Source organism: Struthio camelus, chromosome 18, assembly GCF_040807025.1.
Source record: "Struthio camelus isolate bStrCam1 chromosome 18, bStrCam1.hap1, whole genome shotgun sequence".
Lineage (NCBI taxonomy): Eukaryota > Metazoa > Chordata > Aves > Struthioniformes > Struthionidae > Struthio > Struthio camelus.
The window spans coordinates 18,815,949-19,085,286 of record NC_090959.1 but is presented as its reverse complement, the minus strand read 5'-3'; the positions used below and the strand labels follow the sequence as shown (position 1 = coordinate 19,085,286).

The 269,338-nt window shown below is 53.1% G+C and overlaps 14 protein-coding genes across 41 annotated transcripts; 4 read left to right on the top strand and 10 right to left on the bottom strand.

The window, feature by feature from the left end:
• Positions 1 to 7,614: 7,614 nt before the first annotated feature.
• Positions 7,615 to 22,735, bottom strand: TGM2 (transglutaminase 2). The gene is made up of 13 exons (XM_068913038.1): positions 22,428 to 22,735; positions 20,118 to 20,297; positions 18,265 to 18,507; positions 16,700 to 16,818; positions 15,684 to 15,812; positions 15,164 to 15,344; positions 14,266 to 14,401; positions 14,078 to 14,181; positions 13,676 to 13,915; positions 13,183 to 13,455; positions 8,796 to 8,956; positions 8,531 to 8,667; positions 7,615 to 8,428 (listed from the first exon to the last, which is right to left on the bottom strand). The coding sequence occupies exons 1-13, from the start codon at positions 22,435 to 22,437 to the stop codon at positions 8,272 to 8,274; spliced, it is 2,070 nt and encodes a 689-aa protein (XP_068769139.1). The 5' UTR covers positions 22,438 to 22,735; the 3' UTR covers positions 7,615 to 8,271.
• Positions 22,736 to 28,619: 5,884 nt separating this feature from the next.
• Positions 28,620 to 46,944, bottom strand: KIAA1755 (KIAA1755 ortholog). 2 transcript variants are annotated; one of them, XM_068913037.1, is made up of 14 exons: positions 46,849 to 46,944; positions 41,758 to 41,955; positions 39,845 to 41,156; positions 39,543 to 39,713; positions 38,699 to 38,822; positions 36,069 to 36,162; positions 35,330 to 35,416; positions 34,825 to 34,941; positions 34,584 to 34,682; positions 34,085 to 34,233; positions 33,039 to 33,177; positions 32,600 to 32,722; positions 31,651 to 31,842; positions 28,620 to 31,568 (listed from the first exon to the last, which is right to left on the bottom strand). In XM_068913037.1, exons 1-14 carry the CDS (start codon positions 46,849 to 46,851, stop codon positions 30,561 to 30,563), a joined length of 3,816 nt encoding a protein of 1,271 aa, XP_068769138.1. In that variant the 5' UTR covers positions 46,852 to 46,944; the 3' UTR covers positions 28,620 to 30,560. The 2 variants fall into 2 exon arrangements, with proteins under 2 accessions (XP_068769138.1, XP_068769137.1); XM_068913036.1 differs by lacking the exon at positions 46,849 to 46,944 and having other exon boundaries at positions 41,758 to 42,102.
• Positions 46,945 to 53,213: 6,269 nt separating this feature from the next.
• On the top strand, positions 53,214 to 63,048 carry LOC104140745 (bactericidal permeability-increasing protein). The gene is made up of 15 exons (XM_068913039.1): positions 53,214 to 53,423; positions 54,147 to 54,261; positions 54,758 to 54,886; positions 55,142 to 55,297; positions 55,782 to 55,845; positions 58,133 to 58,196; positions 58,710 to 58,801; positions 58,979 to 59,155; positions 59,486 to 59,545; positions 59,739 to 59,906; positions 60,321 to 60,388; positions 60,645 to 60,687; positions 61,298 to 61,361; positions 61,850 to 61,926; positions 62,548 to 63,048. The coding sequence occupies exons 1-15, from the start codon at positions 53,309 to 53,311 to the stop codon at positions 62,593 to 62,595; spliced, it is 1,440 nt and encodes a 479-aa protein (XP_068769140.1). The 5' UTR covers positions 53,214 to 53,308; the 3' UTR covers positions 62,596 to 63,048.
• Positions 63,049 to 63,564: 516 nt separating this feature from the next.
• On the top strand, positions 63,565 to 73,436 carry CDK5RAP1 (CDK5 regulatory subunit associated protein 1). The gene is made up of 13 exons (XM_068912978.1): positions 63,565 to 63,820; positions 64,121 to 64,224; positions 64,715 to 64,749; positions 65,492 to 65,592; positions 65,782 to 65,992; positions 66,835 to 66,955; positions 67,245 to 67,475; positions 67,720 to 67,817; positions 67,938 to 67,993; positions 68,104 to 68,234; positions 69,232 to 69,381; positions 70,049 to 70,189; positions 70,337 to 73,436. The coding sequence occupies exons 1-13, from the start codon at positions 63,565 to 63,567 to the stop codon at positions 70,415 to 70,417; spliced, it is 1,716 nt and encodes a 571-aa protein (XP_068769079.1). The 3' UTR covers positions 70,418 to 73,436.
• An 11,517-nt stretch (positions 73,437 to 84,953) lies between these two features.
• On the bottom strand, positions 84,954 to 97,231 carry LOC104140735 (BPI fold-containing family B member 4-like). 5 transcript variants are annotated; one of them, XM_068912827.1, is made up of 12 exons: positions 96,935 to 97,231; positions 95,195 to 95,321; positions 93,756 to 93,962; positions 93,407 to 93,677; positions 92,546 to 92,650; positions 91,471 to 91,617; positions 90,621 to 90,684; positions 89,990 to 90,050; positions 89,272 to 89,363; positions 87,100 to 87,142; positions 86,240 to 86,306; positions 84,954 to 85,792 (listed from the first exon to the last, which is right to left on the bottom strand). In XM_068912827.1, the coding sequence occupies exons 2-11, from the start codon at positions 95,301 to 95,303 to the stop codon at positions 86,272 to 86,274; spliced, it is 1,134 nt and encodes a 377-aa protein (XP_068768928.1). In that variant the 5' UTR covers positions 95,304 to 95,321; positions 96,935 to 97,231; the 3' UTR covers positions 84,954 to 85,792; positions 86,240 to 86,271. The 5 variants fall into 5 exon arrangements, with proteins under 5 accessions (XP_068768928.1, XP_068768930.1, XP_068768931.1 ...); XM_068912829.1 differs by having other exon boundaries at positions 84,954 to 85,562; XM_068912830.1 differs by having other exon boundaries at positions 93,407 to 93,662.
• Positions 97,232 to 99,961: 2,730 nt separating this feature from the next.
• Positions 99,962 to 108,910, bottom strand: BPIFB4 (BPI fold containing family B member 4). 2 transcript variants are annotated; one of them, XM_068912287.1, is made up of 16 exons: positions 108,822 to 108,910; positions 108,000 to 108,116; positions 106,782 to 107,334; positions 106,134 to 106,238; positions 105,677 to 105,820; positions 105,061 to 105,121; positions 104,823 to 104,883; positions 104,174 to 104,265; positions 103,578 to 103,790; positions 103,245 to 103,298; positions 102,522 to 102,692; positions 102,252 to 102,319; positions 102,011 to 102,053; positions 100,881 to 100,944; positions 100,367 to 100,443; positions 99,962 to 100,256 (listed from the first exon to the last, which is right to left on the bottom strand). In XM_068912287.1, the coding sequence occupies exons 2-16, from the start codon at positions 108,106 to 108,108 to the stop codon at positions 100,233 to 100,235; spliced, it is 1,839 nt and encodes a 612-aa protein (XP_068768388.1). In that variant the 5' UTR covers positions 108,109 to 108,116; positions 108,822 to 108,910; the 3' UTR covers positions 99,962 to 100,232. The 2 variants fall into 2 exon arrangements, with proteins under 2 accessions (XP_068768388.1, XP_068768389.1); XM_068912288.1 differs by having other exon boundaries at positions 100,149 to 100,256; positions 108,000 to 108,119; positions 108,822 to 108,908.
• A 2,260-nt stretch (positions 108,911 to 111,170) lies between these two features.
• BPIFB3 (BPI fold containing family B member 3) lies at positions 111,171 to 124,483 on the bottom strand. 3 transcript variants are annotated; one of them, XM_068912276.1, is made up of 17 exons: positions 118,986 to 123,005; positions 118,728 to 118,812; positions 117,755 to 117,880; positions 117,187 to 117,442; positions 116,597 to 116,701; positions 116,036 to 116,176; positions 115,597 to 115,660; positions 114,936 to 114,996; positions 114,453 to 114,544; positions 114,002 to 114,184; positions 113,802 to 113,855; positions 113,530 to 113,700; positions 112,965 to 113,032; positions 112,547 to 112,589; positions 112,010 to 112,073; positions 111,805 to 111,881; positions 111,171 to 111,548 (listed from the first exon to the last, which is right to left on the bottom strand). In XM_068912276.1, the coding sequence occupies exons 3-17, from the start codon at positions 117,864 to 117,866 to the stop codon at positions 111,510 to 111,512; spliced, it is 1,530 nt and encodes a 509-aa protein (XP_068768377.1). In that variant the 5' UTR covers positions 117,867 to 117,880; positions 118,728 to 118,812; positions 118,986 to 123,005; the 3' UTR covers positions 111,171 to 111,509. The 3 variants fall into 3 exon arrangements, with proteins under 3 accessions (XP_068768377.1, XP_068768375.1, XP_068768378.1); XM_068912274.1 differs by lacking the exons at positions 118,728 to 118,812; positions 118,986 to 123,005 and adding an exon at positions 124,378 to 124,483; XM_068912277.1 differs by lacking the exon at positions 118,728 to 118,812.
• BPIFB6 (BPI fold containing family B member 6) lies at positions 124,350 to 146,490 on the bottom strand. Of its 2 annotated transcripts, XM_068912278.1 has the most exons (19): positions 139,038 to 139,169; positions 138,300 to 138,394; positions 136,397 to 136,527; positions 133,701 to 133,804; positions 132,912 to 133,080; positions 131,802 to 131,901; positions 131,052 to 131,156; positions 130,385 to 130,531; positions 129,779 to 129,842; positions 129,162 to 129,222; positions 128,968 to 129,059; positions 128,365 to 128,541; positions 127,776 to 127,829; positions 126,966 to 127,136; positions 126,608 to 126,675; positions 126,402 to 126,447; positions 125,456 to 125,519; positions 124,625 to 124,701; positions 124,350 to 124,483 (listed from the first exon to the last, which is right to left on the bottom strand). In XM_068912278.1, the coding sequence occupies exons 5-19, from the start codon at positions 133,036 to 133,038 to the stop codon at positions 124,445 to 124,447; spliced, it is 1,392 nt and encodes a 463-aa protein (XP_068768379.1). In that variant the 5' UTR covers positions 133,039 to 133,080; positions 133,701 to 133,804; positions 136,397 to 136,527; positions 138,300 to 138,394; positions 139,038 to 139,169; the 3' UTR covers positions 124,350 to 124,444. The 2 variants fall into 2 exon arrangements, with proteins under 2 accessions (XP_068768379.1, XP_068768380.1); XM_068912279.1 differs by lacking the exons at positions 136,397 to 136,527; positions 138,300 to 138,394; positions 139,038 to 139,169 and adding an exon at positions 146,366 to 146,490.
• On the top strand, positions 136,862 to 144,192 carry LOC104140710 (protein TENP). Its single transcript, XM_068912286.1, has 15 exons — positions 136,862 to 136,883; positions 137,587 to 137,703; positions 138,006 to 138,105; positions 138,874 to 138,978; positions 139,230 to 139,367; positions 139,856 to 139,901; positions 140,286 to 140,346; positions 140,873 to 140,964; positions 141,328 to 141,504; positions 141,908 to 141,949; positions 142,102 to 142,266; positions 142,573 to 142,640; positions 143,466 to 143,511; positions 143,702 to 143,765; positions 143,916 to 144,192. Exons 1-15 carry the CDS (start codon positions 136,862 to 136,864, stop codon positions 144,041 to 144,043), a joined length of 1,371 nt encoding a protein of 456 aa, XP_068768387.1. The 3' UTR covers positions 144,044 to 144,192.
• A 1,608-nt stretch (positions 146,491 to 148,098) lies between the features above and the next one.
• On the bottom strand, positions 148,099 to 168,912 carry LOC104140617 (BPI fold-containing family B member 4). 7 transcript variants are annotated; one of them, XM_009669481.2, is made up of 18 exons: positions 168,779 to 168,912; positions 164,006 to 165,699; positions 163,079 to 163,169; positions 162,379 to 162,509; positions 161,472 to 161,586; positions 160,820 to 160,924; positions 160,403 to 160,558; positions 158,857 to 158,920; positions 158,371 to 158,434; positions 157,411 to 157,502; positions 156,166 to 156,339; positions 155,320 to 155,373; positions 154,261 to 154,428; positions 154,082 to 154,149; positions 152,552 to 152,594; positions 151,966 to 152,029; positions 151,474 to 151,550; positions 148,099 to 150,856 (listed from the first exon to the last, which is right to left on the bottom strand). In XM_009669481.2, exons 4-18 carry the CDS (start codon positions 162,488 to 162,490, stop codon positions 150,833 to 150,835), a joined length of 1,380 nt encoding a protein of 459 aa, XP_009667776.2. In that variant the 5' UTR covers positions 162,491 to 162,509; positions 163,079 to 163,169; positions 164,006 to 165,699; positions 168,779 to 168,912; the 3' UTR covers positions 148,099 to 150,832. The 7 variants fall into 7 exon arrangements, 5 of the variants coding, with proteins under 5 accessions (XP_009667776.2, XP_068768381.1, XP_068768382.1 ...); XM_068912280.1 differs by having other exon boundaries at positions 162,379 to 162,506; XM_068912281.1 differs by lacking the exon at positions 151,474 to 151,550.
• On the bottom strand, positions 164,045 to 207,934 carry LOC104140623 (BPI fold-containing family B member 3-like). 5 transcript variants are annotated; one of them, XM_068912285.1, is made up of 17 exons: positions 207,851 to 207,934; positions 199,237 to 199,367; positions 184,745 to 184,860; positions 184,109 to 184,199; positions 183,419 to 183,523; positions 182,866 to 183,021; positions 181,931 to 181,994; positions 181,377 to 181,440; positions 180,459 to 180,544; positions 180,001 to 180,177; positions 179,283 to 179,336; positions 178,602 to 178,772; positions 178,238 to 178,305; positions 178,074 to 178,116; positions 177,494 to 177,557; positions 176,846 to 176,925; positions 175,456 to 175,949 (listed from the first exon to the last, which is right to left on the bottom strand). In XM_068912285.1, the coding sequence occupies exons 3-17, from the start codon at positions 184,842 to 184,844 to the stop codon at positions 175,905 to 175,907; spliced, it is 1,368 nt and encodes a 455-aa protein (XP_068768386.1). In that variant the 5' UTR covers positions 184,845 to 184,860; positions 199,237 to 199,367; positions 207,851 to 207,934; the 3' UTR covers positions 175,456 to 175,904. The 5 variants fall into 5 exon arrangements, 1 of the variants encoding a protein (XP_068768386.1); XR_011135276.1 differs by lacking the exons at positions 175,456 to 175,949; positions 178,074 to 178,116 and adding an exon at positions 164,045 to 164,103; XR_011135274.1 differs by lacking the exons at positions 175,456 to 175,949; positions 178,074 to 178,116 and adding an exon at positions 168,922 to 168,981.
• A 3,318-nt stretch (positions 207,935 to 211,252) lies between these two features.
• MAPRE1 (microtubule associated protein RP/EB family member 1) lies at positions 211,253 to 219,841 on the bottom strand. Of its 3 annotated transcripts, none has more exons than XM_068912804.1 (7): positions 219,689 to 219,841; positions 218,808 to 218,931; positions 216,095 to 216,240; positions 214,700 to 214,904; positions 214,209 to 214,318; positions 213,382 to 213,534; positions 211,253 to 212,944 (listed from the first exon to the last, which is right to left on the bottom strand). In XM_068912804.1, the coding sequence occupies exons 2-7, from the start codon at positions 218,926 to 218,928 to the stop codon at positions 212,888 to 212,890; spliced, it is 792 nt and encodes a 263-aa protein (XP_068768905.1). In that variant the 5' UTR covers positions 218,929 to 218,931; positions 219,689 to 219,841; the 3' UTR covers positions 211,253 to 212,887. The 3 variants fall into 3 exon arrangements, with proteins under 3 accessions (XP_068768905.1, XP_068768906.1, XP_068768907.1); XM_068912805.1 differs by having other exon boundaries at positions 219,693 to 219,783; XM_068912806.1 differs by lacking the exon at positions 219,689 to 219,841 and adding an exon at positions 219,248 to 219,424.
• Positions 219,842 to 220,252: 411 nt separating this feature from the next.
• DNMT3B (DNA methyltransferase 3 beta) lies at positions 220,253 to 248,513 on the bottom strand. Of its 7 annotated transcripts, none has more exons than XM_068912497.1 (20): positions 248,461 to 248,513; positions 247,475 to 247,584; positions 241,675 to 241,819; positions 240,318 to 240,427; positions 238,968 to 239,120; positions 238,287 to 238,493; positions 236,524 to 236,682; positions 235,393 to 235,500; positions 234,064 to 234,205; positions 233,294 to 233,422; positions 232,530 to 232,574; positions 232,054 to 232,133; positions 231,442 to 231,554; positions 230,831 to 231,014; positions 230,464 to 230,548; positions 229,750 to 229,895; positions 229,487 to 229,577; positions 228,922 to 229,070; positions 228,031 to 228,116; positions 220,253 to 223,555 (listed from the first exon to the last, which is right to left on the bottom strand). In XM_068912497.1, exons 3-20 carry the CDS (start codon positions 241,811 to 241,813, stop codon positions 223,414 to 223,416), a joined length of 2,268 nt encoding a protein of 755 aa, XP_068768598.1. In that variant the 5' UTR covers positions 241,814 to 241,819; positions 247,475 to 247,584; positions 248,461 to 248,513; the 3' UTR covers positions 220,253 to 223,413. The 7 variants fall into 7 exon arrangements, with proteins under 7 accessions (XP_068768598.1, XP_068768594.1, XP_068768593.1 ...); XM_068912493.1 differs by lacking the exon at positions 248,461 to 248,513 and adding an exon at positions 246,632 to 246,959 and having other exon boundaries at positions 247,475 to 247,802; XM_068912492.1 differs by lacking the exon at positions 248,461 to 248,513 and adding an exon at positions 246,632 to 246,980 and having other exon boundaries at positions 247,475 to 247,777.
• Positions 248,514 to 256,951: 8,438 nt separating this feature from the next.
• Positions 256,952 to 264,720, top strand: COMMD7 (COMM domain containing 7). The gene is made up of 9 exons (XM_068911927.1): positions 256,952 to 257,133; positions 260,320 to 260,373; positions 260,472 to 260,574; positions 262,225 to 262,281; positions 262,359 to 262,396; positions 263,007 to 263,097; positions 263,244 to 263,293; positions 263,766 to 263,814; positions 264,336 to 264,720. Exons 1-9 carry the CDS (start codon positions 256,993 to 256,995, stop codon positions 264,410 to 264,412), a joined length of 660 nt encoding a protein of 219 aa, XP_068768028.1. The 5' UTR covers positions 256,952 to 256,992; the 3' UTR covers positions 264,413 to 264,720.
• Positions 264,721 to 269,338: the final 4,618 nt, after the last annotated feature.

Here is a 269,338-nt window from a genome sequence, read left to right as displayed (position 1 = left end):
GGAGGTACCTCCCCAGGGTGGCATAAAGAGACGTAAGATCGCTGTGGGCTTATTTCAGTTATTTGCTTGGGCTGGGCGTTGAAGGATATGTTTGTTCCCTGGTCAGTTATGAGCTTCGTGTGTGCTTATCTTTAAGATCAGATAGAAAAAGTATACAATTCACCTCACGTCATCTGAAAATAAATGACCTTGTAAAACATTTTAATGAAGCGCTGGCATCATTGCTATGACAGTCTATTAATAGTGGGAAGAAATTGAAACAGGCGTTTGCCAGTAACTTCACTTATTTTTAGGGTAGCGCCACAGTCATCAACTGCCGTTTTCGTATTTGAAATTTGCTATGGTTTGCGAGTTTAGGGTCCACCAAATTTCCTAACATAAATCTGGAGTGGCTAGTCATATTTTGGAGAAGTTGGATAAACAAGCAATGAAAAAGATTTATATTCTTAAAGATTTATATTCTGTTTATATTCTTTATATATCTTTGTATATATCACTATAATACAAAGATAAAGGAATTTGCAGTAGCACAGCAATTATTATTTTTGTACCATCTTAGGAAAGAAATTCTTGTCTGAATAGCCAAGTAAAACGGAAGTGGAGTTTGGATCAACTGTTTACAGGGGAGAAGGAACAGAATGTTCTTGTTAAACTATGGCAAGTAAAGGAGAGTCTCAGATTCGAAGCTTTATGATCCTGGAAATATCAGAGGTGGTTTTACAGTGCAGAAGGTGGTTAGCCTGAAGGATGATGGGGATGTGGAGGAGGCTGGTTCTCTCGAGTGGCATCTGATTGTGAAAGGACGAATCACAAAAGAGTTGGAGGTTCTGCATATCTGCAGACTTGAATTTTGTGGTTTTGTGTGCGCCGCTAATGGAGCGTATGCAAGACGTGCAGGGGAGGGCCTCCATGCCAGTCAGTGAGCCAAGTCAATAGGAAATCTTGGTGAGGTGTCCAGCTCAGAGCTTCTCTAGAAAGTCCAGGAAGCAAATAAGCTTCTTTCAGGGATTATTTTGTGATAAGCAAGGTCTTGTGGGAAGAGGATTGAAAGGAAGAAGGTGCAAATAACAATGCAAAATGCTTTCCTATCTTCTAGAGAGCTGCTGCATTCTTTGCCTTCTCCTTTCTTTTTTCACTTGCAGGGATCATGTCAAACATGCCTCCTGGAAGGCAACTGTAGGCAGAAAATTGTCTCTTTATCTGTCTTTTCAGCAGGGACTTCACACAACGGCATTTAAAACCAATTTTAAACGGGCTAATACCGTACCAAGCCTCTTCTCAGCATATGCTGGAACAGATGAAACTGCAGTTGTGCCAGTACAAAATACAGGATGCTTTTCATGTGAGAGTCTCTGGGGTTTTATGAAGGGGATCTGTGCTCCTGGCTGTAAAATGCCCTGCAGCGCGGTACTGTGACGGACGCAGAGGTGGGGCGCAGAGGCTGAGTTCACCCAGGAAGCAACGGCGGCACTGGGAAAATGACCTAAATCTCATGATTGGCATTCCCTTTTTCTTGTCACTAAACTGCACAGCTTCTGTCATATGACTCAGTGAAGCAGTTGTTCCAGTGAGATGATGGGACATCTGCCACTATAATTGTCACAGCAGATGACAATTATCTAGTCTACTACAGTAATCAAATATGGTTTTTGAGGTATTTTGTTTGCTATCCAGGGAATTAGGGGTAAAGTGTGTATCGATATGGGACACCCGGTTGCATTCCCCTTGCCATCTGCCTTGGGTGTTCTTTCACACGGAGTTAACTATAAAATGTTTCCTTCACTGTTTTCCTTCACCTAATACTGTTTAAGTACCATTTCCCAGTTTCTCTAATGATCTGGGCTAGGGGATCTGAGTATTTGTCTTGGGTGATTGAATAGCTTCAGATAGGTCTCCCGTTTCCTTTTGATTAGCCGTATTAATAGCAGCAGCCGTGGGGAAAAATAAAATCTGTGCTTGACTTCCACTTGTTTGTGTTGTTCTGGGCTTTATGGAGGAACCTGGCAATAAAGAATTACAAATAACCGTGGCCAAGCATGGCACCTGCAGTGGCAAGCAGTTAAGGCTATTTCTCATCTCTGAGCAGCCAGCCAGGGGAAAAACAGCAGGGAAGCTTTGTGAGATTAGAGAGAAAACAAGTTCCAGTGATACAGTTGTTTGTCTTATGTGGTTATCTGATTTCTGGCAGGAGCTTTGGCCCCTGCAGACCGCACAGTTTGGAGGCCGGACCGCAGTTGAGCGGAAGGAGAGCTTTCTGGATGCGTTGGCTGTGGCTGGCGGACACCGGCAGGTATTCCTGGGGCATCCCCAGCCCACCTCTGCGGGCTCAGATCAGCTGCGCTACCTCTGCACAGCTGCGCTGTGCTGGACAGACCTGCTCCAGGGCTTCCTCTTATTTTTCTAGCATCCTTCACCAGTTGGTTGAGGAAAGCAGGATGCAGGAATTGGCAGGGATGTGGAGGAAGTGGCAGGTTCTTCTGTCCGCCTTTTTGGAAAGTGCAGTGATCATGCTGTGCTTTTACTGTTTCAGCCCAGCTGATCTCCAAAAGCATCGATTACAGGAACATCTACACTGAATTCCCAGTAAGTTTGTAGGGGCTAGTTGCTAGCTGCAGAGGCTGTTCCTAGCACCGCTTTCTTCCTCCCAGTCTTTCTTCCTCCCTCTGTCTAGTCCCTGGTTTGCCTTGGAGGAGTGGAGCTGCACGGTTTTAGGAGATGGCAGCAGCTGGTGTTTTCCAACGTGCTACTGAGGATGGGCAAGTGGCGGGAGGACAGGAGCATGAAGAGACTGGGCAAGAGAGTCCGCCCGGAACGGCCGCAGAAGCGCTCGCCTGCGTTCGGTGGAGCTGCTGCCTCCGGCGCTCCTGCAAGTCCTTCCGAGTACTCGCCCAGCTCCCCCGGCCATGCGTCCGAGGCTGCCGCTCCTGGGGCAGGCGTGCGTCGGCCGCTCGGCTGGCCAGCGAGCGTTGCGCTGACGCCTTCCTCCGTCCCTACCCCGAGGCGGTGCGCCAAAGCGAAGCCACCTCGGGAGACGGCCAGGGTCCCCCACCGCGGCCCCGCGGCCGGCGGCGCGCTACCCCGGGGCCCTCCTCTCCGGCCGGGTCCCTCCTGTTGCGGAGCTGCCCGGAGACGACAGCTCTGTTCTGCAGCAACCTCTCGGGTGTCCGACTGTGTGTGGGTGTTCGTTTGGCTGTGCGCTGGGCTGACCCCAAAACCTCACGACAGGTTTCACGAGAAGCGTCCTGCGCGTAGGCACAGCTCGTCTGACGCTACCCGGCGACGGAGGGCGCTGGGCCAGGTCTGTGCTCTCGGGTCCCCCGGGTTGAGCGTGGTTTTTCGTGTCCCAGAAAAGCCAGCGCTAGGCCTGTCAGCAGACACTGTTCTCGTGCCTGCCTCCGGGGTTGTGGGCTGTTGGCCGTGCAGGAACGTATGCTGCGGTTGAGGGAGGTGTTTGCTCCGTGGGTGCCTGGTGCACGTGGATACCGGCTGAACGTACGGCCGCCCGACAGGCAGGCGCTGGGCAGTCGCATCTGGAGCCCGAACCTTTGAAAACGGCTGAAAAGACCTGTCTCTTTCTCAGCGTTTTCCTGCACCGTGGATTTAATGTGGCATTACAGCCTGGTCAACTCGTTATATTCGAGCTTAGTGCTGCTGGTGAAATGAATCAGTGTGGGAATTAATAACAAATTGTGAGCAGATTTAGGGGCCTGTGTCTCCTGTCGTGGAACAGAGAAGTGACCGAAGGCAAACACGCGTGCTGTAAAAGCCCGAGTGGCTTTCGGAGAATCTCCTTACTGGTTTCCCTGCGTAAATCCAGCCGCGGCAGGAGGGGCGCTGGGCGCGGGGTGGTGCGTGGGTCGCCTGCCCTGCCCGGCACGGGCAAAGCCGGGCCCAAAGCCGCGGGGCTGGCTTCGCTGGCTCTCCCCTTCCCAGGGGGCTGGGTATCGGCTTCGCTTTAGTTAGGCGCAGAGACCCCGCTGCAGTCGTCACCTCCTTGAGCGGCCGCGCCGAAGGAAGCGCTGGGCCGTGACGTTTGCAGCAGCTCCCGCGTTCGCGGGGACGTTTCCTGTGGGAGGGCGGCTGCAGCTCTGCGGTCTCTTCCGCGTTCTGGTTTGTCCCTGGCTACTTGCCTGTGCCTCAGGTATCCATCCGGCTCGCTGGGCGAGCGTGAAATACTTTCCATGCTTGATGAGAAGGAGGGAACGCTTCTGAAAGGTGCTGAGATTTGCAAGTCCTACAGAAACGTTCATGCACGCTCTCTATTTTTGGGTAATCTTTTTCTAGTCTCAGTCCATCAATGAAGGTAAATTAAAAGTCCTCAAGGCAAGTCGGCAAGTCGACATCTCCAGCGAGCCGAGATACATTAATAATCTCTCCTCTGTGTGTGAATAGTCTTGTGTTGCTTTGGCACTTGGGCGAATGCTGAATTATTAGAAATTCTTTGCAATGGCAGCTGTAAATATTTAACTTATAACGGGTTGCTCGCGTGACGAGTGTGCCGAGGAGTCTCGGGGGTGCAGCAGTCCACCGTTGGGTGAGCTAGAGACTCGCGCAGCCCGCCGGGCGCGCTCTGCCCGGCCGGAGGCACCGCGCGGCCTCCCGCCGCGCTCGAGGGGCTGCGGAGGCCTGGGCGGCGGCCAACGTCCGGCGGCGGCCGAGGAAGCTCGGGTCGTTTCTCAGGCCCGGCACACGCTGTGGAACGGGGATGGTGGTTGTTGAGGATGTCGTGGGAGAAAGCAGTCCTAAAGAGAGCCGAACACCAGCGCCAAACCTCGTAAATTCAGCAGCCGGCGCCTCTCGTACGAGCTTCGTTTCTCGTCGAAGCAGCCTTGCTTTGCGCCGCTTCAGATGGATGCGAGTGACCTTCAGAAATAGCTGTGCTAATGTTTATTTTATCGGGGCCCAGCTTCGAACCAGAGGAGCTGCCAGTTATTTTTAAACCAGGCATTGAGCAGCTTGAAGCCTGGCTCAGCAGAGCTGTGTGTAACAAATGCCCCGAAAAGCGAGGCCGTGCATCATCTCCCGCGCTGAGGAAGGCTCCTCCGACGGAGAGCCGCGCCGGCCGCGCGTTAACTCCTTCCTGGCTCCGTGGCTCCCTTGTCGCGGTCGCCGGGGCTCGATGCCGCCCGTCCGGGACAGAGCTCGCCGCTGCCGCTCGCTCCCCTGGCTGCCGAAGGAGGGGAGGAGTCCCCGTCCCCGTCCCCCCGAGCGGCGGGGTGGCCCTGCTCGGCCTTGTCCCCCTCGAGCCGCTCGGGCAGCTCTTCCGCCCCGGGCGGCCGAGGAGCCGTCCCCCGCGCTGCCGGCGGGCGCCCAGCACCCTCCTCCAGGCGTGTTTGGCAAAAGCAGGAGGGAGGGATGTGGTGGTTGAACCTTGCAAGGTGAGGGGAGAAGGGAGGGCAGGAGGATCGCGTGGCCCGTCCCCAGGGGTCTCCTGAACAACCCTCGCCTGCCTTAGCAGCGCGGGAACCTGCTGCCACGGAAGGAAACGGAGCTGCACGATGCCTGCACGGCCCTTGGCCGCTGTCCGCCCTGCAGCGGGGCCGGCACGGCGCTGGGCTGCCGGCGCTCGGCCGCGGGGATGGAGGTGCGGAGGGGCCCGGCCAGCCGAGAGCGCGGAAACGCCCCCGCGGCCGTACAAACCGCCGGCGCCCGAGCTCCTCCGCGTCGAGCCGCCGCCAAAACAAACGGCGCGGGACGCCCGGGCCCGGCCGGGCTCGGCGGCCGAGGCTGAGCTCGTCGTTGGGTGGTTGCCCTGAGCCCGACCAGACCGCGCTCGCGCAGCGACGCGTCTCGCGCTGGGGCCGGGCGGGCCGAGCCGGGCTGTTGGCGGCCGCGTCCGGTGAGCTGCTCGCGGGGAGGCCGTCTGCTCCCGAAGGTAGATAGCGAGGGAAGGAGGGAGGTGAGGAACGTGCCCCTTCCAGCGCCGGGCCGGGCTCGAGGGCTGCCCGGGCGCGGGAGGGAGGGAGCGCCGCGCTGCCGAGCCCGGGCTGGCCGGTGACCGATTCCCACGCCGTTCTCACCGGCCGGGTGGCAGCGCCCCGCGCTCGGGCCGAGCCGGCAGCCGGGCCCCGCTCTCCCCTGCCTCCAGCTGCGGCCAACGTGGGAAAACTTGTCCTCAGCAGCAGACCGGTTTTGCAATACGCGTGTTTTTTTTGGTGTGCGTTCAACATCAGCAGGGCGGCTCGCAACGTGTTTGTGGGGAGAAAGCAGGACGGTTTGTTTTTCGGTGCGGGAAGCTCTTATCTTCAGCCCTATCTGGAGCCTCGTTCCAGGCTTGGGACAAAACCCAGCCGGCCTTCAGCGCCGCTTCTGGCACGCTGGGACGTTGGGTGTTTTTGCCTCTCGCTCTTCCTTCGGCTGCGCTTCCTCCTGCCGCCGCCGGCACCCGCCAAGGGCCTCCGCCGCGGCCGAGCCGCAAGGGCTGCCGGCGCGCCGCTGCGGCACGAGCGCGACGGGTTGCCGACACGCCGCGGTTAATCCGGTGCCCGCGGTGATGGTTGCAAAGCCTCCTGCGAGGGGTTTGCAGGAAGGCGGCAGCGGGGGCTGGTCCAGGCGGCCTCCCTCCTCCTTTGCTCCCTTTGCAGGTTTAAGTCTGCACCTTGTTCCTCCTTTGGTCCCTCTCTGCATTCGTTTTGCTGAGATTTTCCTTGGATCAGAATAAAAGGCCAGCGCTCTATGTGAAATGCTAATCTGAAAATAGTGCTTTGCATTTATATTTACTTTCTAGGCTTAGTGCACTTATCGCTGGGCCAGCTCTTCCCGTGCATAATCCTCTGCTTTTACACGCAGCTTTTCATCCCGAGATCTCCAAGCGCTTTGCTGGCAGCCGCTGACGTTCGCTGCTCCCAAGCCGCTGCCCCTCGCCGCACGGGTTGCGGCCGAAACCTCGCTGGTTTTGGCCAGCGCGAAGCGCCGCGGTGCCCTCGCCGCCTGACGGGCGGCTGGAGCGGCGGCCGCCCCGTCGCGCGATGCAGCGGGCCGCGGCCGCGTCGGGGGCTCCGCGCTGGCCGGGTCCCGGCGGAGCCCTCGGTCCCTGGGAGCCGAGGCCGCGGTAGTGCCCACGGGCCTCGCGCCGGCGCCCGCCGCCTGCCCTGCGCTTCCCGCGGAGCGCTCGTCCCCGGCCGGCGGGCAAGCGCTGGGGGCCCCGCGTGGTGCTGCGAGACCCCAAAGCTCCCCAGCCCTCGGCTGCAGCCCTGGGCCCAGCCGGCACCAGGACCCCCCGCCGGCTCGGAGGGGCTGCGTTCATCCAGGAAACCCGAATCCTTCGGCCGCTGGGAGGCTCCCGGCGAGGCCGCGGCCCCTCTTTCCGCCAGCCCCCAGGGCAAAGGCCCTTTGGGAGCAAACGCCCCGCCAGCGGGCTGCGGTGCCCAAGCCCCGAGCCCGCCCCGGGCCCCTGCGAGGCCCGTCCGAGCAAACCTTCCTCTTCACTGACTCGTGGAATTTGCCAGCCGTCTTTCACAGAAAAGTGAGAAATCCCACGGCTCCCGCGTCTCCCTGGGCGCCCCGACTGCGCGGGGGCCGCGGCTGCGACGGAGCATCCTCACCCCGCCGGCCGCCCGCCCGCGGCCGGGGCCTCCTTGTGCCAAAGGGGGCTCAGAAAGCATTGTGTCCGGCTTTAAAAGTGAAAAATAGAGTTTTTATTCAGTGCTTGCACAGTTAGTTCATGTCAACGTAACGTCCCGTTCTTCGCAGCACGATATTCGCAATGGCGAGAACAGTTAGAAAAGCGAATGCTCAGCTTTACCTCTGCAGTAGGGGTTACATGCAGCATGTATTTGTATAGCTATAAATAGTTATGCTATGTAGGTATATAGCACATAAGCAGCTTTGTGCTCACGGTACATGCTCTTCTCGCTACCGCGTTGCCTTCAGAGAATTTTAACTGGCACAAACGGCCGCCGCTGCCGGGCGAGTGGGGCCGGAGCAGAGCATCTTCCTACTGTTTGGTTTGCAAAACCTGCCCCGCTTCCCGGGGCTGTTTAGAGCCACGGGGAAGGGGAGGGGGGTTTGCTGGAGGAGGGGGCTCCGGGGGCAGCCCGCGGGCACGCGAGGGGCCGTGGCCATCCGGTGCTCTCCAGGGGCTTTTTCATTGACTGGGGGTGGCTGCGGGGGGGCCGGGGGCCCCGCTGGCCTCCCGGCTGCACGGCCGGGCTGTGCGTCCCCGGGGGGGGGGGGAGGAAGAGGAGGAGGGGGAGGAAGGCTGCCCGCGGGGAGCCGCCGGGGCCCCTCGCTGCCCGCGCTGGGGCTCGAGCGAGGGGCGGCCGGCGGCGGTCACTTGGGCAGGGGGGCGACGATGACGTTGCGATAGCCCTTCACCCCCATCAGCTTGTCGCTCTCGAAATCCACCACGAGCTTGCGCAGGCCGGGCTGGTGCGGCACGAAATCCAGCCGGAGCTTGGCCTCGGCGCCGGGCTCGACGGGCTCCTCGCTGCGGGGAGGACGGGGTCAGCGGGACGGGGACGGCTGCCGCTCGGCTCGGCCGGGCTCTGCCCCGTCCCCGCGGCGGGGGAAAGGGAGGAAAGGCTCTTACAGCTCCTTGACCTGCTGCCCCTCGGTGAGGCCGGCGCCCTCCACCACGAAGACGCAGTTGTTCAGCGGGGCGGCTAGGGGGTTCGTCAGGGTGATTTCTGCCACCAGCTTCCGCCCTTCCATCGGCTCCCCTAAAACCTGCGAGCAAGCGGGGTTGGACCTCGAGCCCCCCAAGCCGCCCGCCCCGCCGCGGCGCTCCCTTTCCCGGGGGCCGAGGGGGGTCCCGGAGGGCGCCCGGGGTCCGTGGCGCCCGGCCGAGCCCTCACCCGGATCTTGATCTCCGGGTTCTGCACGCAGATGTCCCTGATGGCCAGGACCACCTCTCCGCTCTGCTGGTCGGTCAGGAGCGCCACCACCTTGACGAGGTTGTCGGCGGTGAGGCTGGCGCCGTACTGCTCGTAGAGCACCCGCAGGGGCACGCGCCGCTCTGCAACAACGCAGCGTCAGGGCACCGCGCGCTGCAGCCCGGCTGGCCGGCCGCCCCCTCCGGCCACCCTGTCCAACCACCCCGTCCAGCCGCCCCGTCCAGCCACCCCGTCCAGCCACCCCGTCCAGCCACCCCGTCCAGCCACCCTGTCCAGCCACCCCGTCCAGCTGCCCCATCCAACCATCCCGTCCAACCGCCCCATCCAGCCACCCCGTCTAGCTGCCCCGTCCAACCACCCCGTCCGGCTGCCCCGCCAGCTTTTCCCACCCCTCTGAGCATGGGGAGGTGGTGGGGGCACCCGGTGTGGTCTGACCGCCATGGGGCGTGCGGGAGCCCCAGTGGAGGCAAATCCTGCCAGTCCCGGGCTGGGGCACCAGCCGCGGGGAAGGGAGCTGCGGGGGCTCCAGCAAGGGGGCCCAGGCCCTGCGTGGGGTCGGCTTCCTGCCTCCTTCCCCACGGAGCCTGCAAAGCTTCCCCGAGACAACAGTGGTTATATTTAGCACCTGTTAACCTCAAGATTGCGGGCAGTTTCCGGAGGAGCTGGAGGCACATCCGCGGCTTCTGCCGCCCACGTGCAGCTGGGGACACCGTCCCCATCCCCGCGCCCCTTGGCGGCCCTGGGAGCGCCAAGCTCCCGCGCCGCAGCGGGGACACCGTCCCCGTCCCTGTCCCCGCGCCCATTGGCATCCCTGGGAGCGCCGAGCTCCCGCGCCGCAGCAGGGACACCGTCCCCGTCCCCGTCCCCGCACCCCTCGGCGGCCCTGGGAGCACCGAGCTCCCGCGCCGCAGCAGGGACACTGTCCCCGTCCCCGCGCCCCTCGGCGGCCCTGGGAGCGCCGAGCTCCCGCGCCGCAGCAGGGACACCGTCCCCGTCCCCGCGCCCCTCGGCGGCCCTGGGAGCGCCGAGCTCCCGCGCCGCAGCGGGGACACCGTCCCCGTCCCCGCGCCCCTCGGCGGCCCTGGGAGCGCCGAGCTCCCGCGCCGCAGCAGGGACACTGTCCCCGTCCCCGCGCCCCTCGGCGGCCCTGGGAGCGCCGAGCTCCCGCGCCGCAGCGGGGACACCGTCCCCGTCCCCGCGCCCATCGGCATCCCTGGGAGCGCCGAGCTCCCGCGCCGCAGCAGGGACACCGTCCCCGTCCCCGTCCCCGCGCCCCTCGGCGGCCCTGGGAGCGCCGAGCTCCCACCCCGCACCGCAGCGGGGCCGCTGGTGGGTGCAGTGAGCGCCGCGCGCTCTCCTTCGGGACACGGGGCGGCGGGGAGCCTCCCTTGCTCGCGGCCGCCGCCGGGTCTCCCGAGGCTGCCGGGCCCTCCCTGCCAGGAGGAGCCGCGGGTGCGGGAAGGCGGGTGCAGGCGGCAGCTGCCGAGCCCGCGCGTGCGGAGGGCGCAGGGTGGCCGTGCGGAGCCCGGCTGTCGCCGGCAAACCGCGCGGCAGGAGCAGCAGGCGCCCGCAGCGGCTCCCGCTGGCCCGCGGCCAGGGACGGCTCCCTCCGCTCCGACGCAAAGCGCAAGAGGGTCTGCAAGGACTGCAGCGTGCCGAGGCCTTGGGTTTACATCTTGGCACTTTTTTTTCCTTTTTTCTTTTCTCCAAATTTCACTTAGCAGCAAAGGCTTTTAGATTAGTCCGGCTTAATGCAGTGAGGTTAGGATAAGGTTATTCTTTTAAAAGGTTCCTCCAATATCTAACATGCTGGGGTGACAAAGCTCAGAAAAGGTGAGGACAGAGTGTACCAAAGTGGAACCGGATTTTTTTTCTCAGCCGGAGAATAGTTTCTCGCTTCGGGGTGGGCAGAAGCCGAGCGCGCAGGGCAAAGGCAGGGAGGGAGCTTGATGCTCCTGCATCCATCTGCTTCAAACAGGCGCTTTGCTATTCGAGAATACATCCAGGGTTTATGCTCTAAGGGCTTGACAAAACGGCTGTGCCAGAGTTGAAGAAGGGCCGGGGCTGTGCTGAATGCGCCGAGGAGGGCCCGTCCCCCACGGGAAAACGGGAAGGCGCCGTCAGGAAAGACCCGGCCATGAAAATTAGATGTGCAAGTCGCCGAGGTGTCGCCTGCCCCGAGCAGGCAGCCATGCGAGGCAGGAAGCACGGAGATGCTGCGCCGGTTCCTAACTAAAGCATCGGAGAGGGGGATGTCGGGCTGCCTCGCAGACAGGAATTTTAAAGACCACAATCTCCCGTGCAGCTCCTTCGGCAGCCTGGCCGTTCACGGCGACCTCCAGCCGACACAGCCGGCTCAAGGGCAGCTTTTTAGGCGCTGGTGGAGCTCAGCGCTGACACCAGTCAGAGGGTTTGCAAGCGTGGGGCTGCCTGCGAGTCAGAGGCTGCATCCCACGGCCTCCCCGCGGTGGTAAGAGCAGGCGAATTCGCTATTTTCTTATTGCATCTGAACAAATAGCACACGGCTGAATATTGCATTTGTTACAGGCCCCTTTTGGAGAGCAGATCTCGGCTTAGATTAAAAATTAGTCTGTTCCGGTACATCAGATATATTAGTTTTCTAAGCCCTGAAGGGTCTGTAGAGAAATGGCGTAAATCAAAACTCGGTTTAATTACCGAGCAGGAATGCTAATTTGTAAGAAAAGCCAACCAAGGCTGCCTGGTGTGGCGGCCCGCTGCAGGACAGCTCCGTGGCAAAAATTGCCAGAGGATGGGAAAAGTCATGCCCTTCCAAGGGGCGCCGCTGCTGGAAGCAACGGCGGCGGTCTGCGTTGCCGGCAGCCCGCGGGCTGCGGCGGCGGCGCGAGCCCTGGGTCACCTCCCGGATTCCCTGCCCGCGGGAAAACCCCGCCGGCCTTCAGGAGCCCCTCGCTCGCCGGGGCGGCCGGGCGGCGAGGGGCTGCCGGAAGCCGTGTTCCTCCCGCCAGGCGACGGATGCGCGTTTGCGCCCTGCCGCGGGCCGGGTGCCTCGCTCGGCTTTTCCTGCAAGAAAAGCCAGGAGAGCCTTGCGCGCCTGCCGCCTTGCGCCCGTGCCGCTGCTTCTGCGGTCAGGAACCGAAGGAGGCCGTTGCCGGAGGGCGCGCGCGGCCCGCAGCCCAGCCGAGGGGGGCGGCAGGCGGCTGGGCCGGGGCCACCGGCCGGCCCGGCTCCGCGGCCGAAGCAAAGGCGCGCTGAGGGGCTCGCGAGGGGCCTGAGGAGCGGCCGGGCGCCCGGCGCGGGGCGCTCAGCTTCCTTCCTCCGCACCCGCGATGCACGAGCAGCTGCTCGTGTCCCGCTCGGACGGCACGTCCAGCCCCCTGCCCGACTAACGGCCTTCACCCCTTCGCCCGAGACCGAGGGTCCGCAGCAGTAAATAAGCAGGAGAAAAGCCCTGGAGGCGGCGCTGAGCAGCCCCCCCGGGCTGGCCCCCGGCTGCTGTTATTCCGCGGGATGAAGCAGAAACGTGGCGTTTCTGCGCTGCGCCACCCCAGAGCGCATTTGACCCCCCCCAGGCCGTGGCGTAGCTAAGCCGAATGCGATAACATCCGCAGTGCCGAGCAGCCCTCCCCCCCCGAGCTGGCAAAGCAAGGACCCTGAAAGCCCAAAGCGCAGCGCTGTCCTTGGCCGGCACCTTGTCTGGGGGGGGCAGCGCTGGCGCGCACCCTCGGAGGCGTTTGCAGAGGGGGCTGTTGTGCCAGCCTGGCGTCCCGCGGAGCCCCGGACCGCAGCCACGAGCTGGATGTGCGCAGGCCTGTGCGACGCTCGAAGCGTTGCACGCGACGGGCGCGCTGGCCGCTGAGACGGCGTTTCGGGCAGAAACCCGTCGGCGCTGAGCCCGGGCGCCCCAGAGAGGCGCCGTGGAGCGGGCGGCCGGCACGGCCCCGCTCCGCCGCGGCTGCCGAGCCCGCAGCTGGACGCGGGAGACGGCCCGGCCGGCCAGCAGCGCTAACCAACGGAGAGTCCCTTCTGCGCGGGGCGGAGGGCACTAGGGCTTGAGACACAGCCTTGCACTTATTTTTCAGGAGAGAGGAGCTTGTAAAGGTGCTTATACCGCGCTTGGGGAGCAGCGGAGCTGCTGGGCAGAGGAGCACGGTGCTACGGGCTGGGCTGCAGAGCCGGGACTCTCCGCAGTTCCCGACGGGACGTTGCTGCCTCTGCAGCGTTCCCCCTTGGCCTCAGGCGCAGCTGTAGGAGTTTGCACCTCTGGCCAGCTGCCCCTTGCCTTGCAACCGGCGGCATGGACGGGAAGGGCCAGGCTAGCTCTGCCGCCGGAGGGGCCCCCCCGCGCGCGGCCAGCGTCGGCTCCTACCTGCGCGGGGCGCGAGCGCCACGTTCAGCAGGTCCTTCATGCCGCACTGGGGCCCCACGGTGCCGTTGTAGCTGGCGGTTCGCGCGCAGATCATGAGCCTGCAAACGCGCTCCGTATCCGTGTTGTTGTTGATGACCGCAAAGACGTCAAAGTCGCAGCCGTTGTTGGCGCCCTCCGACAGCTTAATCTTGAGGTGCAATCCCTCGTCCTCTTCGGAGAGATAGCTCTTCTCGTGCTCTGCTTTTGCAAACACCTCCCTTTCTTTTTCGGACCCTGCAGCGCACGAGAAGAATATCGTCACCTGCGAGGTATCGGGCGAGCCAGGCCGCGGTCCGAGCTGCTTCTGCCCTTATCTCTAGAGCTGCCGTGGTGCCATCGCCCTGTTAATTAAATCATTCCCCCGCTCAGTTTTCTGGCAGTTGATCCCTCCCTCCCCGCCTGGCCGCTCCACGGGCTCCTCCACGCCTCCTGCGGCCCGGCGGCCCCGACGTACCCTCCGGGTACTTGTAGTTGTGGGTTATGTCCTCCCTGCTGTCCCGGCCCACGCCCTTGGTGCTGATGTTCTTGCCCACGATGGAGGAGTGCGTGGTCTTCTTCTGAGACCCGTCTCGGGTTGTTATCCAGTACACCACGTCGGCGTTGACCTCGGCGAAGATGAAGGGGATGTCGTACTTCATCGTCAGGTCTCCTTCCTTGATGGCTTTGACGGGAGCAGGCCCGCAGCAGTAAACCCCTGGAGGAGAGGACTCGGCGTCACGGCCGGCGCCGGCAGCCGGCCGCCGCCGCGGGGGGGCCCTGGCGGACCGCGCCGAGGGCGCGGGGTGGACGCCGTCCGCGGGATCGCTCGGCGAAAGGAGGAGCGGAGCACCCGGGGCGGCAGCGCTGCCCACTGCACCTTCGCTCTTCTCCTGGGGGGTCGGGTCCAGCGCCTGCCATCCGTCGTAGCCGGGCGCCAGGTCCGGGCGGCTCATCCACGACTCCACCCAGCAGTGGAAGTTCCTGCAAGGCAGCGAGGGCTGATCCCCCCGCACTGCTCGCCGGCGGCAGCCCGCCGCGGGAAGGGGCCGGGGGGCTGCCGCTCACCAGATCATGTCCTTGGAGCGCCTCTCGTCCTCGCCCGTCTCGCTGAGGTAGCGGTCGATGACCAGGTTGCCGTTGGTGTCGTGGGCAGAGTTGTAGTTGGTGACCACCCGGCTGGGGACGCCCAGGCACCGCAGCACTGCGGGGCGGCGGGGCGCCGTGAGGCCGGGCGCGCTCGGCGCACCCGCCGCCCGCTGCGCCCGGGGCGGCACGCGACACCCGCCGGCCGCGGGCTCGGAGGCTGCAGGCCGGAAAGGGCCCCAAGGGGCTGGAAGGGCTTTTCAGGCGGCGCGCAGCCAGGCGGAGCGCAGCAACCGCTTTCTTCAGCTCGGGGCCGCTGCTCGCCGCGGGCCCAGGGGTGCTCAGCGCTTCGGAGGAAGGCTATGCACTTCTGGGCTTCCCGGAAAATCCACTTTAGTTTTCTGCTACTTCTGTCCTCTAAAACAACTGTCACCTACATAACTCACAAACACCCAGGCGCAGCCCAGCAAGCAAGGCCTGTGGGGGCCTGTGCGGCCCCTAGGAACAACATTTTACGGCTTGCTTCTGTTCTCATCTGCCCCAAACCGGCCGCCTCGGTGCCAGTGGAAACATCTGGAGCTCAGAGGATTCATTACGTTATTGCAAACTGGACCTTAAGCCGCTTTCCCCCCCTTGTGCGGGGAATTCAGCCCCTCCGTCGCAGGCCCTCTCCTTGGCACGGGCGGCCGGGCGGCAGAGCTGCCTGAGAAGCCAGAGCGCTTTCCTTCGTTTCTTCCCTCCCTGCTCCCTGACAAACGAGACTAGCAAAGAGCTTAATTGCTCTGCCATCGCTGCGGCAGGGTTTGATCCGGCACCGGCGGCTGCCTCGGCGGGTGCCGTCCCCGTCCCCGTCCCCGTCGCCGGCGGCGCCGCTTCTCACCCGTGCAGGCCACGGCTGCAAAGACCCAGCACTGGCCGTACTTGACCGGCTGACAGCCAAACTTCTTCCACCTCCTGAGGATGTCCACGCTCCCGATCCAGGCCATGGGGCTCGTCCCGTCCTCATACCTGTTGTCCCACCGCCCCGCCAGCACGCCACGGTCCTCGTCGTTGCAGTTCACCTGCGGGCGTGAGAGACGGCCGCGGCTGCCGGGGAGGAACCGCCGCGACGCAGCCCGCGGGGACGAAGCCGGCGGCCCCCCCCGCCCCGCAGCGCCCTCCGGAGCGGCCCGGCAGGGATTCGCAGGCTCTTCCCGCTGCCCGGGAATTTGCTGGTGATTCCTGCCCGCGGCAGCTGGGGCCGAGCAAGGGGCCGGGGCTGCTGGGGGGGCGACGCGCGCCCCGGCCCTCCCGCGACGCCCCGGGCACAGACGGCTCTAGGCGGGGGGAACGGCAAACGCCGCCTCGCTGCTGCAGCTGGGTAGAGAGGCTGGGGCAGGGGCGCGGGAGCGGGCTCTCACCATGGCGCTCACCACCCTGCCGATGTACACTGGGTCGTTGCGGCGGGAGCAGTCCCGGTCCTGGTCCCGCAGGAACTTGGGGTTTGTGTCCAGCAGCTTGAGGCAGATGGACAAGACGTCGTCCTCGAACTGGGGCAGAAAACAGCGGCGTGAGAGCCGGCCGGAGCGCGCTGCCTCCCTCCCCGAGCCGGGCCGGGGAGGCCCCCCGGCACGCTGCCGCCCTCCGGCTTGGGCCTCGGTCCCCGACGCCCTGCCGTAGGGAGCGATGCTGGCGTTTGCAGCGCTCCGGTAAGGAGCCGGTGCCTGCAAAGGGAAGAGCTGCGAGCAAAGCCCCCGCTTGGCCCCGGGCACATCCTGGCGCCCGCAGCGGCTCTGCTGCACGGGGGCAGTGCGGGCGCGGGAGGGAAAAGCCTCCCCCAGCAGGGCTGGAAAACCCGATTTCCCCGTCACTGGCTGAGGCACAGGACTTCCCTGAACTGAGACACAGCTCCTCCGAGGGCCAGGGGCACCCACGTTCGCCTCTGGGCACCCGCACCCTGGGGGCACCCCCATCCCATGGGGCACCCGCACCCCGGTAGGTACCTGCACCCCAGGGGGCACCCACATCCCGGGGGGGGCACCTGCACCCCAGGGGGCACCCCCATGCCATGGGGCTGCCGCACCCCGGGGGACACCGGCTGCAGCCCTGGCGGTGCTCGGCTGCGGCGGCGGCAGTGCGTTATCGCAGCCGGGCCGCCCCGCGCTGTGTTTCTGCCAAGATTAGGGATGTGCAGGCCCAACAATTCTTGTACAAACATTGCCTGTGTTCTCCCCCAGTTTGCAGGCAGCCTTCCCCGTCTTGGGGCTGCAGCATCCTCCGCCACCAGCAGTGGACGTGCTGCCCCCCACCCCGGTGCCGATTTGGGGACGGGCAGGATGGCACAGCGTTGGCATGGCCCCGGGTGCTGGGGCTGCGGAGGGGCCCCAGCGCCCTGGCGGGCAGGGGGACAGCGGGGGCAGCAGCAGCCGCGCGTCACCTGGCCGAAGTTCCAGGGGGCCGGGGTGATGTAGTCCCGAGTGCCCTGGTAGATGAGCCCCTGCTGCGACAGCACGTACTCGCAGCGCTCGTCCTCGTCGCGGAGGAAGACCACGTCCTCTGCGGGGAGAGCGAGAGCTAGCGGGGACGGGACAGGCTGGGGCAGGACGGGGATGGGATGGGGATGGGGATGAAGATGGGATAGGGACAGGGACAGGACAGGGACACAGTTGGGACAGGACGGAGATGGGATGGGGACAGGAGGCAGCCGGGATCAGGACAGGATGGGGATGGGGAAGGGGATGGGAACCAGCGGGCAGCTCTGCCCCTGCCGCCCTCCCCGGGTGCCGCGTCCCCGGCGGCGCAGCCCCTGCTCCGGAGCTCGTCACCCGCGCCAGCTCCCCAGGGCCTGGGGACGGGCCAGGCCACCGCAGCAATGCGCTGTGAAAAAATCTGGTGGGAAATGAAGTAAGAGGAGCAGAGGGCAGGATTGCTCCCATATGAAAAAAAAACGATGAAGAATTTCAATGCAGTTGGATTTGAACCGATGTGAATGTTTTGGGGGGGTGGTTTTTCTTTTTTATTCTTTACTTGTGGCTCTCTTCCTTCCCTTTTGTTTTACGGTGCCTGGGTTTTTCCCTGGGAGTGGAAACGTCCCAGGTCTGAGAAAGGAACGCCGAGGACCAGGAGTGCTGGCCTGGAAGGCTATTAAAGCCCTGGGGCTCAAGCAGGGGTTACTGCTAGAAAAACTGCCATTTACTGGAATCATTTTGGCAAAAAAAGCATGTGTGTGTATATACATGTCTTTTTTTTTTCTCTCCCCAGCACCAGGGCTCAGCACAGCCCTGGCTGAGCGATGCTTCCTACAACCCTTATCTCTGTAGAGTCAGCACAAAGCATTTGGGATTCAGGAAATTACTCGCTTGAGCAAACACGTCCCGCTCGGACGGGGCCGAGCCCGCGAGGACGGGCTGCACTGCGCCGCGGGCTCCTGGCACGGCGGGAGAGCGAGGAAGCCAGCGGAAACCGTGCCAAGGTCCTGCGTGCTGTTTGCCCAAATACAAACTGCGCAACGCGATTGCTGCCTCCTGCGCCCTGTGCCCTGCTATCCCAATGTCACCAGGGAAATACAGACCCTGCCAGCACCCAGGCTCGCTCCCAGGGGCTGCAGCCAGCCAGCTGCAGGGCATTGGGAAGCTCCCTCCCAGCTCCCAGCTGCACCAGGGCTGCCGGGGGCTTTATGGGTGCTGGAGCAGGTGTTTCCCCTTCGCTGTAGGGGATTGCCCAGCCCCAGGGATGGGGAGCAGCTTGGCTGGGAGCCCTGGGTGTTTCCAGCCTCGGCGATGGGGTAAGAAGGGCCACGTGGCCCTGGGGAAGGGGATTGCGGTGGTGGCCACTGTGGGGGTCCCGGGATGGTGCTGGGGGGGGAAGCGGAGATTTCTGCTTCAAGCCACGTTCAACCTGCGCTGGCCGCCCTGCGAGTTTGGGGAAGTGGCTTGTTTTTGCCTCATCTTGAAAACCTCCGTTTTCAAGATGTGTGCGTAGCCGGGGAGGTGAAAGTCTCACCTGGATGCCAAGGGTTAAAGAGCAACACGAAGTCTCCGATGCTGAAGCTGGTGCCCTGGTAGCCGGTGGAGGCCTCCAGCGTGAGGCTGTAGCGGCCGATGCGGGCGCTGGGCGGCGAGCAGAGGGACAGGGACAGCGAGGCGCCGTCCTGCTCCTGCACCACCGCGCTCCAGCCCGACTCGTCCGGGAAGTCGGTCACGGGGAAGTGCGACTTGGTCCCCGACGTCTCGATGGGGCAGGGCCCTGCCGAGCCAGGGCTGCGTTAGCACCCGCCGTGCTCCCGGCCGCCGCGTGCACGGAGCCGGCTATCCCACGCCAGCCGGCCCCGTGCCCCCCGGCCGCCCCGTCCAGGGGGGGCTCGGCGGCCGGCGCTGCTCGGGGGCTCTCCCCCTGGGCCCGGCGGGGCCGCACCAGTGGGCAAACCCAGCTGCCAGTGCCCCGGTCCCGCCGCGGCCCCGGCTGCGAACACGACGGCCCTGAGCAGCGGGACGTTTTGGGGAAGAGCCCTGCGAGGGGTTCGCAGCCTCGGGCGCTGCTGCAAACTGGCCGCGTTTAGCGACCGCGTGTGGGTGCGCAGCGCGGGGCTGGGTGCAGGGGAAGCGCCCCGGCCCCCCGGCCACGGCCCCCCGGCAAGGGGCTGAGGCGCTGTGCTGCCCGGGCCCCGGCCAGCCCTCGCCCCGCCGCGTGGGCGGACGCCAGGCGAGTCACCGAAAATACCGATGAACTCATGGGAGTGACACAGTTCCCCCCCTGCCCTTTCGGGGGGGGGGGGGCCGCGCTCGCCGTGCCTGTCGGGGGCAGCCGGTGCCAGGGCAGCTCCTGGCAAAACGCGCATCCCTGGGCATCTCCCCGCCGGGGACACCGGGCGCCTGAGCAGGGCTCTTCGGATGCCTCGGCGCAAAAAACACGAGCACTATTTTTGCAGTGAGCCGTTGCCCCCCTTCCGGTGGGAGGGGGCGCGTCTGCCTGGGGCGGCCCCCCTGCCGACCGCCCTGGCCGGATCCTCCGGGCTGAGCAGCACCGCTCCCAGCACGGGGACGGACCGGCATCGTGTCGTGCCGCACCGTCCCCGGCTCCCCTCCCGCTGGAGATGCTCCCACCCGCTTTTTGCAAGAGCTGCAGCTGCCGGCGGGGGCCCTCCGGCCGCGGCGGGGGCCTTTCGCTGCCCCGAAACTGCCCGGCAGCGCCGCAGGGGACGCCAGCCCGCGGGCGAGCTCCGCTGCCGGCGCGCTGCGGGCCCCCGGGGCGGGGGTGCCCGTGCCTGGGCTGGAGACGGGGCGAGTCTGGGTTTACGAGCATCAGCTCTCCTAAGGCAGGATCTGAGCTTTTGCGGGGGAAAGAAAAGGGAAGTTTTAAATTGCAAGGACTGCGGGGGCAGGCCCCTCCCGGGAGGAGAGCTTCCCAGGGCAGGGCTTACCCAGGCCGTGCCGGCCCGGCCGCGGCCCCCGGTGCCCCGCGGCGGCCCCCGGCGCCTCCCCTGCACGCTCGGGCCTGTTTGACTCAGCAGGATGCTGGATCCCCAAATAGCCCTCGCCCAAGGCAGGGCTTCCCCTGGCTTTGTTGTCAGCCGGCTACGGGGCCAAGGGCAGCGGGGGAAGCGGAGGCGAGCCCTGCGGCCAGCCCGGGGCCAGCGCGCAGCCCGGCGCCCACCTCCGCTGCGCGGACGCCTTCGGGAGGAGGCTTTGCCGCTCCTCGCTGGCACGAGCAGTAGGAGCATGTTCTTCCCATTGCGATACCCAGAGCCCGGGGCCGGGAGGGTGGCGGAGCGCGGGTGGCACCCGAGCACAGGCGGGACGGGAGCAGCATCCGCGAGCACCGTCCGCTGCCGGGCGCCGACGCGAGGCCGCGCTCACCTGTCTCGACGTTGAAGGCCAGCTTGTCCAGCCCCTCCTCGTAGCCGCGGCCGGCGAAGCGCAGGGTGAGGGCGAAGGGCTGCCCGCGCCGCACCACCAGCTGCCGGCAGCCCAGGGCGGCCGTGCGGTGCGCCCGGCCGTTGCTCTCGCACTGCAGGTCGCACGTCTCCAGCAGCAGCTCTGCGGAGGAGGCAGGGCGGCGTGAGGCCGGCCGCCCGCGGCGGGGGCAGCGCTCCAGCCTGGGGCTGCTGCCCGCCGCGCTCGCGAGCCTCCCCAGCCCCGGCTCGGGCGCCTGGGAGCAGCAGCCGGCAGCCTGCACCGTCCCGGGCTCCACGGGAGGCGCTGGCACCGCTCGTCCCGAGCCGCCCACGGGCCGCGGGGCTGGCAGCAAACCGCTGGTCTCCTGCCCGAGCGCGGCGCGATGCTTCCGGCGTTGGGGGGCTGCAGCCCGCAACGCCCCGGCGGGCGACGGATGCCGCGTGCTGCTGGAGCCGCGGCCCCGCTCGCAGCCTCCGCCGGGCTTGGCTCCGCTTTCGGGAGGCTCCGGGCCCGTGTGCCGGGTTTGCGGTGCGTGGGTCCCCCCCGCCCCTCCCCGAGCAGCGTTTCCAAGCTTGGAGCCGGCCGGGGGGGTTTCTGTGCCTCGGTCAGGCTGAGCAGGAGTTTGCGAAGCAGCTTTGCTGCTCGGCAGCTGTGACCGATGGGAGAGGCCAGCAATGGGGGGCGCATCCCCGGCCTGGGGCGCCCGCTCTGCCTGCTGCGCCCCCGGGTGCGAGCAGAGCCGTGCGCCCGCCGCGGGGGGCCGCGCCGCCCCGGCACCGCGCGGGAGCCACACAATGCACCGTGGTGCCGTCCCTCATCGTCCCAGGCCGCTGACCCGCGAACGCGCTGCAGTCAGACGGGTTATTTGCCAGTGTAAGCAAAAGCGTTTGATGCAGGCGAGCAGAGGGAGCCCAGCGCCCGAGCGAGGCTGCAGGGCCCGATCCGCTGCTGCTGGGTGGAAACGGCAGGTCCTGGGCTTGCCGTCCCCAGGGCTAAGAGGAAAACCCACTTCCTGGTTTTCCCGGAAGGAAAACTCGATCTCACCCGTCCCTGCCGCGCGGGGGGAGCTGCCGGAGGGAGCCGGGACTGCTCGGAAATAAGGGCAAGGCTGGTCTGGCTGGGCACGGGGCCCCGGCGTGGGCAGAGCGCGGCCGCGGAGAGGTCCTTGCCCTTGACACCTCCCCTCCCCGGAGCAGCAGCATCGCTCTGCGCCGTGCCGGGGCGAGCTCGAACCTCGCTGACGCCGAGCCAGAGCACAGGTCGCGTTTGGGAGGCTGCAGAGGGACACATTGGCGCGGGCGCAGGGGCTGCCCTCGCCCCGACCTCCCGGGGTTATCGTCCTCGGTGCCTCTGGCAGAAAGCACCGAGCTCCGCACAGCGCGAGCGTCTCTTCCGGGGCTGATGGGCGGCAGGAGGCCGGCAGCGAGAGGGCTGCGACGCGGCTGCGGCCCGCGGAGGCTCCGGCGGCTCTGGGAGCGGCGCTGGGCGCGACGGCCGCAAGGACCGGTGCCGCGGGCTGGGCTCTGCGCAGGGGGCCCGGGCTCGGCGGCAGCATCGCCCCGCGCGGTGGTCCCGGCTGGCACCATCTCGCCCGGCCCTGCCACGCCGCGCGGCGAGGAATGCCTGCCGATCGCTGTCCTCCACCGACATCCCGTTTCTTGGGGCATTTCAGACCGTTGGGCGGGGGGGGGGGGGTCTCTTCTCACCATCACACAAGCTCCAAAAAGCTGCCCATGCGGAGGGATTGCTAAAGGCCTGGGAGCGTGGTTTCTGATTGAGTTTCCAGAAAACCTCCTTAAAATCAGGGTGAGGCCCTAAGGACATGTTCTTAGCTCAGCTGTCAGCACCATCGTCTAGGGGAACAGTGAGAGCAGCGAGAGCTTTAAATAGTACAAAACTTCATTCTGCAAACATTGGTGCTGCTCCAGCACACAGAGCGCTGCTGCTCCGGAGGAAGAAACGGGAACGGAGCCTGCCGCTAAGAAACACGCTTTTTCCCCATTGCAACCCTATACTTCCACATCCCATATTTTGTATGGCGCCTTGCTGGAGTTGCCAGTCCACCGACCCAGCTCTTGCGCCAGTCTCCGGCCGCGCCGGCGAGAGCGGTTCGGTGCCGGCGGAAGGTGCTGGCAAGCGCCGGGCGGCGCGCGGGCAGGTGCCGAGGCAGTGGCGCACGGGCAGGGCCGTGGCGGGTGAGCGCGGGAGCGTTGGCGGCCGCGCTGCAGGCTCGGGAACCGGCCGAGCACGGGCGGCGCGGCGCGGCCTTACCTTCAGCCATGGTGTGGGGAGCGGGACGCGTGGTGCGGGATGCGGCCGGGTCTGCGCTCGGGGCCGTGCCGGGGCTGCTGCCCGTCTCCCGGCCGCGCTGCTCTGCTGCTTTTATAGCAGGAGCGCCGTCCCCCCCCGGCCGGGGGACGGCGCAGGGGAGAAAGGCAAGACAGAGTTTCCAGGAAACAGTGGTTTAGGTCCCACCTAGTTAAAACAACAACCAAAAAAGCTGCACGGGGCTGAGCAGCGAGCAGCCCGCTGGCCGGCGGTGCGGTCCTGCTGCCGGGGCGCCCGGCCCTGTTAAAAATAACGTGGGAGGAGGAGAGGGGGCTGAGCTGCCGGCACGGAGGTGCCAGAGACACGAGGAATGTTTTCTCCATATAAAGTTTTCTTCCCCTTATCTCGATGCCCAGGCGCTCCCGGCACGGGCTGCGGCTGCCTGGGCTCGCGGCAGCCAGCTGCCTCCCCGCAGGGCGGGCGAAGGGGCCCTGGGGCCGCCGGGCCAGGCGGAGAGGCCCCGCGGGCTGGGATGCGGGGACGGCAGCAGGGGTCTCCGAGACGTTTCCCCTCCGACACGGTGCGGGTTTTTCATGGGATTGGAGCCGACCCGCTCCAGGAAGGAGCCTCGCAGGGACCCGGCGGCGGGCTGGCGCAGGGGCCGCGGTGGCGTGGCTGGTCGCCCGGAGCCGGGCGGCTCGGCTGCAGCTGGGGGCTGGTGTGGTTCTCCGCTGAGCAAGCCGCCTGCGTGTGTTGTGGCCTCGGAGCTGCAGTCAGCGGGCTCCGGGCTCCAGCCCCCGCCGTCAGCGGGACGCCCCGACCTCGACAGCATGACGACGAGAAACCAGGGAAAAGAGAGCGGAAGGGCAGCCCGTTTGGGGCACGAGCGGTCGCTATACTGTGCAGCCACGACTGAACTGGGGAGCTCTGCTATGTACAGGTATTTTCAGCTCTGTTACACTTCCAGCTCTGCCATGCTTCGAGCTTAGTTATAACTTCTTATCTCTAATAAATTCTCACACTGGACAAAGGATGCTCTCGAGTTCAGTGCGACTCGCCCCGGGATGCGCGGGAACCCCGGACGCCGCTCTCGTGGCGCGGGAAGCCCTGCGTCGGGGCAGCAGCCGGGCTCGCCCTGGCAGCCGGACGGGCCCCGGGCGAAGCAGGATGCTGCCCGCTCAGGTGTGACAAAGTGCCCCGCGCCGGGAGCGTTTCCAGCCCGCGGTGCCACCTCTTCCAGTGGCACCTGCTCCTTCAGCAGGAGGCTTTTTGGCAAGAGCCGGTTGTGCCGGGTCGGTCTGTGCACGCCAGGAGCAGACTCCTGGGACAAACCTTCGGGCGGGAGGGACGCCAGGTGTGCTCCGGCCCTCGCCCCGGGCAAAAGCAGCCCCTCTCCAGTGGCCCCGGCCGCTTTAGCAGCTTGCAGGGCAGAGGGCAGCTGGGGAGCGCCGGCACCCGAGGGAGCCCTGCAAAGGAGCTGCAGGAAAAGAGCAGGCGAAGGCAGCGGCTGCCGCGGCCGGGGGGGGGGGCCTGTCCTTCGTAGCTGCCCGTGGGAGGGGAAGGGAAGGGGGTTAAACTGCGGGCAGCAAACTTCTGCTTAGGCAAAGCTCAGGGACGGATGTTTCTAGTGAAATCCCTCCGTGCGCTGCTTTGTCATGCCCGTGCCCGCGCTGGTGAGATGGTGGCGGTGGCACCCTGCGGCTGCCGGGTCTGCTCCCATCACCTGCTAGCGCTCGCCCGGGGGTGTCCAGGACGCGGATGGTGCTCCCCGGCGCATCCCTGCCGTCGCCGCCGCGGCTCCCCTGCCCTGGGCTGGGAGCTCCTGCGGGCGGCGGGCAGAAAGGCAGCGCTGGCGGTGGGAGCCTTGTCTGGCAGCATCAGGCGAAGCCCACGCGCAGCCAAAGCCCTTGACGGGCCTTCAGCACCTCTGCTGCGGGAGGGGAGCGGGGGCCGGAGGGTCCCGGTTTGGTCCCAGCTCCTCAGCAAGAGGAAACTTCCCTCATTTCGGGGCACGTGGCCGTTCGGTTCAGCACCGCACGCAGCAGAGGCGTCCGCCCGTCCGCTGGAAAATGCCACGCGTGGGAAGGCAGCCACAGCGGGCACGTTATTTTTACCCTCCTCAGCGAGACAAGGTTGCATTAAGAGGCGGTTGGCACGCCGGATGCCCGGAATAACTCGGCAGTTATTTGCTCCAGGTGCTCGGGAGAGCAGGGCGGCGCCCCCCGCCCCTGGCGCTGCTTCAAAGCCGGCTGTTTGCTCCGCTGGGTGGGGGCGCTCGGAACAGGCTGCGGCAGCCTGGCAGCATCTTCGCGCCGGCAGCGCCTGACTCAGGCTCTTGTGCCGGCGGCTAAACAAGCCCGTGAAAAGGCGCAGTGTCTTCCCCTGGGTCGCGCTGCCAAGTAGCCGAGGGCCCTGGGCCGGCCCTGCCGCCGGCGTGGATGGCCCCTGCCCCGAGGGGGAGGGCAGGGGGGCGCCGCCCCCAGCCGGCGGGATGCCGCCTCCCCCGGTGGGGGCGGCCCGGGGACCCCCGCGCGGCGCCGTCCGCTCGGCGCTTCCCCCAGGCCGGGGCCGGCGGCGCCGGGGAGTGCGGCTCGTCGCACGCCGCGGCTCCCAACCCGCCCCGGCGCCGCCGGGCAACCGGGGCTGCGGCCGAGCAGAAGCGCCCTAAAGGCGGGGAGCCGCGTCCCGGCGGCAGCCGCGGTCCAGGAGGGCAGCGCCGCCGGGGGGGGGGTGACCCACCGCCCCTCGGACCCGGGCTCGGGCACCGGCCTCCCGCTCCCCCGGCGCGAGCGAAGCGGTTCCTGGGCAGCGCGGAGGGCAGAGCCGCCTCGGGACGTGACCAAGCAGAGGACTGACGGCCGACTTCCCTGGAAAACCCCGGGGCAAAGCGCTCCGAAGCTTTTTTTTTTTTTTTAAAGAGATTTGAAGAGGAATTCATTGTATCACTATCTTTGCCCTCAGGCCGAGTCTGTGTTTTGTTATTTAAAAACAGGAGAAACCCCAATCTTTCGAATTTCCCTTGATTTATTCATGGTTCCCAAATTCTTTTGGGGATGGCAGCAGGAAGGGGGCGGGTTCCCAGGGCACTGGGGGCTCTGGACCTGCGCACGGGGCTGGAGCTGGGGCCAGGCCTGGGGCATCCAGCAGCGTTGCACCCTGGGCTGGGACGCCCTGGGCTGGCGGGGGTCCGGCAGTGCTGCGCCCCGGGCCGGGACGCTCCCCGCTGGCGGCGGTGCCCCCAGGCTGGTGGGGGTCAAGAGCTGGCGCGCAGCCCCGGCCCAGGGGCACTTTCAAAACTGGAATGCGTCAACCTGACGGGAGCTGAATTCCAGCGTCCGAGTGTCATTTCCCAGCAGTTCACTGGAAAAAGAAAAAAATCTTCCTTTTCTCCCCAAGGTGTTTCTTTGTGTTTTTGAGTTTGCTTTTCTTGGAGCAATTTTAGACCTTTGTGCTTTTCCAGGTACCACATTGGGCAAGCCGCTGCTTGTGACCCTGTGCTGTTGTTCTCTCTCTTTTTGCATCTGAAATTTATTAGCTTTTTCCCTCTGAAAAAATGAGTATTTTCTCAGGGCCTTCAGGGAATGGAAATCTTCTCGGCCACGGCGTCCTCACTTGGGCAGCGCTGGAAGCTGCCGCCGGGCTGGCCGCCGTGGGGACCTGCTCCGGGAGCCCTTGACAAATGTTTTTGCCATTTCAGGGATGGGAAGGAGACATTGATTAACTCCTGCACTTGCCTTTCTGGAAAGGTTATAGCTTAATTGGTCAGACTGAGAGTCATAAATCAGGTGCTGAAGGATCAGGGTAGATAAGAAAATTTTTACAGAATGCTGCAAAATCGCTTTTTGATGGGATCCCTCTGCTGCGCCCACGCGATTTTGGGGAGCCGAGGGCGAGCGGGACAGTGAGCGCTCAGACACCCTCCGGAAGAAACATCTCATGCCTCCCCAAGGAGCAGGAAATTCGCCATTCTGGTGTCAGTTAATCTCAGGATTTTCAAAATATTTCTGTTCTTTTGGAAAATGGAAAACAACAGGAAACCCATTGTTTATTTTATTCAATAGAAAAGATTTCAGCTACATTTTGGAATATTATTTATGCTGTTTCTCCATAGGAAGTGCTGCTCCCCCTTCACATAAAAACAAAACTTAAAAAAAAAAAAAGATAAAACCTTTCTCATAGCAGAAGGAGGGAGAAAAAGCCTCCCATCAGGGCCGAGCACGGCTTGTAGTCCTGGGGTGAAGGGTCTCCTGCTCCCCCTTGGGGTAGGCGGTGGGCGGGCGAAGGCGAAACCTGCCACTCCCCCGAAAGCCTTTTACCCGGCGTTGCTCTTCCGAGGGCAGCGGTGCCCGCCAAGGCATCAGGCCGCCGAGCAGCTGGGCACACCAGCACCCGAGGCGCCCCGCAGCCCTCCAGGGCCTGAGGGTGCTGACGAGCCCCACCTGGGACCCCCCCGCCCCCAGAGCCCATTTGGGCTCAGCCCCGCGGCTGCTCCCAGCCCTGCTGCCCTGCACCGGGCCCCATCCTGCGGCGCTGCCGGTACGGGCACAGGGAGCGGGGGAAAGGGGGCCGGTGCCGGGGAGGAGCCTGCGGGAAGGAGGGGTCCTTGGGCAGCGGGGGGTGCACACGGGATGCGCCGGGCTTGGAGCTGGCCGGCGAGGGATGCCCCCGGCTCTAGGGACAAAGCGCTGGGAGCCAGGAGAGAACGGAGCTGCAGGCGGGAGGCGATCGGTGCTCGTGGCAATGGTTATTTCTTCCCTAATTCTCCCCGGCTGCTTATTGAGGAATTGGGGTGGGAAGAGGGGGGCGCTGCTGGCGGCCCTGCCGGGGGACACCTCCCCCTGCTGCTGCACCCAACGGGAAAGCCACCCCGCGCGCTGGGTGTCCCTGAGCCCCGGCTGCATCGGCCGCATCGGCCAGGGCGGTCGCCGGCGGAGGACAGCGCCCTTCCCGGAGGGGGCCCGGGGACGCGAGACCCCGAATTGCCCTGCAGCAGCCGCGTGCCGGGCCGGCCCCGGCGCCTCCGCCCGGCGAGGGCGAGCGCTGCCCGGCCCCGGTGGGGGTCCCCGGCCGTCTGTTGGCCCCCCGAGCGCAGCCAAAGGCCGTCGGCGCTGCCTGGGCGGCCGCCCGCCCACAGCGTTTGCACCTCTCGGTCTCTGTCTCGGCTCTTCTCTTTCCGTCCTCGTCATCGATCGCCGCCTTCAGCTGTGTGCACTGCCCGCGCCTGTCTTCTAAATCTCACATCCAGGTTTTCCCAGATTTACTGCTGGTTTCTCTCACAGCCTCTTTCAGGCCGGCCGCCCTGCTCCCGCCCTTTCCCGGCGGCTCCTTGCGAGGATGGGACGGGGCTGCGCCGCTAGGAGCCGGCTCTGAGCGACTCGGCGGCTGTGCGGACGCGGCATGGAGCACGTTCTGGCTGCAAAATTCAGGTCCAGATGCCAAAATCTCTCTAGGCAAGGTTAAAGGATGCTGAGCGGTAGAAACTGGCTGTGATCCATGTGTGATGATAATAAAGAACAACAGAATAGATTTTAGTGCTTTTTCAAAGGTCTCCCAGGAAATTGTCTATTTAAACACAAGTAAAATAAATGAAAAATGGTGTATGCCTTTTTCATTTCCATGTAGAAGCTAAAATAGATGTTGGGTGCCACAGTTAAGTAAAGAGGCAACCTTCCAAAATTGGGCCATAAAACCCAAGGCTCTCCCTCCCCACTTCTCCCCCGTTGTGTATCTAGGTCATCTCGGCTCTCTGATCTCGTATAACCACTGGAAACAGCATAAGAAAATAGCGAAGCATAAAATATCTTCTGCAGCACTGGAGGTGTTATTCTTATAAACAAGTAAAGTACTTGGGAATCAATAAGAACTTTTACTCATAGCCGCTAGAGAGAATTCATTTCTTGAATTATGTGATGGGATAAACGAGATCCCAATCTGGCTGCCACCTTGCGTATCAGCAGCTATCTGTTCCCAAGCGGGCTGAAAATCTCATGGAATTAATTACAATAATCAATCCTAGAAATGACAAAAGTATTGATTAGTATTTTTGTCTCTCTGCAGTCTGGCAGCGCTGTGACTCTGGGAGTATTACAAAAGTGATAAAGAGCAGCTCCAGCTATGGCTGGAAGATGTTTATCCAGTGATGCTGCGCGACAGAGCAACGTCGAGGGGTTTTATATGCAAAGATGACATCACCCAAACGCTTTTGTATTTTATTACTTTCAATAATAATAATCTCATTCCTCTTTCTAGCTCTTGTTTATTTTACATGCCAGTTCATTTTTAATACCTGTTTACTTATTCATTTCCTGGAAATAATAGGAAAGCGAGCGCGTGCTGGTCTGTGCACGTGTTAGACCCGTCGGTTCGGGCGCGGGGGACCGGCCGCTTCCCGGCAGTACCCCGCGGCGCTGGCGCTCGGCCCTCCCGCTCCGGGCGACGAGCGACGCGGACGGCGTGCCCGGCGCGTCGGGGACCCGGCGCGAGCCCCGCGGCGGCCGGGGCGGGACGGACGCGCTGTGCTCGCTGCGGGAGGGTGAGCTCAGCTGCAGCCGCGATGGGGACGCACACCGATAACGATTTCTGAAGCTAAGGTTTTCTCTGAAAGTTGGAGCAGTTGACAGGAAATAATTGGTATCCGATGAGAAATTTGGATCGGGTACTCTAGCACGTTACAGAGGAGCGTGTATAACTGGAGGATAATGCACCAAATCATCCCTCGGCAAAGGAGAACATAGAGCAAGGGAGCTGCCAGGCCCAGCTTCAAACATGTGGAGGTAGATGAGGTTTCTGTCTTTCAAGGTTAGCTGAGCCCCGTGCCCGCGGGCGTTGCACTCCGCCGCCATGCTGAGCCGGCTCGAGAGGCGGCGCGCTTGGCCGGCCCGAGCTCGCCCCGGCCGCAGCAGCGCCCGCGGGAGCCGGCCGGATGCGTCCCGCGGGGAAGCGGAGCAGGGAACAGCGCGACCGCCGGCTTAGCGGCAGGGCTGCTCCTCGGCGCCCGCCTGCCCAGCGGGTGCCGGCGCGGAGGATGTTCTGCCCCGGGCGCCGGCAGAGCCTCGCGGCTCCGCGGGAAACGCGCCCGGGACGGCGGCGCTTGCTGCGGGCGGCGAAGGCGGCGGCGGGGACGGGGCAACCAGCAGGGAGGCTTCACCTTCCAGGCGGCTGCGACGCTCGAAGCGCTCTCGCCGAGAGCCGACGCTCTCCGCCGGCAGGATTTTGCATGGCACCAACTATGGAGCAAGGGCACTTCTGCAGCCCTTTACGCTCAGTGCAGGACCCAGCGTTTGGGCAGTGGCAAATACCATAACATAAAGAAGGAGAAAAAGTGCTCTGGCTGGTGTGACCTCAGCAACACTCAGGACATGAGGGAAGTGGAAAATGGAGCAAAGCGGTCTGGGTTTGCCAAAGACGGATCATACAAACCCAAGCTGATATCGCTCTATGATAATTAATTTTAAGCCAAAAGGAATGTGATAGATCTCGGCTATCTGGATTTCAGTAAAGCACTGATAAAGGTGCTACTGAGGAAATTAGTATTGGAGCTGGAGAAGATGGAGTTTAAAATAACTGTGAGTAGAAGTAGAGAGCGGTAAACGAGCAGGGCTGAGCGGGGAGGCGACAGGCTGGAGTGACGGGGCAGCTCCTCGGCGGCTGTCTCAGCCCCGTCCCCGTTAACGTCGCCGGTACCGACCTCGGGGCCAGCTGCAGCAGGGCCGCTTCCCGTTTCGCTGGGCGAGGACGGCTCCCAGCGCGTCCCCTCTCGGTTATTAGCTCGAGTCAGGTTAGTCCCACGTTAACAAAGGCAGGCGCAGGAAGGGCCGGCGGGCGCCGCTTGGGCAGGGCCGCGGCAAGGGGCCGGGAGAGACGGCGCGGGAGCGGGGCGGCCGGGAGGGGGACACGACGCCTCCCAGGCGCCTGCCGCCCCGCGGGGCCGCGAGGCAAACTTGGCGCTCGCCCGGCCAAAGGCACGTTGCGCGACGGTTGCAGCCCGCTGAGCGGGTTGCCAATTCGCTCGGCCTCGCGAGGGCTGCCAAATCGGGTGGCTGCCGCCTCGCAGCCGGGCGGACGTCGAACACGGAGCGACGCCCCAGGGCCGCGCGTTAGGCGACGGGCCGCAGCAGCCCCAGCGGAGCGGCGGCCTTACTGGGCGCTCGCTCTGGCGGGGCTGGCGGCAAGGTGGTTCTCCAGGTACACGATGCGCGGGGACTTCTCGGAGGGGCAGGGCGGCCGGCCGCTCGGCGGGTCCCGGGGCGCCGGGCGGCCGGCGGCCGGCGGCTCTGCGGCGCTGTCCTGCGCGCCCACGTCTTCCACCGCCAGGCTGCTCCGGCTGGAAACCTGGAAGTACTGGGTGGCTTCTGCCGGCGTGCCGGCGGCTGAGAGCGCCCCGCGGGCCGCGGGCTCGCTGGGGGCGGCGGGACACGGCCGGTCAGGACCCGCACAGCCTGCCCGGGGAGGAAGAGCGAGGGGATGTCCCTGAACGGGCTGGCCGAGGTCCCCGAGGAGGCTTTCTCCTGTTCTTGGACAGGCTCCGCTGTCGGGTTTTCGGAGAGAGCTGCCGGCCGGCACGCGACCGCGACGAGCGGGTTCGCCTTCCCGCGCCGCCCCGCGGCTGGGCCGGGGCGATCCCCGTGCAGAGCAGGTGGCGGCGGCGCTCGGCCCGGCGCCCGCGGCGGGCTCGGACGCGCTGCTGCCCGGAGGCTGTGCTGCGCGCCCGGCTCCCCGCTGCCGTGCTTCCTCTTGCCGCCGGCTCCCCGACAGCCCTTGCGCGGGGCCGCAAACCGCCTTGCAGGCTGGCGCTGCCTTGCCCGGGGCTGCAGGGCCCGCGTTGGAGGAGTCGAAGGCGTCTCCCTTCCCGTGGCCGTCGGCGCCCGCTGCCCAGGCCTGCTGCAGCTCTGCCAGCATCTCCTCGAGGACCTGCCTGGCCTCCTGGTACCTCTGCCACGCCGCGGTCCATGCTCCCAGCCCGCTGCTGCTCCGCATCGCGTGCACGTGGGCCTCCATCTCCTGCAGCTTCTTCAGGGAGAAGTCCACCGACAGCTTCTGGAAGGAGCTCTCGAGGCACTGCAGCACCTCCAGGTTCCCCGTCTGACTCTCCCCGCGCTTCACGCAGGCCGAGCAGCGTTTGCAGTCCAAGTTGAGCCACGTGATCTGGAAAACAAGGCGAGAGCTGTTGGTTTGGTTTTTCTTGCTGCTCAGCCCGTGCCTGGTCCAGGAGCGGCCGCGCACCCACCTTGCTGGAGAAGCGGCAGAGCTCCTCCAGCATTTCCAGCTCAGCCCGCCGTCGCTCCACGGCCGCGTGGAAGCTCATCAGCTTGGTCCGAAAAAGGGCTGCAGCTACCTGGAAGGAGTCTGCCTCGGGGAAAGCCGAGTCTTGGACCTCAGCTGCTTCCTGACACAGAGCCAGCCCGTGGTTGTACCGAGCCTACAGGCACAGCAGGAAGGAAATAAAAGCTGCGTATGTGAAAAGGCTCTGACCTGCTTCCTTGTGGACTTATTTGTTACGGGTCAGGCTCTCTGCAGGGCTCAGTATTCACCATCAACATCAAAGCTACGTTCTCGGTTTGGACAGCAAAACATCTCTAGGCATGTGAGAAGCAGCAAAGAGAATGGGGCTTCTCGATCTCTGCTCCTTGCACAAAACAGGTTATTCTGTCCTGAAAGGATTCACCTCATTTCTTCCTCAGTGCAGCGCATGTAATGATATGACTTTCGTATTTAGGGGTATGTGAAGAAAAAAAATCTTTGCCATCACGTTATTGTCTGATGGACTCCCAGGCCCTGCAGGAGCAGGGAGCTGGGGCTTGCGAAGGCTGGAGCTCAGGAGCGGTGGGGAACGGCAACCTCAGCCCAAACCGCATCAGTGAACAGCGAAACTGTCTCCCCCCCGCAGGAACGAGGCTGCCCAAAACCTGGTAAACCCCTTGGAAAATCGGCCATGAAAACTGAAGTTTGACACAGCCAGCCTGGAGGAAACCCAGTTTCATGCAGGAGTCTTGTTCCAAACCAAATCTGGGGAACTTGGGCTGACTGTATCGGCCTGTAATGACATTGGAACACTTCTAATTTTGCATTTTTAGCTTTCTGCTGAGTGCCTGGCAGAGAGCCTGAGCCGTGTAACAGCTCTAGTGGTAGCGATACCCTATGGATAAATATTACAGAAAAGCCTCCTCCAAACATACTGTTGCCTGAGTGAGGAATTCCTTAAACTGCTCGCAGGGTTTCTCGCAGCCGTCGGGGCTCCACTCCTGGGCACCCATTTCCTCCAGCCGAGCCGCTGCCTCGCCGTCCAGCCAGCGCCCGAGCTGCGGCAGAAATGGGAGCAAGAGGGTTCACACCAGAGCCGCTATTTACAGCCGCGGCTTCCTCGGGAACTCCCCTTCCTTCCCTTCGATTATCTTCATCTCAGACTTGATTGCGCACAGTAGCCCCATAATTAAAACCAAAGCTCCAGGCAATCCTGTCATTCTCTGCATTTCCTTTATCATCAACAATCTAGGAAACGGGCAGATTTCTTTTGCTGTGTTCCCAAGGCTGGATAACCTCAATTTGCTGCATACAGAAAGGGGGCTGGACCTGGCCCGTGACGCCCGCGGTCGCTCTTGGGACACCCCAGCTCACCTCGCCGAACTCGGCCTCGAGCTCCCTGGTCTTCCGGAGGAACTCCAGGCGCTCCAGGCAGCTGTTGGATTTGGACACCAGGTCGTGGACTTCCTCCTCCAGCTGGCTGTAGAGCCCCTCGGCCGCCTCGAGGCTGCTCCTGGCAGGAGACGCAGTCACTGACCCCGGAGGAAGGCGGGCTGCCCGGCTCGGCGCGGGGAGGACGCCGCGGCCGATGCCCGTCGCGGCGGCTGCGTCGAGCAGGAGCCTCTGGACGGGAGCGACGGAGCCGCTGCTGCCCCCCGGAAGCGGGCGCTGGCGCTCGGCTGAGCGGGCACGGAGGAGCCGAGCGAGCAGCGGCGCGTGCGTCTGGCGAGCGCCCGGCGGTCCGGGCCCGGGCTGGGAGCCGGATGCACCCTGCAGCCGCCCGCCCCGGCCATCCCGCAGCCCGGGACTCGCTGGAGCCGTGTGGGCTGGCGGGGCGTGCTACGCCGCGGGCGGCACGCTGCTGGAAATGTCCCCGCGTCACCGAGCGAGCTGGGAGTCAGGGATCGTGGGACAGGGAAGCGTCTGCCGGCAGCACGGCTGAGCAGAGGGAGGCAGCGGGATGGTTGCTGCCAGCGTGCATCGCGGGACACGGGCGGCATCGCGGGACACGGGCGGCATCGCCAGACGTGTGTGGGCGGCATCGCAGGCACGTGCGGTGTCGCGGGATGCGTGCAACATCGCGGGACGCGGGGCACGGCCGGTGGGACGCGTGCGGCGCCGCTGGGGCCTGGCCCCATCTAGTGGCCTTGCTGAGACATCCCTGCCGGGCTGGCTGCAGGCCTGGCGGAGCATCCCAAAGCCGGCGGGAGCGGGGAGACCCTCCCACGGGACCTGCACCCTCCGGAGCCGCGGCGCCGGGGATCGCTGCCCCCGCGCAGCCGGGGCGATGCGAGCGCCGGGGCTCGGAGGGGGCGCAGGGCAGCGCGGGAGCGCCCCGGCGAGCGGGAAGGAGGCCGGCGGGAGGACGCGGCGAGGGCCCGCCGCGGGTGCGCGTGGTCCGCGTGCCCCCCCGGCGCTACCTGACGTGGGGCGAGGCGGCGAGGCGGGCGGCCTCCCGGCGCAGCCGGGCGAGCACGGCACCCCCGTCGCGCTGCAGGCCGACGAGCTGCGGGTCGCTCAGCACCCTCCGCATCAGCTCCTTGTGCCGGGCTATGCAGGCGGCCGCCTCCTGCGGGGGACAGACACCGCCTGGCCGCGCCGCTCCCGGACCCGCTGCTCCGGCCCGCCGGCAGCGGGAGCAGCCCCGGCCGCCGGGAGCGACTGCTCCTCGGCTTTGGAGAAACGAGGCGAAACGTCTCCGGGCGTCGGGCTGCGAAGGGACCCTCGGGCGAGCCACCCGCGCTCTCAGCCCAGCGCAATCGGCCCCGCTCGTCCGCCGCGAGAAACCAGCCCCCGGGGCCGAGGTCTGGCAGCTCGGGACGCCTGGGCAAGGGATCAAGAGCGAGCCCGAGCCCGGCCGAAGCGACCGGCCGGCCAGCGCCGCGCTCGGCTCTGCCCAGGGCGGCCCCCCGCCGTTACCTGCGCCGCCGCCGGGCCGTCGGCTGGCCGCAGCTCCTGGATGCAGCTCCGCAGCAGCGCCGAGGCCTGCCGCAGGCCGGCCGCGAAGGGGTGCAGCTTCTGCGGGAGACGCGGGGTCAGCGGGGCCGAGCAGCCGGCCGGAGGCGTGGAAGGAGCAGGGCACGGAGGAGGAGCAGTGCCCGCCGGCCGCCCGTTTGCGCCGGGGGGAAAGGGGGCCGCGGGGACCGCGAGCAGCAGACACCTGGAAGAATTGCACCCACTCGCTGTGGCGGTAGGGGAAGGAGCCGTCCAGGTCTCGCGTCACCTGGGAGCTGTCGACATAGCGGCTCAGCGCCTTCAGCGATGGCAGGGTCTCCACCTGCGGGGACGAGCTCGTGAGCGCCGCGGCAGTCCTCGGCCTGCCCAGGCCCCGGCAGCGCCCCGCCGCCCCGGTCGCTGGCACCGCAACGCTCTGCGCGACGGCCAGGCTAGCTCACCGAGCTCATTAACATTTCCCGTTATGTTAATTAAACTGAGCAGCATTACCAGAAGGACGAACCCCTTCACGTTCTAAGGCCGTTTCCCCAAGGGCCGCGTCCAGCCCCGGGGGGCGACTGGGGAAGCCCTCGGCTGCCCCCGGGAGCAGCCGCCCGCCCGCCCGCCGGAGCAGCGGGGCGACCCGGCGGCAGGAGCGAGGGGGCTGGGGCGGCCCGGGTGCCCGGGGGAGCCGCCGGGGCGGGCGGCCGGGCGGCCGGGCCGGCTCTCACCTGCACGCCGGGCAGCTTCTCGCGCTGCGCGGCCAGCTCCTTCTCGGCCAGCAGCAGCACCGCGTGGATGGAGCCGGGCGCGACGCTCTGCGGGGAGACGGAGAAGAGTCACCGCGGCAAACCCAGCCCTTCGCGCCGGCCCCGCCGCCCCGCGCCGCCCCGCCGCCCGCCGATGCCCCCGTCGTCTGCAGCCGGCGGGAGGTAATCGCAAAGGAAAAGGCTCCCAGCATCGCTGCTGGGGGACCCGGAAACCAGCTCGCTCGGGTCACGGTACCCTGCCGGGGACTGCGCGCACCGCTGCAGACCTGTGCTCGGATCTCAGAGATTTAATGGCAGCTTTGGGAACAAAGTGGCAGCTGTTTAAGCATCGCCAGTCCTAGAGGGAATCGGGAGACGAGGCTGCTTGTCGGGGCAAAAGCAGCGAGGGATATGTGATTTTTCTAGATAAATATATTGTCATGCAGCAGCAGGCAGCTGAGATTTGTCTCAATAAATCCGCACCGTGATGCTTACGGGTAAAAATCTGCGAGTGAGATAAAAAATGTGGCTTTAGGCGCCAGAGGGAAAAGGGCTGTCGGAGAAGCTGCTCCGAGCCGCGGGGATGTGTCCGCAGGTGCTGCCGAAACGCAGCGGGCGCGGAGGGAGGCTGTGCCGCCCTCGGGGGACGGCGGCGCCGACGCTGCCCGGGGCAGCGGCGCTGACCCCGGAGACTGCTCCGAACAGGCGGCCGCCAGCGCACCTGGACGGCTCTGAGCGCCGCGTACAGCACAGGAGAGGCAGGTTGCTTCCTGGCGTCCACGACCATCGTCAGCCCGCTCTCCTTCACTTCTTTCCTGGCAGATGACAAGGATGAAAAGCGCGTTGACCGGCAGTGGCACGTGATGGTGGGGGGTCCCTGCCCTCAGACTGCAACCCTCGCGCCACCGCAGGGGCGATGGGGCTGGGCTCCCGCCCTCCTCGCCGAAGCAGCAGCGTGACGGCAGGCCCTGCACGCGGAGCTGGGAGAAAGCGGCTCCTCCCGGGGGGAAACCAAAGCTGAAGGAGATGCTGACAATTCAGGACCCCAAAGCTTTGATGGAGGCAGCGCACCAGGTCCTCACCCTGCTACGGTGCGACTGCCAAAACTGGCACGTGCCAGAGGGTGCCGAAACTGGAGTGTGAGGGACAGGCCCGAGCCAGGATGTGCTGAGCTGGAGCGTGCCTGAGCTGGGATGTGCATGAGCTCAGATGTGTATGAGCACGGATGTGCACGAGCCGGGATGCCTATGATGAGGGATGTGGACAAGCTGGGATGTGCATGAGCTGGGATGTGCATGGGCCGGGATGTGCACGGGTCAGGATGTGCACGGGCTGGGATGTGCATGAGCTGGGATGTGCCCGGGTCGGGATGTGCACAAGCTGGGATGTGCATGAGCTGGGATGTGCACGGGCCGGGATGTGCATGGGCTGGGATGTGCCTGAGCTGGGATGTGCCCGGGCTGGGATGTGCACGGGTCGGGATGTGCATGGGCCGGGATGTGCACGGGTCAGGATGTGCATGGGCTGGGATGTGCACGGGTTGGGATGTGCATGAGCTGGGATGTGCATGGGCCGGGATGTGCATGGGTTGGGATGTGCATGAGCTGGGATGTGCATGGGCTGGGATGTGCATGGGCTGGGATGTGCATGGGCCGGGATGTGCACGGGTTGGGATGTGCATGAGCTGGGATGTGCATGGGCCGGGATGTGCATGGGTTGGGATGTGCATGAGCTGGGATGTGCATGGGCTGGGATGTGCATGGGCTGGGATGTGCACGGGTCGGGATGTGCATGGGTTGGGATGTGCATGAGCTGGGATGTGCATGGGCTGGGATGTGCATGGGTTGGGATGTGCATGAGCTGGGATGTGCATGGGCTGGGATGTGCATGGGCTGGGATGTGCACGGGTCGGGATGTGCATGGGCTGGGATGTGCATGAGCTGGGATGTGCATGGGCTGGGATGTGCATGGGTTGGGATGTGCACGGGTCAGGATGTGCATGGGCTGGGATGTGCATGAGCTGGGATGTGCATGAGCTGGGATGTGCATGGGCTGGGATGTGCACGGGCTGGGATGTGCATGAGCTGGGATGTGCATGAGCTGGGATGTGCACGGGCTGGGATGTGCATGAGCTGGGATGTGCATGGGCTGGGATGTGCACGGGCTGGGATGTGCATGAGCTGGGATGTGCATGAGCTGGGATGTGCATGAGCTGGGATGTGCATGGGCTGGGATGTGCATGGGCTGGGATCTGCACAGCTCGGGATGTGCATGGGCTGGGATGTGCATGGACTGGGATGTGCACGGGTCAGGATGTGCATGGGCTGGGACGTGCCCGGGTCGGGATGTGCACAAGCTGGGATGTGCATGAGCTGGGATGTGCACGGGCCGGGATGTGCATGGGCTAGGATGTGCCTGAGCTGGGATGTGCCCGGCCTGGGATGTGCACGGCTCGGGATGCGCATGGGCCGGGATGTGCATGGGCCGGGATGTGCATGGGCCGGGATGTGCATGGGTTGGGATGTGCACGGCTCGGGATGTGCATGGGCCGGGATGTGCATGGGCCGGGATGTGCATGAGCTGGGATGTGCACGGGTCGGGATGTGCATGGGCTGGGATGTGCACGGGTTGGGATGTGCATGGGCTGGGATGTGCATGGGTCGGGATGTGCATGAGCTGGGATGTGCACGGGTCGGGATGTGCATGGGCTGGGATGTGCACGGGTTGGGATGTGCATGGGCCGGGATGTGCATGGGCCGGGATGTGCATGAGCTGGGATGTGCACGGGTCGGGATGTGCATGGGCTGGGATGTGCATGAGCTGGGATGTGCACGGGTCGGGATGTGCATGGGCCGGGATGTGCACGGGCCGGGATGTGCACGGCTCGGGATGTGCATGGGCTGGGATGTGCATGGGTTGGGATGTGCACGGGCTGGGACGTGCATGAGCTGGGATGTGCATGAGCTGGGATGTGCATGGGTTGGGATATGCATGAGCTGGGATGTGCATGGGTCGGGATGTGCACGGGCCGGGATGTGCACGGGCTGGGATGTGCATGGGTTGGGATGTGCATGGGCCGGGATGTGCATGGGCTGGGATGTGCACGGGTTGGGATGTGCATGGGCCGGGATGTGCACGGGTCGGGATGTGCATGGGCTGGGATGTGCACGGGTTGGGATGTGCACGGGTCGGGATGTGCATGGGCCGGGATGTGCACGAGCTGGGACGTGCCCGGGCTGGGACGTGCCCAAGGGGGTGCGCATGGGACGCTGGGCATCCCTCACTGCCCAGGACCCCAAGCCGGGAAGGCGCCGGGGTGGGGACGTCCCGGCAGGTCCCGCGGGCCCCTACCTGGCGACGGAGCAGAAGTAGAGGATGAGCCGCGCCAGCTCCCCGGCCGAGCACCACGCGGCCTCCCAGGCCCTGCCGCTGGTGGTCACCTGGATGAGGGCCCGGCCCAGCCTGTCCGTGCTCCCTGCGGAGGAAGGCAGACGCCGAGTGACCGGCCCCCGCCTGGGGACCCCCGAGCGGCTGCAAAACACCGGGAGTTTTGCAAACCCCGGCGGGGGCAGGCACGCGCTCTTCCTGGCCCCTGCTTTTGTTAGTGAAGCGGGGCCGGCAGCAGCCCGCCGGGGCCAGCCCTGCCGCGGCCGGCGCGAGGGGGCTCCTGCGCAGCCCGCCTTAATGCTTTGCAGCTGCGGCCGGCGCGAGCGTCGCGGCTGCCCTTTTCCGGCTCCCTCGCGGCCCCCGGCCCCCTCCCGCGTGGGGGCGAGGGCTCTCGGGGAGAGCGCACCCCGGGAAGTGCCAGGGCAGGCTGCTGGGGACATTTTGCTGGGAAAAAAGATGGTTTTGTCACAGTTTTCAGTTTTGGGGAAAAGAAATCAACCAAATGTTTAGTATTTGGCAGCTAAAAGCTGCAAAGCTTCATTTCTGAGGAATGGTGTAGGAGGCTCCCTGCAGCTGCGCGCAGAGCCCATGTCAGCTGCTCAGAGCAGACTGCCTTTCTTTAGAATTTTTTTTGCCCAATTGACTGAAAATTTTCCAATTGAGGTGGGAGGAGGGGGCGCTTTCTGGGCTCCAGCAAAGCCCCGAACCTCTCCTTCCGGAGACCTGCCTCCAGCAGAAGGGTAGTTATCCTGCCCGGCCGGGCCTCTGCGGACAAGGGCCCGCGCGAGCCGCCCGGGCTGGGCCGTACCTGGCAGACACACGACGCCGGAGAGCAGCAGCCCGGCGTGCAGCTCCTGCCAGGCCGGCGGCCGCGGCGCCCCGGGCTCCCGGCCCGCGGCCGGCCCAGAGGGGCCGCTGGCACCGCCGGCGCTTTGCAGGGGCCGGTCCTCCGCGGGGGCGCCGGCTGCCGGATCTGGACCTGCTCGCAAGAAGACGAGACAGAGATGAGCTGGCAAAGGGGAAAAGGGCAGAGAAATGCGAAAATTGGGCACTTGCGCCGCTTGCGAACCAGCGGCTCAGCCCCGGCGCGTGGCACCGTTCAGACGTTACCCTTCCCGGCGGGTTTAGCCCTGCTCATCCTGGGGGAGTAGATCGCAGACATCTTCTTCCAGGGCCCCTCGAGGTGGCTGGCGGCTCTGTCCCCGGCGGAGCCGTCCCCGGCGGGGGCCCCGTGCCGCTGGCCCTTCAGGAAGGAGAACTTGTGGCTGGAGCCCGTCGCCTCCGAGCGAGCCGGGGACTTGAGGAGCTTGAGGTTGCCCGGCTTGGCCGCCTCCTCCGCCTTCGGGCCGGGGCCGGCCGCCCCGTCCGGGCAGCGGGAGAGGAGCGCCGGGCTGCCGGCGGGGCCGGCCCGCCGCCTCCGCTGCGCCGGGCTCTTGCCGGCGGCCGGGGGCAGCGCGTGGCCGGGGCCGTCGGGCTCCTCCAGGATGGCCGCCATGAGCCCGGGGCCGAAGCTCACGGGGTTTTGCAGGGCGGCCAGGTAGGAGTGGCGGTAGCGGCACCTGGGGCCGTAGCAGCCGGGGTCCCCGCGGAGCCCCCGCCCCAGACAGGGCGCACAGGGACCCTCCGAGCCCGGCCCCCTGCCGCAGGACCCGGCCCCCGCCTCCGGCGCCCCGCTCGGCCGCGGCAGCGCGGCCTCGGCCCCCGCTCGGCCGGCGGACGGCAGGCACTTGGCCAGCAGATGCAGCTTCTCCTCGGACAGCTCCAGCAGGTCCACGTACTCCCCCTCCAGGTTCTGGCTGACGATCTCGCGCAAGCTGGGCACTGCCAGCCTGGCCGGCTCCTTCCGCGGCCCCAGCTGGTCCACTTTGATAAGCCCCGGGTATTTCCCCTGGCCAGGCTTCTGAGCGGCGTCTTTGCAGCCCGGGACGTTGCTGTAGGGCCCCGGCGCGTGGGCCGTGCGGAGGGGCCCGGCAGCGCCCGGCAGCGCCGGCTCCGCGGCCGCCTCGGGGGCGCCGCAGCCCGGGGCTGCCGCGGGCGAGGAGGCTCCCGCGCTGGGCTGCTCGACGAACTCCGGCGTGGCGATCCTGCTCCAGGGCAGCGGGGCAACGCCATCCTCAGTGGCCACCAGGCAGGTGTGCAGCGGGGCGCCGTCGTGCTCGCAGTTGATCTCCTCCAGCCACTCGTTGGTGAAGAGCAGCGCGTAGGTGGCCTCGGGGACGGGCGTCTCCCGCACCGTGCGCAAGTCGCGGGCGAGGTGCTTGAGGGTGATGCGAGCCGAGCGCTCCCGGCAGGGCTCGGCCTGCAGGTAGAAGTCGCCCGAGCGCAGCAAGAGGGGGTTGAGCGGTGCGAGATGGACAACCACCTTCTCGTGAAGGCACAGGGGCCAGCCTTCGTGGAGGAAGATGCAGTTAATGTAGGGAGCCTGGCAGGGAGGGAGGACAGAGCGCGTGAGCGAGCACCCTGGCCTCCCCGGGGCTCGCGCCCCCGCCAGCGCCCGCAGCTGCCCTCGCCGCCCGGCTCCGCAGGACCCGACGGGGACGGGGGAGCCCAGCGCCCCGACGGGGACAGCCCCGAGGCCGTGCCGGCGCGGGTCTCGCAGGCTCACCCCCAGCCCGCGGGCACTCGCGGGGGGATGCCGCCTGCCGCGCGCTGCCCGGAGGCTCCCGCGGGCGAAACCCTGGGCGGGAGTTGCGGCGGGCGGGAGCGGAGGTGCTGCTGCCCGGCCGCGTCCGGGCTCTCTGCAGAGCCGGGCACGTGCAGGGCCCCGCGGCGGGCAGCCAAACCGCTGGGCTCCGCCGCGGTGCGCGGGCTCCGGCAGGGGACGGGCTGGGGGACACGCTCGCGGCCGGGCAGCAGGCAGGAGCCTCGCAGCCCGGGTTACTCGGCCCGGCACCTGGGCCCAGCCATGCAGAAGGTCACGCTTTAGGGCAAAACGTCACGCTTTAGGGCAAAACCTCCGGTGGCCCAGGAGCAGGGTGCAGACCGACAGCCGGGCGAAAGGCCGGCACTACGCGGGAGCTTACGCAGGCCGCCTGCCGCACGTGTTCGAAGAGGCGCTTGGCCGGGATGAGGAACTCGAGGAGGCAGCAGAGCCCGTCTCCCCGGTAGCTGGTCTCCAGCAGGCGAAACACCTGGCCGAGCACCGTCGGCGCCGTGGCTTCGAACGGCGGGTACAGGGCTCGGAGGGCGCTCTGCACCGCCGTGTCCAGGGACCGGGCGTCCTGCAGGAGGGAGGAGAGCATCGCTGGTGAGGGCAGCGGCCCGAGCCCGGGCGTCCCGGACACGCTGCCCGCGTCCCAGGCGACGTCGGCCCGGCGCCCCCGGCCGGCACGACGGAGCTGGTGCTGGTCAGGTTTGGACGTGACGTAATGCGGTTGAAAGACCAGCTCCAAACGCCGCCTCCCGCCCCGCTCGGGAAAGCCTGTGATGCGGGAGACGGGCGAGCAGCAGCAGCAAAGGGTTAACGGGAGCCGGCGCCAGAGGTGCCGGAGGAGCGCAGCGGTCGCAGGGGGACAGGAAGGACGAACATCGGCAGACGGAGTGGGTGTTTCAGTTCAGACTCATCGCTGAATGTCATTAACTCAAGATTAATCATTAGAGCATTTTCTGGGAAACGATCTGCTGCCTTGAACCCGGCTCCACCGCAAAGCGAGGCTTTCCAGAGCCAGCGAGGAAGCTGCTTTGGTGCCACGCAGAAACTCGTATTTCTGAGTTCGCTCTTCCCGCTTTGCAGAAGGCAGTAATTACTGAGACCTTGCTTCGAGGCTCGCGCTGACCTCGCTGATGCTGTTCCAGGCAAGGAAGCAATCAGACAGGTCACATTAAACCCAGCTGCGTTACCGACCGCGCAAGGGTGAACATCGGCCTGGGCGCCAGAGAGAGAGGCGTAGCACCGAGCGGGAAAGGCAGAGACGGCTTCAGCTCTCAGCGGGCACTTCTCCGGGAAGCTCAAATAAACCCTTGGCGGCGGGCCGGGGCCGGGGCCCGGCTGCAGGCTGGCGCCTCGTCGTGGCGCGGGCCGGCCGGCGGCAGCGGCTTTGCCTGCCGAAACGCCGCTGCTCAGGCGCAGCCGCGGGTTTCCGCGTGCGGGATGCCGGGGCGGCCGCGGGGTCGGCCCTCCGCAGCGGAGCTTTCCCCTCCTCCTCCTCGTGCGCCTCGTCTCTGCTCGGGCATCGGCCGCAGCGGCGTCCGCAGCCCCGCGGCCGGGGCGGCTCCGGCTCCGCGTTCAGCCGCGGCGGGATCCCAGCGCCCGCACGGCCCCCGGGGCAGGCGCCGCGGCCAGGCTGAGCGTCCTCGGCTCGCGGCGACAGCTGAGTCAACAGCGAGGTGCCGCGGCTCGGGGCCACCCGCGGCGCGACCCGGCCCGGCCCCGGCGCCGGCTGCCGGCGTGCTCCCGCGCGGGCGCTCGGGAACCTAACTGGAATTAATTGGAGGTGGGAATTAGTTTCCAGCAGCTAATCCCTGGTCTGGAAGCCCATTGAGAAACAAAGTGGCCTTCGTTAATTCAGCTTAATTAGCTTTAATGCGCTTTAGCTAACACACTTTGCAGTCATGCTTTGGTTAATTCTTCTTGACTTTTTCTCAGCGTTTCTGCACAGAAACCCTGCCGCCGGGCCTGGAAGGTGACGCCGCAGGGCCCGAGCAGAGCGTGGCCGGCCCGCCTGCAAGCCTGCTCCCCGCACGAGCTGTTCCCTAACCGCTGACTTTCTCCTGCTTCCTCTGGTTTTGCATCGCAGGGAGGGATGGGGGACTCGCCCCCGAAGTCCCCTGCCGCTGCCAGCATAAATCCCCACTCTCGGCTTCGCCTCGCTGCCGCCGCGTTCTCGCGCCTGTGCCAGCGCCCAGAGCTCCCGGCGCGCCGCGATCGTGGGAGCCGCTGCCCGCTCGCCGGCCCCCGCGCCGCCCGGCGCCCCCGCACCTCCCAGCCGCCGCAGCCAGAGCCGGGCCAGCGCTCGCAGCCCGCCTGCACCCGCCAGCCCCGGCGCCGCTGCCCGGAGCCTCCTGGCACAGCTCTGGCACATCCCCGGAGCTGCGTGCTGAAAGCTGACCCCGAAGAGCAAACCCTCCGCTAACCAGCCGTCAGGGCTCGTCCCCATGAAGGCGGCGATGCTGGGCTGGGGCCAGTGGGTGGCCCCGGAGCCGCTGCCCGGAGCGCACTGGGGTCGGTGCGGGCTCCCTCTCGGAAGGGCAGGAGGCACGGGAGGGATGCGCAGGAGGCGCAGAAGGCACAGGAGGGATGCGTAGGGGGCGCGGGAGGCACAGGAGGGATGCACAGGGCACGGGAGGGATGCATGGGAGGTGCAGGAGGGATGCGCAGGGGTGCAGGAGGCACAGGAGGGATGCACAGGGCGCGGGAGGGATGCATGGGAGGTGCAGGAGGGATGCACAGGGGTGCAGGAGGCACAGGAGGGATGCACAGGGCGCGGGAGGGATGCATGGGAGGTGCAGGAGGGATGCGCAGGGGTGCAGGAGGTGCAGGAGGGATGCGCAGGGGTGCAGGAGGCACAGGAGGGATGCACAGGGCGCGGGAGGGATGCATGGGAGGTGCAGGAGGGATGCGCAGGGGTGCAGGAGGTGCAGGAGGGATGCGCAGGGGTGCAGGAGGCACAGGAGGGATGCACAGGGCGCGGGAGGGATGCATGGGAGGTGCAGGAGGGATGCGCAGGGGTGCAGGAGGCACAGGAGGGATGCACAGGGCGCGGGAGGGATGCATGGGAGGTGCAGGAGGGATGTGCAGGGGTGCAGGAGGTGCAGGAGGGATGCATAGGGTGTGGGAGGGATGCATGGGAGGTGCAGGAGGGATGTGCAGGGGTGCAGGAGGCACAGGAGGGATGCACAGGGCGCGGGAGGGATGCATGGGAGGTGCAGGAGGGATGTGCAGGGGTGCAGGAGGTGCAGGAGGGATGCATAGGGCGTGGGAGGGATGCATGAGAGGTGCAGGAGGGATGCGCAGGGGTGCAGGAGGCACAGGAGAGATGCACAGGGTGTGGGAGGGATGCATGGGAGGTGCAGGAGGGATGTGCAGGGGTGCAGGAGGGATGTGCAGGGGTGCAGGAGGCACAGGAGGGATGCACAGGGCGCGGGAGAGATGCACAGCGGTGTAGGAGGCGCAGGAGGGACGCACAGGGTGCAGGAGGGATGGTGGGGGGTGCAGGACAGATGTGTGGGAGGCGCAGGACAGATGCGTGGGAGGTGCAAGAGGGATGCGTGGGGGGTGGGGGGCCGTGGAAGGGAGGTGCGAGGCCATGCTCGCAGCAGCCCCGTCCTGCGGCCGCCGCTCTCCTCACCGGCGTCCCCGGGGAAGCGTCCCCGGGCCGCGGCACGGCAGCCTCCGCCTCCTGCTCCCTCCGCCCGGCTCTCCTCTCCCTCCCACGCCCCGAAGGTCGGCAGCGTTTTCCCAGCTCCTGCTGCCTTCCCGTGCCCCGCGTCGCCGTCACGAGCCGGGTGGCCGGTCCTCTCCCGACGGCGGCCGAAGGACCGCTGGGAGGGGGGTGACCCATGCCAAAGGGGCAGCTCCAGGAACCCCCCGGAGGCTGAGGATGAGCACCCGCCTTTGAAAGCCACGGGAGGCTTCACCAGCTAGGATAAACTCTAAGTGTCTGAGAAAGGGACCAATCCTGCTACGAGGGAAAAGAAGAACATCTTCCAAATCGCTAACAACACGATCCAACAGGAAATGGACTCGGCAGAGGACCGATCGTCTCCATAAATAAATAAATGCACTTTCCTGTGAATAGAACAAAACCGCACAGAACTTCATAAAACAGCGGGGACCGCTCAAGCCAAAGTCAGAACAAAACCATTGACTGATGGAGGCACCAGATGATACAGAATTGATTATGCTGAGGAATATTTTGGCCTAGAATGCCTAAAAATGTGTTCTTTAAGTGTCACAAAGCACTTCGTCCCTGGGAGAGGCTTTGGGGGCAAGCGCAGCCAGCAGCATTGTGTTAGTGCGAGACGCCCAGCCGAGACTGACCAGGGAGCGATTAGAAATCAAAAGGAAACCAATTAGCCTGCTTCCCTTCGCCAGTTTAAATGAAATGCAAAAATGAAACAAAAGGCATTAGGGAACATAAGGAGATTTACATTTGCAAAGCTATTTCCATTTTAATAAGCCAAAGTGCTGTTAAATAGAGATTGATATTTCTCCCCAAATGCCCATATTTTTTAGAAGTGGTTTATACCAACAAGAGGAGCCGGGCTTTGGCGTTTCCATGCCGCAGAGTCGTTTAACGCCTCTGCTAACCAACGGGGTGACTCAGCTCCCTCTGCCCTGCTCAGGATGGCAGCATGGTTTGAATGCCGCAACCAGCAGTGAATAACAATTCCTCTCCCTCTTCTGCAGCTTTTACTTTCAGCAAGAGTTTGGCACTGCAGGATCCAAGTTTTAAAGAACAGCCACAGCATGGAGGAATACAAGGCCAGTGTTCGCCGCCGCGCAGCCCGGGAGCCCAAGGCAACGGAGCCGTTGCAGTGACGAATGAGACGGCGAGCCAAGGAGCGGATCGACTAAGCAACGCCGCAGCAGAAGGGCTGGCACGGTTAATGTATTAGCACCCTTTTTCTGGACCCAAAACTCCCTGAAATTGTGCGGGACAGTGTGAACGATGCCAGGTCGCAGCCCTGCGCCCGTCTCGCCGGACGGCTGCTAGCAACCGCCGCACTCTTCCTCGCTCCCGGAGCCAAACCTCTGCTGGGGCCGTGGCGGGCACCCGCGGCGGGCAGCTCTCAGGGGGCAGCGTGGCCGTGGCCGTGGCCGTGGCCGTGCTTGTGGCCATGCCCATGCCTGTGGCCGCGGCCGTACCCGTGGCCGTGGCCGTGGCTGCACCCATGCCCGTGGCTGTGCCCGTGGCTGCAGCTGCGCTCATGCCCGTGGCTGTGCCCGCAGCCGTACCCGTGGCCGTGGCTGCACCCATGCCCATACCCGTGCCTGTGGCCATGGCTGCACCCATGCCCATGCCCGCGGCTGCGCCCATGCCCATGGCCACGGCCAGGCAGCACCGCACAGCCTCCCCGCGTGCAGGTAGCGCGAGGCCGGGGCTCGCGCGAGGCCCCCCGGCCGGGAGCCCGGGGAAGGGCTGCAGGAGGGGTACAAAAGCAGAAGGCATTACCATGTTGAATGGGAAGTGGCGGAGGGGCCGGGGGGAGGCGGCAAGAACGGCCCCGTCCCTCTTCCTTCCTCGGGGCCGCTCCGGCAGCGCCGCTCCTCAGCGCAGTCCCGCTGCCCCGGCGGCGGCCCGGCAGCGCCGAGCACCGGCCCGCGGGGCGCCCCGGCCCCGGCCGCCCGGCCGCTCCCTCCGAGCCTCCATCCCGGCCTGGGAAAGCCGGGCGGCAGGATCCCTCCCACTCACCCTCGGCTCTCGTTAAGGGAAAAAAAAAAAAAAGAAAGAAAGAAAGAAAGGGAAAAAAAAAACAGAAGAAAAAGAGCAAGCCCCGCTGGCGAGGGGGGAGGAGGGGGAGTGGAAAGGGGGAAGGGAGGGGGCTGGCTGGAGAGACGGCTCCGAGGCGGCCGCGCCGCGGCGGCGGGGCAGCGCCGGCCGGGCCGGGCCGGGGCGGCGGGGGGAGCGCGGCGGCGCCCGGGCACCGGAGCCCCCCGGCCCGGCCGACCCGGCCCGACCCGGCCCGACCCGGCCGAAGCGCCGAACCGCGGCGCCCGTCGCACCGAGCGGCCCCGCTCCAGCAGCCGCTCCGGGCTGCGGGTGGTTATGCCCCGCGACGCCAGCAGAAACGCGCCGCTCGGCGTGTGCGCGTCTGTACGTTCATGCGTACACGATTTGTGTGTGTGTGTGTGTGTGTATGTATGTATGTATGCACAATTCGGGGTGCTTTTCCTCTGTTAAATGTAGGCAAATGTCGATACGAAACATCAGGGAGTGTTTTGTACGCACAGCAACTTAACAAAGGTTTGGAGTTTTCATTTGTGAGTTGGCCCAGAATTATATCACAGGGAAAGTGCCTTGTGGGGCTCTTTGGGATGTTCCAACAGTGGAAAGTACCTATTTCAAGGCAGAAAGTATGATTTACTGGCCAGAAGTTGTACAAAAACAATCAGTGTAAAAGCCAAGCGCACAGATGTGGAGCGCTGCTTGGCAGAGCCCTTAACGCCCAGGGCCGGGAGCCGGGGCGCGGAGCCCCTCTGCCGGGCGCTCGGCGGGCCAGGGCAGGGCCCCGGGGACGGGCACCGGCGGTGGGAACGGCTGCGGCGCGGGCCGCCCTGGAGCCGCTGGCTGGGACGGGGCAGTCGCGGTGACGCTCGTCCAGGGATTAGTCAGCGGCCGAAGGACACGCTGTGAAAACAAGCGGAGGCCGGGAGACGGTGCAGCTGGGCTGCTGGCTTGCACGGAGGGGAGGAACGGCGCGAGGGAGGGCTCTCTGCCTTCGCTTCCCGTTTCCTTGGGAGCTGGTGAGAGCTCTTCCTCTGCCGTTACAGGTCCCGAATGCTGCTGGGGCTCAGGCACGGGCTGCGAGCAGCCACAGCACCCTGGGAGCGGGCGCGGGAGGTGGCGGGTCTCACCCTGGGGCGACGCCAGCCGGGGGGGGGGCCGAGAGGGGCCGGGGGCCGCAGTGCGAGGCATGCCCACCCCGCGCAGCCCCAGCGCCGCGCCAGCAGCACGGCCTCGGCGCAGAGCCGCAGGCACCGCCGCAGCTTCCCGCGGGTCACCCCTTGGCTGAGATGCGGTTGGGCCCTGTCAAAGACACCTGCCCGGGAACCCTGATGCAAAGTGAGACCTGCTGGGCCAGCTCCTCCCTTCCCCGCGGCAGCCAATTGCTCCTTCACGACATGAGTTCATATACTCTGCTTCAGGCAAGTTAAAGTTTCTCTGAGCACCAGGGCAGGTGGGAACATGATATCATCTCCTGTGACCTCCTGTTTAATTGCCCAGCTAGCTCTGAAATGAGCCCCGGAGCTTGCTCCCGGCTGGCCAGGGAGGCGGTGTGCGGAGCCGGCAGGGGAGGGTGCTCAGCCGCGTCTCACCAGATCTGGGCGGCAGCAGGTAGGAGGCCTCGGTGGCACTGGGGCTGGTGAGCAGGGAAGGAAGGTGCAAAGGCACTTCCAGTTGGGTCCCACCATCCCGGGTGCTGCAAAGCGACCTCCCCAGGGCAGCGGTGGGGGGCAGCTCCCTGCTGGGGCCGTGACGTGCCCTGAGTCTGCCGTGCTCAGCCCGGCTGCCCCGCAAGCGCGGGCAGCACGGCTGCATCCAGCCTGAAATCCCTGCAGTGCCCCGAAACAGCTCTGCGCGCCCTGCGGCAGCGAGGTTTGGAGCAGGGGTGCTGGAGACGGTGTCCGCCAGCAACCGGCAGAGCCGCTGGGGCCTCCCGAGCACCCGGCAGCCCTGGGCCCCCGACCCCGCGCGCTCTCCCCCTTCCCTGCTCCCGCTCTGCGCCTGCCCTGCCCGAGCAGCGCGCGGCCTCTCCCTCTGCCCCTCCGCCGGCACAGAGCCGCCATTCACGCCCCCCCCGCCAGGGTCCGCCGGAGGTCACCATTCCTGCATTTTTATTTTGACTTTTCTGCAAAAATCATCGCCCGCGGCGCTCTGCGTCCCCCTTGTCTCCCGCGAGGCTCCCAGACATCACGTCAGGCGGCGCGGGGCGGCGTGCGCCGGGGAGGGGAACGCCTCTGCGGGCCAGGCGGCAGGGCGCCCTGCTGCAGAGCCGGTCTCGGGGGGTCCCGGGACGCGGCTAAAGGCTGGTGCGGGCGGAGAGTCCAGCCCGAAGGGCGCCGGTTCGCGCCGGGGACCTCGGCGTGGTCTGTGCTCTCTCTGGCACCGCGCAGCCTTTCGGGGAAGCCCGTGCCCCGGCCGAGCTTGTCTCTAGCCATTGCCCACAGCGGTGACCTCCTCGTGCCTCTGCGCCCCCGGCCTGCTCCCCCGAGGCAGCGGCTGCCAGGTCCGGGCCGCCGTCCCCGGCCGCTGGGTCCCCGCCGGCAGCGGTGTTGCTCGCGTACCCAGGATGCTCGGCAGCAGAGCGATGCTTCTCGCCGTGCCCCGCGGGTCTCTGGGGACACGATACCCAGTGCAGGTGTTTCCAGGCGCTGGTTTTTGATGCAGGGGCCAGCTCTTACGTCAGCCGCTAACCTCGCTCGGATGGGGAGAGCCTCCCCCGGCTTCCAGCGACAGCCGGGCCCCAGGTCACGCCAGGGGCCGGGCTGAACCCGCAGCTGGGAAAACAACAGCGGAAAAGGAGCTGCTGCGCTGCCCTCGGCTGTATTTTTAGATGCTGCTGGATCAAAGCTGTCAGAGACTTGCAGCAGCAGGTGACGGCAGGCCGTGCCCGGGTGGGCAGCGCGTGCGGGAGCTGGCGGGGGCTGTGGGCTCCCCGGCATCTCCCTGCCACTGGCCCGTCATCGGCGTCAGGATGAAGCCCCTTGGAAAGCATGTCTCTGCTCGCTTGCAGGTCCAGGGACGTCCACAGCAGCCGTGGGTCCTGGTCAGAGCCCTGCTCCGTCGCTGGCGGCAAATCTGCGGACAAGCCTCTGCCCTGGCTGCAAAGGGCCCGAGAGTCTTTCATGCCTGGCTGCAGGCTCCTCTTGTTCCAAGCTCCCTTGAAACAGGAGCTCTTGCTCTCCTTGCCCAGGCTCCCTGGGTTTTCCCCATGTATTTCCCCATTAGACAGCACGCTTGCCAGACCAGAGATGGCTTTTGCAGCCATAAAAGCCAGATAAGCTGCCGGGCTGGGGCTGGTCACCTCCGGCAGGATCACAGAGCCCCGGCCCTGGGGAATTCCTGGGACGGATGTGGCCCCGGGGAAATGCATTCAGCTGATTCCCCTCCCTGAAAGCTGCTGTGTCTGGGTGTCCTTGTTCGCAGCCCGAGGAGCGATAAACCCTGCCGTGCGGCCCTGCCTCTGCAAAGAGCCGTCGCAGGGGCAGCTGGGGCCCAGCCAGCCTTCCCCGGGCGCAGGGGGAGGCTCAGCGTAGGAGCGAGCCCAGCACCCCGGGGCAGGACGGCTGCGGGCACGGGGCAGAGCCACCCCGCGAGGCTCCCAGCTCCCCGGAGAGCCTGTGCACGCAGCGGCAGGACGGTCCTGGCCAGGTGGCCTCATCGCGAAGGGGAAGCAGAGAAGAGCTGTGGGCAGCACAGGGAACTGCTCCTGCGACAGCAGCACAGCGGCCGGAGGGAACAGCTCTGGCCGCCCGGGTCCAGCCCTCCCTCGGCGGATCGGCCAGCGCCGGGCTCCCTGGGGCGCTGGAGCAGCCTGTGGAGCGGAGCCCTTTTCCCTCTGAATGGGCAGATCGGGCAGGGCAGAATTTCACAACCTATTTATTGCTGTCATCCCCAGCGTGACCCACTGGGCCCAGGACCAGCCCTTCCTATGGGGCATTAGAAGTGTGTTCTGGGGCTTCTGGGCAGTTTTCAAGCTGCTCCTTGACAAACAAAGGACTGTTCTGGTAGGATTTGTGCTGTGCAAAGGTTTTTCGGTTCAACTTTAAAATTTCCTCAAACCCAGGTATAAAACTTTCTATTTATGCTTCCTCTGTACGTTGCTTCCCATGAAATTTCATTTCTCTTCATAGGCGAGGTTCTGGTTCCTTAATGCTCGTCCTAAAGACCTTACACACTTCGAAACTGCCCCGCTCAGATGCAGTCATGAACGGGAGGCTTTGGAGCGGCTCGCTCACACGGAGCAAGAGCTCTCAGCAGAGAGCTGACAGCAGGGCAGCTGCTGGCTCTGGGGCTGGTGACGTGGGGCCATGCCGTAGCCGCCTGCTCCGCTCTTGGCTTCCACTGTCCATGGGAAACGAGCTGGATCCCTGGGCTCCTGCCCCCGGAGCGAGCTGGGGTCCGTGCTGCCGGGGGGTCTCAGCCCATCGCTGTGTCCAGCTGCCCAGGGGCCATTTGCCGTGGCTCTGATGGGCACCGTCGGCACCGGACCCGCGGGCTCCTCTCCTTGTTCTCCTGCCCTGTTTCCAGCAGCCGCAGCAGGCACGTGCCTGGCCCGGTGCAGGGGGCCAGGGCAGGATGTGGGACCACTCTCCTGCCCGCGAGCGGGGCAACGCTGGCTGTGATGCTCCTCCCCAGCTGCTGGAGCATGTGCCAGCAGCAGTCTTGCTCTCCAAAGCAATCATCGTGCGCAGGAATTTGGCGTGCGTTTGCTGTGCATCCGTGGAAAAGAGACAAACTGGACGTGGCAATCCCAGTCTTGGCAGCACCAACCCTCCATGTGCCGATTGCCTCCAGCAACGATGCCTCCATGCTCGCCCGTCTCTCCGGACCCTGCTGGAGCTGCATCTCTTCTCCAGGCTCCACGACTGCTAGCTACATGGTGACTTCAGGCTGCCGTGGTTGAGCAATAGCTGCATTTCACAAGGGCTTGATTCAGGGATGTTGCCTCTGGCAACCAGGGCTTCCCAGGATCCAAAGGCGATATTTGCCTGCTCAGCCACTGTGGATTTCCTGTGCCTGGTCCGGCTCTGTTTCCAGAAAGGGAAATGAAAGTGACTTAAATTGTTTCTCCTTCCTTCCTTCCTCTGCAAGCGCCGCAGCCAGGGATCAGCGGGGTTATGCAGGGCTCTGGGGAAAGTACAAGACACCCTCTGAAGTCTGCACGGAGACGTCCTGCCTGCCTGGCTCGTGCCTGGGACCACAGTGCTCGGGCTGCAGCGGGAGAGGTGCTTCCCCTTTCCTCCGCCTGGCTACACCCAGCCCGCGCACAGCTCTCGGTATTCCCGAGCCCAAGCACTGCGACACGTCAGGACCCTGGCCGTTTTACACCTGGGGCTTGTCTCTGGGGCAACGGGGTCTCCCCCTGCACACGCCTGCTCTGTGGTAGAGCTGTTTTGTGGGCCAGGAGAGAGGAGGAGGCTCCTTTATTTCAGTCATCCCTAATGCACCATCGTGGCCACCCAGCCCGGGTCTTTGCCAGCCCTTGCTCGGTGTGGGATGAATCTGGGGTTTGCTTTCATGAGGTGAAGAAAGGTAACTTGTTTCCTTTAGCTGGCATGCAGCCCGAGGCTGTGCTGCTGCGGATGTTGTTTGGTGCCTTTGACTGATGACGGCTGTAGCCAGCACCGGAGCCCTGAGGGGCAGGAGCCGGGAGGTCCCCGGCGAGGCAGGAGGGCTCGGAGGCAGCTCCAGTGCAGCCCACGCTGGAAGGAAAAGCAGATGGGGCAGAGCACCGAGCAAGAAAATAAGCCCATCGAGCTCGGCTGGCAGAATCAAACCACTGCCAGAGGCGCATCTGCTCTGCTGAGAGCCTGCTTCTGCTGCCGGGGAAAACTTTGCATATGACATAGAGCTAAAACCTGAGCAGGTGCCTCTTGCTTTTCACTAGTCCGTGCTGGTGTCCAAGGAGAGGAGCCAGCCGTGCTGCCGGGGCTTGGCAGGCTGCCGGGCGCAGGTACGTGGCAGGAGCAGGGCAGTGCCAAGCAGGAAGCCCTTTCGCTCCCGCTCGCCCCCCCGGCTGGGGGCTGGGACACGGGGCCGTCCCGTGCAGGAACGCACAGCGGCTCTGCGTGCCTTCTTCACTCTCGCTTCCTTTTTCCGCGGCACTATAAAGGCGGTGCAGTTGTCGGAGGGTGAGTGGGTAGTGCCGCACCTTGCGCAAGGCACTCGACCTCGTGGGGCAGCAAGGATGGGAGCGCAGAGCCCGGCGCTGGTCTGCACAGCCCTGGCCGCGTGCCTGGCTCTCACCGGGGCCACCCACCCCGGCTTCAAGGTCAGGATCACCCAGGCGGGCTTGAACTACGGTAGGTTTGGCTCCCGATTTCCTCTTCTCTCACAGGTGGGCAGAGCCCGGCCCCAGGGGACGCGGGGTGTGCATGGGCAGAGGGTCTCGTTCCTGCCGCGCACGTCTGCAGGCAGCGCCGGCGTGCCCAGACCACAGGCTGCCGGCGGAGGCGCGGGGGAAGGCAGCGCCTGAGATGGATGGGCCCCGCGTCGCTTTTATCAAGAAAGGCAGAGCCCCGGCTCCAACCGAGCGGAGTTATGGATTGAAATATACTGTGCAAGAAACAGCTCATTTACCCCAGCGGCTCTGCCGGCCGCGCTGGAGAGCAGGACGTGATTTCCCTCCCTCGGCAGAGCAGGGATGGGTCAGGGTTAGGGCCCTGCGCTCCCTCCAGCCTTCCCGTGGCGCCGGGAGGCAGGAGCGGTGCGCGGCTCGGGGACCTCCCGCGTGTCGGAGGGAGATGGAGTCAGGGCCGGATCCCTTCTCCCGCGCCGCCCGGCCACCCCTGCCCTGGGGCTTGCGGGCAGAGCCCAGGCGACGCATCCCACAGCCCACGTGCTCGCAGGGCTCTGCCCTGGAGTTAGCTCTCGAGATACCAGGACCTCCACTCCACACGGTGCAAACCAGCCAGGTCATTGACTTGGTGTTTCTTTTAATGCTTTCACTGTGCACCGGGAAAATACATGCTTCCAGCCCCTCCGGAAAGCGTGCGGCGGTGACGTTTTCGCCATGTCCCTTGCAGCTCGTGAGCATGCAGTTGCTGCCCTGGAGGAGGAGCTAAGTCAGCTGAGGCTGCCAGATATCTCGGGGGACTTCAGAGTGCCGAACGTAGGAAAAGTGTACTACGAGCTCTCCAGGTGAGCCGGCCAGCCTGCTGAGTGGCTCCCTCCTCTCTCGCCCACGCAAGGCACAGGAGGCTTGGGAAGGGGCAGGGGTGCCTCCGGAGCAGCAAGCAGGATCCTTTCCCCGCTGCACCCTAGAGATGCCAGCCGTGTCATCAGAGCGGGCTGGGACACTCCTGCTTCTGACCTTCCCTGCCTGGCATGGGGGAAAAGGGAACTAGAGTTACGGCAATTTGGGTGCAGGCACTATTTGCGCAACTGAGCTCAAAGTGGCGAGTTTGGCACAGTGACACACTGCAGAAACGCAAAGCGAAGCAGCACCTTCGGAAACACAGTCCCTGCTGTCACCGAAACAGCAGCTCATTCACACTTCAAGCCCAGCCCAGCAGGAGCTGAGAGCTGCTGCAGGGAGCCAGCTCCAGCGCTCCTCGGGCCCAGCTCCCTCAGCAGCAAGGCTCGCGAGGGGTCGAGGCACCACCTCTCAAGTGCTTTTCCTCTTATTTATTTTTAGCTTGAAGCTTCGCAGTTTCCACTTGCCAGACTCATCGATCTTCCCAGTCCCCAATGTGGGCCTGCAAGTCACCATCTCCAACGCCTTCGCTGAGGTGGACGGGGACTGGCGGGTGAAGGTGTATTTCATGTAGGTGCCCCGTGTCTCTCCCTGAGAGCATCTTCCAGTCACTTACATGCTTCACTCTGCATTTCCCACTCTGGATCTGGACTGTTTTCTTTCTCCTCCTGAAGCTTGGTCTTTCTGAGCTTAGAAGTATTCTCGCCTAGATGTTCTCTATAAGGGGAAGCCTGAGCTAGTTCCATCTAGAAGCTCTGGCTGGTTCAGGGTCCAACCACCAGGACTCACCAGTGAAAAATGCCCCCTTTCTTGACCTCCCTGCAGTAGGGACCATGGTTCGTTTGACCTGAAGGTTGAGGATCTCTATATCAGAATCAGCCTGACGCTGGGCAGTGATGCCTCCGGGAAACCCACTGCTGATGCCTCTGACTGCAGCACTCACATCTCCAACATTCGGATATACTTTTCGGGCAAGTTTGGGTATGTAACTTCACTGTTAAGGCTTAGAAATCCTGTGTGTTAGTCCATCTGGTATGAGAACATGAAAGGCAGCGTGGCACGGCTTTCAGGCCCTGGTGCAAGGAATAGGATGCTGGCACCAGCTACCCCTTGCAGGTTGCCCCTTCGGCCCGCCACTATTCAGCTGCCTCTAGACTCTTGCAATGTAATTTCCATCCAGAGATGCAACTGAAAGAACTTAAATCTGGTCCGGACTTGCCCTACTGTGGTTGCATGTTTAAGGGAGAAGTTTTCAGGCAGTCAATACATTTGTATGCATGTTGTTTATAAGCAGGTCTGTTTGCAAATGTAAGCCCTAAGGCAAAACTAGATTCCAAATTGGCATGGGAATAACATTCCCCACTGTCTCGCATCTCTAGTGTCACTCTTTCTTTGGCAAATACTTCTGCAGCATTCTCTGAGCTGGAGGAAGAATGACTGTATCTCTCGGTACTTTTCTCCACAGCTGGCTTTACAACCTCTTCCACAGTGTTATCGAGTCCACATTCAGGAGGATCTTGGAGAGCAAGGTATGGTAGGCAAGGAGGGCTGAACCGCAGGCTTCCTGCTGATCTCTAGTCCTCACTTGTAACTGATGTGGTCTGAACTCCTCCTGTCACACATGCAGATTTCGCTAGAGCCAGAGCACGCTGGCGTGTTGCCAGTTTGGTGAAAACCGTGAGCCACGAGCGCTTGTGAGCTGCAGTCCCCTTGGCATTGTGTGGCTCAGGCTGAATTCTAAACCTGCAACATTTGCCATTCCTAATATAATTGGTTCCTAATTAACAAAGACTTTTCTTTCCATGTGGTCAGTTAATTAGATCTTATGCCTCAGCCAAACTCATTGTAACAGAGGAAAGCTGATTAGAGCTGTCCTTTCAATGGCCTGCACTCACACATGCTTTTGGGAGCAATGGGGTAGAAATTCTCATCTCTGGATTCCAGACACTTGCCATCTTGTTTTAATGGGGTGCATCAGGGAAACCCTGGTACCTACAGCACTGTACAAAAGTCTACATGCAGGAAACCTGCAATAAGACATGAAAACAAGCTGTTAGCAATAATTACTACAAGGATAACTGGCAGGAGTTACAACCTCTCTGGATGTGAACCTTGTTCAGGAAGGACGCAATTGGAGAACAGGCAAATCCCACTTCTGCAGCAGATCTGAGTCCTGATCCAGGCGCATTTGGCTACTTTGGATGCCATCTAGTGGCTTTTTACAGGCCACCTGGGAGCTGTGGGAGCAGATGGGTTGGCAGTAGGAGCTAAGCTGGGGCCGAGCAGAGCAGGCCTTTTATACTATATTACCTCCTGGAAGGAAAGCAGTTGCAGGAATCTGGAGAGGCTCTTGCATCCTTGGCTCCTCTTGCAGTGCAGCAAAGCCCCCTTTTGCCAAACACAAGTTTCTTGAGTACCTTTCTTAAAGTGTGAGAGGGGGCTGTGCAGGGCGATGGGAGGGAGAGGGCAGAGCACGCCCAGGGTGCACAGGGATGGGCTGGGTAGGTGCTGCAGCAGGCTTCCCTGGGCACCGCTCCATCCCGCACAGCGGCTCTCGGCCCCGGCAGCCCAGCGTGCTGCACGAGCCTTGGAAAGTCTGTCTGCCGCTAGAGGCAGAAGGGACCTGGTTGTTGTAAACAGCTTTTCTGCTGCTCCCCTTCCAGCCTGCCTGTGCTGGTCCCGCTCTGGCAACGAAGCTGGTGGGTGTCCTGGCCTCCTCATGTCCTCCCGCGTGAAGGAGGGCTCAGGTCTCCTGGCCTTCTGCTAACGCTGCCCAATATGTTCCACTGCGCAATCCTGTTGTGGTCAAGCTGCCGAGAATGCCTCCCTGACAGACCGGGGCTGCCCGGGACATCTGCCGTCTCCAGTACAGAGCCCTTCGGCAGTTTGTCCCTCCCAGGAAGCGATGGGGGCAATTCCAGCACAGATGGATGAACATCAGCTGGGGGACGGTGAACAGCAGCAACCCTCTGTTGACGAGGACGTGCCCAAGGCTCTGTCTCTCTTCTTCCGCCCTGGCTCTGTGCGGCCAGCTGGCCGCTTTGTTGTCAGCATCATCGCCGCTCCTCCGATACCTTGCATCTCGCTATAGGCTGCTGCAGGCTGGATGCCCAATCAGACAGATGATGGTCTGATCCAGCATGGCGGTTCCCATGCTGTTATGGGAACAGGATTGGAAGAGACCTTTGGCAGATCATCTCACTTGTCTGCAGGACTGTTCCCTGCAGTAGGTTTCCTGGGCCAGTGTTTAGCCTGCACTCAAATCTCCCAGTAATGCTGAGGCTTCACCTGCAGATGAGGGATGGCAGCAGCAGAGGGATATGCTCTTCTGTCCTGGTAGCACCAAGCTGTATGAACTCATGATTGCTTGTCTTTGTTGGCATGGTTAGTCTTTGTGGTTGTTAGTCTTCCTGCCCCTGCAGGGATGGATTAACTCTTTCTCTTGCTCTGCTTATGCTAAACTGTTGGCTGCTCAGCACAATTCACTCCAGCATAGACCGCAGGGAAAATCTTAAGGACCCAAGTGAGATCCCTTTGAAGGGCCTTGATACAGATAAACTCTGCATGGGGAGCTTGTCATGAGCAGATGTTTGCAGGTATAAACCCTGCATGTATTTTGGACGCTTAATTAATTTGCTGTCTGAATAGACACAAATGTCACTGTGTGCTCTACTATTTAATCAGGCTTTTGCAAAGAATAAAAACAGCACCAGGCAGCAACGCAGAGACTGTGTCTGAGGCTTTTACCCTCAGGATGTGACTCTGTCACCCTGAACAGAGCTGCAGATGCTAAGCTTTGCTGCCTTTTTCTCCCAGGTGTGTGAAAACGTGCTCAGCTCTGTCCACAGTGAGTTGCAGCCTTACCTCCAGACCCTGCCAGGTACCGCCTGGGGACTGCCTGGGGGCTTTTTGAGAAGCTCTTCCTCGTGTTTCCCTGACCATGAGGACAGTGCTTGACCCTCTGCCCCCTCCCCATCTCCATTTATTTCCCCACCCATGTGGAAAGCCTTTGAACACCATATCGGCAGAGGTTTGCCACCATGTACCCGTCTGGCTGTTCCCAGGCAAGGGTGGCACAAAGACCCGTCGTCCTCACACAGCCAGAGCCGTGCCCTGGGGGTGGTCCCTTAGCAAGGGGACCCAGGCTGCTTCTCAGATCCAGGAGTTAGTTTGCAGTACTGAAAAGCAGAGTGGGGAGGGAAATGTGGTTTGTTGGTTCATTTGTTTTGCTCTAAAGAGACGCAGAGAGAAAATGCACGTGGAGCTGGTACCATGTGGTTGCACTGGGAAGCCTGGGTGCCAGCAGTGCCTGGGTGGCAGGCGGGAGGCAGTCTCCTCCTGGCTTTCCTGTGCCACCTCCACCTCACTCATTGGTCTGCTGCATGTTTTACAGTCACAGCCAGGATAGATGCCATGGCTGGGATTGATTACTCCTTGGTGGCACCCCCAGCTGCTACTGCCCAATCCCTGGATGCGGACCTGAAGGTGAGAGGCTGCCGGGAAAGCTCAGTTTGGCTGATGCCATTGCAGGAGGCGTTGGGAGACTAGGTTTAGTTGCTTGCGGTAAATGCTGCTTTCAGCATTTTATAATTCCCAGCCCAGGTCAGTGGGTGATTCCCACCATGCTCTGCCCTCCAGCTTCATCCTTCCCTTTCTCTCTAGGGTGAGTTCTTCTCCCTGGCCCACCACTCCTCCGTGCCCTTCCCTCCTCCGCCACTCGCCTTTCCTCCGGACCATGACCGCATGGTTTACTTTGGGGCCTCCAGCTACTTCTTCAACACGGCCAGCCTGGTCTACCATGCCGCAGGGGCCCTGGTCTTCGAGCTCACTGACTCCATGGTATGGAGAGAACACTGCAGGGGGCCTGGCCCCACGCCTTAGGGGAGCGGGTGCAACACACAAATGGGCAACCGGCGGTCTCGGGGGTTTCCTCTGCGCCTCAGCCGCCTGCGAGCATCTCTGCCACGCTGTCAGAGGCTGGACGCAGGGTGTCTGTGGGGATCGGGGCCGTAGGGTACATCCGGATGTGGAGGGCGAGCAGCAGAGCCGGGGCTGTCTGGCACTGGCAGCGCACGGGGCCGAAGGGCTGATCTCGCCATGACTCCCCGGCGGGCTCGTCCACACAGCGCAGCTGAGCTGCCCCTGGTGGTGACCTTCTCCTTCCTGCAGATCCCAAAGGGCCTTGACTTCCATCTGAACACCTCCATCTTCTCAGCCTTCATCCCCCAGGTGAGCAGGGTGGTGGGAACTGGCAAGATGGTTTATTTGGGAGTGCAACCCTGCGTGCGCCAGGCTGCCAGCACGGGAAGCAGCGCAGCTGCAACCGGTTGTCGGTGCCTGCGGTGGGTTTTGTTCCTGTACTGCCGCAGTGTGCTCCTGCGGAGGCACCTCTCTTCCAGCCCCCCTCTCTGCTCCTTTCCAGTTGGAGAAGATGTACCCCGACATGCTGATGAAGCTCAGGCTGTCCACCCCTGCTGCCCCCTTCCTAAGCATCGGCCCTGAGGGTCTCTCGCTCCGGCCTGTTGTGGATATCCAAGCTTACGCCATCCTTCCCAGCTCCAGCTTGGCTCCTCTTTTCCTCCTCAACATGGTGAGTCAGTGCCAGCTGTCTGACGCCCCAAGCGGGGAGCAGCTCGTGCAGCCACAGCCCTGGGCGCTTGTAAGCTCCCCACTGCATCTCAGTGGGGCAAAGCTGAGAGTGTCTCAGCCACGGACCATCCTTCTGTGGTATTCAGCAATCCCATACCATCCCTGCAGAGCTCCTGCTGGGAGAGGTGGTGAATTCCTTCCAAAACCAGCCCATTCTACTGCTTTTCTTGGTACAGTGGGTGCATCCCCAGCACAAAAATACCTGGGCTCACAAATTCAAGTTTTGACACTGGGTGCAAACGTGCCCATGGACAGGTGGCAGCCCAGCTGCATTGCTGCCCTCCGCGTAGTCTCCCCTGGCTGCCGGGCCGGGGAGGTGCAGATGAACTGCTGGAGCTCTGCGCTCTCTCCCCAGACAGGCAACGTGTCCGCCACCATCGACGTGAAGTCCGGCAACATCGTTGGGAACCTGACGGTCGGCAGGTGAGGGGAAGAGCAGGGCAGGTTGCTCCACCCTTAGCTCACCCCATGCCTCTGGCAAAGCGCTGGGCGCAGTGGCTGGGGGTGGTGGCTTTGCTCCGGGGACCAGGATGGGATGGGGAGGCCCTGGTGACAGGGACCCGCTGCAGCAGCACTGAGCTGGATGTGTAGGGAGCGGGAGCAGCGCGGGCAGCGCCCGCGGCTGTGAGGGAAAACCTCTCTTGGGGAGGTCTCAGCATGCTCTCCTCTCTCCGCGCAGGCTGAGGCTATCTCTAAAGCACTCGGACGTTGGCCCTTTCCAGGTGAGCTGTCCTCTGAAGGGCTCGTGCCTGGAAGGCATGTGCTCAGAGGGCTGGCAAGCTGCTTCCCCACAGCTGGTGTCCGCCGGCACGAGCGAGAGGTGCAGAGATGGTGTCCTGAGTCCCAGGGTCGTGCTGGGCTTGGACTAGCGCGTGTCTGTCCGGAGCCTGCCTGTCTGCCACTGGTGATGCTCTGTCCCTTCCCTAGGTCTTGGTGGCTCCACCCCCGGTGGTCAGGTTGTTCATCACTCGCAGCTCCACAGCTCTGTCCTGGCTTTCCCTTGGTGAGGGACGGATGCAGCTGGAGCCCCCCACCACTGCCAAGTGCCCTCCCGAGGGAGTGTCGCATCCCTCCTCGCCCACAGCATCAGGGTGCACCGGCCATGTGGCCACCTCTTGCCACTCTCTGTGGGATGAGGGAAGCAGCACCAGCTCAACCGCCTCCATCACCTCCACGCTGCTACGCCACCAGCACGGCCCGGATGAGTGGCTGGTCTCTAGCAAAGCATGCCCTCATTCCTGGTCTCCTTTTCTTCTCCTAACTGTCTGCTAGTGGATAGTCACCTGCCCTCTTGCAGGCTAAAGCTCTTCCTTCCCCTCTCCATGTCCCCAGGTGCGAATGCTGCAGTCAATGATGAACATATTTGCTTCCGGGATCCTGCTGCCACGTCTTAATGGTAAGGACCTGCTGGGGAATGCTGCAAGAGGCACAGACTAGGTCACTCCATCAGAGCAGGCCCAGCTTGCTAATTAAATCTGTGTGGCCAGGCCCAATCTATGGGTAAAAACTGCAGTGAGTGAGGGGGACGGTGGTGCGAGCGTAGGGGTGTTTGAGGTGGCAGAGCTGGGCTGCGGGCAGTGCCGCGCGGCAGCCTCTCTCCACATGGTGAGGCACATCCAGAAGGGACCAGGATGGAAATAACGAGCGCGACGCACGTCCTAATGCTTTCCGGAGCCCTCTGCCCACCAGGGCTGGGCTGAGCATGGGGTGGGGGCACGGCCATGCACCAGCCCCTCAGGGAGCCCTTGGAGGAGTTTCCTCTGCCAGCCTGGGACACGGCAGGGAGGACAAAGGGTCAGGGTGGCAGGACGTGGCTGCTGCTTTGCACAGCCCCGTGCGTCCTCTTCCCTTCCCCATGTGGCCATGTGCGTTGTCTCGTTTCAGATCGATTAAAACAGGGCTTCCCTCTCCCGCTGCCAGACAGGATACAGCTCTCCAACGTCATCTTGCAGTCGCACCAGGTGAGCGAGCGCCTGGCTGTGGCCCTTTACCGGGGGCCAGGAAGGTGGCGGGGGCCCGACACCCGTGGGAGACTGGGCTGAAATGCCACCAGCGTCCCCTTGGGGGGATGGTGGCGCCGGGACCCCGCCCAGGGGACAGCGAGTGCGCTCAGTCGGGGTGGTGGCTGCTCCGTGCTGCATCCCAGCGGTGCATCGTGCCTTTCTGCAGCTTTTGAACTCAGGGCCTGAGTTTCCCACGGTGCTTTTTATAGCAAGTGGAGGTTTACAGTGGTGTCAGCCCCGTGCCCCTGCTGTGCGACCGCAGACCGACAGCGGCGCCAGGACACGTCTGCCTGCGGCGGGGCCGCGGCCGCGCGTGCCGAAGCCCGGGGGTGCAGCAGCTGGGGGGGCAGGAGGAAGCCGGTGTTTTGGGAGGCCATGGGGAGAGCCCGCAGGAGCGGCTGCAATTGGATACTGACTATTTATTGCCGGATGCAGCTGTGAAATGTCTTTGGAGCTGAAATTAGCCAGAAAGGGCTGCAGAAAGCCGTGAGCTCCTGCGTGCTGGGCCGTGCTGTCCAGGCCACGCGGAGGGGCCCCGGGCTCTGCCGGCTGCACTGCCACCCTCTCTCCGTCTCCCAGAACTTCCTGCAGGTCGGAGCGGATGTCCGTTACAAACGCAGAGGATGAAGGCGAGGTGCCGGGGAGCTTGAGCACCAAAGCGAGCGTTGCCCTTTCACCCGCGTGCAGCGACCGCAGGGCCAGCCTGACCGCACCTCGCCTCTGCCTCCAGCTGCCGCCGCCACGGGGGGTCCGGGCCCGGCTCCCGCCTCTCCGTCCCCTTCCTCGCCGTGTGCCGAAACAAAAAACACGGCTCTGCCGGTGCCTTGCTCATTGGACAAGCACGTGCCAGGGTTTAAAAACACCGGGAACGTGGGGGTGGCGGAAGCGGGCGGGCCAGCTCCCTCGGCGTCACCCGGCATGCACGACAGCGACGCGTCCTGCTCCAGCTATCCCGGCCTCTGCCCCCCCGCGGCGCCGCGACCCCTCGCTCCTGCCTCAGCTCGGCCCGGGGGGCCGGGTGGGCGGCGAAACAGCGCTTGATGCTGCTGGTGGCAAATAAAGCAAGCAGACGCACAGGAAGGTGGCTACTGTTGTTATTTCTAAGTGCATTTTACAGCGGCAGAGCACTTTGCGCGCATCGCAGCAGCGTGCTCAGGGAAATTCGCCAGCGCCCTCAGTGAAGGCTGCGGTGTCTTCTGAACCTCTCTGCCCTAAATGTCATGGTGGAATTCCAAGCATTAAGCTGCAGCGGCGCTATAAAAATCCCCTTGAAACGCTCTTCTTGCAGGAAGAGGGGCTGCCGGGGATGTTTTTCTCCCTGTGCTGCAGGAAAGCACCTCGGCCAACGAGCGTCCAACTTCGGCCGCGCCGCGGAACGGCAGCGGCGCGGAACGGCAGCGCAGGGGCGGCGGGCGGGGGCGGAGCGCTTTCCCGCGCGCGGCGGCCCCACGCGATTGGCTGAGGGGGCGCCGGCGGGTCCGGCCGCGTATCCGCCCCCCCCTCCCTCCGCCGGGCCCGTCGCCACGGCAACGCGGCCTTGCCCTTGGGCCTAGCGCGGCCCGCGGCGGCGCCGGAGCCCGCCCGGCGGCTGCGGCCATGCGGCCCTGGCGGCGCGCCCTGGGGGCGGCGGGGCCCTTCCTCGCCGCCGCCACCGCCGCCGGCCCCCCCCGCCCCGCCGCCGCCCGCGGGGCCCGCGGCGGGGCGGGCGAGCGGGGCCGCGGGGCCGCGCTGGCGGCGGGGCCCGACCTGCGGCACTTCCTCCGGGGGGCCGCGGCGCCGCCCGCGGGGCCCGAGGCGAGGCCCGAGCAGCGGCCGTGCGCGGCAGCCGGCCCTGGCGCCGCGCCCAGGACAGGTCCGTGCTGGGGTCCGGGGCGGGGGCGCTCCCGGCCTGCGCCGGCCCAGCAGGCCTCGCCGGGGCCGCGGGGCGCCTGCCGAGGCGCCCGGGTCTCCCGGGCCGCTGGCAGGGGCCCGGCTGCGATTTTGGCTCGCGACTTTCTGCGCGGGCTGGCAGTAGTTTGTATGGCGCTTGCCTGAATCTCGCCAGTGGTGAGACTGAGAGCTTCTCTGGAACGGGAAGGGTCATGGGAACAGCTTGTAGGTGAGATGGGCGAGACAGACGTGTGCATCGCAGCTGGCTCTGTCTTTATTGCAGTGTACCTGGAGACCTACGGCTGCCAAATGAACGTCAATGACACGGAGATCGCGTGGGCCATCCTGCAGAAGCATGGCTACACGAGGACAAAGGCGCTCGAGGAGGTGAGGCACCGGTGACGCAGGCCTCTGCCAGGGCTTCGCACCAGGGCTGTGTCTCCGAGTCCCTCCCCTGGCCAGAGTAGAGAGGCAGATTTTATCTTGAGCACAATCCTGCAGGATGGCAGGATTTCTGCAGTCTAAGTTTGTGGAGTAAATGAAACTACTTGACAAGCATGATATAAAGCTGTAGGGTTTTTATTTCCTTTAAACTGCTGGGTTTTATCTCAGTTGGAAAGGGGATTGGATGCAGCAGTATGCTCCTGACTCATCTTTATCTGAGTTTACTTACACCATTTGGTGGACTACTGCTCATCTGCTGTTGAGTTTTCTTGTAACTTTGTTGAAAACCACTGCATGTTTGGGCAGATCTTATTCACTGAATTAAGTGGGTTTGATGTCTGCCTTCTCGTGTTGCTTGTGCAGGGGATTAGTACTTCTTGTTGGCTTTTACAAATTCTCTTTCCTTTTTTTTTTTTTTTTGGCCTCAATCTAGGCAGATGTGATTCTCCTCGTCACCTGTTCGGTGAGGTAAGAAACCTTTTGTCACTGCTGTTTCTAGAACATTTTTAAAGGCGTTTCCATTTGAAAACCAAGGCAGTAAATATGTTTTATGAGAAAAGAGGTTGCAGATGTGAAACTACCTTTTAGTTTAGAGTAGAGCTAACTGATGTTCCTGCATGTGACATTAATTGTGCTATAAATTAGTATTCCATATAGTGAGAAAAAACTCTTTGGTAGTGTATGATCTGTGTATATGTCATAAGCAGTTAGAAGCATGCACAGATTTGTGCGTCTTTGATATTTCTTTGTCTTCTGTGTTCTCTTGCAGTGACTATCTTTGCAGTACGAGGTCTGTACTTTAAACATTTGGGAAATATGTTTCTGGGAAACTTGGGAAATACATCTGTAGCTATATAGCTTGTAGCTATGTAGCTTTGCCTGTTTTTTTCAGACTTCAGAGCAAAATGCTCATGGTAGCTTGTGAGGTAGCTCATACTTAATGGCTAGGTCAGGCTTTCTCTGCAAGAGCTTAGCCTCTGAGTCATTTCCCCAGTGTAGATATTCCCAAGCAAGTAAAATGGTAGTAGATAAAAGAGAGAGAAGACACAGTGCACATGCTACAAACAGCACTTCCATGTGCAATCAAATCAATCAGGTGAGTGATTCCCTGTGTTTAGTTAATTTTCCTCACAAAGCTTTTGGGCCTTCAGGTTGGAGGATCGTTAAAGTGCAGCCAGTCAGAATAACCACTGTGTTCCTGGCTTCCCAGGGAGAAAGCAGAACAGGCTATCTGGAATCGCCTGCAGCACCTCAAGGCTCTGAAAGCGCGGCGACACCAGGCTCGCTTACCTCTCCACATCGGGATTCTAGGTACCTGGCAGGACGTGCAGCAGTTGGTAACATACACTGTTGTGATGCATCCCATCACTCTGCATTTTCTCTCCTCTTCTGGTGGTATATCAAGCCTTCTCTGCAGGGTGAAAGCAGCTAGTGGGGGGATGCAGAGGTGTCACTGAGGATGGACACTTCCTCACAGAGACCGTTCTCCTTTGGCGGCAGGTTGCATGGCTGAGAGGCTTAAGGAGAAGATTCTGCACAGGGAGAAGCTAGTGGATATTGTGGCAGGCCCCGATGCATATCGTGACCTTCCCAGGCTGCTGGCAGTGGCTGACTCTGGCCAACAAGCTGCTAACGTCCTGCTATCGCTAGAGGAGACTTATGCAGATGTTCTGCCTGTCCAGACTAGTGCAGGTGGCACAACAGCATTTGTGTAAGTGCCTTATTTTCCCGTGCATGTTTCTATGGTTCTTGTTTGGAAATACTGCTGTGCAGAACAGACACGTCAGTGACAGTAGCTACCCAAGAGATGTAATGCCTGGTTGCACTCGCTCCCAGCAGCCCAGAGACGCCAGTCTGCCAGACTGTTTGTTACTTCTTTGCTCTCTGACTGAGCCCTGGAAGACTGACCTGTCCTCTGGCTGGTTGTAGGCTTCTCTTAGTCTCCTCTGAGAATGTTGATTGTCAAAGCCTGATTCTGCACCAAGTGATTTCTGTCCCACTGATATTTGTGCCTTTTGAAAATCTGTGCCGCGCTCATCCCTGCCTTCTGCTATGTCCTATCCCACATTTTCCTATTTAATCTTTCTAATCCTTCCATGCATTGTGATTTCTGTTGATTTTTCTTCCATTTAATTTGTACAGTTTTGATAATGAGATTCCCAAACATGAAATTGGGCTCTGTTCAATCTGGCCATAGGGTACAGAGGGACAGTTAACCCCCTGTGTGATGCAGAAGGATCTTTCATTACTGCCAGACTGCAACACAAGCCCATGTCTCATTAGCTGCTTTGTAAGTTTCTTGAGTGGAAACAGGCAGGGGAAATTAGGAGGTGTTAGCTAGGGGCAAGAGTAGTCAGCTGTGATTGGGGCAGTGTGTAAGGGAAAGCCGCATAATTGGGTTCAGAGCTGGTGCTGTTTGTGCTTCAGATGAGGTGTTGGCATTGGGCTGGCTGAAGGCAGAAGTGCTGGGCCAGGTCAAAGCAGGGCAGGATGCAGCCTGGTTGGGTCTTCCAGAGTGATCATAATCCTGACCTGTATTTTACTGCTCCGCAGATCCATCATGCGGGGCTGTGACAACATGTGTAGCTATTGCATCGTGCCCTTCACCCGTGGCCGTGAAAGGAGCCGGCCCATTGCCTCCATCCTGCAGGAAGTGAAGATGCTCTCGGATCAGGTCAGGCAGTGTGCCTCATTCCCACCTATCCCACACAATGGTTCTTAGTGAAAGTGTTTTTTCTGTGGCACCTTTGACAGATGATGCAGCCCTTATCTCTGGAGATGAGGTTACCACAGGGTTCCGCCAGTTGCTGTTTAATTGCCCTTGTAATATTGTGAGACTGACAGGGAAGGGAGGGCTTCCCTTGGAGACTCATCCTTGAAGTAAGAATAAAACCATGGCTGCTTCTGCAGCTTTAGCCTTCCTGACTAAGTTATATTTTTTTTGCCTCTGTTTATCTTTGTAGGGGGTGAAAGAAGTGACCCTTTTGGGTCAGAACGTTAACAGCTTTCGAGATATGTCTGAGGTCCACTTCCATTCAGCTGCTGCCCCAGTCCTCAGCCGTGGCTTTAGCACAGTCTACAAAGCTAAACCAGGAGGCTTGCGCTTTGCACATCTCCTGGACCAGGTCTCCAGAATTGACCCAGAAATGAGGATCCGTTTCACCTCTCCACACCCCAAGGATTTTCCTGATGAGGCAAGTATAAAATAAACACTCGGACCTTTGCCGGCAGGCAGGTGGCTGTGATTCGTTAGAGGTGAGTTGTGCCTCCTTCCCAAAGGGAAGAGCTGTCCTGGGAGGTGGGGGGGGGGGGGGGGATATATATACTCATGCTGACAGGTTTACAGTTTTCTCGCTTTTACTTGGGGAAGGCTCTTCCCTTTGGCATTCCGGCAGAGTTGGGCCATCTATGAGAGCGTCTCCTGAATGCCCTTCACAGGTCCTCCAGCTTATCCAGGAGCGACACAACATCTGCAAGCAGCTTCACCTCCCAGCCCAGAGTGGAAGCACGCGAGTCCTGGAGGCCATGAGACGGGGGTGAGCAATGGCCATGGAGAGCCCTCTACTCTGCCCTTCAATCTAATCTAGGGTGCTTTTTTTTCTCCTCGCTGACGTCATGGTTCTCTGACCAGCAAATCCATGTGTTGTGCACTGCAGATACACGAGAGAAGCGTATTTAGAGCTGGTACACCATGTGCGTGACTCCATTCCGGGTATGGGCTCCCTTTGGCTTGATCTGACCTCAGCACAGTTGTATCTTGCTGTCCATTCTTGAGTGAAGCATTCTTCTTGAGTGAAGCATAAAGCTGTGTGTCTGTGACAGGCGTGAGCTTGAGCAGCGATTTCATTGCTGGGTTCTGTGGGGAGACAGAAGAAGATCATCAGCAGACTGTATCTTTGCTACGGGAAGTCCGCTACAATGTAGGCTTCCTGTTTGCTTACAGCATGAGACAGGTGAGTGTGGGATCTGGTGGAGAATGTATGGTCACCTTGCCTACATTCTCATTTTCTGTTCCGTCCCTGACTCCTGAGTATTGTTTCTCACAATCTCTTTGCAAATAATACCTAGAGACTCAGTATGTTGGCGGGGCTTTCTGCTTACGTGCAGCACTTTAAGGGTATGTGAAGTTGTTTGGTGCTCATGCTGGGCAAGAGGAGTTAAGCTACAGGGTTTACTGCCTCTCCGCGTGCTCTGTAGAGCAACTTTTATGCCTATAAGGCTTCCAGCTCCCCTGGGTGAGCAGCAAGGTTGATTATTGATTGGGTGACCTGGTTCTGCAGACACTCCAGAGTGATTGCAGTGAAGCAGCCATGTCTGCAGAGACCTGACCGCAGGTAAATTTGTCTTTGCTGGTGAGAAATTGTGCTGATGTAGCTGGGCTTGAGTCCAGTTACAGAGACTTTCTGTCAATCAGGGCTGGAGAGAACTGGTGAATTTTCAGAAGGTATATCCAGCGGAAGAGGTGATGTGTGACAAGCTTCCATTAGGATGTTCTCCAAGGCATAAGAGGCTGGTGGGGAGAGAGGGCGGGAGGTTGAGAAGCATGAGGAAACAAAGGAGTATGGATCAGCTCTCAGAACATGGGACTAAAAGTCCCAAGGCATCTATTGCCTGTCTTTGTGGACAGCCAGGCAACAGACACATATCTCGCAGGAGCCGCAGAACTTTTCCTTCACGCAGCCCCAAATACTCTGTGCCATAGCACAAACCTTCTGCCAGAAAGGTGGTGCAGAAAGAACGTGAGGAAATCAAGGATGTTGCTGGTGCCTGGGATCCTGCCAGAGCAGCACATATAGTGGCTCAAGATGTTGCCTGAGGTTGCAAATATAGTTTGTGATCCATGGAAAGCTGTTGCTTGCTTGAAGTGCAGCCCAGCTGGCTGAGGTAAGACCAGACTGATCTCACGCTGTCTGGTTCTTGAGGGGCCACGCTTCTTTTGTTTGTTTGCAGAAAACCCGGGCGTATCACCGGCTGCAAGACGATGTGCCCGCGGACATAAAACAGAGGCGGCTGGAGGAGCTCATTACTGTATTTAGAGAGGAGGCTTCAAGGGCCAACAGAGCCATGGTGGGCCACTCTCAGCTGGTGCTGGTGGAGGGGGTGAGTGTGTCTGGAACACAGACTTGTCCTCCTCCCCTCTTGCTGGTCAAGGGGCTCTTAGGCTATACACAGCAAGATCCCTTCTATCTTTCCAACTCACCCTTCCCCACATACTCCTAGGACTCCAAGACCAGGTCTATGCACTTAAGCAGGCAGCCTGATTTTCCAAAGTACTGAGCCGAGCACAAGATGGTGCCCAGTAAATGCATAATGTCCTTGATTTAGGACTTTAGCCGCCTTGCTCCTAAAATTCAGAGAGAGCCACCAGGGAAGTCGCCCTACTCGGAATTCTGTAGGGTACAGGGTGTGAAGAGGTAACTAGATGAGACTGAAATGATTTATTATGGCTTATTGGCCTGGCACAGACAGCATATTGGGTCCTTTATGTGCTTGTGAAGATGAGGCTCCTATCTGAAGTCCTGGAAAGGGATGGGATAGATTAGAGACCTGTCTCTAGGAATCAGTGCAGGTTTTCAAGTACTGGCTTTGGTGAGTGGCTCTCAACACAGCAGCTCTGGCCGTAGGACTTTGTTACACAGCATGCTTAACAGTGTGGAAAGTGGATTTTAATACTGCCAGTAGTGCTCAATTAATTCCTGCTGCGATAAAGCCCAGCAGTGAATCAGAATTATTGCTGCTCAGGTAATGTTCCCTATCCTCCTTCCAGCCCAGCAAGCGCTCTACCTCCGAGCTGTGTGGGAGGAACGATGGCAACATCAAGGTGATCTTCCCTGATGCTGAGATAGAGGATGCTGCAGACTGCAAAGCTCTGGTCAGGGCCCAGCCAGGGGACTACGTGTTGGTGAAGGTGACCTGCCTAGAATGCCTGTTTTCTTGGGCTCTTCTTCCTGCATGGTGTTGCTCTCTAGAGCAGCTGCTGCCAGGAGAGCCTAGAATTAAAATGGATCTTCCTAAGCACCTTTGTTCCTAAGGACTTTTGTGCTATTTCTTTCAGGTAACCTCTGCCAGCTCGCAGACCTTGAAGGGAGTTCTGCTTTGCCGTACTACCCTCTCCCACTCTGCGGCTTGTCGTTGACGTATCCCTGCTGCCAGTGGGCAAAAGCAGCAGACTTTCCCCAGGAAGAAACAAGGAGGTTTGGTCAGGTGGAGGTGGGGGCAAAACCAGGGATTTTCTTTTCCCCTTTGGCAACAACCTTCCCCCACTGGTCCGTGCAAGTTTGTAGGCAAAAGGGATAGAAGCCATGTATGGACTTGCCAAACGCAACTACTACATGATCTTGTATTTTCGCCTGCTCTCATGTTTGAACCCCCCCCTCCCACCTCTTGCAGTGTTGCAGGTCCATCTCTGCCTTTGATCATGTCCTCTATTTCATCCCAGCCTGAGAAACTGATGTCTGCAGAGCAGGTCATTCCTACTAGATCAGCTGAATTTTGGAGCTGCAAAAACCTGCAGCACCTAGAGAATATGTCTCCAGTTACTGCTGGAGAGTGACAGTACAAGGGGACAAACAACTTGGAAGAACAGGAGAAGATCTTGATGATTTTTTTTCCAAATACTAATAACTTTCGGACTTGCAAAATGCTTAGAAAGGGTAAGGGAGAACCTGCATCCTGCTTGTGTGATGGAATGTAGCGCAACTGTGGAATATAAAACGGTGTTTAACATGCACAAGTGATGCTTAATGTGTTGTATGTGAGGACTGAGAGAATGTACCCTTTGTGCTGGGGATATTTGGACCTAGGCTAGAGGGGATTTCCTTGTCTCTAGGTCTAAGGGAATGCATAGTGTAATGACTGGGCAGCTGAGAGATACCTCTCTAGCCTGTTAAAACTTTAGTAGGTGCAAACTAGGAGTTTTGTGCTCCTTTTCTGTGGTATGTCCTTCTCTTTGCTTTACTGGACAGGAGAAATGGTTGGTACCAGTTTAAATGGCCAGGAACTCCTGGGAGTTCATCTGATAATTGCCTGTTTTTATCAGAACCTGCAGTTAACCCTGGCCACGTCATAGTCCAACCTTGTCTACTAAATTCAAACAAATGGCTATAACTTGCACTCGCAGCTAAACTCTCTTGCGAGATATGAGACAAAATCACACCTTTTAATATAGATAATCTTGTTATTAAAAGAAATGATTGTAAAAGGCTCTGTCTAGTGAGAAATACTTGAAGAAGCTGATCAAGTATTCATAAAGTAGTTCTGACATGATTTTGCAGGATTTTTAAGTTAACATGAAAGAGTTTTGTGAGAAAGTTTTGGGTTTTTTTTTTCTCCTGCTCCACTGGATCTAGGATACAATTGTATCTCTTTGAAAACAGCATGGTTCACTGAGTATTCATTATACCTTAGCTTAAGAAACAAACACATGTTGCTGATTATCTCAGAGCTAATTCTCTTCTCATAGAAGTGAATCTTGTAACTGCATAGTCAGCACTAATCAGTGTGGGTTTTGAAGTGTTAAGAAATACAGGTCTTATTCAGCCATCCTGCCTCCAGAGCAGATAGTGTCCTAGGCCCAAATTCACAAATCAGTTCTTAGGCCCCTGCTATCCAGTGAGTGTAAGCCTTTGACAAGAAGTTTTTTAAGGAAAAGAAAGGGCCTATTTGGTTTGAAATACCAAGGGAAAAAGCAGGATGTAAGCATCAACACTCAGAAGTAACAGGTACCAAAGCCAACATGTACTTGCTAATAAAAATGACTGGGTTAACTACTGTGCAGCATCTCTTTCAGCTCATTTTTCCCGTGCATGTTAAAACCATGGCCAGCACCTCCTCAAAAGGGCTGACACCCCTTTCACTGTTCATTTTGACCTTTTCTCCATTAACACCCATTTCCAAGTGAGAAAATCAGACAGCAGTGTGCCTTCCCCACTCTACTCGGCTTTGAGGCCAGCTGTGGTCGTTTTACAATCATTATTTTAAGAACAAGAGACTAATGAGGAAGAGAGCTGGGTTTTACATTTTGATGAGAAGGTGATAATGCTCACTGCACAGACTCCCCAAGGAGCTGTAGTATTCACCATTTGCCTCACCTCCTTAGTTTTTATAGGCCTTGGGAACCAAGGCTGAGATTTTAAGGCAGCACAGCATCCATTAGGATGACCTTGGAGGCTGAGTTAGTCATTTGGCACTGCCTGAAAGCAGGAATGGTTTTTCCCAGAGGCTAGAGGTGTGATGATGTTTCTGTATTGCCCATCACAAGGTTTGCTCCTGGAATTCAGCTGCTGTGAAACTTTTAACTTATCTCGAGCTCGTTATTGTATATTTGCCACCTTCGGCAGGCAAGAGTCCTGAATTCCAAGGGAATCCCAGTCCCCCTCGATTATGTCTTTCTACAATCAGAAGCTGAAGTGTTTTTATATTTTAGTACCTCGTTGATGAAAGAAAAATTTGTTTTGCCAGGATTACTGCTGTAAGACAACTGTGGGTCTAAACCACATTGGTGCTTGGTGTAACCATCTACTGCATCTCTCTTGTTTGGGTCCTATAAAGAAACACAAATATAGGTGTCCAGACTTGGTAAGAATAGCACGCTCTGTGATTTGTTATCAGCAAAGAGTCCTGATGGGACCTTTTTTTTTTTTTTTTTTAAATCTAGAAGGTAGCATTTGAAAGCTTTAATTTCAACCAGTTTTCTAAGTCTCATAAGTTATAACGAAGCTCAGCCTTCCCTGCTAGTATCTCAGACTCCAGGAGCAAGTTCTGGTATGTTCCCAAGGGGCTATGTGAGATCAGGGTATTATACCAGGATATAATTTAAAAGCTGGATCCTAGCATTCTTCTTCTGGAAAGAAGCTGCAGTCAGCCCCTCTGCCAGGCTCTGGTTGCTTCTGGGCACAAGCAAAATACTACCAGTTGGCTGCTGGGCAGTGTTTTGTTTTAGGGGTGACTTGGAGGTCTTCCTCAAGTCAGACCTACAACTCCAGCCCCATCCTTACCAGACAGTCCCAGCATTGTTCTGTGCCCCCAACCTGCTGTTCTGTATACGCTCTCTTGGGAAGAAAACCACTGGCAGTAACACCAGACTAGAAGTCACCAGCCTCAGGAAACAAAACAAAACAAAAATGTCCTGCAATAAAGCTATTTTTTCACATGGCTTTGGGCCTATTTGCTTGCTCTTTCTGTTCTTTTTACTCCCCAATTCCCAAGTTTATGTTCCTACTGTTGAGCAAAGGGGGTTGTCCAAGTCAAGGAGACCACTGTTTAATCCCTGCCCTGAACTATTGCCACAAAATACTGTATTCAGAAAACATTTAGGAAAAGATAGGAAAAAGTCACAGCAAAGATTTACTTCCACGTCATTTGCTAATGCAGCTTCTTTAGGTAATAGCTGGGGAATTAAAAGGATGTGCATGGAAACCACAGAGTATCAGCGTATAAAGCCTTCAGTAATGAGCCCAAGAGCCGCACTTGCTATGTACAGAAACAGAATAGACTCACTAGAAATCTGGGGCCAGCGTGATGGAATATACTTGATGTCTGCAGCACCTGAGCCAGGCGGCGACGGAGCTGCAGGGAGAAGGGTGACAGTTCATTAGGAAACAAACAAACCCTCCAGGAAAAACAGATTAAACTCCATCCACTCAGAAAAAAGGAAGGCTGCTTCCAGCATGCGAGAGCCTCTGGGGAGCGTAGTCAGATGCACAAATGAGATGCTAAATGGCCCTTAGGACTTTGCTGATGGCTGTTTTACTTTGCACAGGGCACAGCATGAGGAGGCCTGGCTGTGGCATGATACGTGAGCTTTCTGGAGTCAGGTCATTTCTATGTCTAGCACCTGTATCTGTGGACCCTGTCCGTGATCATGGCCCTGACTTTGTCCAGCATTACCAGTAGGTAGTGGTAATTTGAGTCTAGTGCTGCTGAGAACAGGAGGTTTTTGCTGTCCTCCATGCCCTTACAGCTGCGCAGATAAGTTGGCTGCTGTGATAGTGAATGCCTGAATGACAATGGTCCTGCCTCGGGCACTGAACGGAGGTGGCGGTCTCTGAGCAGTTCCTCCCCTGTGACATCAGCCTTCGATTTACTTTAATCTAATTTCTGATTAAAGCAGATTCTCATTCTGAGTGTTACCTCTGCTGCCAGAACAAAGCAGCTCTAGGGCCCCATTCTCCTTCACACCGTTCTTACTCTCCTGACTTCCCTGGAGCCCATCCTGATTCACAGCAGGATGGGGCCAAGCTTATAGGTAAGCATTAAATGTGTCTTAATAGTTACGCAGCAACTTGCAGGGATAGTAATCATAGTGCCCAGTGCTCTGACCTGTCACGTGCAACCTCTAGCACGATCCAGGAGACACATTAGTCTCACCAGCCTGCCTCGCTGCTGCGAGGTGTCAGGAATTACTGTGTCCTCGGTCTCCCGTTCTGGATGTGCTGAGCTGCTTAAGCAGATGTGTGCTGGGATCTAGTTATATTAATAGCCTCACGGTTCAGACTGTCCTTTCTGAGAAAAGCAGAGCCCAGTCCAACCTCACCTTTACAGGAGCATACTCCTTCCCCAGCCCTCGAGCAACTGTGCCAGGGTCCCCTGGAGAAAGGAGACATGGCCTGCCTCTGTCCAGCCAGTCGTGCCCCTGGTTACAGCTGCAGTGCTTTGTCCCGGGTCTGACGAGGCCCTGCGGTCAGCAGCCAGCAAACACCTAACGAGGCATTTGGCAGAAGGTTTTTCTGAGCATAAAACCAAAGTGCTGAGATGACATTTACATTCAAGCATTAGTCATGCCCCGAGGCATCTCCTGACACAGGGATTTCATAACTCATGCAAACAGCACGCTTTCTTCTTCCGCTTGCAGTGTATGTTGATTGAGGCTGGACGTGAACATGAACACACAGACAACGTTATGGCGTGGGCGAACGTCACTGTCACAGAGAACAAGAGCCTGCTTAGTCTCTGGCTGCCATAGCGCAGCGTCCTTAAAGAACAAACCTGTTTGTCCTCCGGATATTGGCTGTGCTTACAGATAGGAGGGACAGACTGCAGTATGCACTCCTAACCGGCGCTCGTTTGCTCATCGTTGCAATTTATTAGCCTAAAGACAATCTCATAATAATGTCCCATCAGTGTCCACAATATCCAGCCGTGCTCCATTCTCCAAGACTTTCCAAAGAGCTAACTAAGACAGAGCACTTTGTTTTTAGCCATGGCCAGAGAAACCATGTTTCTCTTCTTCCAGAGAAACCCCAGTGGGCTGCAAGCTGTTTTCACTCTGAATACCAATGAAGTTGGAGAAAAAGATTGACATTTTCCCTGATGGCAGCTTGTAAGAACAGTCTGCTTTGGGTGAGTCAAAAAGCTCCTTTTTTGCTAACATGATGGCAGGTGAGGAGGTGCATGGCCTCTGCGCATTGACCCAAGCAGCCTGCCGGGCTGTACCGAGGGGGAGATACGCTCGCCTTTCCTTTCCTCATGGTCTTTCACCCGCCCTATTTGCTGGCTGCTTTAGCAGACAGGCTTCAGGCACTTGCAGCCCTTTTCCTCCAGGCCGGATCTTGCTGCCTCGCAGCAGTCACTGTCGTGGGTCGGATGCCCACAGGGGGTTTTCTTCTGGTGGCTTTTCATCACCAACTCGGAAGCTAACTCTTTGGATAAAGCTCAGAGATTTTAGACAATATAAGGCACATTTTAAAGTCTCTTCCCTCCCTAAAATTATTTACATATTTAGCTCACATTTCTGAACCTGGCTGCTCTTGGAGTCCATCAGGAAGAGTTAAGACTAGTCCTGTGCACGCAGGGGACCTTGCGGCTCCTTTACGTCCATGACACTGGAGCTGACCGGTCCCAACAAAATCCGCTAATCCCCCGTGAACAACGGGCTATTCTGCTTCGCGAGGAATGCGACTGCTTCTCACCCTTGCCGTGTGAAAGAAGTGCCGCTTTCCAACTACCCGTTCCTGCCTCCCAACCCTCCTCCACGATCTTTCTACACATTTGAGTTCCAAAATAGCCCGAGACCTGTTCTATAATTCACCAAGCAGCCTATTCTCGCCAAGAGACCTGCTGTTTACATTTCTGTCTATCTTCAAACTCTTTCCATAACAATATGTCTTCCTGGAGTGCTCCTGCAGCTGTGAATTGAATTTCAATGACAGAGGTGCTGATGTTGAGTGGCATATTCTATTTTTCAGGGTTTTGCAAATTCACTGTGTATCTTACAAGTCTGTCATAGTAAGTGCCATTCCCTGGGACTTGGGAGTCCTATGGCTTTTCCTCCTCCCCTGTGAGTAATTTATTTTCTTTACTGACAGCTAACTATTGACTTTTCTTTCTCCTGCAGATGAGGTGTCCTGCCTCATTAGGTTTGAATTAGTTTTATCTCTAGACTTTCCTATTAATAAGCTCTCATTGTGGTGCCATTATTTGATATCTATTTTCTAATTTTTTCCCCTATGTCTCCCTATCTCTCAAATATTTTTTTCAGTTTTTTTTTTTTCCCCTCAGCTGGCTAAGATATTTAGTAGTTAGACACTGATGAGAGACCCGCAAACAGTTAGACACTGATCAAAGACCCGCACAGAGTGACCCAGTGCCCAGTCCGCCCCATGCATGTAAAGGGAAGGGGGATGCCGCTGGCAGCTCGCAGAGGCGAAACGCGAGGATGGCCACAGGCTCGCTCCCGCACTCGTTCTCCCTCTGCATTCCTTTAATCTTGGGCTGATCTATGCCATGCTGGTTTTCTTAAGCACTTGAGTCAATAGAGTAATTAAAATTCCTCCTGTGATGCAAACACAGTGCAATTTATTTGGACAACTGTATTGGACTCGCTCTGTGAACAAATGTGGCCAGCCCAGCGTTAGGTTAGAAGCACGGCTTTTCTTTTCCCACCTTCCCAACAGTTTGCTCCCCTCTCCCAGCAGGCCCCTCTAACGCATGTGTTTTGAAACCCCGGCCTCCTCTTTGTTGTCTCCCAGACTGTAGTTCTGCAGTTTCTTTGGCAATACCCCTAGAATTAGAGATACTTTACAGCTGCTATTTCCTGCACACGTCCTCGTCGCCACTCAGAAATCCTGTCTTGGTCATGCTTGAGAACTAGCTGTTTGTTCAGGATTTCCTCACATGGTACCGGCTCTGCCCCGAAACCGCCCAAGCACTCCCGCGTGCCACGTGAGCAGAGGTACCGGGAAGGGAGCATGTTTGTATGGTCTGGGTCACTTCAGTTGTAGTGCTAGCAAGGTGGACAATAGCAGAGTTGAAAATTGCTTTCATCTAGGCAGAATAATAGCAGATATCCTGGATGGCCAGGAAACCACCTCGTTTGTCCTCTAATATGACCTCCTAATCTCCTCAGAGATCCCCACAGCCAGAGAGCCCAGCACTAAGCCCGGGATTTGTGCTCCGTGTTGCAGAAAGGGTCCCAGGCTTCCCAGGATGGCAGACAGTGTTGCAGAACATACCTCGCTCCCTGTTGGGTCCCTGTTGGGTTGCCTGTCATTGGCACGGGCTGTGATGAACAGGATTTGGAGCGTTAACGACTATTTGGAAAGCTGTTCTGGGGGAAAAAAAAAGGATTTTTCATCTTATGTTCATGGATTATTCAAGATCCTTTTCTGCAGTTGAGGGGATTAAGAGCTGGAGTTTTGACTCAGGCACAACAGCAATGACCACCGCTACGGTTCAGGGACCTGGGGAGAGCTGGAGTAGCAGCTAACCCAGACAAACAGACTGGGCTGGAAAGTTACTGAAGGAAAAATACTGTCTCATGATCCATGATTTAATGTTCAACATGAAGAGTAACAGCAGTGTTGACGTTTTACCTAGAAAAGTCACAAGATGAAACAACAAAGTAGGATTCAAAATAATATTTTTCCCTAAAATGTCAAAATTTCAAAGAGCAAAGCAGCATTCTGTTGTCAAGATATCACCTCTTTCATAACTAAGTACCAAGAGCAGGAGAACTAACTAGGGCAGTGCAGCAGTACCTTGCACAGAAAAGCGGTCTCCAGGCGTGCGCTTCCAACCTACAAAACGCTTCTGGTCCCAGAGGCTGGGGACAGGCAGCAGCAGGGCACTCTGCAAGACAAAGAGCAAACGCAACCTGCCATTGTGCTGGAGTCAGTGTGAGCTTCTCCTTCACGCTGCAAACACCACTTTGCAGTGGTAATGGGGAAATTCAGGAATTTGCTTTTCATTGCAGAAAAGAAAAAAGTGCAGTGAAAGTACAGGACTAGAAATGATAATTTCTCTGCCTACCCCCAGATGGGTAATCACAGTGTGGGCAAAGCTAATGCCGTCTTCCACTGGCAGCAGGAGCCCTTGATCTGAGATCTGTGGAATGAATAAATACACCCTGTGTTATATATTATTTTAATGTACCAGCTGCAGGGATATTGTATACCATTTCATGTGCTTGACAGGTTTGCATCCCTATTAGCAGCATTTTCTCTAGAAAACTGGAAGTGAAACAGGATTATTTCACCTTATTTCAAGGTGGCACATGACCCTGGGCCTTAGGTAGAGTCCACCTTTTCCCAGCAGCCAAACCGGCAGGAGATGCTACTGCACAGAGAGCAGAGCGGGCTGAGGGCTGTAAGACCTGTGGAGTGCCTTCGGCGTATGGGATTTCCTCCTTGTATCTTCAGTGGTGTCAAAAATAAATCCCATCATTGGCTGCAAAAAGACTGCAAAAACACATATAATGCCACTGCATTTATAGAGCAATACAAAGTGACGCTTCAGCAAATTACCCATCGGAGCAGAGAGCGCTGAGACACACGTGTGCGTCTGTTATCTGTGCTGCGCTATGCTAAGACTCGTATCGAGTTCTGACCGCTCTCTTTTGGCAGAAACACTGTGCTCAGAACATCTAAAAATTTGTCCCGCCGAGGTTCAACCTGCAGCAGATGGAAATAACTCTGTACGCAAATCTGCAAGAGATTCCGTTCAAATATTCTGCTTGAATCAGAACACATAATGCAGGCTGGCTTTCAGCTGGCCAAGCCTGGGTCTCACGGAGCTTTGCTTGCAAGGGGCATGATCTGTCAAGGCAGTTTCAAAGGGTTTTTTTTAAATGTTTCCAAAAGAGCCAAGAGAAAAATTGAAGCAATTATCCTGGATGGGGGGAGACGTTTTGGCAGCTCTGCCAGAAGAGATGAAAGCGCTCAGGCTACAGCCCTCGCCCGAGGTCTGGGAAGGAGGAACATCTCCGTCCAGCCGTTCGCCGACACACTGCGCGGACGGCAAGGAAACCGAGGGCTCATGGCGGGGCGTTCCCCAGAAAATCTCTCCTTCACGCTCACCTGGTGCAGCCAGGTGACCATTTGCAACTTCAAACATCCAAGACTTAAAACTACTGTTATTGGTCAGTCTGAGTTGGAGCAGTCGTTCAATGGTAACCGGAAATGCAAGACGGAAAAGTGCAGGGATGAAATGAGATCTTGCCCTGAAGAAGAAGAAAATGCAGGTCATTTGGTGCCGATGCGTGGGCCAGCCCTGCCTCCCTTGCTCCGGCAGCTGACCAAGCGCGGCCCGGTGCTGGAGCAATCGCGCCGTCCCCGGGCGTGCCGTCACCCCGAGGACCGCGCAGCTGCCTGCTAGCGGCGCCCGACTCCGCACTGACCAGCTTTGCATGAATGGAGACTTCACACTTGCACTGGGCAGTTGGTCCCAAGCAAGCAAGGACTTTTCCACTCCTTTTATCTGATTAAAGTTTGTCGGAAAGGAAAACAGAAAGTTTGCTGTTCTCTGCCTGGGCCGCAGTGAGCGGCGGGCTGAGCTTTCCCTGCCCGACCCTTCAGGAGCTCGTGATGGACTGCCAAAGCCAACGGGCACTGTCGTGGCTCCGTGCTTTCTCCCAAGTCTCCGTAAGAACAGCAAAACTCGCCCCCCAGGTTTTGTTTCCAGGTGGGAGGTAGGAACCGGGGGGAGGCTCAGCCACATGCAGAGAGAGTTAATGTGAGGAAGAACCTAATTTCACTACGTAGAGTTTTTACATTAATGAGGAGGAGAAGGATGCCTGGTTCCTGGAAGGAAAAGCCTTGTATGACAACAACCTGATCTATAGTTGTGTTTCTAATAAAGATTATCAGGGTGCTTCAGGGACACTTGCGTTCAGCATTACGTCTGCTATCGGCAGAGGCCGGTCGCAGAAGTGAATTCGCTTGCCCAACCCCGGCTGTTGACTTGCATGCAAAAATAACACAGCAAACTACTACCAACTGCAGAACATGTAATTTGCAGCACTGCCTACAGCACTGTTTTTAGGCTGATTAATATTCAGCGCACTGCTGTGAAAATGAAAAGCCAGACAGGATTGTCCTCCTCCCCTTTCTGCAGCCATTAAGATGCCAAGGGTAATGGCTGGAGCAAAAAATCGAAAACAAGGCTCACTTTGGGCCAAGCTGATGCAGGGGTTTTTTTTCAGAGCCAAAGCAAGACAGTCCATTCCTTTTGGGTTATTTAGCCTCATCTTTTGACCAGTTTTCTTTTACTTTCTATATGTGACCAGCTCACTACCTGCTGGTCCTGCTTTCCTACTGGGGCTGTTTGAAGCAGGACCGGATGCTTGTGCACAACAGAGCCAGCTCACGAGGAAATCTTTATAACTGTCTCTGAAGTTGCTCACAGACAGTGAGCTTGAGTTAGGAACGGGCAGTTGCTTTCATCCTGTTCCTTCCGTTTCCTTCGGCGCTGGAACCCGCACCGGCCGCTGCATGCTAGACGGTTTGCACGGAGGAACTAAGACCTCTCTCTCTTCCTTTCCCCTCTGAGCTCCACAATCTCCTCCAAGGATATCCAGCCTGCTGGTTTTCATCTTTCTGACGCTAAATACACACAAGTCATTGACGTAAAGTTCAGTTGCGGAAGCCCCCAGTGTTTGCTGCGGTCGCGCCACGTGCGGGCGGACAAAGCTCCTGCCGCGGGTGCCAGCGGCCACCTCAGCACCTTTGGCTCTGCCGGTGGCATCCCGACTCCCGCGGCGCGGAGCTGGTGGGAGGACTAGTCGCCAGCGCTTCGGGCTCACGTTTCCATCTAGGCGGCCGGGCCGGACTAAAGGAGCAAGGACTAGCGCGGACAGGCTGAGCGGAAGCACTGGGCATCCATGGAGAGACACCTCCATCGGCTCATCGCCTTCGTGTCAGCACATGAAAAGGCCGGCAGGAAATTTTTTGGGGAGGAGCAGGTGGTTGGAGGGGCAGAGAGGCGATTGCTGGGGTACCCGACCCGGAGACCACTCGGCCGCTCGTTTATATAACAAAAGGCTTTGTTCTCGTCTGGCTGCCAGGGCAGCTTTTAGCTGAGACCCATCCCCTCTTATTGAAAGGTCTCCAGGCAGGAAGCCATGTGTCCTGCCCGCCTGCCCCAGCCCACCGGCGGCCCGGGCGGCCTCCCATCCTGCCCTCCGCAGCGTCCGAGACAGGTCCAGCTCCCTCCAGCCCAACATCTCATCGCGCAGGGGCCGACGGCCGCGGCGGGAGCGTTTCAGGGGGGGCCGAGCCGGACGACGGGCGCTGGGGCGCTGCGAGGGGTCCGGGGGGGTTGTGCTGGAAACGCTCACCCGGCGGCGGGTGCAGAGACGCCTCGGCGTGCGCGGCTCCTTCTGGCCTCCAGACGTGGCTCCTTCAGGCACCCACGATCTGCTGGTTCCCGAAAGCTTCTGTCATTCTGCTGCTCTCCCACAAAGAGATTTGTAAGCACACTTCGTTAATAATAGATGACGATAACAGCTAGAGCTGAAGCAGATGGCGGCGAGGAGATAACTCGAGCTGCAGATCAGAGTTAACAGCGCATTAGCAGGTGAAATGACAAAGTGCAAAGATGTGTTTTAAAGATGCTCCCTGCAAAACAACGGGCGCCATGAACCCACCACCCAGCGCTCACGGTCATCAACAACCTCTCCTGGAGGGTTGGAGCCAGGTCCATCTCCGCCTGTGCCGGCTACCAGCAATGTGCACGGGGTTGTGGCAGCACCGCGCAGGGTTGCCAACCCACCAGGCCGTCCTGGCTCTTCGCGGCACTGCCAGGCACGAGCGTTAGCTGCAGTGGCCTCAGGAGCTGCTGGGTCCGTGCTGGCGCCAATATTTTACCAAAGAAACATACAGTCATATCATGCAATTTGCTTCCTGTCCTTGCTGCCTGCAGCCCCCCAGCCCCGAATCCTGCAGGCTTTGGCAGCGTGCATGCTGCACACATCGGCTTCGTTGGGTCTTTTTTTGCAAAGTGGAGCCCGCTGAGCTGCGACATGGGCCGAGTCCTGTGGCCCTTCATCTCCCCAGCACTCCCGAGAGAGAAACACCCAGGCGTGCCAAAGTAGCATGCACATTCACAAGGGTGAATTTAGGGATGCAAAATGGAAAGGCAATGAGGGATGTTTGCTAAATGCAGCAGCCCCGGTACCTCGGCAGCAGCGAGAGCAGACCGTGTTCGCTGGGAGCAGAAGCCTGAAAAGCATTGCCAGCGGGAGAAGCCAAGAAAACGAACGTTTACCTGCCGATTGCAACCGGGCTGGCAGCTCGCCGCAGACATTGCCACACCGCAGGTGCTGGCGCTGCCGGCTCGCACGCGCGCTGCTCAGCGGGCTCCCGCGGCCCTTCCCAGCCACGAGGTTCCCAGCGCTGCAGCGGGAGCTCCCGGGACGCTCCCGGTCGGGCTCTCCTCGCCCAGCGCGGTTTGGGCACCCCGAGCCTTCCCGCGGCACCAAGCTCCTCCATCCGGACCCCGCTGGCCCACACGCTGCACCAACACACCTTGCACACGCTGCATCAAAACACCTTGCCCACGCCACCCTGGCACGCCTTGCACACGCCGCACCAGCACACGCCGCACAGGCACACCTTGCCCACGCCACCCTGGCACACCTTGCAGCGTGCTGCAGCAGCACACCTCGCGGCACACCGCACCAACACACCTTGCAGCTTTTCCTGCCTCCAAACCATTCAGCTTCCCCGAACACGCAGGAAGCATTACCAAGGGAGCAGATTTTATACTTTTAAAGTAACATTTATCTACCTGGGTGTCTGCAGAGACAGATAAACAGCGATTCTCCCACATGCATAAGAACAGAAGCAATTATAATAACAGTGCAAACTTTTCAAGTTGAATAAAAATTCACTGTAAAAAAACCACTTTAAGTCTAGCGCGTAGGAACGGTGGGGAGGCCTGCGGGGCCGTGCTCAGCGGCAGCCGGCAGTCGCGGTCCCGCCGCAGCCGAGCACGGCGTGGAGCCACGGGACAGCGAGCCACCTCCTCCACGGCACGTGGGCTCCTGCAGCACCCGCAGAGCCAGCAGCAACGGTGGATCCTGTGTTCTCTGCCTAAGTGGTCTTCAGGGCATGGTCCCTGCCCTCCAGGGGCTTGGACTTGTTTGCAAGGTGCACGTGAGAGGTCTCCCCTATAGTCCAGTGAATCGCTCTTGCAAAATTGTTCCTCCAAGTTGCAAACTAATGGGAAAATAAATCGGGCCCTGATTTATATAATTGTCTTTTATATGAGTGTTGGAGACTTGCCTTTGATGAGGGGAAGTGGCAAAAGCTGTGTCCGAGCGCGCAGAGCCTTTGCGGCTGTTTTTCCCTCCTGCCCGGCTCTTCCCCAAAGCACCTAGTCAGCACCGTCCGCTGCCCTTTCGCCAGCAGCAGCAGGTCTCGCTGTTAAAGAATTTGCCTGTTGTTAAGGAAAAGCTCCCTGGAGCTGCTGAGCGCCCGCCACCCCCGGCAGCGGCAGCAGCATCGTTAGCACCCCCCGGGGCTAACTGCCCCGATTCAGAGGCCCTCGGTGAAGCTGCTGTAACTGGCTCTGGTTTTCCAGTCGGCTCTGACTGCGGCGATAGCAGAGCGTGCATAATTAGTCTCTCATCTTGGAGGACAGAAACAAAAATATCTCTTCTCAAGAGAAATAAAGGTGAGCCGAGCTGCTGCACTAATGAGTCCTACGTACCGGCACCGCCAACACCTCGGAGTGCAATTATCTATAGTGCTAAATGCTGACTTTGCCTTCTAACGGCTCCTCTTGTAAATGCTGCAAGATGAGGCCTAGGTGTTTCTCTAGATTGTACAGAAAAAATCTCCATCATGCTGATCACACTGTGCGGAAGGGGCACACGGGGCGTTCGCCCTCGGCAGCCGTCCTGCGGTCGCGGGAGCCACGGACCAAGTGTTCCCGCGCGTGCCGGGCCGGCCTCGCTCCACCTGTGCGTGGCCAAAGCGCCAGCAGTGGACGAGGCCGAGAGTGACGAATAAACTTAATAAACTCAGAAAAGAATAAAAAAAATAAACTAAGGAGAACTGCTTGCCTGGGAACGCGCTCTTTCTGCTTAAGTATTACAGCCACGAAATGCGTCTGGTCCTTTATGGCCACAGTTTGTCCTGGAATTCAAGGGAAGTCACAAATGCTAAAAAATAAAAATAAAAACAACACACACAAATGCCGTGGCTCCATGTGAGGGGGGAACGGGCTCACGGCGGGAGGAGCGCTGCCCGCCGCAGCCGCACCGGGGCCCTTCCCGGACCCTGCCGCGAAGGGGGCTGGGCCAGGGGCTCCCCACCTCGCCAGCCCTGCTCCGCTCTGAACCCTTCTTGCAGGTGAGAACTACTCCGGTAGTTCACAGGCGAGAGAAATACAAAACCCTTGCAAATGCAAAAGTCCTTTGGCAGTTTGGAAAGAAAACCAAATCATGTGCTGAATGCAGATGAAGAAAAACCCTTTTTATTGTGAAGAGTAACAGAAGGGATGCGAATCCGCCTCACCCACATGCAACGTACACCCAAATCCGCACGGAGATTACAAGATAGGCTAGCATTTATCCTGAGCATTTCAAAGCCTAAATGTTTGTGAAGAAAACAGCTGAATACACATTCGGATTAGCTTGAGGGCCTTTTTTGCCTGTTTTTTTTTTTTTTAAACAGTATAAAATCACTAGAAACAGCAAAATTTCTTTTTCAAACAGTCAACAAATCAAAAAGCAGGAGGCGAGCACAGATAAGGAGTTTGCATTTCATCAGTATTTGTCCTTTTTCTTTCTTCCCTTGATGGTGATTTGGTGCAAACTTCATTCACGTGGGGCTGGTGCAAGTGGAGCAAATCTCTGCTGCCGGCAGGTTTTTCTCGGTCAAGCGCTAGGAACCTCCCTGTGCCGGAGCAACTGCCTGGGCTAAGCCGCAACCCTGATACGGGCAGACTCTGGTTCCCCACGAGGAAGGACTTGGGGATCAAGCCAGTATCTTTGGAAGTGAACGTCACAACGACCAACTTAATGGACCGTATAGCTGGGGAACCGTAAGGACGTAGCAGAACTGAGGAGAAACGGAAACTGAGGTGCTTACGGGGCAGGAGTGCGGACTCAGGAGGGCAATGGCTAAGCTTAACCCTTAGCTGGGCAGACAGAACAAATCCGAGTAAGGCTGAAATGTAAAGTCGAAGAAACAGTGTTTTTTTCTTGGTTATCTTGCCTCTCTTTTCATTTCTATCCTCTGAGCATCTTCCTCCCTTCCTCCTCGCGGTGTGGTGGGGTGGCCGGGGGGACCTGGGGAAAGGCCAGGGCTGCCAACGCTGCCGGCTCGGCAGCGCAGGAGCTGCTCTGCTCCGCTCGGCACTAGACGCCGCTGCCCACGCTCGCCCGAGCTCGCGTTGCGCCCCGAGGCTCCAAGGTCAGTGGGGAGACACGGGCACCCATTGAGACCATGCGGGCTGTCAATTCTTTTCATGCCTGCAGCAAGCTGGCAATTTGCTAATTACCATTTTATCTGCCTCCTTAGAGGCGCCAAACCCCAGCATGGGCATGGGCACCGGCACGGACATGGGCACGGACATGTGCTCAAACGTGGGTGTGGACATGGGCATGGACATGGGCTTTGGCACGGCCATGAACATGGACACGGACAGAGGCATGGGCACAAGCATGGGCATGGGCGCAGGCATGGACATGGGCATGGGCGCTGAGCCAAGCCCCGCATGAGCCCAACAGCCTTACCCCGCGGTGCACCCGACTCCCCGAAGAAGCGGCTACTGGACGCTGCTGCCAGGATGGACGCCTGCGGCTGGAGAGAGGATGCGGTGAGCGTGCCGCAACGGCCCCGGGCTCCCCCTGCGCCCCAGTCCGGCAGAGCACCCCAGTCCCAGCCCCACGGCCGCTGGGCTCACCGGTGCCTGATGTGCCAGCCGGGATGAACATCCTCAGCTTTACCGGGAGACGCAATTTAGCGCCCGAGGAAACGTCCCTGGGGAAACTGGGACTGCTTCCAAGTATTCTTTCTCTATATATATTACTTTGCACGCATATGGAGCTTAAAGCTCTTCCAATCACCTCTGCAAATATTAATTAATCCTCACAGCATCCTGAGAACCATTAGTCACTCCTGCTAAGTAAATATTATTAAACCCTTTTATGAGAGGTGAAGCGGCTCCTGCAAGGCTGCATGGAGCAGAGGTAGGTGCAGGCAGGCGCTGTCTCACGGCCTGACCACCAACACCCGGAGCCGCCGGGAGCAGCGCGGCAGCACCCGGCTCGCGGCCAGCCTGGCCGTGCCCTAGCCCTGAGCGCCGGGGGCCCCAGAAGAGGAGACCTGACCACCCCGCGGCTCACCGGCGTCCTCGGCACCCGGCACCCTCCAGGACTGCCCGGAGGCGCGTCGGCACCACGTGGCGTTAGCCAACGGCTGGAGCCGGCAGCTACGGGGACCCGCTCACTGCTTGGAGCCGCTACCTGCCCCAGGACTATGTCCCCCTCCTGGTACCAGCCCACCGCCGGCCACATCTTCCTCGTTCTGGCTTGCACACGCATGAGCAAGAGAAAGCCGAGCCAAGCCACCCTGTGCTTGCGACTAAACTTACTTTGAAGGAGCCAGTCGAGGAAGGTGCTTGGGAAAGGTGAATTCTGCAAAAAACAGGTGTGTAAATGAGGCATTAAAGTGTCTGTTTGCAGACACTGCAGCTGACGGGAAGGCAGGTAACTCGGGTGAGGATGGGGAATATGGACGGGGGACAAACCCGATGGGGTCTGCTGCTGATGACTCCACCAGCATGGGGCATCCTTGGAGCCACAGCTCAGCACCTGGAGCCACGGCTCAGTGCCCAGAACAATCCCGGAGCCACGCTCAGAGCTCGGGACAACCCCGGAGCCACGGCTCAGAGCTCAGGACAACCCCGGAGCCATGGCTCAGAGCTCGGGACAACCCCGGAGCCACGCTCAGAGCTCGGGACAACCCCGGAGCCATGGCTCAGAGCTTGGGACAACCCCGGAGCCATGGCTCAGAGCTCAGGACAACCCCGGAGCCATGGCTCAGAGCTCGGGACAACCCCGGAGCCATGGCTCAGAGCTCGGGACAACCCCGGAGCCACGGCTCAGAGCTCGGGACAACCCCGGAGCCACGGCTCAGAGCTCGGGACAACCCCGGAGCCACAGCTCAGAGCTCGGGACAACCCCGGAGCCACGGCTCAGAGCTCGGGACAACCCCGGAGCCACGGCTCAGAGCTCGGGACAACCCCGGAGCCACGGCTCAGAGCTCGGGACAACCCCAGAGCCACGGCTCAGAGCTCGGGACAACCCCGGAGCCACGGCTCAGAGCTCGGGACAACCCCGGAGCCATGGCTCAGAGCTCGGGACAACCCCGGAGCCACGCTCAGAGCTCGGGACAACCCCGGAGCCACGGCTCAGAGCTCGGGACAACCCCGGAGCCACGGCTCAGAGCTCGGGACAACCCCGGAGCCATGGCTCAGAGCTCGGGACAACCCCGGAGCCACGCTCAGAGCTCGGGACAACCCCGGAGCCATGGCTCAGAGCTTGGGACAACCCCGGAGCCACGGCTCAGAGCTCAGGACAACCCCGGAGCCATGGCTCAGAGCTCGGGACAACCCCGGAGCCATGGCTCAGAGCTCGGGACAACCCTGGAGCCATGGCTCAGAGCTCGGGACAACCCCGGAGCCACGGCTCAGAGCTCGGGACAACCCCGGAGCCACGGCTCAGAGCTCGGGACAACCCTGGAGCCACGGCTCAGAGCTCGGGACAACCCCGGAGCCATGGCTCAGAGCTCGGGACAACCCCGGAGCCACGGCTCAGAGCTCGGGACAACCCCGGAGCCACGCTCAGAGCTCGGGACAACCCCGGAGCCACGGCTCAGAGCTCGGGACAACCCCGGAGCCACGGCTCAGAGCTCGGGACAACCCCGGAGCCACGGCTCAGAGCTCGGGACAACCCCGGAGCCACGGCTCAGAGCTCGGGACAACCCCGGAGCCACGGCTCAGAGCTCGGGACAACCCCGGAGCCACGGCTCAGAGCTCGGGACAACCCCGGAGCCACGGCTCAGAGCTCGGGACAACCCCGGAGCCACGGCTCAGAGCTCGGGACAACCCCGGAGCCACGGCTCAGAGCTCGGGACAACCCCGGAGCCACGCTCAGAGCTCGGGACAACCCTGGAGCCACGGCTCAGAGCTCGGGACAACCCCGGAGCCACGCTCAGAGCTCGGGACAACCCCGGAGCCATGGCTCAGAGCTCGGGACAACCCCAGAGCCACGGCTCAGAGCTCGGGACAACCCCGGAGCCACGGCTCAGAGCTCGGGACAACCCCGGAGCCACGGCTCAGAGCTCGGGACAACCCCGGAGCCACGGCTCAGAGCTCGGGACAACCCCGGAGCCACGGCTCAGAGCTCGGGACAACCCCGGAGCCACGGCTCAGAGCTCGGGACAACCCCGGAGCCACACTCAGAGCTCGGGACAACCCCGGAGCCACGGCTCAGAGCTCGGGACAACCCCGGAGCCACGGCTCAGAGCTCGGGACAACCCCGGAGCCATGGCTCAGAGCTCGGGACAACCCTGGAGCCACGGCTCAGAGCTCGGGACAACCCCGGAGCCACGCTCAGAGCTCGGGACAACCCTGGAGCCACGGCTCAGAGCTCGGGACAACCCTGGAGCCACGGCTCAGCACCTGCAGCCACGGTGCTTGGGATGACCCGTCGGGGCGCAGGAAGCTGCACGTCCCCGAGGGCTCCCTGAGCGTGGCCAGTACCTGTAAATCCAGCTCCACGAATTGCCCTGTCGTCACCGGCACATTGGAGAGGGCAGAATGGATTTTCCCAAGAAGTCCAAAAGAGACGACGCCTGCACGGAGGGAGACATCTGTCCATCAGAGCGGGGCAAACCGCACGGCCGGCCTACGGCCTTGCGGGAGAGCTCCCCTGCCCGGAGGGAAAACGCGGCGTCGCGCTGCAAAGCGGCTTAGCGCAGCAGCAGGAGGCAGCAGGTCTGGGAGGTGGGACCTCCGGGACAACCGAGGAGGAAAACCGCCCGTCTCCCGCGGCCGACAGGCAACCCGGGGTCCAACAGCTCCTCTGAAAACTGTGGTGCTGAACCTGTCTAGCTGCTGTGTGTCTCCCGGCACGGGAAATATTTTGGGCAAAGAGGGAAAACTTTCCACGGAACGAAACGGCAAACGCCGCCGCGAGCGCCTCGGGCCAGCGCAGCTGGGGGCAAAGAGCCGCCCGGACCGGGGGCTCCCGGCAGAGCCGTCTCGCCTCGCGGCGGCTCAGGCCTCACCCTGCTCGGGAAAAGCCCCACGAGAAGGGCAGACGCCGGCGCCAGGACCCCGCCGCCGGAGCTGCTCCTCTCCCGCGGGTCCGCGGCGCCCCATCTATTGAGGACATCCGACGCCTGTGGAGGGGGCGAGGCACATAAAACTCAAGCGTCGCTATCAAAATCAATATAGAAAAGAAAAGTTAGCAACTTACGGTCGAGAAACTGTAGCTGAATATTGATGATGCCGAACCAAATATTCACTAATGGGCAAAACTGCAACGGTAACAAGGGGAACAACGTCAGTGAGCGTACTGCAGCTGCGGCCGCACGTTTCACTAACGTCATTTGAGTTTCACAGACTTTAAATCAAGATGGAACAATCAGCTCCTAGGGCATAGTTTCCTCCACGGGAAAAGAGCAATATAAATTGTTCAGCCCACGTCTCAAAATGGCACCGGTTCTATTTAACACAATAAAAGATTTTCTAACAAGCACCTTTTTTTTCTAAGTGATGCTGTCACTTCTGTTTACCGTACCTTCTCAGTGCAAAAAAGCATTTCAGAAAGCAATTGGTTACAAATTATCCCGTAACATTGCATGATGGAATTTGAATTACTTTTAACAAATAAATCCTGACTGTAAGAAAGATCAAGGAAGTTTGCAGAATTCAGTTATGGGATGTAGGTGTGTGTCTGTGCATGCATATATACATATGTATATATATATTTTATACACACACACACATATATATGTATGTATGTATATGCTAGAGCATTATGGAAAGAGCAGTAACTCCAGTTAAACTGCAGTGTCTCACAGTGAAGGGGTTTTGCCCAAACTCACCAGCGCAGGCAGGAAAGACCGAAGAGAAGAGTTCACCAAACCACCCACTATATTGGTGAAGAGGCTAGAAAGGAAAAAAGAAAAAGCAAGAGAAAAATCACACTAATATCAGTGAGGTTATCAAAACGGAGGTCTCAGAACCAAATGAATCTGAAATGTTCTGCTGGTTTGTGATACTGTGAGCCCCGAAGACCAGCACACAGCGTCTTCCATTATCTCTGATGTTAAAAGTAGCTGCAAGCTTATAGCTCCCCCAGGCTTTAGCAGGAATTATAGATGCTCAGGACTTTTAATGCCTGTTTATTAAAATCCGATTGTTAGCATGTAAACCTGTGCTCAGATTTGAGACTGAGGTTTTGCCCCACTGCAAACATGCAAAGAGCTGACCCACAGCTACTTCTGCACATTATTTTAAATATTTCCATAGGGTATACCGATATCCAATTCCCTTTCAGGTATCTCAAAAAAGTGACTTTTCTATGAGAAAACTCCGTGATTTCCTCATCACTGGATAATGGAGCTGTGCATGCTGCCACTGAGATTTTCTTTGAATTAACCTGCTCTTTGATGTGCTGTACAGGCTGAAATCTGGAAATTAGAGCCCAGCTGGGCTGCTCCATGGGCCGATTCCCCTAGGAAAGCAAGAAAGGGACAATCCTGCAACCAGTGGGAAATTCGTCCCTACGCTGATGGCCAAAGTCAAGTGGAACGTGAGCCCTGGACACTGGACTCCGCTCCTGCGCGCTATAGCTCTGTCCTTGCAAGCCCCTCCTCGCCTGGGGATTTCTGAATGAGCAGCTGTAAAACATGTTAAATTAGCACAGCGTTGTTGAATATTCCTCACACTCACCCCTTCCGCAGGTTGATTTTAAAGCCCCCAAAGAGGCTGCCACAATCCTTAATTACTAATTTGAGGTCACCAGGGGTATCCTGTGTCAGTGCAATATGCGATGTGATGTTCGTTTCTACCGAAGATCCACTCAGAAAGAGAAAGATTCTGAAAAATAAGGAAGCAACTATTGTGGCTTGGAAGGTCACGAAGAAAATCAAAGTAACACAGAAAAGCAGTATCTGTGGTCGAGTTACAAGCTTGGGCTTAGCTGGGACAGTGTTTTCGTCTCAGGATTTTCGTCAGGCCCCTGTTCCTACTAGCAGATCACCATCACAGTCCCCGTGTGCCAAGAACAGGCATAGAGGATTTTTCCAGGAAGATTCTGACTTCAGAAGAAGGAAGGGCAAGTCTACATAAAAGAGCTTTGTCGGCACTTTGTTTCTGACGTCTTGTTCATAGAATGATCGCTGCCTCCACCGGCTCCTCAGGGTCAAAATCTGGACTCTCGTGAAGTCAACAGCTTTACTGTTCTCTGAAGCAGAACAGGATTTTTAAGGAAGCACTGAACGTGCAAAATCATAACAGCTCTAGAGATGCATGGAATGTGCTACCTCCTCTAAGAGCTAATATTTATTTTCTGAAATTTCCTTTATCATGGTATGTACAAATTCATTGCCTTTTCAAAGCACCGCTCTTCCTGCAGAAAGGACAAAAATGTGAGACCTCTGTTCAAACAATGGATGGTCACAAACAAGCAGACAATGGTCTTTCAGCAGAAGATAAGCGTAGGCTTTAATAGCCTGCTGCTTACCTGTAAGGGTGAGGGAACGGGATGGTAGGTGACCTCTGGTTCACTGTCTGAACAGAAGCTGCTGCTGCAAACTTTGAGGCTATGCCTTTAAGGTGATGAAAGCTGGAAATTTCACCAAGGAAAAGGTAGGAAGTGCAGCACAGAGCCTTTCCTCACGAACACCTCACTCAGCGTCTGCTGCTGTTTCTCCAGCACGCTGAAACGTCCCATCCATCCTACCGCAGCACTCTTGGGCCTTTCCATAACCTCACTCTGCTTTACTCACCCCCTGAACCTACTCACCCTGGCAAGTTAAGTGTCAGCTTTGAGTACAGGTTCAGTACGAGCTCACTCCCGTGTAGGACCTTCCACGACGCTCGGATGTCCTCAAGGTTCAGAACCTTCAACCTGGAAGTTGAAAACAAAGCAAGACTGGCTTGAGTCATGAGCCAGAGGGTCTGGCAGCTGAGCCATGAGTCGAGTTTGCTGCAAAGAAGTGTCAGCAGGAGCAAATCGCTAGCCCCATCTTTCTCAGGGTTCACCCCCTGTGCCCACGCACACAAACACATTACAGCGTGTTAATCATTCGACCTGTTACCTATGTGGATATTCCCAGTTAGAAAACCATAGAATCATTGAAAAGTGTAGGTGGGAAAGGATCAAACTCTGCTCCAAGAAGTGCGAACGTCAAAGCTAGATCAGGTTGCTCAGGGCTGTGTCCAGCTGAATTTTGACTGTCTCCAAGGACAGAGATTTCCCCCGCCTCTCTGGGTGCCCATCCTAATGTTACATCAGTCATGGAAAGACTTCTTCCCGTGTCCAGCTGCAATTTCCCTTGCTGCAGCTCCTCATGTGAGCCTGCATGCCTGGGATTGCTATTTTTTATAACAGGAAGGATCTGGTCCTGCCTTGTAGCACCTTTTTAGGGCAATCCCTCCTCTGGAAGTTATCAGTTACCCTTCAGATAGCTCTGCTGGAAGCAGAACTTACCACTAGTCTCTTAGACAAGTGCCAGTTAGGTATCTATTACCATTTACTGAACTTAGTTTTAAAATGTCAGGCCAGGCCTTCAGCTCATACAAGCTGTTCCTGTCTTGGGAGAAGTTGATGGACAGGCTGAGGATCTGCAGTGAGCACCACGGCTGTGCTTCTGCTCTGACTTACCAGGCAAAGCCTTGCGTTGACTTTTGAGGGACTCCACCACCCAGAAGTCCTCCTTCACCCAGAAGACCATCAAGACCAAGTAGACTTCCATTGCCTAGGAGACCTGCTTTTCCAAGCAGGCCTGTGCCAAGCAGACCCTCCTCTCCAAGAAGACCTTTATTGCCAAGTAGACCATTGCCGAGGAGACCATTGCCGAGGAGGCCTTCCCCACCAAGGACGCCTGTGCCTATCAGACCGTTGTTGCCAGGCTGTCCTCCTGCAACAGTCAGACCTTCATTACTAAACTAGCTTTAATAGGTACGAAGCCCTCCTCTCCCAAGCATACCCATGCCTAGTAGACCTTCCTCACCTAGGAGGCCTGAGCCAAGGAGTCCAGTTCTGCTGGATTCATTTCCTGCTCCAGGGAGGCCTTTGCTTCCTTTTCCACTTGGACCTTCTTTGCCAAGAAGGCCCGTACCAAGTAGACCACCTTCACTGAGAAAGCCTGTGCCAAGCACTCCACCTTTTCCACCGAGCAAACCTTCACTGCTGAGAATGCCAGCACCAAGCAGGCCTCCTGTACCAAGTAAGTTTCAGTTACTAATTCAACTTTCATTGTTGGGAAGAATTTCATTGACAAGGAAGTGTGATTTAGCAATGTCAGGGTGACCTGCCAAGCAAGGAGAGCCGTTGCTGGACTGGCCTCTGAGACTGAAAAGATTTGCTTTTTTTGTGCAGGAGTATCTATTCCAGGTTCATCTTCATGTCCTGTGTCAGACAAACTGTACCTCTCAGAAGGTCTGTGCCAGGCACATCTTCATTGTTCAAAATATCTTTGCCAGCCAAAATGTTTCCCTGTGCATCTTTACTGCAAAGTGAATCTTATGCACCAAGCAGGCTGAGAAGTTCTGCTTTGGGCAATAGCTCAGACCTTGCACACCTTCATTGCCAGCAAGGCCTATGAGGGGCACAGCTTTGCTTCCAAGCTGTGTGGAGCACACGTTTGCTAAGACCCCCCCACCCATCTGGCATCAAAATATCAGTGCTGTGTACTCTGCACCTGCCAAACAGTTCTGTGCCCAGAAGATCTCCTCGGCCAAAAAGACCTGGATCCTGGGCACTTGGACTGCAGCATGTACTTTTCTTAACCCTTCCCCGACACCCCCCAGCCCCCCACATCCACCCACCCACCCCTTCATGCAGATGATCCAAAAAAAGTTAAAGAAATGAAAATGCTTCATCACATCACATCTTCCCCATCCCTACCAGGTTTCGTACGTCTTACCAGCATTTCATTCTGACAAAGCAAGCATTCCGGTATACCTTTCCCTCTTAGTTAAACACTGCTACAGATGGAACGAATCTCTCTAAAGTTTCTTCTCCACAAGGGCAACTCTGTGCCAGGAAAGTCAGGGGATCTCCCGTCCCGTGTGGCATGCCACTTGTGTAAAGCAAGGGGAATCCTGCACCCTTCGAAGCCAAGGGCTTTGCCACCAGCTTCTGCAGGACGTCATCCAGGCACAGACACTTGGGGCTCAGCAAAAAAAAAACAAGTGGAAGAGTGAGGGGGAGGGATACTAATTCGCTCTAGATGAGTATTTGCTTTTGAGTAGTTTTTGAATAGCTTTGTTTTTTTTCTGTCACACTGGCAGGGGAGGCTTGTGGACTCTCCTAGCTCGCTGCAGTCACCAAAGACCTGCAAAGCCTTGTGGGTGGCTCGGTTCCCTAATGGAGCCAAGCCTGCAAGGAGCAGGTCATCCACTTCCCAGGACCACCGCAAAACACAAAAAAAAAACCCTTTGAACTCACCATCTCCAGGTCGTGCTGGACTTAACCCAAGAGCGCTTCCCAAGTTGAGGAGACCTTGGGAGGGGGGCAGCAAACCCCAGAGAATGGCAAGGCAGCAGCAGCTCAGCATGTCCTGTCCCGGCACCTGCTGAGAGCCACGTCAGCCTGAGCACCACCGGTGGCATGGACCCCCTTGCCAGCCTGGGGCACCAGTCTACAGTGATCGCCACGCCATCCACCCTGCTCGGGCTGGAAAGGTCCACTGCTTCGAGCTGCCACGGAGCAGCTGAAGCATGGTAACATCTTACTGCAAAGCAATTCATGTGTTCAAGCCCCCGGCGCAGGGGAAGTCGGTGCCCGACATCGCAGGGGCACTTAGAGGAAGAAAATAACATTTGAATCAAGCAAGAGGGAAGGAGCCACGACGGAAAGACCTTGTTCAGAGAGAGATGGGTCACTTTAGCCTGCTCAGAGATGACCCTGAAATAAAAACACTTAAATGGGCACAGCCAGATAGAAAATTACATGTGACAAAATCATGCCCTTCTCTACGTTATGAGTAATACCTTACATTACTAAGGCTCAAAGTGCAGCCAAAATCAGATTCATTTTTCCATGGCTGAGTTGTTTGTTTTTCTCATTTTGTTCCATTAGCTTATGTAAACAGCCCACTTTTTGTGTATTTGATCCGCTTTCATTCAAAAGAAATCACCTTCAAGGACCTCATGTTCTTGCACCATTTGGTCTATTTGGGGCTGCAACTCTCACTGTGGAATGTTTGTTCATGCACATAACTGTGTTTGCAGAGAAATCAAAAAAGGCAATCACTGAAGCATTTCTATAGGGCTCAACTTTAACAAAACGTATGCCTGCAAAATCCACGTTGTGGTCCAAATAAGGCTAGCATTGTCTCTGCAGTGAAAGACAACGTACAATCTGCATATTGCAGAGTTTCAGCACTAAGAAATAATATTATTTAGGTCATACTGAACAACTTCTTTATCTGTTCCAGATACTTTTAAAAATCCCTTTATGACAGTTTTTGGCACAATTAAATTAGACTTTAATTCACTAGACTGTCTTTTACATTCTCCCTTTGATCAGCATGTAATGATGCACAGCTCCTGTGGCTGTGATTATTGAACAGAAGAGAAAGATAGAGGCTTGAGCAGCTTCGATTGAAAATTGTGTCAAATAAAATCAGCAGGATTTGTTGGAGGGTCTCTGCAAGACGTGGATAGCATTGTAAAAGGATGCCAAAACGGTTTTCAGGTCTTTTAAAGGAGCTCTTGGAGAGAATACGTGATGAAGTAGACAAATATCTATGCAGTCACTTAACTAGCTCTGTCTGGTTAGTACATCTGCTTGGTCACTTGCAAAAATGCACGTGCAAGATGTCCAGCTCACGTAAATGTGTGTACAGCTTTGCAGATAAACACTCATTTTGTGCCAGCTGAGATAAGATCTGGTAAATTCAAAATTGTTTTGAATGCTGGTCACCAAGAACATTTAAAAAATCCTAGTCATTTCTGCTAGTTTAATCATGATAATAAACTGAACAACAAAAATAGATGTGGAATTTGACAAGCAAGAGCTCCACTAGCTTTAAAAATTAATTTTCATGAATGATTAAATGCTGCTACAGAAATCAAAGGAAACTATCATTAAAATTCTTGCTTTTTTAGGGCTGAGTTCCGCTTTGCTGTAGGTCGTGTAACGGGAACGCGAGCAGTGTGGCTGCGGCACCTCTGCGTCTCTTACCTGGCTGCCTTTGATGTGCGGCGCGCTGCCCACGGCCTCTCGCTGCTGCGGGGAGGGAGCCGCTCTTATATACCCAGCAGTGTACAGGAATGAGGAAAGGAAAAGCAGGGATGCAAGTAGGCATAAACGCGTTTCACGGGCTGCGAGGTGCAAAGGCAGCACAAGCCTGACCCTGCAAACCACACGTAGCAGCCATGATGCCAAGCAGGGAGCACAAGCCAAGTCCAGCTGGGTTTCTGCAGAAGCCTGGTGGCATTTGCTAACCCCGTTCCTGCAGCCTCAGGGCCATGTCTCACCAGCTTCTGCGCCTGCCCGGGCTCCGATCCCACCCCGGCCCCTGGAGCAAAGTGTTTTGCCTGTCCTGGCCCCAGCACTGGGCTCTGGCAGGCTGCAGCACTAGGAGGTGCACGATGGTGGCCCCTGTGCAGCCCCCTGCAAGCCTGCACCCCGGGACCCCCAGGAGCCCTGCCAGGAGCCTGCACCTGCGGGACCCCCAGGATCCTCCGCTCCAGATGGGAGCCGTCCGCCCTGTGCAGAGCTGAGGCTCCACGACCTCCTGTTCATCCCTGGGGAGCAAAGGGCTGAGCTCAGTCCTCAAGGTAATAGACTCCAGAGAGCTTGTTGGCCACGGAGTAGATTTCTTTTTTTACCCCCCAATCCCCTGCGGCACAGCACCACCCGTGGGCTCAGGAGGCTCCCAAGGCTGTGACAAGGATGCATCCCTGTGCAGGAGCCTGCACAGAGCGAGCCAAGGGAAGGACAGCATGTCCAGCAGCATCCATCTGCCTGGAAACACTGCGCATTTCAAAGCACAGCGTGCCTCAGGGAGGTGGCCTTCCCGCAAAGCCGCCTGTGCCAGACCTGTGGATTCAGCGAAAGGAATAAGGAACTTGGCTGTGCTCTATGCTGGGGTTGTGGCCCCGGTGCCAGCGCTCAGCAGCAGACTGGGCATGCCAAGCAGGTGAGGAGCAGCACCGGGATCTCCAGCGATGACTGCAGGTAGGCCCTCCCATGCTATGGAAGGACACTATCCTCCACTGGCCTGCTCGAGGCACAAAACTCCCCCACCAAGTTATGGCCTTTCGGACTGCTCACAGCAGGGCTGAGGTTGGCAGGGACCTCTGGAGATCATCTGGTCCAACCATCCTGCTCCAGCAGGGTCACCTAGAACAGGCTGCCCAGAACCAGATCCAGATGGATTTGAATATCTCCGAGGATGGAGCCTCCTCAGCCACCCAGCTGAGGACAGAGTGAAGGTGCTGCATGGCTCTGGCACCAGGAATGCACCAGCAGCGCCAGCCTGGACGGCGTCCGTCTCTGTCGCTGCACCTGCCAGTGCCAAGGCCTTCATTTGGGTTTCCAGAAGATGTTGCTCTTTGGGGTTAGCAGCAGCAAACTCGACATCCTGCCTTTGAAGGAGAATGAAGAAGCACACAATGCCACGAAACCCGCAGGCAGACCTGCTCACCTGCCTTCGGGGAGCTGCCTGCTCCCGCACTGGCTGGGGCCCGGCCCCACCGGCTCTGCAGCCGCCCCTCGCCGTGTCCGCACCTCCTCTTCCTCAGCTGCCGAGGAAAGGGTGAGCAGGAGACGAAAGCAGTCACCTCCGCCCCAGGGAAGCTGGCAAAAAACATATAATGGAAGCAATCTGCAAAGGAGAGGGGTGTTTCGGGACAGCTGGGTCATCAGAAGAGGCGCATCTGCGCTTTTCACAGATTCCCACAATAGCCTAAACCTGAGCAAGAGCATTAGTTTCCATTTCAGCTTTTCCTCTTGCTTTTGCCTCTTTTATTTCTACTTCCATTTCATATAGTTCTGATTTTACTCATATATTAAAATATATGTTTGTGCGTATGCGTATTTTAATTTCTTTACCTAATACTTCAGACTTTATAGATTTTTGTGCCATGTTATCAGAGCAATTCCCTTCCATGAGAACACTTTCATGTTCTCAGATGTAAATACTTCAGTCATTCATCCCATAAAACACCTCGTGATGAACTTTTCAGGGCCAAAACAAACTCTGAAATGTGGGAATTTCCTGTTGAAGATGCACAACATTTTCCAGCAAACTCTGCTGGCAAAGTGAGCAGAAGGACACGGCTCCTGGCCAGGCGGGATGCTGCAGCCAGCGCGTGGCCGCGTGCGCCTGCGAGAGGCTTTAAAGAGCGGATGAAATGTGTTCGGAGGGTTTTTTTTTTTTTTCCTTTTTTCCCAGTTCAGCCAAGTGGATTTTTGGATGCTCTCAGGCAGAAGCTCCCCACAACGCCCAGCGCCAGGAGCTGAGCGCTGCAGCAGCACCGACCCCCACCAGCAGCGCTAGCCCAAGGGCTCCCACGCTGCCTCAACCCTGCGCCGTTGCCCCGGGGCTCGGCCATGGCTCGAGGGGCCGCTGCTGCTTGCAGCCACCCGGTGTCACCCGGCATCTCTTGCTTTGCTCCGTCCAGCAGCAGAGCTGGAGCATCCCGGGAGCACAAAGCACCTGCTTGCGCCCGGGGCCGCTGAGCTGCCCGAGCACCCCTGCAGCCCAGGCCCGCCCCGACCCGCTGCCCCGCGCTCTGCTCCGCAGCCCCGAGCCCCTTGCACGTATAAACATGCATCACCTCTCCGGAGCAGGCAGTGCCGTTACCCCCCGCTCCTCCCCTCCTGCCCGAATTGCACAGCCAATGCGGCACGCGCGGCCCTGACCCCCCCCCCCCCCACCCAAAACATCAAGGCTCAGGTGGGACTGAGCCACACGGGGTGAGGACGCTCCTCGCTGAGCCCTGGCACCGCTCGGTGCAGCTCCAGGGCTGCGCCCACATATTGGGAGCACCCGATGAGTGGTGCCATTGCTCCCGCGAGCTAAGCTCCCAATTTGTGGGAGCTGGGCTACGGAAAGATCCGCCCAAGCTCGGTGACCCGAGACTCCCGCAGCTTCGGGTCTGAGCAGAAGTCCAGCCTCTCCTGGTCTCTCGCCTGCGCGTCGGGGGCTGGATGTTGGCCAGGCTGGACCACGGCTGGGCAAACCCGGGCACCGCCGCGGCTGCAGCCAAGGCTGACCTTTATTAGCGCTGAGCACGAGCGCGCAAGACATACAAGCATCTTTCCGCGCACGCGGCAGGCCACAGCCTGGGACCGACAAAAATCTACATTTTCTTCCCGTAAGAGCGTGTTCGGCTCCGCAGCTTCTCGGCGGACAGGCCCGAGCGCTCGTTTCGCCGTGCTGGGCAGCATCCTCGCGGCAGGCTGGACTTCCCACCTCTCCGGCGGAAGACGCACCAAACCCCGGGTGGCTGCTTCGGCGCGGCGCCCGGCCTCACGCCGACAACACGAGCAGGTCCTGGCGAACCGGCGGGCGCTGCCTTTAGCTCCAGCCCCCAGGGGCAGGCCCTCCTGCGGAGGAGCCGAGGCGGGATGCTCCCGGGAAACGCGCCCGGCCCGGCCACGCACCTCAATGACGTTCACCTCAGCGCTGGTGAAGTCGATGTTGAGCAGTTTCGGGAGGGGAACGCCTCTTCCCAGGACGCCTGCGGGGCAGAACCGAGTCCCCGTGAGCACCCACCGGCACAAAGGCACCGGGACAGCTATTTAAACTCTCATCTGTGGTTTTGTCTCTTGAAACTCTTCTTCTTTTGTTCACATCCCTCCTTTCGATGCAAGCGAGGCTTTCTGGAGGGCTGCGTGTCGCGGAGGCTGCAGCCGAGGAGGTGGTGAGTTGTCCCCTGCCAGCCGCCCGGCAAGCGGCGAGCAGCCCCCTCCCCGAGGGCCTTTGTCTCCCTACGTGTTTGTTCCCTTCCCGACAAATACCCTGTCGCCCGAAATGAGTCTCGCCATTGTTAGTGCAAATTAGTTCCACTGGCTCCTATTGTGCATAGCTGAGGTAAATTAAAAATACATACAAAGGTTGTGCGGCGTACGGTCTAGCATAAATGAATGCACGGCTGAGGAATCAAAGCCTCCTTACTGTTCATTGCAGGCAGGAAGGCGACATCGAAAATCTTGCCCACCAGCGTCTCCAGGAGCGAGATCTGCAGCAAGGAGAGGGTCAGCCCGGCGCGTTTGCCCCCGGCCCCGGCTTCCCGCCGCCCTCCGGTGCCGGGAGCCCAGCGCTGCTCCTCCGGCCCCGGCTGAACCAGCGCCTGGTGCTCCGGCTCCACCCTGGTCTAATGCAAATCCCCCAGGTCACAGAACATGGACCTTGCTTTAAACATTTAACGGTCAATTTATAGTCCAAAAATAACGGGCCTCCGCAGACCCGTTCCAGCGGGTGCTCCGAGCTGCCTGCAGTTAACCACCCCTGCAAACCGAACGCACCTCGTCTCCAGTTAACCTAGGAAAGGAGAACCATGAGATTGCGCCTGGATTTCGATTTTGTCCCCTACAAAACACCAGGATGTGCCTTCCCCCAGGTGCATCACTAGGAAATGTCACAGATATGAGCAGAATATTTTAAGCATACACCAAGGAGCCCAAAACTTCTCTTTTTTGATGAAGAATGACAAAACAGAAGAAAACCTCCACCAAGGAAGGAACCGCTATTCACAGAGGACATTCCCCACTGCTGCCTTAACTGGAGCGTGCTGGCTGAGGCCCAGGAGCTGCCTGGGAGCTGAAGTGGATGACGAAGTGCACAGCCTGCCCCATGCTGTGCTGCACCGCGCCGTGCCGGGCAGCCCCACAGAGCTCGGGTATCAAGACGGCCTCCGCTGCAGCCACGTGCAGCTCTGCCCAGGCTAACTCACTGTGCTTCTCAGCTGCCTCTGGTGCAATATAAATACATCCGCTCCTAAATACAGACAATTCCTGCTTTTTTCTCCTCTGGCCCTGTGTATCCTGATGTCAGCAATCGGGATTGTTCTCCTATTTCCCATAACTATTTTTCACACGCATGGATTTACGGGATTTTGCCTGAAAATTGCTGAAGGATCATCCATGGAAAAACATCCATCTCCAGAGGTAAAAGAAAGGTTCTACTAAAAATATGACACAGAAGTTACACTGCAGTTGGCCCTTATTTCTCCTGAACCAATATCTATCAGTGCTTTGCTTCCTGCAATAGATTTCACATATTGCTGAAGCTGGCCGTGTTCTTACATCAAAATCACCGATGGATGAAGACACCAAGGAGAGATCAGTCCTATGGAAGAAAAGAAGCAGAAGTGAGTAAAATTCAGGCAATTCTGTAGATGGTCTAATTCTACCAGTTTCCTCATCCACACCTAGCCAGGATCCTCCCTTGCCATCGGTCCCATCTCACCACCCCCAGGCTTGCATTAGAGCAGCCTTTCACTATCAAATGTGACTGGTGAAAACTTAGCACCAATTTAACACCTACTTCTCAAGGCTGACGCTGATCTTCAGTTTGTGGTCTTCAACAGAAAACTGGGCCAGCAAAGCAGCATCCTGCAGGCAGACAACAGAGATGTCAGGACACAAGCTGGCTCTGACAGCCCTCGCCCAAGTCTACAACATGGGCTTTTCCACCGCAGATGCACGCCCACATTTACAGGCCCCCCCTGCATCTGGGGAGAGGGGAAGGGGAAGATGGGCAGCAACCGTTTCACCAAGGGAGGCATTTTTGCATGGGTTGTTCCTTAATACACACAATATTCAGAAGGCAGAGAGACTTCTGGGTATCATTTGGATGGATCACCATCACTTCCGCTGTAGCCGTGAGCTGGATCACACCTTTGTTTTTCTTTAAGGTCACCACTGGTGCTTTAGGGACTGCAATTTTCAGCAACAATTCACGTGACTCAGGGTATGCCTTGAAAACCTGTCAACATCCACAGGGAGAGCGTTTGGTGGCAGGGGCACACATGCTGTTGACTCTTGAACAGGCAGAACCAGTAAGTAAATATGAATCAGAGAGCAAGTTGCCTGCTAGGATAATGTTCATTTGGAGTCAGTGCAGCTCTGCAGGGGCCAGGTTTACTCCCGTCCAACCAGGCTGTATCCCAGTTGATTTAAGTGATTTCAAGCCAGCTGTGAGTTCAACCACCATGGAAACCCAGAGCCCAGGTCAGGACGCCTTGTCCTGGGCAGAGGACCACAGACAGCCCCTCCATCTAGGTGTGCGTTAGTAGCTACGGGGCTCCTTTGTGGCACAGGAGAGATGTAAAAGGACAGGGTGATAAATCAGACTCTGGCCTGCTGCAGCTTTCAATTTTCAGCGTGATTCAGTGTTCTTTCAAGTCTGCAGGACTCTGAGATTTGAGTCTAAGATGATGTCTCTGAGCAGAAGAGATAGGGAGAGCTCCCCTGTCTCTGCCTACTTCTTCTCTTACCGGACTGTTTGCAGTGTAATGTGGCGACTGAATGCACTCACCGCAGGGATCAGGGCTCCAAGAGTCAATGTTGTTAGTGGTGGAAGCTCGGGAAACTGTTACAGACAAGAAGGAGACATTGCATTGGAGTGTGCGTGACAACTTTCAGCAGGTATCTCCTACTCTGCCGCAGCAATGCACCTGAGGCTTTTACCAGCTCGTTCTCGGACCCTCTATTTTTGCCCAAGATAGCAGAATTCCTGATAAATGGTAAATGCATGCTAAAGCATTGCAAAATAAGACCAGTTGGGTGACTACCTGACCACCCTTAATCTCTCTGAACCCCAAAGCCAGGCAGTGTTTCTCTGGCCCTGTCTCGAGGGGGTTTTACTCACCATCCCGCTGGAGATGTCCAAGTCCAAGACGCCTTGCTTCTGCAGGGCCGATATCACCGAGCTGAGGAAGTTCACAGACAGGCCCAGCTGGGAGGAGCTGGTGTCCGGCATCGGTGGCAGTGGAGGCATGGGGACCCTTGGCAGCATGGGGACAGCTTCTGGTCTTCCCAGAGGGTAGTCAACCAGGCCTCCCGCTACTCGCTCGACTACGGTCTGCAATTTCCGGGGAAGGACGTATACACCTTTCAAAATGCTGCAGAAGCCTGTGGTGATACTTGCCTTTATGGTTAACTTAAAAGTCCCTCTGATGTGAAATCACTGCACGTTCAACCAGCCCACATCAGGCTGCGTGACGTTTCCCCCTGCAGAGATTCACGCGGTGCAAACCCCGGCTGCGCTCTCCCGTGACCGCGGCGGTGCTGAGCCCAGAGCAGAGCGCGGGGACCGAGACTCGCTGCGAGCTTTGCACAGCAGCTCCTCAGAGCTTCCTGCTCCGAGAGCCGGGGCAGCTCAAGGAGCCATTCCCAAACCGCAGCGCTGCTGTGAAACATTGCCCTTTCATATGAATGCAAAAAAAACCCCCAGGACTTACTTACATTCAAATCTACTTCAAGGAACTGGCCGGTTACCAGTGGGAGGCTCGATACGGTATACTGGATGCTTCCTAATAAACCCAGGGGCACCAGCGCTGCGTGGAGAGAAGGCGAATCAGAGGTTCCCCACCAGGTTAGGATATAACTCCCACCTCCTCATCTGCTCTTTTTCTTCTGGAAAAGCCCCCAGATTGCAGGGGGACTCGGAGCAGCAGCCAGCCCAGGGGATGGCTTCGCCCATGGCTTCGAGGGCGTGCTCTGCGCCCAGGGGTAACGCTGCAGGCTGAACCACCGCCCTGAAGAGCAGCGTTTGCCCAGCTGGAAAGGGAGGGGAGAACTCGCAGCCGCCCCCATCGCTGCCCACCTTCATGCACGCAGAGGCCTTCAGTGGGTAATTAAAGGCCGGGAAAAGGGGGATTTGGGCTCGGGGGGGGTGGGAGGAAGATGAGGACAGGCATCCCGCATGAGCTGGGGATCTGCCCCGCGGCTGCTGTCCGGGGATGCAGGGTCCCTGGGATGGAGCCGGCTGATCTGCTCTTGCCCTCCAGGGGTGCCCGGAGCTGAGGAGCGTTTCAGGCCTCACGCGGCTGGAGCCGAGGGCAGGGATGGGTGCAAGGGAGGAGGACGAGGCACGGCGAGGAGAGCAACTCACAGTTCACGAGCCCCAGCTGGTCGTTGACAAGGCCCAGGGCAACGTCGACTACTGGGCACAGCTGGAGGAGTTACAGGAAAAGGTGAATTTCCATTCGGAGCCAGACAAGGACATGCACTAGCAGCCCATTTGTGCCTCGTCTTCAATGGGAAATCAGAGCACCCAACCCGTGGGCTCAGACCCCCGTTTGCAATGCCACGACGCTGCTGGACTTGTATCAGGGTTTTTTCCGACTTACCAGATTAGGAAGTAGTCTGTTCAGGACGCTTGCCAATAAATTGTCCACAATTGGGAGCAGGCTGCGGAAAAATAAAGGAGCATCATGAAAAAAAAAACCTTGCTGCAAAGCAAATGAGTCTTGTTAAACAATTCCCTGTGAACCTCAGCCAGAGCAGACCTCCTGGAGCAACGCGCTTGCAGCAGCAAAGTGCATCATGTATGCTTGGATTTTGCATGAGATAAGTCTAATTTGCATCCCAAACTAGCCAGTGGGAAATGTATTGCTGCCTTTTATGAATTACTATATAGTCTCCTTAAATGAGGTGGGGGGGGGAAAACCTCAGCCCAAGCAGTTTCTGTGCTGTACAAGCCAAGCAGCTACATCTCAGAAGACACGGAGCAATGTCAGTTAAAGCAATCCAGGACTCTGCGCGTGCCGCAGAAACGCTCCTTCGCAGCCTCAGTGCGGCGGTAGGATCCCTGCTCGGCGGCGCGGCGACTCCGGGCGAGCGGCAGCGCCTTCACCGCGGCTGCGGGAGGGAGCCGGCGGCCGAGGCTGGCGCGGTCCCTCCGGGCCGCCTGGGACGTGCGGGGCGAGCCGTCGTGCCCGGCAGGACAGCGGCTCGGGCACTTACCCGCGCAGGAGCCTGACTTTGATGCCGCCGAGGAGGGTGTCGCACCTCTCCATCACCAGCCGGGGGTAACCCATGCCGCCCATGGTGAGCCTGACTCTGGACGTGATGTTCACTTCCACCGCGATGTCGAGGAAACCCAGGAGGCTGCGTGAGAGGGAAGGGAAAACCTTCAGGGCCATCACGTCCTACCAGCAGCCTTAGCTTCTCCGTGGAGGCCCAGGGACCGGTCCGGTGCCAACGTGGCCCCGGGGACTCGCTCGCCCTTGACGCTGCAGGAGGACACCTCTCCCATGGCCGCCCACCTCTCCGCTGTCCCATTCAAACAGACACGAGTCTCCTCTCACCTGAGCAAGCCAAGGGTGGCCATCCACCACTGCTCGGTGGCTGCGGTGCCCTGTCACCCCAGAGCTTGGGGACACCCGCCCCACGCAATGCCTTCACCAGGGTCTTCACCTACCTCTTGGCACTGATGGCCGCCCTGGTGTAGAGGTTGAGGTGGATGCCGACACCAGGCAGGAGCCGCAGGGACACCCTGGGCAGTGTCAGCTCAACAATGCGCAGCCTGCAGCACACGACAACAGGGGGACGGTCACAGTCCGAGCACTACGGCCGGCCCCACGGCTTCGTGGCTCGCTCCCGGGACGGGCGAGCCCCAGCCCGTCCAGATAAGGCATGACAAGAGCCACCAGGGTTTCTTAGGTTATGCTCTGGTTTTACTAGGTGCTTTGGTCTGTTCACTTTGCTACCGCATGTTCTTCTGCCCAGTGTTGTGTTTCAAGTAATCAAGAGTTACAGTGGGAAATTTCCCAGCAACTTGAGCACTGGCTTGGAGACCGTGGACCTGCTCCCCAGGGCTGACGTACGGCCCAGCGCGCTGCCTGCGGGCAGCGTTATTCAGCTACCTTTAGCCATTCCTTGCATAGCTCAAGAGACTGTTCTGCAGCTGGCAATGCAAATCTAGGTAGATTTACGGGCAACGGTCATGCCGGAGAAGCACCAGCTGTAAACCAGCGCTGAGCACCCGCTGAAATACCACTGTCGCTGCCCCTAAGCAGCCTTCAGCGGTTGCTCCCTCTGCAGAGCGCTGTGCGCCACACGTCCTTACCCTGTGAGCCCCTGGACGGTGCTGAGCAAGCCTCCTTCGCCGAGGACGCCGAGGACGCCGCCACCACCCAGCAGCCCTCCTCTGCCGAGGACGCCGCCGGAGCCGCCGAGGACCCCCGCGGTGCCGAGGACACCCCCGTCCCCGAGCAGACCTCCTGGACCTAGAGCTCCTCCGGCCACCCCCATGGGGCCGTCTCCTCTGGGGTCATCGCGGCCCGCTGCCGGCCAGCCTCCGGGACGAGGGATGTTTCTGGGGGCTCTTCTGTAAGCATCTCCACCACTTCTTCCACCGAACAAGCCACCAACCACCCCACCGCCATTGGCATCATCCCCTCCACCGAGCAGGCCACCAGTCAGCCCACGCTGCAGCCCTCCACCACCACCACCCAGTAAGCCACCAGTAATGCCACCGAGCAGGCCACCACCCCCAAGGAGACCTCCACTGAGGCTGTCCAGCAGCGTCCGCCCACCCGCGACAGGCCCACCGCTCCCAAGCGGCACGTCACCCAGGGCGCCTTGGAGAGCGTCGCCTTGCTGGAAGGAGCCTGCAAGAACTGGAGACGTTGCACACAGTCAGCCTTCAACGCAGCGCTGCTTTTGCAACCGTTATGACCTGCTTTTAGCCGGGACCGGCAGCTGCCTCCATCCCCGTGCACACACCGTTGGCTGTCGCGTTGCTCGAGCGCGGGTTGTGCAGGGGCTTGTGCTCTCCATCAATATCACTGTCTGTTCTAATTCCTGACTCCCTGCTGGCGTTTTTCCCTATCTATGGTGTAACAGAAAAGTGGCTTTGGGATCTTTTAAACACTAGGACAAGAGGCAACTCAGAGCAATCTGTCTGCAGCCTCTCTAGAAAACAGCTTTGCACAGTCCCGGGGTTGTGCACTGCTAAATCCTAAGAGCTGACGTGAGGTGCAGCGTGGCAGTCCTCAGCTGGGCTTACACCCCCTGAGAGGGGGGCTCTGTTTGCTCCCTGAAAAGTGGGGCCTCCGTCTAGGAGCTCAGCTGGCTAAAATTTTCACTAAGTAAAAAAAAAAAAAAAAAAAGACTCAGCATTTAGTTTCAGGGTTTTGCACGCAAGCATTGTGACCTGTCACTTCCCTGCAATATTCCCCTCCTGTTCCCATCCTCTGGGGTTTTGCCAGCACGGCGGCTTCAACCCCAGGGACCATCGTTCCTTTCTCCTGGGGTCCCACAAGCAGGAAGCTCATTGACTCACCATCACGCAAAACACCTTTATTGATCCTGAGGACGGCGTCTTTGGACAGCTGGCTCCGTGCTGGGGCCAGCAGGACACACAGGACGGCAACGCTCAGCAACTCGAACATGTTGGCTCCTGCTGGACACAGCTGAGTTTCAGGAGGACCAAAACTATCCACGCATTAGAGACACGTTGAGCAAAGAGATTTGGATGTGCGCAGAAGAGAGGGAAGGAAGGCAGGCATCCATATGCACATCTGCGGGCAATTTTTCAAGCCAACTTCTGCACAACGTCAGTGACTGTTTGCTTCTCCCTGCTTATGTGCACCTCGGGCGACACGCTCCTTTCCGTTCTCTGGTCACTGTGACATAGTTTTAAACTTCCCGGGTGAAATCATTACCAATAACCTATAGACTACACTGAGCTTCCCGCACTATAACCGCCCTCTGACTGCGTATGCAAATTAATGATGCAATTACACAAGCAAAGCACGTTTGGAATAAAGCCTTTCAATTCTTTTTTTAATGACATGCTTTTACCTCATAATAACAACAGTAATAATAAATTTAAGAAGCTACTGAAGAATTTAAGAAAATCCTTAATTTTTTGTGCCAAATTTTTCTTCAGAGAAGTGTTTTCATTTTACTATGTCAACTTTTCTACCTGATTTTTTCGGCTAGTCACCAAACATAAAGCTGGATTGCTTATCTGCCTTTCTGCCACTAATTGTATATTTTGCATGGCTTTTTCTTGCTCACCAGAGTATATTGTAAGGCTCAGAAGTTCAAAGGTGACTCTGCCCCCACCAACACCCAGTAATACCATGACGACCCTCTTTACCTGGTCTTAGCCCAAATTTCAAAGCCTGCTGTTGTTGCTCCTGTGGTCAGATCTTGATCAGGGGGAGACCTTTGAGCTGCCCAGAGCCACCTGGTCCTTGCGTCTTCTGTGCTTTAAAATGCAGGAACAGCAGGTCTTTATATAGCAAAACGCTGATGCAGAAAAGTGGAAAGATGCCTAAATTGTAAAAGCTGGGCTAACGGATTGAGCACATAAACCACCATTTGTGGTTTTAATATCTTCCAATGTAAATAATGATTGGTAAAACAGGGAAAAGTATTGAGCAACAGGTTACCGGATATGTCGTTATCAGCCGGAGCTGCTGCCCAAGAGCTACGAGCTGATCTGAGCCCTGGAAGAAACGCTGGGCTGGAGCGCCTGGATCTGCTCTTGGCTCCAAAAGAGACATTTTGGAAAATCAGCTCATCTCCAGGGGTCCAAGCAAATCCCAGTTAATACTTGTACTCAGGATTTCGCACACAAGCTGCTGTGTTGGCATCTACACAGACATCTGCAGGTAATTTTTCGAGCCAATGGCCAGGCAGCTACGGTGATTATTTAGTCGTTCCTGTTTAGGGACACCGTGGGCACTATGCTCCCTCCCTGCTCTCTGGCTGCATATTTAACTTTAAATGTCAAAATCATTACACTCAACTTCTAGAAAACACTGTCTGTCTCATCCTAATAACCACCTCCAAGCATACGTGCAAACCAGCAATGCGATCACACACAGTTCTTCAAAACCGGAGCTCAGTTACTGGGAGCTAATGAAAGAGCCGGGGTTAAAAACCCGTGAATTTTGAGTTTCCAAACGAGGCACAAGAGCAGTGACCTGCAACGCTGCCTGCCCTCCGGCTGAGTCTGCCAGGGGTTCTTCCTATTACACTCAGTAAACGTCCTTACTAAACTGGAAATGTTTCTCTCTGCAGGCAGGACACAAGCTGAACGTAAAGCCGTCCGAGGGGAGCCGGGCGCTCGGGGCGGCAGCGGGACCGCGCCGGGGACCTGCCCTTCGGCACTCGGCAGCAGTTTCCCGCGCGCTCGGGGCAGCCTGCGGCACGGGGCCAAGGGGTGTTTCAGCTCCTCTGACGTTCAGCCGGAGAAGCGGCTCCTGGAGATGCTCCGACGCCTCCGCAGGTGCCCGCCCGCTCCCGGCCGACGGCGTTCCCAGCGCCGCGGGCAGTCCCCGTGCAGCAGGAACGGGGCTGGGTGTCAGCTCTCCCAGCAAAGGGTGCTTTGTCCTACCGCTCTGAATCGTTAATTCCTTCCTGAGATAAAATGTCTCGCTAGGCGCCGAGCCAGGAGGGTCCGGCACAGCTTACGCAACGAGGGGAAACCGTGGTCCTAAACAAGCCACGAGGAGACACGAGCTCAGCATGGCGCTGCCCGGCTCCAGGCAGACGCTTGTGTAAGCGGCATCGCCGGGGACCCCCAGCTGTGGCTGGGGGACGCTGCCCGATTTGAAGCCATCATTGCCAAAAGTGAACACGTTAAACGTGGACATCCTCCCAGCTGCTCTGGCCCCGCCGGCGCGAGGGCTCGCTCCTGCCCGGTCTGGCCATCGCCACCGGAGTCCAGCCCGCCGGCAGGCGAGCCCGCCTGCTCGACCTGAGCCGTGGTGGAGCTGCGAGCGGCCTCTGCCCTCCCAGCGCCCCGCCATGGGGACGGGACGCCCCATCAAGGAGGCACGTCTCCCCTGTCCCTCACATTTCGGGCAGCCCTAGTGCCGTGCTCCAAGGAGAGCCCTCGCGGCCCCAAACCGCTGCCTTCCCTGTGCTGCCGTACCCTGGACCATAAGCCTCCCTCTCCTCTCCTCGCTTCGCTTACAGGTAAGAAATAACTGTTGGCTTCAGTGTCATTGCCAGCAGTGCCAAAACCTGGCAGAGGTCCACGGGCAGCAAGCCAGCAGGCACTCGGCTCCCTGGGAAGCAGGTCGCTCCTGGGCCTGGCCCGGCCCACCAGCCCTTTGGAGACATCCCTGCCACGTCCGATGAGACGCTCCTCTCGCCAAAGGGCGAGAGGACACCGCTTCGGCTCTCGGGGCTGACACAGGAGAGGTGGAAATAACTAGAAACCTACAGATTGTGAAGCACTGACATGTTAGGGTTGATGAGGACTGGGACTAAGAAGCAACGAGCACAACTAAGAGCAGAGGGGTCGCTTGCTGCCTATCAGCGGGTCGCTTGCTGCCTATCAGCAGGTATCAGCATATCAAATTATTCACTAGAGGTACAGTCCCCTCTCTGAAATGTGTTGTCTTTCTATGGGTCATACAATATAGGGGAGACAGAAACCGGTTTCCGGCACCTGGAAAACCATATCGAATAAACATTCAGAGAAAATAATATTGAGGCAGTGAAATATTTTATTAAAAGAGCAATTCAAGAGCAATTCAAGAGCAACATCCTTTATATCTAAAAATGAGCTCGGGCTCCAAACTTACCAAGTTAAAAGAGGCCACAGAAAATCCCCCCTCTTAGATCTGAATCTGCTAAGCAACTTTTCCAAACCCCCCTGCTAGTCTACAACAGAGCTCGTTGACCAGAAACTGAATCACCTTCTCCCTCAGGCCATGGTGCTAACACAGGACAACACCCAAGAGAAAATAAAGACAGCCGAGATTCTTTGCAGTGAATTCTCTGCCTCATCCAAGGAGCAGGGTGGAGGTTCCTCTGAAACAGGCTCTTTTTAGGACGTTCTGCGGGTCTGAGAGATCATGAAAGCATTCTGCCAGGAAGAAACAGCAGAAAAACAAATCATTTTTCTCACTTGGATTTTCACCAGCTTTTCCCTATATCCTGCTCAGCAAGCTTCATCACTGGGTCCACATAGGCAGAGAGACCTTTTAAAAATGAACAACAACTCATAGGAAACGGGTTGGGGAGGGACTGCAAGAGATTAACAACTCTACATGCCCTTGCCCCAGGGTTGGCTCATTCTACAACTCTCCAGGGAGAACACGGTTAAAAAATCAGGTCCTTACATCAACGACATCAACATCAGCACCCTCGAAGTTCGCGTTGAAGAGGTTAGGCAGAGGGATCCCCACTCTGACAGCGTCTGCAAAAACAAGGAGAAACAGGTTATCCCAGAGGTGAAACCCTGAACGCAACCAAGGGAGGAAGGGAAGAGAGTCCTGAAATGCAGGCGGAGCTGCAAAGAGGAGGGGGTTCAAACCCCAGCCGTACTGTTAATCGCAGGTAGATAAGCGGCCTCAAGGACGTCCTTCACCCATCTTTCAAGAAGGGAGACCTGCAGGGGAAGAAGACACGCATTAATATCTGAAGGAGAGTGTAATGATTACTAGAATGAAAACTGAGCAATGTCAAGCTTTTAAATTAAGTTCTGTCAGTGCAGGATGCTAGGAACTGTAAAATGCAAATGTGAGAACATTTCCTTAAGTAAAACTCTTCCAGGAATGAGTATGGGGGTGGTACACAATGAAATACTCTTCAAGTGATTTATTCTTGATTCTTCCTTCTTCCCTCTCCAGCACTCACAGTATGCTCCCAACATCAGAAGTGAACATATATATTCAAGTGTCATTATTACAGACTATAATGGGTGTGTGAATCAACAGATCAGTCAACAATAATTCTCTGCCAAAAGAATAAAAATGTGAAGACTCAGAAAGAATTAAATTTTTGGACCTTCTTCCCTGCATATCATTTCTGATCATCAAATCACTTGCTGCAGTGTGTAGTTCACAAGGGCTGCGAACTTACATTGATATTGCCAATTCTCGAACCTGCCAGTCTCAGGGTGACGCTACGAAAGATTAAAAAAAAAAAAAAAAAAAAAAAGGAAGAGTCAGGGGTGCGATATATCGACTGAAGCCCCAAACCTTCAGAATGGTGCTCCAATCTTGTTTGGCCTGAAATTTGTCTTATACACAGAGGGATATAATGATTTTGAATACAGAGCAACTTTTTTTTTTTTTTTTAAAGTCTCTCATTACTTCGGATATACATTTCATCTACAGTTAGCTCTAGGAAGATGAAATAAAGCTCCGGTAGCCTTTTACATTTCTATCACATTTACATTGTGCTTCCCTGTTAACTGGCACCAGAGCCCTCTTGCCTGCTCCCTCCTTGGCACCAAGGCATCGCCTCTTCCCTTCATTCACACAACACTCTGGCCTACCTGTCAACAGCCAAGGTGGTTTGTAGTTTGTTGCCTGAGATAGATGTAGCAACATTCAGATTGATGTCCTGAAATTGGAACAACAAAATAAATGAAGTTATTCCCCTGTCTGCTTCCTGAGACTGAAAAGAAAACCCAGAATATTTGTAAATAACCCTGTCCAAGAATGAACACCTCCCTGTGTCTAGAAACAACATTTTTTGACAGATGGCACCATTGATCTTTCTCCCGAGGATTCCGACTTCCTGTCTGTATTTTGAATTATTCACCAAATATTTCACTTGTGCTTTGTTATGTGCGTTTTAAAAGGATTGGGCACCACCATTTAAAAGACATAATAAATTCAAAAGTACAAGTACTATATGCATAAGGGCCGAAAAGTCTAAGCGGATGCCAGAGAACAGTAAAACTTGTGACACGTCCTACTTCATAAGGCCTCATCCAAATCCAAAAGTCATCACGTTGCTTCCGGACAGTGAGAGTGAGGCACCGCTGCATCCGCGTTTCCCTTGGAGATGCAGAGGGAGGAGGGAGGCGGGAGGCGAGCTCCCGTGCTGGCACATACCGCGTCGAGGGTGAAGAGGGGCTGCGGCGGGGAGCCGGGTTGCTGGGCGAGCACGGCGATGGAGGCGCCGACGCGGGCGGTCGCCTTCCCGTTCTGCAGGGACACGACCGGGGCGCCGGTGCTCCGCACCTGCAGCGCCAGTGGCAGGGACTCCGGGATCACCGTGGAGAGCTGCATGGGGCCAGCAAGCCGGTTACGGCAAGGAATTGCTCTCAGACACTGGGGTGGAGAGCGCGATTCAAGAGAAACGCACAAGAAATCAGATCACTGACCTGAGGGAACAGCAAGAGCAGGGCGGAAGTCGACAGCGGGATGCTAGCAGGCACCTGCACAAAAAGCACTTTGTAAAATGACCTGCTTTTGGCAGGTGTGGCTGCAGGCGCCCGCGCTGGGTGCCTCCGCATGGGAATGAGAGCGGGCAGCGGCAAGCGCCGGCGCGGGCAGGGACGCCCACCCGGCCCGCCGTGCTCACCGCTGCCGCCGTGATGTCTGCGTCGAAGGCGCCGGTGCTGCGGACGAGGCCCAGCACGGCGCTGAGCGCGGTCTGCGAGAGGCCGAGCTGGGAGACGCCGCTCGCTGCTGGCGGCAGGGAGACGGGCGCCACTTGTCCCAGGCCCTGGTGGACCACGTTGCCCTCGGCGTCCCGGACAAGGAGCTGCAGGGGGTGGAGAGAGCAGGGCAATGTCAAGCCAGTGTGACTCATGCTATGCTCCAGGATTAGCAAGAAAAAGGTAAAGCAGAGACCCAGTGGTGGCATTAACACAGACATTGCTGGATGACAGCCATCAGTATTTTTCAGCGAATGCTTTCCTAAAGATAGCTGGCAGTAAGAGGAGTCTTTTAAAAATAGTCACACATTTAGATGAATTATCCAGCTTCGCTGATTCAAAGGTGTTTGTGCAAAGGAAAGTGGTGGCACTTACGTTTAAATCCAGCTGGATGGATTTGTTGCCGACGATGGGAAGGGACCCTAGCGTGTACTGGAGATTTCCCAGAGCTCCGAGTGGGAGCACAGCTGCAGGGAAAGAGGAAGAAAAGCTTTTAAATTACAACAAAAGGGAAATATTCCCAATTACTAAGGTCCCAAAAGATATCTGAACCAATGGCTGCTCCTGCTCACAATGCTCCCAGTTGGATAAGTGTCTAGAAAGCACTTTTTTTTTCACAGCAAAACTGTTGTTTCCAAAAGCAATAGTTTCTGAAGTGGTCTTTTGCAGAAAGATTCTCTATTGCTGCCAGGGGTAATGCAAGCTGGATGTTGTGCTTGAACTGAAAGTCGTTAAGGAAGTTGTTAAAATATTTGTATTTACCCAATGTTAAAAAAAAAAACAAACTCTAAATGCTAGACAGACACAGGCTGGGGGATTGTATGGGAACAGAAGAAAAGGAAGCTACCAAACACTTACAAGTGACAGTGCCGAGCAGCGTGTTCACAACGCCAAGCGCAGTGTCGACGACAGGACACAGCTGAAGAGGCAGAAGAAAGTCAAATTCCCTGAGACTCTCAGGGACGTATGTCCTGGTATGTTTTATTAACAGGACCAGTAACAACTCATCAGCTGGGCAATTCCTGGCCCCCCAAGGCTCCCGCCACCTCGCTGGCTCTGATGAGGCACACAGAGGCCAGCGCTGGTGCTCGCCGTGATGTGCAGGGACTGCTGCTGGGGACAGCGGCCAGTGCGATGCCTCAGTACTGCAGCACTTAACGTCACAACAGGGTGCACAAACCCTCTACGCCTGGGTGGGTTTCACCTCCAAGGCAAGATTTTCTCATTCTTGTGGATGGGGTGCTCGTTAATGTGGATATTTCTCAAAAATCTGATTGCAAAAGGAGGCTTTGCACATGCAAAGGTTTCATGTGACGTGCAGTAGTGCACGTTTGCAGGTGTTGCTGCAGATGGAGAGGATGGGCTTGCCGTTGAGAAGTAAGCCTGCCTGTGCACCGACAGCCCTTATGCATGGGGAAGCCTGGTCCACAAGGGCAAACTGCTGCGTGGTCAGCTGCACAAACTGCCCTTTCTAGGTATAACGCCCATTCATTTAATAAAGATCATTTTGAAGACTTACCAGTTTAGGCAGGACGCTACCAAGGACACCTTTTAAAGCTTTATCCAGAACTGGCAGTTTGGGTCTGAATAACAGGAAAATAGGAAGTAAAAAGTGGCACAAATTAGTAATTAGAACCAAACATACTCTGCACAAGAGAAATTTGAGGTCTCACTTGCATTGTCCAAGGCTGTACCTCAGGGCTGTTTATTTTAACAAAAATGAACCTTCTGAATTTGGCCCAGTGTCAGGACTACAGCACAGCCCAGAAATATGCTACTTCTGTCACTTGAGCCAAAACTTTAAAAGAAACTTCAGCATTTCCTCCCGGCATTTCAGCCTCCCTCGTGCCAGGCACAAAAGTGCTACTACACTGCCTTTGATGGTTAAGAGCACAAACGTTCATTAGGGCTGCATCCGCACCATGCTGCCGCTGAGCACCCCATACACAGGCACCTACCCCACGCGGATGTTGATGTCTCCCAGAAGAGTCCTGCAGTCCTCGATGACCAGCTTCAGCGCCCCCGATGCATCCTGAACCAGCCTAGCTCTTGCCATTATGTTTGCTTCGACCTGAACGCGAAGCAGCCCACCTGCAGCACTGAGCAGAGCCCCGGGGATTAAACACAGGACACATCTCACTCACAAACTCGCAGCAGCTCATTCTTTGTGCTGGACTTCACACTTCCAAATTTAATCCACTGCAACTGGGTTAGTTCCTCAGCCCGGTTAGTGGGAAGACAGACAGACAGACATGAAGGCCTCCAAGGAGCAGTTTGGGAAGCCTCCGAAAGGTGCTGTCAGAGAGCTTTAGGGCGCACAAGACTGAGACAGTGTATGCTGTCCACACACAGCTCTCAGATACACTTTTGATACATCAGCATTTGAACGCGCAGTGTATGTGCAAGTCTCAGTAAGAAAATATTCTAAGCATCTATTTTCCAAAGAGATGGATAAAACCCTCTGTCCTGAGTTGTAACAACCATCAGTTCTGCTGTGCTCCAGCAGGGAAACTACTTACGAGCCACCGTCTATCGTGAGCTGGGTGTAGAGATTCAGCTGGAGCCCGATCCCCGGCAGGAAGCGCAGAGTGATTTTGGGAAGGGTAATGTTCACGATTTTCAGCCTGGATAGTTGAACCAAGAAGCAGCAGAAAGTAGCACGTTTGTAAAGCAGACACCCTGTCACCTCCACCCTCATTCAGCACCAGCATCTGCTTGCAGAGCCTGCAGTCCCGGGGGCCCTGCGAGCGCTGCCAGTCACACATCTGTGCGTAGGCATGCCAGCACTCGTGGGAGGACTCTGCAGCTCAGCTCCAGGGCAAAAGATGTTCCCTATGGACGTGCAGCCCCCGAACAACTGCTGCGGTCCTCTGCCTTGGGTCAGTGAGGGAACTCTGCCGGCCAGGGCCAGCATGCGGCAAACACAAGGCACCCTTGACATGGCAGATACATAAAGCATCTCTCAAAGGCTTGTTTATAAACCTGTCCTGGGAAGGGAAAGAGGGAGTCACGTGTCTCCAGACTGCAGGCTCTGGTCCAGAGCCTCCTTTCCCCAGCATGGCCCAGGCCACACACTGCTCAGGGACAGCCGTCTTCCACTCTCACTCACCCTGTGAGCCCTTGCACTGCACCCAGCAGACCTTGCTTGCCAAGAAGACCTCCACCAAGAAGACCATCTCCGCCAAGGAGGCCACCGCCAAGGAGGCCATCTCCGCCAAGGAGGCCACCGCCAAGGAGGCCATCTCCGCCAAGGAGGCCATCTCCGCCAAGGAGGCCACCAATGAGACTGCTGAGCTGATTCCCGCCAACGAGACTGCCCAGGAGCCCTTGGAGAAAGTCACCTTTGGTAAGCGACCCTGTAATAGCTGAACAAATGGATGGAAGGTCACTGTGAGCCATGCAGATTTAAAGCACAAATGTGCTGCGTCGGCTAGGCCACCCCTTCCCTGCCACTGTGCCTCCATTTCCCCCTTTACACAACAGCCATGATGGTACCAGCAACTGTAAAGCCTCTGAAGCCCCATGCCCAAAGTGTTTGATAAGCACAAATTACCAGCATCATCGCTATTGCTGAACAGCTCTGGACTAACTTCTGATTTTCTGAGTGCAGTCAAGAGACAAGAGGAGCAGAACTGGTGTCAAAATAAAGAAAAACCCCATCCCTTCCATACACTCACCATTTTCTACCACATCTTTATCCAACCTGGAAACCAAGGGGATGTTTCCAAGAAGTCCTTGTGAAGGGGTCAGCAGGCCACAGAGGAGGAAAACTGCCCAGAACTTGGACATCTTTGGTCCAGGAACTGTGGAAAGTAATTGCAATCAGTGCAGCTTTGGGACAACGAGCACAGTCCAATGGGTCGAGGAAAGAGGAGAACGGAGAAACGGAAAAGCAGGAATGCCTGTCAGGGAGGCCAAAATCAGAGAGGAAGCTGTTAGTGCCTCTCCCACCTCCTCACCACACTGCTGTGAACAGTAAAACCCCTGGTTGCCCTTCGCTGCAGAAGGAACCAGCACCTGAGCAACAGTTGCTCAAAGACTGACTGTCACAGCACCGTGTAAAAAGAAAGTGAGTGGGCAGCTGTCCCTGCTTTAATTCCTTAGCACTGGCATGCCGTATTAGTTACTTCTTTTGGAACATCTGGGGTGCATCCGTTCTGGGTGAGAATTTCTCTGAAAAACAAGATTCTGTATCTCTGATGAAGGGAAAACAGGACATTTCTGGCAACGTGATAGTCTCTCTCAAGCAATAGCATGAATACAGAACAAATCAACCAACACAGCTAGTAAGGAGAGCATCTCCTCATTTGAATGTCAGCTTCTCTACACCAACATCAAACATCTGAGGCTTGTCCCTGCATAAAAGTTCCCCTTGCTAAAATTGTAATAAGGAGAAAATCATTTTAAAAGTTTCAGAGTCATTGAAATATTTCCTTTATTTTTATGGGACCTACAACTAGATGCAGCATTTTTTTTAAGAACCATAATGAACTTCACTGCCCCCAATTCATTTAAATGTAAATAGCACATCAAAAAGAATCAAAATAAGCATGAAAGGTCTCATTCATCTTAGGTATAAACCTATCCCAGATAATAGAGTTATACCAAAAATAATTTAACCGATAATTGTTTATGAAAATCATGAAATACCCTTTCTTCTTCAAGGACAGTCAGTACGTTGAACACTCACGCGTGTGCCAGCGAAGCTCAGAGCGAGAGCAGCTTCTCACTTTACCTGTTGAAGCATAACTCACCATGCAGCAGGCAAGAATAATGATAATTGTTAAAACCCAAGATGCCTGTGAGCGTGATCAACTCTCACAAGCTAACATTAAGCGTTCCCCTTTTGGGGGCTTCTGCAGAAGCAGAAGCTCAGAGCATGCTTTCAGCGAATAGCTTTGCTCATACCTGATGAAGCTCTTGCTCGTAAGAACCTCTCCAGCTGATCTCCTTGTCTTCTGAAGCTGATCTGCAGCACGGATCCTTATATACAAAACTTTACAACAGGAATGAGGCAACTGATGTCATTGAGGACATCAAGAATAATTGGTGGGGAGTAAAACAAACAATATATGGTTTCTGGTGACTTCCAACACAAACATTTCTTTATAGATGTTAAAAGTTAGGTAAGTTATTGAGCAATGGCCAGTGAGGGCAGAGCCAGACTTCAGGCCACGTCTGGGGTGGGGGTCCACACAGGATGCAGGCAAACACCTGTGCCAGGTTAGTACGTTGTGTCTTTGGGCTTGCTCTTCATTCAGTAAGCCCAATACCAGTACATGGAAATGGCAGAAAAATCATGTCCTACTAAACCCTGAAATGGAGGGTTTGACTAAAAAACGCTGTCAATATACTTGTTACCTGAAAACCAAAATATTTCTTTGGGGACGGGTAGGCACCACAGGCAGGGACGCACTGGGCACTGCTGTCTGCTGTGGCACCCCCGCTGCTCATGGAGACACTTCAGGTTTCAGTTTTTCCGCAAAAAATTAACACGCAATGGGGAAAGGACAGATGGAAACGGTTCTGTTGCCTGTTCTGGCAGCACGGCCTAGATCCTGCTAGCTCAGTTACTAGCTGCCAGTAAGACTTTTCATGAGACTTTTACCATTACAGCAACACATACCAGGACAAAACTTCCCCCTGCTTAGGTCCTTCCACAGTCCCCGTTGTGGCAGCACTGAGCACTTTACCCTCAAAACAGGCCCATGCAGGGGGATGTGCCACACATTCTGGGTGATAAATGAAGAACAGACAGCACCTTGCTCAGTGTCAGGACGGGCCACAGAGATGGCAACAGAACATGGTGTTGCACCGTCCAAGCTAGCGTGCCGAGCCTGGTCTTCGCCACCTCCATGCGTCCGCAGCCTGGAAGCTCACCCAGAGCTTCCCAAAGGCAACAGGGCCCTTCCAGGGACTTGAATGGCTCCAAATCTATGTGATAATTGAGGAAAAAGACTTACTGGATTGGAATAATGACATCACGCTAAGGCACATCGATGAAGTGTCACTGCTTCACGGGTGCACTGGGCGCACAGGCTCTTTGAAGCGACACCATCTGATTCTCAAATGCTGCATTGGTCTAACTGGTATGACGCTATTGCTGAATCTGTCACCTCTGCCTCAGAGCAGTTCAGTGTGACTAAACGCCAGATACAATGCCATGGAAAGACACAGCCAAGAGGGTAATGCCATTGACCACAAAGTCAGGGAGCCCCTAGGCTAGAGCTGGTCAGTTAGCAGATCATTTCGAAGTCCTAGAGGGACTGCTGTTCCCAGGATGGGTACATCAGGAGAGGTGGCCTCCATGGCAAACCATCCCGTGCAGTAAACGTGCTGCAGGAGAGGAACAGCCCTGCAGCTGCACGGGATCTTCTACCTCCACACTACAGCTCCCTCTAGGCCTGAGTCCTCTTAGATTTCTGGCTACATTTTGGAAGCAGGTTGAAAACTTGTGTCCCACCTCATACATCACTGCTCATTTACTGCTGATTAATTTACTGTTACAAGCAGGAGAAAAAGAGAAAACCTTCTGCTGTGCCATGTCACGTGTCTAAAGGGTTATGCCAGTTTGCTCCATTTCACTCCTGGTCCTAGACCTAGATCACCTGCACTGCATACATGGAGAGCTACTGCCTTGAGTTGCAGCAGAAAGGCAACTCTTCGGGGCAGGAAAATGAAAACCATCCTCTGTGGGCCATGGAGCAAACGCAGCCCCGCTGTGAAGATCGTGTCCCAACACGCACACCAGAATCAGTCCTTAGCGGAAGAGCGGATGCTTTGGCCAGCTAAGCGGCCAGTAGTGAATGACCCACGCGGCTGTCTCACTGACCACCGACGGTGGTAGATGGGCTGCTCCCCAGGTCTGGCGAATAACAGCCCAGAAAAGAGCTTGCTCAGAGTTAATACTTTCTGCAAACTTGGAAATAAGTATTTCCAGGAGATTAGCCAGCTTTTGTCATGCATTAATTACAGCTTTGAAAAATATCTTAGCTAAAGGCCAAGGAAGGGATGACAGAGGTGCCAATTTACTTAAGAAGTTGTCACTCTCCCTGCAACCTGATCAGTCAGGGACCTCCGGAGCACAAAGCCCAGCTGTCAAGGCTGGATCATGACATTTGATAAGATGGAAGGGTGTGTTAATGAGATGGTATTATGTTATCATCCCTCCTGAATCACTTCACACTTTGGGCAATCACTACACAAAACCTGAATTACCGCAAGAAAAGGCCTGATTATGTTCAACACATAGTAACAGGGCATTTGAGTGCTACAGAGAATAGCTTCTGAGCAGTGACCTTTTAGGCATGACTGTAATTTGGCTTTTCATCAGCTGCTGCTGAATGTAGAGGTCTCTGACAATTAAATATTTTAGGCAAACCAAAGCAGATTCCCATAAAGAGAATCACATTGTGAGGTCCAGTTCTCACTAAAGCAACCTGCAAAGCCAGAAGTACATGAAGCCAAATCAGCATATGAAGACAGAAACACAGACTAAATCAGAACAGACTTGTTCAAAGGGAGAGGAACGAGAGCGACGTGAATAAATACTGCTTTGATGCTTGGAAACCAGGAAATTGAAATGTAAGGGCAGACAGTAACCGTGACATACCCCAGAGAAGTGTTAGAGATCTTGACATTAATAAGAGAGGAGTAGGTATTGCTGAAACGTGGGCAAAATAATGATTGAATCTTCAGTAAAATTGGCTGTTGGCATGGTGAGAGCTTTGGAGGGTGAGGAGCAGAGCTGCCAGGCACGGGGCCCCGCACGCGGCACTGTCACCACTGCTTGCACGGGGGCTCAGATGCAGGCCGGCAGGCGAGCGGCCATCTGGGGACACCCCTGGCTCATGGTGACCTACTGCTGGGGCTCCCCCCCTCATTGGGGCCCTTCTGACCTTCTGCCACAGCTGGCAAAACAAAACACATTAGCCCTGGTTTGAAAATGAGACCGTTCTCTTCTGCTCCCCAGGGACAATCCATCCTCATGGCATTGTCCAGACATCTGGCTGCTTCTGCTGGAGGAAACTGTCTCCGTGGGGATTGCTAAACCACGGCATTCTTAATTTGTTGTTTCATTCCCCTGCAACCATTAACCACGGGAGACTGGTACGCTCCCCATCGCTGGAAGGAACAAGGGTGCTGGGGTCCATCTGCAGCTTGAGTGGATAATGCTGATTTCTGCACATATCCCAGGGCTGCACCTCTATCAAGTGCCCAGGCGTATTATATACCAGTTACCTGATATTGTAGCTTGGCAGCGTGGTTAAGTGCTTCATGAAAAATTAAATAGGTGCCACCTGAGATTTTCTGCTTTGATTTCTCCTAGGAGGGCTGCACACAGATATTTCAATTCATTTTTGTTACTCATAAGGGAATTGAGGCTCAAACCCTTCAATTCTTTAGTAGCTAATATAAGAACAATAAGGAAAATCTTGCAAAAAACGTGCTTGGCACTGACAACGTTTGTGCTGCAATGATGAGAGAAGGCATCATAAGCAGCACCTCTCATAGGGAGCTGTTTTTTATGACCGCTTTCTTCATTGCTTAGAACTTTTCACAAAGACAATTCCTTATAAGCATTACAAAACAAATGCCTGCTGTGTCTGGTAATGCACAGAAGAAAACAAATGGAGTTTTCATAGCCTGCCTCACAGTGAGATTTTCTTGAGGACAATTTTTAAAAACACAATGATCTTTCCAAAGATAGCCTTAATTCTACAGCAGCTACCTGTCACCAGGAAAAAATGTTCAGTCACATCACTTCAGTCAAATCAAGATCGAAGCCGTTCATTGACTTACTAATGACACATAGTTATCCAGCAATCAGTGAACTATGCCCTTGAGATCAATATTGGCAAAACAACCAACAAATCACAATACCTGGCACTTATGAAATATTAATAAAGACCTAGAGATGTCTCAATGTCCTTCTATAATCTATCCCAAGTAGCCCTACCCCCCCCCACAGTTACAGACACAACCCCCTTCTTCCGCAGGACACGTGGGTTGCAAGCTTCCCCCTGGAGCACAGGGTCCCCGTCTTGCAGGAGATATGGGGGGGTCCAGCTTGGTTGTGGCCTATGCTGCTCCCTGTGCCCCGCTCCTGCGGGTGCCGGTGAGGAAGTCCCAGGATGCCACATTCGTGCCTGAGGTGGGGTCCCCACCGGGGGCAGCCTGCACAGCCCAGCCGCTGGCCAGGTACGAGTCCCTCGCAGCACCCGCTCGAGGACCACGGGGGCCCCCTCCAGCTTTGCCTGACCAGGGCTGGTCCGTTCTGCTGCTCTGTTCTCCCTTTCCTCCCCCGCTGTGACAAATTTCCATGTTTTTAAAGTTATTGTCAAATGGACCCCCTCCTTTGTTTCTAAAGTTATCTTGTAATTCCTCAGTTACTGTTTAATCTGGTTCATGGTCGTCTTCCCCTTTAGTGTTATCGGGTTAGGGAGCAAATACCCTCCCAGGCAGTTTTGGCAGCTCCGTTCAAGCACGCTGTTTGCACTCACATCCCTGTCTCATCGCTCTTGTTATCCTGGCCAAGGGCAGGCCATGCTCACACTACCCATTGACTAGCACCTTCCAAAGCATTTGTAGTCTCTGGAAACTCTGTTGCATGGAAGTAACAGATGAGTCATTTTTGCTTAGCAAAATGTGTTTGTTTTCTGGGTATAGTTTCTGACAGACACGCACAGGGACCCTTTCAGAGCTAACCGTTAATCCTATAGCAGCTACCGGATGAATGCTGTCTGCAAAAGCAAAGGTGTCTGGAAATTTTTGACTATTTTCATTATTCTTGTTGTGAAGGCAAAAGCCAAAGATAACATTTGCTAAATGCATTGGGGTTTGCAGTTTTTGAATGCCAGCTTGCTATCGGCAATTGGATGATAAAAGCCCAAAGCAACATCTAATAACCATAGGTCCTGGAAAAACGAAGTCCATCATTCTGTTTGCATTACTGTTACATGCTAAGGTGAGACACGTGCTTCAAGTGCTACTTACGTGATGCATCTAAAATCTCTCTTAACAACTGCCAAAGAACACCGAAAGGAGCACAAACCTCTTGCCTTCCTCCACCACTGCAGCTTCTTTCAAAGCTGGGCTATTTCTGTTGTAAACACAATCAGTTTAGGAACCAACCTTTTAAAAGTTACAACTTCCGCAAAGACGTGCCTAGCTGACTTCACTAAATGCACTGAGTCCCATTATTTGGTGGTGCGGTCTTTTTATTCTAGCTTATAGAGTCAAATAGAGTCAAATTACTGAAAAGTCAAGCAAAGAGGAAGATGACCCTTTGAAGACCCACCACACTTGCTTTGCCCTTTTTTGCTCACTCTTCGCCGCAGCAGCAGGGAGCAGCCGTACCTCTCACGTCAGGTTTCTGCGGCAGGCACATTCAGCACCAGAGCGTTCTGTAGATTAAACATAAAAACCACACAGGCTGCAGTTATCAGTTGCTTCAGTGCTCAGATGGGACAGACTAACAGCACTAAGTACATAGATTACACAGAATACAGACAAAATACAATGCAAGTAAGCCTTTCTGTCCTTACCTCAGACTTGCTAATTTCAGCCTGCCGGTATTTAATGCCCAGCAGATTGGGCAGCGGGATCCCTCCTTGCAGTGCCTCTGAAACAAGCAAGTGGGACGGCGGTCAGCTTCACGGGAAGGTGAAGACACAGCACCAGCACGTCCCCAGCCTATTTTCTTTTGCTCTGCTTTCCCCGATAGCTTCCATTCCACATCATAGAAAAGTTTTTGTGAAGATTCAGAAAGAAAGTCAACAGGGATGATATTCTCATTTATGTATCTTAGCATGGGTAAAATCTCTACTTTTGGCACACTTTTCACACGAATTAAGCCGCTAAATTGATCTTGAAGGGTGTTTCTTTGTTGTTCTTATTGTTTAGAGACCATCATGCTTAGGCCCTGCCAAGGTAAGAGGGACACACTGATTTCCGAGACTTAACACAAAGAACCTGGGAAAACCGTTCCATTTTTCACGGAAAGTGGCTTTGATTCTGACGACAGGAACAATGTTCAAAGAGATTTCAAAAAAGAAGCCTGCATCACTTGCAGTGTATCTGTTTTGTGTGTGCTGATCTCTCTTTTCTGTGAATGAGTGGGCATGCCTGAGCCTACCTCCAGGATTTTACCCTTCTCTAGCACTGACTGCAAACCTGACATGTGCAAAATGGCAGGCAAGCAATTTTCCCAGGCACAGTTATTCACAGACACTAAGAGCAGAAGGGTGTGCAAGGTCAGCTGGTCAATGACATTTCCAAAAAAAAAAAAGATAGTAACACTCTATAGGAAAAGAAATGAGAACTATTTCCCCGTGCAGATAGCAAGTTCTCAGATGAAGTCATCTAGCTGTGCTTACCGTTGATGGATGGCACATAAGCCACATGAATAACATTTGCCAAAATCCCTTTCAGCGGCAGCTCCTAAAACAGAGAAAAGTGATGTAAATAGTTCATCTTTCTGAATGTCAGCAGCCACATCTGTTAGATTCACTTCCATTAATTCACCTAGTGTGGTCTCAAATCACAGGAAAATTGCAAAGGCTTCCTCTCCCTCCACCCGAGATGAATGGGAACATTTGAAAAACTCTAAATTTCAATGAAAATTGCCAAAAGAGAGACTATTCCCTTCTGCCACCTACACTGTTCTCACTAGTCTAAAAATGTTCTCAGCTGTGATTCGGCTCATCACGGCAGTGAGTGACAGCATCCGTGGAGCAGGTGATACAGTGACTGCCCCTGCAGCCCAACTGCTCACCCTCCTCACCCGCACGAAATCCCATCAAAGCCAGCCCCATCTGTCAGCCCAGCAAACGGACGTTATCAAAACTCAGCTCCGGATGCTCACCCTCTCCTGTGTCTCTGTCGTGGAGTCACGATTAGAGGGAGAGGAAATTTAAACATTCAATGCACATAACATCAGTGCAGATCACACTTCCAAAGCCCTTCAGTGCCAGGACTGGGGAGAGTTATTGAAATATGAAAAATCTGCCAGGAATTAACATCGTGCACTATAAACAGGGACAGATCCTTTCCAGAGCGTTCACGCTCATGGGCAAATGATTTTGGTGGCTAAATTGTCATTTATAACATCTTCCTTGAAGTAATAGTTTGATCTTTAGTATTAATTAAGTCGGTTTTCTTTTTTTTTTTTCTTCAATAAAACTGTTATTGATAATGAAAGAAATGGAATGGGGTTCTGAGAAACGAATTCCTATTATAGTTAGCAAACCCATCAGCGCTTAGAGTCATAGACGCAGTTTCAGCACTGCTCTTGCCATGCGTGGCACACATCACGGAACTCACATCAAACGTGCCAATGGATGAAGAAGCCAAGGCCATTTTAGATAAACTGTAGAAAAAGAAAATACATAGTATCATTCATCTCCCCTCAGCCCCTGCACATCTCTCTGCCTCGTGCTTTGCTTGCTGCCAGGTTTTTTCTTCCAGTAAACTACTCATCCAGTTTTTGGTCTTCCCACACCAGGAAGAAAGATTAGCCGCTGCATTACCTGTCCAGAGCGAGGGAGATGCACAGCTTTTCTCCTCTAACAGCAAACCGTGCTTTCAGGTCACTGTGCTGCAAGGAGAAAAGGGAAGCAAGTCCCTATTAGAGAATACGTGTAGTTGAGCAACACCTACACTGCACTGGCAGGGGCACAGGTCTTGGCAACAGGTGGCTCCACAAGGACAGCTCTTGCCCTGCAGGGTCGCCAGCTGTCCTGCTGGGCCGAGGTGTTTCCACAGGCAGAGACGTCCCTGCCTGCTTGTTCTGCATCCCTTGCTTCAGTGTCACGCGCACAGGATTGGCAGCAAGGAGCAGGGGTGACCACATTAACCCTCCAGTGACTGCAAACGGCTTCAACTCACAACGTCCAGGATGAAGAGGGATTCAGGAGCAGAGTCCAAGGGGGAAACTAGAAACTCGGCTGTGCTGAAGAAGTGCGCGAAGCTTGCTTCCGGGGTTATTGTCACCAGGGGTGGTTTTGCTTCTCTCAGTTCAATCACCAGTGGCTGTGATGGAGGCAGCGCCCTGGAAATCTGAGGAGATGCAAAGCACAGGGTGACGCTGGGGTAGCCAGGGCCGGTCGCTCTGTCTGGCTCGAGGCATGCTCTGGGAAGGGCAGCAGTGCTCTAAAGCAGGCAGAAAGCCTCCCCAGTTATCAGGTAACTGGTCGTCTTGGAGAAGTCTCTTACTGGCCTTTAATCATTCTTCATCTAAAGGAAACACAAGGCCCTTTTTTGTCATTCTCTGGAGCTTCCAGGTACCTTGAACAAGCAAGAGCTATTTCTACTACTCAGTTCCTTCTCCTGCAGTTAGGAAGGGCAGAAGCTGATTATTATTATTATTACGATCTTTCTTTTCCCATGCACTCCTCTGGGGATTATCCTGATGGGTGCTGAGCTCTGGTAACATTCATTAATTCAATGGGAGCCAGACATCCTCTGCAACTTTTGTGGACAATCTGGTCCACGTTATTTAGCATGCTCCATAAATAATTTTTATTTTAAAAAGTTTTATTAATAAAATGGAGAGAGCACCAGTTTGACATTGGGGGAAATGTTCCCAGCATGTCCTTGTGAATGGCCACAGTGGGTGGACAGAGATCAGTGTTATCTGCTGCTATAAATAGCTTGAGACGACCCCGAGGTCTGTAGGATTAAGTGAAGTCCACCCACCTCGGGGATGAGGGCTCCGAGCATCGATGTCACCAGTGGGAGAAGCCCAAGAACCTGTCAATAAAACGTCACAGGGCAGGGAGTCAATGCACTCACTTCAGGGAAAAAGATTTAGAATGGGGAAGGGAAGAGAGACAGGCAAAGGCTGTAAAATTCTTGTGACCTCTTGTGGCTGGAGCATGCTATGAGCTGAAGGAGTTTCAGGATTGCCCTGGCTGGTGTCTGCTGGAGCTGCTCTGAGCCACTGGGGGCTGCCAGGAGGTATCGCTCTCCTCTACCTTGCTCCCTTGTGGTGCACCCTCTCCCTCCACCACGCTCCATACAGCAGGTGAGAGGACATGGAAATACTGTCTTTGCACCTTGCAAGACCCGTCGACTCCCAGCCCAAGCTACCCACTGGGCAGACGCTTTGCTGCAGCAGTAAAGCATGAGGCAGATTACAAGATTACAGGCTCTGGGAGTCTACACACGTGACTGCAAGCAGCAGCCAGTGCAAGAGAATGATTAAAAAAAAATGGATCTGTCTTGAACAGGGGTACAGATTTCTTTAGTGGCCTCTAGAGGAAAATCTCAAGCCCAAATTACCCACCATGTTATCCCTGATGTCCAGGCTGAAGGACGCCTGCATAATACGGAGCTCCGTACTCAAGAAATTTGCAGACAGGATGAGCTGGGTAGCAGCTTCTTTCTTTGGTGGCAGAGAAGTAAGAGGCGGCTGGTCTGTGGGAAGGTCAAGCTCATCTCCCTCTTTTTGGTGGAGAATGGTCTAAAAGGACCAGTAAAAACTGTCATGTCAGAGATGGCACAGGCCCGGTTCCAGCATTTGTATTTGGATCAATACAAGGATTCAGAATCACAGAACAGTTGAGGTTGGAAGTGACCTCTGGAGATCATATAGTCCAACACCCCTGCTCATGCAGGGTCACCTAGAGCACATTGCACAGGATCGTGTCCCAGAACACTTTTGAATATACACATTCAATCTCTATATAGTCTCAGTAGTAAAACAGAGAGAGCAATAAACTCCACAGAAAATGACAGGCCAAGAAAGCGGCTAGGTGGTACAACGCAAACAGCACACACCTAACCCCCTTCCAAAGCCTCTGCTGCCAAGGCCAGGAGGGACTATGCTTCCAAGCAAATGGATGTCATAAATATCACTCGGACCACAGTGCCAGGCAGCAGCACTCACCTTTAAATCCAACTGTATGAAAGTTTCACTTGTTGTTGGTGGATTCAGCAAAGCATATCTGAGGGTCCCAGCAGTTCCGAGAGAGATCTCAGCTGCATGGAAGTAAAGAGGGATGTTTTAAAGCAAGTTACCTGCTCTGACATTTCTGTACTGGTCTCTTGCTAAGAAAGGGAAAGAAATGGATGAGAACTTACAGGTCATGGTGGTCAATTTTGCATTCACAAGGCCGAGCACCGCATTCACAGCTGGACATAGCTGCAAGACAAGAAGAAAACTTGTGAGAAAACCCTGAACTGAGACTTCTGGCAGAAGCATAGTTTCACGGCTGCCAGACTGGCACAGCTACCAGCACCAGGACCCTCCACTCATAATTATCTGGAGAGGGGCTTCTCTCAGTTTTCTTTATCCCTAACTGAATTAGGTTATTCTGGAATAAGTCTGGTTTAAACTGAATGAAGGGCCAGACCCAACCACAGACATCAAATTACACCAGACCAGCGTTATGACATATGTTAAGCAGTTGCAGATGACAAGCCTTTAGGAAGAAATGCGCTCAGCATCAAGGTCAGCACTGCCCAACAGCACATCCCTAACCGTCTTGCCCTAGATGTCAAGGCTTTAGGCAGCGACAGGACCTTTGCTGCAGGTGCTGATTGCACAAAAGCACTAGGCTCCCAGAAATAAATGCTTGAAATGTTCACTTTTGCCAATTTGTATGATCCTTTAGCTGGCAAAACTAAGAAAACTGTTACTGAGCAGTGAAGAGGAAAAGATCTCTAAAAAACAAGGATCAAATGAGGATTGGACTTACCAGACCTGGCAGCACTTTCTGAAGAGTGCTATCCAGAAACTTGTTCAGGACTTTAGGCAGCACGCTGGGCAGAGATAACATGTCAGCAAACCAACACAGTCATTATAAACAGCATAGTAATTATTTACCAAAGATCAAAAGGCAACAGTGTCAAACACTAAAGTATCCTATCTGATAAAGATTAGTCTAAAATATGTCTGATATTTAGAGATATTTTCTCTGTTTACAAATCTCTTCTCATGAATGGTGCCTTCTGGTTTTAAATAAACCAGAAAGCTTGTGTGACTAAAAGAAGTTCTGCTATCCCAGGAGGACAGCACTGAAACGAGGACTCATGTCAAAAGTGAGTATCACATGAGATAAAATAGATGAGACTGGCCTGTACTTTTGTGCATAAAGCATTGCGGTTTTCTTAATGGAAAAATTAAGGTCTTCACTGAACAAACATTTGCGGTGAATAGTACCTGTGTTCTGCAGAAACCCACACCTGAAGACTGAAAGAATCCCATTTAAAAATGCTCTTATATACTTGCTAGGTATTATTAATTTTGCAAATTATCAGAATAGTCCTTTACAGTGGGGAGGGAAGCTGTCTTTGGCACTCACCTGCTAGGGAGGTTGGTTTTAACACTAATAAGAGAAACGTGGCAGTTTTCGGAGCTGAACTTGGGGATGCCCAAAGCAGTCTGTGAAAGCCTGTTGTTTGCAGTCAAGTTTGCTGCCACTTTGATTTCCAAGTTTCCTCCTAAAAAGCTGCACAGAACAAAACCCAGTTAACTCAGGATAAACCCTCCCTGGGAGAACCGTCACCCTGCACTGCTATCATTTAGGAGTAAAAGTCAGCCAGTGCCTAGATTGTAGTGAGCTGCCTTCCTGAAGTGCCTGAAAAAACTTTATTTCAGATCAACTTTCTACATCATGTAAATCCTTTCTGCTCTTTCAGATGTTAATATAAGTGGTGGCTTGGGGGTTAACATGTGGCTAGTGCCCAGAGCTGCAGCACTTTGTACTGGGAACCCCCAAGACTGCAAAAAGGGACCAGGAGTCCTGGAAAGGCCCCTGGAGAAGCTAGTGAGGGAAAGTGCTGAGAACTGGAGCTTGCAGCGAGTGCATGTGCACAGAGCAACCCTGGCAACCTTGAAGAATGCCTTGACATGGAGACCTGCTCGCGACAGCTGCTCCCTCGTCCCGTGGGAGCCCCGTGGCTCAAGCCACCAGTGGGACCAGGCAAACGGAGGGATGCTTCTTGGCCAGCACACAGCTTCCCACTCACCTTTTCCCAGCAATGGTCATTTGGACTAGCACAGCCATGAAAAGCCCCGTTCCTGGTGAGAGTGTCAATGTTATCACAGGGGGATGGATATCTTTCACTTTTACCCTGTGGGGGAAAAAAATAAAAAATGGAGGAAAAGAACTAGAAAAAGGTGCTATTGGAACAGCCAGGTCTGACTTTTTAAATTAAAGTAAACCTGTTTTTGATATTGCCATTACCATCTTTATTCTTTCACCTTTTTGTTTAAACTTTTTTCTTGCAATTCAGATCCATTTTTAAATTTAAAAGTATGCTTCTTCATAATAAAAAGATTGCAAAGTTTAACTTTGAAAAAGCTGAAAGAAAAGTTTTGGTATTTAAAACTTCTCCATTCTTTTGTCCAGAACTATTTACCAGATTCAGGGATGGCTCTGATCCCCCAGAAATTCTGGGTTTCCCTCAGGATATTATTCACAAAAAAATGGACACACATAGCTTTGAGAGCAAACCTCCCACCCAGATACTGCAGAATCACAGAAGTAATCTGCAGACAGCTTTGAAGCAGGAGCTGACATGCTTTGTTGCCTTTAAGTTATAGTTGCTCCATGTATTTGTAGACACAACCATGCAGAAAATCACCAGCTCTAATATCACGCTTGTTAGTGGGGAGTGATTTGTTTCTGCCTCCAGGCTGATGCTTCTGAACCTTCTGCTTTTATTTCATAATTTCCAGCTTCAGACTCTTGGTGTAATGTGCTGATTATAACTCACCCTGAGATACCTTTGATGAGTTTGCTGTTTGGCTTTTTTTTTGTTGCTTCCTCTGCCATTTTCCGAAGAACATCATTCTCAGTCAATGCAGTGGAGACCGCTGGAACAATTGCACAAGACAAAAAGAGTTTAGCACAAAATCCCCATCTGCCAGGACCAGGGAGAAGACTATGTAGGAGGGTGAGGGAACTTTGAACTCCCCATAATACCCTTTAAAGCACTGTTATTAAAATATAACCATTCCAATAAACACAGACACAATGAGGATGCTTCATGTGCTATAAATGTCCAACTCCTGGAAATCTTTGCAGTACCTCAGTGATTCAAGCTCAGCAGCTACTTGCTGTGCATACATTTTAATTTTAGACATGAAATATGGGGCAGATATTCAGGTTCCCACCTCAATGTACCAAAACATCTCGGAGACGATCGTTATGCTCCCTCACCAGGGAGCCCACCCAGGGCTGGGGTCCTGTTTGTGGTTACAATTACATTTTCCCTCCTTCAAAGCAAAGCCCACAAGAAAGTGACTCTTGCCGCAGGTTAAGGGAGGTAACGCGACAAAAGCCAGGCATAAACATTTGGCATTCCAGTCTGGCAGAGCTAAACTCAGGACAAGCCTGAGAAGGTTACGGTGTGGTTTCAGACCACCTTTTTCCTGCTGCAGGTGTTGGCTCTGGCACAATTCAAAGATGCTTTAGAGCTTTCCCAGGTTGTGGCTTAGGGCTGATGCTCGGTGCTGGGTGGAGGCGGCACAGAGGGGCCGTGGCAACGCTCTTCCCATGCTGAGTCCCCAAGAGGGAGAAGCTGGCTCTGTATCACTCGGAAATACCCCAGCAGCAAGTCCTCAGCTGCCCTCCTACACCACAAGAGCAGTGCTCCAGTTGCAGAAAGCCACGCAGCTGGCTCAGGTCCGCATGTAGGCAGAGCGTGGGAATTCACCTTCCTGGCAACACTCGGCAGCTGTTAACATGCTTAAAGACACAGGTCATATGGAAGAGGAAGATGGCTTCCCTTTTTGTGATACAGTCAGTGCACCACATCCTGCCTGTCTGCACAAATGTACAGATCTGCCCTGAGGATGGATGTGAACGTGGCTCTTTCGCTTACCATGATCAATCGTTCCAATATCAATCTTGATGATAGCCCCTGGATTATCAGCTCCGTGTGACAATGCCAGCCAACCACCAAGGAATAAAATGCACCAAGACCTTGATATCTTCAGATCCAGTACCATTGTTCACAAAGCTCCCAGAAGTGACAGGTTTAAATGAGCGCACTGGCTTAAACAGAAAGAGACAATTAGCTGGAGTTAATTCCCAAAGAGAGAAAACTGAACGATGAGGGCTAAATTCTGCAATTACACCAAAGGAAAGGAAATGGGGGTCCATGCAAGTCAGCAGAGCTACACTAGCCAAAAATCAGAGAGAAACAAGAATCACTCCCAAAAACTCAAACATCTGTGAACACTACACAGCAGGACCATTAGGACATGCCTGCCTTCTGCACCGTCCACCTAAACTGCCCCGTGGCGTCTACCAAAGCAGAGTGCTCAGTCTTCCTATTCCTTAAGCCCTAGAGCTGCTCACAGCATTTTTTTGTAAACAAAAAACTGTAGGTGGAGAAAGGGCTAGAGAAGCCTAACTGAGCACACAGCCTGCTAGGTCTACGCCCCCCTCAAGCCCTGGCCCAGCAGCAGCAGGAGCGCACGGATGGCTGTTGGCATGGCAATGGTACAATTCTTAATGAGCACAAATAGACTCGCCAAAGACTATAAACACAGCTCCTCCAGTCTGCTCCAGCTTGGCCCTGCACATCTCATTTGCCCCCATCATAACGACATGAGCTGCAGCACTTCACAGCAACAGCAGCTTCTTCAAGAAAATGCACTGTTGTCACCTTGTTAGGTTCTTTCCTGAAGGAGAGTTCCCAAAGGTTGTCTAAGCTTTGCACTGATCTTCTGGAGACAGGCAAGAAACAGCCTATATATATGAAAATCCTGCCTGAGAAAGAGAGAAAAATGAAAGGATTAAAGGACTGAGTAACTATTCTGATCTAAAACTAATCCCTGTGTTTCTGACATCTTCCAACATAAATAATTTCACTAATAAATTTGAAAGCCTGGCTAAGTTCTTGAGCCTCAGGTATCAAGTAAATGTTCCTAGCATGCATGAAGCCAACTTTCTTGCTCAACACCCAGGAAGAGCCAACTGGGGCTTTGCATGTTGGGTTTGAAAGAGAAAAAAATGACCTGTTTAACAACACAGCACAGAAAGAAGTGGGAGAGGGAGAAAGCAAAGACCTTGAGGGGAAATTCTGCTTCTGGGGACACATACTTAAATTGTGATTCTCACCCAGGTTGAGTAGCTCATACGCGTCCCCAAAGGTTCATGGAGCTGACGCAAACTCTGAGAGAGGGCTAGTGATCAGCTGATAACCCAGTGGTAACTGAGAATCTCAGTAATATTCCTACTGATTTCAGCAGGGCTGGAACGAGATTCACAAGAACTATCGCGCACTCAGAGCAGAGAACAGGCTTGTGAGCCCCAGCCATCACTGGCATGCCGAGAGAGAGCTGTGGTCCCACCAGACCGCAAAACAGGCCACACGGATCTTGTTCCTGGTCTAACCTTACTCCTGCCTTTGGGGTGGTCATCCGTGCCGTCTTAGTTAGAGCTAGCAGCTGCCAGAGCGTACGCACCTCTCCCGTCTCTGGGATTCCTCACCCAACATGACACATGGCCAGCTGACTGCAGCGTCTACCCTGCTGTGGAAGATCACTGCCAGGTGTGATTCTGCAGCACCAAATAAGGTATTCCTTCTCTTCATTTCTATATAAAGTGTGTCATGAGGCTTAATCTGTCATTACCTCCCTCTTAATGATATACTTGGTGACTCTCTACTAAGCACAGACAAGAAGATTTACATCTTATCTAACAGGAAAGTAAGATTCATAGATAACTCCCATTTAAGAGCCCATCAAGCCAGAAAGAGACTTTTGTGCTAGTAACTTGATCAGTTATTATGCTATAAGTTGACATCTAATTAAACCTCCACAGAGACTGTCAGGTATAGAACAGCACTTCAGGAGAAGAAAATCCATGTCTAAGCACCATGGTGCCTTCTCGTCCCTTCAGTTTATCATTTACAGCAGTGCAAGGGATAACAACAATCCACAGATAAATCTCAAGTGCTGCTTTGGAAAGAGCTACCGGTATTACCTACATGGGAACGAGGCTTTGCAGGGAGGCAATTTCCAATTACTGCTCTACAAAACAGTGAAGACTTATTTCTTAGAGACTTTTGTTAAGACCTAGCCATGTCCCTATCAATGCAAGATGCCAAGAAACGCCTCTCACATCCCTAGGCAACTCATCTGCAGTTTACAGTCTTTCCAATGGATTTACTTTTCTGAATGCATTTGTTGCCTCTAAATGGGCTGCATAACATCAGTGTAAAAGCATAAATTCTGCTCTCCTTCTTATAGACTTTCAGATGTATAGCTTGATATGCAGCGTCTCTTGACTCTGCTATTTGGATACCTTCAATGGAAATACACAATGTGGCTGAAACTCTGCCTTTCTTCTCGGCATCTCTCTGTCTTACTTAGAATGAAAGCACCATAATGTTAGTGAGAGCCAAACACTTCTCTCAACGTGTCAAAATGCACCTGGAACCAGAGCCCAATAACTCACTTAGCCAACGCACAAAGGACAATAGTTGCCTCCCAAGGCACAGCAGGTGTATCAACAAGCACTGAACAGGATATCCTACAGTCAAAGGATTCAAACCAAAACAGGCAACTCAACCCTCTCTGGAAGACCGACCACGCCTCCAAGTCAATATCACAAATATCAGGAAAAGAGAAAGTCAGAACATGCTTTTACATGGCATTTTGCAGACAGTCTATGCTCCATTCTCCAAGCCAAAAGGAAGCCAGGAGAACACGTGGGCCCAAAGCTGAGCCTCAACTAGTGAGGCCAGTGCTGAGTGGGACTGAGATCAGTGGAGTGATAGTGCCCTTTCTCACCACGTCTGGTCAGCATGGATAACACACAAAGTGGGCTTGGGGCTGCCAGCAGACGGGCAGTGCGCAAAATACCCCTAAAGCAAAAGTCAGCAACAGGATGCTGTTCTTGTAGTGCAGAAAACAGTCAGGCCTATGATACAAATCACATTATTTGTCCCAAATTCATTCTTTCTCTCAAGGCTCAGCTTCAGGTTGGCTTGGGAGAAGACAGCACATGAAGGAAGAGGACTCTTAATCCCTTCCACGAATGCTTTCACTGCTCATAGTCCCTACAGTGTCAAAGAGGGTGAACATAATCCACCATTTTTTATCAGTTACTGTAAATATTGCCAGTGGCTTTTGCTTGGGAATGGGGTAAAGGCAGGCAGGAATTATCACAAGTGGCTGTTCTGGAGGTTAGAGACAATACCTTCAAAAAGCCTGACCTTCTGCCTGGTTTAAAACTCACTGAACTCAATGGAAACACTCCTGTTGCCTTATCAGACTGGTAATGGGCCTGAGCAAAAGCAACAAGCGGTTCATATAGCCTTGCAGGAGCGCATCCTTGCTGTATTTCCAAGACCACCTTCTGCCTTAGGTGTCCAAGTCTCAGCACTTCTGATTTGAGCTGCCTAGCAGGAAGCTCCACGCGACTCGTTCTTCTTAGTGTGGCCGTTGCACAGACGCTGCCTCCGGGGTGGTCAGAAGAAATCATGGCTGTAGAGCAAAGAAACCAACGTTCGCTTTCTAACAATGTTTGATTTCTTGGCACCCTCCGTCCAGAGACCTTTCTTTGTGCAGCTTAATAACATCACAATAAAAGGCAACCTGCCCTAACACCTGTTGTTCAATATTTTACCTTGTTAGGTCAATGGCCAATGTAATCAAATATATGGGGAAACAATAAAAATGGTATATAAAACAAAGTGTCTCCACCCAAAATATCCTCCTGGTTTCTACCCCTCTCTGCCAATTTCTGGGTTATGAAGATATATAAAGCATGCACAATCCCTTGATGTGGCCACAGCAAGACATAGACCGAGTAAGAAGAATGGGAAGATCGGCCAGAAAAGGTAAAGATTCATTTATAAAACGAATAGATAGAACTAAGCATCGCTTGTATTCCCTTTGGTATATCTCTGTAAGGGTCAGTTTGATCAGAAGTCCTCTCTCTGCAAAGACTGATACAAATACATATATTTTTTTACTCAGATTAAACTTTCCGAATGACTTATTCTCTTTACATTATAAGAGCACTATAAACAATTCCAACAAGTTTTCAGAGAGTTAGAGAACATTCTCACTTTTTTTATTTCATCTCAGCGTCCTCCATAACTTCTTTTTTTTCAACTAATTTTAATTATTGTTTATTTATGGGTTTTTATATCAGTTGTAGGCCGTTACAGAATCTTCATTGGGCATGATATTGCTGCAAACACGCTCCAGCTTTTATACTTGCAGGAGGCTTTCAAGGCTGAGCCTTCTTTTAGTGCCTTCAAGTCCCCAGGTACTACGTGAGAGCGATGCATTTTTGTTTTTAACAAAAGCTGAAAATAAACTGCAAGGAAGCTCAGTTTGAGGTGAACCAGAGGACCCATGACTATTTCAAGCACTGCACACTGCCTTGCTTGAGAGAAATCCCCATTGACTAGCTCAGGACCACAAACCCCACCTGGGAACTTGAGTCCTGGTCCACCCTCTCGCTCCCCACCTCAACCTGCCAGGCCGAGGCCGTGCCGCCCTGACCAGGCTGCTGTGTGTGTCGTCCTCTTCCAGGCACCAGCATGGGGAAGATCTGCACCCTGGGCATCGTTCTGAGCCTCTTGGCGCCAGCTCTCGCCACCAAGTCACCTGATTGCGGAGGGATACTCAGCCCATCAGGATTGAGTTACAGTAAGTACAGACCCTGTGTCTCACAAACTTCACTGTTAGTAAGGGGGGGGGGGGGGCGGGGGCGGGGGGCAGAAGCTTCTTTCAGTCGGGAAATGAAATACTTCACCACATACTTTTGACCCAACTGCCACCATTAACTTATGCCTTTCATTAGCTCATTTTCGTCATCCCTTTTCTATAGCTAGTAACAGTAGGATTTATAAGAGACAAAAATGTGTCACCTGGACAGAGCCCAGTCCTTGCTCTGCCCATGAGACCACAAGTTCAGGAAGGTCTAATAAAATATCTGCCCTATTGCACAGTTGCTGAAGTTTCAAAACAGCATGCGGAGACAATCCTAATGCAGGACCTAATGGCCCCAAGAGTCTCAGATCTGCTTCTTGGTTCCCCGAAACCCACCAGGTGAGTCCACGACTCTGCCTTGTCAAGGCTTTCCCATTACCCCACTAGTTCATGTTGCTGTTTAACTGGAACACTTTGACTATCATTACAAAAGGGCCCCAGCAATGGCAAAAATCCTCATGGAAATTAACATGCCTATTTTAAATACCAGTTTAGAGAAGAGCTCCTGGAGAGACGATGCACTACGTTCTTACCCAAGCAACGCTGGGATTCAAGATGAGCAGCTGGGACTCCCCTCTTTAGGCAGCAGAATTGACAAATTTTATTGCAGCTGTTTCACCCTAAGCCACTAAACCAAGCAGGAAAACTGAATTAAAAAGAGCTCAGATCGGGCAAACGCATTGCACTAAAACAGAAAAAGGGAAAAATGTGAGCAAACGGTCAGCAGGACAAGTATTATTAGTAGGAAAATAAATTAACTCCAGTTTTCTTTTGAATTCACAGTAGCAGTGCACAGGACATGCCTGGCTATAGGATTTACTAACTTGGTTTTTTTTTTAGGTGATGGCCTGGATTAGACTCCAAGACTGAGACACACCCTCTGGCCTATTATCCAGACCTGCATGTTTTATACAGCTGCTACTTAGGCCAAGACAAAGAGGTGTTTGAGGTCTAACAGCAGCAGCTCAGGTGCCACTCGGAGGGACTGTTTTACTTATACACTGTGCACATCCCACAGATTTCTGGTGTTTGTCCATTGGAAGCGCAACTAGGGATTGCACATTTCTCTGCACTATTCTCCTAACACCTTCATTTCCACCCAAGCAGGAACCAAATTGACTCCGTCAAAGTTGTCGACCTCTCTCTGTCACTCATCCCTGATGCCGGGCTGCGGCTGAGCATCGATGTAGACCTTGGCGTCATAGTCTCCCCGTGAGTACCAGGAACTGCGCGGCTGCAATGGGGGAAATGGCTCATCCGCTGTTCCTTACCTCCGGTCATGGGGCTCAAAGCAAAGCCAAACCCTCCAGCTCCCAAGTGGAGCAATGGAGTCAAATCCAACCAGTGAAATCAGCACATGGGAGCAGGCAGGTCTGCTGGACCGGAACAAGCGGGACCGGAAGCAGCCCCAAGTCAGGAGGCCCCAGTGCTCCAGTCCATCTGTGTCTCTTCTCTTCGCATAGCTCAACTTCCAAGGTGGTGAGACTATCCATCCCAGTAGACCTCCATGTGGAAAGGAATCCTGAAGGGAACCTGGAGGTGGTAACTTCTGCCTGCAAGCCCAGCATGGAAGAAATGCAGAGCACTGAGGAGCTGGAAAGGTCAATTCCACAGTTTTGATTTGTTCAGACATATGGGATGACATGCAAGTATGGGATCTGAGTAAAAAGGGTAAAAGAAGAAACTGAAGAAAACTATTTTCACATATAAAGGTGATTTGACCACTGACCCACCAATGCCCTACAAGCTTATAAAGATTAAAGCAAATCCTTTATCTCTGTGACAGAAACTTCATTCTGTTTTCAGGGTTTTTAAAATTTATTTTCCTATTTTCAGAGTTTCATTTTCCAATAGGCAAACAGATCTTTTTAAGCACTGTAGCATGAACATTTTTAATGCAGGTCCAATGACAGTTCTTCAGTGTTTTAGGGTTCTGTAATGAAATGATTAGGGTTCACAGTTTAATATTTATAGAACATAATCATAATAATGTTTCAGGATGCTAGTTAGGTCAGATTAAAAGATACTCCCTTACAGCTGGCTGAGTTCGTTCTCACCTAACATCTTTCGTTTTGTTGTTTTCATTCAGCAAGTCTTCTAGTTTGGAGGTGGACAAGGAGATTGATGTCAATAAGGTAAGATCAAGTTTGTAAAGATGACACAGAAGACGACAAAACCATACAGTTCTGCTTGTTACCATTAGCGAATCTGGTGCTTACAAAACCTGTCTTTGCTAGATGTTCCCCATCATTCCCTGCAAGGGAGAAGGCCAAAAGGAGCAGATGCCATTTGAAGAATTTAACATTGCCATTTTTCCTCTAAAAGCAGATCTGACCTGGAAGAGCAGAGCAACCCATAGAGGTGAAAAAACAGGAGCGCAACTTCTGTGTAGCGCTTAGCCCAGCCAGTGTGGAAACTGGAGCCCAACACAGGGGCTGTTTGGTGGATGCCTGATGTGTCGCCCCCCCCCCAAATATTCATCTACCACCTCTCATTTTGTTTTGTTCCTTATTCCACAGATTTGCTTGGAAGTCTCCAAATTGCTCATTTTACCAAACGAACAACTAGCGTCTCTGACAGGTGAGCACAAGTCTCACTATGGATAAATGGCTACAGGGCTCATTTTGAAGGCAGGTCACAAAATGCCCCAGGCTCCCACCTCACAGCAGGCACAGCAGCGGCGGCGGCTCGGTGACCACAGGCTGTCTGCTCGGCAGAGCCGCTCTGCCTGACCGCAGCGTGGCACCTGGGCAAGCACTTCACTCTACATCTTAGAAGGGAAACTGAGAGGAAAGGAAAGCAGAGTCCTCAGGAGCTGAAGTATTGCTGGTAACACAAATAAATGAGGCTGCCCAGTGTCCCGCTCTGCCCACGTCTTCCCAGCAATGGCCTGGGACGGCTGTCAGACAAGCGCTCTCTCCCGTTTCTATTTCAGATTCACCAGACGTTGAGAGAGGCGGAGGGCAGTAAAACATGCAAAACAAATTCTTCTGCTCTTCCTCTCTGCATCTGACCCTGCTAATCTGGGGAGTCCAGAAGCATCACAGACCCAATCTTCCATCACTGCTCCCCTCCGTTTCGCTGAATCTCTGTGCTTGGTTTGCAGCTCAGTTCCCTGTCACTCCGAGCTGCCAGGTCCAGTACCTGCCCCTGGCTGCACCCATGATCTCCGAGCAAGGAATCACTGTGTCTTTACAAGTAAGCGTTTGCTTTCCAACATCCACGCAAGCCCCACTCCTAATCCCACCCTCTTGCCCACTTAGCTCCTACCTTCCTCTGAACAAGTGGTTGCTGAGCCCATGCAGAATGACAGGAGTTTGGCTCTGGAGCTGCTGATCGGCTCCCAGTGCTGCGAGCGAGCGCTGCCGAAGACGGGGCCTAAGGCAGGACCCTCGTTCGCGAGAGCGCCTTGCTGAGCTGTCGCCCCAAGCTGGCCGCGCTCCCCGCCAGGGGCTCCGTCCCTCCTCTGCCCTGGCCCGGGCTGTCCTGCCGGCGGGAGCACAATACTGCTGGTCCCGAGACTCCTCCAACATCGTCTCTCCTTCCCTGCGTCCCTTGCAGACGACTTTCCTCGTGGCAGGGATGGTGCTGCCCCTTCCAGTCAGCCCCGTGCCTTTCACCGTGCCCGAGGCAGCGAGCTCCAGTCCTTCTCACCTCACCCTGGCTTTATCTGAACACTACTACACCAGCCTCTTCTCTGCCCTGGAAAAGGTTGGAGCCTTCAACATGACCATCCTGGTGAGTAGAGCAAGTGACTAAGCAGGGAGTAAAAAAAACATGCATTTGGAGCGACAGCAGCTTGTTCTGCTCCCCTTGAATCACCCGAAGGAGCCGCACCACCTGCACGGAACAAGGCTGCATCTGAGCACACGGGGCAGCTGCGCTGTGCCACCCCGGCCTCCTTAGCTGACCCTGACAGACAGAAAACACTTCTGGTCAAACAGTGCTCGAAGACTTGCCGTTATGAGTAACCAGGACACGACTGCTGGCCCACGCTGATGCCCAGGGAGTGCTCCGGTGCCTCTGTGCTAACTGTGCGGCCCTGACCACAGGGTCCGTGGGACTGCAAAGAACACAGAAACACAAAACAACAGCTCCAAATAATTGTCAGGCAGATAACGAGCTGTATTTTGTCTTTCAGAGCCCATTGACCACTGCCACTGTGGCACAGAAGATCACCCAGGTTCGTTACGCATCCTGCCACCCTGAGAGGCACAGCACCAGCTCGCCTGGCCCCAGCTCCGCTGGTCGAGGAGCGAGGGCTGCAGGAGCGAGTGCACAGGAACGGGAACAGTGCGACCCGCAACAATAATCCCCTCTGGGCCTCTGCTGCAGATCGGCTCCCTTTTCCAAGGGGACCTGCCCGTGATGCTGAAAGTCACGTTCAGGAGCTCACCACGGGTGGTGCTGGAAGAAGGCAAGGCAGCCCTGAAGCTCTTCCTCACCGTCCACGTTGGGGTTGGCGCGCCGGCCTTCCAGAACTTCCTGAGCGTAAGCGTGGTAAGTGAACCATGCAAGCACAGCATGCGCCACGCACGGCTCCTTCCCAGCTACACATGGTGCAGAGCACATTTTTCTCCAAGAATCTGGCCTGATTACAGCCATTACAAATGGGCTGATTTTAGCCTTCATCTGTCACAGCATTCACAGTCCCAAGCAGCATTTGTCTCTGTTGCATAGCACAGGACAGGAGATGCATGTTGCAGGTAGTAACACCAAGACAGGCTCCTTGCACCCCAATATTCGAAGCTGAAATGGGATGTTTTGCTTCACATTGTGATTCTGTTATCTCTTCTCTACTTGCAGGATATGTCTGCAGGACTCCTCTTTAGAGTCACCGATGTAAAGATGATGATCTCTGCAGCAGTGATAGAGTAATGGATCCAGTTATATGCTGAGTCCTTGGAAGGGAACATGCCCCAGTAGTAGTAGCAGCACAGGAAAGGAGAAGCAAAGTAGCCCAGGGAATTTCTTTTCCTTTATAATTTGAACATTGTAGAGGTAGCTCTATTCCAAGGAAAACGGTAAGAGTCCAGTTCAGAGAGAAAAATGGAAACGGCATTCCTCTCCTTCCAACTCCCCCCTGCACACAGCATATGCATAAACAAGCAACCTATATGTGCTAATACCTATCACCTCTGCCTGCTCCCGCCACAACACGGACAGAGCCATCGGTGAAAGCATACGCTTGCACCACCCCGTTCACAAACACAGCATGCAGCCAGCAGGGCTCAGACCTGCCAGGCTGTCACAGCCCCTGCTGCTGCCGATGAAGCTGGCAGTGCCCATCGCTTCTGGACCGCAGCCATACAGCATCCTGCGCCCCAGCACGTTCATTCAAATCCATGCCAGCGCAGCCTGCCTGTTTCAGCAGGGGGCCTAGCCAAATCACAGGCTTAACCATGGGAAGGCAAGGCAACAAATGCTTCAGCAAGCTGGTAAATCAGGGTCCTGGGGACTAAGACTTCCTTATCTCCTCGTCGCTGTGCCTAAGAGGAAAGCCAGGCTCCATTTGCCTGTTCAGTTCTGCACAGCTAGAGGAAGCTGTTGACCCGGCACTGAACTTGGCCATCATGTTCAGAGCCATGTGTAAGCTGCCTCTTACTAATGAACTTAATCCTCTGATGAAAATTCTGCTTTGGTGACCTGTCTGAAAGGCCTCCAAGCAACTTCTGAGCTGCTGTTGGTTTGTTTTACAGAGATGCTGAGCTCAGCCTGGCTGCCTCTGATGTGGGTCCTGTGCCGGTAGGTGCCCAATTAGCTGCAGCCCAGCTTCGAGCTGGGCCCTGCCTTGCTGAGCACAGCCGTGCCACCTCCTTGCACCAGGGCCTGTAAAAGCCTGGACCTCTTCTCTTTGTTTGTCCCTGCCTCTCTCTCCTTTTGCTTTAGAGTCATACAATAAATGAGTTCAGTGTGTGGATTTTCCCTTTGGCAGGCTGCATTACTAGAGGAATTATTTTTGTCTACAATTCGTGAGGAGATACTGGCTCAGATGAATGGTGAGGACCTGTGACTGCTTGTCAGGGCTTGGGGCTGGCAACCCAGACTGCTGAGAGCAGTACTTCTGTCCCATAAAGTTCTGGCAGATAATAACATGAAACAAGAATGAAGGCAGCACTGAAACTGGTATTTTTCCTCTTTTTTCCTAGCGGTCCTGAGTGAAGGAATATACCTGCCACACGTGTCCAGCTTTATCTATACTGACGTCAATGTCATCATTCACAAGGTAAAAAAAAAAACCACACACTTAAAATGCTTCCTGCTGTATTTGATTTAATTCCCTTGGAGCAAGCAGCAAGCATTCCCTCTTCAGGGCAGATCCAACCATGCCCCTGCCAGGTCACCCGCGAGGATGGTCTGAGGGATAGTACTGTGGGGGTTGGCACTTCCAGAGTCAGACACAGAGCCTCCACGCACATGGCTCTGGCCAAGGAGCTGGCGGGTGGGATAAGAGATTTTACCATAGATCTCCAACAGCCTGGAGGAGGCGCTGCTTGGTGACAGTCTATGGGAGAAGCTGCTGAGCCCAGCTAAGCTCTCACAATAGAACAGTCTGCAGTAGGCGGGAGGCAGGTTGATGAGCCAATTCAAGGTGCCCCCTTCTGACCAGGTCTCCCTGAGACTCCTTGCAGCCCCAGGGAATCTAGGGGTTACATTTATCTCCTGACTCTAGAATAAATCTGAACCTACTCCTCTAGTACTGTTCATTCACAGACCAAGCTTCATCGCTTCAGATAGGATTTCTTCTCTAACCACACTAATATGAGCAAAAAAAATGCACATTAGAAGGACCACTGGCCTGCAGGGAGAATACTGCCTGTAGATCAAAATGAACTATGTAAGCATGTCATTCAACACTTGTTTCTTCCTCTACTTAGGACTATGTCTTGATCCCATGTAACCTCAAGCTACAGCCTAAAATGGGAGAGTAGATCACGATGGGCTGAAGTCTGGCATCCAATTTGTTCTGCCTGGAGAAAAACAGTGGCAAAATTGTTCTACAGACTCTTAAATCAAGCTTTATGTTTTCTTATTGCATGCAATGCCAAAAATCTTTTTCTTTCTTTACTAAAACAACACTTTCTCATATTTAGGATAATAATGGCATTGCACTAGTGACCTTCTCTTCCAATTCTGCTGCTGGAATTTTTTTTTTTGCACAGAATTGGGCAAAAAAAGTGTTGGAATTTTTTTTCCCCGTGTTCCATACTTCAATTAAATAATTGTCTTCAATATTGCATTTTCTGGTATGACTGCTGACTTTTTGTTCCCTCAGTGTTTTGCACCTAAAGATAGATGAATTTCTCCTTGCTGAGGACTGGTACCAGTATAGGAGTCCCGATCTCATATTTAATTGAGAGAGAATAAAAATTCCACCGATTTATAAGGATGTAAAACAGCCCCATACTTCTCAGCTGCAGAAGTACACGGCACCTACTAACAAGAAATATTTTATCTGTTTTTCTTCCATTTCTAGCAGTGTTACTATGGGAACATGGCAGTTGGTTAGTTTTTCACTGGGTCAGAAAAAAAAAATCACTATTTGTACAATGGTTTCTAATTTCAGACTTGAAGCCAATTATATTTTCAAAAAATATAGTTTTGACAAAGCTTAGATACAGAGAAAGTGTTGAACAAAATGCAACTGTACATGAGTACATGAATGTTATGTGCACACCTGGTATTTGCTCACCAGGTTCTGCATGTTTGAGCACCAGAGGGGAGCAAGTAGGTGCATTTGTCACTGGCTTCAGTGGCTTCACTGGCTACCGTACTGACCAAAAGGCCCAAACACGTCTCTGCAGTGGACTCAAGAGGTTGTTCAGCAAACTAAAAGAAAAAAAAAAAGAGACTGAAAACACAAATAGACCTCAGTGTCCAAAACTGAACCTTGGGATGATAAGGCAGCTTTAGAGCAAGGCAGAGGCATGGCTGGGGAGCACATGGGCACATCAGGTTGTGGCAAGATTTATTCGATTATTGGATGCTATTGGCCACTTTCTCCAGACATTCAGGATAATTTCATTGCTGTGTTGACGCCCAGGAAGAGCACCATTGTTGCTAAACGCTATATTTTTCCGGAGCACTATGATGGTGATCTCTCACTTAATATCCCAGCCCATGAAACCATATTAATTACATGTACATCTGCTTTCACTTACAACAATTATGCATGTCATTTCTAGCCCCTGGAGCTGCTGAAAAGCACTTGAAAACCTCATATTTCAAAGGCTCAGGAATAGGAAAGCAAACAAAACAAGCCAAGCTGATTTATTACAAGGAGAAGAAAAAACTGAAGGTTTATATACCCAGCTTGGGGACCTGACTAATGATTTTAATGCCCAAAGTTGGCAATAGCAGGAACTGTTCCTAATAAAGTTTGCTGGTAGAGCTATAACCATTATTCTTTGGCTAATAAATCTTAAACCAGATTCACAGAAGCAATAAGCTACAGTAGCAAAAAGATTTATTTATTTGCCAGAGGATGTTCTGGCTTTAGGCTTAACCACGGTGTTCTGCATCTTCAATATCTGGCTGGGTTCACAGGAGCTGAATATCCAAACTCCTATCCCCACAGCTATGCCCACACAAGTCGTACCTGAAGATCAGCAACAGCCTCAGAAGCAGACCTATTTTATTTTGAAGGACTGGCAGCTCTGCTTCTCCCTCACGTCACTCGATTCAGGGAGCCCCTTTGTTCTACAGCACAGCTGCATCCTCAGGAGGCGACCAGTGTTTTCCCAAGCAGTCCCTTTGGGTTCAACCTGGGGGGGGGGGGGGGGGAGCTGTAAAAAAGCATTTGTATTAGTGTTTCTGGCATAAACAATATCCTTAATTTTCGTGCATAGTAGCCAAAATTCCAGCAGGAAGATTCACTTAGCAATGCAAAGCTTCCCTTAACTTAATAATGCACATAGTATGTCATATAACAGCTAAATGTTTCAAACACCAGAGAAAAAGAAAAGAGGTGAGATCCTTCATCCAGCCTCCACGGAAGAAATTTCGCAGAAGAGCACAGTGATACCGGCTGGCAGCTCCCCACCCCATGCCAGGGTGCCCACATCTGAGCAGCATGCTTCTTGGAAGCCCTCCTTCCCAATAGGATGCCAGAGACACCCGGGCTTCACCTCACCTCTGCCCAGGGTGCAGCCCAAGCCTCAGCTCCTGCCAGGGCTTGACTGTCACCTTCAAAACTGATCCTAGAAGTCTTCCCTGGCCAAAACCACCATCCCAGCCTTCCCTGGTAGAGCCCTCCTCGAGAGCAAGGTTGCAAAAATATGAATCGTTTTCAAGGATGTTTCTGGAGGAATAGCTGGAGCAGCCCTTTGTCTCTTGCACAGCCCAGGCAGAGCAGAGTCAGCCCTTCACACCCTGGTCACATTATTCACTGGAAAAGAACATTTACCAGAAATTCATTCTCATTTTCAGGCAGAAAATGATTTGCATACAGATTCCAGTTTCTTCAGATATACGAATTATCCACAGAAATTTGCCAAGCTCTCAGGACAGATCCTCAGTAATTATAACTCAGCCTAGCTCCATGGATTTCCTTGGAGCTATGCCACTTGGGTTAGGTGAAAATTCAGCTTACCACTTCCAGACAATGGGACACTTGTAAACTACTCCATTTTCCTCCTCTGTCACTCATAGCCTAAGTTACATGGGGCTGTATCACCAACTACGTGTCTTTTACAGAAAGAGAAGTATGAACTAAGAAGGAGTGAATAGCAAGCTCCCAGAGTGAATTTTCTTCTTCACAAGAGATCACAGGAAAAGCACTGTGATTAGAGAGCTTGCTCCTAATTACCCACAAGCTGCCCAACGTAAGTAACAAATGGTGACAAGTCAAACCCAAAACTCACCTTCCCAAACATGGACCCTAAGGTCTATGGTTTTCCACTATTTGCTCTGGACCAACACTGAGCAGATGTCAAAGTACAGCTAGGCAGTTATTTCCATAATGTCAGCTAATCAGAGGACAGAGCTAGCAAGCTGTTCCAAGTACTTAGCTCAATAGTACAGAAAGAAAATTGTGTGGACCAAGCCTGATGATTAGCTGGCATGCATTATACATTAAGGGTAATTTACCCCTGATTTGCAACAGGCAGAGGGAAGCTTTAGTTCTGATAGACTAGAGCCCCTTGATGGACTCACAATTATTGAAGGGGTGATCCCATGAGATCGGATTAGGACACAAAGTAAAATGCTCAAAGCACACTTCTTCATCCATTCCTTCTTCCTTCTGGACTCCACAGCACCCAGGGCAACGGTGCCAGTCAACCAGAAGACAATGGGCAGGATGTAGCAGCATCCAAGCAACAAGACCTGTGATAAAGCACAATTATTAATGGACACAAAACACCTTCTCGACAAGCAGAAGTCCTTTTCAGGAAATCAAGATCATCCGTTCTAGCATAACACAGGTTCCTCAGCCTAAACTCTTCATCCAGCCCAAGGAGGTGCTGACACACTGCAAAAGGCGCATTTAATTGTCTTTTTCACCACTGACAGGATCCGGGTTTTATGAATTTTGACTTACAGTGTACTGCTCTAGATTTATTCCTCGTCCCACTAGTCACAGTATGAGATTTACAGGTTACAAAAATTACTTGTTACACTAAGGGATGGCTGCCTCTTTCTTTGGAAAAGGTTCCTTTGCTCCTTCCCGTTCAACCTGGTGCTATAAATGACACAAGAAACTCCAGGCCCCAAAAGGAAATGCTGCTTTCAGATATATACAAGAAGGCTTCCCAGTTCTCTTCAGGATTCCACAGGCTCACGCACTCCTGCCCCCAACTCTGAGAAAGCATACTCTCTAATTACACCCTTCCAGCTGTATTTTCTTTCTCAAGTCAAACAGGGGATGGTGACACTCTGGGATGGTGACAGATCAGAGATTATTCTGCTAGTATGCCAACAAAATTAATCCCTCCACTCCCACAAACCAGAAAGTACACAGAAGTGCTTGCTAAAAGAGCGTGCAAAAGAGGTGCTAAACTTTACTTACTGTACAATAGGTGTTTGCTTTGGAACCAGGACAAAACCTTCTTCATATAAACAAATCCCTTCCTGCAATAATGGATGAGGAGGCCAAGCTCACATGCTTCAGATTGCCAGATCAGCCTAGTAATCCCCAGATAGCGAAGTTGCTAGTAGAGTTCTAATTGCCTATCTGGCTGCCCAGGTGTCACCAGGGCTGCACAGCTGATAATTCTGCCCGCTGGTTAGCGTGAGCCACATAACCCCCGTCACATTGACCAGAAACCCCACCACCAGCCCTGAAGGCGTACCAGGCATCAGAGGGCAAAAGGAGAGGTGCCTGAGGTTTTCTCCTTGCTCATTAGTACCACACTATCACCCATGTCGTTCCCTGTTGCTTACATCCAGCCTCAGAAACTTTTCACCCTGCTTGGTTTAGCTTGCAACAAGACTGCCACTCAGCACGTTGCTCGAGAGGGAATTCCCTTTGACGTCACTACACAAGAGTGCAGTTTCTCCACCCTGGGACTGAGTACGGTCCGTGTTATCAGCAGGTGAAAGGCCTTTGGAAAGCACGGTCCCACCAGGTGCACATCAGCCTGCACACCACAGATGGCTTAGCAAGCAGAGAAGCCCTTCGGATTTGCTGAGATGTTGGTCTTCAGTGTGGCTGTCGACTTTCATCCACCTGAAAGACTTTCATAGTTACACAAGACATGACAAGCCATGTGATGAGGCAGATTTGACATGTAACACAGCACAAGAAAAGGTCTGTTGCATTAATTGGGACAGCTAAAGGGTCCGGTGTGTTCGACTGCATTGGGTAAGAAGGAGCTAAAACGTGTCTGAGGACTCCTCTCTGCAACATCCCAATGTAATGCTGCTGAGAACCAAGGGCTTGGCCATGCAGATATTTAGCTATGCTTACCTTTAAATGGAAAGGCAGAAAAGGATATTGCCCTCACCTTCCATATAATCAGTGGTAAAATTCATCCATCCATCACCCATGCTTTAACAGTGACATACTTCCATTAGCTCTGGGAAAGCTAGTAATAACTAATAAGCTAGTAACAACATCTACTGCCAGGGAGTAAAAAGGGGACGGGGGTTGAGAGATTTAAGACCTCTAATGTTTTCTACCTAAAAACATTTCTTTGTCTGAAATAAAAAAATGTCTGATTTCTTTTCTCCACGATGTGCAGAGATCAACTGACTATTATATTAGTCTAAGTAAACATGGACTACTGCATGCAGATGAGCATTCTCCAGTGTTATCATACTTCTCTATTATCTTCTCTATTATCAGTGTTTTCCTCTCGGATGCTATTAGGAAATGCTTCATCATCTTTTGAAATTCAATTTCCTCCTAATTTCTGTTTGTGGATTAGCAGCTGTTCAGCAAGAATACAATCAGTTACCTAGCCAGAAGGAGCTACTGAAAATCATGTGCTTTTTCCTCAGGAAGTTTAGGTGGAATAAGTTTTCAAATCAAATACCAAAACATCAACTGCCACAGAGCAACCAAATCCCATAGCAGGAGGTAGGACAGGTACTCTGCCTTGAAAAGTATTAGAAACAAGAACCTCATTTCAGGCACTAAAAAAGTAGGAATGTTTATTAAAAAGTTGCATGAAAAATATTTCCTGAGCCTCCTGCTCAGAACTTTATATTCTTCTGAACATGGATGGTGACATTTACTTGGAAAGCCACATGCAACAAGTTGACTCTTTCATTATATTAAGAACATTTTTCCCTTAGGAACAAATTTTTCAAGGAATTTAACCATTCAACTGCAGCATCACATAAAATTGCTATAACCGAGCCCTCTAAATTATGCTAATCCACCAAATTAAATATCTGTACACCAAGCTGCCCATCTGTTTTTGGCTTATGCAAGTATCTTAGTACTCACGTGAGCCAATTAGATTTAAAGTGCCTTAAAATGCGACCAAGAATCTTGAATCAATTTTAGAAAAGGAAAGAAGATAACGCCAGTCTTGATGCTTCATCCTTGCTGGTCTTTCTTCCTCTTTTTCTGCCCAGTGGTATAATCAGAAAGACCTCTCCATGCCTTGTACTCCCCAGTTCACACAAGAATTACCAACAGGCCCTGAAGAAGTGCAAAAAGTGACACATGTAAGCTATTTCCTGACTTTAAAGCTGTTGTGAACCAACGTCCTTCAGCAGTGACATGCTGTCAGCAACCTATAGCGAGGAGGAAACACTCTTACAAAAATTCTCACATTAAGCTTATAAAAAGGAGGGTGCAACATCGTTCAGAAAGCGTTAGAAAATATCCCAGCCCCTCTGGGACATCACCAGGATGCAGAGGGCTGGGACTTGGTATGATTCAAGACACTTTGAACAGTGCCACTCGAAAGGACGTGCCAAACTCCATGGACCAACATCAGCAGCACTGATCAGAATTGCTCAGCGAGTTCTCAAGAAAAGACAGACAGTCTGGACAGGGGAAATCAGGATCTACCCCCAGAACGGCTGAACATGGCTCACTTTGTACCTTGTTTGATAATGTGCATGGGCAGGAAGTACTCAGCAGCATTTTCTGATGGCAAAATCCTTTCTTGAACTTCTAGGCTTAAAATCTACGGCTCCTGCACACTAAAATGCCACTGGGCAGGGTCCTATTGCAAGAGCCATGTGCTAGATATAACCCCCATGACCTTCACTGGTGCCTTGCAGGAGGAAAGAGCTTTTCCAAACACTTACCGCTAATATTTGAATATCTGCGTTTATTAACTGAATGCCCAGCACATTTGGTAGGGGGATTCCAATGCTCAGAAAACCTGCAGGGAACAGATTAGTCCTTATACACAGTGGGAAGGATGCATGCTGTTGTTCCACCTAACTCCCCAAATTGCAACCGTTGGTCCCAGGGAGGACGAAGGGAACAGAGCTTCTCAAGAGGCAAGAGTGACTCAGAGCATCACTGCTCACAACATACTTTGGCTTTCCTTATGTTCTCTAGCAGTAGTTGTTGCCAGGGCCCTAAGGACTCACACTGGAGTAGATGTAAGACTAAAAGGCTGGGTTGGGGCTTTTAACTACAGCCCCCAAACAGGGATTACAGACCTTTAATCACTTCAGCAAGAGAACTGGAGTGTCACTACAACTTCCAAACGTGCACATGTACCCCTTCCCCTCCTCCTCCAGGACTCAGTCAAAGTACTCTAAGTTTTACAGCTATTTTAATCACCTTACCATTGACAAGTGGCAATAACTTTTCCACCAGAACATTACTGCAGTGTGGCTTGAGACTCGAGATCTGAACCAGAGAAGGAACAACACAATGAGAGGTCTGCCAGGCACACGACAGCAGTAAGCACTGTGGCTGGAAGACAGCCAATCCTAAGGACTGGAAATAACTTCCTACTAACACAGTAAAAGAACAAATACTCCCTGTTTACTCTGAAGCAAATCTACTTTTCTTCCTCAATTTGTATTTGGTGCTTCCTTTGGGAATCCTTCTACCAGGTAAAACTCATATTGCAATTCAGTGTAATCTTTGCCAAAGTAGGGGTGAATAAACACTGAACAGACTTTAGCCTTTACATTTGCATTATTAGAAAAGGCAAAAGCCAAAAAAAAAAAAAAAAGGCAGCAAAAGAATTGCTACAAAGTCTAACAGCTAACAACTAAGATCCTCAGCAGACAGAATCTATCACAACCAGGACGTTTGTAACATCACACAATGACATTGTGTTTCTCTCCTTCCCCAGAACTGCAGTGCGCAGCACTTGGACACTCTAACCATGAACTAAGATTTGTTTGGTAAAAAGAGACTTACATTACTGATGCCAACATCAGAAGACTCCAAGGAGAAGGTAGTGCTGCAGAAAAGGAAAGTAAACAGAACTTCAGACACCTAGTCATCTGGCCAGAGCTTGCATATCCCAGATCCCTATTGTAAGACCATTGCGATCACCTAGCTCAGGTGACCACCTCAACCCCCAGCCCAGGGACACCTGTAAGACATCATCCAGGCATCCACAAAGGGACTGCAGTATTTTAACAGAAGCAGCAGACACTCCCACACTTGCAAGAGAACAAGAAATCCAGGAAAATAAAAGCAATAAATCAACATTAAAAGTTTAACCTAGTTGTTATTGGCTTGTAAATAAAGCAACATTGCAGCAGTGCACACTAGTTGCCTGATTGTCCTTCCTTCTCCCATGGCCAGGAAGTCACTCAACTTAGAAAAGCTCAGAAATAAGTGACTGACTCTATTCTCCTTAGCCCAGGCCACACAGCTTCATCCAGAATCAGCACCTGTTTGGCCAAGAGCAGAGCTTCTAGAAAAAGCATCCACTCCAGATTTAAAGATCATAAGCTCTGGAGAATTTGCTACAGCCCCTAATCTATCATTTCAATCACATAACTATCACCACAGTTAAAACATGTGCTTTATTTCCACTTTGATTTCTCCTTTCTACTTCCATTGAATCTTGTTATATCTTTGTCTATTGAATTAAAGAGCCCTTTGATGCGTTTCTATTCTCTGTATCATTGCATACAAGCTATGCCAATGTTGCTTCTAAATCTAGCTCTTTGACAAGCTAAATGGCTTGAATTCCTTGAACCTCACACTATAAGAAATGCTCTACAATCTTTAATCATACCTTGACTGTCATTAATGATAGTACTTTCCTTTATTCCTTTATCACTCATGTCCAATATCAGACACGTCAAAGTACTGCCCAGGATCAAAGTCAAACTGTCAGTTTTACAGTTATTCAGGTTATCTCATTTCTCCTTGTTATAAAACCAACACAGAGTTGGTTTGGTCTTCGAGTCTCCTCAAAAGTCTCCCACTGCTGCAATGCTTTTGAAAACGAGCAGTACCCGTCCACCTCATTACAAGAGCCAGATATAAAATTCTTAGATTCAGGAAATCTGGAGTTCACAGACGTTGAAAAATATTTTAAGTTAGCACTTGCTGCATTAATATTGCAATGGAGAGAATTTCATCAGCGTTTAATAGGGCTGCACCGTCTGCCTTTTTCACGGACGTGTTTATGTAACGGTCCTATTGCTTCTCCCTTAATGCAGATATTTCTGCCGCTGCCATTCTGTCACAGAGGAGTACTGCCGTTGGCATTTGTAGCGTCCCTAATAAACTGAGATCCTTCCCTTTATCCAGTGCTCTCCTGGCCACTGGTTCCCAGAAAACTGAGCATCTGCTTCTCAAACTCCAGGAAAGCTGAAGGTTCTCAGCACTGTTGAAAACCCAGGACTAATTCAAGAGAGTGAGTGGCATTAGGCACTTGTGGCAGACTGCTTTCAGTACTCCCATATAACCACTATGGAGATAGATTACCTGCTCAGGGACACTGCGAGCAGCAGTCTGCTTTCAGTAATTGAAACACGGACATTTAGACCAAGGTCCTGCAACCAGACAGTGAGAGGATTAGCCGGCAGAGATACCCTCCTCCCAGGTGCCAGTCACTTAGCTAGCTGCGCACTGCACCAGTTTGAGGTCTTTACATTAATACTTACTGCCTTCAGGAGCAGAAGATTTAGGACAGATCCATCTAAATGCTCAATGAACAGCTGAATCATGACAGAAAGCTTGAGAGTGGCTTTGTTTACTTCCAAGGAAATAAGTGGGTTCCCAGACAACGTTATCTTAATGTTCAGAGGACCGGTCCTAGGACAGCTGGAACACTGCAGGAATTGGAGAGACACAGAGCTGGCTACCCTTGTGCACTGACACACCTGCCCAGCAGAACCTAAAGCTCAGCATGAGAGGATCAACAGTCTGCAGGTGGACTCACATAACCCCATAACTCTTTAGGGCCTCCTTTGGAGGTGCACAGATTTTGGACTAACATTCCCCAAATTTACAGAACAAAAAGGAATTTTTCAGAAGAGTGCAGGTAATTTTAGCAGCATGGAGAAAAATGTAAAATAAATCCTAGATAAGAGAGGTAAGTTAAACCTCAAGGCTCTCACAGCAGGCTGCAAACTTGCTGATTGACTGGCTAGTACTATCTCTGCATGTTCCTGTAAACCCAGCAGCAAAGGTCAGCACTCTGCTTTTGACAGTAACAGACTGAAGAAGCAAAGGCAGACACTCTCTAAGAGGGCTGTGGCCATATGGGGGTGTCCATGGTGCCTGGCAGCAGGCCCAGGAAATGGGAGATGCAAGGCATTTATTAGCTGTTTATGCCAACAATTGCAAGCTAAGAGGAAAGACTTTTCGTTTGCTTAGGAAATGGGAGAAAACTGGCTACAAACCAAGCGCCCCACAAGAGAGCACATATGCTGAGCAGAGGCTGCAGACAGCCCACAGCCTGCACTCAAGGCAGCTGGTTGGAAGCATAGGTCATACAAGCTCCTTCATTCATTCATGTCAGCAGGCCTTTAAGGAAGGCAGCCTTGGGTTGTACTGACGTGGCTTGGCCACAGTGTGCGTTTGACATGGCCAAGAGGAGGGGAACACAACACCAGAGACCTTCAGTGGCAGCACCCCAGCACATGCAGGTGGCTTCACTTGGATGGACTCAGACCCTGGTAATGTTTACGCAAACCCTCACACCAGTGAAATTCACTCACCCCAGCAGGAAGGGCGGCCATGACGGCTTCTTTCAGCTGATTGGCACCAGAGAACTGTTGGAACAAAAGTGCAAACAGCCAAAATCAGTGCTCTCAATGGATTACAGCAATACCCCTCCTGCCAGGAGCCACTCCTCTGCATTTGTGTCTCCATTTTCAGCCAGTTTTTTCACATTCTTGGGGCCAGTCCCAGAGGCCTCATTCATTCATTGTCCCCAGTGAAGTCCAGGGCAGTTCAGTCACGCATAGACCTATGTTACGGCAGCACTTGCCATTATCTAAGGCCTCAGCCTTTTCAACTGCTCCACAGCTGCTCAGGTGATTCTCAGGTGGTTGTTAAGGTGAGGCAAGAATAACCAGCAGCAGCAGAAGATATAATCTAGAGGTGTTTGACATTTTTCAAGGTATAGACCCCTAATATTTTCCAGTGGAAGTACAGACTAGAGATACAGAAGACGCACATGTGTCAAGGATTGTACTGCATGTATGAAGTTGCTTTTCTCAGTGACATTTTGAAATGGAGTGCAGACCACCAAGAGCCAATGACGTAACCAGTACACAACTAGTTTCAAAAGGTATCTCTGGGCATGTCCATGTGGAAATAAGAAAAGCTAATGATTGCATTCACTAGTACAGATTTGTGAAAAGAGCAGTAAAGATGTGCTGGGGCTTTAGCACGTACAAGTGAGAAAAGTACAGACTCAGGTCCTCAGAAAGGCCAAATGTCACATGTTAGCACAGGACAAAACCCATGCCACAGCTTGCTACCTCAGCAGAGCTAAGGTCAGATGGATATGTATCCTCCTCGTTTCCCCTAGCATGCAGCTCAGACACAGCTGTACTCACGTTTTCTGGCACGCAGGTAAACATCTGAGGCTGCCCCTGGATCAGGAGGGACAGGACTGCATTGAGAAAGCTCTGGCGCAGTCCCAAGAGAAGAAGCTTGTCCAGAAGAGGAGGCAAAGCAGAGGAGGATGAGTCATGAGGGATGATGCTGCCTCCCATCTGTTGCACTACACCCTGCAAAGAGATGATAGAGCCTTCAAACTGATCCTACACAAAGCCATGAGGCCTGCTCAGATCCTCAAGACAGAGACTGCTGGGCTTATACCAGCTGAAACAGCCATCCCCTCTTTAAGATCTCAGGGAAAGCAATGAACTCAGAGAAGTTCTCTCTATATTTAATACATGAAAAGAGCTGATAAAGACCAGAGTGCATAACTGAGGCCTTCTTAGCTAATGAACTCACCCTGTCCAAACCACTATCTCACTGCTTCATTTCATCCTTGAAATTTCACTCCAAAAGCAAATGAGAGGTGAAGACACTGCCAGCAGAGAGGTCATAACACTGCCTTTCCTCTTCTCCAGCATTCAGCCAAGCATGAACCATTGCTCTGTCTCTACAATAAACCTGTACTGATAGCATCAATTCACTAAGGAGACCAGCTCTGACCATCATTGTGGGGGGCAAAAACTAACCCCTACAAAGTGCCTGCGCTAAAGAATGAAGTAGAGCTGATTTTTACAGACTGTAGCATTTGTTATTTAGCCTATGCTATTCCTTATTGCTTATTCCCAATTACTCCTTGTTAGTTATTCAGTTTTAACTATTTAAGCTTGCCTGTTTGAAAAGGGGTTTGGGATTTTTTGTTTTGGAGGTTTCTTTTTGTTTGTTTGCTTTCCAGTGAGACAGTAGTAACAAATACATGCTTTAACTTGCTTTAGCGTTCACATACCACAGAGACTGAACTGTGAAGGCAAAAAGCAACAATAAATAGTACGCAGGCAGCGAAAAGGAGAGGGTGAAAACTGCTTGTCCCATGGAACAGTTACAAATAACAGATGCACAGGTTGTCTCAGGATAAGTTTGTGAACAGCAGTGAAGGCTTGAAGAAAAGCATGCGAAGTCACTTAGTGGTGGATTTGCATCAGGGCCTAAATATTTAGCTAGCATTTGCATCACTCATCTAGCTCTTCTATTTGGTTGTACTGAAATAAGACATTCTCCCTAGGGGATTAAGGTAAATAGTGCTGAAAGAAACTATGCTACAATCAAACTCTCAAGGCTTTGTTACCGAATATTTAACTTACATCTAAATCCAACCCAAGGAACAAGCCAGATGTAAATGGAAGGCTGGCGAGCTGATATTGAATCGTTCCTGTTGTACCAACTGGGATCACGGCTTCAGAGAAAAAACGAGCAATAAAACATTAGGAAATAAAAAGGAACACAAACGCCTTCTGTGATCCCTCAGGTCACCACCCAGGCCTCACACCCACAAGCAGATCTCAAGCATTCACTTTCACGGGATGCTCTGCAAAAACGTTGCTACTCAAAAACAGGCAGAACATTAAGTCTTGTGGGATATGCATTTAGAGCGTAGTCCTCAAAAAAGTGCCAAAGATAGTTAGCTAAATTCAAGGATAATATGTAAAAACGGAATAAGGAAGATCAATGTGTGAGTAGTTCACTGGGACTGTTTAGGTGTGAATTCAACGTTGAAAAATATTCTTATATATTCAGTGGACAGAGATTTAGTCTGGAACATGAGTATCTTGGGCCTCTTTACCTACCCATTTACAGATCTGAACGCCCACAAAGGGCAGGGCTGTTCTGGGATGCAGTACACTGCCAAATCTAGAGCTTACTCCCAGTGAACGCTCTGTACAGACAATCCCTAAGATACAAGCCAGGGAGCTGAAAAGGTTGCAGTAAGAAAAACAATTTACATGAAGGCTGCAAGAACAGAAACTACTACAGCCTCTAATCTAGTCCTTTTCCAGCTTTCACCAATGACTCCAGATCCTCTCTCCTCTCCCCCATCCCCATCCCTCCCAGGAACCTTGTCAATCCATTTACTAATACATAATTTGAACCACTGCAGGTAACACATCTGAACTTAGCTTTGCATTCAACGGTGTTTAGGAAACTGCAAAAGTGACATCTCCCCTGATGGACCTTATGGAGTAGTCAGGGAAAAGAGCACCTCCCATCATGGGATTGTAGAGGAATGCGGAGAAGGAATACCGGAGCTTCCACAAGAAACATACCATTGAGAGTGCCTAAGAGCTGGATGTTCACAAGATTGATGACTATATTGATCACAGAACACAGCTGCAACACAAAACAGAAATGCGATCACTCAGCCATCCTTCTCCACCCACCAGCAGTGAGTGCCACCACATAACCTGAGCAGACCCACTCACTTTAACCTAAATCCTCAGGGAAAAAGTGCTTCATGGCATTATGGCAGCAGGGTCTTTCTGAAGGATTTGGAAACAGTGAAGGACCCCTGGGGTTGCGAACTGCATCTAAGGGGACTGCTTCAATCTGAGCAATATTTAAGGCATCGCTCTGTGGGGAGAAGCACTCCAGCCATGACCAGACTGCCCACTGCCCCCTGCAACATGGTGCATTACACTAATAACACGAGAAGGCAACGCAGAAAGATCATGCTGTTCGCTTCAGCACTGTAACATGTTGTTCCTGATATTTCTGCTTTTCAGCTATAAAAAGATGGCAATCTGTGGGCTTACCAAACGAGGCAGAGCTGCTGTCAACTGATTATGCACTAAGTCATTTACTGATAGGGACAGTAAGCTGCAAGAAAAAGAGAAGAATGTATGAGAGCCCAAGCAACTCCCAATCATTACAAACAGAGCTCCAGGCCAGGAGACCAAAGGATCTCTAACCTTTGTTTTACGTACTGCTGTATCTTTTACCATCCCTTCAGGGACAATGCTGCAACCAACCCTGGAAAGAGAATAGGGCGTGCAGAAGGCAGGGAGGGTAGTGAATTGCTAGTCCCAAGGAGGGGAGAAGTTGGCTCATTTCTGATAAGTGAATGCTTCAGCACTCAAGGGGCGTAGACACTATGGTACGAAAGGGATGAGCGTCTCACAGTGTTGCCTGAGTCTGGTCTTCTCACTCTGGTATTTAAATCAGGGTTGTGGTTAAGGGAAGGAGAAGTTATTGTGAAACATCACCATGTTAGTTATGGGAAACAAACAACTTACATGTGAACTAACAAGAGAAGAAATCTGCTATGTAATGTTTCAACACTGCTGCTAAATAGATCACTCCGGGCTACCTGCTCCCTGCAGGCAGCACAGAGCCATTTAGTTTTGATAATCACTATATTTCTGGGCTATTGAGTTAGAACATAGAGCAGCGTATTCTGCAAGCCACAAACAGTAGGAATTCATAATCTTTCTCATTATTTATGGCAGAATTCTGTCTATAGATGCATCTAAGGAAATGCTGTGAAGTAAACCGTGTATATATACACCCACTGTTACCCCACAAAGAGCTCATTTCCCGTGCACAGTCACTTTAACTCTACGAGAGCTTAAAATACGGCCCCCAGAGTGGGTGAGCTGTGTTCCTCTGGCCATTTACAGAGAATCTTTCAAATCAGCTACTGCACAGATTAAAATACAATGCATAATTCTGGTGCAAAACCTAATTAGGAGAAATTCCAGGAAACTGAAAAGTACATAATTCAAAACCAATAAAAGGAAATTTTCCACAATGATCAATTTACCTGCTGGATTCATCAACATAAGAAGTCAGCAACGCCAAGAATTTAGTAAGATCGAGCAAGAGATGGGACATTTGCACGGAATTATACATTGCCACAGAGGTCAGAGCAAAAGTCCATATACTCAGCATCTTTTTTTGACAGCAGCCAAAGAGCGAGTACAAAAACATGATGAGTAAATGGTGCTCTTCTCCCCAGAACACTCTCCCTGCCCTATTATTCCTACCCCTGACATATCAATTCATTAGCTAATTCTAAAGAAAGTGCATTGGAAGAGATATTTAACCTCATACTTAAGGTCTCTCATTCAGGTAAGGTTTCCTGGGCAAGCAGGGCAGATTATTGCACATTTTCCAACAGCATTTTTTTTTTTTCCATCTTCCACTGAAGCAACTGGTTTTGGCAATGGAAAGGAAATTCATTCTACTGAGGCCTGGCTCTACATCAGCTTAGCACTGTCTGAGTCCTGGCAGACAGTTTTATTATTGGATAAAGAGTAGGGGATTGCCAGCAATGGAAAATATAAATCCACAGGCACTTACCCAGAAAGTAGCTTTATCTTTACGGCACCAAAAACACAGAGGCAGTCTTCAATGACAACTTGGACGGTACCTGATTCATAATTCGTGCATTTAATGTTTGCAGTAATGGTCACGTCCACTAAAATATTAATTATTTCCGAGAGAAGACCAATCAAGCTGAAAAATTAAACGAGTTAAACGGATTTAATCTCTCAGCCTCTAAAGAGAATATCAGCAAAGCCAGTAGCAACGAACAGCACCTTCATCTACTGTAATTCATTACAAAAACCACAAGCCACCCTTTGTGCCTGTTCCACTGTGTGACTTTATGATAAGTAATAAACATTTAGAAATCCATAAAAGATGCAAAATATCATTTAACAGGAAGCCTGTGGATAGGGGATTCCTTTAACAAATGCCATGAAACAGAACACTCACCTGTTGCCTCTGAGCTCTAGCTTTGCAGCAATAGTCATCTGGACCCCGATTCCAGGCAGCAGCATCACTGACAGCTCGGGGAACTGAGCCTTGAGAAGGTGCAGTCTGCAGAACAACAACAAAAATTGTGACAAAGTAAAAGTGTCTTATAACAGCTAAGCAGCTTCACGCACTGAGGAACCTACAGCGCCCACATCAGCACGGCCACTTCCAGCTAGATGCATGGGTATTCAAGCAAGAAATAGCAGCTCCAGGATGAGATACAGAGTCTGGAGCTGAAGTCCAAAAGAAGACAATTCTTCTGAGTCCTAGAATCAGATTGAGATGGAAGCCACTTTTATTTTTTTTATTTTTATTTTTTTTGAGTGGCCAGTTTTTTCTCTCTGTTGGATCCTCTTTCAATGCTTTCAAGCATCTCAGATATCAATAGTAGTGTCAGAGCCATCATTCTGCATCTGGACCCACCACCTGCAACGCACATCACCATCCACCTTACCACCGCATGGAAAACTCTTGTGGGGCCAGATTTTCAGTATCAACATCAAATATGAGGATAACAACTCAGGCCAATCACCACAACTGAAGCTTGGCTCTTACCACTTCACTTGCTGGACAAAGCAAATTCTCAAGAAAGCCCTTGCTCTCCGCTTACCCAGTGATGCTGATGGGCGCATTCAGCAGACCCCCTTCACCCACGATGTTTGGGAGCACGAGGCTCTGGAGGTGCTGCTGGAGAAGCCCATTCTGAAGTATGGCTCCTGAAAGAACTGGAAAACATCTCTGCATGAGGACAGACGACTGTGGCAATGACCTCTCTCCACCCTTTAGACCCACAGCTTGGCAAAGTTACTACACAACACAGTCCCACCTCTTCCCAAAACTCCTTATTTGACTGCATTAACACTGATAACACCCGGCACAATATTTTACAATATGGACTTTAAAAAAAAATAAAAATAAAATAAAATAAAATTGTCCTTAGTGAATTAACCAGAAAAGGTAACTATACAGCGCATCCCAGATCTCTGACTTGAAGATGAGAACGTAATTGTGCATTAACAGAAATGACTGCTACCATACTCGGCAGGAACAGTGCTTGAACCTACAACTTTTTATTCCTATTTGTAAAGGACTTAAAAGAAAAAAGCAGAAGTAACTGGAAACTGGAAAAGAGTTGCTCTTTTTTTTTTTTTTTTTTGCTGAAGCATTGCAAATATTAACATGGCAGTTAAACTTCATAGCAGTTGTTTGGTGAAAATCAGCTGATCCAGTACACAAATAGGAAACTAAGATAAAAAGAGAAAATAATCCACATGCAGCCCTAAGATTCTCTATGGCTATTTGGTGCAGAAACACGTCCCAGTTCCGGATCGTAGAGACTTCCCTAAGAGTCCATGAATGCAACAATGGTTGTCAAAGGCTCTAGCAAAGTCTGGAGCCATGAGGAACTATAAAATAGGGAAGAAAAAATAAAGATGAAGACAGTCAAGAGGTTTTATTCCACCTCAAGGTCCCAAACACCTTTCAAAATAAACATAACTCATGTTCTTTCTGTTTACCATTCCGCATTGCTCCTGGACTGACTGCGCAGGACAGACCAGATAGTACTTCCTGAGATGGTGTCAGCAGGCCACAGAAAAAGAGAATTCCAAAAAGCTTGAGCATCTTCATCTCCAAAGAGACTCTCCTGCTGGCAGGGGAAACATCAGAGTAAAAAGTGGAAAAAATAAGCCTCTAAGAAGAGGTCCGAGTCTCTGTACAAAGATATAGACCAAATGAGAGAGTTCTCCCCTCTACTCTTTATTAAGCGTGAATAAGACTGCTCAAACCTGTGGGAGGCAGGAACCCGTTTGTGTTCAAATGTGTGGAGAGACTTCAAGTCTGGGTCAATAAAAAAACCTTATGTTTACTTTGTGACTTGCCCAAAATATCTTAGATGTTCACACAAAAGGGAGCCAACTGCTTTTCCTGGTAACTACCTTTAATAGCTGTTTAATTAGTCACTACTTTCTATATCCTTCAGATGAAAAATTACACTTTTGCAAGGATCTTTGCCAAGGGATGCATCTCAGGATTACTCTTATTCCTTTTAATTTTCAAAAAGAAATAAACTAAAACTAAAGCAATAAAAAATCATATAAGTTAATTATATAATCATAATTTAATCATTATTGACATTAATCAGTAATTACATTGTTTCCATGCACATCTCTGCCCACCATTCAGCCTTTACCAAAGAGGCACACAGGCTGTTATTACCTGCATCAACTGTGGAGATCTGTGAAAGATTCTCAGGTCAGCTCTGGCTCTCTTAGAAGTAGTCACGACTCTTTACATCTTCTCCTTTTTCCTACAAATGAGAAGAAGTTGCCCTTATATAAAAGGGCAGCCAACCAGACACACCTTTTCCTCACAACCTTTTCCTTCACATCTAATAATCAGGCATTCCTCTATATTCTGGCTCTTTGCAAGCAACACCCAGCTGCCACCTGTATTGATTTATATGAAGTAACGTCACTGCTGACTTTACCGAATGCTGTCTCTCTTCATGGCCCAGGTTACTTACCTGGACACTGCTTTTTTCCTCTGTTAAAAAGGATGCCCTGCAGTGGTGGCCCCAGAGGGGATATCCACGTCTTGAGGAAACCAACTTTTTAGGAAACCATGAGAATTACTGAAGTGTCTAAACTTGACAAAAGGCAGAATATGGACTGTGTGTATGAGGAAGACCACGCACAAAGCTTCTGTTGAACATGTGCACATAATCAATGAGGCTTAAAGTAGGAAATGATCTACTTTTCCCAGTCCCTGAGGAGTTGAAACAGGAATGAATAAATCTAAAGTGCAGCACTGAAAAAAAATTTTCTTTACAAAAAGCAACTTGGAAAGGTTGCAGAAACATGATAAAACATTAGCTTTAAGACTGAGCTTCAAATTGATTTCAATTGTAACTGTTAAAGAGTTTCATGAATTGATTGCAAAAAATAAAGTTGTACTGAAATGTGTTAAAAACAACAATAAATATCATTTTGAAGAAGTAATACTTATGCTAGTTGAATGAGCTGAGGGCAGCAGAAATGCGTATTCCAAAGAAAAATACCAGCTATCCAAAGAGAAATAAGTTTCTCTAAAAGGCGCCTGAAAAGACAGCATTCTCCAATCTCTCACATAGTCCTGAGTCTTTACCCAGAAGCAGTCGTTTTGCCTGGCCACGGTGTAGCAGACCTGTCATGGCAGGATACCAGCAGGATGGCAGCAGAGATGTATCGGGGCCCTCCAGCAGCCTGCAGAGGAAACACAAGGACAGCACCCTCAGCGTAGAGCTCTGGCTCAGCTTCGCACAAGTTTCCATTGTGCAGGCCCTCAGGAAGATCTTATCCGAGCACTTTGTTCTGGTCTGGTCACCCATGTTCAACAGGGATGAATTCAAACTGAAACCGGCAGAAAAGGGCTACTAAGAGGGTTAGGAAACTGAGGAGCCTGCCATATGAGAGAAGAACGGTTGGCTTGTTTGGTCTAGCAGAACAAAGACTGGATAGAGATATGATTGTTCTCCATAAATATAGCAGGGGGTAAACACTAAGAAGAGAGGAGAGAGCTATTTAAGTTAATGAACAATGTTGGCACATGATCAAACAGTAGCAAATAAATTCAGGTCGAAATTAGGAGAAAGCTGCTATGACCACAGCAAGCTCTGGAATAGCTTTCCCATAGGAATACAAATGGCAGGAAAAAATAGTATTAAGATGCTATTTGACACTGCACAGTGTGTTTTCTTGCAGTAACAGGAAATTGCTCTCACTGAGCAGGGAGAGCCTTCCTATGCTTCCAAGGCCTTGTGCTATCACAGAAACTCTGCATAGCTTTTGTTTTATTTAATATACACTTAAATCTGGACTGCATTTGACTTGTTGATGATAGCCCAGTCCCAGAAACAGAGGATGAAAGTTGGAGCAGTAGAGTGAAGTCAAAAATCATCTTTTCCCCCAGAAGATACAGCCTAGCTGTCTGCTGCAATTGTAGCAGCATTACTTGGTCATTACAGGGTGAGATGAGGAAAAGGACACAGAGCAATGCTACAGCCCACCTCCAGGCATCTCCCAGAGTTAGAGAGCCAGGCAGGCCCTTCCCTGGATGCAAAGTACAAAGAGCAACACAAATGTGGTCTTCATTGGCACTGCCAGCCAGCCAGGCAGTCCTTCTCCAGCTCATTGCAGTGTCCACATCTGACCATCAGCCCAGCAGCTCTAGTCCTGCTTTTCCCATTTCCTCCCCAGAACTCTCAGGTTGATTTACATTTACTGATTTTATTGCTGACTTCACGGCTTGCCCTAATGTGTTTTTACTGCCTGGAACCACCTGTGTTTCCCTTGTTTTCGTTCCCTTTTGAAAAATCCCATTCAAATTTATGAATGGTGATCACTCAAGGCTGAGTGATCACCATAAGCACCCACAGTGAAGTCTCCACTAGACCCTGCTCCAGCCTTGGACATACTACAGGAATATCTCCACTACGTTGCTGGTAAAAGTCAGTTACTGAGCATACATAAAAGTAGATTTCCAAACTGGATTAGACCTGCAGCTTTGTACACAACAAACATCTGAATTATTGTATATGCACAATACAATTGCATGCACAAATTAGATAATCTTGCAGGTAAATGGCATGAGATAGACATATGTCCACATCTGACACACACATATTGTAGTACCAGTAGTAAGTCTAAGCTGTAAGTAATGCAGTACACTTTATACTTAGCTGTAGGTATTCCTTCTTGTTGAAGTTTTTTTTCAGTCACATCCTTTGCTTCTCTCTCATTGACCTTTATTTCATTCCCTCACTGCAGCTGATATCACTTACGAGAACACTGAATTCAGTTCTGCAGTGACAGAGGAATATATATTTAAATGAAGCATTGCAAGAAATGCTAGGAAAGACCATCACAATACAAATACTGAACAGCAGAAGACCTACTGAAAGACTAATGTGAAGTGGAAAGACCCTATAGAACAGTCTTCAGCGTTCTGAACTGTCCCAAAACTTGCAGCTCTGAAAGATGGCTGACTAAAAACAGCAGGTAATTTAGAAGAGCAATATTTAAGTAAAAAAAAAAAAAAAACACTTTCTTTTCTATTAAATATGGTTACATTTTCTGATTTTTTCCTCTAGCATTCAGAATCACAAAAGTCTGGATAGAAATTAGGAGTAACATAAACATAACTTAAAATAAAATATTAAGCAACAATTAACAGTAATGAATTTAGAATCTTTTCTCCACAGTTTGAAAAGCACCACGACATTTTGATGACAAGATGCTGTTTTCAATACATTCTGGAGGTTTGCATGCTAGAGAAACACACATTTTATTTATTTTTATGTGATGAATAAAAAGAAAGAAGAGTAACTTCAGTCTGTAAAACTCCTTTAACAGGCAAATAGTAACTCCTCTTTAAGAACATACACAAACTGAATCCTATCTCTCGAAGTGAAAAAAAAAAACCCAAATCTGATAGCATGAATTACAAACGATAATAGAGCAGATTGTCTTATGCAAATATTCAGCCTGTTCTCTTGCAGGTACGCTTCCGAGTAAGTGACTGGATTCAAGTGGATGTTGTGAACATCAATAAAATTGCTCAGTTCAAATTTCAATGGAAAGCAACTTCTCTGATGTCAACAAAATAAAGAAGCCAGCTCAAGAGAGCAGTACTGTAGAAAAAAGAAAGCACTTGGTAAGAAAAGGACATAGCAAATCTCAGACTAAGTTAGGCCTCTCGAGCAAACTCCGGAACAAGAAAGAAAAACTAATGAAATCGGCTTTAAACACTTTGACCGCATCTAGGCTGTGACTTCCCAGTCGGGTTTCAGAATAGTTAAAATTCACCTATATGAATTGCTGTCCCCTGCCTGTCACTTTTACTGGGGAATGTGGCAGTGATGGCAATACAGCAGCATTTGCACTGCAGTAAGTCTGATACCTCGGCTAGTGAGATGGTCAGTGGCAACTCAGTCCAGAAACTGGAAAATGAATCCATGGAAAAGTGTTTTGCTGCTGTTTTATTCACTCTGCCCTACTGCAAACAGCCATGCAGAGAGGAGATTTTTTTTGTCCCCATCTATTGATGAAGTCGCTTAGAGAAACGGAAGGAAGGAATTTCTCTCTGAATTCTCCGATTCAGTGTAAAGCACTGAATTATGCTAACCAAAAGCCCTGCGTTAGTAAAGCATTTTTGATGAGAGCACATCTTCTGTCTCGTTAAAGTTATTTGTGTTCTTGTTTGGTTTGGGACGAATGACTCCTTCTAGAGCTAGGTCTAAAGGGCCTTAAAAGCTAATTTCCAGCAACAGGATTTGTCAAAACATCTGAGAAAAATCCCCACGCTGCGTCCTAGAGAGGAGCTGCAGAGTTTTAGTAAGACTTGTTGAAGAAATAAAGCCTCCTCAAGCTTTGAGACTGCGGGAATCCCACAATTCCCCCAGTCAAATTTACAACTGGTTTAGCAGCTTCCATTGTCAGCAGTCTACAAGGGCAGAGCAGCTCACTTAAGGCTAATGACTTTTTACAACAATACTGAGCCTTGCTGTATTGATTCCAGGCTCACCCTGACCCAGGACACGTAGTAATCTTCTGCTTAGTGCATGTATTGGGGACTCATGGCACGTTGTGCGTGGGCAGACGTCAAAAGCATCCTCTTCGGACTTGCTTGTGTCTGATCACTCACCCGTGTAGTTTCCTACATATGGAACACTCAAGAAACAGAAACGTTATCTTGAGGAAGGACCATGCACAGAGCACAAGAAGGAAAAAACAGGGAGAAGAGCACCCAACTCACTGCCAATAGTTCTAAGGAGCTGCCTGTCAAAAACAACAAGAACGGCAGCATTGATTTCTGGATGCATCTGCAATGCTGAGCATAAACAGCAAGGCAGAGAGTAAAACCACTACAATGAGATAACAACAAATCTATGTCTCTGGGAACGTTGTAGGCAGGAAATTCTCTGCTTTCGAGATGTGAACTGAAGTAGAATGAGCGAAACGTTATCAGCTGCAGAAAAAGGACAAAATTCATCAGCCAGATGCTACTCTGATGAGCTGCAGTGCAAGAAGTGAAAGAGAGAGTTCCGAGCGTTTTGCAGACACGTCTTCAGGCCTTAACAAGGCATCAGAGCTCCACAGTACGAGGCTGAAAGCTGCATCTTGTACCACAGGACTTACAGTGCAAATCAAGCAACACTACGTAGAAAAGTCTATGAAGAAGCCTCAAGTTCAGCCATACTACAAACAAGAGATGTGATGATACAGATCCAGGCGAGCACTCCTTTAGACCATGTAGCATCTGCTGCGCCTGGCAGTGCTCCTTAGCAGCACCGCGCTCCCACCTGCAGGTCCTTCCCCAGGTACGAACACCAGATGCTTTGGACAGGTGTTGGTTTAACTGAATGTTATGAGATTTAGTAGGTGCCTGTTGGTCACTGGGCTCCTCTGGAGACTGAGATGAAATCTAAAAACTGTCGTGAACCACTCTCTCGGTGGACATCTTGCATCTTGACTTTGTCAGTGTGGTCATATTCCAGCTTTCCCTGGAAAATTCTTTTTCTTCCAGCCCAAAAAAGACAAGCTTGGCTGCTTGCCGTGAATGGCCTGATGTTTAAGGGCCTGGTCAGATCAGCAGAGGAAGGCTATAGCTTCTTTTTGGACACCCAGGAAACTCAGACAAAAGGCCATGGTGCGTGCACAGATTAACTGCCCTGCATTTGGGGCACGTGGCCAGAAGAACCCCATGCAAGGGTTACCATGTGTCTGCAGGCAACTGGTCTGCACTGGGATCACTGCACGTGCGCTACGTGCTGCACGTGTGCATCTCCTTAGCAGAAACACAGCAGCAGACTTTTCAGCAATGCAATGTGCACCTTAAAGTCAAGTCTAGTCCTATATTTTAAACAAACAAATGCCATACCTGCCTCCTTCCCATCACTTCAAATCACTCATGCTGCAAGCCCTGTGAACGCCTCAATTCCTCTTCACTCTTCATTCTTTCAATTCATTTGTTGCCTTCCTTCCAGCCTGGAAAATGGATTTCTGTCCATTTCATTGTCTAAGGGCATGTCTGGATCGCGGTGCCAACAGAGACTTTAAATAAAGACAGCTATTTCCATTTGACTGAAAGAGAGCAACACAGAATCAAAGTTATGTTTCTATCTTGCCTCAGGTTTGGGAAAGCGTCACTTTACAAAAAGAAAAACAGTAACGAGTGAAATTTTCCTTGATGGCGACTCTTAATCCCAGGAAAGAATCAGCAGCAGCCTTCTGTTACAGACATGTATCTTCTGTAAGTGAAGATTTTAGGCTTTCTGGTTTATTCTCAGCTTTCAGTAGAGACACAGTGCAGTGTCTTTGGACACATCGCGCGGCGGAGCCGGGGCTCGAACCGGCGGCCCGCGGCGGGGCGCGGCCGCCCCCCGCGGTTGTACCGCCCCCTGGTGGCGCCGCGCTGCAGCGGCGCCTCCGCCCGGCGCCGGGAGCCTCCGCGGCGGCCCCGCACCGATGCCCAGCGCCCCCAAAAACATGCCTAGGAATCTATTTAATCAATTTAAAAAAAAAAAAAAAGTTTTCCTATGCACAGAAGGGTAATATATAGAAAAGAAAAACAAACAAACAAAGAACTCCCCTAATCAGTCTTTAGGTCCAAAAAATAATTTGATACAGCATTAGAGACATTGCAAAGAAAGAAACGTCAGCCTTGAAGACAAATACGGCACGTGGGCCTAGAGCGTGCCTCACTCCTGCTCGTTTCAGACTATAGGATAAACTAAACAAATAAATGCATAAAAGGCCAATTTAATTCATTCACATAGTAGAAGCAAGACTCTGGCAATGTTGTAATAACGCAGATTGATCCACTAACAACATGCACTAACAGAGCTCCACCAACAGCACTCTCTGCGTAAGCGATGGCAATACCTTCAGCAACACGGCTCTGCCAGAGGTATCCGTCTGCGAGCACGCAGCTGCATGCTACTAAGAGAAAGCACACTGTGCTATTCATATGCACAGTAGCAGTAAGGTGTCACGGTTAAAAACTGGTTGCAGTCTAATTAACATAATTTGGACTAACCTAATAAGGTTGCACATTTGCTTTTAGCATGTGATCCTTTAACAAGAGACCCTTTATAAACATTTGGGAGCACAGAGGCTCACAACTGGAATTTGTGTGTGAAATTATACAGTGCTCTGCTGAGAACTTTCAGCTGGATCTCCACAGATAACGAAATGGCAGCACCACCACACACAGCCATTAATATTGTCTCCAAAACAAAGAACTGGATTCTTCAAGGTATTACCAGGCTCTGGTAATTTCCAGCAGCCTCTCCTGACTGCAGATGCTCAGACCATAAATAATCACTACACATTTTTTGCTGCCACTGATATTTTACTGCCTGAGGCAACCACTTGCTGGTCTGCCTCTGAGATAAGGGCTGGGCAAGCTTCAGAGGGTTTGGGTACTTTGAGTGGAATCTTCTCAACATCAAAGTCCCAGTAGGGTTTTTAGTGAGACTCTAGAAACCAAGTAAAGGATTTTTAATGTGTCATACACCAACTAGCATCAAAGAGACAGCTGTCTGCAGGGAACTGCTGTTTAACAAAGTCACGGGTAGCGTGGAAATAGAGCTGAACTGAACAGCTTCATCACTAGTATTTTGAGGAACTTTCATGTACAGGAGACGAGCGCTCTGGAGGTTTACATGCAGCACAGAGTTTGCGTTGAAAAAAAACTCCCCTATTTGACATATAAAACAACTCAGAAGAAAATGAGGTCTTGAGATTCTTTGAGCTTATGCAGCACAGCTCAGAATAAATATTCTCATTGAATTATGATACTTTGCAGCCCTCACACACGGAATCAAGGTCACCTCTAACAGCAAGAGCGCGCTGCTCTCTCATCTTTGCTATTTCAGTATACACTTCTTTTTTCTTTTTCAGCAGAAGTTATTGTTAAGTAGAGGCTATCAGGGTTGTCAGGAAAGGGACCGTGTTTAATATGGCTGTAGGCATCAGCAGTACTCCTGCATGGAAAACTGAGCAGTGCTGTTCAGACTCAGACTCTGATAAGCCCAGCAAATTGTAAATCATTTTCTCCTGTTGTTCAGTTCTGCCCAGGAACCACTAGCATCTTGTCACCAGCACTGCATTCTCTGCGGGTCTGCGACACAGCGCCCTTCAGGACCAACATTTAGGCAGCCTGTGATTAAATACACAGGACCGCAGGGTCACAGCACTGCCTTCACTAAACCACGTCAGCAGCACGGCAAGGCCTGGACCTCAGCTGGAACAAACACCATCTGTTTTGTCAACCAACATGCAATTCAGCACTGGGGAATCCAGGCGCTTCGCTGCGTCGTTAGCTTTGTCACTCTCAGTAACACAAGCTGCTTTTCTGTGAACTAGAGCAACCATACATTTTCAGCCAGTTATCTCTATTTTATAGAGAATAATTGAGATGAGCAAGGACACAGAAATGCCTCTATGGAAGAGCAGGATACATGGCTCTCTTCTGGAGCACCCCACACCCAAAATGAACATAAAACACCAGCTGCCTCCGCACAGGTGACTGGACGTTTAAAGATGTAACACACACAAGACAAGATCATGGCCATTGCCTGTCTCACCTGCCATATGGTACTGTCTTCAAATCCTTACAACGCTCCCGCTTGTTTTAGCCAAGCAATAACACCAGTGAGAAGATGGAGTGACATTTGGAGACCTGCTTTTCTCCTTAGCTCTGGATCCTGATTAGATGCTGTTTCCTGTCAAAGAAAACGTGCACCCAGTCCTACACTGTAACACTCCTATTGGCTTCCTACTTCCTCCTCTCCCCCCCCGCCCCCAGTAAAACTCTTTAGCATCTTGTCAGATTAGTGGGCAACATGCCTAGAGATGCCAGGGCCCCATTGCTGAATATTATAGTGACAACATTTCTGCAGAGCAGTGAGCCTAAATTGAAACGCTTTGGACAGTACTTCATAAACAGTTTTGCTTGCATTCAAGTAACTAACTCCTGTAAGCCAAGGGCTGGACAGAAACAGGTTTCTAGGTTGTTACACAGCTGGAAAAAAAACAAACAAACAAGTATTAACTTAATGCCAGCCCTGGATGCCTCTGCTAGCAATCAAGGCCACCTTCAGCTTTACCAACATGCAGCAACTTGTTAAAAAAAAAAAAAAAAAAAAAAAAAAAGACCTGAAAGAGTATTTCATGGATTGAATTGCTTCAAATCTCTAAGGAACAAGTGTCAGGACTTTCAGTAGGTATAGTGCTAATACTAAAACAGGGACCTCTTCCAGTATCAGAGCACAAACAGTAGTTCTTTTTCTTTCAAAGCTTTGATTCCTCAAACCTTTCTTACATTCAGCTTGACATCAAAACACCCATCTCATTCACTCACACTGTCACAGGAGACTTGTGTGCTGCTATTAGAAATAGCCTTAAGGTGAATTAAGAACAGCCTGTAATGATGTTCCACTACAGCAACTTTATTTCTAGTAAACCAAATAAATGAGCAATATTTTATCTGTTGTGTCTTGGCTCAGCAGAGAGCGGCAGCTGCTCCCCGTATGATTTATTGAATGGATGCTTTCTAAATAGCCAAGTCAGGCTCTGAAGCCAGTCACAGAATCTCTTATTCTTAATGGCCCAGTGCAGAGATAGAGAAATTCAGATTCTGAATAGTAGCAAGTTTGCGCATGAATGATTTTATTTGCGATTTCTCCCCTATAAACACAACACACAGGCAAGAAACTGTGTAACAACCACCCATAAATATTGATGTTCAACAGCTGGCAGCAATGACAGGGCACAAGTAGACCTCTTATTATGCAAACGCAGAAGCAATCCAGTACCTTTTAGGGAATATCAGGTGTGAAAAGGCATATACAGTGCCTCCCAAGGCACTGGTGGATGTTAAGGAAAAATGGATCTTGCCTTCCCCCCCCCCCCCCCAATATAAAATGAACAGTACAGGTGGCGCTGCCAGCAACGCAATCATACTGGTTTATGGAGCCTTCGCACCCCTGTACACCGGGTTGCTGCCCCAGTTGCTCCAGAACAACCAGCTCTTGAAATAATCACCGAACTCTGGGATGTCAGCCGCGGGCACGGTGGCGAGGGGGGATGCAGTGAGACAAGCAGAGACAGAAAGAGAAGTCGCCTAAGCAGAACGCTTCCAGTAATCAGCACTGTGGGATAAGCAGCCAAAGCAGGGACTTCTCCACTTTGGGGGAACTGGGAGGAGGAAATGTATTTCCATGTAAGCAATTCTAATATGCGATATTCTGCCAAAGATCTCCAAAGCCAAGATGGCATTTGGATTCAAAAGAAGTTTGGACATTTACATAGACACTGAGGACACACAGAATCATCACAGTGACTGGTAACATATTTCAAGGATATTTCACTTCGGTGCGCTCCAACTCTAAGCTAATCTCTTACTCCCAGAGACTTTGAGAGAAAAAAGGGAGAGGAGGCAGACAGGCTTTCTCAGATGTGCTGCAGAGTTCTTATACCTTCCTCTGAAGCACCTGAAACCAACAGCTGTCAGCAAGAAGTGAGAGTCTTGAATGGACATCAGAGACGAGCCATTCTGGGTATTTTTATCTTGTTAATGCTTGATGTGAGTTGCTGGGGAGCAGTGCAAAGGGAAAAGCAGATGAGACGGTGAAGGTACTGAGTGCAGAACGAAATTCTGATGAGCCAGTGAGTGCCCAGCGTAGGCAGCGGTGGGATTCCTGCCCTGAGACATGAAAAATGCTCAAATATTTATAGCCTAAGGAAGACCAAGGGCCTGATTCCACACACTAACTAAATGCTTACTCTGGGACTAGAAATGCCATCACTGAAATGGTGGGAAAGAGCTAGGGACCCACTGAACTTCACTGAAAAGATACTGGTTCCACAAATTACTGTCTGTGGAACTGCTGATTAAATATAACCAGGCTGGGAGAAGAGTTTAAACGACATTCCTTTGCTGGGTTGTACTTCGCATGTTCCTCCTGCCTCCAATGAAATATCAATGAAAATAGCTTAAAATGTTCACAAAATGCTTGGAGACAGTCAAAGGCTAGTTGTGACACCAGTTCAAGTCTCTCTGCACAGACTCCCAAACTGAGTAGATCTTTGATGGCAGCAGGGCACCTTTTCACCACAATATTCCACTCCATGAATAAAAAAATGGAAAGAGACTTCTCAAATACTTTGCCCTTGACTAATATGCATTTAAAGAAATATCCACCTGGCCTTGCCATCAGTGACTGGCACAAACATTTCCACAAGCAGATTACTGACCAGAAGTACATGAGCCAAGATATAAACACGTTAGTAATTCAACAGACAAAATAGTAAAGCATTTCAAAACAAATTATACAGAATTCATTTCACCTGCCCTCCTAAAGAAGTAGTCAAATATGTATTTATTGGATTAAAAACATCTATTTTCTATACCACTTAACAATAAAAGGAGGAAAAAAAAATCAAGATAGAAGGAGAGCATATTTTAGCCCATAAAGGATTTATTAATCCAATTTACATTTGAATCAATCATCCAGACAAAGCTCAAACAACTGCCATATGATTTAGATGACTGAACACACATCATAGTGTAGCATTCAAGTCATATAATCCGTTTCTGCAATTTGTGGATAGCTTCATGAGCAGGCAGAATATCCTGACCCACGAAGTACCTTTATTTTTGAGTAGCAACGTGCTTTGCTGTAGCTGGGAACAAAGCCTCTGAAACCTCTCACTCAAAGAAAACATTTAAATTCAGCACAGTGGACTAGCAATAAATCCCTGGAAGGCTGCCTGACGGCTATCACATTGGTTCAAGCGTACCAGCTGGGAGCAGCACTGAGCATGAACCAGAGGGGAAAGAGCCATACAAGAGCAGGTAGGAGACTAATTGGGCTGAGCTGGGATTTTGCCTTTCCACTGAGCATGCACCAAGTCTTCCTTGCTAATCGAGCTTGGAGGGGGTTCAGACCAAGAGAGCACCTGGCTCGTGCTATGCTCAGAGCAAATGGCAAGGCTGTCTCTCTCAGGCTTTGACAAAGTTTCTGTAGATAATTATCCTTCCTTTCCCATGATGCTTGGCAACAGCAAGGAAGCCTGTTAAAGTACTCATTGCGCCCTTGCCCACCTCCTACACCTGCAGCCGGGCTGTGCGCGTGATCTTCCCTCGGCATGCAATGATCATACCTGCAGGTAGCACAGTTTCGCATCAACTGACCTCCTGTTCTGCAGGAGAGTTGCAAACTACCCTCTTTGAAGGGCCCATCATCTGTTTTGTAAAAAGTTGATCTCGTCCACTTTGTTGATCTCTGTTCACAGAAAAGGAGAAGGGGAGTAGAAGGCCAGCTAGCCCTAGAAAATTGCCTGCTGTCCAGGCAGACTTCACATCAACCTACTATACGGTTTTGATACCCATTTGTTGTGCTTGATCTCATGCCAAGGAAGGGCTGAGCACAATCACTTCCAGGCATATCTGTGAAGCTCTACTGCACAAAGGAGCGAGAGAAAAACCCAGATCCCTCTGCCACACTCCAATTCCTCCGCTACTCTTACAACTCTCTGTACACCCAAGGCCTCCGTTTCTTGTAGGATGCATGCAAGAAGCAGCCATTCACTCCCTCTCTGGATTACAGCAATTGCAAGGAACCAAATCCTGTTATGGTGTAAAAGATCACAACGAAAGTGCTGGCAAAGTACAGCCATTTATTTAGAGCAGCCAAAAGAAAGCAAAACAGTAACCAATGTCCCAAACCTTTCCTTGAAGGATATAACCAAACACATCATTGATTTTGGAAAATAGTACTTCTAGTAGAATGCATTTTTAACAAGGAGATAGTTTGGATCCTCTGTACTTCATCTGCAATCCTAAAGCAGATGTAGGAGTTTTTCCTCCATTAAAATAAAAAAAGTAATCAAAGTTTTAGAATAAAGAATTATATGAGTTAAAATATCTTCACTCATGACGGTCTCTGTCTTTACTGTTCAGTGTAAGAGATGCAACAGCAAGCAACTCATCCCGTACGTCAGTTTTTCTTTTTCTTGTGGTAGTTATGGCACACAATACAGCGCTAGGAGAACAGCAAATGAAAAAAAAAGCTCAACTAATTTCACAACCAAAGAATGGATCGTCTCTTCTGCTAAGTTTCTTTCCTAGCAAACATATCTCTTCTGAATTTAGCCTTGTACCAATGCAAGAAGAGGACAAAGAATTATGAAGCTATGAATCCTATTAGCATCAGAATGCAACTATGGAAACAAGGGGATTTTAGAGAGAGAAAAAATTTTTGAAAGAGTTCTGGAAGGAAACATTTATTTTACAAAGCAAGCATTCTTCATAGACCTGAAATCCAAAGCGCGTTATAAAACTGAATTTGTTGCTGTCGTTTTTACTTAACAGCATTAATCACTAAAGGCTTGCTTAGGTAGGCAGGAAAAAAAAAAATCAATTTTCCACTGTATTAACTTCATGCATCTAAGAAGCCTTTCAAGACCCATGCAAATGCAAGCAAACACTTCTGCCCAGCTCATCCTGTGCGAGCCTAGGCAAATATCTACCCAACCTTTGATTTAAAACTATCAGGAAATCACCATTTGCAAGACGATTTCCATATTACAGGGGCACAATTCTTTTTAATGAAGTGTCCTCACACAGAGTGAATCCACTGTGTAGAAAGCAATAAGCAAAAACGAATGGCGAGAGCCCCTATAAGCCCTGGCCTGGCTGCAACACACAGGTTTCTGAAGAAAATGACAGCTTGTTCATAAATCCTGTTAGTAGCAAACATAAGAGGCCAGCTGCAGCTTATGGACAGGAGATAGTCTCCTCAGAGGTATTTGGCTCTACAGAACGTCTGCTGGATGTTTTAAGCATGGTACTCAAATAAGTCACTGTACACTGAGACACTGAGGAGAAGAGGAAGAGCACTACTGGATGAGGAGGCTCACCCTTAATAAGAGGGCTTACCTGTGCAGGGCGGCAATCGACAGCTGTGTACGTCAGTCCTGGGATCCTAAGTATTGGGATTTTTCCAATTTTGAGATATGCTGAAATGAAACATATACAAAGATCAACACCCTTGGCCTGTCTTACCCTCCCTGTTAAGGTTGGGCTAGAACCAGGATGATGGGCAAAAAAGGAAGTACCAGAAACATGCAGAACAGATATTTAACAAAGCTTTTGCAAATGTGAAAGAGATTAAGTGCATTTATAATACAGGAAAGTTACTCCAGTGGAGACGTGCTCCCTTTGCTTGATTCTTAGTACAAATATCTTATTACTGTGTGAAGGAACAGACACATTTGGTGCATGCATCTGGAGATGCTCCGTTTTTGGACTTCACTGTTCATTTCCCCCAAAAACTCACATCTTCATACAATATAAATTTATTGCTGTAGCACATAAACAGCACGGTCTAAGACCCAAATTGATGGCTACGTATTAGCAAGATTCCAAAGACCCAGCTTGCCTTTTATGAATTAATACTTGTAGAATATGCAATTGCTCCAGCAAAGAACATACACACTTGAATTGCTCCAAAGAACACTCTTGGCCTGCATAATTTGGTTTTTGACTAACAAGAAATCAGCCAAGAAAACATCCTTGAGGACTTACAATTGATTTCATTTATTATAACTTCTTGAACAAAAGCTCTCAAGGGTTCCTGAAGAAGTTTAATCTGAAAAACAGAGACAACTTAGTAAGAAAACCAAAAGAATGCATTGCTGAAAACCTATTCAACATGATATAGTAGTAACTAGATTTCTGCTAGACAGCTTTGCACATCACTGTCATGTTAGCAGAAGCCAGAGTGAAAGGTGTTTCTGCATCACACGGCATTGCCAGAGATTTGTCCCCCACTCCTGCCCCCAACCTACTGGAGGGCTGTTTGCTACAACCCTGTAAAAGCTTGTACACACTGCCTCTGTAGTGATACATCTTGGCTCCTAGTGGCTATAGGGACAGAAGAGCAAGGGGACAGAGAACATCCTGACTGCTCTCCTCTTCCTTTCTCTACTTATTCCCAATGCACCTTTAATCCCCCTCAAAGGCAAAGGGAAGGACTCTCCTGCCTTTTGGGGCCAGTTCACTGCTGGCTCACTGGGGGGACAGCATGGAGCCAGGTCTACCCAGCTGCCGGAGAGCTGCCTGCACTCCTCCACGTAGCACAGGGCTGGTAAAACACGGGACTTACATCAGTGGTGCCGTTGACTGAGGAAACCAGCGAGAGAGCCAGGCTACGGAGAGAGGAGAACAAGCGAGGTAGAGCAGCAGCTCACCGGGTCGCTCTCCAAACAGCTAAGGCCGACAATCCAGGGAGGGAGCCCATCTGCATAAAGGGCCTTAAGAACATCCTACCTGTCAAGGGCCGCGCTGAATTGCACTTTCCCTTCAGTAACGTGAAGAGTGGCTGCCAAACCAAGTTTCTGTAATGAGGACAGGAGAGCAGATCACCAAAACTGCATCCAAATTGATCTCAGCGCTATAAATCACTACATAAGACATAAGCAACACTGGGCTCTGTTTAAAAATATATATATATACACACACACACACATATATATATATATGTATAGCTTTGCTTAGGTTTCAGTTGTTAGGGTTTCTACTCAATTTATTAATGTAAATGACAAATTCACATTTTGTCATTAACCCTGCCCTCCTCCCCTCTGTCCCCCACACTTAGCCACTGACTTTAAACAGCTTTGTTCCCAGCACTTACAGCCTCCAGGACAGCAAGAACCAACAAGCTCTCATTTCCTTTTTTACTCATTATCTCCAGGTTAAGAGAAATATTCATGGTGCACAAGTTCACATCCAGATGGACCTTCAAAGGAGTGACCACTTCAACAATGACGACAAGCGAGAAAGGAGATGATGAGCACACTGGGCACTGCAAGGCAGGGAGATGCCAGAACTACGCTTAAACCAGAGCGGACACCCAGCAAGAGTGAGCACAGGGGCAACAGGGGCAGGCAGTGGGGGAGCGTGACAGCAAGCACAGAGTGAACCCTTGGTGTCAGGCAGGGCAGAAGGTGTAACTGCCCAGCCAGCTGCCCATGCAGTCTCAGTAAGAGCTTTCTCCCTTTTTGGCGTCTTCAGTACAGTGCAAATTTACCAGGGAAGCTGAAAGGCTGCCTTGGCCCCCTTGCCCAGGCCTTTGCCTCCTGCTCCCTCAGCATTCCCCCGCTGCTCCCACATCTCTGGGTGCTGTACAGCACCACGGCCTCTCTCGCAATGGCAAGAAGCTGTGGAGCTGCACAAAGATACCAGGTACCAACTGCAAGTCATGCAGTCAGATGAGGAGTTAGTACAGCTTGGCAGTGGGTTAAATAATGAGAGGTTTAGGATATAGTTAGGATATAGCAGGGAAACAACCTCCATGGATTTGGGACAGGCTCACCTTAGACACAATTGTATTGTTGAGGGCCACCTCAAGAGCACGAGTCTCGGGGAACTGTATGAAGTAAACACAAGCGTCAGCTGGAAATGTCACATTGTCTCAAAGATGAACATTAAAGACACATACCCAGTCCTACTCCTCCCAGAAGGATTAGGTGGGGGGGGGGGGGAAGGGACATCACTTCCTCCAGCTACATGAAGCCTTCATCACAAATGATACATGCTGGTAATGAGAAGACCACAATGAACCACTGGTTCCCAAGCCAACTTCTCTTTACAATGCTTTTTGCTCTTCTCAATGGAGTTTGAAGGGAGTTTCTCTTTTTATAATCTAAACAAATTTAGTAGGTGGTTCTTCCTCAAACAGGTTTCTATGGCTTTTCAGCAGCTGCTTCCAAGCCCTTTCAAGCAATTGAGGAATATATAGAAACCTCATTTAAAATAGATAGCTTTGCAATAGGCTCTCCGAGCTCTGCAGCAGCAGCTGCACAGGTGTTCAAAGCTGCAACTCCAGAAAATCAGAGGTTTGATGCAAATAACGTAGTGCCTGAAAACACACATTTAACAAAGAAGCAATAAGCATTGGAATGTTACTGGTCGAAAACAAACAGGAGGTAGAAACAGATACTTCGGAGAAGCTTTCTGCACTGGTCCAAAACGCTGTGGTAAGAGCCACACTGAAAGGAAACTTGAACAATCCAGACAGTTGCATCACTCACTGTTTCAGGGGTGCAAGGGATGGTCTTGGGTTTCTCAAAGACTATCCGGGAGAGAATAGTGGTAAATGTATTCTCCCCAATGGTTTCAGTTGTGCCATTTGCTGCCAGCATTACCTCAGGGCTGGCTGGCAGAGATGGAATGGGAATTCTCTTCCCATCACTGGTCTCATATTGAGTCTGAAAGCAAAGACAACACCACACACTCACTATGGGAGAAACCCCTTAATGATATAGGTCTCAACAAGCACATGCTACTAGATGTGAGCAAGAGCAGGAGAACCATTCTCCATGAATTCCAAGTGAATCCTGACAGCTGATGAACTATACAACAGCTTTTCTACCAACTGTTTCTCTATTAGTGTCACAGAGGAAGTGAAGCTTTAAAACTGCTCAGAAACCATGAAGCAAAAAGTTGTGAAACTTCAGTCTCAAAAATGACACTCACAGCTTGCACTTACCTGCAGAGGTATTTCAATGGAGTAGTTATGTACTTTGGGGGGCCTGGGCACATATATGATTTTTCCTGTCTCAAATGCAATTACAGCTGCATGGAAACAGAAAGAGATTGATGGAGGGAAACCCCAGCAGAATATCAGACAGATGAAGACTATGATTTTGAGTTGCTGCTGAACTATATTAGACCATCTAAATTAAATAGGCATCAAAGCAAGTCTGCTTGGTATACAGTTTTGGTTGGTTTTTTTTTTTTTTTTTTTTAAAGAAGAAAGTGAAGACTCAATCCAGTTCAAAGAATAGGCCCAAATCTCAACCAACATAGCCCCTCCAATAAAATTTTCAAAACCGCATAAAATATCTTGAAACATAGGCCATCTCTCTCAAAGAATTTCTTAGCTCTCCTCAAATATACATAACAGGGATATTAACACTGAGCAATTTGCAGACAAAAACAACACAGAAATATCAGTTAACAACTGATACAAGAGAAAATGAAAAGACAATTCATGATGAAAGCTAACCTTTACATGCCTGAACTTCTTATAGGCCCCCCATTAGAGCTGCAATTAGCTCTTCATAGACCTGGATTGCAACAGCCACATAGGAAGACATCACCTAGAAAGAACCACGTCCAGTCCACTCCCCTCCCAGTTTCTCCATTCCATAAGTTTCTGGCAGTGTTTAAAAACAGAGTATCATCTCTGCATAATTAGTGAGCATTCCGGTGATGCTCTGTCTTAAAGCTGGTAATAGATCAAGGTGTGTCCAGCTATATACTGTATACTGTATAGTTACATAAGGTGTGTCCAACAGCGCTACAGTACACAACTAACATCTGGCCAGAATGGGAAAGCATCAGGGTATCTCTCCACCATGATTATCAGGTATACAAAGAAAATGAAAAGGGGTGCATCACTCACAATTTATACGATGCAGTAACTTCCTGTGCCCAATGGAAAAGCAACTCGAAAGTATTTTAGGTGTCTGAAACACAAGAGAAAGTTATTCCATTCCAGGCTCAGAGATTTTATGCAGAAGTAGTCAGGGAAAAACTAGGGCTGTTCTTTTCCTCCCTTTTAGAGGTGGCAGTGTGTCACCTACACTGTCACACTTTGGTTCAGAGATGCTGTTATTCCTTAGCACTGCAGAACTGAGCAGGTATCTCTTCCTCTAGAGATGGGGCACAGAAGGACAACTCACGCTGCTCAGAAGGTTTTAAGGGGGTAACAGAACTACAGTTCACTCCCTTCTCCTAGTAGGGAAGCCATTTGCTGCAGCTCTGGAGAGCTGACATCTCCATGCATGGCTAGGAAGATAAAACTGCAGAGCCAAGGCTCTGCTTCATTTCAGCAGTAAGGGTTGGTAGAAGGGGACCTTACGAAGTGTCTGCTCCCTGTCTATGCCTGGAGGAGCTGAGTGAGAGAAACTCTCTCTTATTTCTCAGGGCTCTAGAGAACGTAATCAGAAATTGTACCTTGTTTTTTAACTCAAACAGGACGTTGTTTCTTAATGCGGCTTTCACGCTTACGTCAACATTGCTGCAGACAAAATGAAACTATTTTGAAACTGAACAAACCATTATCAGACAAAAGCACTTGAGAGAAATGAGAGGGAGGTGATCATCAGGAGACTGTTTTTAAGTGCTGCCACCAGGCTGCTGCCTCAGGAGAGGGCAGTCTTAGCACACAAACTCATTTCATTCCTTTCCTGTGAATAGAGAGCAAACAAACCACAGCAGGCCTCATCTCATAGCTGTCTCCAGGCCAGTCAAGTCCACAACCAAAGGCTGGTTCATAAGGCTCATTCTCGAGAGCCTACCATGACAAGGTCTGGGCCCCAGAGAGACCACAGCTGACAAGCCACATCAGTCGGGCTGTGCTTTGCACTGACAGCGTGTGCATTAGTCCTCCCTTTGCAGCAGCACAGCCTGTAACTGCTAGATCCCAGTCTTCACATCTGCAGTGCCATACAGCTTGTGATATGCAGTGAGAAGTCTAATATCAGTCTAAACAGAGTATATGCTCCTCTGCATGGGTGCAGCCCAAGCCTCTCTATAAAATATATTGCTGTGCATTAGTCTCAAACATAAAGTGGTTTACACCTAAGAAAAGGATGGGAAGAATCAAACAGTAGGACAGTATCTTGGTGGACTGGCATCTGTGCAAGTCGACCTGCCAAGTAGAGTTTAAAATCAAAATAGTCTCAATCTGTGACACTGATATGCAGAGACATGAAGGAAACCTTTCTCTGGCCACTCAAACAGCTGTGCTGCTGCAAATAAATCCAAAGCAAAGATGATAAATCAAAAATACAAGCTGTATCAAATGAAGATTAAAAGGCTGTTGACATGTCTTAGCACAGAGCCCTAGCTCATAGATTTCTGCTTGCAAAAAAATCAGCAGCACTCACCTCAAGCTTATTTTGACATCTATCAGACTTGCATCACATGTGTAGTCCCTGACACCGACAGAACTGTTGTCTGGTGAGTAGTTTGCCAGCAGAATCAGTGCACTGCAGTTTAACCTTACAGTGCCAGTGACCACACCAGGCACAAGGACATTTCCACTGTAGAGACAAAGTCACACTGAATATGTACTATGCATCATCACAGTTCCTGGCATCTGCTTTCTATAGTTCTGTAGGTGAACAGAAGTATATTCAAATTAAAACCCACCTCCCTCAAGAACTACCATCAGACTCTGGGAAGGGCAGTAACGCTCTGAACAATCCTTTTGGGGAACCTCAGTCTCCAATAAAAACTACGCAGCATGTGTGGTTGCACTGGACCTAGAAATAGTGTTTTGTTTCTGTAGTGTCTTGACCCAAAAAAAAAAAAAAAAGCCACACACACACACACCTTACTTCCTCTCCCTCCTCTTGCCCACATAGAAGCCTTCCTTATACTTCTCTTATGCTGTTGAAAGGAATTTGAACTCCACAAGAGCCTTCAGCCAACACTCACCAAGTACCAAAGATACTCAGAAGAGCAGAAAAATACACCTTGACCCCAACTCCAGGGACGCACTTGGCCTTTATTGGAAGAATTGTAACATTCATGACGTACAACCTGTGAAACGAGACCAGAAAATATGAGCAGCAAAGTTATCTAGGCTTAGAGTGTCAAGCCAAGCAACTCCTGCAGGGCCCTTTATTTGCTGTTACAAACATCAACAATAAAGTACAGTTAAACACAGAGTAGCAGGAAGAACTGTCCCTAAACAGCTCAGGTGGAAAATGAAATGGAGAGAGAGGATGGACAGAAATGAGGCTGGCTTTTGCAAGGCAGGTGCCCAAGGCTGCATCTTTTCTTGTCATATCACAGACATTTATCCAATAAAATGCTTTTGGTTTCATTCTGCCTTGTCATTTCTCTCCACGTAATCCCTTGTGGATGGAGTCTCAGCTCAAAGTTGTTTGCTGAAGCCTGTTTCTCCTTCAATTAGCTTGTAGATCCCATAGACAGATTGTAATAGATGTACTTAACACAACCTTACCCATCACATACGTTCCTCCTGCAGCTGCCATTTCTGCTATGAGGCAAACAGCGCTCAGTGCAGAGACTGGTGTAGTGTAGTTAGTGTACAACTGGACCTCTAGACGTTATCACGAGACAAGTAATCATGCCAAAGCCTTTATTCTGTTTGTCACTCACCCTTTGATAGCTATTGAATCCACTTTTAATTCTGGGAATGTGAATTTGCTCATTTCAGACTCAAAAAGGCCCTTCGTTGAATCTTCACAAGCTGTAAAGAAAAACACTACTATTAGATCTAGTGTGCTGGATGATGACCTGTAACTATATGAAAAAGCATCTAAGTTGTCATTTTTCCCACATCTCCTCTTATGGGAGGTAAGAGTCAAAGGATGCGCTATCTAGGCAATGAATTTATGCTTTCAGTCAACAGAAGTTGCAAACAACAGAATTCAGATATCCAAACACATGCCGGGGCATCTGAGGAAGCATAAAGCTTGCCTGGTTTCTTAGGAGTGAAGGGAAACATTTTTGTTTTTAATTCAAGAGGACTGCAGCTCAAAAATAGCTGCTGCTGCAGGCTAGATGGAAAAAATGAGACCTTCAAAACTCTTTGGGGCTAAGGAGGAGGGGGAATCTACAAAACAGACTTGCTCAGATTCCTAAAAGCTCTTTAGGAGCTTGACATTTCCAAAGGCTGAGAACTTTAATAGAAAGTATAAACAAACATAAGCAGAGCAGCAAGAAAAGGGTCGTTGGGAAATGCTCACACAGTGTATAGAATGGCCAGGATAAAACTGGAGAGGTTTTACTCACCCTTCTCATATGCTTCTTGAGAGATGATAGTGCTTTCTGCATTTGAACTTCGCAAAGACATCAGGAGACCACACAGGATAAAGCCTAAAACCTTTAGCATCTTCAGTCTTAATCACCTGCCAATGACACTCTCAGTTAGTACAACAAAGAAAATTCTCCTTTTGCCTCTTACGTACAAAGCTTATAGGTCACAAATCACAAATAATTCAGACCGAAGAGGCATACAGAACTATCCAGAGAAGTAAACAGAAAATCCCACAAACATTTAAGATATTGTCACCTCTCTTTTATTCCTTTTTTCCAAAATAATCCACCCCACATCAGCTGTTTCAGGACCTGAAATAGTTTCCAAGGCAATTCTGAGTTGCTATTTGAAGCACACCTAAGTAATGTGAATCTATTTTTACTTAACATAAAATGGTCTGGGCACAGAATGCTCCCTTAGAAAGGGTAGAAACTAGGTCTTTCCCCCAGACAGCTACTACAAAACGTAGCCCTGGCAATAGCTATCAACACGGCAGTCATCCAGCAAACAGTGCTCTGAGTGCACCATGGAAAATGCGAGTGATAAAGCTCATCTATGCAAGTGTTTCATCATGCGCTGTTATGACTCATGATTCCCCAAATCATGAAACAAAGATCATTTTTGTACAAAATATTCATAATAAACACAGCTAACATGAAAAAATAAGGACTCTGCCCTACTTCTTTACTCTCATCTCTAATGATCAGAGAAGTGTGCTGAGTTCTGAGATGCTGACAGATGAATGGCTACCAAACAGTCTCACAGCACAAAAGCCTAGGAATACAAAAGACCAGAAAAAGGCAAAGTCATAGGAAAAGTAAAATACAAAGCTGACAAATATGTGCCTTTTCCAAGCCATGACTCAGAGACAGGCTCATCAGACTTCTGTCCTAGGTGAAGGTACCCTTGCTGAGCTGCACTGCAGACCATTCTGGCCATACCAACACACCAAAGACTGAGCAGGCAGCTTCACACTGCCTGCCTTCCCCCTTTCCATTCCCAGATAAAATAAACAAATAAACATACTCCAGTCAACAGCATGAAGTGAAAAGTATACTCCTCCAGTTACAGCCAGGGAACCAAGAGCAAGTCCTGCAGCCCTTCGTCCTCCCCGCTAGCTCCAGCAGGTACCCAGAGCTGCAGGGAATCCCACTTAAATAGAGACTGTTCTGCTCAAAATGCCTCGTCAGTGACCAGGCTGACAATAGTCCCTAACCACGGGTCACACTAACCTCTCGAGCCCATAGCAGTCACTAAAGGAGTGTCAACACAGAGAGGTGCCATTTCAAAAGAATGGAGAGATTCATGGTCTTTGCCTGGTGTCAGCTGAAGTAGGTGACAAAGCCTCGTAGGGGAAGCTCAAGACACTTCTGCTCAGGTAGGTTGCTCATTTCTGCCATGTTGTAGAGTCTATGCAGATACCACACCTTTAATGCATCCGTAGTCTTGCAGCCCTGCTTCCTGGGAAGGTGTGCTTGAGCCAGAGCAGGAGCTCTGTGCCTCTCTAGGGAGTCAGTCTACCTACAAGTGACACTGATTTGCCTGCACAGGTGACACACATTCAATTCCACTGAAAACAGTGGAAAGAAAAGGCCAGTCAGCAAAATCACACTTGGTGCAAAACTTTCACTGCCTTCTTGGAGAGCAGGATGGGACCGTCTTCTTCACAAGCCCACCAGTATCCTTGCCTCTCCCCCACTGCCAACACTGGCAATGTCAAGATGCACTGTGCAATGGGGAGATGAACAAACACAGTCACCAATTTGCCATGACACAGGCGACACGCTCCACGTATCCGAATTCGCAAACTACTTCTGGCTGCGATATTATCAGCAGCCATTGTCCAAGCTCAAACAGTTCTAGGCCACTCCATAAACAATATGATGCTTTAAGGCAGACACACAACTGCATGCTAATAACACCTCCGAGAGCTCTGCACAGCAACAGGCTCATGCACAGATGTGCTAATTGTTCATCTGCCACTGCACAGTAATGTCACATGCTTGACTGCAGTCCTGGGTGATATACCCCAATAAACAAACCTATATTTTAAATGAGATTTATAGTTGAAACGTCAATATCCAGCACCTCTATCAGCTGCAAGCCAACAACTTCAGGCAAACAAAAACCAAAACCCCTCCAATAGCCTTTCAGGCATGAATGGACACCATTTGGGACTAAGCACTGCTTCTTTTTCTGGACCATGCTGGACTCCACAGGAGTGATGTTCGTCTGTCTCTTTTCCCTCTGCCTCTCTTGCCCCCATGTGCACTTAGAGAAGCTTTGGAGGCAGCTAGCTAGAAAGGATGCATCTAGGCCCCTCGGGGGAGGCTTTCAGCTGCCCGCCCAGCAGAATCCTATGCGTGGTTAAAGGTGTCACCTGACCTGTTTTGGAACAGCATAGGCAGTTTAACACAGACCTGTGACTTGCTAACTGGCTGACTGAGCATTTGAAGAGTTGCACTTCTGAGATAGCCAGTGGTTCGCTGCAGCAAGAGTTTTATTTCACAGGTGCCCACCCCAGGCTAGAGCTCTAACGCCTGAATTCCTGCACTTTCACTGCCATGTGCTGACCTGGAGGAAGGTTGCCCCATTGCAGTGCCGTCCTGCCTGTGTTGGCTGGAAATCCCAGCACAAGTATACCAAATTCTGAAGGCAGGTATTTCTGTGCACACGCTCACAGTATCTAAACGTCTGCATACAGTGCTGGCAGACACACAGCAGCTAACTGCTACGATGCTCCTGCAATCTCCTTCCTTGCTCAAATACAAGTTTTGCACACAGTTACTCTACAAACACACATTTTATACTCAGAACTTAGCTCTGTGATATTTGCCAACATTGTTTGAGAGGATTCAATAGATAAGTCTTCTGGAATAAAGTGTCACTCTTTCAGTTTGTTCCCTGTTACCCCGTTTCCCCACTCGGAGGGATGACAGCTTCTCATCCAGCACAGCCAGCTTTGACCACGAGAATCAATGCAGGAGCCAAGCAGACACAAGGGAGACAACCCGCCCTGGACGCTGGCCAGTCTCAGGCAGACCCGTGGCAGCTGGTGGCAGCGATGTTATCAGCAGCCATTGTCAAGCCACCACTTAGTTCCCAAGTTCCAAGTCATTTCACAAACAATGATATTCTTCTAGGAGAGGGATAATTATGAATTAATAAGATACCAAGGCACACTGTACAGTACAAAGCATTGTTTCATCACTTGTGTTTACCTTTGTGTTTAACATCATACCTGCCGTAGAGCTCAGATTTAGATAAAATCACTGCCACTTACTTATTAAAAGACACGTAATGAGAAACAGATATGTATTTCTCCTGTTATTTAAATACGGAGAAGAAGGAAATTTAAATAGTTATCCTTTCCTTTCTCACAAGGAAAAGGAGAATTCGGACTTCCAGCGTGACACTCACCTTCCAAAACAACCTCCTCAGTCCTCCAACACGTGCAAGCTGCTTCCCACTGTTTAGCGCCAAAACTTTTTAAGGCCGTGATCCCAATCTTGCTGGTGCTTATAGCGATGATGTAGTGGAAGCTGCCACATGTTTAAGTTTTCCTAACTGTCCCCTATGGTCTACTAAGTATGATTACCAAATAACGTGCATGAACACAAATGTGTCCTTGGTAATTAGGGTGCCGCCACAGAAAGAACATTAGCCACTCAGCTGTCTCTCTTGCTGAGGGCATCTATTCCACCACCATTATTACAATATCTCATCATCATCTTACACATATCAGCAGAATATCATGCAACGCTCCACTTTTCTCTAACCAAAGCTGCAGACAGTTTGGTGCTCAGGACTTTAGGCAATAAAAATGATGAGTGTTTTAAGGACAAAGTATTCAGAGGAAAGATTATGAGCCTGTGCAAATCCTGTATTTGCACTTCAAGCCAGCTGCTTCCCTCTGTAAACCAGTATGGCCAGGACCCTTCCCCACTGCGCTGAATCCCACCTATGGATCTGATCTCAAAGCTTTTGGCTCCATTCTGCCCCTGAGGCCCGTGCCCTGAACAAAGCTGTGGCAAAAGCCACCCTCAACACCTGCAATGCTGTAGGGACCAAAAGGAGAGTCATAAGGCCAGAGAGAGGACTATTTTAGCCATTGCTAAAAATAAAACTCTCAAGTCTTTATCCTTGCTCTTACATCACTGCTCTTTCCAGCAATCCTGCCCCCAAGAGATTTCAAACTTGGAAAAACAAAAGAGCCAGAAACAAGTCTGCACTATTCGTCAGCGTGGAGCAACCTGCTCAGCCAGTTCTCAGTGAGCTTTGTTTTTATTGTTTAGGTTTTTAAATAATTATTTCAAGGCTTTCACGGTCTGCCCTTTCACAAGATTCTGGGAGGTTGGCACACCCACATCGGGCATCAGAAAACACAACCAAGAAAGGGAAAAGCTGTTATGGCTCCTTTCTAACAATGTTGACATGTGCACACCCTCTCTTGGGAATGGTCTGCTCCTGATGGAGTCTCTAGAAAACCTGCCCTGCCTGAACATTGAGCCTCATCGGTTAGCTCTGGGCATCTTCTCGCTGTGAGAGTTTGCAACTAGCATGAACACAGAGATTGGCTGTAATTATTCCCAATCAAAAATGACAATGTGAGGCAACAAGAATTACAGCATTTTCCCACCATTTTCAACGGTATTTTGGTGAAGCTGAAATTAATTTTTATTTGCTATAACTCTAAAATTTACAAGCCTCTGCCCCTACAACATGGTTGGAACCAGATCTGCTTGCTCAGAAGGCAACAGATCTTACAATAGCTTAAGAAAACAAAAGCCAGAGGCCAAAATAGCTGACATTTTGAGGGACAAAGCTGTAAGTTTTTTTATCCTCCTTATGTACAGATTTTTAAAAGAAAATAAAAATGGGAACCTACTGTAAAGGCTGTCAGGGACTATTCAGACACATGGGCTGTTCCTGCACTTGTCTTCTTTCAGCCCTTTCAGGGTTTACATGGCATAAGCTCCTTGGAGATCTCTTGGCACTTTATCCGGGATCAAATCCTGCTCCCTGATCTTCCATAGCAACTGACCAAAAGTTACTGTTATTAAACCAACAGAAAAGAAAGCAAGTGAGGCACAACACTTCAGCAACACACCTGCATTCAGAAATTAGCAAGTATATGCAAGCAAATTGCTATCACTTTTTTTTTTTTTTTTAAACAGGAAACTCCCCATTAACGCAGAGAGCAGGTCTTACAAATCAGTCACGTTAGAAGTCTGTTGGGACATATCTATAACCAATATGCTATAATTCAGTGTGATTGGGTTTGGAGCTCTGATTCTCTCACTCTGAAAGCCCAACTGTGCAGAGCAGAACATAACTCTCTTTAGCGTCAATGGGAAAGGAAGGTGCTCAGCACCTTGCGGTTGGGAGTCCTGAAAGCATCATCCCTTCTGTTTCAATTAAACCAGGGTCATTAAGGCAGGCAGAAGTCAGAAAACATAAGCACACAGAGCATCAACTGATTTCTCCTATGGGGTACTAAGGTCTTTATCTACCTAATCTCATTAGGCCTGCCAGGTGGTACCATCTTTCAAGCACACCGCAACTCTATCATACCATCTCAGCCCCAATGAGCTCTTCACAAGGCTTTCTTGTTGGGTTAGCACAAAGCTACTTATTCCCCTATAGGAAAATTTGGGCTGTCCATCTACAGAAAAAAACAGTTCCTTGCCTAGCTCACCACTAGGGATGTGAGAAGAGTTTCTCCCACATACTGTGGTCTGATCCTTATGTTCTAGAGGAGCATAGAGAGCATGACCTTCTCTATTTAAGAAGGCCTAGTATGGGACAGTGATCTACTCAAGTTCAATGTTATATTCGGCTAAGATAAATTCAGAACCTACATTAAAATACTATTACTTCCAATAAATTCTAAGATGGTAAAACCAGAGACAAACTGGGATAAACATTTATCTTTCTCCTCTAAAATAAAATTCCTGGAAGACAAGGTAACAGAGAGAAGCCTAGGACAAACTGGGGTTCTGTAACTTCACTATTCTCATCACAAGCCCAGAAGCACTGCACACCTGGCATCACCTGTACTGCTTCAGAGACTGAAACTTTACTAAACCCTTCCTGCCTAAGTCCTAGAGCTATCATCTCTAACCTAGAAATAAGAGTCCTGCCCAGAGGGGTGTTGGGCATTTGCACATTGCACACAGTTCACATTTTAGTGAACTGCTACCTTCAACTCTGTCCCCATGCACTGGGGGATATCGCTGAGTTATACATTAGTTACCATTGGCAAAATTAGGCTGGCATTTTGTCCCATCTGCTACATCTTGGCACACCAGAAAAAAAAGCTTACTTGGACTGTATTTCCTGGCTTCATCATCCTAGATTTGCTCCCTGGAAATAGACCAAAATTTTTTCTAAGAATGAAAACCTTTTGGTGGAGTCAGCTGAGATTCAAGTGTGGATTGAACTAAGAACTAGACATCTTATCACACCTTCAAATAGAAGGTGCAGAGTATAAGCAAATCATATGTTAATTACAAAACCCCTCATAGCAGCTAATAAAACACCAACAGGTATATATCTGCTCAGATGAGATTATTTTGTCCCAGGACCAAGGTCCCACACTATAAAAGGCCAGCTGATATTAATGGATGAAAATTCCATATGGTTGTACCTATGTATCTCCCTGACAGCCTCTGCAATCTAACATTGCAGTCGCTGCTAGAGTAACAATAAGCTTGAGACTCTCTATATACACAATGTAAGATATGTTCTTCAAATGACCCTCTAAGAGCTCAGAAGCTCTGGAGGGACCAGGGATGAAATCCAACCATCCACAGTCTGCTGAACAGATTAAATTAATTCATGAAGATTCTCACTAAGGACAAGCTCAACAATTTATGGAGGCCCTTGTCAGTTTAACCTTTACATCTTCTCCACTATCTAAATTATTTCTGTGGCAACTGTCTCACTGTGACATTAAGAAACTGCAAGAAAGTGATCTGCCAAAAAAAGACTTTTGTCCCTTCAGGGACATGGACAGCACTAATGGTAAACAACTTGTAGGGTTCAGCAGTTCATGGCAACTATTAGACCAAGATCTACAGCTCTTGGACACAACATGGATCAGTTGAGCACAGTCTTGTTTTGGGATTCTCCCGATATAAAGACAGGATCCTGCCAGACCATATTTTCAGTGCAGTTAAGTATTTTAGTTTAGCTTCATGTTACTCATTACTACATCACCTCTTTCTGAAGATAAAACAGATTCCTCTTCTGAGACATGCTACTTCAGAAAGATGACTGCCCACCCAGCTATCTAGATAGGGAGATCAGTTAGCCCAACAACAATGATCTTACATTTCCAATATGCTTCTAAGAACATACATGCAATATTCATGAACACAAAACTGGATTTTCCAAAACAGCTAAGGTAATTGAGAAACACAATTCCTGTTAATCCCTGAGCTCCGGTATCAGTGAAGAGCTCTATGCATATCCACCTGCAGCATGAATGCATGTGATCGTACTGGCAACGATAACAAATGTGAATACTTTAGGAACAACTGCAAACGTTCTCCCTGCAGCAAGTAAGAGTTTTGGAAATGCTAATCCACACTGTGCATGATAACCTATGCTCGGAAAACTAACAAAGCAACTTAACTGTTAATTATCATGAAGTACAAGGTATTTTAACAGCACAATGCTACTGCCTTCTTGTTTTCCATGGATGAGGTTACGTCTGGTAGGAATTCTGCAGTACTTTGCAATTAGGTCCCAAAACTTTTTTCCTTTCGTAGTTTTTATCTTTCTCTCTCTCTGAAATCTTTCTTTACTTCTTACGCGCAGTGTCTCAGATCTAGGAAGAGACTTAACATTTTTATTTCCACCTATAGAAGTGTACTGTATTATATATTCCCTGAAGGCTGGCTGGAAAATGAGCAGCCTTACCTTTTCCATTCACAATGATAAGAGTTGCGTGAGCAACTCATTCCCCTGTTTCATCCTGAGATTTCAGGAATATTCTTTTTCTCTGCAGTTTTATTCATTCATCAGACTAAAATTCAGACCTTTTTTATTTAAAAAAAAAAATCCTTCATTACCTCCCAGCCTTTTGACAGAGAACAAAACGGTCAACATATTCTGAATCACACAGATTATATATTCAGTGATTTTATTATTTTTTGTCTCCAAATCCTCTCTGAGCCAATTACATCAGCCCAAGAGGTGTTCTGTGCTACTATTGCTGGTACTTAAACTAACTTGGATATTTATACTTCAGTGCAGTGCAGATAACAGCGTGCTTCACTACATAGCTTAAGCCATCTAAAGTCAGGCATTTCGACTGGGGTCACTGTATGCCTCCACAGAGTCAACTGAGAGAGAGGCACCCCATCCCTCGTGTTTTGGAGGCGCTCTTCTCTCTCTGTTGACTAGAGTAGGCAGGGGGGGAATTGGCAGGGGAATCCTGGGAAGCATCTTCAGGTCTTTCCAGCAGTGGAAATCATCATACCAAAAAATCTCCATGACTCCACAACTAGACTACTTTCAGTACAGGTATCTCATTATTAGTCTGCTATCTACCTGGTAAATGCAACCAGGGTATTGCTCAGGCAAATTAAACATTCACCTTAACGTAGTCCAGGAATCCCCAGGCAAAAAGATTCAGCCGTCTGCATCTGTGGATGTGGTTTGGGCAACTTCACTCATCTTTTCAGTGTGCTGCTCTGAATTTGTCCTTTCCTACCTACTGATGAAGCATAAATGCAGCCATCCTCAGAGCTCATGAACAGGACAGTTGCACCAGGATTTTGCTCACATTTCTACAGGAAAGTCACCTAGAAGAGGGAACACAGTGACTCAAGAAGAACTTGTCTGTTCTCCTTCCTCTGTTGACCAATAGGTAGGCTGCAGAGCAGAACACACACCTCCAACCTTTTGCCCAGCTACTGCTGAACCCCTCAGAACTTCCTGCTAGTTTTGTTCATTTTGTTTTTGCTGATAAGCTTTAGCAGCAGCTCACTGGTTCTTGAGAGAATTGACACACATAATCACATGCTCAAAGCCCCTGCACTTCAAATCATACCCCACAGATCATTTCAGCTCTGCTCTTATCTAAAGCACATTCTGCATGTTTGAAGAACATGACAGCATTTTTGGGGGGCCATATTTTTTTGAAGATTAAACACGAAAGAGAACTTCTTATAAAGACATAAGGGGGGCCATGTTCTGCAGCAACTTTAAGACATAAGGGCCAGAACTGGAGAGTCATGCTGCTAACCAGGAAAAGGCAGAGAGAGAAACAAGAACGCTAGAAGTGAAGAATGCTTCTTCATTTCTGAAAAGCTGCTGCTTGGAGGCAGGATTCATGGAGAAGAAACAGTGCATATACAGTGACCACATTTTGGATCAAGGCTGAGTTTGCTCTGACTTTTGCTAAATTACAGGTGCCTGCACAGAACCACACCTGCTGATGTCCTTTAGCTTGAATAGTCTCCTCTCCTTTGGGCTGTTTCACGACAAGTGAAACAGATGCCAAACCTTTGCAAAAGTAAAAACAGGAAGCAGAAGTCTCCTTAGCACTTTCAGACAGCACTGGGGATTCGCTATACAAGTTCATCCAGTATGCTTTCCTCCCGTCAGCCTCACTGATAGATCACACTACAAATCATTGGTTTCTTCTGCATACCTCTCATGGATACCACTTGATTCTCAGTAAACTTCTGACCATTGGAAATCAGTCCTGTTTCATCATGAAAGCTTTCACTGACACTTCCTACTTTCTTTCATCATGATGCATTTAATACTATCCACTGGCTCCAATAATAAGAGCAAAGCAGTAACCGCTGTTAGAAGCGCTTGGAAAAGTGAAATCCCTTGTTTAGAGACATGCCTGCAAGGATGACTGAAGCAACTTCTAATGACTTTAGTGAAAAAAGGACAGAGCCCTCAGCTCTGTCTTATTGAAGGCAGGACATGACAGCAATCAGTCAAATGTAGGGGCATAACTACTTATCTGAATTAGAAGATTCCTAAATATGGCTTGCTGGAATTGGAGGCTCAGTGACACTTTTAAAGGAGAAAATCAATGCCTTAAGGACATTGGCATTGTTGTTTTAGTAATAAGGGTGCCATTAAAGCCTAGCATGTACTGATATACACTATCATGCACAATCTTTTTAAATGATTGTCTCCTTGTAGGGACATTGGAAAGTTTATCTCTTCTCTCACTCATGTCCCCTCTCACTAAATATTATGGAAGTGTCACCTCAGTAAAGCTTTTTCCATTTTTGTGAAAAGAAATATATTTTTAACCGAATATAAAGTGCAATCAAATAAATAACTCACTGGGAAGGAGGTACATACCAAGAAGTTCCTTACTGTACTGTAACAGCCATCAAGAATAGGATAACAGCTTATCAAAATGTTCCTGCCAGGAACGGTTTGCAGACAAAAGTGATCCATCAAGTACAACACCACAAAATCGTATTAACGAGCAAAAAACATTGTAAGGGCAAGCAAAAAAAAAAAACCCAGCAATCAGAAGGCAGAAAAATTCTAACTGCATGAGTACTACTTAATTATTTTGAAGGTTATAGCAGAACTTTGACAAAATATAGCCTTTATACCAGCCTTTGCTAGTATTTCTACCAAACTTAGCAAAATTCTACCCTGCTATTAGAATGGTACTGCCATTACTACAGACCAATTTCAACTAGCCGATTAAGACATAAGTCTCCGTATTACTAATAAAATAGCAAGTGTCAGAAATAATAACCATTATAAGCATGTATTTCAGCTACAGAATGGAGAAAAAAGGCTTTTATGTCATCTTACGAATAACATTCATCTCTGGGGAACTATCAAAACAGAGGATGCCTTTCTCTAAAGCAATCACTGATGATCTATGAGCAGAGGAAATATACAGCCATGCATGAAAATTAAAGCAGGTCATTTGAAACACATTACAAGTTTTCAGAGAAGGCTGTGTAGGACATGCCTGCATCTGAAAGACATTCTATTTGAAGAGGAGAGTTCCAGGGTAGGTAAAGAGGGCACATGCGGGAAAATAACAGAAAATTAGAGAAAATATGAAAGAGAAAAGGTTGGATAAAAAGAAAAACAAGGCAAAGAAAAGCAGCAAACGAGATGTTTATATAAGTAGCCAAACTCTGAACTTCTGTAGCTATCACAGACAGAAACTCCAATCTAAACAAATTTAGGAAAAAGCTTGGGATGGAAGCTAGATCCATTTCCAGGTAAAAATAGTTATAAAAGAGTAGGGGCCACTGTTGGCCTTCATTTCATGCAAAGCTAATGCTGCACTCAAGTGCTATGTTAATTCTTAACTCTGTTTCCAGAAGCAAAGCCAGAGAACCCCAGCACACAGCTGAACCCTTTGCTACTTTTTGAGGAATAAGAGAAGAGAAAGACTGCTTTTGCAGTGGGCTGGCAGTAGGCTTTTGGAAACTGCTAGAGATGCAAGTAGAAGGAGAGACAAAGATGAACGAAATCACAACCCAAGTAGATAAAGCAGCAGAGAAACAAGATGTGGAGAGAGAAGACTAGGAAAAGGATCAAGCACGTACTCTCCCTGCTAGGAAGAAAGGAAACAGACCTGGAACAACAATAAAGCAGAAATATAATCATTCCTCATTCAATCCCCTGGATAGAACAACCACCAGGACTGGGCTCTGGCAAGTAATATAGTCAGTGATTTACAGCCTAAAACCAGAGAATCCTAATAGGAAAATAGCAGCTTGTCAGTATAAGTAATGGTACCTGCAGAGGCCTGCCAGCTCACTTAGAGCAACCACTGTCAGGGGGAAAGAAATGACCAATTTGGCAATGGGCTCTTCCGTCAGGAGGGAGGGGAAGGGGATGCCTGTTTTGCTTTGGGAATAGTTGGTCTGTCTGGTTTACGCGCCCTGGAGCTTCCTCTGAGGTACCACTTTGCAGGAGGCTCAGACACCCACAAGCGCTTTCCAGCTCAGTGGCGCCTGGTACCCTAGTGGAAGAAACAGGGTTGTTAATAAAACTAGGACAATACGGACAAGAAAGGAGGAGGAGAATACTGTGAGCACAGGTGAAGGAGCAGCAAAAGGCCAACTGATTAAAAACCAGATCAAACCTTGGTTTTAGAAGGGGTCCAAGCAGGAAAAGCTCACACTTAACTGATGTATCAAGGTGCTTGGAAATGAGCATTTCCTTGCACTAGAGAAAAACTGTTTTGCAAACAGAAAAGGCAGTTCCAGAAGGAACCTCTTTTGGACTGGGACACTCCATCTGCTTGCCATGAAATACATGTGAGGGATGGATCTGACCCTGGATCCTGACTGGAGCAACTCTGACCCTGCAGCACAACCCCAGGTGTGTTCAGTTGCTAAAAACCATGTTTTGAAAGGAAGCTGATGTATAGATTAACAGCAGCAGATGGGCCCCCAGTCAAACAAGTTAAACAGCCAATAGTACACCTCAAATGCTAAATTCTGAATAGCTAGGAAGTAGCTAAGGATTTGCAAGTCATCCACAGGCTAAAACTCCTGCATATACAAGGCTTCTGTGCTAATAACAAAACAAAAATTCCGCAGAGATGACCCAGGTTGATCCTGCCATATAAATCCCTCAGTGAAAGCGGTTCACACAAGCCCAGGCTCTTTAAAGTGCAGACAAAAGCTCAACAGTACCATCTTGTGGTAGTTCTTTTCTGCTGCAACCAGAAAAAATCATTAAATTCGTTTAACGTATTAAATCCAGATGTTTTTAAACTGGAGACACAGTCCATTACACCACCTTCACAATTCACTTCTGTATATTACTAGAGGGACTGCCAGAGATTTTGGATTCAAAGAACATAGGTTTGTCAGAAACACAGAGAATTATCATAACAGAAGTTTATTTAGTAAGAAAAGCAGATAAGCCCACGTGGAAAATACTCTTTAAATCACTGCACCATTTTCTTTAAGCTCATCTAACCAGATGTTAGAGAAACAAAAAATCCAAGTAAGACACAAGACTAAATTTACAAATTGATAAATTATGACAGGCACAGAAGACTCAACATTATCCTATCTGTCAGGATCAGAAACAGAGAAGTTTAAAAGTCTAAGTGCCAGCAATTGGGATTTTAGACTCCTGGAAGCAGTAATTTAACATTCACCTCTTCTGATATTCCAGGATTGTTTGGACAGGAGAAACTGCAAGTTGCAGAGACCCAGAATTTCCAGGCAGATATTATTCAGCCAGCTTTGTTAGAGAACAAAGCGTAACCTATATAGGCAAAACAAGAGAGGAAACAGTGATTACCAACGCTGAGGAAAACAGCATAAATGATACAGCTGTAGATAAAAACATGGTCAGATGTCTCTGAAATTTACAGCAGACCAGATACAGAAGTATGTTTGGACAATTGCCAAGATGCTAAATCACAACTATGGGGCTTTCCGTTGTACCCCATTAGCTTTCAGGAGACGGTGGACTGTTGCCAGATTTAATGCACTATGAAAGCACAGAAGTGGGGTAGGAGAATGCAGAGCCGTGAGAGAGGGTAAAAAGTATGAAACAGGAATGAAAGAGCAGGAATAGGAGGAACATAAAGAAGAGACACAGGCAAAGAGCGTGAACAAAAAGCAAGCAAAAGATGGAAAGAAAAGGAAGAGGGGGAATTAAAGTAATGGGAAACGGAGCTTTGCAAGAAAAGACAGAATAAACTACTGAAAGGTAAACTGAAAAAAAAATGAGAGGTGAATGACCAGGAAAATGCCTGGTTTGAACAAGTGCGCAGGGAGACCTCATGCATTCTGTTAAAACTAGCCCTTCCCAATGCCCGGGCTCCTTCCAAAACAGTCTCCTGCTCCACTCTTTTGGAAACACAGAGCCCAGATATACCCAGGAGTATAAACCCCTTCTCTCTGGCCATAGATCCAACTTCCTCTGCTCACCTTACCCTCCCTCATTTCCCTGCAGACCTTCAAGCCTCCCCAGGACCAAACCCCCGAGTCTAGCTTCTGACCACCAGTTCTGCAAAACACAACACTTTCTCTGTTGTCTGAAAATCACTTGCTCAACAGTTTGCTCACAGGTTTTCCCTGGGCTGCAAAGCCCTCAGCAAATCCACTTAGCTTAGGTTCCTAAGTCAGAAATGAGAATATCTTCGGATTTCCTTCCGAGGCAAGAGGACGCTTCCAGGGAGCAATGCTCCCTGTAGTTTCCCTACAGGAATCAATCCAATACCCAGTCATTCTCCCACTCTGCAGGAGCTGTCCTTACACAGCCTAAAGCAACTTTCAGAAACTTTTTCTTAAATGATTCTTTACTTGTAAATAAAGTAACCTCTTCCACATTTTCTCCATAATTCATGTTTCCCAGAGCCTGAGAGTATAGTACCAGCAGATTGTACCTGGAGGGAAGGGAACATTAAAAGACCAGCAACATTACCTGATACCATTGTGCAATGGAGAATTTATAGAACAGAGACAGAGACTTGTCTTACCAGAGTATGTGCAACTTATTCAATGGAAATTAAGTAAGCATCATGGCTGTCTTATCAGTTGCTGAGCAGGAGGCAACAAGCTTGAGCTCAGGAATGAGCTTCATCTGGTGCCACCAGTTCCCAAGGAGTGCCTAGAACAGAGAAAGATTTCACTTAATGACATTGTGGGTTAAGCCTCAGTGTTTCACTGCAAACATCTTACTTTCAAGGGAAAAGGTAGGGGGGAGGGAGTCTAGTCCAGCCTTTCCAGTTCTTGCAAAAAGTAAGAGTTGGGTCTGAGGAGAAGATGAAAATAGGAAAGAGCAGCGGGGATAGGCCACAGAAAATTGAGAAAAGAAACACTGGAGAGAGAGAGAGAGGGAAACATAATAGAAAGCCAAAGCAGAATAGAGGAGGTACAGCATCTGCATGCATAACAGTGGTTCAACATAAACAGAGCACTAGGTGTGCATCATTGCCTCTGAATAAAGGTCATGAGAGTCCCTTAACTCCAACAAGAGGAGTAACATTCCCTCAAAGGGATTCCTCTGTCTGCAACCCAGTAAGCAAAGGTTACTGTAAAGATGCACTAGCTATCTGGGGCAGCACGAGCACTATGTACATCAGAAGCGATAGAGACATCGTACCAAAGTCATTCCTCTTTGAGGAGTCAGTCCTAAGGGTATGCAAACAGAGTCGCCGCTCACAGAACTCCATCTCCTGTTCCTGCGGCCCGAAAGGCACAGGAGCATCAGCAACAAAGTACGTTTCCCATTTTGGTGTGGGAAGATGGAAGGAGGAGAGAAGTAGGAGTGCCACTGACTTACTGTTATTAATATTTATATTATGCAAGTGCCCAGAAATCCCACTCTGCCAGATGCTCTGCATCTGTGTGCATGCCATGTATAGGAACATGAATGCATGTAACATAAGAGGCACTAGAAGCTGAAAATGACTTCCAAAGAACATCAGACATGCAGACCATTTTGATAGCTAGACATTAGATTTGCAATTTATTTGTTCAGTGATAAATATCAGCTATTCCTCACTGCTCTTCATAATAGTGAAGCACAGAGAGACAAGTTTGTCCCAAGATTATAGCATACTCGGCTCCCAGCTAAACCCACAGGTAAACACCAGAGTAAGGTCAGTGAAAACATGCCTCTGCCACACAGTGTTGAAGATGATTTCTTCATTTCAGCCAATGAAAAAAGAGAAACTCACTGGCACTCAGAAACGTGCCTTGTCTGTGTTTTTCTTTTGTTTTTGTTTTTTCAGAACTTGCACTGAATTCTGGTCATGACACCAGATGGACAAAGGACCAAGTAGAAGCAAGATAACTGCTTCTGTTCAGCACTGGTCATACTCCTCATGAAAAGGTTTGGGGTTTGGTCTCTATTCTGAACAAAACATGTTTAAAGCACCATTAGCAAGCTAATCCCATTGGGACCCTGACATGTCTCCATACCATTCAGTGGTGGGAAGTTAAAAAACAAACAAACAAACAAAAAAAAAACTAAAAGGCCTTACTACTTGTAAAGTGTGAATGAGCAATGAGTAGGAACTTGAATTAATGCCCGAAGTGGTGGCTACCTGGACTTTGCCGCTGTCACTACATTGCACACAGTGGCTACCCCAGACTTTGCAGCATGATCCATGTGGAGCTTAGGCCCCATCAACTGAAAGCACAAGTTCCCATCCCCACCACTGAGAAGAATCTTCTCCAAGAGTTAGGAGAGCAGAGTCCAGAAAGAGTGAGCATTGTTTTTAAACTCCAGGAAATGCAATTAGAGTTCATAAGCACTTTTTTTTCCCCCCTCTTCAAGGATCTCTTTCACAGAAGGGAGGCACAGACTTCTCAAAGTCCTGCTGTAAATAAGTCATTTGCCCATTTGGAGAAACTACGATCCAAGCACCCGTAATCCAAGGCCATGATGCAGCTGTCCAACTCAACGAGGCAAAAAATCCTGCCACATTTGTTGCGACCGATACTGAAGAATTCTATGCCAGATTTACAGACAGAGAGATCCTATGAAGTAGAACTACTGACATGTTGACAGCACTCGCTTTTTACACAGAGATAAACATTTTTAACCTCTGGTACGCACACCCATTTTGACAGCGATTCACAAGCATGCACAGGATTAAGCATGCTGACAACACACTCAAATACAAAAATCACAAACCAACTGACAACAAGGGTGAAGTTCCCTTTGACTTCAGAGGTGAAAACACTATGCACAGTTCCAGAACAGGTAGTAATGTTTTTAAGTATTTACCAGTAGTTTGATCAGTAGATGCTATCCTCAGCAAGCTGACATTGCTCCAACACCCACATCTTTCAGTGTAGTCCTTGATTAGTCTGGTCAAACCGCAGAGAAGAGGAAACCAGTTTTCTCACAACTCAGGTAAAAAGGGTGCCACCACCTGCCCCTCCATGAACTTCACTGTCACTTTAAGTGACAAAGAGGTTCTCTTGCACCTCTGTTCTGGGATGAGCTCAACCTCCAAAGAGTTGCAAGTCAAACTTTTTTTTTTAAATCCATGATAGCCTTTAGAGAAAAGTTTTTTTAAAAAAAAAAAAAAAAAGCACCCTACAAGGAGTATTAGTTTGAAGATCACTAATGACAAGATGGAGAGAAACAGGATTCAAGGGTCTAACTGAACCTCTCCAGCATTAAAGGCCAATTTGTTACCCTGTACTCAGTCTAGAACAGTTGACTTAGCAGGCAGTAATTTCAGCTAAGACCAGATGTTTCTGTTTAAACAGACTATGCAGGGAAATTAATGAAAAATATTCCTTATGTGAAAATTTGTTTTCCCTCTTCCTAAAAAGTTTTCAGGAAAGAAGTGGCAACATGGAAGGATAGCATTTCTCACACACATCTTCAAACATACATTCACACTCCCTTCTGCCACCTTGCTTCATTCTTGAGGGTGAGGGAGAACACAGCTACCTCCGATTGACAAGATCTGACTTAAAGTGACTTAGGAAAAGCTCACAAGATGGACCAAGCTTCCTTCTCAGAGCTGCTTGCAACTGCCCTGTGCTACATCTCCACCCTTGGAGCAGCCGCTCCTGACAGCAAGATTTACAGATGCAGAAACAGCAATAGATACAGAGAGCAGACACCTGCACTAGGCATGGGCTCCACTCTTCCCTGGGATAAGCCTCCTGGGGAGAGGACAGGACTGCAGCTACCCCTTTTATGGCTAAAACAGGAAAAGGGAAGGGAAGGTCCCCAGTATGGGAACACTGGGTATCACTGTGTATGCTGATCAGAGAGGAGCAGAGACCTTCCCACCAGTCAGATCCATGAGCTGTATACCTACAGAGACAGCACAGAGCAGCTTGAATGCATTCCGCCAGCAGAGGAGGATTCCTTTCCTGCTCACCATTAGCAACTGTCCTGACAGACTTCAAGGTCTGCTTTTCCCACCTATCTCACATCTGCCTTTAAACCACCTCTGGCTCAGGAAAAAACTAAATTTCCAAAGGCCTAGGACTCAGAGAGAGAAGGGAGCAAGAGAGGAGAAATAAAGCAAAATGGTAAGGATGAAAAGGGCATCATCTCTCCTCTGCCTCAGGTGCACTTCAATATATTTAGGCAGGAGCACGTCTGCTTGTTCGAACAGAAATTAACTGACCCTGGGACCCAAAGTGCAGCATGTTAGTTTGGTCAGTTTTTGCAATGGAGCTTCAAACCATGAGCACTGCTGAGCAGAGCCTGTACACGCAGCTTTACAAACTGCCACACAAGGCAGGAAAGAAACTGGCTCTTCTAATCAGTCAGTCAAGATCTCTCTCTCTGATAGATGCTTGTCAAAGCTTTGCAGCCTTCCTAGACATTCGTGTATTAGTATTGCCCTTCCTTGGATATTAGGAAAAAAAAATCCTGTTGTCTCATATGAATATCTGAAAGGTAATTCCATGATTTTGTGTCCTTTTCACCATAGACACAGTCAGACTCTCTCTTCTTGCAGCCACTCATGCATACAAAGACATAAGACACTTCCTCCAGCCTCATTGCAGTCTTCTCCGCTCTAGGCAAGATTAACTTCCGTTCTTTTAATCTTCCTTAATAGGCCATGTTACCTCTGTACTTCTCCAACCCATGAAAGAGAATAGCTGTCATATCTTATACCCTGGTTTGTTGTTGTAGCAGACACAATCTACCAAATTGATGGTTTTACATACAATAACCAAAGCAGACTGACTAAACACAAAAGGGAACGCATTTCAGAGAGTCATTTATCACCAAAACTATTACCTTGTAATAGATATTGTTCTTAAATTAGGACTGGTTTATTAAGCCAATTTCATTTGGAAGATGCTCGTGTTCTCTATTTGATGTAAAATGAATGCTTAAGTAGTAGGCATTTTTCATTGCATCACAGGCAAACTATTTAAGTGGAAGACAAATACAAGTAGCTTTTAGTGTACGATTGCTCCTCAGAGATGTCTTACCCCGGGATTACTTTCATAGGCATCTTAAAGAGCAGGTGTGATTTGCTTTTCAGCATGTTACCCTTGCTTATGAATTCCTGCAGCACATAATCCAACTATTCTTCCTGAAAGGCAGACAGTGATTTCATTAGCACAGCAGCAAAGGGAGAGTAGTATTAGTTATCTCAGGTTCTGTGGTGTTGACAGAGTGAGAATTATGGAAGATAGCTAAGAAAATAAACACTACCCTACTGTCAGTAATGAATGATGTTTGATTTTTTTTTTTAATAAATGAGGAAATTACTTTTGCAACTACTATTCCTTAGCCCTCATCTGTCACCACAGAGGACAATGCTATTACCCAGGCTATAAAGTCATCACAATCAGTGTCAGTCTTCACGAACATGTCAATGTCTTTACTGGTAGTTTATCTATTCTTTCACTGACATGCAGAACTTGCACATATCCAAACCTGTGAAAACAAGCATTATAAACTGAGACCTATACTCAAACAGATAATTCATTATTGAGAAAAAAGGATCATGAAGAAGGCATGTCATAATATTATTGTATCAAAGGTGACCCCAAAAAGAACCCTGTGGCAGATTTCTACAGTTTCCACATCAGCAAATACATCTATGGAAGCCTAAACTCTGCACATAGTTTATTGCCATTATGCATCCAGAGAGGAATGGTATGTGGTTACTTTAAAACTGGCTATTTATGCATGCCATTTTCCAATTCGCGCGTGCATCTGCAATAGTTTCGCACACGGAACAAACCGCTGTGTAACTTCTAAGTGCCATAATTGCCTTGTGAATACCACCCACTAACCAAAGTTCTCCTAAACTTACCAAAATGAAATAACAGGTTGCAGCTACTGCCTTGCCTTAGCATTAGAATCTCTAGCTAGAATGTTATTGCCTTTAAATATTGAAAGTGTGAAGGAAGAAATGAAGTCAGATTTTTCATAAAGACCGTATAATAAATTAAGAGACAGGGGGAAATTCCATTTTCATCAAATATTTTGAGTGATGTTTCCCATGTTTGTTGCATAGACTATGCTATATATTCCTAATGAATCTAACAGAGTATCTCCTTAGGAGCACCCACTTTAAAGTAACTGTATAGATAAATCTCAGAAACGATATTGCTACCAGTTTATGTGAATCAAAATTCAAAGACAGATCCTAAATCATATCCAAAAACTGTGCAGTTTCAGCAAAAACATCTTATTGGATATGTCTGGCGATCCAGTTCAGAGAGGCCATGTCGAAGGATACCTAGAAGCACAAAAACACGGGGAAAAACACGCGCATGAGAAGCACAAAAACCATCATTGCAGATGAACGTCAGGATATGCATCAAAAGAATGTACAACGGGGAAACTGGAAAGTTGAGATTTATGCCTACATCCACTACTAAACTCCTGTATGATGTAGGATTACTCATAGCCTCCCCGTGCCAAGTTTCTCCATCTGTAAAACTGAGGTGATATTACCACAATAATCAGTCTGGGTTGGGGGAAGAATAAGAACTAATCTGTCCGCAGCAGAAAGATGCTGCAATACTGTAACATACCCACATCAACATTCTCTTCATAGGTGACTTTACCTTACGTGACTCACCTTCCAAAAAATCAAAACCTAGAGGCTGCGAATTATGTTCTTCTGATTTCTTAAAACTTGCATTCTGGTTTCCTATTCGAGAATTAAGATAGCACAAATGTATGTTTTGTTATGTCACTTCTGCAATTGTTATGAATAAAGAGGAAGAGTTACCAAACATTAGGGCAACAAAAAGAATAGCCAATATTGAAATGCTCTGGAACAGAGCTGCATCATCACCTCCAGCCTTGCCTGCGTTTGCCTCCTGGAATATTTTTTTCCAGTTTCTGTAAGCACTCAGAATTAATTTTATCTTCTACTTGTTAGGCACGGGAGATATCTATGGAAGGCAGCCTTTGACCTCTGTTGGAAAACTTCATAGGCTGAAAAGCAGTACAATTTGAAAATAGACTGCACAGACTTTTTATGACACTTAATCTCGTAATTATGTCTCGCAGAAACAGAGGAAGAGTTGCAGGACTGCAAATACACTGGAAATATTCTTACAAGGTTACTATTTCTGATACACTATCTACAGCTATAAGAAATAGTCGCCATTTCAAAAGCTTTACAATCCAAGGTAACCATGCTAAAATCTCTTACTTGTGTAAGCAGACTTTAAAGATAATAGCCCTGTGACAGCAGAACTATCTGAGAGAAACTTATGATAACGCAAATGTTAAAACTCTATTTTCCTAACGCTTTACAACAAATTTCAACACATCTTTAGCAGTACAGGTTTCAATTCATAGCTGTGGTGCAGCTGCCAGAAAGTTATCTGACTAGAGAGGGCATCAAACCCCGGTGGATACAGCTGACGTCCCTGACTCTCAGCCACCTCTCACAGCAGCTGAAGCACTGGGGCATCTCAGGGCTCATTTGCCCAGAAAGCAACAGGGTGAAACTAGCAGAGCCCTCAGCGTATTTTGCTCAGTGCTGAAAATAAGATCTTCCCTGCAGAAGCATTATGTAAACACAGACATGTCCTGCTCGGAGCACAGCCTCAAAGGTAGGGATAATTGGGTACAAAATAATTCTGATCAAAGAGCATTGCAGTAAGCTTCAAGTACAGAAGAAAACGTTTTTCTCCCATCTATAATGGCCCTGAGAGCATCCACCCGCCTGGAGATTTGGCTGCCAGAGCACACAATACCTACCGATTTCAATACATTAACGTAAGCTTGTAACTACTGATTCTTCCATAAAAAACTAAAGCAACGTAAGAGATCTTTTCAAAAAAGAAAAAGTGACCTATTGTAGCTGTTTCATTGAGCCCATCCAAACTATGTTTCAACAGAGCTAAAGAATGCAGATTTTTGCACTCTATTCATCTACCTCACAGCACTCATTTACCTCATACTATTTTGGGGGACAAATACCATTTAAAAAAAAAAAAAAAAAAAAAAGCAGACCAGGTCTACCCTGAAAGTTCAAACAAACAGAAATAACCCTATGAACATGCTCGTCAGGACAATGCCTTAACCGCAGCTCACACCCCAACTAGCTTAAGATTAGCCAGTGCAAATACTACTATCCGGGTAGCCAGTGCAGTACAGAGCCCAATACACGCTAATTGCCTGCGCCCTTCATCTCCCAGGCCCAGGTAACTTGAACAAACCATAATAAAACTGCAGTAAGAATGAAAGTGATCTTTCATTTCCCTATTACACATGGGGAAACTGAAAGCTCCTAAGCACTTTGACATCCCTCCAAATATCTAATAAGGATCTTCTATGATTGGGATTGCTGGAGAGATTCAGGAAAAAAAAAGAGCCTTCTCTGAAAAAGAAGGGAGCTAGCTTCCCCCAGGTGACGAGCTCTCTTTGTGTCCCCCCTCCTTCAGCACTAAACATGCCCACCCACCGCTGCAGCGGCACACGTTTCTTCTCTTCCCACTTCCCCTGTGTATCTGCTGGGGACATGAACATGAAGTCATGAGTGAGGTCTGTTATACCACAATTCCATAGATTCTGAACAACCAAAGGACTTCAAGAGAGACTCCTCCTTCCTGCCATTCTCTTGACCACTTTATCAAGCACTTATTAATCCTGCCCCAGAGGGTCCTGATGAATAAAGGAGTTCCTCTTCAGCTGTTCTGTAAAGCACTTTCCCATGTAATGACACAGCAGGTCCACAGAGAGCACGTCCCCAGCTCCTGCTGGGATCCCAGGCAGACAGTTCCCAGGGATCCTGCTCCCACTCTTCCCCTTACTCTACCTTTGTGCAAGGCTGCTGTGGTGGAGTCTCACTCTAGTTCTCATGGCCACTGTCTCAGACCTCTCAGGCCATTTTCTTCCTTTTCCTCAAACCCTTCTGAGAGAAATGCCAAGATGAAACATGGTTTTGTATTCAGGTTTTGAAAACGCACCCCTCTCCACTGTCCCCCCATTTTAGCCTCATTTGTTCATCATTTCATAAATATCAATCTGCAGAGCTTTGAATAAGAGGAGATTTATATCCATGCAATCTCATGAGATGTAAAGCCTCCCGAATGTCCATTCATTCTTATGTATTCCCTATGGGCAAAACCAGAGTCAGAGCACTATCAGAAGATTGACAGACAACCATTTAACAAAATTACCTTAACAAGGAAGATGTCTGCAAAACCTCTCTCACAGACTTGAAAACAGAAACCACACCAGTTCCTGTTTTCTACAGTTCCGAGAGCTCAGCCACAATTTTTTTATATATATATATATATTTTTTTTTTTTTTTAAAGTCACTACGGAAGAGCTAGCCAGCCTTAGTGAGTAAGGCAAAAGAGTTAGTTTTAAAGAAAGTGGCCTTTGTCTCTACAAAGCTTTGAAAGATGCCCTCCACGGAGGGGAGAAAAAGGGGAAGGAAAATAAAGTTTGTCCCCCTCCCTTATGACATAAGGCTGAAATTGCCTTCCCTAAACTTTCTTTTTGGTCTCAGGAAACTTCAAGGGCCAAGTTTAACTTTGTTCCTGCTCTATTGAGGAAAAAAAGAAAAACATTTTCTTGGAAAAATACAGATTGCTGTCTTAATGACAGTATAAGGATGCATAACTTCAACAAAAATGCTGTTTCTTCCAGATCAGTCTCATCCTTCAGTTTAACAAGTATTACCCAGAAAAGACAACCCATTTGTTTTCCATTTCTTGGATGCACTTTGCCTCTGTTAAATCTCTAGCTTTTCTGCAGAACTGCTATGCAATCACATATTCACTGTGCTGTACTTGTGCGCTGATTATTCTTCTTTAAGCATAAAATATTGCACTTTTGCTTCCTTTCCTTAAAAACGTTCTCTCACATCAGGTATCTTTCATACCATGCTTGATTTTGTCCCTATGCGTTTATCCTGTTTCTTTATGACTGCAGCCTTCTCTGACTTCTAATTCTGTATGTACCCTTTGTGTTCTTTAGTCACATTTGTTTAACACACTTCCTTCCTCCACATTTGGATAATTAATGGGCTTAGTATCAATTTCTGCGAGGAACTGACAGCTACAGTTCCTAAATCTCATCCCAGATCTTACTTACCAGCCAAGTTTGAGGCTTCCCTTCTGCAAAACCACAGTTTGTATTTTTGTCCCCTCTGTCCTAAGGATCGTCAGCTTCAGTATTCCACACTCTCATCCAAGCTGCTTGCTGTTTCATATTCCAGCTAACCAGAACTGGTTCTGCAATGTCTTTGTCTTGTTGCTTTCTCTGCTTTCTGCATCAGAAGATCAGTAAATTCGTCAGCTCTCCTGCTAACAATCCACAGGTGCCCAGCTGCACTTTTCTTTTTCTCAGGTACCTGGGTAGCTTGCATCCCCTGTAATAATAAAGTCCTGTAGTTTGGTAGATTTTTCCAGTTCTTCACAATATACTAAACACCAAACCCCACTGATTTGCTGATCTACTATGCTGGAATTTTGCCAGAGCGCTCATATTCTGTCTCCACCTTAAATTCTTTTATACAGTTTTATGTTCCCCCAACTCTGAAAGGGATATACTTGACCTAAGGCTCATACATGAAGCAACATTGTTGTTTTTTTTTCATCTCAACCTGTGCTTTGTCAAAAAGCTGCTACCCTTGAATTCAAGTTCTAGGCATGCAAGTTACCTCATCAACCCTGCTAGGTCCATACTATCATCCTCTGTATTTCTTGCACTACTATACAAATAAGAGTAGTCTGTGTGCCACCAGCATAGCCTGAGATCTACTGCACAGCCCTCATTCGGTTTTCACGCTGACTTGCTAAAAACCTTCCCCTTGTGAAAAGTAGATCCTAGCCTTACCCATGGGAGGATGTTCTCAAAGAGGAAAAAAAAGAAAAAAAAAAAAACCACAACCACCTCAAGGACACACTTGTTCTTGAGGACAGACATTTGTCTATACAGACTACAAGATCACCGAGTGCTTAAGCAGTCACATTAAACAGTGATATGATACAACAGTGGGTAAGTTATTTGCCTTTATTTGAAGGCTTTCAACAGTTACAGTAAGAATTGTCATTGCAAACCAGGAATTTTGAAAAGATTGAACAATAAAAGTTTTTTTTTTTTTTAAAAAAAAAAAAAACATCCACAAGCCCACCTGTAAGACATGTTGCTACAAAAAGGAGAGGTGAGCTTTTGGTTCTTCCATTCTGTTCACTTTCCAAATATCTGATGAAACTAAGATCCTAAGAAAGGTTGGATGTTATCTGAATTGTTCCAGCAGGTGAGTACTTAATATTTAACAGCATATACTGTACCAGTGTAACAGAGTAGCTTTGTTTAAGTTTATGGGTTTGAGTTGGGTTTGTTGTGGTTGCTTGCTTTCAAAAAAAGGACATTAAAAAAAGATTATGCTAAGATGTCTATAATGTAGACAGATAAGTTGACCATATGATTTTCTCCATTCTATTTATAACTCATCTGGGTGGTACAGAAGGCATGTAAGCAATTGAAAAAATCTTAGCAGCATTCGACTTACAGGACCGCAGCTTCAATTTAGTTTTGTAACGCACATCCAATATGTCCGCATGTTGAACAGTCTCACATGGTCAAGGAGCACCAGCACTATTTCTGACTCATCATTCTCTTAGCGTTAAAGGGTATTTGCTTGCTTCTAGTAGCAGAGAACAAGAATTGACCCATCTGATTATCTGCATACTTCACAGTTCCACACATGCAATCTTGAGTTCGGGGGGCCTTGAAGCAACCATGTTCCAATGTGCAACTGAACCATCAAGAGTGCTGAAAAACTCAAGAAGTCTTCTTAAGTCACACATTATTGCCATCTCTTGCTTTGAGTTGGTGGAAGAATGGAGTTGAAAATAGTATGCTTTTAATCTCAAAGCAAACAAGTAATGGTAAAGAAGATTTTATGTGCATCAAAAAAACCCCGTTCTATGACTGCACTTCTGTAGCGCAACTCCAATATTGCAATATCAGTAGGCACTGCCAGCAACGCCTATTCTTTAGGATAACGCATCTGTAGAGCACGTAGGGTTCTCCACACGATAAATAAGCCTTTTGGGGAACGCTTCCAATGTTAAGGTTAGACACCTCACGTAAGCACTTCTCTGAAGAAGCTGGTCAGTGTACACATCTGTGAAAGTAACATTTAAGCTCATCCACGAAACACAGTCCAACTGAAACAAAACAACTAAGTCAAGAGTCAATCTGCTCACAGAGACTGGTGACAGATACTGCAATTAACATCTTGTTTATAACCACTGTTTTAGCCATTTCATCACTTAAAGTCACATGACAGTGTTCCTGTCATCCAGCCCATTCTTACACCTTTAGAAGGAAGAAGTCAACAATACAGTTACATTTCATCTACTTGAGAAAGAATAAAGACTAAGTGATGTTTTCCTCAGCATACTCCAAGGAAAGTTTCAACATTACTGCTACCCCCGTTAGCAATGAATGTAACTAGGACTGCAGAATGAAAACCGATATTCCAGGTCCTGCAAGCTTCAGAATGAAACTACTGTGATTTGCCTGATCATATCTGAAAGTACGAGAGACTCCAGTAGACATGACACTCTTGAAATACAGAACTTTATTTAGAAACTGTTTAAAATAGAAAAACCCTGTCAAGAAAAATCCAAGTCAAATATGGTTTCTCAGTAAAATGGAGTTTCAGGGCAACAAAAGTCTAAAAGGCCACAAGAGAAATAGCACCACTGCAATTTTAAACAATGGCTAGATACTTGCATTTTTTGGCATTCACTGAATTTGGGTTTTTCCTCTGAATTTCACAAAGATTCATGCACTACACAACAATTACCATAAAATGCTCTCCTACACACATTTTAGGACAAGCTACCACCAGAAACAAATGAATACAAGCACAACAGGACTGATCAATCTCAGTAGTGAAGGGGGATCAGAAGTCTTGCAGGATCTTGCCAAACACAACAGTAATGAGGGGCATGATAGCAAGAAAAAAAAAAAAAGACAGTTAAAGAAAGTACTTTAAATATTAATATTTAAGTTAGTCTCAGTACTGTATTTTCTGCAATAATGTTAGCTCTGTTAGCCAGCACCTTTTAGTTTTGACCCCAGAAGATTACTGAACTGGCAATTATTATTATTAGATACGCTCTGGTTTAAAAGAAAAAAAAAGAGACAGGAAAAATTCATCCTCATGTGCTCGATTCACTTTCATTCTAAGATAGTTGTACAGTGCAAATCCTGTTACAACCATTTGATTTGACCAGCACTCCTTGGAATGGGGAAGAAAAATGAACCAGTGAGAGACCAGAAGGTATACCAACAAAAATGAACAGAAACAGAACAAGTAGAAACAAGAGCCAGGAAGGAAAATTACTTTTAGGCAGTAAGACTAGATGCCCTTTGTTTTTTTTGTTTTTTTTTTGTTTTTTTACAGAAAACACAGTACGTTTTGGCAAAGTCATAAGCCACAATGCCGCAGAAAAAGGCTTTAGCGCTCTTCAAGGTAATTTATGTGTCTCAGCTGTTCATACTCCCTCTAATCTTGTGACAGGCAACATTAAGGCCTATTTCATCGAGAACTAATCACTTAGTAAGCAGCTTTACATAGGAACAGAGTTTTGATTTAATAGCCCCTTTTGAGCACTTGCTGACAAAGTAAGACTGCCACGCAAGGCCTCTCAAACAGCAGTGTATGGAGTCAAACAAGTGTCTACCCCAGTATGAAGCACATAAAATCTCCTGTCACATTACTTCAATTTGGCATATGGAAGCATATTTTAAATACTCTTAAGGCATTTAATTATAATTTCTCTGCTGCAATTTCACATTAACTCAATCTTTCTGTGAGTCAGTCTTTAATTTCTCTACTACACACCATCTTAGATGCAAAAAAAAAAAAAAAAGTGTCTTTCCACAAACCAGTGTTTTACCAGCAAACCATTCTGCAACAAGTTCCAAATATTCAGCCTCTTGCTCCCTAAATATACCGACTAGATGTGAATACTGCTCCGCTACAAAGTGAGAAAGAGCTCCTAACTCAAACCCACTGTAAAAAGAGTGAAACTTCTGCAAAGTGCACTTTAAGAAGAGGTACTTTTTGCTTATGAAAAGAAACCAGTGAGTCCTCTAAGAATAAAGTGGAGTATTTTACAGTTAAGCACATGATCTGGGGCAAAGAATTCTGATGTTGCTGCTCTGCTGGTACAGTATGTGGTCTGTTAATACTCTTCTTGTTCCTCCTGCGGTGCTCCTTCGTCAGGTATCACAAAGCCTTCCTGAAGGGGGGAAAAAAAAACAAGGGCTTTAATGAAAAAACTAATCTCAAACCAGTTCCTGGCTACTCGAGACGTATGCACCCTTCCTTTTATTTTTCATTTGGGTTAGTGGAAAAGAAATACTGTCAAGTTATCATTTAAAGTGTTAGGATCAAAGATGAGGACAATAACTTGTCTGGTAATATATCCAATTGTTACATACTCTTCATGTAAGCCTAAGCTTGTTTGCAGCCTGAATATAATTATGTTATCTGTTCCTTTATTACAGGAAAAAGCTAGGCCATAAACCTAAAGGAAAAAAAAACAAGTAGAAATGGAGGGAGCACTAGAAAACAGCCCAGCTTTCAGTTATAGGGAGGAAAAAGAAAGGGGAAAAAAAAGTTATATATATATAGAGAGAGAGAGAGAGAGAGAGAGATTTCTACAAGATTACTTACATCTGTGGCATAAAGAATTTCCACAATCCGCTGCAACACTGGATCATTCTCCCCTTCATTCTCCTGGCAGATCAATTCAATGTTTCTCAGTTTGCCAAAGTAGAAGTCTCTCTCCTTCTCCAAATCTTCAACAGTGAGTTTCAATACATTGATCTACCCAAAAGATATCAATGGTAATTTCTCCACCAAGAAGAAGATAAGGTAGCGTTTATTCAAATGGTGAGATTCCCAAACTTATCAGGAGGGTATTCATATGCAAAGCACTTCAGAAATAACTGAAAGGGGGGGGGGTCCTATTTCACAAATTATGTTATTTCCACAACAAAACACCCAGCCCAAAACACACAAGATGCTTTGGAAATTCTAATGGCTTATTACATGACATAGGTAAAAAGCCAACTGCAGTTTTCTTTGCTAACACATTCTTTCAAGTCAACTCTCTCATGCCGATGGCAGTTTTAGTTGTACTGCATTCAGTATTGCAGTGGAGTAGCAGCTGCTCATAGCTCAGTTGGAATGCTGTGATATCTGCAAAGCAGCTGTGGAAATACTTAAAAACAAAGCTATGTGGGATATGGCACATACTAGACGTAAATGTCTTGGTACTAATGTACTGCACAAGGAGTTTCGCTCCTACCAGGAGAGTGAGACCATTATAATAAAGGTTTCAGATTAAGTGACTTCAAAAGAGCTTACTACATTCTGATCTCTTTCTTGCATCTCCCTGTTCCAGTCATTCAACTCTATATATAATTAAATAAATAAATAAATCCACCCCACGCAGAAATCCATAACACATTGATCAGTACACAGACTGATCAACACACCTGCTCGATCAATCCTGCTGATTCATCATCTCCCGGAGCCTTTTTGACCATTCCAGTACCACCTTTTGGAGTTGCTGCAGTTCTCTGTGTAACAATGGGCCTCTGTGGGGCTGTAAGATTAAGTCAGCATTAGCTCCTCTCAGAATATCTTTTTTTTTTCCTCCTCTAAAGGTGCCGTCACCCTTCCAGACATGTAGGAACATGTCTTCAGATTTCTCTATATGAAGCGTTCCTTCTCCCTGACTCCATGCAATATGGCTGTTGTCTTCAACACGTATTGGCAATCATTGCCATCTTTTTCTTTTAGAGAAAATTGTCCTTTCTGTAGCTCCCAGATAACTGGGTACTACTGTTTGAGTCAGTTTTAAGACTAGCGTCTCTGAAATAAGCTGCAATATACTATAATTTGATGCACTGAATTTAAACAGAGACTCAGTCTTGTTTTCCTGACGTCTCTTATGATCTAGATAACCTTTAAATATTTACTCTACCTGCACTGCTAGAACTGAGAGCTTTCTTGGGTTTGTTCACAACTGGAGCAACGAGGTTTGGTGCTACAGTCTCCTGGCCTTGCCGAGCAGCAACAGGATCATACTCTTTCCCATCATAGTTTGCATCAAAAAACTTTTTGAACCACTGAACAAATTCAAAGTTGTCCTGAAATTTTCCTTTAACTAGCTTGTCCACAGGAATTATCTGAAAAAAAGGTAAAAACTTGTATTAACAGTAAAGAACCTCTCCCTTTACGTAAAAAAAGTTTTAACAAGAGTGCACTCAGGAGATATGCAAATACAATTCTTCATCTATTCTAGAGAAAATCCTCCTTGAACATAAGTGCATCTCAAATAGTAGGATTTTCCTAATAACTGAAATTAAAAAACAAGTCATGGTTTCACTGTGAGTGTCCTGCTAATTTTAAATAGTTCTGCAGTAAGGCTTCTGCTGCACCAAGTTTCAACACCAAACTTCTTGTACTTTTGAAGACAGCTCATCTAGCACTAATTTTCATAAATCTGACCTGCTGACCAATTTTTTACAGACTACTAACATAAAGAACCACTACAAAATTTAAACAACGCCTTTTTCATAGGCGCCAATTATGCTCTTCATTCCAGAGATGCTGAAAAAGAAGATTATTACAAGGATGCAGCAAATTGTGACTTCTTGTCTGTAGGACACCAGCTGAAAGTCTACCAAGTTTGGCAGGGGCAGAGAGTCATTATCATTATACAGTCATTTTAACATTTAAAAGCATGGTTGTCCAGCTCTGGACATACTGTACAAGTTAGCTGTACTACCCCTAAGTAGAAGCCTGATTAAATGTGCGTTGAAGCTATTAGCAAACACAGAATGAGGTACCTTCCAATAAATAAAGAACCAAGTTTTAACATCAAACTGTTTAGTGTTGATCAAATATGCTGTCAGTAATTATTACCTAGATAAATCACCTTTCCATGAACACAATCATTTAGTCTGCTCAGGTATTTTCAGAGATCTCATTTTCATCATCTTAAAATTACATAAGCTTCTAAAGAGGAACTTGAAGTCCTTAAGACTACCATACCAACAGGTTATAGGATCATACCTTGTACAAAGTTGGTTCAAACCAGAGGCTTAAGTACAATTTATCCCAGATTTTCTACACTAATCTACATCTTATATAGAACTAAAATGGAAAAATTTATTTTATCATTAAGAACCGGAAGCCTAACTTTAGCTGCAGTAAAGTAGATATTATCCCAAGTCAACAAGAGCAAGAACCCTAATGCAAACCAGAAGCAAGCTGCGCTCCAAGATTTAGTCAGGTCTGGAGATGGAAGCGCTGATAACATATTCCATCTAACTTTGATGTTAAGAGCAAGGAGAATCAGTTATAACCAGCTTACTTTGTCAACACCCATTCGCTTAAAACCTGCTTGTAGAATCTTGAAGTTTTGAATGTACTCATGCTCCAATTTTGCTTGAAACTTCACTTTCTTGAGCGCTACAGAACCTGGGAAGAGCATGTCCATGAACTGACAGTAGGCAGCACCTGACAAAATAAAAAGTTCATGTACCATCTGATTTGAAGAGAAAACATGGGCAAGTTTTCTTGACACACCATTTACTACAATAGGAAGCAGAGGTTGAGCTTGCCACCCTGCTGTTTCAGAAGGCCATCTAACTGCAAGCTACTACCAAAAAAAATGTGGTCCTTCCCTGCCATTGTCCCCAGCCACACATTCTCTCTGCCTTTCTGGCATCAGCTCTAAAGATCATGAGTCCTAGGAGGAATCAAGTCAGCTCACTAAGCCCACAAAAGTTACTTTTTAGTCAGACCAGCAAACTGACCTGACTCACTCCTCAGTTACATGATCCCCTTAAAGGAAACAAAAGCAAGGTATCAGGAACCTTTAATCTTCTGTTTTGGTGCAGTATGGCCTTAAATAACCTTAAGCTGACTACAGGATTAAATTTTTGGTCTCATGACTTGAGCCCTTACGAGCAAGTGCAGTATTGCCTCCAAAAGTCCAAATGTAATTTGGTTGCATTCCTTAACGAATATCAGAACAGATCCAAGATGTTATGTGCTTCCAGCAGACATATAATCTAGTACTATGAATATTAGAGCTAAACCAGAACAATAGTCACTTTAAATAATTGTATTCAGTAATAAAATTACGATCCACTTAATACAGACAGAACCTATCCGCAATTCAAGACTCCCTCAAAGATAAGAAGCCAAATTAAGCTGTGTTATATTTAAATCAAGTCTTAACCAAAAAAAAGAAAAAAAATCAAATAAGCCATTTCTTCCCATCCATTTTAAATCCTTCATAGGCTTCAATTACAATTAGAACAAACGAAGGATTCCGTTAACCCATTAAAAGCAGACAACCATCTCCCAAAAAAGAAAATTAGCTTTTTTAGAACGTACATATCCCGTTAAAAAGATATTCTTAAAACTATATGGGTGCTTGCAGTGATAATATGTAACCGTGTGTCATTGCAAATACAAACGTGATACTCTGAACACCACTTCCCCACAAATATCAAAAAATTAAGTGCACACAGAGAGTAATGGGAGCCCGAATCTAAAACATCAGACAGCTACACAATAAGCTTTTGTGAGGGATCTAATTGCCAAGAATCAATACGTTACAATATAGGCCTAAGCTAGTATATTCATGCCAGCCCCAGGTAATGGGAAGTCCTGCACTGTCCACTTCCTATCAAGGTATTTGCAGGCTGTTTGGGACTCTGGCAGACACAGACAAGGGATGTTATTCAGTACATACTGCATCATAAACTCTCAGCCTTTTGCTGAAAACAGGTTAGCTGAGATGCGGCACAGCCAGTATTAGCGTCCTCGCTTCTCAGAGACAGAGCCCCACAGCATTCAAGGCTTGCACCAATTCTAAGCAAAATTCCCCAGTCACATAAACTAAGGCTAGATCTGCGTTCTTATTTTAAACCTGCCTATCTGAAAGCAGACAACGCTTACCATTTCTCTTACTTCTGTCATTCTAGATCTTTAGTTCATGCATCTTGCTGACTTTGTCATTTCACTAGACAAAAAGCTGCTACCAGTACTTGTCAGAACAATACAAGTTCTATTCTAAGTTCCCTACTTCTCCGTTATCCTTGTGAATGTTTCTTCCACAGACTCGGCCACAGGCTGTACTGACAGCTCCAAACGTATTTTTTCACTTCTTCCCCCTTTTATTTGCAGCTTCCACATCTCCCATTGTGAGAGCAACATCTTCTCTCAAGTTCACCATATGAGCTTAACTTCGAGTTTTCACCGAATCCCTTTCCATTTCTGTGGCACTTATCCAAATCATCATCTTTACACGAGCCACGTTCTTAGCTTTGGTTTCATTTCCAGCTCTTACTCCGCACACTATTATTTCTCCTTCATTTCTACAACCCTCCTCCCCCATGCACACACTCCTCTGAGCGAGATGTGACTTCATTTCTGTACCTTAATCACTTCTCCTTTTCTGCCCACAGGTCTATTTGAGACTCAGCCTTGTTAAAGTCAACTCAAGCCGAAGTGACTGGGAGTTACGCAGACGGAGATGCCCCTTTACCATCAGGGTTGTAAAGGTCTGAAGGGGAGCCCAAGAGAGTTAACAGCATCTTCCTCACATCTCTCCTCCTGCCCCATCTGCATCTTTAGCCACCTCCCAAATGTCCCAGGCGTTCTCTTCTCTTCCATAAGACCATTTGTTTATGCTAGTTACTACACTTGGAAGATTTGCACACTACCATCAAGGCTAAATACTTAGCTTCCCTTGGAAAACACCCTACCGCAAGAATCTTTTTGTCACATTAACCTCCACTCCTTCTTATTCCTTTTATATTGCAGTGTGTCAGAAGAAGAATAAATCTTTCCATCATGCTTAGATTGCTAAAAATAATTTAAATAAAACTCAAATCACAACCAAATTATAATGCAAAAATGCTAAATTAACTTGACCGTGAATCTATTAACAGCAGTTTAGCCAACAACATTGCTATAGAGGGTCAGCATAGATGGCTTACATTGCAGTTTTATCTCTATAAAGAGAGAGGGAAAATCAAATTTAGAACTCCTTTTGCCATTAGACCTCTTACCGGAGCATAACTGTTCAATCTTTGTCAGGGTCAGCTGCAGAGACTCATTGATCCACGCAAGCATGTCATGTCGACTCAAGTTATCGCTAGTCACTGAAGTAGAATACACATTAACTGCCATTTTCTGAAAGACAGAATCAAAAGGGTAAGCGTCACACATGGTAACGCTGCACATTCATCACTTCTGTTAAGGCGAGCTCACCACATTAAGTTACAAGCACTTCCTTTTGAACCTTCATGACGGAACAGGCAAGCGTAAGACAATTCCTGGGAAACGCAATGAAGCTGCCCGACGCTAACAGCTGAAATGACCTCATTCCGTCACAGCTGTAAAGGCGACGGTTTAGTGTTTCTCGAAAGAAAATGAACATTACGCCACCACTCGCATGGAAACTTTGATGAAAGGAATCACGGCGGCGGCAAGCCATTCATCCCCTTACCCGCGCCGGCCGAGCGAGGCAGGAGCGCTTCCCGGCAGAGCGCGGAACCTCCCCAAGGAGAGGCACCGAGCGCCCGGTGCCGCCCGGCCCCGGCGGCACAAAGCGGAGCCGCCGCCCGTCGCGCAGCCCGGGCAGCTGCCGCGGGCAGGGCCGCCGGGCGCCGCCACACGCGCCCCGGCGGGCGGGGCCGGCCGGGCTGGGCCGGGCCCCTCGCCGCCGCCCGCGGCCCCCAGGCCCCGCGGAGGGGCGCGCCCCGGGCAGGGCCCGGCCCGGCCCTGCAGGCCTCACGCCGGGCTCCTCACAGCCTGCCGGGCGCCGGCCGGCCCGCCCCGCCTCGCCGCCACCGCTGCCCGCCGCCGCCCGGGCCGGGCCGGGCCGGGCCGGGCCCGCCGCCGCCCCGGCCGCGCCCCGCGCCCGCCGCCGCCGCCCCCGGCCCGTTACCTGCCCCCGCTCGCGCCCGTCTCCTCCGCGTTCAAACCGGCCCCGCCCGCCTGCCCGGGACCACGTCACTCGCACGCTACGCGCTCGCGTCACGCGCACGTCACGGCGGTTATAGCGAGCGCCGCTAGGCGGCTCCGGGCCGAGCTCCCCACGCGGGGGGGGGGCGGAGAGCGCCGTTGCTAGGGGGCGGTGACACCCGCCGCCCTGCTCCGCCCACCCCGCCTGCGATTGGTGGCGGCTCCTGGCCCCGCCCCCGAGACCGCCCCGCCGCGAGCACGCGCCGCCAGCTGGGCCCCGCCCTCCACCGCCCGCTGCGCCCGGCTCGGGCCCCGGCTGCCCGGCCCGGTTCCCGCCGCCGCGGCCTCCGCGGGGCCCCGGGCTCGCGCGGCCCCGGCCTAGGCCCGCGCGCTGGGGCCCCTGAGGGAGCGCGCGGGCCGCGCCGCCGCTAAAGGGCCGAGGCGGCGGCGCCCCCGCCGCAGCGGGAGGGCTCCTCAGGCCTCCATGAGCGGCGGAGCTGCGGGGACACCCCGGCTCCGCCCAGCAGCAACAAACAGACTGTCCGGTCATACAGAAATACTGACTTTTAATTAGGCAGTGATAAACGGTGAACTCGAGGCGTGGATCCATTTTCTTTCCCTTATGGAAATCAGTAGACTGGTTTCCGGCAAGGCACAGTTTTAAGTTTTTCATACTTTGGTAAATGGCCTCCCAATACAAAAAGCATATGAAACATTTGTTAACAACAATACAAACTTCGTTGATTTTTTAAAAGACTGTATAAAAACCCACAAAACTTTCAACATCAAAATCCTTACCCTAAAAAAATAGCACCAGGGAGAGTTACAGGCCTTTAAAAATTATTAAAAAGGCATTTCTGAAATCTCCTTACAACATTTTTACAAACACATAATAAAAGGCAGCTCTTACAGGGAAAAATATTTCAAGGAAGACTTGTCTACTACAATTTTTATCACATAAGCTTAATGCCAAGACAATTATTCCTTTTATCTTTGTTTACTTTCTCAAAGTCCTTTATTTTTTTAACTCTTCTATTTATTTTTCTTTTGATCAGATAGGAAAATACGTGAAAAAGATGCCATTGAGTGGAGATTATGTATTAACCCAGATGAGAAATAAAATTGTCATGGGGTAGAAAGGTGGAGAGGACCGCCGTCGGTTCCCGGGGCGGCTGGACCCGAAGGCCCCGCCATCGGCAGCTCCTTCCCCCACGGCTGATCCTGGTCGGGGACTGCAGAGCCTCCTGCTCGCAGCTCCCTGCGGCTGCAGGGACCAGAAACGGGGACAGTAAACCAGGGCCGGGCTGAGGCATTAGTGTTTTGATTCAGGTGCAGGCCAACCGCGGGCTGGGAGTTTGGCGGGAGGGCCACCACAGCTCCCAAGCCAGCCGCCGCGCTGGTGGCGGTGCTGCGGCTCCGCGTGCGCGCTGACGCACCGCCGGCACCTGCCCAACTGACCCCGTCCGGCCGTCCTCCGCGTCGGCCGGGCGGGTCACGGAGGCGAGATGGCTAACGGTGGTGATGGGCTGCTACTTGTCCCTGAGCAGCTTGCAAAGAATTGCAGATGCTAGCAGTGACAGAGGAGACTGCTTGGCTTTCTCTCCAGCTTTTTCTAAATTAAGGCTTACTCAAACGTGCATCACTTGGGAACGCCTTATTGGAAGACTTTCGGGAATAACCGCCAGGTAGGATCAAGGAAAATAAACCTTTAAACTTTTCCTGGGTTTCCTTTCTTGCTAATTCCTGAGTGTGGTCTTGGTTTGGAGACCAAGAGAAGACAAGTGGGCAGCTTCCCCCAGCAGAGGGTGGGAAGAGGGTGTGGAGGGGTGGAAAACCGCATAAAAACAGCTCCACAGAGGGAGGAGTGGGAAACGAGAGGCTCCCTCTCTGCGGGGATGCCACCATCTTCCACCGCCTGGGCAGGAGATGCAAGAGGGTCACCACTTGTCAAAGAGGTAGAAAGAGCGGGGAGAGAAGCTCTCATTTCCCACTGACGCTTGCTGGCACATGCTATAAAACACCTCGCGAGGCGGTCTGGGATCAGGCAGAGCATTGACCCAATCAGCACAACAGTGGTTTGCATACGCTTAATTTTGAGAACGCACCTAAGTTACTCTGCCAACTTGAGGCTACAGTTGGTAGTGAAGAGTAGAGGTAGGGGCGGCCTCAGGGACGGGAGGGTGAACTTCCTGAACCGTCTCAGTGCACTAAGGGTGCACTGGAGTTAAAGATCCTGGAAGCGGCTGCCAGGACCGCAGCCTCTCCAGACGGGAAAACCGGCTGTGAGAGGGGGAGCGCTGCCGCGTGCTCACAGCGCTGGCGATAGGTACAGCGTGCCAAAACCTCCACCCGCTGCTAGTTGAAGGCAGCCCCTCGTGCTCCGTAACGCGCCTCGCTGCGCGCGTGCGGGGGCGACGGAGGAGCTGGGGACGCTGCAGCGCTCCTGGCGCCAGGCGGAGCAGCATCAGCCCCGACCCCTGCCCCGGGCGGGCCAGGACTGGCCCCTGCCGGGGGCGGCCCCCTCCTGCCCACCACACCACCTTTCTGCCCGCGGGGGCCCACGGGAGCAGGGTTGCACTGGAAATGACGCGGGTGAGGTCAGGGCTGTGGTTGTGGCGCCTGCAGGGGAAGTCTCGCTTTGGGACCGGCGGTGGGTTTTCCTGCAAAGCAACCTGCCTCAGAACTAACCCTCTGCTCTGGCACTTCTGTTGGGTTACTGAAATTGTAAGCGACACTTTGAGGGGCTGTACTTTAAAGACAACACTGACCACTACACTATCCTTCCTGCTGATGCAGCACATTCATTTTGGAAATGAATGCTAGGAGAACTTTTTCCTTTATGGACACCAGAACCCAAATCCTCCATGCTCTTGGATTACTGTTTAACCTTTCAAATCACTCAGCAGGATTTTTAAAAGTCAGGGAAAACTTTAAATGCTTTAGAAAGGAAGTAGTGAGTATTTGTAAACTACAGCCAAACATAAAACATTTCTTTAGTTCTAACTAGAAGAGTAATTCTATCACCTCACAGTTCAGTTTCAGCTACATTCAGGTCTAGGAATCTCCACATTCTTATGTAATGCCTTAAAGCAGCAACAGACGTTAAACAACAAAATCAAAGTTTAACAAAAAAGTCTTAAAAAAAAGAAATTTGGTTTCTGTATCCTGCATGTTCAGTGTATGTAACCTGACCAGGCTCCTTTACACCTGCTGCTACAGTTTTGGTTTTTCTTAGCAGTTGTTTCAAGAGAGGTTTTGTTTGTTTTTAAGAAAAGCATCGTTTCTCTATAGTTCAAGTTTGTCTGCAGCACCCCGGCAGCTGCCTCCACACTTGCTGCTCAGCAAGTTGTAACTTTACAGCTCTACGTTAAAATGGAATATTTAATGCTCTGAGAAGATGTCTCGTCTCATCAATTACGCATACAGCTTCCTGTGCTGGGTAATTAAAGCTCTTTTGTCCATCATTTTCCAAGTATCACTGTCGTTAGTCCCTTTAAAGAGAAGTTACCCTACCAGGTTCTTTGGTTAAAGACATTTCCTAAGCTCTCCCTGCGGGGCCACGCTCCTTCCCGCAGCACGTGGCCGGGGAGGGATGGTGTCGAGGAAGTCGTGGAGCTTGCGGGAGGTTGGGGCTGTCTGTCCGTCCCTCTCCCACAAAGGCAGTGGAGCGCTGCATCTTTACCAGAGAGACAAGGCAAGCTCTACTTGCTATTCACAGGCGAAGTAATCCTTGAGCGGGGAAAAGAGGTGCCGGATGACGGGGACGCTCCAGGATCTCCCAAGCACCTTCTGGCGAGCACCGCGGCCGATGTTGGAGACGTCTGTGTAGTGGAGGGGGAAGCCGAAGATCCTGCAGGGAGAGGGGAACAGGAGACACTCGGCTGCTGTCCCGCGCGGCCTGGGCGCGCGCCCGCCGCAGGAGAGGCTCCCAGCGCACCGCAGGGACGCGCGCCGCGGCCCCCTCCGTCCTCCCCGTCCCTCGGGCAAGGTTAGCCGGCAGCTCGGGGCTGCGCAGAGCCGGCTCCCCCATCCTCGTCTGCACCCGCGTGGGTCGGCAGCGCCACGGAGCGGCCCCATCCATCGATCCAGCACAGCCTCTGCCGGTGCAGGCAGCAGGGCAGGACACCACCCCTCTGCCCTGCCCCACGTCCACCCCGCGCCTCTGTTGGACCCCAGCCCCAGGTCTTACAACCTCGGATGGCAAAAGCTTCACCCTGCTAAAAGCCAGCGCTCCCTGTCAGCTCTTTAATTTTCTTTCCTGTTGCGGTAGCCAATGAACACCTATCGCTTTCCATCAGAAGCCCTCAAAGCAGTAGACAAAGGCAATACTGTCATTAGGCAAAGGCCATACTGTCCCTTTTTACAAGGATAGAAACGGAGGCACAGAGAAAGCAGCAGACTTGCCCAAGGTCATCAGGAGGCAATGACAGAACTGGGAGGAAAATCCCAGTCTCCTAAGGCCCAGCACTTGCAGAGCCAGGCAGCCTGAAAGATCATCCATGCACTAATCTGCGTAAAGATACCCACTCAGCAGATCTCCCCATACGACATTTGCAAATGGGGACCAAGTTCCCCAGCCCAGGTTTGTGGACTGAAGGCCAGGACACTGTCAGCTCAGGATGTGACCCATCTGGTGGGAATTCAAGGAGGAATGAAGGAATCCGGCACCGCACCTGCCAACCCAGAGAAATCTATATGCGGCAAGTATGTGCACATGCCTCCCTCCATCTCAGCGGGAGTCAGACGTGCGTGCGGCCACGAGGACAGCGAGCGGCCCCGGCTCCTTGGGGCACTGACAGCAGCACGTTTGTTTGCAAAAATTAGCTAGCAGGAATATTAAAACTTGATATTAAGGCTCTGGAGTCCACTAACGTTAAACTGCACGGATATTCTCTGTATTGTAACCCAAGTGCCCCTGGGGAGCAAGGAGCATGGACAAGAGATGTTGTCATACACCCCCATCCACGGCTGCTGCTTCTATGATCTTATTTTTTGAGCCTTACTGATCTGAAAAAGTAATCTCTCATCTCTAAGATGTGGTAAGGGGCTCTTCTCTTACTGAAGCGCCCTGCAAGCGTGCCGTGCTTTTCTGAAATATGGTAATGTATTCGTCTTACTGATGGCCTCTCGTATAACTACCACGGCTTTCCTACGGAAATACAAGTAACTACAGCACATTGCTTGTCTCGAAGGCTGGAATAGAAGTGTCAAATACCAGAGAATCGCTGCTCAAGTCAGGAGGCAGTTGTCAGAGGAACCAGAAGCATTGACTTCCCCTGTACTACAAGGCCATCACATCCCACTGCCACATCCCACCGTCACATGCAGCAACGAATTCCCCTGGGAACACATCTCCAACAGAGCTCAGATTTCCCAGTTAAAGGGAGATGCTGGACAGGGATTAAGAACCTGGCACGCTGGCCCTATTTTAAAATTGGACTAGGAAAATAAAAGGAAAAGCAAAAGAGAAGAGCCACCAATAAGCTCTCAGCCTGGAATCAGCACTAGCATTGAACGCTATCAAGTAAAAAACAAGTACACAACATCTAAAGACAATAGAAAATTCCTCCTTCCAGCTTTGTGCATCAAGTCGGCCTAATGCAGGCTCTCTGGCTTCTCCAAAGTCAACAACCATTCTCACTGAGTCACTGCCGAGTTGTTAGAGGTCATTTGCCATAAACCCACACCCTCCTGCCCACTCCCACCTAGGCTAGGTTAAAGCAACTCCCAGGATAAGCGCAAAGGCCTTTCACCTCAGGGCCTCACCCTTCAAGTCACGGAAAAAAGGTAATAAACATTGTAGGGAAAAGCCCCAGTCACTCCCTGCTCCTCCAAGTGCAGTTTGAGCCTGTGGCTCTGCCTGATCCCCCTCGGGTTTAGCCCAAGCCTGGCCAGCCCAGCTCACCTCCCTAGCTCGGCGCACCACAAATCCCCTTCCTTCAAGAGACCTGGGAGCTGCAGGCTTCTCCCCTGCTTGGTTGGGTTGGATTTGGTCATTAGGCTTTGCGCTTCTCTCAGCTGAAGAGAGAAACTAGGGTGAAGTGAACCCACGCGGCAGCCAGGGGAAAAGGGAGCGAGGGCTCTCCAGCGGCCTGGTCCCCCAGGACCGGCTCCCAGGAACAGGCCAATGACGACGGCCACAAGTGGGGTTCTGCGTGCCAGCACCAGCTTTCGAATTAACGGATGCAAGAGATGCCAGCGATGGAGTCGGCAACCCTGGCCCCGTCAGCTCCCAAGGAAGTGCCTGAACTCACAAAAGAAGGCTTTAAAATATACATATACACAACACATGCAAGTGTGTGTGTATATCGGGGAAATACGGTCAGTAATTTTACGTAGGCACTTTCGGTCAATGCTGACACAATTAAACGTATCTCACAATTTATGTCTACTGCAGGGACAGTCTGAGGACATTGAGGAGAAGCATAGCAGGGTTTGTGCTCTCTAGCAAGGCCGTTACCACGAGCACGCCTCTCCCGAAATGCCTGGCTCTCTCCAAACGCTTGGCTCGTGGCCTCTGCTGCTCTTCAGGATCAACATACATAAATGAAACTGTCCTGCGAAACACGAGACAGAAACCCAAGCACCAGCTATCTCGTCAGATCAAGCCCAGGGCTCAGACAAGGGCTCTCAGGAGCGAGGACGGGGGAAGCGTGGGACCACAGAGAAATGCCTCATCCTGGAGGTGGCAGAGCCCCTGGGACAGTATCTCTGGTGGGAGGTCCCGTCTCGGGGGGGGCACAGCGTTTTGGGAGGAAAAGCCAGAAAGGGCTGGAGCTCTGACACATGTCTGTAGCCACAAAGACGAGAAAACCAGACTTGCCAGGACCTCATGCTGGGCTCTTATCCGCTCCGCGACAGCGACGTGCGCGTGCCCGCCTTCACTTGCTGTGCACCAGCCTCGCCACCACGGAGAACCCACAAGGGGTTCATCAGCTTGGCCGGGCACCGTGTCGGGCAGACACCGTGACACAAGGACCACCATGAGTCGCTCAGCATCCACAGATGGACCAAAGAGCACTCCACCATCACTCTTTCTTCTCCCCGCCACACCTTTGGTTACAGTTCCCCTAAGTCCCTGGCAATTTTACAGCTTTTCAACATGCTTCTATTAATATAACAGCATAGCTGGCCTCGTTAGATTAGCCATTCTTCATAGAGGCATATTCTAAATTGGGATGCACATTGCTAACCCCTTTTCCTTGGTGCCCTCGACAGCTTTCGTGGTAACATGTTCAGAGGTGCCCTGTGCCCAGCATCGTCCCTCCGCACCTCCCTCTGGACAAAGGCACCTCTGGCTATTGCACCTCTGGCAAAAGCATTGCTATTGCACCTCTGGCGAAAGCATTGCCTCTGGCTATTTTACAGAGATCCCTCTGAGTCATCTGCTTAGTTAAGATCAGACGAAAGTGCAAGTGCCATTTCAAACCGCATGATATGACAAAGGATCAGCAATTGCTATTTAACTTTCAAATACCTAAACACCTCTGGCTCAGCTTTAATTAGTTTTAACTCCTAAAAAATACCAGCAATTTAAGCATAAACAAGCAAAAATATTTAAAATGAGTTTGTGTCTATCAGCTGAGGCTTTAGCCACGTGAAAACTTCATCTTTCATTGCAAGCATGTTTTGGGTGTAGGACTGCTAGTAATCTAATTTTGCTTTACTCTAAGCCCTTCTGCTGTGCTTTGCTGTGAATTCAAAGCAGGTCCGGACAGTTTGGAGGAATGCAGGATCTAGCAGCAGCAGCTGCCAGCCTGCTGCAGCCCCAGCCTCCCCGCCGGACGGAGGGGACCGGCTCCAGGAGGTCGTTCGGATTCACCCCAGGCAAATCTGTTTTGTTTGCCAACCTGGGCCAGGGGCACGGCGCTGCCACATAGGACCCTGCACACACAGGCCTTTGGCCAACCATCTGCATCTTAAACAAAGGCCAAGGCACACGTGCATCTCCAGACATGGTGCAGCCAGGAAACCTCTGCTCTCTGGAGTGTTTTTGCCCAGGAGGAACACGTGCATTCGCTGGGGGGCTGAGTGCTGCTTGCACACAAGTCCTCCTCTTACCGCCAGCTGCGCCAGACACGCTGCAAAGCAACCTGTGCCAGTCCAATTACTCTTCACTCCACAGACTTCAGGTAACTCATCTACATTTTTTCCAGATTCTCATCATTGCTCATTAGTAAGTGCATTAGCATCAAAACATCATCACAGGGAAATCACACCTTGTGGGAATGCAGCTCTTTGGCTCTCAGGGGCTGTGCTTAGGGCCAAGGAGGAAAGAACTGCACAAACATCGCAAAACAAAAATCAAACCACAACAAAGATTACCTGTTCATCCCTGGTAGGTTGCCCCAGAAATAGCGTGCTCTGTGGGCAGCTGATATCTTGATAGCATCAATCATAACTGGGTTACACTGCAGTCCAAGAGAGAAAGGAAAAAAAAAAATAATTAGGATAGTCGGTGCAAATCTTTTACTGAGACCTTCCTTCCGCAGATGAGCGGGACCTCGAGCGTGCTCCCGTGCAGGCGCAGCAGGGCCCCCACCGAGCCCCGCTGCTCCCCCAGGGCCCAGGGAAGCGGTGCCTGGGAGGCAGCCGGCAGGCTCAGCCCTGCCCAGCAGGGAAGGACATTCTCTGCTGCATTGCAGAGAGTTTAAAAAAACCTCAACAAATCCTTTCCTAATGATTTAGCCCAAACAAACCCTTGTTCCACATCCACAGAACGCGGCCTGATCTGCTGCATGGGCTCCCGAGCAATAGCCACGACCAACAGGCAATGAAAAGCACAGCACGTTTTAGGGCTGATTTCTCTGGGCCACGAACAGAGCTGTCGGCCTCAGGGGAGACTCTTACAGCACAAACTAGGCAGGCTGCAATCCGCGTTACTACTTAAACCAGAGCTTTGTCTTGGTTACCACGGAAATAAAATTGCTTTCCAGTCCCTTACCACCCTCTCCCTGGAAATAACAGAGCATTTGCTCTGAAGAACAGAAGCTTTCTACAAGGCTGGAAATAATTTTACCCTGGATAACCAGTGATTAGCAGCTAACCTGCTGAAGGTCAGAGGAGACACTGCACCACAGGCAAGATTAAAAAGCCGATTCCTAGCGAGTGCATCAGGCAGGGGATGTTCCAGCATCAGGGCCACGTAAAACCCCAGGCCATACCCTCACAGCCCTGCCACAGTGCTCCTAGGCTTTTCCCCACAGCTATCCCTACCTCCAAAAACCGAGAAATGTCCCTCTTGTCATTGACTCTCATGGCCACCACGTTCTCAAACATCCAGAAGAAGGGACGTTCCTCTCCTGCCTTGGGACGAGCGTAGTTAAGGAGATGATAAAATTCAAAGAACAGCCTCCCGGTTCCTTCTGCAAGGGAAGAAGGTGACACGGCGTCAGGACCCACTGCGGCACCATGCCGGGGGCTGCGCGCACAGCAGGGCGAGGGCCTCGGCAGTCCCACCAGCGAGGAGGTGAGGGGGGCTGTTTGCAGAGCTCCCTGTGCAAGTGCACCGTGCTCCCTGCCACGGTCCCTCTGGTCCGGTGGCGTCTGGCGGGTGCCCGGCCTCCCTGGAGAGCAGGACAGCCCTCCTGGGGCGCTGCCCACCAGAAACGAGGCAGAAATGACCAACATTTTGCAGATGTCACCCCAAGGCTAGCAATTCAGAAGGCAGCCACGGCCAGTGTGGACACAGTCTGAATCGTTTCCCCGGACACTGAGGTGGCCCCACACCCCGCCGGCACCCGACGGGCACCCAGCCCCACCGGAGACAACGCAGCCTTACCGTACAGCCCCTTCCTGGCAGGATTCACAATGGAAATATCGTTAGAGGGGCTGCCACCGATCACCAAGTCAAAGGGACCCCACTCTTCAATCTAGAGCAAAGCGACAGACCCAGTTAGGAGGCACCAGGCAGCCAAGCCTCTCCCCTCCGGCAGGGGCGCGGGTTGCAGCATGGGCTCTCGTTCACTCCTGCCACCTCCCCATCTCAGGGGCTGCGGCGATTCAATCCGCCTTCCCCAGCCCTCCCGCGAAAATGGTGCTCACGTTTCTCTTGGTTATGTTCCTGACATCATGCACGTAGGTGATGTTGCCTTCATGCCGCATGGTTCCCACAGCGATGGGGTCTTCGCAGATCTCCGAGGCGATGTACTTCTCCACTTTAATGCCCAATTCCTTCAGCACCAGGTAGCCTGCCAGGAGACAAAAAAGGGGGCCTGAGGTTGCACTGCTCTATTCAGTCTTCCAGCCTCCTTTGCAAGTACAGAAGCCCAATTTCACCACTCTTGCTCATCCTGGTCATGGTGGATACGGCCAAAGGCAATTTTTAGATTAGCAGAATACACATTTTTGCCTGGAGTGACTTCTTTCCTCCAGGCAATTTTCAGACAGGCATCCAAGAAAACCACAGTTTTGATCCCAGGAAGCAGAACGCCAATGTTGAGCAAACTGGTGTCAAACTAGTCACCCCGAGATACTTCTTCACTTGAGCCCAGCTTAAAAACACTCCCACAGCTCCCACTTCTAAGTCAAATCAGCCACCTGAGAAGGAATTCAGCATGGCAAGAACATCTGGGAGCAAAATTCCCCACACGGTCCACCAGTGCCTCCTCCGCAGCCCGTCGTCCAGCAGGAAGGAGAGCACCTGGCCCCCAACCCTTCTCACCGAGCTTGCAGAGGCACCTTTGAGGCCACACAACGGCTCACTGCTGACAGTGAGTGCTGCCGCGCCATCATAAAGATGCTCTTCGAGTTCCTCACCTGTTGCTATGCCGTCGAATAAAGACAGCACCCTAATAGGCCTCCTCTTTGTGGGTGGGACTGCTGGGTATATCTTGGGTGCATCCTGCAATGAAAGGCAGCAATGAAGGCTTGGCTCCTCCTGCAGCAAGCTCTCCCCCTCCAAGCAGTGCTGTAAGGCTCTACAGGGTCAACGCAAACCTCGGCACTACAGGCACCTCTCCGCCTCCAAGAGCGCCTGCCACCCGTAAGAGCCCAGCAGCCTCGGGGAGAGGGCATGTGGGGACAACGAATGCAAGACAAAGCAGAGAGCTGAGGGGTCCTGTGCAGTTCCCCCTGCCCTCCGCAGCCCTCTCTTCCTCCCACCACCCCCGCCTGCGGCCCTTACGTATTCCTGTCCTTTGTCACTGGTGAAGAAGTCCTGCAGGCGGGTGTTCCAGTCCTGCCGGCGCTGGAGGACCCCGTAGCTCTTCTGGGGCTGGCACATGTAGCAATTCCAGGGCTCTTGCTCTTTTGCCTTTGCTGACGTCCCTCGCCCCACCAGGACCTCCAGACACTCGACACAGAAGCACCTGCCCAAACCGCAGCGCCTTGTGCTTGTCACCCCCAAAACCCCTCCAGGGAACGCAGCCTCTCCTGGAGCCACCCCAGGAACCCGCCAGAGCCCCGGTCCCTCACTTGACCCGTTTTGCAGGAAGGGTGCATTTCCCGGCAGGGCCCTGGCATTCAGAGCTGCCAACACGAGCCTGTGACTCGGGCCTGGCTACGGCCCTGCCATCCTCCCCAGGACACATTTAGCTGCAGCCCGGCGCAGCATGGACGGCCAACGCTGAGCGAGGCCTTTCCGTGTGGCCAGCCACCCGGGCACCGACGCGGTGCCCTGCCCACGCAGCGTCTGCTCGGGCTCACGCACGACTCCGATCCCACCAGCTGGCAGACAGCGTTGCTCCAGGCTGCGCAGGAAAAGGCGAAGAGCGGAGGGGCGGCTGCGGGGCCCACCTGCAGCAGCTGGCGTTGCTGCAGAGCAGCAGCTCCTTGCCTTCGCAGCACACCGTGCAGTAGGACTGGTAGCCGTCTTCATCGTACATATAGAAGAGCTCCAGGAATCTATCCTAGCAAAAAGACAGCCAGGAAGACAGGAAGAGAGAATCAGCACAGCCCCTGCTGCGTCCCTTCTCTGCTCCGTAGGCGGCGAAGTCTCGCTGGCAGCCGCGGTGCTTTAGTGCCCTGGGGTGCCTGCGCCCACCCTTCCCCCAGCTGCTTTAGCGCCCCGGGGTGCCTGCGCCCACCCTTCCCCCAGCTGCTTTAGCGCCCCGGGGTGCCTGCGCCCACCCTTCCCCCAGCTGCTTTAGCGCCCTGGGGTGCCTGCGCCCACCCTTCCCCCAGCTGCTTTAGCGCCCTGGGGTGCCTGCGCCCACCCTTCCCCCAGCTGCTTTAGTGCCCTGGGGTGCCTGCGCCCACCCTTCCCCCAGCTGCTTTAGCGCCCTGGGGTGCCTGCGCCCACCCTTCTCCTCTGCAGCCACCCCATCCCGGTGGCGCTGGCTCCAGCAGGGCCAGTGTCACCGGAGCTGGACCCTGGCACCCCGCTCAGCCTGGCACGGCAGCACTTACCCTGCACGTCTGGCAGAGGCCTCCCTCGAACAGCGGGTGGAAGGTGGCCGGGTTTTTCCTGCCGCACGACAAGCAGCTGTCTGTTCAGAAAGAGCAGAGCCTCACTCACCGAGCTGCTTCCCCCCATGGCAGCGGGGCGCAGCTGGGGCTCTACGGATGTGCCCAGCCATTACCTCTAGGCTGTGCAAGAACAGCAACCGAGAGCACTTGGGGTCAACGGGGCCAAACTCAGGAGCAGAGACCTGCACCCCTGCCAGGTCCCACCTGTGGCTCTCCCAGGGATCAGGCCCCCGGGGGAAGATCTGCACAGCAGCCTATTCCCCTAAGAACAAATGATGGCCCTGCAGTCTGCAGTGCCTTCCCTGATTCCACATGGTGCATTTAAACAGGGAGACCCATTATTTTTGTCTAGTGCTGTACCCAAGCACGAGCGTTAGCCCAGATTTTCTGTCAAGAGAGAACAGACAATTAATTACCTTCAAGACTCCCACTGTTGTTTGTAACTTCAGAAACCATTTGCTCTTTATAAGAAAGAAAAAAAACACACAGATTTATTAATTCCTTAACATAACAAGCTTCACATGTTAGCTAGCTAGAACTGCCCTATTTCTTGCATTAAAACAGACGCAGCTTGGCTGAGCATTACGTGGAGAAGGTAGGCTATGTGCATACGTGCAGTCAATACTGAACAAAACTAAGGTAGCAGTCCAGACACGTGAGCCAGGCAAGGAGCAATAGAGCTACCTGTACCTTGGCCGAGATGCTGCCTACGTGGATGCATACATCAGGGATGATGCTGTCACAGTCAGCGTGCGTGCAGTGCATTCAAACACATGAAGGTGTTGGGGAGGACAGTGTATGGAGGACTGTGTCTGCATGCACACGATGTATGCACCGAAGCGTGGCAGATGCAAGGGGTACACAATGACTGCTAAGCTAAGCTCCCCTGTTTGTAATGCTCCGACAAACAGATAATTTCTGAGCTGAGCAACTAATGAAGCTCAGATCATGGCTCTGCGCCTTGCAGTTTGGTTTGCTGGTGTCTTGTAAGGCACAGACTGCCACATCTGCTCCCGAGACTGGGGCGCAGCCACAGCATCCCTCCTCCACGTTCACTCTTTGGTGCTTCCTCGAACTGAAGCTATTCTCCGAGCCCACTCCCAGAGAGGTTTCTTCTTGGTGCTTTTCCTATGTGCAAGCCAACCACGTGCTGCTTCCCCCACCTCTCGCTCCCCGTTACCTCGGGTCTGATCCTCCTCCACCCGCTGCTCCTTGTTGTTGTTGCAGGGGTTGGTCTTTAGCCTCTTGGTGGGGGGACACTGCTCGAGGGGCAGCACCTCCTCCGTGCCGTTCCTCAGGGCTCCGTTCTCTGCAAGAGAAACGTGGGTCCGTGGGGACGAGCCACAAGCCCGGGCACTCGGGGATGACTCCTTCAATGTCCCGCAGCGAGGTGGGCGCCTCGGTCCCACCGAGGCCCTTCCCGACTGCCCAGGCGCCTCCGTGGCGCAACGCAAGAGGAGGTGTCGCAGCCCCGCTCAGCCTCCTCCTCCATCACCGCACTAGGAGACAGGCGCAGAATCCCCCTTTTTGCTCCTTCTCATCCTACGCTAAGAAAACGCCCTCAATGCCACCACAGCTCCAGGCTAGCAGAAGACCACAAGGAAAAGACCCAGCCAGACACTGCACACAAACAGCAAAATATTTCCTTGGAGCTGGAAGTTTCTTTCCCCCTCTCCAAGGAGGGCTGCGTGCCCCCTGCTCTTCCTAAAACCCCAAAGCCCCTGAGGGGCCCCAGGTCACATTTGATTTCCAGGAGCAACGGTTTTGAGGCCCCAGGCAGGTGCTTTACTCTGGCCTTTGGCCAAGCTGCTCCTGGGGAGCTCCCTGCCGGAGCGAAGGGCAGCGGGGCGGCCAGGCCAGGCACGCTCCCACCGTGGAGCGCACGCCGGGCTCGGCCGGGCCACCCGCAGCCAGGCCAGCTCCATTGCCCAGCTTTTAAAACCATCAAACCTGGTATTTTAGGGGGTTTCAGTCCCTTGAAGCCTAAGGGTTTGAAGCCGGTGAGCGCCCAGTCGATCATGGGCTTCAGCTGCTCCTCTAGAGACTCCCCGGGGGTGGTTGCAAAAGTCTTCCCTGAGCGGCTCCTCGCAACCTGACAGCAAGAGAAGAGAAGCGGCCCGGTTCAGAAACCCTCCAGGTGACCCCATGCCAGCCACAGCGCCCATCAGGGTCCCCGTGCAGCCAGGAGAGGCCAGGTAGCAGCTCCCCATGCTCTCGCCTCCGGCTGCAGCGTGGCAGCACAACCTCGCGGCCGTGCGGTGCTGGACCAGCCCCCTCCCTGCCACGATGCCACGCGGGCGGGCTGCAGGCTGCAGATGCCCACGCGGGCTGTGCTGCTCCGAGCTGCCCGCCCAACACCAGCCCCGAAGCAGCCAGGAGCAGGAACAACCCACCCACGGCACTGGCCCGCAGTTGCAGTTGATTCCCCATCGACAAAAGAAAGCCAAGAAAAGGCAGAAGATGTCCCTGTGGGCTTGCAGTGCTGTAAGCCGGAGCACAACGTGCTGCCGGCCGGCTGCGCATCAGCTCCGCGGGGTGCTCAGCGCCAGCGCCGAGGACAAAGCACGACGGCTCCCGCTGTAATGCTGCTCGGCAATTGCAGCACTGCTGCAAGTCAGAGCCCAGCTCCGACCTCCGCCACGCCGGGGATCTCTGGAGCAGCGAGGCTCCGGAGCCGCAGCGGAGCTGCTCCCCGTTCCCCGCGGGAAGCCAGCAGAGTCCGGTCCCGTGTCTGCGCTTGGAACCAGTCCCAGCAGGGAAGGGAGCGTTTTCCTACAGACATCTGTCCACATAACCCCAGCGAGGCAATACAGATGGGAACAGTGATTAATGCTGGATTGTGGCATTAGCCTCTCATTGATAGCTCTCAAAATGCTCCACACCCATTATCCAGAGCTGCCCAAATGCCAAGCAAAGCAAAGCCACGCGGGCGGCGGAGCGGGGAAGCCCTGGCCCCAGCCACCTTCCCGCAGCACCCGGACTCGACATGCACCGCGGCTTGCTTTGGGCAGGGATGCCCAGCCTTCAGGCCCAGGCACCTCTTCCACCCTTAGCGTGAGGTTTCTCAGCGAGGAGCCCCCGGCTCGCGGCGCCAGCCGCCCAGAGCGTACCATGCCCCGCGGCTGGGCAGCGCGAGGGGACGGTCCCCGACCTGGGCAGAGCACAGCGCTTCTCTCCCCACGTCCCGCACTCCCCACCGAGGCCGGAGCCCAGCTACTTCCCTCGGTCCCCGCAGTTTGCATGTTAACCACCCTAAACCCAGCTCCGCTCTTCAGTTACCTCCAGGGCATGGTACACGGCTCGCCGATAGGAGACCAGTTTATTAAAAGTGGAAGAATTGAAATGCTGCCTAAACGCCATCAGCCCCACCAGCTTGTCTGCAGAAACCTAGAAGAGAGCGATAAATGCTTCATAACGGCTACTAACCGACATGTCTTGCTTCAGGATCTGCGCACACTTTGCAGAAAAATCATCATCTCCAACATCCCCGCGGAGCTGGGCTGGGCTGCAGCACCTCTCCGAGGAGGGCGAGAGAGGGTCTTGGGGCCTTGCCCGCTCAGCTAGCCCAAGAATTAACAGCAGAATGAGGGAGAAAACCCAGGATCCAGGCACCAGCTCCCTGTGCGAGATGTCGCGCCCTTATTAATCCTGCTGCAGACACAGATGCTAGTGGATAGAAACAGAAATGCATCCCCCACATCTGCCCGGGTCCTCGTGTCCAGAGCGTCTCACACCCTGCCCTTGTTCCATCGAAAGCCCTGCCCAGATGCAGCATCCAGCTCTCCACGACCTCAACCACCGTGGTCTGTCCCACGGTCACAGGACATGCTCAGCCACAGGCTGGAAAGACGGCTTTGGCCCAGGTTAGCCTTCCAAAGGGGGGTCTCACAGCCCACGAGGGCTCCCCGGGGCCAGCACGTGCTCCAACAGCGAAGCACGGCCGCGCGGCGAGACAGCACTGCGCAGCCTTGCTCGCGCGCGGGCGAGCGGCTCTTCGCGCCCCAGGCGCGTACATCCCGGCCGGACAGCGCGGCACGGCGCCGAGCCCGGCGGCGCCCAGGCCTCTCCCCTCCCCGCGCCAGGCGGGTTTTGAAGCCCTCTGCCCTTCGCAGGGACCTCCGAGTCCCAACGGGAGAAATCTGGAAAACCCGCACCGATTCCTCCCGTCTCTGCAGCCACCTCTTCCCTCCGGCGAGGCCGGCCGAGCGAGGGAAACGGCGCGGAGGAAGGGCTGGGGGGGGTTGCACGCGCCGAGGCCGGCGGCGGCAGGGCAGGGCCAGGACGAGACCCTGCCCAGGGACCAGGCAGAGGTCTGGAAAACAATTTCACCCTGCCCGGGTGCTGGATCCCGTCAGCAGCTAACAGCGGCCAGTTATCTACGCTGGAGCCGCGCGCGCCGCCGGGCCTTACCTCCGAGAACTTCCCGTCTCCGAACCACTGCACCCAGCGCATGCCGGAGACAGCCTGGCGCTTCGAGGTGGCTCTGTAGGAGACGACGATCGCAGGCCACCAAGAGAAACCTTTGATCTTCCCCCACACCAGCTCCCCGATTCCAAACTCCTTCCCATCCTGAAAGGCAAGCGGGACACCCCGAGTGAGCCAAGGGCACGCGCCCATCCTTCGCCAGAGCCCCCGCCGGGACGGCCCGGGAGCGGCGCAGCGCGGGGAAGGGCCCGGGGCGCCCGCGGAGCCCCTCTGCGCCCCTCGCCGGCGCCGGACGCCTGCATCTACCTCCGCGCGACGGCGCTCCGAAAGCTGCGACCTCCCTCCTCGCAGGCTAACTGCAAAACCCTCCTGGGCTTCTGAAGGTGAGCGAGGCCGGGCCCCACGTCACAGCGAACGTTGGCTCCCGGCCATTATATCACATAACGTGTTCAGAAACCAAGGGGAAAGTCTGCACGCTGCCAGTTTCGCACCGAGCCAGGCACCTGGCGCGTTAGCCTGAGATGCATGCTCCGTCCTGCGCGCCAGCCCAGCAGGCCTGCCGGCATCGACGGCCCGTGCGTGCCCCCTCCTGCCCGCGCCCTTGCTGGGGCTCCGCACGCACCGAGAAGCCTTTTCCTGCATTCAAACCAACCCTGATCTAGGAAGCTCCCGTGTTCACAGAAAGGGCTTGCTGCCCCGGTGATGGGTGGCAAGGCGCTGCCCGCTGCCGAGCGGCCGTTCTCCCCCGTCTCCTCACCCGTCGTCCCACGTCCGCCCGGCGCGCAGCCCGCGGGAAGGCAGAGCAGGGGATGCGAGCGTCCCGCCTTGCCCCGGGACCGCTCCCTGGGCGCGCTCGGTTGCTCCCTGCTTGGGGGAAGGCTTCACAGCACGCGCAGAGAGCTTGCCTGGCTGGGCCCCAGCGCCAGGGCAGCCACCCTCGTCTTCCTCCCGCAGGGGAGGAGAGAAAACAAGGCAGAAGGAGAGGGAAAAAAAAAAAAAAAAACTACAGAGGAGCTGGGAATTTTGATGCGACTGTGCTGAGGGTCTCCGAGCTGTGCCCTGCCTCTCGCGGGCGGCCAGCGGAGACCCCGCTGACACCCTCCCCTCCGCGCCGGGGGCTGCGGGAGGCTTCCTGGCAGGGGAGCGGAGTCACCGGCGCCTGCAGAACCCTCCTCCCCAGCTTTGTTCTGCAATTAGGCACCTAATTACGCAGCAAAACGCAATTGCCCAATTCCCGCAAGTCTGGGGCCCTGCCCTGACGCCCTGCGGGCGGTGAATCACTCTCTCCTCTGCAGGTCCAGCAGCTCCTTTCCCCTTCAGCATCTCCCGGCAGAAACATCTCTGCACAGGCAGCTGCCTGTCGGCGCGGGGCAGGGCTGCCGCACGCGGGGCTGAGGCTCTGCACCGCCACGTGCCGCGCAGGCGGCGGGTTTGCGCTGCGCCTGCAGCTCGGCAGGGCTGCTCCCGGCGGCCGGCGCTGGCCCACGCGCCCTCGCCGCCGGCCGGCCGACGGACACCGGCGGCTCAGGAGCCGGGAAGGACACCCAAAGCAAAGAGGAAGGAGGCAGGAAGAGAAGCAAAGCCGGGTGAGGACTCCAAGGCTGCCCAGACCGACCGAGCCAGAGGCGTTTGCCCTTGCCCTGCTCCGTCCCGGGAGGCCGGCTCCCCGCGCAGGGGCGGGCGGAGGGCAGCTTGCCGAGCGCGAGCAGCCGCAGGCAAGGACAAGGACGCCCGCCGCTCCTCCGTACCTGGTATTCCGGCGCCATCCCGGCGTCTCTGCTCTCCCCGTCTCTGCTCTCCGGCTCCTCGGCCAGGAGCTCGGCGGGGCCGTTCTGGCCCTCCTGGGAGCTGCTCCCAGAGACGGTGCTGCTGCTCTGGGAGGAGTCCTGGGAATCGTCTTCCGTGAGGTCGATGGTGGGGGTCTGGATGGACACGGCCGTTCGCCTCTTGGAGCTCTGCGCGGCGGGAGGAGCGGAGCGTGAGCGCCCGCCGAAGCACAGAGAGAGGCAGAGGAGACCCGTCCCGCACCCCCGGCCCTGCGCGTCACCCTCCGGCCGGGCGGCGAGGGGGGAGGCGGGAGGGGCAGCACCCGCACGCCTGGGAACGGGGCTCCCGGGGGCCAAGGTTTCGGCAGGTTCGTGGCCAGGGAAGGGCCGGCAGCGGCCCAGGGAGAACCACGCTGCTCCTCTTCCCAAAGCGCAGCGGAAAGGGTGCCGCGCTTGCCCGCTTTCCTTTCCCCCTTCCCAGCTCATCCCAAGCAGTCAAAAGGTCCAGCTCGTAACAAGGGCGTTCAGTAGTGCACGCGCCCTCTTCACGGAGGGGGAAACCGAGGCGCAGCGGGCTGCAGCCGGCCCCAAGTCGGCCGCCCGGGCCGGAGCGCGGCGGGGGGCGCAGAGCGGCAGCGCCCCGGGAAGGCCCCGCGCCCTCACCCGCGGCGGAGCCGGCAGCTCCCTGAAGCTCTCCAGGCTGTTGCCCTCCTTGATCCTCATCTCGTGCCGCGTCTGCCCTGCCTGGAAGATGAGGCGGACGGGAGGCTTCTGCCTCAGGCTGCTCTCCCAGCCGGCGCTGCCCCGGGGCCGCACCTGCAACGCGGGACGGACGGGTCTCAGCGCCGGCAGCCGCCGGCGGCCCCGGGCCGGGCACGGGAGGAGGCGAGAGGAGCCGCTCGCGCCGGAGGCGGCAGCGGGTCGAGCGGGGCGCCTCCGCCTCCGCCCCAAACGGCCCCGGCTGCGCCCGGCAAAACACGCCGGCGCTCCAGGCGATGACGATGCCCCAGGCGCCGCGCTGGGAGGCAACGCGCGCCAGCCCCCGCTGAAACCCACCGGGGCTGCCGGACGTGGCGCCCGCCCTCGGCCGCGGCCTCCTTCCCGACAGCCGCGGGCCAGGGCAGAGCGGCAGCGGGACGCGGGGCTGCGCGGCCGCCGCTGCGCCCCGGCCCTTCCTTCCCGCGGCACGCGCACGCTGCCGCGCGCCAGCCCCGCCGAGCTGCCGGGGGCCGCTCTCCCCTGCGGTTTGCGGCAGCCGCAGTTTACAAAACAGTCTAAACCAGGCATGTTTCCTGCATCCGGCGTGGCAGAGCTCTGAAGTGAAATGAGATTTGTGTAGCGACCTGCTCGCAGGGGAGCAGCCCCTAAAAGCAGCGCCCTGGGAAAGCCAAGTTTGCCCCAGTCGGATTTGCGGCTCTTGCTTTTGGAAGCTGCATAACCACAGGCAGATCTCCAGCCTTGGGGTTTTATTTCAAAGTCAAAACAATAAAACTAGAAGCCAAAAAAGCTTCCAGACGCTGGAAGTTTCTTAACCTGGTTAAAAAAAAATAAGAAAATAAAGGCAGGGGGGACTGGGATCCAGCACCCACAGCTGCTAAAACCAGGCCACCCTGACAGCAGGAGACATGAGATGCTTCAGTCCCTCAATACAAACAAACCTCTTGAAGAAAATATGGGTATTAGTAAGAATTACAGTGTAAAAATTATTAGATTGTTACAACACATAGCGGGCATAGCTGCACTATACGCTACACCCTTCTGCTGCCGCACAATCACAAGATTTAAAAATGAAAACAAATATTAAACTTAGACATGAAAATTGCATCCTCCATCGAAACGTTGCCCCCAGCACCCAGTGCGAGAGCCACACGAGAGGCGACACGGTCCGACACGAGACGGACGAGCCGCATCCCGCAAACGAACCGCCCCTTCCGTGGTAACTTCTGCGAAAGCCACGGGGGGCTGCCAACCTCGCTTAGTGCCTGCTGCTAGAGGCTCGAGGGGGGCACTTACCTCCTCCTGAGCCTCCGCGAGAGCGAGCGGCCAGGACAGGTCCTCCTTGGAGAGGTCGCCCTTGCTCATCCTCTTGTTCCTGAGTGACGGCAATCCCAGTTTCCCAGCATCTGCATGAGGAAAAGTCAAAGCAGCGTCACCCTCAGCGTGCCGTTCTGGACGTATCTCACCATATCTCTGCACGCGACTCTGCTCAGAGGAGAGACCGAAACCTCCTCTTGGAGGAACGCGGCCGAGAGCGGAAGAGAAGTGGTACCTTCGAACCTCCCCATCATGGTACTGCTGACACGGGCAGTCCCAAATCACATCTCCAGCAAATCAAAGACTTGCTCTAAAGACTGCAAAGGGTTTCAATAGTAAGTGTGGGGCTTGCTCTCTGGGTTTTTTTTGTTTGTTTGTTTAAGAAAACCTTTTTGTTTCAGCGAGATTAGAGGAATAATGAAACCATACGCCTGCTGCTCAGGTCTTGCCCCCAATTCATTTTAAGCACCTTATGAAAGAGGCAAGGTCTGCCGTTTGCAAGCAGACTCACTCCAGCAGACCAGTGCATGGCAAAGAGCAGAACGCATCTTCCCAAATCCTTCCTAAACTTAAAGGTACGAAGGCCAAAGTCAACCTCCAGGCACGGACAGTCCAAGCTTTGTTTCAATTTCTCTTACTGCAACTAGAGATCTTCCCATAACCTCGTGAACCTAGGACCAAGGCTTGGGGAAAATAACGAGAGCATCACAAGACCCATGACACAACCCCTGAAGCTGGCAGCTCTCCTCGTGCGCGTACCGATTCCCCCTCTGTCCCCTTGCTCTTGCTGTGGTTAATTAAATGAGTAAGGGGCAGAGCGAGCTTCACACGTCATGCAGCTTGGCGCACAGTTTCCATAACAGCATCTGTTGCTGTTATGTTATTATTTAAGATGTATGAGCAACTCACATCGTTGCCTTGGACTTAAGGCCAGCAGAAGTTTGTGGTTTAGGGTGTGAATTTAAGCAGCACAAGTGAAATACATTATCTTCACCAAATGCCAGAAGGCAAAGTACCCCTGCCTCATTGCCCAGCCCTGCTCCGAGCCAAACCCGGCAGCAAAACTCCCTTAGTCTTCAGTGAGCAGAGAGCGAGAGCGAGTTTCTCTTGGCAGAGATGAGACCCCCGCCACAGCCTTAGCTGGCTCTTCAGTACGACGCTTCCTCGGCCCGGAAGTGCCACAGGAAAGCAGAGCGGCACCCGAGGAAATTCCCCGCCACGGCCGCAACGCGGCAAGTCCACCGCACCAGGAAGCGGGTCTCACCAGCACCGCACGGCCGTCGGGAGGACAACCGGGAAACCTGGCCCAGCTCAGGCACGGCAAGGCAAGACTCACCTGGAGCATCGGGCTTCCCGTTCGCTTCCAGAACAAGGGAAGGTTTGTCCTTAGCAGGATCAGCGCAGTCTCCGTTGATGAGGATCAGCTCTGCCCTGCAGTCTGCCTCCTCCCTGCCATGGTTCTTGTCCTTTTTCATGCTAGCCTATGCAGGCAATGAGGAGAAAGGAAATTTAACCATCCAGAAAGCCCCAGGAAAAGCAAACCAGGTTGTCAAAGCTATTCAAGCAAGCCACAACTGATCACTCCCCTAGCAGCAATCCTAAAGCACCCAGGGAAGCAAACACGAGGGTCCGGGCTGGGGAAGGACCATGTGCTAATGTGAACCTGGACATGGCCTTCCCGCATTTGAGGCCCTGAAGATTCACCAGCTTCAGTGAACAAAGGTCCCAGGCTCAAACCTGCTTGTTCATCCTTGAGGGAAACAGGACATTTCTCCAAGCACAGCCTCCCCCCAGCACAGCCCGTAAAGCGCTCTCCTTAGACTTTAACTGAGCCTAGCCTAACTCCCGTTGAGCTGTCCCAGCGTGGCCTGGGACCCCTCCCAGGGGGGAGCTGCAGCTCTCAGCCACCCAGGAGCAACACGGGCACGTTCCTACCCCAGAGCCTCACCAGCCGCTTGCCCCGCCACGCTCCTGCCGTCCTGCTGATGCCCTGCAACCCCAGCAGCTGGTGAGCTGCAGACAGCTAGCCACGTGGGGCAAAGTCCTGCAGCAAGTTAAACTGCCCTGAAGGCCAAAGGGGCCAGGCTGCAACAGGCGCTGAGCGAGAGAGATGCAGAATCTGTCTTGGGAGATGACGTTTGTTCCGACACCAAAAAAGCAGCAGAACCCCCTCCCCGTGGGAAGGGGCGCTGCGGGGAGGCAGCCGGCGCGCACGCGGACTGACGCTGCCCCCAGCCCCGGCGCTGCCCCGCGCTGGCTGACCGCAGACCCGCCGCGACCGCCCTTCGCCACGCTCGGGTCCCCCCGCGGCGGCTCGGGCAGCCAGCGCGCCAGCCGGCGTCCGAACGCCCGGAGTTAGGGCTACGGGCACTAACGCCCACAGCTCGGGTGCTGCTCTTCACGCGGGACCTCCCCGAGCCGCTGCGGCGACGCTTCCAAGGCAGCCGCCGAAGCCAAAGCTGCTGCAGTTTCCTGGCCAAACGTCTTTACAGACGGAGGGAGTCCAAGAAAGCAAGGCAGAAACGAGCAGAAGAAGTCAAGAGACGTTCCCAAGCCTTCCTGCGGTTACAGCCTCTCCCACCCTCTCCCCGGGGCAGAGCAGACGCCGCGCTGCTGGAGCCCCTCTCCACTCAACCCGCCGCTCCGACGCGAAGGGCTCCCGTCCTCCAGCCCCGGCGCGGGCAGCGCCGGCGTGCAGGCTCAGCGCGGCCGCGCCGCCTTCGCCGCCGAGGGCTGGCGGCGCGGCCGGGGCGGCGCGGGGGACGGCGGCCGGGGCTGCTCGGCGGACGCGACCCGGCGCTGCCAGGCGGCGAGCCGAGCCGAGCCGAGCGCCGGCACGGCTGCCAGGGAGGGAGACGGAGGCTGGCCCGGCATTCCTCCGGGAGAGGTGGGGCGCGCCTCGCCTGCGCCCAGATGCTCCTGCCTCCCCTCGGGTGCCTTCCCTGGATCCTGTTCTCGGAAGCGGAAGCTCCCAGACTCTCCCAGAGGCACCCTGGACGATGTTAACGAAGCTGCCTCATTGCCGGGCTATGGATCTGTGCTGCAACTTGCCCCATCGCCAGCACAGTTATTCCAGGAGCACTTAGCTCAGCCAGCCTGGCTTCGAGGGCCGTTAAGCTCCTAAGGAGCGACCGGGGAAACGGGGTTCCCACCCATCTAAGGCCCTATTCGCCTTTCCGGCGCTCCGGGAGCGACTCCAGCCCGGGCTGCCCGGCCGGGCACGGCCCAGCCCGGCCGACGTCCCCGCTCGCTCGCAGCGCTGCGCGCCAACGATTGCGACTTCTGCTCTCGCATCATCTGTCAGCACCTCTGACAAACAAAGAGCAGTTGGGGTTTGATGTTTGGAGAGCAGGAGGGCAGCATTAAAATGCCGGTAAAATCCAAATGCAAAGGAGAGCAGGTGTCCAGCCGCCACCTTTGCCGGCGCAGCGCCGGGTGCACGTCCTCCTCCCCCCGGCGCACGTGTCTCCTTAACAAAGGGACGAGGAGGAGAGAAACGGCAAGAGAGCCGAGTAAACCCCTACAGCTGCGCGCAAAAATCCCACTGCTCCAGCACATCTGCTCCCAGACCAAGCGAACAATTCCTGGGAGCTGCCCAGACTCGCCGGACCCCCCTCTGCCTCCCCGACCGCCGGCGGCGGCCCCGGCGCTGCGCCCGTCCCAGAGATGCCTCCCGGCCGCGGCGCGAGCGCCCGCTGCCCCTGCCCCAGCCTCACGCGAGCGCAGGACCGCTCTGCGGCGCTGGGAAGGCGGCAGAGGACCGGCCGGAGGGATGCTGCCACAAAAAACAACTTAACTCATTCAAGAGCCCACAAGCTGCCGAGTGATACCCAGCAGGGCACGCTGCTTCTGCTAAGCGGCGGTGAGCGCGCCGGTGAGGAACGGGGAACGCCTCCGGGAACCGCGTCTTAGGAAGGAGGTAAGACAACGTGCAGAGAGCCCAGCAGAGACCTACAGGAACAGCAGCTTTAGAAAGGGAGGAGACGCTAAGGAAACGGGGTCCGTGCGGTGGCAGCTCAGCTGGGGGGAGGACGCAGTAACAGGCACAGCCGCCTCCCGACCCTGCACCCACGCCCTTTAAAACATCTGCACCCGCAAATGTGCACGCTGGGACCTTCAGAGGAATTCTGCATGTGGCCCTTGGTCAGGGCCTGTTCGCGAGCCTCGGCCCAGGAGGGCCATAGTTTGCACCTCGAAATGCCTTCTCCTTTCTCAGCAAACGAGCATTGCATACAAGTCCGCAGCAGACGATCGGAGCGCTCCCCTCCAGCCAGCCCGGCCGCTGGCCACGGCCACGCTGCGAGCCCACGGCACGCGGGCCGAGCTGGCCACCGCGCCGCCACAACAGCCTCCGCGGGCGAGGAGGGCCAGACGGTGGTCCTGCTCCCGTCCCACCCCACTGGGAACGCAACTCTCGCAGCCGTCCTGCAGGGTATGTAACCAGGACTCAGCACCTGATGGGCCAAGCGTAGCTTTGCCATGTGCTTAGGGAGCTCCAGCTTCAAAATATTTTTTTGTGTTTACTGTTTAGTTGGGGGGGGGGGAAACATTACTTTGATTGGAAGTAATCATTCGCTTGCAGAGCTGAGAACCCCCACACGCCAAGGCTCTGCCCGTCCATGAGATGGCTGCAGCACAGGACTGTAAGGACAGACATTTCAAAACACCAGGTACGCGCAGGACCTGCAGCGTGTGTGCACGCGGGAGCAGAAGTGCTTGCTACGTGCACTTCTCCAGGCGCACCATCCGAGAACACTTCCTACGGACATGCCACCACCATCCTCTGATACGCACGTGGAAAAGGAAGGGTATTCCAGAACCCAGACCGTGTAAAGCTAGTTAAACTCCTGGTTTCCCAAAAGCCCTACACCCAGCCAGCAAGATTGCAATACCCATCCCTCTTCTTATTACTGCAGGCCTCTGCGCCTAAAAATGAAGCTGCAAACTCTAAACCGTCCTGCCTGGTGGAGAAGAGGGCCATCCAGCCCGTTTCCCCACCGGGGAACTCCCGCAGGACAGGACTCATCGCAAGCCTCAGCACCTTCCGCTCAAGAGCGAGGTGCCTTCTTTGTCCTCGCCTCCCCTCCCAGCACCACACACCAGCGTGTGCACCCAGGGCATTATGAAAATAATAAGAAACAGAGTGCTCCCCTCGCATGCTTCTCTCTCATGGGGGGAGGAGGAAAACTGCACAGCACTGTTTGTACTGGCTAACGCACTGCAAATATATGGACATACACTGCAGCAAAACATTTCACAGAAGAACCCAGGAAGAATAAAATAATCCAGATTTCCAGCTCTCATGTTTAAAGCTCCCCAAGCGATTGGCTCTCGCTGCAGCCCATGACACTGCCTCGGTGACCAGGCCATTCCCTGCAGCTATACCCCACGGAGACAATGAACCCGCTGACTTCGGATCCCGCCCTAGTTTTGCAATACCAGTTTCTTTAAGGTTTGCCAAACCGGGTAAAGACCATGCCATAATATTAACTGCTTAGAGAGCCTGGACGGGGACTCTCGGGCCCTGCCCGGCCGAGCTCGCCCGCTCATCCTCCTCCCACCTGCGAGCTTTCGGGGCAAGGCCGTGCCTCCGGGCCCGGCTGGCCTCGGGGACTAGCGCAGCTCCCCCAGCCTGGGTCCGGGCTGCTTTCAGTTTTCCTTCTTGAGAAAACAGCATTGTCCTTATCAGGTACGTTTCCCCAGTAGGTGGAGAGATTGCAAGGGAGACAGCCGGACTTTGCCTCCAGACACAGGGCATGCATATCAAAAGGCTGGAGGGAAGCATTTTACATGATGGCTGGGATGGCAGCCATCACCCAAGCCCTGTTTGAATAACAAAAAGGAATAAAGGACCCCGATGGCTGGAGCTAGCTCCCTCCAGCCCCAGCTGGCGTAGACGGCTCTGGGCTATCACTCACACAAATGGCCTTTAACTCTCCCCAAAAACTGAACCGTTTCCCTCTAATCCTGGAAAGAAAAGAGTTGCTGGGTTGGCAATTCAATAAGAAAGGGAACCCATTCTGGCAAATATGCTCATTAAAAAGGCCAGTCTTTTCCCTCCCCGGCCCGTTTCCTGTGTCTGGCCCCTCTCCTTGCTAATTCTCTCCGTCTCGGCAGTCCCAGGCTCCGGCACTTCCCTCCATTTTCCCCCTGTTTCCTTTTCTGCCCTCCCTGCTCCGCTCCGCTCCCCTGCCTTAGCGCTGCAGCCCTTCTGCGGCCACCCCCAGGTTTCAGCACATCAGCCATATGCATTCAGTAAAGCTTGGTTGAAAGAAGAGAAACAAAAAACAAACCGGCCCCTCCTCTCCCAGTGAAGACCAGGCCTGAGAAGTCTCCTGGGCAGCCACCATCACAGCCAGCCGCTGCTCCAGCCGCTCTAGGCTCTTTACCATGCTCATCTCGGTCACATCCACAGCTCTCCCCGCAGCGCCCTCAGTGCTGTCACCACCACGCTTGCTCTCCTGAAACCGCTGCCCAGGTAAGTCCCCAGCGTGGAGAAGGCCCGAGTCGCCGGGGCGTCCGGGGCCGAGGCTCCCCGCGGGCAGGGCTCCGATCCACGGGCAGCGTGTCGGCTCCGCCGTCGCGCAGGTGGGACGCGCTCCGCAGAAGGAATTCCTGTTTCTGGAGTGGTTACTGCGTCATCTTTCCCCAGCACAGAAGGAAATAAAGCGGTGACACCTCACTGTCCCCGTCTCCCCCCGCCCTCCACCTGGCCTTTCCTACAGCAGGGCACGGAGCCCCCCGCCCTCCTTCCAGACCCAGAGGCTGTGAGAGCTTTAAACAGTCAGCGAGTCGTTTAGTTAGAAACTAAGTAAGTGGTGGCAGAGCAGCCAAGGAAAAGCCCTGCCGCCGGGGAGGCATTTCAGAGCTTGTCCCTTTTGCTGGCCCACCTTTGAGGGACGTTAGGTGCGCCCTCGGAGGGCAGCGGCCAGCCCTCGTCCCGGTTTGCAGCCCCTGCCTGCCCGGTGCTGGGGCTCCCGGAAGCCGTGCCGCGCGCCGGGGCCACTCGGGAGCCGCTTTCTCCGACGTGATCCCTCCTCTGCCTCTGCCTCCACAAGGGCTTCTCCCCTGCCTTTGGGGGAAGAGGCAGGAGAAGGCTCCCCCCTGGCACACGGGTTGCTTTACCAGGTGGCTACCTGAGGCTCGGCCTGCGTCCGGCGGCTCAGCGCGGCGCCTCACCTCCGCGGCGTCCTCCTCTCCCTCCCCAGGCCGGGGCAGCCGGAGGCGCCCGCCCTGAGCCGCTTGCCTTCGAAAGGAAGAAAGGAAAGATGTACTTGCAGATAACTGATCCCAGAAGAGAACAACAAAGGTGCTGATAGAGGGCAGAGGGCTGGGGCCATGTCTCAGCCTCCCGGAAGGCCTCCCAGCTGTTCCTGCGGTGCCTTCGGAGGGAGGCAGCGCCGGGAGCCCCGCCGAGAGCGGGCAGCGCTCTGCTGCCTGCGCGGCCCAGGGCCGAGACTCCTCCAGTCCTTCCCCCCCCCGCCCCCTGGGCAAAGCAATCGCTGGCCCCCCTTCACAGACGGGCAAGTCAAGCCCTGAAGGCCAGCTGCCCTCCCACCAGCGCCGCTGGCCTCTGCCCCGGCCCGGCATCTCCCGGGCGCAGAGCGGGCCCCGCACCGGCTCCTCCAGCACCGGGGCCAAAGCACAGACAGGATCAGGCCCCCAGCACGCTGTGACAGCCCTGAAACCGACGGCGCTACGGCGAGGCGGCTCGCTCCGCGGGCACCTCCGAAAGCGCGGACGCCGCCGCCGCCGGGGGCCGCGAGGGAGGCGGGCGGGGAGGGGGCCGGGCGCCCCCGCCAACCGGCCCCGGCGCTCGGCGCTGCAACAAGTGGCTGCGGGGCAGCCCGCGCCGCCGGCTCCCACGCTCCCGCCGCCGCCCGGGAAGGGGCGAGGGACCGGCCGCGGCTCGCCCGCTCCCGCGGCGGGGCGGGAGGAGCAGCAGCAGCAGCAGCAGCAGGAGGAGGAGGAGGCGGCGCCGCGCTCCGGGGCGCCCGGTGCCGCGCTCGCAGCCCGCCCCATTGTCCCCCGGCGCCGCGCACAACAAAGCCGCCCACGAGGATGCGCGGCGGCCCCGGTGCCCCGGCCCCGGTGCCCCGGCCCCGGGCGGCCCCGCGCTCACCTGCGCCGCGGGCGGGACGCGCCGTCCAGCGGGGCCGCGCCGCCACCGCCACCGCTCGCCCGCCGCCGCCGCCCGCGCCCCGGCCGGCCCCGACGAGCCCCGCGCTCCGGTTACATGGCGCTTTAACCCTGCCCGTGCTGGGCAGCCCCTCCTCCTCCGCCGCCGCCGCCGCCCCACGCCGCCGCGCCGCGCCGCGCGACGGGGGAGGGGACGCGAGGGGAGGGGACGGGACGGGGGCAGCGCAGGGCCGGCCCCGACCCCGGCCCCGGCCCCGGCCCGCCGCCCCCCGCCGAGCAACGCCGCCCGCCGCGTCCCCTCGGGGCGCCCCGGCGTCCCCCGCTGCCGGGCTCCCCCCCGCCGCCCCCCCAGTGCCCGGCGCCCTCCGCTGCTGCTCCGCAGAGGGAACCGGGCAGCCCCTGCGCACCGGCCGCCGCAGCACGCAGCACTTCCCGCCGTGGACGGACAAAGCCTCGCAAGTTTTACAATCTTTTTCTGATTGTTTGTTCCCTTACTTTCCCATACGGAGGCGAGCGCTTGCGAGGGCTGTGCTGCGGACGGAGGAAAACAGTCCACAGGTCTCCTGCCCAAGACAAAGCATCCAGAGCCCACGTGGGGTATAATCTCTGCTCAGTTGTTATTACTTCTAGATAAAGCAGAAAGCTATATATCCATATGAAAAGCAGCGATGTTATTATTATCGGTGTTACAGAAACAAGCTCTCAGGGCCAGGAGGAAAACAGAGTTAGCCACAGTGTTCAAAAGCCGTGGGAAGTGCCTGGACCAACCCCCAGGCCTGTACGGCAGGAAGGTTCCCTCCAGACCACCCCTCCATTTGTGCAAAACACAACCATGAAAAATGTAGCAGCATGTGCAAGAAAAACCTGCACGTGAACAAGAGAAGGAGCCGAGGAATCTGGTCTGGATAAGCCTTCGGGAACACTGGAGATTACAGTTCAAATAAACACACACCAAATAAACCTAAAGCTAATTTGCAACTCTACTGAGCAGATTAAAACCAAGCAAATAGATTTTACTCGTGTTTGTCTTTCCAATTTTGGAAAAGCAAAATGCTTTTGCCGGTTGAGCTCTTGAGGCTTTCTAGGCCACTGTTAAGAGTGGAATTAGCCCGTGCCTCAAGGATCCACAGGCTCCTCTCCCTTTCTACTAAAACCTCCCTGCCTCTCTTTGCCCCGCTGACCTGCCATCAGTCTCCCATCTCTCTGGAAATGCCCTCTTTCTCTCTCTTCCCCTCAGTTATCATTTAATTCAGGAGAGCACTTCTGGGAATACGGTGTGTAAAAAAGCCGTGGTCCCAAACAAAGCTGCTTTGACCAGATGATGAGCTAAAACCCGACCCTTTCCCCTATCTCTGCGCACAACAACAGAGAGAAGCTGCAAGTCTTTTTCTTAATAGTCAAGGGAATTTTCATATCTTCTCACGAGAGAAAAAAAGGTACCTTTAAAGAGGAGTTTATACTTAAGCTTCCTCCAGGTGAACAAGGGCTTGACCTTGCAACCTGTTTCAGACAGGTACTGGAGCAGACCACCCCACCCGACACTGCTCCAGCTGAGCCCTGAACTTCCCCCAGCAAGGACATGCTGTGGGTTGTGGGTCTGGGAGCTAAGCTCCTCCGCTCGCGCACGCCGGGGCGACTGCGAGAAGCCTGGAAGCCTGCCCAGGCATGGGTTTATCAGAACAGGGAGCAGGGGCTGAGGAAGGCTTAAGGATCCTCCCCACCCTGTGAACATGGTCTGCATGTCCTCTGTCATGGACACTTCCCAGCGCCATGGCCAAGTGACTCATCCGTCTGCAGCACCGCTGGCCCCTGCCTGCCTGATACTGCTGCAAAAAATCATTCCGGCAAGAAGAACCATTTTCACACCTGGCTGGTCTTCCTCAGCCATGATTTCAAATCAATGGAGCCTGTGACCAGCCAGCCGAAAGAGGCACTATCTGTCACCATCACAACCGAGTTAGACATCATTGGTAACATCCATTCACATCAAATGACTCCTCATCCTCAGGTTGCACTATGAATGCTTTCCAGTGATCATCCAGCCCTCCTTGCTCACATAACTCACATCACTCCCGACCCTGAATTCTCCTTCTCACCAAAGGCTTCCTATCTGTCACCTTCTCTGCAATATCACTGGGTTATGTCACTGCACTAGTCCCAGTTCCTTTCTGTCTATCTTATTCTCTCCTTCAAGTCTCTTAAAATTCTCCTTTGCTATCTCAGCTAGGCAAACCAATTCTGTTTCCTCCCTTGTGCTTTGTTCTGTCTCTGATCGCCTGCTGTCTTTAGCTTTGCAAAGAAAAGTGGTTGAGTTGGGAACTTTTTGCTCTGTGTTTTGTAAGCAGCATGCCTGGAGATCCCAGACAAAGAAAGCAATTGAGTAAATACGTTTTATTACCTACAGCCTTAAACAGTGCAACCGTGTCATCTCTGGAGTCCGTACAGCCAAGATTCCTAGACCATAGTAAAGGCTGTTTGATTAGTCTTCTAGCAGGTAGAGAGAATCACCTTTATATCACCTCCAACAACGTGACTCTGCAGTTGCAAGTTCTTCTAAAAACCTGGAAGAAGGGAGCAGGCTGGACTTCTGCCTTTCACTGGAGTCAAGAGACAATGCTCCTACTGATTCCAGAGCTCGGGATTCCCCGTGGTGGTGTATGCATACCCGTTAACACCACCGCTCTTTTCCCAAGCCACAGTAGGAAGCATTTTCATCGTCTGTTATTCTTCACTGCAGGGCCCCGTCCGAGCGTGTCCCCTGGGATGTGTTGTCTTCCATGAGCGTGCTCCATGCTCCTTGGCCAGAGACCTCGCCCCAGCCCCACGCTGTCCACCCACCTCTCCGCCAGCCCCGCGGCACCCTTCGCCTCGGCTGCGCTCCGCCGGCCTCCCTTCCTCCGCAGCATCCCAGTGGCCAGCCTGGCCTCTTCGCCGCTCCCCGGGACGGTGCTCGTGCCCCAGTCTCTCTCCTTCCCACATGGTGCAGAGCTGTGTTACGGAGCAGCGCTGCGACAGAGCTCCTCTGCCTCGGGCTCCTGAAGTCGAGGCCTGTCCCAGCGGCCTGAACGTCCCATCCCGCTGCCACATGTGAGAATACAGCCTCCAGCCTCCTCCTACAGCTGCGCTGGCTTTTCCCATCTGGGGGGAACTGCTGTTTACACGGAGATGGGAAGTGTTGTCCCTCCTACGTGAAGTTGCTAGCCCTTCCTGTGGGCTGGCCAGGGCCATATGATACAACCCCCTCATAAAAATAAGGTTAAAAATAAATGTCATCCACGTAACACTCTGGAGTATCTTGAAAGACAGGAGCAACCAGTGTGTAAACTTCAAACAAAAAAGTACACAAAGAAAAATCTTCACTGCCTCTCTAACAAAGCCGACCACAAAATCCTCTCTTTCCTAGAAAACAGGATACGCCTGCTGCAGCCTAATCTGAAGGGACGAGGCCTCCCTAACCCACCCGCCTAAGCATGGCCTGGTAGGAGCAGACAGGCTGCTCCACCGGCGCGGCTGTCGCAGAAATCCCCCACCGCTCCAGGACCGCAGTCATTCCCACCACCGCGGGCAGAGGATCAGCGTCCTGCGCGTGCAGAGCAGCTCAGGGAGGTGAAACGTCTTGCCTGCGGTCACAAGGCAAGAGCAAACCAGAGCCCCGAAGTCGTGCCTCGGGCACTGCCCAGCCTGGGCGCGCAGCGCGCCATGCCATGCTTGGGAGCATTGACTCCTGCTGCCACGTTTGCTTGGGAGCAAACAATACAGGGTGCGATGGCAGAGAGGAAAGGGCGTTAAACTGCAGAATAAACTGAAAATCCTATTCTCAAAGTTCTCATTCACGTCAGCGTCCATAGGGGACAGCACTACCCCACCACCCAGGGTTTCAGCTGGGCAATATCAGCCACAAGAGCAAAGAGGAAGAGTTTTAGCGCTCCTCAACCCACAGAGAGGGATGTTCTCCCAAATCCACGCAGCCAAGAGGGAGGCCCTGCAGATCAGAAGAATAAACAGAAACCAGGTGGTCTAAGCACTGAGCAGGGCGAAAGAGGCCTGGGTTCAGCCCTGGCACCTCCAGGGACTCTCGCCCTTTCTGGGCACTCCTCTAGCCGGCAAGCGCAGCTGACGTCTCCCCGCTGCAGGAAGGTGCTGCGCGGCTGAACGTGGAGTGGCTGCAAAGTGCTCTGAGAGGTTTGGATAGAAGGTGGCGTCACAGAGCGGGGCAGCGACACCCGGGTTTGATCTCTTTGGAAGACGTAACGCTAAGGAGCTCTCCCAAGGTATCACTCTGACTGCTTTCGGAGAGGAAGCTTTTCAAGTTGAAGAAAATGGGTGAAATGAAGCTGAAAAACACATCTTAAGCAGGGGTCATTGATCCTGTGACTCATTTTGGAGTGCACCATTTTGAATCCCTTATTTCCTTGTTTCCCCCTCCCACCCCCTGTTGCTTCTTCTTGCTGTTTTTACTCCAGTATTTGTGGTTGCAGGAAGGCCTCTCTCCAACACTGAAACGCTGTCACTGGTCCTCAGCTTTGATGAGCCGATGAGTGATAAATTCTGCATGAGAATGGCCTGGCAGAGGCACCCCCCCATGGACCTGATGGCTCCTAAGGAGCCTGTCTTTGGACCGAAGTCTCCCTGCACCCACAGGACGGGCCAGAGGGCAGCCCTGGGGCCTCTCCAGGGAGCTGGTGGGCAACGGGGACAGAGGACCCGGAAAACAGCCTCGCACACCTAAAACTGATCCCTGCTCGGCCGCCCTTGCCTCCCTGGAAAACGCTCCATTCTCTTAATCACTAAAATTGACTTTTGCAACGTTCTCTCCCGTTTGAATAAAAATTCCTTATAAAAATTCCTGCAGCCGGAACCAGTCCTGCTCCCGGCACAGAACAGCCGGTGCTGTGTCAGGGTTAAGGCAGTGCAGGGTACTTAGCTGTATGCCATACCTCAAATAAACCAGTATCCTAAGAGGTGCGATTGCTGCGCTTCCTGCTGATTGTTTAAACAGGATGTTACCAGCACGTACCTCAACTTAAACTCTTCTCCTTGGATCCCGTCACTCAACTTTCCCAAGAATTTGGTTTGCTGCCTGGGAAATTCTTTAATAAAATTGGCTTCTCACTCCTGCCATACCTCATACATGCTCGCACAAGCGCACACGCATGCCGCGAGACCGTCTTTAATTTTTAATTAGTTTCCTAAAGCATCACCTTAGAAAGACATGGGGAAGTAAAGGTCGGTCACAGGCTGTTACTGCACGGCTAATCCTGACATACAAATCCAGGCTGCGAGTTGCCTCTTTCCTTGCTTAAGGTTTTCTGCCACACAGTACAAGGTAGGTGAATTTTGGGTACTGCACACGTATCTACACTTACTCACTCCACTGTGAGACTGCACACTTATCTACAATTATTAATTTATAGTTATAAAAATTTACTGAAGACTTTAGGTAAAATTCTAAGTTGCAAAAGGAGTATTATGTTCACGCGCTCTGGCCTTCCCATGTTACACAATAACTTTCCCTGAATAAATTTTAGTTAAAATTAAATATCTTTTTTAGAGAAAAACATATCCTTCTGGTTTTAAAACGGCCAGTGTGGCCACGTCACCACAGGGCTTGACAAACCATTCCAGTGGCTCCTTACTCACAATGTAAAAAGTCTGCACCTTGTTTTAAGGTGTATTTAGCACTTTGGGTCAAATCCTGCAGGCACTTCCCGCAGGTAATTTTTTTGCATCCACAGCACTATTAAATCAAGGTGCATGGTCCCACCCCAGTCAAAGGATGTATGCAACAACCGCACCGAACTAAGATACTGGGAGAAGAAAAGGAAGCCTGAGTGGCATTTCTAGGCAGACGACCAGTAAATATCTCCTTCAGCTCCTCATTGTTGGTGGCGCTTTGCTGCTTAACTCCTTGTTTATAAAGGACTAGCTGGCATATCTTCACAATGGAAGGCGCTATAAAATTTCTACGCTCTCATTTGCAACTGAAAGTGTCGGTAATAAAACCGAAGGGTTGCGGACTGCCGCAGTTCTACTTTTCACAAAAGCTTTTATACAGGAGCCACCGGGGCAGCCGGCCAGCGGCTTCCCAGGTAAAGCGGATGGGATACAGTCGCACCGAGAGCAAAGTAACTTTGGGAGACCTTATTTTCCTGCTCTCGGAGCGTTGCAAAGCAACAGCTCAAGGCAATTGAGTCGTTCAGCTCCGTCGTCCTCAGCAAGCGCGCGCCGAGTCGGCCGACCGAGGGGCGAACCGCGGCCGACCTCCAGGCCCTAAGTGGAATTTCTCCAGAAAAAAATAAATCGTTCTACCTAGAAACTCTGCCCTTTTTTTTTTTTTTTTTAACAATTTGCGTTTTTGTGGTATGGAGAAACAACCATGCGTGAGCACGCAGCGGTCACGCGGGCAGCCGGCCGGCCAGCGGTTTGCCTAAGGCGTCTGCAGCCGCAGGCGCCGACGGTTCGCCCCGCTCTCGCCTATGTTTTAGGCTCCGCACCTGCAGAGCAGCGAGGCGGTTTCCTCGCCCGAGAGCGCAGCACTGAGCAGGCGGTGGCGGCTTCCAGGACGGCGAGCCTGGAGGACCGGGGAAGAGTGAAGGCGCTCTGGGCTCGGCCGCGGGCTCGGGCGGCACACGGCGGGGGAGGAAGGGCTCCCCCACGGGCGAGGGGCGCCGGCGCCTGCGCAGGGGCGAGCGCACGGGGCGCGCGCGGGACACGCGCAGCACACGCAGGGCACACGCAGGGCACACGCAGGGCACACGGGGCACACACGGGGCACATGCACGACACGGGCACACGCGGCACACGGGGCACATGCTGCATGCATGACACACGGGGCACATGCGGGGCACACACAGGGCACACGCAGCACACTCAGGGCACACGCAGGGCACATGCACACATGGGCACACGCAGCACATCCTGCACACATGACACACGGGGCACATGCGGGGCACACACAGGGCACACGCAGTACATGCAGGGCACGTGCAGGGCACATGCACACATGGGCACACGCAGCACACGCTGCACACATGACACACGGGGCACATGCGGGGCACACACAGGGCACACGCAGTACATGCAGGGCACGTGCAGGGCACATGCACACATGGGCACACACAGCACACGCTGCACACATGACACACGGGACACATGCGGGGCACACGCAGGGCACACGCAGCACACTCAGGGCACACGCAGGGCACACACAAGGCACATGGGCACATGCAGGGCACAGGGAGCACACGCGGGGCAGCACATGTGGGGCACATGCAGGGCACACAGGGAGCCCGGGTGGCACACACAGGACACACGAGGCACACGCAAGGCACGCGTGGCATATGCGGAGCACAAGCGGGGCACATGGGGCACGCAGGACACGAGGCACACGCAAGGCACACATGGGGCATATGCAAAGCACGCGTGGCATACATGGGGCACACGTGGGGCACACACAGGACATGAGGCACGCGTGGCATAATGCGGGGCACATACAGGGCACACGTGGGGCACACGCAGGAAACTGCACAGGCAAGGCACATGTGGCATACATGCAGCACACACGGGGCACACGCAAGGCACATGCAGGACACGTGTGGCACATGGGGCACGTGTGGCATACACGGAGCACACGGGGGGCACACGCAGGACACACGTGGGGCACACGCAGAACACACATGGGGCACATGCAAGGCACGTGTGGCATACACGGAGCACACGCAGGGCACACGAGGCACACGCAAGGCACACGGGGCACACGCAAGGCATGCATCGCACATGCAGAGCACACGCAGGACACACGGGGCACATGCAGGACACACAAGGCACATGTGAGGCACACGCAGGACACACGGGGCACACGGGGCATACGCGGAGCACACGTGGGGCACATGCAAGGCACGCGTGGCACATGTGGAGCACACGTGGGGCACCCGTAGGACACATGAGGCACTCGCAGGACACGCGTGGCACACGCGGAGCACACGTGGGGCACACGGGGCACCCGCAGGACACAGGTGGCACCCGCAGGACACGCGTGGCACACGTGGGGCACACGCGGGGCACACGGGGCACCCACAGGACACGCGTGGCACTCGCAGGACACGCGTGGCACACGCGGAGCACACGTGGGGCACACGGGGCACCCGCAGGACACGCGTGGCACACGCAGAGCACACGTGGGGCACACGGGGCACCCGCGGGACACACGGGGCACCCGCAGGACACGCGGAGCACACGTGGGGCACACGAGGCACCCGCAGGACACGCGTGGCACCCGCAGAGCACACGTGGGGCACACGGGGCACCCGCAGGACACAGGTGGCACCCGCAGGACACGCGGAGCACACGTGGGGCACACGCAGGGCAGAGGCCGGAGGCGGCCGGCGGGGCCGGGGCTGCGGAGGGGGGACGGGGCGCCCGGCGCGTGGCGCGTGGCAGGCCCGGCGGGGGCAGCCCGGGGGCGGCGGGGTGCCCCGGCCCGGCGGCGGCGGCGGCGCGGAAAGTGCGGCTGCCAATGCTCAGGCTGCGGCGGGCGGCAGCGGCGGGGCGGGCCGAGCGGGGGCGGGCGGCCATGGGGCTGCTCAACTTCACCGGCGAGCCGGTGCCAGAGGCGGTGAGCGGCGACATGCACAACCTGAACCAGCTCAGCGCCGAGGTGCGGGGCCGCGGCGCGCCGGGGGCCGGCCGGGCGGGCGGGCGGGCGGCGGAGGGGCCTGGAGGGGGCCCGGCGCGGGCTCCGCCATGCTGCGGCCTCTAGGCCCGGCCCTGCCGCCACCGGGGCCGCCCTGCGCCGCAGGCGGTGCGGGATCCGGGGCGGACAACGGCCTGGCACAGCCCTGGCACCGGTGACGGCGGTGCCCAGCACTCCGGCACAACCCCGGCACCGTGACGGCGGTGCCCCACCCCCCCGACACAACCCCGGCACCGGTGATGGCAGTACCCCACACCTCGGCACAACCCCGGCACTGGTGACGGCGGTGCCCCACACCCCGACACAGCCCTGGCACTGGTGACGGTGGTGCCCAGCACCTCGGCACAACCCCGGCACCGTGACGGCGGTGCCCCACCCCCCCGACACAACCCCAGCACCGGTGACGGCGGTACCCCACACCTCGGCACAACCCCGGCACCGTGACGGCGGTGCCCCACCCCCCCAACACAACCCCGGCACCGTGACGGCGGTGCCCAGCACCCCGACACAACCCCAGCACTGGTGACGGCGGTGCCCAGCACTCCGGCACAGCCCTGGCACTGGTGACGGCGGTGCCCCACACCCCGACACAACCCCAGCACCGGTGACGGCGGTGCCCCACACCCCGGCACAACCCCGGCACCGGTGACGGCGGTGCCCAGCACCCCGACACAACCCCGGCACCGGTGACGGCAGTGCCCAGCACCCCGGCACAACCCCAGCACCGGTGACGGCGGTGCCCAGCACCCCGACACAACCCCAGCACTGGTGACGGCAGTGCCCAGCACTCCGGCACAACCCCAGCACCGGTGACGGCGGTGCCCAGCACCCCGACACAACCCCAGCACTGGTGACGGCGGTGCCCAGCACTCCGGCACAACCCCAGCACCGGTGACGGCGGTACCCCGCACCCCGGCACAACCCCGGCACCGTGACGGCGGTGCCCAGCACCCCGACACAACCCCAGCACTGGTGACGGCGGTGCCCAGCACTCCGGCACAGCCCTGGCACTGGTGACGGCGGTGCCCCACACCCCGACACAACCCCAGCACCGGTGACGGCGGTGCCCCACACCCCGGCACAACCCCGGCACCGGTGACGGCGGTGCCCAGCACCCCGACACAACCCCGGCACCGGTGACGGCAGTGCCCAGCACCCCGGCACAACCCCAGCACCGGTGACGGCGGTGCCCAGCACCCCGACACAACCCCAGCACTGGTGACGGCAGTGCCCAGCACTCCGGCACAACCCCAGCACCGGTGACGGCGGTGCCCAGCACCCCGACACAACCCCAGCACTGGTGACGGCGGTGCCCAGCACTCCGGCACAACCCCAGCACCGGTGACGGCGGTACCCCGCACCCCGGCACAACCCCGGCACCGTGACGGCGGTGCCCAGCACCCCGACACAACCCCAGCACTGGTGACGGCGGTGCCCAGCACTCCGGCACAGCCCTGGCACTGGTGACGGCGGTGCCCCACACCCCGACACAACCCCAGCACCGGTGACGGCGGTGCCCCACACCCCGGCACAACCCCGGCACCGGTGACGGCGGTGCCCAGCACCCCGACACAACCCCGGCACCGGTGACGGCAGTGCCCAGCACCCCGGCACAACCCCAGCACCGGTGACGGCGGTGCCCAGCACCCCGACACAACCCCAGCACTGGTGACGGCAGTGCCCAGCACTCCGGCACAACCCCAGCACCGGTGACGGCGGTGCCCAGCACCCCGACACAACCCCAGCACTGGTGACGGCGGTGCCCAGCACTCCGGCACAACCCCAGCACCGGTGACGGCGGTACCCCGCACCCCGGCACAACCCCGGCACCGGTGACGGCGGTGCCCCACCCCCCCGACACAACCCCGGCACCGGTGATGGCGGTGCCCCACCCCCCCGACACAACCCCAGCACCGGTGACGGCGGTGCCCAGCACCCCGACACAACCCCGGCCCCGTGACGGCGGTACCCCACACCCCGACACAACCCCGGCACCGGTGACGGCGGTGCCCCACACCCCGACACAACCCCAGCACCGGTGACGGCGGTGCCCAGCACCCCGGCACAACCCCAGCACCGGTGACGGCAGTGCCCTGCAGCCCGGCACAGCCCCGGCACCGGTGACGGCGGTGCCCCGCAGCCCGGCTGGCCCCGCCGCTGGGGACTCCCTGAGGTCTCAGCCTGCACCGGCAGCAAACAGCGCTTTCTCTGGTTCTCATGTCTGCTTCACGCTATGTGCCGCGTGCTCGCTCGCCGCCCGCGCACGGATCCAGGCCCTGCGATACGCCGCCGCCCGCCACCTCGCGCAGCACGGCGAGCCCCCCCATGCTGCGGGAGCTGCCTTCTGGGGGCTACGGGCGCTCAGCAAGGTGTCGGGGGGGGTGGACAGGCTTGTGTCGCTCCCCGCTGCAGCGAGAGGCTCCCATCGCACGCCGCTTCCTCTCTGTGCGGCGTTTGGGCTGCAACTGCCATGCAGCGGCGAGGTGAAGGAGCCTCCTCTCTGTCCCGAGGTCAGGCCGCACGTGCCCTCCCGTAGCCGCCGCGCCGCCGCGTGCCACCTCACCTTACAGGCTGAGTCAGCTCACGCTGCAGTTAGTGGAAGACCTGCAGATTTTTCACCTGAGCTCGCTTGGACCGCGGGTTACATCAAACCCATGTTCACCAAACCCCTGGGTACGTCAAACCCTGGTGTCACCTTTGTCACAGAGCGCGGATACAGCCGTCTGCAATCCGATGAGCTGATGCAAGTCTAACTGCAAGCGCAGGATGGGAATCATGTGCAGCATCGCCTCGGTAGCCACGCGGTCACGGCCAGCAGTCGTAGTCGTGCCAGCAGCTGCAGGGAGGCGGTGGTGCTCCAGCTCTCCACCTCGGAAACCCAAAGGCAGTAACCAGGCCTTGAACCAGTTCTTTTCCCATTCTCAATTTAGTCGGGTTACTCCGTGGGGGTGGACAAACACAAAAGTAGATGTTCCCATCATCTCCCATTAGGCAGGTTTGGGGACTAGATAGGACAGACTAGCAGCTTCCATTAGCTGCATCAAGGTGCGATACCACTGCCATTTTGTGGTGGCGATGGGGCCTGGCAGGGTGCTGAGAAACGTACCCTGCTGATGCCCAGCTCCATAACACTGTCCTGTTTGTTCACAGCAATTCTCAGCGCTGACCGAAGTGATCTTCCGCTTTCTAACAGAGCCCAAGGAGGTAAGGCCCGTGCAGGACGCCCAGAAGCGCTCCACTGCCGCTTTCTGGCGAGACATGTGCAGAGATAAGATTGTGTGCCTGTTTTTTCTCTTGATCAGGTGGAAAGGTTTCTGACCCAGCTCTCAGACTTTGCCACCATGAATAAACTCAGCTTAGGCCCTCTGAAAAACATCGTCAAAAGTATTCTTCTGGTACCTAACGGTAAGCAATACGTGTGCATATACTAGCCAGTGGCCAAACTACTGTGTCCATTCCTGCATGCTGCTAAAGTCCATTCATCTTCAGAACTGTGGTGCATTTGATTTGCACAATAAGTGCTAATGGTAGCTAATGATGACTGAGGAGTCAAGCATCAACAATGAATTGTCAACAATTCCAAAATCACCCTCCCGTTGAAGTATCCCTGTTACTGAGTCAGGCTTTGTCCTCTTTACACCCTGCACACAGGTTTCGTTTCACAGGTTTAACTAAACTCACTTAAACATCTATTTATTAAATGCATGCACAACACCGTGTCACAGTAACAGAGCTTGGTTTAACTCATACCTGTAAATCCACATGTTTTGTTACACCAGTTCAAACTTATATCGGCACTAAATATTTGTAGGAACTACCGTCTAAGTGACCCGGTACGGTAATTCCCACAAGGACAAAGTGCTGCTTGAGACAGAGGAGACAGTATTCACACCTCTCCAGAGCCGGCTGGAAACCGGCGTAGTTCCAGGTCACATAAACGAGACATCTGTCCTTGAAGTCTTGTTTTAGAAAAACACTTACGTGTCCAGCAATTTCTCATTCATAAGTAGTGAGGGAGGGGGGAATTCCCTTTGAACACCCCCATCTGACTCTAGCGCTGTATAAGATTACTCTGATGTTACGGCTGCCGTTTGACAGGATAACGTGCCAACCGCCTCCGCTGCGAGTTCATCCCATTGATCCTTCCTGTTATTAATAGTCGTCTTACTAGTATCCTTCAGGCCCGGGTTTCCTGTAGCTCTCCTCACAGCTGTGAAGCCATGCATGACTTTTTTCAGCACTTGGTTTACACTTTCATCCTACCACTTTGGGCCATTTCTTCTGTCCTGGAGAAGCTCTGAATAATTTCCTTTCCTACAACTGTCTTGTAGGCATTTAACCTGGAATCGGCTTTTCCCCCCTTCCTGTTCCTGGAGTAGGTACGTTTAGCCTGGTCTCGCCGTCCCTGTTTATGTGCATGCGCTGCAGTCCTTCTGCAACTGCTGGCTAGCTCTGGGACGCCACAGACATATCAGAACACATTGCAGCAGATAACTTTGCCTACGTGCTGCACAGCTACAAAGCCACGCGGGGCCGGCAGGCTCCCTGAATTTATGAGGTTCCTGCTCTTGCCTTGGAGAACAGGATCCTTGTAAACGTCCATGTGCTGCCTGCGCCCCAGAACAAAGGAGGCAGGCGCAGCGGGAGAAAGTGTTATGGGCACATGTTCACACCCATAATCCAAAACACAGCAGGTAGGTCAAATTAGTAGCCTGCCAGCCTTGACAGTTTTCCTTTAACAAGCAAAGCTTCTATAGGAGAAGGAGCAGTAACTTCAAAACAAGGCTGCTGCTGCTGTTACCATGGATACCTGCACTGAACTCGCTCGCTCTCAGGCGCTTAAACAGGGGACTGACTTTTAAAGCACTGGGCATCTGCAAGGATACCAGCAGATGCAACCGTATTTCCCGTTTCAGTGAGTTGTGGTTTGTTTCAAAACACAGTCCATGAACAAAGTCTTTCTGTTGCAGGGTCTCCATCTCTACGTTTATTTGACTCAGTAAAGACTGTTGACTTGGTAAAAACTGATTTTTCTTCTTTGCATTGTTTATTTAGGTGCCCTGAAGAGGAATCTGTCTTCTGAACAAGTCAGAGCAGATTTTATCGCTTTAGGTAGGTCACCTGACTTTCACAAAATAAAAGCTAATTAATAGTTACCATTTAGTAATCTCATGCGTTTTCTCCCACAGGACTCAGTGAAGAGAAAGCAAGTTATTTTGCAGAACAGGTATTAATATTTTTTGTTTGTTTCTAAATTAACAACAACGTAACAGGCTTGGAATGGGAACGTGCAAAACCCCGTTGAGATACTGAGATGTACCAGCACTTTGGGCAGTTGCTTCAAAACCAGCTCAGAATCCTGAACTGAAGATCTTCGGATAACTGATAAGAAACACTCGCTCTAATGACACTTGTTGTTCAGAGCGGCCTGTACCTCACAGGTTTACTGACTCCTGCAGTTCTGCGTAGCTTTCATCTGATTGTTTTCCTCCTTCACCCGCTGAGAGCCCAGTGCTTACGCAGTTCCATGAACACATGACTTTTTGCACAGATATTGTTACATTGAACCAGTGGTTTAAAAAATAATAATAATAATTACCCCCCACCCCCCACCCAAAACACAGTTTCCAGAAGTGACAAGGCACACGGAGCTCCTAGCAGGACTCCAAACGTCTTTGAAGGCCCTCCTGTCTGCATTAGTTTGTCCCTTTACACACATCCACTTTGCACTTCTACCACGATTCTGACTCGTTTCAGGGTTATGCTGAAATTACAAGTAGCGTCAATAGGGGAGGTCTTGGCCAAACTGATTGTTCACATGTCTTGTGCTCTTGCAGTGGAAGCTGAATTCCCCCACGCTAACACGCCTGGCTGTTGGTCAGACGCTGATGATTAACCAGCTGATAGATATGGAGTGGAAGTTTGGAGGTAATGGAGCTAAAACATAAACTGATTGGGGTGGGAAGCCTGCAGCATGCAGAGACTGAAACCCAACAGCAGCTCTCAGCCAAAGAATTTTTTATTTCACAGTTTAGGTAACAGATTATCTCCCCTCTCTTCTTTCTGACTCACAGTGACTGCTGGGAGCAGTGAACTGGAAAAAGTGGGAAGTATCTTCTTGCAGGTAAATCACCTACATCAGAAAGTTCAGGTTATAGTGCGGTTAAGGCACAATCTAAGACCAGAAGAAAGCTGGATTTCATAGGAACAGGCCCTACAACAGCGCATGTTCTCCTGTCTTCTCAATGCAAGTGCCAGCAGAAAGCAGGCACGCAGCTGTTTGTTTCTCTTCTGAAGACATCGTGTATCACAGAAGCGCAACCCGCTCTGAAAAGCTGTTCAAAAAGCTCAGTCTAGCAAAGGTCACGCTATCTCGGGGCGGGGGGATGTGATCATTTATAAGGAGCTCCAGACATCCTCCCAATGCCTAGGGAATCTATTCCTACAGTGACATGTCCTGAAAAGCCTGTCAGTCAAAGAAGCCTGTGTCTTACAGCAGTTTACACGCTCTAAAACTCACCGCAGAATGTCTTTTCATGATGCTTGGAATATAGGACCATCTTAATTAAAATATCTCTGCTTTTTCTCCCCCCAAGTTGAAGCTGGTGATCAAAAAAGGGAGCCAAATGGAAAATGTATACATGGGTAAGTTAACTGTTCTAGAAGAGCAGCAAATATTTAAATAGGTGAAAGCTGAGTTGCACCTCTGAGAGACTGTGGGCATTAACGGAGACAGAGGAGCTTTGGAAGCAGCCCCAGCAGGGGTCACTGTGAGAGCATCGCTGGGCAGATGCTGACGGCTGTTCCAGCCCTGGCCTCTCCCTGCTGCAGTCGCTCTGGGAAATATTTAGGAACATTAATTTTTGGACAGTCTTTGCATCTTTGCATAAGTAAATACAGAACCGTCAAAAGCAGTCAGGAAGTAGCAGGGCAGAAGAAGAAAGTAAACAAGAAGAAAATTGCAGAGTGTCAGTTCATGTTATGAAAATCCTAGCCTGGAATCCCCATGCAATCCAGCTAGAGTAAAGAAACAGCTGCCAAGAGTCAAAATATCTAATCCTGCCTAGCTTAGGTGAATGTGAGTTGTTCTGCAATAGCACCAGAATGGCTTTTCCAGTATTGGAAGCATAACCTGAACTCTAAGATTTTATGCCTCTATTTTCTAGAGTTAACTTTGCCGCAGTTCTACAGTTTTTTGCATGAGATGGAACGGGTCAAAACCAGTCTGGAAAGCTTCAGTTGAAACTGCATGGGCCTGAACAGACATCTCTCCAGGATGTTTAATTTCTCCTTGTGGGCCTGCAGATCTGCGCTTTCCCAGCTGACTTACAACTTGATAAGAGAAGACAGTACCGTGTAGCAAGCACTGGTGTGAAGACCCAGAAGGACCCATCAGTCCTTTAGTACCTGAAACTTCTGCAAGTGTTTTGAAGCAGCTACAAGAACAAGTCCATTCACCTCTTTTTTATACTGTTATAAGAAATTGTTGTCAGAGATATATGGATGCTTGTATTGAAATAGCAAAGAAATAAACCCATTCATGTCCTCCTCCGTTTGTATCAGAATCTGGTATTTCTGAGAAAGAGAAGCACAGAAGCAAAGTTTCATTTTCAAACTTGGAAGAGTTAAGCAAATAGGACAGAGAAGTGAGGAGAGCTCCTAACCTGATGAATCACTTAATGTTCACTTCCAAGCCTCTCGCTTCTCTTGTACTGAGAAATGGACTGATTAGATGCGTCCCAATCATGCCGCATTATGGAAAAGTATCTAAGCGGTAGATGATTTTAAATCTTAACCAACCAAGCATCTGCCTCCACACAGAGGGGAAAAAACATCTCAGGGGGTGACTAGACAAACCTAGTTTTGTGTATGCTGGGGTCTAGTGAGCATCTCTTTAATCTGCAGTTTGTATGAAATAACGCAGTTAGATGCAGCGCATTTCCTTGTGGACATATGTCCAAACGCCATGAAGCACCATTAGCTTGACTATTCAGTTGTCTAATGGCAGGATGAGCCCTTCACTGGGAAGCAGAGGGGTGCCCCTGAGCTGACCGCAGGCACAGTGAGAAGAAGATGCCATGTTCACTGAGGCTCCTCTTATGTCTGAGCTGTCCAATTGTCCAAGGTTATAGATCCTAATACCTTTTGGCCGCCCAAGTTCAGTATAACCTCTCCCCACAGCACTGGTCCAAGTGATGTTCCCTCTTAGAGCACGTGCTTTCCACCTCTGGGATTTCCTGAGGAGCTGGTACGTCCCTGATGAAGTCAGCAGTCACAGTAGACAGGAACGAACTGTAACACTGTGATAGGTACCAGTAAGACGCTCTCGGGTGGTTTCCAGCCTGCATCTGAAGTAATTCACTGACTGTGGCATGCCACAAGTCGGTTATGAAACAACAAGCACCACAGCTCCCTTTGTGTGGATTTGCTCCCAGTTAAAGCCACGCACGGTAAGATAGTTTCTATGCCAAGAGAGTTGCAAAGCTCCCTGCAACCCACTGCTTTAAGCGCAGACTTTCAGCTTACAAAAAACTTATTTCTTTGCCTATTTCTGCACTGCATGCAGTTCTGCACGAGTAACCAGAACCAGTAACAAGTATAGGCTGTGCCACGTGTTTGGAAAACAGCACGGGGAGTCCTGCTGGCAAACCCCTGGACAATATTTGCATATTTGTTTTCTCACGTATCAGTCCATTCACAAGCAATTCAAGCTTGGTCACGTGACTATGGTAAATTAAAAGCAAACAAAAAAAAAATCCGTTGAAATAATGTCCTGCAAAATATTCCCTCTCCTTTCGGGTGGCAGCAAAAGCTATTTCGGGGAAGAAGAAAGGGTCTGAAGGGCTGCCTTCTCTAGACAAAAGGAATGTCTTGGCTTTACGTTTTCTGCTGCCTGTTCCTATTATTTCTCCCAGGCCTCCCGGTGCCAGGGCAGCATCGCTCAACCGCCTGCAGTTGCGGCGGGAGGTGGGCCACGGCGCTGCTCTAACAGATGCCGCTCTCGGCTGCGGGTCAGGAACGCCGACGGCCGCAGCCCTCGCGGCCGGCCGCCCCCCGCGGGCTCCCTCCCTGCCGGCAGGGCGGCCCCCGGCGAGCGCCGCGCTGAGAAACCAAAGGAGACAGGGGCGCGCGGCCTGCGCGGCTCCGCGGCCGGGCGGGAAGGGGCCGCTGCCGGGGCCGCTTGCCCAGGGCTTTCCGGGCGGCCCCCCGGGACGGGCTTTTCCGGCCGCCGGCCGAGCCCAGCCAGCCGAGCGCTAATCTCGGCGGGCCAGCGGGCGCGGGGGGAAGCCGGGGCCCCCGGCCGCGCGGCGGGAAGCCAACCGTCCGCCTGCCGCGGTTTGGGCTCCCCGGGGGCGTTCTCGGCCCGTTTCCTCCGGGGGCAGCCGTGCCCCGGCCCCCCCTCGCGCCCGCTCCGCGCGGGGGCCCCTCTCCCGCCGCCGCCGCCCCAGACCCGGCCCCCGGGAGCCGGCTGCGGCCGCGGGCTCGACCCCGCGCGCTCCCCGGGCTGCGCGGGAGCGGGGGAAGCCGGGCCGCCCCCGCCGCGGAGCACAGCGCCTTCGGTGCCATTATCCACCGTGGCGGGTGCTCCTACGGCCTAAGCTTTGGGACGCGGCATCGTCTCCCTCCCGCCAAAGGCTGCTGCCGGTTCCTCCACGCTCCCCGAGCCCCCAGAGCAAAAGCCGCAGAGGCCGCCGCTGCCCTGCGGCCCGCACGGGCCCCGCGGCCGGGAGCGGAGGAGCCCGGCTCGCTGCCGGCCCGGGGCTCCCGCGGGAACCCGCCGCCTTCGGAGGCTGCTCCGTGCCGAGGGCTTTGGAAAACTCGGTCTTAATCCCGAGCCTCAGCTTTCCCGCCCGCAAAACGGGGCAGCGAACCTCAGGGCCGGCCGACAGCCGGGCACCGGCGGCGAGCAGAGCCCGCGGCCCGGCGCGAGGCTGCCAACGAAGCGCCGGGGCGCTCGGAGCCGGCCCGGCGGGAAAGCAGCCCCGCGGGGCAGGGAGAGGGCGGCCTCCGCTGCGATCCCGCGCCGTCCCCCTCCCCGGCTCCCGCAGAAACGTGAGCCGCCAGCCGCGGCTCCCGCAGACGCCCGGCTGCCGCCCGGAGCCGAGCGCCGAGGCCTGAGGCTCCCTCCGCAACCTCCGCTCCGCTCTCGCGGGCCGACCCTCCCGCCAGCCGTCTCCCGCCGCGCTGAGCGGCCGCGCCGGGTCCGATTTTGCACCGGAGGCGTTTCGGGGCTCAGAGCGCTGCCAAAAGCGAGCGGCTGCGAGGGCGCCGGGCCGAACGCCTCTGCGGGGCGCAGGGCGCAACCCCCTCCTCCCGCCAGGGCCGCCCTCGCAGGCGGCTACCGTCCGAGCAGGTGCCTCCAGAAAAGGCAAAACCCTACGGAGAAGCGCCAAAAGCTTTTCCCGGAAGGACTCGGCTGGGGGAGGGAAAGCGGCAGGGCTCAGCACGCCTTGGCAGAAGGAAGCTGGGACCGAAATTCCTCCCAGCGCAGCAGACGCACCAGCACGAACCCGCCTCGCCCGTCTCCGTAGCAGACGGCTTACGCGGCCTGGCCGCCCCGTGGCTGAACGCGCTTTGCTCCAGGCTGGGCACCCGCTCCCCAAACTGCCTCTAGCATCCCCGTCCCAGGTTACTTCCACCAGCGAAACCAAAACGGGTTGGTGCTCCCGCCGGAGCCCCGAGTCACGGCCGCCGCCCGCCAGCGGCCCCGCGCGCCGGGCCATCGCCGCTCTGCAGCGCGGCAGGCCAGCGCTCCTGCCCCTGCTCGCCGCGCGCAGGCGAAGCGAGGCCTCCCCAGCCTCCCGTTGACGCCGCCCCGCTCGTTGCGGGCGGACGAGCCGGCGCTGCACGGCTCTAAGCGGCCGCCAGCAAAGCCTCCTCCTACCAAGCGTGGGCCTGCCGGCAGCGCTCCGGCTCCGCGCCCCGCCGAGCTCCCAGCGCCGGGCTGCCCGGCCTCGGCGAGGCTCGCGCCGCCCCGGACGGCTGGCACGGCCCTTCTGCAACCCAGCTCCCGGGAGCGAGACTGCAGCCTGGTTCGGGAGAGGCTTTTCCTGCATCCGCCCTGCTCTCCCCGAGACATGCAGGGAGTCACGCCGGCACGCGAAACTGGAGGGCTGCCTCCATTCTTGCAGGGGAGGAAAGAATTGGCAGGGGAAACGTTCCTAGCATGTCCCCTTTGCCGAAGCCTTGCCATCTCTCTAGGCATTTCTTTTGTCCATGCACACGGAAACAATTGGGACGGCTAAGCCAGACCGCAGGCTGTCTGTCGCAGCGTGCATGAATGCCTGGGCACAGGGAGCCCATCCTCTCCCACCCGACGGGGAGGCGACCACCAGAGAAAGGGGCCTGTGGCACTAAGGCACGTCACAAAGCAAACAACTCCCGGGCACCCGAGGCAGCGCCAGCCGCCGCGCAGAGCGGAGGGACCTCACCGACCCACGGCAGCAGCCGCAGACTGAGCAGGGAGTCGGGCTTTCCCCAGCCCCGCCGCGGGGCCGGCGCTCTTGGCTTGCCGACGGCGACCGTCCAGCCCGACGGGCTGTGCTGGCAGGAGCGTCTCCTCCGCAGCTGGACCAGGAGGGCCGCGTCGGAGCCGCCGGTGGGGAGGGGGTGGCAGAGCAAGCAGCACCGTCGGCGACCGCCCTGCCCGGGCACCGACGGCACAAAAACCCACGAGGGCCGGGTGAACCAGACCCGCCTGCGGCCAAAGCCCGCTTCAGCCGCGGTCCCCAACGAGCGAGCCTGTCCCTGCTTTTTCCTCCCGACTCGCACACATCGCTTCCGAAATCGCCAGCGGCTCTGCGCAGACGTCGCCCCGCGCTCGCCCCCCTCCGCACTGCGGGCGCCCCCCTGCAGGCCCAGCACCCTTACGGACACCGGGACCCGGGCAGCATGCACGCCCCGGCCCCGCAGTCTGGCGCGGGCTCCCGGCCCGCGTGGTGGCACGGCACGGCACGGCACGGCCTCGCCGCAGCCGCTTCCCAGTGCTTCCCGGCCGCTCGCGCAGCTCCGTTTTATAGTTCTGCTCTGTCCCAGGGGCATCGCTCGCTGCAGCGCAGCCGCTAACGAGGTTATCGCCGAGCACGAGCACCAGCGCGAGTTCGGCCAGGGAAAGAGAGGGAAAGCAGGGTTAACCCTCGCGCCGCCGCTGCTGCGTCGCGCAGCCCTG

Bases quoted from the DNA above. Each gene is read 5' to 3' on its own strand.
- TGM2 (XM_068913038.1), bottom strand. The intron at 15,345-15,683 runs GTGAGAGCCCGC...TCACGCCCGCAG, and splicing joins GCAGGGTGGTGAGCGCCATG to GTGAACTGCAACGACGAGGA. The intron at 13,456-13,675 runs GTACGTCGGGGC...CGTGCGCTGCAG, and splicing joins CAACTACAAGTACCCGGAGG to GGTCCGAAAAAGAAAGGGAG.
- KIAA1755 (XM_068913036.1), bottom strand. From the start codon at position 41,976: ATGCTCTCCTCCCTCCTGCAGGACGCCCGGTCCCTGGACACGGCGGTG. The intron at 36,163-38,698 runs GTAGGGGCCCGC...GTCATCTGCCAG, and splicing joins TACTTCTGCTCCGTCGCCAG to GAAAGAAGTGAAGGAGAGCG. The intron at 31,569-31,650 runs GTGGGTGCGCGG...CTTGTTTTCCAG, and splicing joins TCTGCCGCTTCTCCAGCAAG to ATCACGTGGCTCAACTTGGA.
- LOC104140745 (XM_068913039.1), top strand. From the start codon at position 53,309: ATGGGAGCGCAGAGCCCGGCGCTGGTCTGCACAGCCCTGGCCGCGTGC. The intron at 59,546-59,738 runs GTGAGCAGGGTG...GCTCCTTTCCAG, and splicing joins TCTCAGCCTTCATCCCCCAG to TTGGAGAAGATGTACCCCGA. The intron at 61,362-61,849 runs GTAAGGACCTGC...GTCTCGTTTCAG, and splicing joins CCTGCTGCCACGTCTTAATG to ATCGATTAAAACAGGGCTTC.
- CDK5RAP1 (XM_068912978.1), top strand. From the start codon at position 63,565: ATGCGGCCCTGGCGGCGCGCCCTGGGGGCGGCGGGGCCCTTCCTCGCC. The intron at 64,225-64,714 runs GTGAGGCACCGG...GCCTCAATCTAG, and splicing joins GGACAAAGGCGCTCGAGGAG to GCAGATGTGATTCTCCTCGT. The intron at 65,993-66,834 runs GTAAGTGCCTTA...ACTGCTCCGCAG, and splicing joins GGTGGCACAACAGCATTTGT to ATCCATCATGCGGGGCTGTG.
- LOC104140735 (XM_068912827.1), bottom strand. From the start codon at position 95,303: ATGCTGAGCTGCTGCTGCCTTGCCATTCTCTGGGGTTTGCTGCCCCCC. The intron at 91,618-92,545 runs GTGAGTAGGTTC...CTTATTTTTCAG, and splicing joins CTGACACTTAACTTGCCAGG to AATCTTTCTCTTTCTGAGTG. The intron at 90,685-91,470 runs GTGAGTGTGAGG...TTTCCTTTCTAG, and splicing joins AAAATCAACCTGCGGAAGGG to CCTCTTCACCAATATAGTGG.
- BPIFB4 (XM_068912287.1), bottom strand. From the start codon at position 108,108: ATGTTCGAGTTGCTGAGCGTTGCCGTCCTGTGTGTCCTGCTGGCCCCA. The intron at 105,122-105,676 runs GTAAGTGCCCGA...ATTTTTCCGCAG, and splicing joins AAAGTCAGGCTCCTGCGCGG to CCTGCTCCCAATTGTGGACA. The intron at 104,884-105,060 runs GTAAGTCGGAAA...TAACTCCTCCAG, and splicing joins ACAGACTACTTCCTAATCTG to CTGTGCCCAGTAGTCGACGT.
- BPIFB3 (XM_068912274.1), bottom strand. From the start codon at position 117,866: ATGTCCAAGTTCTGGGCAGTTTTCCTCCTCTGTGGCCTGCTGACCCCT. The intron at 113,856-114,001 runs GTGAGCACGGCG...CTTTTTGTGCAG, and splicing joins CAGACATCACGGCGGCAGCG to GTGCCTGCTAGCATCCCGCT. The intron at 113,701-113,801 runs GTCAGTGATCTG...GGCCCCATGCAG, and splicing joins TGCTCTTGCTGTTCCCTCAG to CTCTCCACGGTGATCCCGGA.
- BPIFB6 (XM_068912279.1), bottom strand. From the start codon at position 133,038: ATGGTACTGGATCTGAAGATATCAAGGTCTTGGTGCATTTTATTCCTT. The intron at 129,060-129,161 runs GTAAGTTCTCAT...ACTTCCATGCAG, and splicing joins AAAATTGACCACCATGACCT to CTGAGATCTCTCTCGGAACT. The intron at 127,137-127,775 runs GTGGGTGGACTT...GCATCTCCTCAG, and splicing joins TCGGAGCCCTCATCCCCGAG to ATTTCCAGGGCGCTGCCTCC.
- LOC104140710 (XM_068912286.1), top strand. From the start codon at position 136,862: ATGGGAAGATCGGCCAGAAAAG. The intron at 136,884-137,586 runs GTAAAGATTCAT...GTCCTCTTCCAG, and splicing joins GGGAAGATCGGCCAGAAAAG to GCACCAGCATGGGGAAGATC. The intron at 137,704-138,005 runs GTAAGTACAGAC...CCTATTGCACAG, and splicing joins CCCATCAGGATTGAGTTACA to TTGCTGAAGTTTCAAAACAG.
- LOC104140617 (XM_009669481.2), bottom strand. From the start codon at position 162,490: ATGAAGATGCTCAAGCTTTTTGGAATTCTCTTTTTCTGTGGCCTGCTG. The intron at 154,150-154,260 runs GTAAGTATTAAT...GTCTGGTTGCAG, and splicing joins ATCTTCTGCTCCTGAAGGCA to GACCTTGGTCTAAATGTCCG. The intron at 152,030-152,551 runs GTAAGTCTCTTT...TCTCTGGTTCAG, and splicing joins CTGATGTTGGCATCAGTAAT to ATCTCGAGTCTCAAGCCACA.
- LOC104140623 (XM_068912285.1), bottom strand. From the start codon at position 184,844: ATGCTAAAGGTTTTAGGCTTTATCCTGTGTGGTCTCCTGATGTCTTTG. The intron at 183,524-184,108 runs GTGAGTGACAAA...CTCGTTTCACAG, and splicing joins GATTCAATAGCTATCAAAGG to GTTGTACGTCATGAATGTTA. The intron at 177,558-178,073 runs GTAAGTCCCGTG...TCTGTTTTTCAG, and splicing joins CAGTCAACGGCACCACTGAT to ATTAAACTTCTTCAGGAACC.
- MAPRE1 (XM_068912804.1), bottom strand. From the start codon at position 218,928: ATGGCAGTTAATGTGTATTCTACTTCAGTGACTAGCGATAACTTGAGT. The intron at 214,905-216,094 runs GTAAGCTGGTTA...CCTTTTTTTCAG, and splicing joins AGCGAATGGGTGTTGACAAA to ATAATTCCTGTGGACAAGCT. The intron at 213,535-214,208 runs GTGTGTTGATCA...TCTTTTGGGTAG, and splicing joins CAGCAGGATTGATCGAGCAG to ATCAATGTATTGAAACTCAC.
- DNMT3B (XM_068912493.1), bottom strand. From the start codon at position 246,736: ATGAGCATGGTAAAGAGCCTAGAGCGGCTGGAGCAGCGGCTGGCTGTG. The intron at 229,578-229,749 runs GTGAGCACCATT...GCTTTGCTCTAG, and splicing joins GGAACATAACCAAGAGAAAC to ATTGAAGAGTGGGGTCCCTT. The intron at 228,117-228,921 runs GTAGGGATAGCT...CTTGGACTGCAG, and splicing joins ACATTTCTCGGTTTTTGGAG to TGTAACCCAGTTATGATTGA.
- COMMD7 (XM_068911927.1), top strand. From the start codon at position 256,993: ATGCTCAGGCTGCGGCGGGCGGCAGCGGCGGGGCGGGCCGAGCGGGGG. The intron at 257,134-260,319 runs GTGCGGGGCCGC...GTTTGTTCACAG, and splicing joins TGAACCAGCTCAGCGCCGAG to CAATTCTCAGCGCTGACCGA. The intron at 263,294-263,765 runs GTAAATCACCTA...TCTCCCCCCAAG, and splicing joins TGGGAAGTATCTTCTTGCAG to TTGAAGCTGGTGATCAAAAA.